The sequence below is a fragment of the Rhododendron vialii genome, chromosome 2a (genome assembly GCF_030253575.1).
Source record: "Rhododendron vialii isolate Sample 1 chromosome 2a, ASM3025357v1".
NCBI classification, from domain to species: Eukaryota; Viridiplantae; Streptophyta; class Magnoliopsida; order Ericales; family Ericaceae; genus Rhododendron; species Rhododendron vialii.
Window position 1 is genome coordinate 41696815 of NC_080558.1, and position 283199 is coordinate 41980013.

Sequence of the window (283199 nt, forward strand, 5' to 3'; positions counted from 1 at the left end):
TTTTTATTTATAAAATGGAAAGTCTGATTCTATCAATAATTTTACAGTTAAACTGTTCACGATTTGTCCATTTTATAAATCATTTTTATTTTTGACATACCTATCAAATCAATGTCTGATCAAAGATAATTTTTTGCATGGGTATATTACCCTACGAGTTTTACAATATAAACGGTTTAGATTACTAAAATAGCTATACGGTGGGCCCACAATGGCGGTGGCAAAAAACCTACAATTTCTACCGCCGGCAAAAAGAATTTGAACCTACCTAGTTCTACGTAACACTTTTCCAAAAATAATAGTCTTTAAAAAAATAAAAAGAAAAACTATCGTTTCCCTTTGTGTTCATTATTGATCAAACAATGTTATCTCATGAAGATAAAATTCTTGTTTTGGTGTACTGTATGAAATATTAATTTTTTCTAAAAACTCCAAAAATAAATTTTGTTTTGGTGTCTGAAAACTTTGTTTTTTCCAACAAAATTTAGAAAACCTTTTTAGGAAGATATCTGGCAAATAGTTTTCAATGTTTTTTCTAGAATGAGAATTGCTATAATACCATTCTTCTCGTAACCTTCAAGCTATGTATCATCACAGGAATTAACTGGAGTCTCTTTGAGGAATTGCATGCTACATTTTGCTCAGTACAAAAATGTGTTCCCCACATGGGCACTGGCAAAATACCGCAAACATGTTTGTTCTTCTATCCCAAAAGCCTAATCATGAACGTGGTATGCGTACAGTCCAACTGTACACAACACATTGTGTATGTATTAATCTAAATAACCAGCATTGAACCTGTACGTCGACTAGCGGTCAAATGCCATGCAAATAATGTGAGTTTGGATGCATTTACAATTTTCGTTGTTGCATTGAAGCATAAACAATGCACGCTTTGTGTATCCGAGTTGTGTGCAAGTTCTATGTAATGTCTGCAATTCGTCTATTTCAATCTAGCTTGAAAACCTTTCAATAGTTTACGTCGCAGCAACTCTTCTCCACTTAAATGAAACTTGCCCGGTATTTACTCTATAGTTTTCTTTGCACTCTTAAAACAAGTTCCTTAAATAGTTATTTATAGCCATATTTGCGACCAAACTAAACTCTCTCCAACATCTTAAACATCATCCGAGCCAAAAATGAGAGACGACTAGAAAACAGGGGAAACGAATGATGAGCTTAATGATTGCTTAACGAGTAGAAAAAAATTAGTTACCAATTGCATAAACAGACCAGACATTAAGAACTTCAGGCATGGTCTGAGAAATAAAACTAACCGAAAAACCCATAAATACCTGAAAAATAGTGCATGGAAGATCGCTCTAGCCCATGATTGCAGACAAAAAGAGCTCACTCAATTGGGCGCCACTTCCGCGCCACTTCAAAAGAAACGGGATCCTTCCCAGCCAAAAAGCTGCTCTGTTTCTTTACATTGCATGCCTCCCACTGTTGCATCCAAAAACCCAAAGAATAACAGTAAATTAGGAATGCCTTCGCCACTGTTGCATCCAAAAACCCAAAAAATCAGTACACTGTTGAGAAAATATCATTTTTCCCCCCTTAATAGAGGGCAGAAGAACTTTGAACCAACCATGACCAAAACAGATCAAGAGTCTACCTGATTGCACTTGTGGGAACTACACTGAAAAATTACCCCATTTCTTTGTTCTTGTAATACAATTCACTGTTCAATCCTTGTTCCTTGAACTGAGTGATAACCTGAAATAACCAGGAATACAATCTTGGTGAGGTCTACAATACATAGAAATCAAACCGAAAGAAAGGGTGAGCTATGTGACCTCAGTTAGCCTCCTTTTAAATTCAAGTTGGACATCCTTGGATTGCTGCTTCATTGTCCTAACAATTGGTGCATTCCAGCAAGCTTTCCACCCATATAGTCAGTCCACCTGCAAGTTGTGGAATCAAAGAAGCAAATAAACATAACGGGTAATAAAGTCCAACCAAGGCATTATGAACGCCAAGGAAACAATGCAGTGTAATCTCAACCTTATTCAATGCGACAATAAATTCTGTATTCCTCATTTTCAGAAGATTGAGTGATCCAATAGTCTATGTTTACAGGCCATGCATTATGTCGATGACCATAATTGCAATGTCACATAAACCTGAACCCCTAGACCTAAATTAGTGAACGCTTTGTGTCCAGGAGTATCAATAACTAAAAGACCTGGGACGTTCAGCTTTGCATCAGCTTTCAGTTCCTTTGTTCTCTCCCGTATGTTCTCAGATGGAAAATATGTGCACCAATTTGTTGAGTAATCCCTCCAGCTTCACCTTCCTGAACATTAGTGCCTCCAATACAATCAAGGAGCTTGGTTTTTCCAGTATCAACATGGCCCATGATGCAGCAAATTGGGGATCGCATGGTAGCTTCACTCTGGTCAGGGTGAGCATCTGAATTTTGTGCTTCTTTCTTGCCTTTCGGTTCTTTCCCCACAAATGTTATTGCTGGTACATTGTCCCCCTCTTCTTTTTCTTCTTCTTCTGCACCCTCATCTTTCTCATGTGAATTCTTAGAAGCTACCTTCTTCCCCTTCTTCTTTGCACTAACTGGCCCCACTTTCTCATCTTGAACCTGCTGTTCCTCTGACAATTCTGTCCCTATCGTGTATTCATCCTCATCAATTACCACCAACCTCTTCCTCAATTTTCCCCCACCACCCTGATTATTGTCTTCACGTGCTATAGGCTTCTTTCGCCCCGTTGAGATTTTGTGATTTCAACAGATAATTACAGTTTGAAGAACACCAGAAAATGAGCTCCAAAACCCTGATATCAGCACCAAATACCAAAATCACTATACAAACAACTAAACCAACACTTTTGAGCGTGGAAATATGTATGAACCTCTACGAACTAACAAATGACAGTAGATTCATCTCTCTAATGTAATAACCCAATCAAATCAAACCACATCAAAGCTTAAATACAAAAAGAGAGAGCTCACACCTGCTGAAACAACACATACATCAAAACAAATACAAAGAAAGAGCTAACCTAGAAGATCAGGAGATGAGGTGATTGGACTTGTGTTGTGGCAAATATGCTGTATGCATGCACACAGACAGCTAGTCATGTATATAGATGTATGTTTAGGCAAGGTCGACCCCTAGATTTAGGGGCCTAAGAAAATTCGCTAATAGGGCCCTTCAATTTTCAAGAACTAAAATTCAAAAAGATACAAACCAAATCAACAAGCACAAGAACTAAAAAATGACCTCTTTTCCCTTGTCAGCTTAACTAAAAGGAAATACTAGAACAATTTCCATCAATGGGACATACAATATCTGGGATTTTTTTTTCTTAAAAATTCTATTAGACATTACAGTTTTGACGTATGGATATGTACTCAGGGGTGGATCCAATGTAGGCACAGGAGGGTCACGTGACCCTGACCCTCCTGAAATTATCGGGATTTTTTTTTTGTGTGAATTGAAACCGGAAGTAATATATATTAAACTACCCAAAAATAGAGAATGATTGACGTCTTGTTCAAGTGGTAAGGTCTTCGGTTTTCTACTGAGTGGTCGCGAGTTCGAAACTTGCGACCACCGGCCTTCAAGTATTTTTTCTAACTGGCTTACGCATTTGGGGAAAAAATTCTTCAAAACTTCCAACTAACAAGAGTTGAACCATGTTCATCCTAGAGTTACATAGTTGTAGTAACACAAAGCCAACCCATACAATTCTACCAATTACACAAACAAAAATGTAATAAATGATCTAGTGAAAATGCAGAGACACTAGTACTGCAGTACATTCATTTTTTACTCTCATTATATTTTCTTGAACGCATGTTCTCTTTATATTGGATTGTGAGTATTTTTATTAAGTTTATGCTCGAAAGGTGACCCCTCTGTCCGAAATTTCTAGATCCGCCACTGTATGTACTAGCTAGCAATGTGCACATCTAAAGGCGCTTCCTAACGTAATTTAGACTAAATGCACGGTCCCAAAGACTTTGGTATTTATTACAACTTCAAGTGCCCTTAGCAAGGTGTTGGAACAAAACAATATGAAAAATAATTGAAGTCATATGACCTGTGACTTCATGTGTTTAACTTGTCTTTTAGATTTCAGCCCTCCACTCCAAATTACTCAACAAGTTATAATTATAACTTCTTAAATATAACTAGAGCAGTAAACAAAAATACAAGCCAGCAGCCAAACGTTCAAACATTACAACCGCAAAACCAAAAAATCTTAGAACCTGAAATGATTTCTCTTCAACTTGCCCTGCTTTTCCTGCCTTTTCATATTCCTATTCTTCTCATACTCAGCAACCATGTCACTGAAGTCTTCTCACTGACTATGCAGCTTCTCCTCCTCCTCCCTCACTTCCTCATACTTTGCGGGCAAAGCGTCATCCATTACTTCCAACTCTTCTGGTTGTAATTTGACATCAACCCCATCTGATTTCCGACACTTCAGCAAATAATCAACCCCTTTGCCAGCAGTCTTGTCTGGAGTGCCAGAGCCGCCAATGACGTATACATGAGGTGTTCCAAGTAAGGTCCCCTGAGCAATCCTTTCTTCCTTTTTCTCAAGTTCTCGATAAAGATACCTATCTGGCTCTGCTCTTGGCCTCTTGCGAAGATCAATAACATCCAGTGTCTCAACGGCAACAGATTGAATGTTGACCTCTGACTCCTCTCCCCCGGTCTGTTCCTCTTCCTCGGTAAGCTCCTCCTCTTCTTTTTCTTCTTCTTCTTCTTCTTCTTCCTCCAAATCACCCCAATGCTTGGTGTTGCCAATTAATTCTTCCTCCTGGTTGTACTGTTGTTGAACCCCAAAGACATCCCCGTATTCACTAACAGGTTTGCCCCAACCTCCGGGATGATAACCATAACTAGCTCCAGGAGGAATAGGAGCATTCGCCCCAGGAATTTTCAAGTTTGGATAAGAAGGTGCTGGACCATGTCTCTGCATACTGATGAGCCACAGGGGAGGAGCACCGCCTCGTGTCATACCAATTGCTTCTTTCAGAAGCTGCGATAGCTGCATCCCAGGCTTCATCTTTCTCGTTAGCTCGACCTCAAACTCTTTTCCTTCGTAATAGATATTGCCGTGTGCTGTCAGATTTGGCTTCGTTTGGTACTTGAAAAATGCATCATGGAGAACCCAAAAATCGATATCAGTTCTCCTCATCATCATCTTCTCACGTTGCTTCTGTTTAAGCTTCTCTTGTTTCTGAATGTAGCCCTCCCTGATTTTGTCAATCTGCGTAGAAGCAATAAAATTACGAAGTTGAAAAGGCTGTTTCTCAATACCACGCTTCCCCTGCAAGTACTTTCTCTTCTGGCTCCAATGTCATGGTGTACTCGTACAGAGTTCCGATACGATTTGAGAAACACCAATAACTTAGGCTCGTCTGAAGTCACATCTCAAACCTCTACCAAATTAGGCCGCGAACAAATTTTCTTCAGATCAGATACTTTCATTCGGCCATCAACCCTTTTCTTCTTATTATATTATCATGTGAGAGGCCGCCGCCTTTTCAAATAGGAGGGCCATGGGCACAAAAGAGGGATTACTCTCCGAAACAGGTAAGAGACTAATATAAGGCAAAAAAAAAATATTGACTTTTGAAAGTTTTGTGTATATTAATCGGTGAAAACGAGAGGTTAACAGAAAAGGGCGCCGCTATTCGCAGCCATTTATTTTCTCCCGTAGCCCATTACATTTTCGGTAAATGGTTGTTGAAAATCATAAATAACATTTCGGTAAATTGCTATTGAAAACAAGATTATATTTTGGTAACTACATGTCGAAAATATGTTCAACTTTCGGTAAACAACTGCCGAACATACATTTTCGGTAAATAGCTGTTGAAAAAAATATTATATTTCGGTAATTGGATGCTGAAAATATATCTCAATTTCGGTAACTAACTGTCGAGTATAATTGAAAATTATAATTGAAAATTTTTAACGGGCTATGGGAGAAAATAGAGGACTGCGAATAGCAGCGCCTACGGGTTGGCAACTGGGAGCAAAAACTATAAATTACTCGTATATCGAGTAGAGTTCCCAAATAAAAAATAATAATAATCGACATTCTCAGGGTAGGGGAGACCCAAAATCCTTGCATGTGAAAGACAATCAACACAAAATTGATCCAAAAGACAAGTTAAACACATGAAACGAGAGTGAGAGTGACATCGTACCAGAGATTTGGATGATAGAGAGAGAGAGAGAGAGAGAGAGAGAGAGAGAGAGAGAGGCGCCCTGGGGTTGTGTGGGAAACGATTGGGAGTAGAGGGGTTTCTAGGGTTTTACTTTAGGAAGAATGCAGTCAGCGAGGATTGAAGAGAGTAGAGAGACGAGGAACCCGATTGAGTTTTGGAAAGAGGTTTCGGTTTCCTTAGGTAGTATTGATGATTACGAATATGAAAGATTACGAATATGAAAACCCCCAACGAGTACTGACTCTCCAAATGGAGATAGGTTGGAGTTTCGAAGAGGTTGATCATGAGAGATTTCAGTTTCCTTAATATTGATGATTATATGGTTGACATTCATTTTATCCGAGTTCCTTTTTTCTAAGAATCATCTTAACTTAATAAAATAAAGATCTTTCTTTCCCGATAGAATTTCGATGATTCAAGCCGCTCAATGTGTTCAGAACGTGATTTTAAGGGTACCCGCGAGAAATCAGCAAAAAAAAATGCCCGGAAAGGCTTCATCCGAGCAGTTTTTGTTTGTTTTTTATTGAACAGTTCAAATAAAAACTGCTCGGATGAAGCCCTTTCCGGTCTTTTTTTTTTTACTGATTCCTCGTTTTTACTCTTAAAATCACGTTTTGAACACATTGAGCGGCTCGGATCATCGAAATTCGAACGAAAAATTAGAGGAATGAAGAGGTAGTTAAAATAAGGATCTCCTTATTTGAAAATGACTATATTTTATCCATTCATAATTGTATCTATGGCTACACTTTTATCACATGAACCCGGCCATTTTCCACCCCGAAGCCCACTATTTTGGCTCGCCAAAACAAGAATTAAGTCTGATCCTAACAAGTCAAAACACAACGGAAAGAAGAAAAAAAAAACTTGCTCCCTCCATTTCAAAATGAGAGTATACTTTTACTTTTTTTTTTGTTATTTTTATCTTGTTTATTATCTTTTAATTTATAATATCTTTTATAATTTTAAAAATTTTATATGATAAAATTAATTGAGATCTATCAAACAAAATTTATATTGGATATTTTTGGTATTATAGATTGAAAGATATAAACAATTTTTTGAAGTGTCTGGTATATTAACATACGGTCCAGCTCCTACACGGACCACCGCAATTTAACATAAAATGCGGACCTCTTTCGTAGCCGTTGGATTAGATCCAACGGCCAAGATCTAAAACGCCAAATTCGCGGGTCAAAGTCACTCAAATAGCTTCGGGTATCTGAAAACGGGTCTTATATGGAAACGGGTCATAACAAAATGGGGGTTTCCGTGGCCTTTCCTTCATTCCACAGTTCACACGTAGAGAGAGAAAGGGAGGCGATTCAGAGAACACGAACGAAGAACGAAGAAGAACAGGAGATCGAAAACAGTTCCTCCCTCCCTCTCTCTCTTCTCGAACTCTCTCTCTTCTCCAACCCTCTCATGAAATCTGTCTTTCTATTCTATTCTATATGCGTTAACGCGTTAGGGTTTTTTTCGCGCAGCTCTTCAGTTCAAAGACGACAAACCAGACTCAACTAGACTCAAATTCACGAAGAAGAACCGAAGATCGAAGGTATCTCTCTCTCTCTCTCTCTCTCTCTCTCTCTCTCTCTCTCTCTCTCGTTCAGATTGAAGTTAGGGGTTTGAACCAGTTAGGGGTTTAGGGTTAGAACCAATCGGCCTTGTCTCTCCATTTTTTTAAATTTCGGTTTCAAAATTTACAACCCACCAACAGTGGATTTACTACTATGTTCTTGAAAAAAAAAATGTTTCAAGAAATTGATGATTTGTTGAAGAAAAAATGTATGGGTTTTTTTTTTTTTGTACGGCATTTTTTTTTTTACGAGGTTTAGGGTTCGAACCAATGAGTTGTTGAAAAAAAAGCAGACTTTTTTTCGTTTACCATTGTTGTTGGATTAGAAATCTTTATTATTCCACTTCTTTTTTTTGCTAAGCAATCTTTATGGGTGTTCTTTTAGTCAGTTCAAATTGAGAGGGTTAGGGAGTCAAACTTTGGCAAAGGCAATGATTGATTGTTTCATCCTCGTTATGGGTGTTCTTTTAGTTAGTTATTCCTCCTTGTTATGGGCTATTTTCACCCCTGTTGTAGATCCTGTTTGATTGATAGTTCAGCTATGCCATCCATTCACCTATTATGTACTTTCTTTCTTGGATAAACTATGCACCAAAGAAAACAGATTTTGGAAGTGGATCAATTTGTGCCTAAGCCTAGTCCATTAACAGTACATAGCAATTGGATGAATATAGGGAAGATTGGCTCTCAATTAATGTTACTCTGCAGCCAAATTTGAAGTCAATAAACCTTGTTGATTCTTTCTCGTACGTGAGTGGAAAGGAACCAGTTCTACGTATAATGTGTGGTTCAGATGAACCACCCCGAATATCCAGTTCTTTTGTGCACCATTCAACATATTGATGAGTGACATTTTGTTGATTATATGTCATTAGTCCTCTTCATTCTGTGTATGATATCTCAACAGGCTGGAAAATGGGGAAATGGTATGTTGTGTTCGTTGGTCGGGTTCCCGGGGTTTATGACTCCTGGGCGGAAGCTCACGGTCAGATTACCGGCTTTAAGCACAATTCCTTTAAAGGTTATGAGACTGAAGCAGAGGCACGAAAAGCTTATTCAACTTATTTGAAGAAGTGTGATGGTTCGTCTAGCAAGGAGTCCGACGGTTCCCATGACCAACAACCACTTGCACATCAATTGAAAATAGCACTTGAGCAGAGAGATAAGCTTCAAAAGGAGCTGGATGATCTCCGAGAAAAACTTGGTTCTTTAGCTTTAGGATGATGGACCTTCTAACCTTATAACATTGACTCTGTTTTTGTTAGTTTGTAACCTTGTTTGGTGGTCTTGTACCACACATTATGCTGTAACTTAGTTTGTTGGTACATGTAACTATGTAAGTTGTAACTGTTCTGGACACCTTCGCACTGGAAGTTACCATTTGGTATGAGAAGTTTGTCACTATGGTTCTATTTAAAATGGTGTATATTGCAGTGGGTGGAACCATAGACAGAAGCCAGGATATTGCAGATTTCTGTTATGTAATTTCTAGATTTTGACTTTTTATTCTAGGATTACTGGCAATAGACTTCCCTTTTTCATTTTTTAGTATTCAACTTCGTTTATTTGATTTTCAAGGCTTTGACTTGTGATTTCTCGATTTTTAGCTTTTTACTTTTTCTGATGCGCTGTGGGAATTAAAGCACTTGTTGGGGATTGGAAGGAACTTACATGTGTTTGGATTAAGAGTGTGTGTGGGTTCTATTGAGTTGTAAAGTTCACTTTTTTGCTGCTGTGTCTATTGATTCACACAGGCTTTTATTCCCTGATTGATTTCTTGTATCTAAAGTTCTTCAAAAATGGCTTTTGGGTATTGGTCTCTCCTATTTTCTTCCGTTTTGTCTCTAATTATCCAAATAGGTGACTTAGTAGCAGATCTTTTGTTTCTTCTCTATGTATTTGCATCCTAGCATAACTGGAAAGTTGGGGACCGAATCAAGCTAGTCATAACCAGCCCTATACAAAGTAACAAGATCCCATATTTCCTTCACAGCTTCAGCAAAGTAATTGACTGTGTTCCCTTGGCATCGAACTAACATTTTAGCATGCAACATACTAATAACTACAGATTGCGGATCCAGTGGACAACCTCTCTCCTCCCCCGTTTCCAGCACCTAATTTTTACATTATGTATGTACCCAAAACTACTACTACTGAAAACTGTAGATTGCCCAGGCAAACACACTTCACTAACTTTGAAGAAACTAAAACCTAACTTACAACAAATTGATTAGACAAACACAAGTCCCACAATTACAAAAAAAAAATACACAAGTCGTTTAACTTAAAAAAAAAAAAAAACAAGTCCCACAATTAAAATTACAATTCGTCGATCTTCCATGTCAGTACAACCTCTAACTAATTTAAGTCTCTCTATTGCCTGGCCATTTTATCCATCTCCATTTCTGCAAGACCTCTTCTTCTCACGAGTCATTTTTCCATCCCTGAAGCACGAATAGATCATAAAATGAATAAAAGAAAGAAAAAATGCAAACACTTGTAACAATTAAAATTTAAACAATTAATAATAACTGCAAACACTTACAATCTTCACTCATTGTCAGTGTCGTCCTCATCGTCGTCCTCATCATTCAACCTAGTATATTGTGAAGACCTAAGAAAAAAAAAACATGAACATACTTACATTCGGTATAGCAATATGATTTAAATTTTACATTAACATACGTAGATGCATACACGTACATGTTCAGAAGTTTTGGACAGTTCCTTTTGTCATGTGATTGCCCTGTTAACCCACAACCATTACATTTCCTTAATGCCTTGACAGCCTTCTCTTTTCCTCCTTTAAGTCGTTTACCACAACCCTTTGCCCTGACTAGAAGTGGTTCTTTATAAGTAAGTTGGCTTCCAAGAGAGACAGGAACACGAATGCCACTCCCTTCGCCATCTTCGCGAGAAATTTTCATGAGTGCAACCTTTTTTGTAACTGATTCCAAAGCTTCTTCCAAAACTTGTGTTCCCTCTTCAGTTAATAGGGCGTCATCAACTACATTTGAAAATAGTTGGAAAACACGTTGTCGCCTCATTAATATTGAATTGCCACATAATTCTTTCCCCCTTTCCCCACCCAAGTCATCCAAAACCCTGCTAGCTTTTGCTGCAACAGTCCACCTTTGCAATATGTACTGATCAGACAGTGCCATAATCTGCATTCTAGCAAAATAGGCTAGCATGTGCCGACATGGAATTCCTTCGAATTCAAACATTTTACAACTACAGCTGACATAATTTGATGACTTATTTACCAAAATCTCACGAAATCTCGAACCTTCTATTTCTGCCCTCTGAACATTCCACAAACAACGATGTTCATCCTCATCCGTCTTCGTAAACACATAAGCATCCTTCTGATGGATTTCCCTTTGAAATTTGTAAAAAATAGTCCTCGTATATAATTCACTCATTCTCTTTTCCAACAACCACGAGGTTTTCAACACAGGCTTCTCATTCACATCTTTATGATCTAAATCCAATTCATTATGCCGTAAATTTGAAAGTGCTCTATCAAACCGTGTCACAAACTCCAACAATGAATTTTTCTTAGACACGTACCTCTTGAAGAATGCATGATCACTTTCACTTCTTTGACTACTTGTCATATGGGCTGAGAAGATGTGTTTCGTATAGGCAGGAATCCATCTCGCACGGATTGTGTACATGTCATTTAACCATTCATTGCTGGACAATTGTGCTTTTTGCACAATCTCTAACCATCTTGCTTCAAACTCATCTGGGTTCTCAGAATTCCATATACATTTTTTAAACTCCTCATAATGTTGTACATATGCAAGTGCACCTAGTTTTTGAGAAAATTTATTCACAATGTGCCAAATGCATAACCTGTGATAGGTATTTGGAAGTGTAGAAGCAATTGCTTTTGCCATTGCCGGATCCTGATCTGTTATGATCATTTGGGGTGGGCCTCCTGGCATTGCTTTCAACCATTCTTTAAAAAACCACTCAAATGACTCACAAGTTTCATCACTTAAAAATGCACACCCAAAAAGCGTTGTCTGCCCATGGTGATTAACCCCTACTATGGGTGCGAAGATCAAAGAATATTTATTTGTGTCGTAGGTACTATCAAACACCACCACGTCTCCAAAATACTTGTATGACTTTCTACAAGTCGTATCGGCCCAAAAACAATGCGTCATCCTCTGCTCATCATCTGTCTCGAATGTAAACGCAAACCCGGAATTCTTTTCTTTTTCACTCTGCAAATACTCATATATCATATTCCCATCATGTCCATCTACTAATTTCTTCTTATCCCTTCTGTCATTGTAAAGATCTTTTTTTGTAAATCCAACATTTTGAAGACCTCCATTTTGCAACTCCAAAATACTCATTTGTTGAAAGGGTGGCACATTGGCGTCTCCAAGTTGTTGCATTAAACACTTTTGGACAGGTGTCACTTTACGATGAGAGTGCAAAAGATGCACCTTCATTGGGGTCGTTAGAGGGTGATTATGACCCTCGACAAATTGGGAGACTTCATATCCTTCACCTCTCCTCACAACGGTCACTTTTGCAGGACAATCCTCTCTAATTATACCCCGTTTGTGTTTTATGGGCCTAGTAGTTGTTGGTTGTTTCTTCCCTTGTTTGAAACAAACAAACTCCTTCCTAGTGGTTTGACCATCCGTATTACTCTTGCTTGAATGGACTCGCACACTAAATCCTCCGTGATATGCATAATTGTTGTAGAATGTATAAACTTCCTCTAAGTTGGCAAACTGTTGTTCAATTTTCGGTATGAATTCGTCTTTAACTTGAGGATTGATAAGTACCTCTGAAGAATTCGCGGAAGATTGAACCGGATTTTCAGATGATTGAGCTGGTAAAGATGGCAACAGTGATGATAGTTGTATATCATCCAACGACTGCATCCTACAAAATGAAAGAGAAAACAATAAACAAAATAGGAATTTGTCCAATAATTATACTAGCAAAGAAAACAAAATTGTGGAGAAATTTATTCTACAAAACTCGCACTGTTGTAACTCTCTTGAAAATCTTGCAGACCTAGATAGGACATATTTTCATTATCTGGCCTCTTATACAACATGTTCACTTAAATGGATAGACAGCTAGATGTCTAATGATTTATGTAGATCTTGTACAGTTGTATGCATGTTCCAAAAGGCCAAATATTTCAGACCACTTCAAGTAATGATTCTCACCCTCCCGGATCATATTTACCCAATCAATATGATAGTATATGCGAGTGAATAACAAAGGCAGTGTCAAGTCTGGTTTTTTTTCAAAAACTCATTGGTTTGAACTCTAAATCCCATACAAAAAAAAATAGCCGTACATTTTTTCTTCAACAAATCATCGATTTCTTAAAAAAAAAATGAACAATTTTTTTTCAAGAACATGGTAGCTAGTAAATCCACTGTTGGTGGGTTGTAAATTTTGAAATAGAAATCTAAAAAAATGGAGAGACAAGGCTGATTGGTTCGAACCCTAAACCCCTAACTGGTTCGAAACCCTAACTTCAATCAGAACGAGAGAGAGAGAGAGAGAGAGAGAGAGAGAGAGAGAGAGAGAGAGAGAGAGAGAGAGACCTTCGATCTTCGGTTCTTCTTCGTGAGAGAGATACCTTCGATCTCCTGTTCTTCTTCGTTCTTGTAGACACCCCATTCTGGACTGTCCAGATAACGTTATTTGTCGATCTTATATTTCCCCAATGATGATTTTAGTCGAAAACAGTTTAAGGACAAAGGTGTGGTCGAGCTTTGAGCGTCCCGAACCTCTCTCAAACACCTTTCAAAACCCTTCAAACCAGAGCCAAACAGCCCCAGCAAAACCCAATTGGCATACGCCAGTGTCCTGGAGGCGTACGCCAGTTATCTGCCACGTGTCAGTCATCGACCAGTGGCTTAGCTTTTACTGGCGCACGCCATTTACAAGTGGCGCACGCCAGTCAAACCCAGTCAAATCAACTTTATTCAGCAACTTGGGCGGGACTTTTGTGCCACCCTGACGTCGGCTACAGTGTCCCTGATGATAGCTTTCGGCAGGGGCGTTCCCTCTCTCTCCTACACCCCCCATCAAGGCAAGTCCCATGCATTTAATGCATGGGAGGCTCCAACCTTGCCTTAGCCAGCCAAACAGGCCTTAGCACCTAACTGATCTCAGTCTTCCCCCCCCTATAAATACCCCCCTTGCATTCATTTGCAAGGGGTTGGCCTCATTAAGAAGTAGAAGCTCTCTCCTTCCTCCTTTCTTGCTCTCTATCCCTTTTTCTTCCATTGAAAGAGAAAAGAAAACAGCCCACTTCCACACACCCTGCTGACATCCAGCCACCATCTAAGCTTCCATCTCCAAGCTTTAAAGTTCAATACCACCTTCAATCCTCAAACAAAAAGGTATACCACCCTTGTGTCCCTTTCTGTTTTTGGCCCCTGAGGGGAACCAGTGAGGCCCAGGCTAGTAAGTAATACTAGTCCTGGCCTCAAACTGGCAAAATACGACAAACGTATGAGGTGATACATGGCGCACGCCAGTAACCATATGCCGTACGCCAGTCATGGTAGAACGAGCACTACTGGCGTGGGGATCATGGATCGTCATTCCTCTTATTTTATCTTTCTGTCAGTCACCCTTGCATGCTAAATAACCAGCTTACCGCTTTCTGTATATTTAGAACTGTTTAGATGTAGTAGTTAATACTCGCTTCTTATCTGCTCAAAAGGCCCCTGGGATCCTTCTGGTCATGCTCCAGAGCCCAGATGATGCAAAAGCCAAGCACTGGATTAGGGTCCAACGTGCGTACGACAGTCCATGACTGGCGTACGGCAGTTAAAGCTAGGATCCAGTGGCTGGCCCTTTGCATCTTAGTTCAATCCTGGCCTCCTTTCTGTCCCCACATTGTTTAGGGGGTTTCCTGTTTATTTTCATGGCTTCAAGCCATCTCATCTGTCTGTAAATGTATATATCCTGCTTATTTAACTGCATGGTTTGTCCTGGGTGTGCGCTGGTCCCTTTCCAGAGCCCAGAGGATTGCAAATAGGGACTGTGAAGCTTAACAAGTGGAGTACGCCAGTTATGAGGTGGCGTGCGCATGTACAATCAGCATGCAGTGGCTCGGCCAGTGCATGCTGACGGAACCTGCTTACGTTCCTTCAGGGCAGCGTACTTCAGTTTATTCAAGCTACTCAGTACTTGTTCTCAATCTATGTTTAGCATTGTAATCAAAATCATCCATAAACATTTTGTCGCCTAATTGCAACTTGTTAAAGTTTTAACTCCCCATTAACTGTTCCCCCGCCCTAACTGGCTAAAAAATGATCAAATGAGAGAAAAATGCAAATGTTTTATAAAACGCCCGAGTAGAGACCGATCTCCGGATTGGGCGAGAGGGGTGCCATAAAACCCTTCCCCTCTCGTAACATGGCTCCCGAACCTCAGATATCGAAGGTGACGACGGACCGGTCTACGCCTTTTCAAAATCAAACAAACGTGGCAAACGTTTTTTTCGAGTTCGGTTCCTTGGGTGCTCCTACCGCTAAAACCCGAGTGGCGACTCCGAATCGAGGCGTTTCGCCGCGCTCTTCCAACAAAAAGGGCCGCGCCCAATTTTACGAATAAAATTTCCGGGGGCGCGTGCCCACAGTTCTTCGTTCGTGTTCTCTGAATCGCCTCCCTTTCTCTCTCTACGTGTGAACTGTGGAATGAAGGAAAGGCCACGGAAACCCCCATTTTGTTATGACTCGTTTCCATATAAGACCCGTTTTCAGATACCTGAAGCTATTTGAGTGACTTTGACCCGCGAATTTGGAGTTTTAGATCTTGGCCGTTGGATCTAATCCAACGGCTACGAAAGAGGTCCGCATTTTATGTTAAATTGCGGTGGTCCGTGTAGGAGCTGGACCGTATTAACATAAACTCTCATTTATAAACGGAGGGAGTAAAATACAAGAACAACAAGTCTAGCAACACAACTTTAAAAAATAACTAAGAACTAGGCCTATCAATTGGTCGGATCTGATTCGGGTCCGACAAATTCGAATCCAATCCGAATCCGATAAGACTCGAATCCAAAAAATCCGGACCCGATCCGAATCCGATCCGAAATTTTTTTACTTCAAAAATTTTTCTAAAAAAAATACAAATACAAATACAAGTTTAAAATAAAAATACAACTTCTTATCCCTTTTTTTTCAAAATAAAAAATTTACAGTTTTCTTTAAAAAATTAAAATAAATAAAGTTCGAATCGAATTGATAACAGATATAATCCAATCCAAATCCGATCCATATTTGGATTACTGGATTTAGATTATCGGATCAACATTATCGGGTTCGGATCGAATTCGGAATGGATTTTTCAAGTAGATCCATGTGCATCCCATGGTTTCAGATACAGTTATGCTTTAAAGTTGTGCATGTAACATTATTCATACAAACAAAATTTCTAGCTTTTTTTTTTTAGCTTAATTTCATTTGGATTATTTTTTTATCCTTATTTAAATTTTTTTTACACTTGCGTTTTAAAGTTGTGTCCGAAGTTGTGTTGCTAAACTTATTGGGCTTGTATTTTAAGTTTTTTTTCTTTTTTCCCTTGTGTTTTGACTTGTTGCTAGACTTGTTGGGCCTATATCCATTCCACTCAACGTTTTCTCTAACTTTTAGTTTTGATCTTATTTGAATTTTCTTCGTGTTTGTTAGTTTTGCATCTCATTTTTTTGATTTTCTGATTCATCTCGTCAAGACGAATCGAAAAAGCAATTTTTTTTTTACTTTTACCCAAATATTTTGAGAAATACTAATTTTTACAAAATAGGAAGACTTTTTTGAATTTTTTTAACTTAAAAGTGGTTATTTTTTAAATTAAATATTTGGGTAAAAGTGAATTTTTTTTTACTTTTTTGATTCGTCTCGTCTCGTCGAGACGAAGCAACAAGTTATAAAAGTTTAGCAAAAAACTAACAAATGCGAAAAAAATCAAATAATAAAATTAAAAGCTACTCCTATTAAAAAAAGTTAAATTGAATGGTAATAAGTTGGCGTCGCCCCCACAAATTCAGAAAAAAATTATTACCGATATTGGATTAAGCTGATTTTTTATAGGGCTCCATAAAAAAACATTTTAAAAATAATAAACGGTTCGAATTATCTTTGTGAGACCCGAGATGGGCCCACAAAACCCATATGTATATGGTTTGTACAAACTCATACTCCCTCCGTCCATTTTTAAGTGTCCAGCTTCGTAATTTCAATTTATTAAAAAAATATGATCATTACACATTTTACATCAACTTTTACCTCCACTTTCCCTACTTACCCTTTATGGAGGTATCATCATTACACTTTTACTCATTAATTTTTCAAAATGAAATATACTTTTAGGAGCAAAATAGAAAATGTATCAACTTTTACCCACTAACTTTACAAAATGAACATTTATTAAGGGACAACCCAAAATAAAATATTGGACTTTAAAAAGGGGATGGAGGGAGTATATACCTTTAGTAATCCTTTTAGTCTTTTTGAGAGTCCGTAACACTTTTTAATAGATTATATCTTGCATGATCAAGAAAAAAAATCCACTTGGATATTCAATTGGTCCCATTCCGTTTAAGATTTCTTACAGTATTTTTTAAAAATACGTATTTTTCAAGTCATTCTCTCACAATACATCATCTTTAATTTAAAAAATAAATACTTATTTGAAAACTAAGTAATTATTTTAACCAGTGAAACAGAAGGAATTGATGAAACTAACTTATTTTAACTAGTAAAACGGAAGGATGTGTTCCACCAAATTAAAATAAATATTTATTTTACACTTTCTTTTTAATTATCCACACTCTTTTTTTTATCCACAAAATACAATATTGTCCTTGAATATGTAAAAAAATGTATTGAATAAAGGACAATATAGTAAATTCAAGTTAATAAAAACAAAAAAAAAAAAGAGTGTGAATTGTAAAGAGGTGAGTGTGAAAATCAATTCCCTATTTTTTAAATTAAATGTGATGTATTGTGAAAAATAATATGTCTCGTAAAACAAGAAATAAATGCTTAAAAAATAAGAATCTTAGTGGAATCAGGCCACGTCTACGGTTGCCCGTTGTTCGCGGTTCGGTTTTGGGCGGATCAGTTTGCTTCTTAGGTAGATTTGCATCCACCAAATTGTTGTTTCTCCATCCGCAATCGTCTATGAGTGTTTCACGGTTCTGTTCGATTTGCAGATTAGGCAGTTCGGCTTGGTTGGTTTGAGCGGATTTAAAAACAGTCTAAGTACCTCAAAAAAATCTAAAAAGTTTCCAAAACTTTGCATATGTAAAAATGTTACATTACTCAAGAAACATTTCTTAAAATAAAACACGTTTATATCTGTTCTAAAATGCTATTTGAAACCCAAAACTCAAAGAGCAAAACACACACATTCAAACTTACCTCATCCACCATCCGTCAGTGAGTGTTGTTCGGTCGGATCGGTTTGGATGCAATTTGGACGGATCTAAGCTTGCAAATTATTTTTTTATAAATACCAAAATTTTAAAAGTTAGTAGTACAATAAAACATCCTACCACTCCCTATTGTCCCAAGACTAGTAAATAATTTTTCGTATTGACATAACATTAAAATTTCTATGTCAATAACAAGCAGCATCGTATGTGGAGTACTGTCGGACTTACCAATACTATTATGATGAGAGACTAAAGGCTAATAGTTTATTGTGAAGGGTTTAACTTTTTGTCACATTTTTTTTAATTTTTACTTTGGGTGGATTGGGCGCATCCGATCCGCTCGCAACGGATTGTTATTTTTTCCATCCACTTCCATCCATCACATACTTCTGTTTGGTTCACGGACGGATCGGTTTGGACAGATTGGTTGGTTTCAGCGATTCGGTTAATCCGTTAAGCAGCCTTCGGGTAAACCCGGATCCATTAACCCATCCTCTAGTTTGACCCGTCTGGACCAAAACCTCTCTCTCTCTAACCCATCCTCCAGTTTGACCCGTGTGGACCAAAACCCCTCTCTCTCTCTCTCTCCTTTTCCCGACGTACTTCATACTCTGCAGTAAACGATTCGCCCGCTCTGGTGTTGGAGTCTTCGTCGTTGCCTTTCAACATGGTAATACACACACACACTCTCTCTCTCTCATGATTCTCAGTTATTCCTTGTAATCGCAAACCGGAAAGTACAAATTTTGCTACCCTATCCATAGCTTTGATAATGTTCTCTTGTTAGGGTTTGATATGTGCATTCACATATAGCTTTACAGCATACGAGGGGTTTTAGCGATTCGAGATGGAATTAGCTTAACGCCTTAGGGGGTTTTAATTTTCGGTGGAGGTGGTTTCTCGGGTAGCTTAACGCCCTTGGATCTGTTTTTTTATACTATGCTTAAGCCGCCTTCTTTTTTTTTTTTTCTTTTCCCCTACAAGCATGTGAACATAAAAGATTGAGAATTTATGAGATGGTGTTTAACTGAGGGTTGAAATGGTAGCTTTTTATGACTTTATTAGTGGATTTATGTTTTTAACAAGAACTTACTTTTTGGAAGTGATGGATTTAGTTTCCGGTTTTTCCTATATATTTTTTTGAATTAATTGGTAGGTTACAGTACAACTATTTGGGAGCCCGGAAACAACTAATCCAACCCAAAAAACTAAACTGGCTTGAGAGATAGCCCGGTAGTGGGAAAGAAATAACCGACAAAGAAAGCTCTTTTATTATAAAAGAAGAGAGATGATCAATCCTTGCCTTGGCAAAGTTTGACTCCCTAGCATCTTACTCAGGAGGGCACAAGGGTGGCCTAATGGGCTAGCCCAGCTGGTTGGGCATTTTGCCAGCTTCTTGTAGTTATTTTATTTTTATTTTTTTGACAAGAGCTTGTTGTACTCAAGTGCACAAGAAACTGCAGTAATATTTCTTTTCCCTTGAAAGGTATAGAATGTGGATGCAAATAGGTGATCATCGATTAAACATCCACTATTTGAAGTAATTACGCAGACATAGGCTCTCAAACAATTACAACGTGGTTGAATGTGTCGGTACCGACTGCCCAATGGAAACGGACAGAGGACAAGATATATTACGTTCACTAGCATTTCAACATGATCTAGTCTGATCATGGTGGACCTGAATGGACATTTGGATCGTATGCACAGAAAAAAGTCATAATGAGGTGATTTAACTTATAGGGAAGAACTTGTTTTTGTTCTTAAAAACTTTCCTAGTCCCTTGCTCTATGCTCATTTTGTTTGAGCTTCTCATGTCTGATGATATGAAAACACGCAATTAATTTTTCTTTTAGTCCTCCCTTCGTGTTGTTGTAGTTACCTAGAACTTAGAATTTGGTCATGTGTAGCTAAAGGTGGGAAGTGGTGGCATCTCAGTTATCATGAATGATGTTGCAAGGTTGCTTTTATTTTCAACGGTATAATGTGTTCATGATTTGAGTTCCTTTTGTCGTGCTAAGTGGTTGCCCTCTTTTGAATCTAGGGCAACCCGTGATCAATCTTGCGAATCTTAATTATTACAACATGTTTTTCAATTGCTCCTTCATCCTTAATTTTATTTTTCCTTTTTCCTTTTCTTATTTGTTGCAGGCTAATAGGCACACCATTATCCTAATGCAGACTTCTCCAAACAGAGCAACCAGAACATTTATGGATTATGATTCAATAAGTCAGGCAATGGACGGTATGTGATACTCACCCTTTTCTATAACCATCATTAGTTTTGATATCATACATACTGATTTTGCCTTCTTCAAGACTTAAATCATTTGCTAATTTGATTAAGGGATCTATTGATATACATAGCTTCAGTGCTGTCATTAAGATTGTCTTGTGATGAATTTTTTAGTCCCTAGTACTCTAGAGTGCATATGTAATTGCTGCATTTGCATTTTACTCATGTGTTGGTGCGTCATTACTTGACAAGGGAACATTCGGTTCTTTTTCTTCTTGGAGTTTGTACTTGTTTTCTAATATCAATACTTTGTTATGGTAGGACTTTGATTTTCAAGGGTTTTAATACGTCGTTTTGCTGAGTCATTAATTGGGTGCTGATGCAAAATTATGTGTTGCTTATGGTGAATGCATGGTTGTTTTTGGAGTTTTGACATGAACAATAAATTGCATTTTAAGAAGATAAGTAGTAGGTTAATGTCATCGTACACTAGATCCATGGGCCTTGGCCATTTTTATCCACTTTAAATCATTCTATCTTGTGCGAACACTTAGAACATAAGTTGCTCCATAGTCCATACTGAGCTCCCTAACGTACTGTCACTGTTAAGAGAAGTTTTGATTTAAAAACAAACCAGTGGCTAGTAAAAAAGAAAAAAGAAACATATAAAGGAAGCTTATTGCAAGCATAACATTCTGCGCATAAGCTTTATGCTATCTATGAAGTGCAATATGAAGATGTCGGTCATATCTCCGCAAAGCATATTCTTTCGATACTTTTAGCGTTCACAAAAACTCAACAATGGTGAGGAAGCTGTGTAATTTAGTTGTACTAAATACTTATGTGTAGGAATTAGCTAGTAGCTAGCTTAGGAGCCTTAATTTTAAATTTTCAATACTTCATGGAAATTTCCCATATTACGTCAAATTCTTTATATCTAGATAATTGGATAGCCCCCAACTTTTTGTGTTCTCTCATTAGCCTTTTTGTACTTCTAATATCCAAAAATGTCATTTGTGCTTGGTTGATTAATTGAGGAAATCAAATTCAAGTATTCTAATATTCTCTCATTAAACTTAATTGTTATGAAGCATGGATGCGGATATTTGTACATGTATGATGCAATGAGGATATCCCAATTCTAAATTTTTTGGAAATGGATGGTCATGGTACTACTTTACCCCAAAGGCCCAACTGTTTTCTTCATCTCTAAGAAGTACAGATAGTACTTAGAAACTACAACAGTACGGTTTGTGTTTTTGCGCATCTCTTAGCTATGTGTTGCTAACATTATCTTCAGGACGTTCAAATGTAAAATTGTACCTCTTGTGCAATGAAATTATGCACAAACTTGATGAGTCATCGTTGTGCTTGTTCAAGCTTAGCTCAATTTCTTAAATGAGCTCGGAGTAAGAGCTCAAGCTGGGCTTAAGTAAACAAGTACGTATACCATTTACAAACAGAGCATCAAGCAGGCCCAGCACTGAGTTTTTTTAGGCCCTAGGCAGTATTTGAAAATGGGGCCTATAATATTTTAGTATATTAAATAGTTGTTCGATAGAAGAAGCAAATTAGCGTTGTGGTTCAGTGGCATAATTGTATATCACCTCTTTGGTACCTTTAGATCCTGAGTTCGAGGTTCTGAACTGTCATTTGAAACAACTTTTTTGTACGCTTACCAGAGCTGCAGGTGTTAAAAAATTGAAGATGTCAAGAATCAAACTCGTGACCTTACACTCATTTAAGGTCGCGCCTAACCACTCTTCCACAATAGCCTACTTCTAAAGTTTTTCACCTACACTCTATTAAATAATTTTTGAGCCCAAAACGGGAGGCCCCAGGCGGACACCTGGTGGGCCTATACCTTGGGCCGGCCCTGGCATCAAGCCATTCATGGACGAATGTTATTTGTTTGCAGCTGTTATATATTCCACTTTCCAATCTATAAGTTGTATTTCCTATAGGTTTTTCAGTATTGCTTAGATGGTCTGTTAATTGCACAAAGCGGGAGCGGGTGTGGGACCGGAAGCGTGGGAGCATGGGAAAATCGAAGCTCCCATGGTTGGGACGTGAAAGGAACGCGTACATACATTACGAAAATTATGTAGCATGGAATATACACTAACATGCTTTTCTTTTCAAGATATCATGACTTGGGCTATACGTACGAGGTAGATCAAAGACCAATTTATGTGATAAATCCCTGTTTTTCTATGTGAAGATCATACAAAAGCTCCCATCTATGTGAGCGTGCTCCCATCTCAATGGGATTGGGCTCCTGTCAAGCTCCTTGGTTGGGAGCGTAGGAGCGCGCTCCTAAGGTGGGAGCGGCACCACTTTAGGAGCTCCCTGCTTCAAAGGATGGTCTTGCTAACCACCGCCGATAAGGTGAGAAAAATGCCAAAAATAACTTTCCACTCAACCCTAAGCACTTTTACAAATAGTTGTAGACTTTTCGTATGTTTCAATGCACTTTTTACCATTTATCAGGGTTATCCACCACCATTGGGCACACTTGTTAGCATTTCTCCCCTCCCAATAAACAAAATCTCTCCTACTGAATTTAGCAGTTTGTATTTGTGCGATTCTAAGGTATGTTGCTCTAGATGGTTTGTCAGGTATCCCCTAAGCATTGTCTTATCTCTTTAATTTGTCAAAACGGAAGAGACTTTGGTCATATAGGTTATACCTTTACTTTTCTTACTGCCTATAAATGTCCATATTTTGATGGATGATTTGAAATTTGATGTATAAGCTAATACACTGCACTCTGTATCCTGAATCCATTCATTGTTTTCTGTATTTTCTGATGCAATATTATGTGCTTCCTGAATCCATTCATTGTTTTCTGTACTTTCTGATGCAATATTATGTGCTTCATGAGAGGTGATTTACTGCTGCGCATCTACAGGTATTTGTGGACTTTATGAAAGGAAACTTAAGGAGCTAAATCCAGCCATTAGAAACATTACTTATGATATTGCAGATCTCTACAATTTCATGGATGGGCTTGCAGACTTGAGTGCACTAGTGTAAATCTCTCTCTCTCTCTCTCTCTCTCTCTCTCTCTCTCTCTCTCTCTCTCACACACACACACACACACACACAGGAGCACGCACATGCAAACTCACATACACACATTTAGAGCAGTCAATGCAATGTGGCATCTCCCAACACAACATTAGCGTATTTGACTTAGATATTGTGATAGAAGTTGCAAATATTGTCCAGTTGCCAATTCATGCATGCAGAGAGATCTTGTGTACCCTTTGTACCTAACTAATGCATAATTTGTGTATATATATATATACACACACAGTCATTTTCAAATAAGGTGGTCCTTATAAGGACCTCTCCATTTTCCATTTGAATTTTGATGATCCAAGCCGCTCAATGTGTTCAGAACGTGATTTTAAGGGTATTCGCGAGGAATTGGCAAAAAAAAAAACCAGGAAGGTCTTCATCCGAGCAGTTTTAATTTGAACCGTTTGATAAAAAATAAACAAAATCTGCTCGGATGAAGCCCTTCCCGATCTTTTTTTTTGCTGATTTCTCATGTGTACCCTTAAAATCACGCTCTGAACACATTGAGCGGCTCGGATCATCGAAATTTGATCGGGAAAAGGAGGTCCTTATTTTATTAAGTTAAGGTGGTCCTTAGGAGAAGGGGACTCTATATATATATATATAGATATAGATATATGTATGTGTATATATTTATTTACGTGCTTGTCATCAGTCTCTTGTTTATGCCTTCATTTCATTCATTCTGGCTTTGTAGTTACGACCACTCGGTTCAGGCTTACCAACCCTACGACCGTAAGTGGATTAAGCAGCGAACATTCCAACACCTTAAGAAATTGGCACATTGATATGCTACAAACCCGGGTATGAAGTGCAATGTTGGCGTCATATATGGCATCCATCTGCTGCTCTGTAGGTTGTCTGTTATAAGTGTGAAATTGTTCCACTCTTATGCATAATAGTGGTATGTTGGTGGAAGAAGTCTAGCCATAGTTGCTAAATCAGTGTATTGTGTAATTTTACACTTGTGGAATCATGGCCTTCTTGTTTAAACTTGGATGATCGTATATAGCTCTTATGAAACCGAGTTTGGATGGTTATTATCTGAAAAAGGCTCTGGCGTCGAATTTGAACCCTTCATGGCTGATTGTCCCTTATGTTAGTTATGTTTTGGCAAATTTTTTCATATCGGGTATAGCGATTATGAAAATAGCCGTCTGCAGCTATATCTTTAGTTTTTCTTTCTTTGTTGTATTCTAAAGTTATATACTCGGAAAATAATTGGAAGTATTTTTTTTTTTCCTTTTCTCGTCATTGTTTAGTTGCTTGTTTTGATATATTCGCTTTGGGAAGATTTGGAGATATTTGAGAATCGTTAAATTTTTTCAACTCCAGCAGAAAATGTTTTGTTTTTCGTCAAAATTGGCAGGTCTATTTGGAAGTGTCTTTGTTACATTTGATAATTGTGGTTTTTTTTCTTCTAAAGTTAAAGAGCATGCCATTTTCATTTAGTTCGAGGTTATTTGGTTACAACATTGGTGTACTAGAAAATGGTTTGTTATTTGGTTATATATTTGGGGTCATTAGAAAAAATATTCAGTTGGATGATTGCATTTGTGGTTATTTGGTTGTCATGTAAACTTGGATAGAATACGATACATTTCGACTTTCGAGGCAATCAAATTGCAATTATTAACAAGCAGACTGTCAACAGCTTCCCCTCCCCCCTTCTTAGGTGGCGGGAGAGGGCTTCCGATCCCTCCCCCTCTGCTCTCTTCTCGCACCGTCGAACCGTCGTCTCTCTCAATCTCGCGACTGAAGTTCGGGCATCTATTGGGAACTTTTCAGCCAAATCGTTTTTCGGCGACGTTCCGGGGCTTCGGTTTCAGTGGTTGCAGGTAAGATGTTGTCCATCACCGTTCTCAGCCCCCATCTTCTCAGATCTGTGACCTGACGCCGTCTACTGCGTTTGGTGGGCGACCACCTCCCAACGATGTGTTCCTATTTTTGGAAGCAGAGGTGGTGGTTACAAGTCTATCAAAATGGTTGCGAAAGAGTGGCGGCGAATGTCTCGGCAATACTTTTATTTTATTATTTGTTTTAATAATGTCCTCTCTTTGGTGAGTTTGTCTTCTTCGGGGGGTTTTGTCCTCCTTTGGAAGGGTTTCTTGCCATTTTGTAGAGCTGCACATCAATGCGCTTATATGCTTTTTCCGTTGGAGTGTCCGATCTATAGATTTCCAACCTGCTCCCATAGGAATCTTTTGATGAATATTACTTCTCAACTTTTGGCAAAAAAAAAAAAAAATACAATTATTAATGTTTGATTGATCTTTCTGGTCGTTTACGATTCTTGAAATTCTTGAATGTGAATGTGATATAAATTTTATAATTAGCCTTTTGTAATAAGGACGTGAAACTTGCAATGTGCTGTTAATTTTCATAAATAAATGCTGTTTGATTTCCATATCAACCTGGCTTTGGACCGGATTCTGGTCCTAATAAACTCGATCTCTTCGGCCCGACAAAAATAATAGAGGAATAAGGCCCTGTTCCGCTAACTACTTATTTATTTTTTGAATTAAATGTAATGTATTATGAGAGAATGATTCGTTTCATATAGCAAAAAATAAGTCATTACAAAATAAAAATCTTAGCGGAACGGGGCCTCAGAGTGTTCACCATCTAGTGTGTTGTTCCTTATTCTCTCTCTTAAGGGAGAGGTTCTAAGTAGGAGTGGAAATTTTCGACACGACATGAGAATACGACACGATGTTAGAGGGTCAGGGTTGGCTATTTCTGACACAGAACATGAATATGACACGACACGATGACGTGAAAAGTTAAACAGGCTGGGTCAGGGTTGAGAGAATTCTGACACGAACACGAAATGACACGACACGAATACGACATGACACGATAATTTATGAAAGGACACAATAACATGACATGAACCTGATATGAAGTTAGCGGGTTAGGGTAAGCTATTTTTGACACGAAACACGAATATGATACTACACGATAACACGAAAATCTAAATAGGTCCGTTAGAGTTGAGAGAATTCTGACACGACACGACACGATACCCACCTCTAGTTCTGAGTTCGAATCCTCATGGAAGAGGTGCTTGACCCCATTGTAACTATTAATAACTAACCCCTAACACCCTATCGATTGGCAGAAAAAACACTCAAAACTGGGCAGCGGATTTGTGGGTTTAATAGGAGAAAGGATGTCGAGCTCCATTATGTAGATTTGTTTCCTCCGAGCAACATCCACGAGCGTATCAGTGGTCTTAACACTGCAACTATTTCTTCCGGCTCTTTCTTCAATTTTGTTTTCTTCTTTTTTTTTTATATATTTTTTTCAGACATTTTTGAATCCTTTGTTGTATCTGTTTAGAACTATGAGCCGTGTAGCTTGTACCTGATTTTTATCAATACAACGTGCATTTGTTCATTCCTTTTTATAAATTAAAAAAAAACAGGGGAATTAGGAATGAGACCCTAAAAACCCTAAAATTTGACCGTTGAAAACCCAAGATCTCCCATTCAATTCGTATCTCAATCAAATCAAAATTGCTCTCATTCTTTATTAAAACTTGAGTTACAATACTTCAATCCCAAGTAATCCATCCCCCTGAATCAAAATCCAAACCCAAATCCCACCCAGTTTAGAATCTATGAGTTCTAACCACTTCCCAATTCCAAAACTTCACCTCCAAGTCATTCTTCCACAAACCCCACTTCCATTCGGCTTTGGTTTTCAGTCCTATATTTACGGGATCCCTCAGAAATCACAGAAACCCAGAAGCAACAAAAAGAGTTCGCATTGCCACGAAACCGAAAAAAAACGAAAGAAGTTCTTCCCTTTGCCATCATCTGTTAGAAATTTGCAGTCTGGTGAAGAAGAATGGAGGAGTGGAGTGTTGACGATTACCGTAAAATCGATAAGCTTTTGAAGGAGACTAAAGAGTGGCTTCACCAACTGGATAGCAGGAAGAGACTGAACGTTGTTCGGGAGATTCTCAAGAACCCTCATTACGATGAGTCTGATGTATACATCCTCTGTCTCAACGAGTATCAAACACCATCTGATCATAAGTTGATTCATAACCCACCTGAGCCTAGAAACCCTTCCAAGATTCGGTTTCGGATGAGAGAACAGAAACCCATCAAACCCATTACGGAGGAAAAGAATATGGTGACGAAACCTGAAAAAAGAATGGGTCGAAAAGGGCCTCGTGATGAGGATTGGAGTGGCGGTGAAGAAGAAACGGGTAGGGAAAAGAAGAAAAGGGTGGACAAGAAGAAGAAGATGGTGAATCCTGTGGTTTTACCAGAAAAACAACGGGATTTGCCGGCAGAACTCAAGGATAGGATCCGAGCTCTAAACGGGTCCGATGTCATTATGGTCATTGAAAAGACACTCTACGAAACGGACGTGAACACTGGCAACGGGCGCCTCTCCCTCCCGGCGAGACAAATCGACATGAGATTCCTAACTGAGGAAGAGAAGGTTTTCCTGGCAACAAAACAAGACGGGAGCAAGGTCACGCGGATAAGATCGAGGATCATCGGAGAGGGAGGAATGGAACAGGGGATATGCCTATGCAAGTGGAACATGCCCAAGAGCTTATCGGAGAATGTGAGTGTAATATACAATCTTCTTTCCGGGTGGAACGATGTTTTGAAGGCTCATGAACTCCGCAACGATAAACTCTGCAGACATACGACAGTGCAGTTGTGGTCATTCAGAGTAGAGGGAAATCTCTGGTTCGCTTTTGTTAAAGTTTCAAAATCTCCAGATTGCAATTGTAAACGATATGCGTAAGGGCTATACACTGATTACAAACATGCTATAGTGGACCTCCCACCAATTTTTTAGACTCTAATATTTCCACTCTGAAATTTTTGATGTCTAATGGTTAGTTGTCAATTGGAAAGGAACAAATTTGATGCGGTACGCTTTGGATTGCAATTAACTTTCTTTACTAGGTTGATGCTACTGCTGCATGCATATCATAGTGAAAAAAAAGGAGGACTGTGTATTTTGTTTCGCAAATGATTGCATCGTATGGTCTAAACGGAAGCGTTTAAAGAAATTTATGATTTGAAGTTTCTAAGGTTAGCAAAATATCAAACTCGGAAGCCTAATCGATGGAGTTTAAGTTAGAAGTTGAAATTTCGCTGGGCAACATTGAGGGGCATTCATGGGAGGTATCACTCAGCCAGCGGTGTTCTTCTGATACGCCCATAGTTGTTAAAAACATACGATACACGATATGTATCTTACGATTTGTATCGTTTTCTTCAGAAAACGAATTCTACGAAACGACCGCTTATCCTACGATTTATACGCGTCCTAATTCTGTACGTATCTTACGATTACTTATTCGAAAAAAGTCGGAACTTATTTCAAGAAGCGGAACCCTGAATGCATTAATCTAAGCCGTTTGATTTAATTATGACATCTTTCAAACTCTTTGATAGAAATTCAACCTCAATGTAGGTCATGTATAAAAGTAAGAACCATATTTCGATTATATTTTGTCTTACTTTACTTTTCCTCACAAAGGGAACATAAATTCTTAATGTAATAGGCCACAGTTGAGAGACTTGAAATTTTACATCTTAATTTTTTTTTAAATGTAAGTATAATTTGTTGGTGTTTTTAGGTATATCTACTTCTTAATTATATTTTAATTATGATTAACGTTGTTGAAACATAAACTAAATTTAGTATTTTGACAAAGTTTCAATTGACAAAATCCAAAAATGATAGATATTATCGAAAAAGACATAAATATCTAATTTTTCGAAGCTCTAAATATCTAGCTCTAGAAGCTCTAGAATATCCTTGTGAAATATCTAGAGTCTTTTTTTGTGAGAATTAGTCTCATGTGTAATTCTAGAATTACCTCCAAGTTTATATTGTATGAAAATATCTTATCTTTGTACTAGAGTTCTCCATGGAGTAGTACAAATAGGAATGAGTTCTAACCATTTTGTACCAAGCTAAAAAAAAGTATAAAACTGGTAGCTCCTTTCTTTGGTTTTCTTTTCTCATATTTCTCAAAATTATGCACATCATGCATAATTATATCATTGCAGAGTTATGGTCTCATTGTCTTAATTTTTGTAATCATGAAAGAGAGATGAGAGCTAATTTGCAAATGGCCACTGTTGTGTTGGAGTACTATTGCTTCTTGTTCTTTTTCTCCCAATTGGCTGGCTAAATGAGACCTAGAATTGTACATATGAACCACTCGAAAAACAACAAATCATATAACCGATTGATTCACTATGCTATGGATACACAACCGAAGTCTTTAAATAAAGAACAGATTATCATACCAAGAAGAGGAATTTGCTGAGGCAAAGTTAGAGAGCTTCAAAAAGCCAATCTTGTATGAACAAGGCAATGATGTATTGATGTCTTTCATAGGAATTAGTATTTCATGCTGATCTCAGTGCCTCTTGAGATTATTTTTGAAGACAATGGTGATGCATCTTGTTAACTCACTATAATCAGATTTTGGTCCTGTGAATGTACCTCAACTTGAGTCTCTTTTGACATCTCTTGATTGACAAACATATTCTCTTTTTTCATTGAGACTTGGTGGGAAATCTCCATATTTTTTCCTACACATAAATCGTCATATACTTCGAAATTGGCAAGGGAAAAAACCATTGGGTATTGACCAAGCCGGGTTCTAATTCAAAGAGGTTGACAGCTTTGGTATAGGCCCTGGGTGGTGGTCTTAGAGATGACTTTGGTCAGTTTATTGGGTTCATGTCGAGAAGAATTGCTTCATAGAGTCATGCTTATGTGGACAAATTAGATAGTCAAAAAGTAAAGAAATTAAGATGCTCTTATCTCTCATGTACGGCAAAATGAGGAACAAAACACTCTTGTGGCTCGCAATGGATCTCTCATGTGGCTCATGTGCACCGTAACGCAGTGCTTCATGGCCTTTTTTCATCACACATTGGTGTGGAAGCCACGTACTTTGCCCCTTACGTTTTCTCCTCATATGGTTGAACAATGTCCTCTAATACTGGTATCTGCCTAGTGTTCAACAATTTTAGTCATGAACCAGCTTTACGCCAATCGCTGTTATCATTCGATCTGCTGAAAGGTTTATTTGTTGTTGGTGTTATGGACAAGCTCAAGTCAATTTTTTTCTGAACTAAGTATATAGAGAGGTCCTTAGAATGCTCATAGTCAAGGTATACAATTAGAACTGAATCAAAGGAGCAGCAAAACTACAACCCCCCTTTTTTTTATCACCAAATAACCTTTTATGCTCAAGTCCAAATGAAAACCTAGCCTTCCAAATGGGAATTAAGAGAAAACAAAATTTGACAGTAAGAGAAGCACAACCAAATTAATTCAAATGAAAAGCTTACACAACACCAATTGCATGCCAGAAAATTGTGACAAGAACTCCGATAAAACGATTTACTATTTTTTAGGTAAGTTAATTCATTTGACCAAAAGAGCTAGAAACAAAAAAGGACCAACAAACCAAGCTACTACCCTACCTACCAGCTGATCAAAAATATGGTTTCAAAAGGGAAGAGAAAATAAATAGAATCGACAGTAAGAGAAAAACACAACCAAGCACATTGAAAGATGAAGGAATAGTTATTTTGCAAGAAAAGTAGAAATTCGAATGAACCAACCACTGCAATTTCCAAAGTGACAAGTTAATGTCTCACAAACGATCATAAGTTCATAAAATGATATGCAGTATTTACCAAAACACTGAAAGGGGACACACCCCCTTGTGCTGCTAAATAAGAACTGGACAAAAATCCAAAGGCCGAAGATTTTCCCTATGATTCTCCCAATACTTACAGCAGGAGAACTCATCAATCTTTTTCCTTTACCTTCCAGAGTTTAACAAGTGCAAACCAGAGGTTTCTCTCCACTCTAAATGACCAAAGTTGCACTACCCATTTCGCACACAGTTTGTGTTCGTCCGCAACTTCATTCCAACCTTTCACCACATTATATATTCCTTGGCTCATGTTCCATTGCCTTATATCTATCTCGTGCTCCTTCCCGTTCTCTGCGATAAGCCGCGCTGCCATCTTGGCAATGCTTTCCCCATCTCGCCTGGCGGCCAAAAAGGCCTTGTCCAGAAACTTCTTGTCTTTGAGTTTACCCTGCGGGAGAGACAGGCGTCTGTGGCCAGGGCTCATGTCCGTGGCGGTGAGTTCCTTTTGAAGTACCAAAGTTGCCTCGGTTCCCCCAAGATTTCGGATTCTTTCCTTGAATTCAGCAGGCAGGTCTGGTACGATTTCCGGTAAAACAACGTTATTCACCTTCTTCTTTTTTTGAACCAAGTTATTCACCTTCTTCTTGTTCGCCCTCTTCTTTTCTTCTTCCTCATCAAATTCCCAATCACTGCTGCCCCGTGGCCTTTTTCGACCTGTTATTTCAGCTTTCTTGCCTGCCGCCTCTTCTTCCTCCCGAACGGGTTTGGTGGGTTGCCTTCCACTCATCACGAATCGAATTCTGCGAGGTGGTTTCTTAGGCACGACAGAAGGCGGCTTGTACGATGGGTCCTGTATCTCAATCATGGTGAGGTAATACACATCCGTGTCATCGAAATTCGGGTTCTTGAGCACTTCTCTGATAATCTCCAATCCTTTTTCGGTATTAAGTTTAACTAGATACTCTTTTGATCGCTTCAATACCTCTTTGAATTTGAAGTAATCATACCCGGACTCCTTAACCTCGGAATCATAAACGCTCCACTCGACGTCCTCCATTTTTTCATCGTCTCCTTCTTTCTTCGACAACAGCAGCACTATGAACTTCAAGAACAGTAGTTCGAGTAACAGAGGATGGTAAAGGGAAGAACCTTTTTTGGTTTTTTTGTTCTGTGACAATGAGAATTCTTGGTATATAATTGGTCAGAGGCTACTTGGGAGTGAACTTTTCCGAAATTAGGAACTACTTGCGGCCCAAGTTTTCTTTAATTAAAGGAATTTGTTTTTTGTTTATTAAGATTATTAAGGGATTCATCTTAAAAACACAAAACAAATACTGGCCGTATGATTTTTCTGATCAAAAGGCAAATCGAGTAAGAATTAGGAAAGAACTCTGATTCTATGATTTCTGAGAAAATCCCGTAAATTTGGGACACTGATGTGTGAATCAAAGTTAGTAATTCCTAAGTTGAATAGAAGTGAGAAGTAGTTAGAACTCAAAGTTTCTAAACCGGGTGGAATTTGGATTTGTTTGGGACACAGAATTGAATGGGAGATCTTGTTTTCCAACGGTCAAATTTAGGGTTATGAGGATCTCATTACTGATCCCTTCTTTTTTGTTAATAAGGAACGAACAAATGCAGATTGAGAAAAACTTTTTAACAGAGCTTTCCGTGAATAGTTGTTTACGGAGTTGAATCGCGCGCGTCCATTTCGGCTTTAGATGGTCCGGATTTAAATCTGAATCGTCCAAAGCCGAAACAGGTAAGGTTTTTGAGGTGTTTTCTGAGGTGTATTCGAGATTTTTGAGGTGTGGCCGTGGCCCCCATAAAGTTTGTCTGAATCGGTCTCGACTTTGTAGGGCTTTTTGTTTATGGTGTTTTATGGAAAGTGCTACAATACACACATCTTATTTGAATGTGTATTGTATGCACCCTCGTTGAAACACACCAAAATGTTTTGAATCTATTGCTAAAAAGTTACAAATCATATTGATGAAAAGTTGTGAATTTTTAGTATAAAAATTACGATACGAAATAAAATGTTATTAATGACCGATCGTACAAGTAATTTTTTATGAGGTGGCACAATATGAACCACACAATAGGGGTATATGGTACACACTTTAATTAAAGTGCTAGTAATTAATTTGTTTCGATAACTAAACCGAACGGTATTTATTCTTCGGTGCGAAGTGCACCATCTGCAAACCCTTGATTAACTAAGGCCCCGTTGCGCTAAAAAAGAAGAAGTAATAAAAGGACTTAAGAAATAAAAATCTTAGCGGAACGGGAGCCTAAATCTTATAATGCTTTGTTAGTGTTATATAAGAAGCCCCTCCCTAATTAAAGAATTACTCCAATTTGGCCGCGTTCAATTTGGCCCCTCCCTCAAGAATTGCTCCAATTTGGCCCCGTTCAATTTCTCCTTTGGCTCCAGCAATTAGCGCAAACAGTGATAGATCGAAAGCAAACACCAAGGGAAGTGTTTTTCCAATACAAACAAGATTGATCGTGACTGCAATTTCGTGGCAAAGAAAAGATTGTCTGGCAGTTGCCTCTCGGAAGTAGAAGAAAAGGTGATAAGAGGTCAGTAAAAGAGAGCACGAAAATCACGTTTAGGCTATTTCTGACTCTAGAGCTTGTCCCTTATAAACTCACACAACCCAGAACTTCCCGACATGAGATATGAGAGCCAGCCCAACACACAATGCCAAGAAACTGAAAGGGATGTTATTAGTTGCGAATTTTTCGAATCAGGAAGGAACCAACTCAACGACTCAGGAAAGTGTGAGCGTTTTGGCTCAGTTCCCTGGTTTTTAGCCTTAATGCAACAGAATAACATAACCCGAGCATTGTCCAACCACAGGTTCAAGCAGTGAAAAAATCATTGGGCATTAACCAAGCCAGGTTCTAATTCAAAGAGGTTGACAGCTTTGGCATAGGCCCTGGGTGGTGGTCTTAGAGATGACTTTGGTCAGTTTATTGGGTTCATATCGAGAAGAATTGCAGCAGTTGGAACTAATTTGGAGGCAAAAAGTATGGTGGCCTTGAGGCCATTCAATTTGCGAAAGGGAAAAATTGTTCTGAGATTGTCCTTGAGGGTGCGTTAGCGGAATTCCAACAAGCTATCAGTAGCATTTTCATTTGTTTCGCTCCGGTACATGGTACATATTTTAATCGAGGATATTGAAATTGAGGCTTTGAAATTTTAGCGAGCTAGAGTATTCAGTTGCACCTCAAATCTAAATTTGGTAGCTCCCCATCTAGTTGCGAATGCTTGTTTGTTTCTAGTTTTCATGTATTGGATGAATTGGCTCCATACTTCATAAATACACCCTTACCTATTTGGCTATTTCCGACGTTCTCACTTATCAAAGTATGATTTGTTTATCAGAAAGAAAATGCATGGATTCTGGTACGCTCCTAATGTTTTCTCCTCATATGGTTAAACAGTGTTCTCTAATACTAGTATCTGCAGAATGTTCAACAGTTTTGGTCATGGACCAGCTTTAGTTTTTCGGAAACATCAATAGTTACTAGCATTTCGATCTGCTGAAAGGTTTATTTGCTGTTGGTGTTATGGACAAGCTCAAGTAACTTTATGAGACAAGGTCTACAATTAGTACTGAATCAAAGGAGGAGGAGAAGCAGCAGCAAACTACAACCCATCAATCGAAAGTAAGAGAAGCCCAGACGAGCACATTGAAGTAAAGGAATGAATACTTATTGCAACAAACTAGCAATTTTTTTTCCTATGATTCTCCCAATAATTACAAGAGAACTCATCAATCTCATTTGTTTACCTTCCAGAGTTTAACAAGTGCAAACCAAATGTTTCCTCTACTCTAAATGACCAAAGTTGCACTAGCAAATCCTCGCTCAGTCCGTGTTCGCTCACTACATTATTCCACCCTTTCACCACATTACATATTCCTTTTCTCATGTTCCACTACCTTCTATCTATTTATCTCGTGTTCCTTTCCTTTTGTCATGTATCACAGATGTATCAAAAAATTTAAAAAAAAAAACACGTTGAACATTTATCACAGATGTAATTTCAGATAGGTATAAGATATAAAATCCTCCAAAGTGTGGTATTATGAATTCATATCTTTACTATTAGCCTCAATATACAAACAGGCCCCAAAATATTTTCATTGGCTTTATTGAAGAACTTCAACTTGACTATGTCACCATTACTTTTTTCCCGCATATGAACTACATGGCGAGCCTTGTTAAAAAATAAATAATGGGTACAATCATGTGGCTCTCGCGATGAATTTCTAGTTTGGAAGAAGTAAGATTTTCTGTCACATGGATAGAAATGGGATCACCACTATTTAACGTAATACTTAGAGTCATTCATTTAAAAAATTCTGAGATACAAATCTACGAAAAAATAACAAGTGTTTCGTAGAATCATGCTTATTTGGACAAAATTAGACAGTCAAAAGGTAAAGAAATTAAAATGCTCTTATCTCTCATGTACGGCAAAATGAGGAACAAAACACTCGTGTGGCTCGCAGTGGATCTCTCATGTCGCTAACACAACAAGATTTGACAGTAAGAGAAGCACAACCAAATTAATTCAAATGAAAGCTAACACAACGCCAATTGCATGCCAGAAAATTGTGACAAGAACTCCTATAAAACGATTTACTATTTTTTAGGTAAGTTGATTCATTTCACCAAAAGTGCTAGAAGCTGCATACACTACCACTGTGCATAACCCTGAAAAAGAAACAAAAAAGGACCAACAAACCAAGCTACTACATACCTACCAGCTGATCAAAAATATGGTTTCAAAAGGGAAGAGAAGATAAATAGAATCGCCAGTAAGAGAAAAACACAACCAAGCACATTGAAAGATGAAGGAATAGTAATTTTGCAAGAAAAGTTGTGATTAATTCGAATGAACCAACCACTGCAATTTCCAAAATGACAAGTTAATGTCTCACAAACGATCATAAGTTCATAAAAGGATATGCAGTATTTACCAAAACACTGAAAGGGGACACACCCCCTTGTGCTGCTAAATAAGAACTGGACAAAAATCCAAAGGCCGAAGATTTTCCCTATGATTCTCCCAATACTTACAGCAGGAGAACTCATCAATCATTTTCCTTTACCTTCCAGAGTTTAACAAGTGCAAACCAGAGGTTTCTCTCCACTCTAAATGACCAAAGTTGCACTACCCATTTCGCACACAGTTTGTGTTCGTCCGCAACTTCATTCCAACCTTTCACCACATTATATATTCCTTGGCTCATGTTCCATTGCCTTATATCTATCTCGTGCTCCTTCCCGTTCTCTGCGATAAGCCGCGCTGCCATCTTGGCAATGCTTTCCCCATCTCGCCTGGCGGCCAAAAAGACCTTGTCCAGAAACTTCTTGTCTTTGAGTTTACCCTGCGGGAGAGACAGGCGTCTGTGGCCAGGGCTCATGTCCGTGGCGGTGAGTTCCTTTTGAAGTACCAAAGTTGCCTCGGTTCCCCCAAGATTTCGGATTCTTTCCTTGAATTCAGCAGGCAGGTCTGGTACGATTTCCGGTAAAACAACGTTATTCACCTTCTTCTTTTCTTGAACCAAGTTATTCAGCTTCTTCTTGTTCGCCCTCTTCTTTTCTTCTTCCTCATCAAATTCCCAATCACTGCTGCCCCGTGGCCTTTTTCGACCTGTTATTTCAGCTTTCTTGCCTGCCACCTCTTCTTCCTCCCGAACGGGTTTGGTGGGTTGCCTTCCACTCATCACGAATCGAATTCTGCGAGGTGGTTTCTTAGGCACAACAGAAGGCGGCTTGTACGATGGGTCCTGTATCTCAATCATGGTGAGGTAATACACATCCGTGTCATCGAAATTCGGGTTCTTGAGCACTTCTCTGATAATCTCCAATCCTTTTTCGGTATTAAGTTTAACTAGATACTCTTTTGATCGCTTCAATACCTCTTTGAATTTGAAGTAATCATACCCGGACTCCTTAACCTCGGAATCATAAACGCTCCACTCGACGTCCTCCATTTTTTCTTCGTCTCCTTCTTTCTTCGACAACAGCAGCACTATGAACTTCAAGAACAGTTCGAGTAACAGAGGATGGTAAAGGGAAGAACCTTTTTTGGTTTTTTTGTTCTGTGACAATGAGAATTCTTGGTATATAATCGGTCAGAGGCTACTTGGGAGTGAACTTTTCCGAAATTAGGAACTACTTGCGGCCCAAGTTTTCTTTAATTAAAGGAACTTGTTTTTTGTTTATTAAGATTAATATGGGATTCATCTTAAAAACACAAAACAAATACTGGCCGTATGATTTTTCTGATCAAAAGGCAAATCAAGTAAGAATTAGGAAAGAACTCTGATTCTGTGATTTCTGAGAAAATTCCGTAAATATAGGACACTGATGTGTGAATCAAAGTTAGTAATTCCTAAGTTGAATAGAAGTGAGAAGTAGTTAGAACTCAAAGATTCTAAACCGGGTGGAATTTGGATTTGTTTGGGATACAGAATTGAATGGGAGATCTTGTTTTCCAACGGTCAAATTTAGGGTTTTGAGTATCTCATTCCTAAATCCCTTCTTTTTTTTGTTAAGGAACAAACAAACGCAGATTGAGGAAAACTTTTTAACAGAGCTTTCCGTGAATAGTTGTTTACGGAGGTATTGTTTATGGAGGTGAATCACGCGCGCCTGTTTCGGCTTTAGATGGTTCAGATTTAAATCTGGATCATCCAAAGCTGAAATAGCCGAGGTTTTTTGAGGTGTTTTCTGAGGTGTCTAAGGTGTGGCTGTGGCCCCCACAAAGTTTGTCTAAATACGTCTCGACTTTGTGGGGCTTTTTGTCAAGGTTTTTGAGGTGTTTTCTTTTTATCTTTACAAGCTTCAGGTCAAATTTTTACACATAGTTTTCGTCTCAACGAGAAAAATTTGAAAAGTATAAAAACATAGACCAAAGTCTCAAAAAAATTCCTACACGACGACAAAATTTTGATATTTTTGACTTTTACCAAAATAATCCACTAGATTTACTGGGGCAATTCAAGGATAGAGAGAATGGACAATCTTTTTTGGTACGGTGAGAACACTTATTGATATGATCACGAAAAGCATTAAATGAGTTTCCATATCTTTCCATTCAAGAAGAGCAATGTGAGAAAACAACGGGGAAAACTGAAAAAGTGCTAATTAATTTGTTTCGATAACTAAACCGAACTGTATTTATTCTTCAGTGCGAAGTGCACCATCTGCAAACCCTTGATTAACTAAGGCTCCGTTGCGCTAAGGAAAAAAAAAAAAAGTAACAACAGGTCTTAAAAAGTAAGAATCTTAGCGGAACAGGACCTAAATTTTATAATAGTTTGTAAGTGTTAAATAAGAGGCCCCTCCCTAATTAAAGAATTACTCCAATTTGGCCCCTCTCTAAAGAATGAAGTACTCCAATTTGGCCCCTCCCTGAAGAATTGCTCCAATTTGGCCCCGTTCAATTTCTGCTTTGGCTCCAGCAATTCGCGCAAACAGTGATAGATCGAAAGCAAGTACCAAGGGAAGTGTTTTTCCACTACAAACAAGATTGATCATGACTGCAATTTCGTGGCAAAGAAAAGATTGTCTGGCAGTTGCCTCTCGGAAGTAGAAGAAAAGGTGATAAGAGGTCAGTAAAAGAGAGCGCGAAAATCATGTTTAGGCTATTTCTGACTCTAGAGGTTGTCCCTTATAAACTCACACAACCCGGAACTTCCCGACATGAGATATGAGAGCCAGCCCAACACGCAATGCCAAGAAACTGAAAGGGATGTTATTAGTTGCGAATTTTTCGAATCAGAAAGGAACCAACTCAACGACTCATGAAAGTCTGAGCGTTTTGGCTCAATTCCCTGGTTTTTTTTCCATTCCCTATTTCAGCCTTAATACAACAGAACAACATAACATGCGCATGATTGCACCGCATCCTGGCAATTCAAGACAGGTTCAAGCTATAGCGGTATAGCCTATGAAGAAAAAGATGAAACAGCACAATATCAGTTGTCAACAGCATGAGACCATCCTACTCTATTTGCCTAGCGAACAGGGAAAGACACAAGATGTTTCTTGAGTCATCCATCAAATGAGACTGTCTAACGCTATTCTGTAGCACATACAGGCATGCACGATGCACGATGCACGCATGTATGTGGAGAGAGAGAGAGAGAGATTATTATTATGCATACTCACATCCTCTGGTGACCAAACTTCATCTGTTACGCAAAAGAAGACAAATTGTTCTACCATGAATGGTAAAGAAAATGAAACAATCACACACGAAAGACAAAATTTATGTAGTTCATCATGTGCCTGCATCCACAGGGAGGCAGGAAGAACAATCCATTGTTGCGCATGAGAATTACAACGCTCCACTCTCGCCCCTTCATTGTACCTGCAAAGTTCTCACACGGAACCCTAACTCGAACTTCATTTATGCCTAAAATCTCAGGACTCAGAGCCCTTTGTCTCCATAAGAAGCCCTCTTCAGTAATTTGAGATTTCCAGTAAATATAACACACATTACAACATCAACTGAATTAACATTGATAACAGAACATGGAGACAAGATGCAGTATGGGAAAAAAGAACAAAAGCAGGCAACTTTAAGCGTCACTGACTTCCAGAAGAACAATTTTTCAACCTAAAATTTAGCTCAAATACATACTTCTTCGAAAGTAGGATGCCAATTCTCTCTCTCCATTGTTTTGTTGCTTTTATCACTTTTTTCCAGTAAACCAAAATGTTGTAACTCAAGAATGAAAATGTAAGATAGTTACAATGTTATCTAATGATCAAGAACAATAGCGCCAAGGTCTGGGTGTTGAACAAACATATTCTGTGCAGTTCAATGCTCACGCTGCCAGAAGTTTCTGGATGTCCTTCTGCAATCAAACGACAATACTAACGGTAAGTTTATATGATTACCATAAAACTGTAAAGGCCATCATTAGAACCAAAGACTCTTTTTAACGACTGGAATGTCCCTGCTTATATTCTGGATAGTAGCAGAGAAAAAAATTATTTCAGATCTTGAATGTGTTACGTGGTTCTTGTTGTTAGTTGTAGCTGCCTTTGCAAACGGCGATTTTTTCTTCCGTGTTTTGCTATGACTAATGGAAGTGAATGCCCCTGCAGTACCCCGTGTATCTATAGTTTTTCCACATAGATTGTTCACTTTCCAAAAAGGAAAGGAAATACGAGTTTTGACTACATTGCGAGGAGCCTTAGAAAAAGGAACCAGTTTTATCGTAAAATCTGATCAATGTGCGAGGAGCCTAAGAAAAAGAAACCAGATTTGTAATCAGGAGAACAAGAAAATTGCATCCAGGATCCCTTGTTAAGTTCTATGCATTTTTAGTTTTCATTTCCAAATAAATAAAGGAAATAACTATCTACAGAGCTTCCAGCCCGTAGCCAGTACCTGAGCAGCACACCAACTACCAACCAGAGATTTACCTAATCTACACAATGATGTGCAAAGACAATTTAACTAAGTTAAAAAGCATCTTTGTTAAGCATGTTGCAATATCTTTGAATGGTGTTTAAACATTTTCGTTGGGTAGCTTGATTAAGACTTAATCTTTAACTTTACCGCTGTTTGATTACCATAAACCACCGAGTATCCAACCGCCTCAAACATTAAGCTCCATTATGACCAACACTTAACAGTTCATGCCAAAAGGGCCATAAACTTAACACTTTATGCCAAACAGGGCCATACACTAAACATTTCATGCCAAACAGGGCCATACTCCAAGCAGTGTCAAACAGAGTCCACATTCTTCACAGTAATAGAGAGAGACGCATACCTCAATTTGGAAAGGTGACGTTGTTGGTGGGTATCGTTCGACAACTTTACCATTTTTGTCCACCAGAAACTTCTCAAAATTCCACTTGATCAGATCACCTAAGAATCCTCCAGCGCTTGATTTCAGAAACTGGTATATTGGAGCTGTACTTGGTCCATTGACATCAACCTGTTCAGCAAAGCATTTTGCTAAGAGCGACCCCTATCTGCAACGCACTGCGCCAAGAGAAAGACAGTCTGACTAACCTTATCAAATATCGGGAATTCTGCTTTAAACCTCGTGCAAGCGAACTGCTTAATCTCTGGATTAGATCCAGGCTCCTGCCCCCCAAACTGATTGCAAGGGAACGCCAGAATTTCAAATCCTGCAACACGATTAGAAAAGGTGGATGGGTTCTGTCCACGTAAAAGTAATTTCAATCACCTCATTTCAGCAATAATTTCGCCACTCAGACAACGAATAAAGTTTCTTGCTCCCAACAACGCCTTTGAATGAAGCACTTGCTTTGCATGAAAATGGTAGTGAACCAAACTATCCCTTAACGTTCTGTGGGCCCATTATCTTTCCTAGTCCCATCATATTTCTGACTAATTATACAAGATATGCTTCCCAATCTCTCACACACGCTTGCGCCCTAGATACAGAGAATAAAGGTAGCCAACGTAGGCCGAATGTAGGCCCTGTCAGCCTACATTATTGGACAAATAGATTTACATGATATTCTTGTCAGCCCAGTATTTTAGGATACTAGAAATGTTCACCACTTCTCCACACACACACACACAGATGTGCGCAAGTTCTTCATTTTCAACTTGGAAAGTTGATGGGATAAGTCCATTTATTTTCAAAATGATTTGTATTATTAACAATGAAAAAGCACTGACAAATTAGTTGGTGACAACCATGACTATGCCAACTCTGCAACATACTAGAAGACATTGTTACCTATCAGTAGAGTCATTAGACTAGTACCTACAACAATAGAAATAAAAAACTGAAAACAGAAACAAAAAGGAAATACCTCTTATTCAAGTATTTTAACAACCTAACCCACAAGGTTATATTTGAGTTCACCTCTCATGATTTGTCTAGTGCATCCAGCTCTTCTTCCCTTTATTTATTGTTGCCAAATAAACAAACAATGTAACTTGCTAACACACCAATTAGTGAAATTCACCAAGAAACTCAGGATAGAGACAAAGACCCAATTCCAACTGAGCAAATATCATTTCTCATCAAGTATGCAAATGACTTTGATGAGTCGTAAGAATTCAATAGGCAGTGAGTATTTTGGCTTTTCCGTACATAAGGAAAATTCACAGTAACAGTTAAGATCAGGTGTGAAGAAAATAGATAAAGCAGGAGGGCTAAAGGCTACCACCAGTAAAATAGGTCCAACCACAGATCATAAGAAGCTGTTTGCATGACTTATTGAAGTTTTGAATACAATAATAATCATCAAGACTGACTTAGTCTAAGCGTGAAACATGGAGGGAATCAGTGAAACATGGAGGGAATCAGGAATTATGTCATTTGTTAGGCTGCAATTGTACATGATTACACATCGATTACCAGGAAGCTATACAATTACTATGCTAGTACTCCCTCCGTCCCATAATATTTGTCCGGTCCGCAAAACGGGGACTCTAAAATAATATATTTCTTTTAAGAAAAAATTCAAATATTTTTCATAAGTTAGAAGAACTCGTCAAAATCTAGTAAATTGTTGAATTTTTTTCCAACTTTTCTTACAAAAATTGTATTATTTTTACGTCTCCGTTTTGCAGACCGGACAAATATTATGGGACGGAGGGAGTAATAATTAAGTATTAAGAAATGCACTTTGGTACCAGCATTTTTAAGAAGTTTAAGCTTGTTTTCCATTACCAAACTTTGTTGAGCATCGCCAAACTGTAAGCTTAGTTTTAGAGGGGAAGGAATTACATCTGCATGTTAGCAAGCGAAGTATAGGATTCTCATAGTAAATTACAAGTACAACAACGTTGCAAAATCTAGAGTATTCAGATATACCAGCATTGCATCTCAATGTATACAAGTGGACGGTTAAGCCTAAGAGCATCCAGATGGAAGCAAAAATATAACAAATTCAAATATTCAATGGATTGTTGGAGTGTGAATGTAAACACATGCTCCGAGAATGCCACAAATACGGTGATTTTAGAGTTTGATTTGAGTTACTTCAAATAGAGTTCCTTTTGGATGTGGATTCAACCTGATTTCTATTTTGGCTTCGAGTCAAATAATACAGGTCTGTTGAAGCAACTACAGTTGTAACTTGTAAATGTAGACGAATAGAAGAGGAAAAAAATTCTTCACACTTTTTAAGTGTTTGCTCATGAAACTGGCTTTAACAAAAATATGATGAGATTAAAATGCTATACAAGTCACAAAATAAAGCTCACCTTGAGTTTTGTACTTCTCATAAATGTGAGAGAGTTCAGAATAATTTGATGATGTCAAACCACTGAATCCATGGCCAAATTCTTCAGTTAGATCGGAGGCATACAAAACTCAAATTCAAGAGTATTAAAAGAACATTAACAGATACAAACTCAATACTAAAAATGAAACAGCAGGGAATAATCTCAGATTAGTTATTTGTAACAAACACAACAGCATAATCATAGAGGAAAGAATACCATTTTGAAGCAACATTGACAATCAACAGAACCTTTCCCTTAAATTTGTCGAGAGAAACATCATTCCGATCAATATCCTGCACCCGAAACCACCACAAGTTTTTTTCATTTTACAATTGGATGCCTAAGATTGATCATCTAAACAACAATCAAAGAGAAGCAAATTCCAAGGCTCGTCAACTATCCAACTTGATATCAAATAATAGTATTCCAAATACAAACGACAAGACTGTCTGAACAATTACAAAATCAGATTAGGCCCCAGATTGAACAAGAACACCTAACAAGAATTGCCTGCCCTCTGTATGTAGCAGTTGATACCCCAATAAGATTTCAGAGACACATCAGCATGGGAATTGGACAAACACGTGTTCTCTCAACGGTCCACAACTTGCTAAGGATATGTTTGATTGGACAGACTAATAGGGGGATACGTAATCCTATTGGAGGATTAAGTCCCACCATACTAGTCGTAAGGCATAACAAACGGTATTGGTTGTACAACGGATGCATAATAAGAATTGCATGCCCTATTTATGTTGCATTCTAATGCCAGAAAAACGATTCCATGGTATTTGGAAGGTTGCCCCAACAAGTTTTCCAAAAAGATTGTTTGAAAACCTTATTTTCCCACAAAATGCCGCATTTAAACAATTTTTTCCCGATAACAGTCTGTCAAAGGAGGGCCAAATGGAAAGAGAATTACATTTTTTATGCAACATATACTCCCTCTTTTTTCTTTTTATCCTTCTTCTATTCCGTCAAACTGGACAATCATCAATTCACACAAGTTTTTAACAACACAAATACACAGCTACATCAAACGAGCCAGCCCCACAAATTGCAATTTATACTCTAAAGAACAAACCATAAAAAGGCATCATATACATCATATCAGTCAAGAATCACAAAGAGACTGGACTTATGAAGCAATAAAGGAAGACATCAATCTCAATTACAAATGTTGATCCAAAAAAAAAAATCTCAATTACAACAAAAAGAAAAACATCAAAATTGGGTATATAACTAAAGTCGTTGGGGTGATAATGAGGAGTGTGGTTGTATTGTTAAAAGGGCGTGGGGCTCTCAAATTCAAGGGTCCAAGTGGTACCAGGTACAAGGGAAAAATAAGGCTTGCCGTGTGGGTCTTTTACAGTGGAGGAGGCACCATAATGGCAATTCCCGACACAACAAGGAGGTGTTAGGAGCCAAGTTACAACACCTCTTTGAATGTTCTGATTTTGACGGCGAGGAGTACAATCATACAGAATCGCTTCTTAAAAAAGCAGTTCAAGAAGAGGAAATTTATTGGAGGGACAAGGCTAGAACGACTTGGTTGAAGGCTGGGGATAAAAACACTGATTTTTTCCATGCCCAAACTGTTCAAAGGCGTAATCAGAATCGGTTGCTTGGTCTTGAGGATGCTTCTGGGGCTTGGAGAGATGGGAGTAATGCAGTAGCTGAGGTTTTGATTGACTATTTTCAGAACATTTTTACTTCGGAAGGGGTGAATAATGTGGAATCAGTTCTGGGGTGTGTGGACCAACAGGTTTCAGCGAGGATGAACAGGTTTCTGGTCCGACCTATTTCTTATAATGAAGTGAAGAGTGCAATGTTTGATATGCCTTCTGGTAAGGCTCCGGGACCGGATGGCGTGGGTGCGGGGTTTTTTCAAAAATATTGGCAAGTTGTTGGACCGACCATTGTGGATGCTGTTCGTAGCTTTTGCCATTCGGGTCATCTTCTTCGTAGTATAAATCATACACACATTGTTATGATCCCCAAAGTTCAGTGTCCTATGAATATGGGGCAATTGCGTCCCATTAGCTTATGTAATTCGGTGTATAAGGTGTTGGCTAAAGTCTTGGTTAATAGGCTTCAGCGTTTCTTGCCGGAGATTATTAGTAACAGTCAGAGTGCTTTTGTAGGTGGGCGGATGATTTCAGATAGCATTATTCTTGTTCAAGAAGCGCCGCACTACATGAAGAACCAAAGATATGGGGGTAACCGATCTATTGCAATGAAATTGGACATGAGCAAGGCTTATGATAGAGTTGAGTGGGGTATTGTGGAAGCCATTATGCATAAGATGGGGTTCTCTAAAGTCTGGATTGGTTGGATTATGGGGTGTATATCGTTAGTGAGCTACTCTCTTTTGCTTAATGGGCAAACTTCCGGTTTTGTACAACCGCAAAAGGGACTTCGTCAAGGGGATCCTTTATCTCCGTATTTGTTCCTGTTATGTGCTGAAGGATTGTCAGAGATGCTTCGGAAGGCGGAACTCAGGAAAATGATTTATGGGATCAGAATTTGTCGTGGGAGTCCTCCGATCAGCCATCTTCTTTTTGCGGATGATACGATTGTGTTTTGTAAAGCAAACCGAAGGGAAGTGCAGACCATTGATTCCATTTTGACAGATTATAAGAAAGCGTCGGGGTAGCTTATTAACTATCAAAAATCCTCGCTCTTTTTTAGCAAGAATACCAGACAAGAGACGAGGGTGGAGCTCAGTAATGTCATATCTATTCCAGTTCGGGCAGACCTTGGCAAGTATTTAGGTCTTCCGGCTGAAATTGGTAAGTCAAAGACTGAGCTTTTCGGCTATATCAAGGATAGAGTATTGCAAAAATTGGCGGGTTGGAAGGAGAGGTTGATTACGCTAGCTAGGAAGGAAGTATTATTGATGTCTGTTGCGCTTGTTCTTCCTACTTATGCTATGTCTTGTTTCAAGTTGCCGGAAGGATTGTGTCATCAGATTGAAGCAGCTATGGCTAGATTTTGGTGGGGTCAGACTGGAAATGAACGAAAAATTCATTGGATGAAGTGGAGTCGATAGTGCAAAGAGAAATTCAAAGGTGGACTTGGGTTTCGAAGTCTTACTGCATACAATTTGGCTCTCCTTGCGAACCAAGGGTGGCGGATCATGAGGGCTCCCCATTGTCTCATGGCTAGGGTACTTAAAAGTAAATATTTTAAGAACTGCAGTTTTTTGGAAGCTGGTTTGGGGTCTAATCCATCATATGTCTGGAGGAGTATTTCGGAAGGGAGGAAAGTTTTAGCAGCGGGGATGCGTTGGGTGATTGGGAATGGTACATCGGTTCAGGTGGATGATGATCCTTGGATTCCTAAAGCAGGAGATTTCATGGCTAGGAGGGTGGTAGTTGATGATAGTATAGAGACAGTGGATCAACTCATTGATCTGGTGTCAAGAACTTGGAAGGTGAGGGAAGTTCAGAGGCTGTTTGATAGTGAGCAGGCGCAATGCATCTTGAGCATTCCAGTATCATGCACAAATGCTCTCGACTCTTTGGTATGGCATTTCTCCTCTTCGGGAACTTATAATGTCCGCTCGGGTTACATGACGGCATTGGAGCTTAGTGACCAAGGCTCGACGGCAAGTGGAGATGGCGAAAATTCTACTTCTGCTGCCCTTTCAGAGAATCGATGGCGACATCTGTGGAAACTCAAAATTCCGAAGAAGATTTTGCACTTTATTTGGAAGTGTAGTGGAAACAATTCTGCACCTTTTCTGCACATGCCCTTTAGCGCAACAGGTCTGGTCTTTGTTCCCTTTTAATATGGGCTTGGTTGGTGCTAGTTATAATTCATTTGTTGATTTGTGGGATGCTTTTGAGGCTCGTTGGCAGAATGTTTCGAATAAGGACTGGCGTTGTTCTCTTATAGCAGTTGGGATGTGGTATATTTGGAAAAATCGGAATGGTGCTGTGTTTGAACAAAAAAATTTGCTGCCTCAAGTTGTTAGTTCTAGGGCAGCAGGTTGCTTGGATGAATACTTAGCAGCAAACCGATCAGTGGGAGAAACTCGGGGTAATAGGGAGGAGGATTCTAGTGTTGCTTGGCATCGGCCGAGTACTGGTTTTGTTAAAATTAATGTGGATGGAAGATGGGCAAAGTTTTCTGGGAAAGGTGCATATGGTGTGGTTATCAGAGATGTGAATGGAATGTTCATTGCTGCTGCATCTGGATGCCTGTCTTGGTGTAGAAGCCCGGAACTCGCAGAGGCCATGGCGGTTCGTCGTGGAGTCCAAGTGGGGCTTCAACTAGGACTAAATGCAGTCATGGTGGAAAGTGATTCTAAGGCAGTCATTGACATGATATATGGGCATACAGTAGTTAGCCAAAGCATGAATTCTATCATCCATGATGTTAAGATTTTGAGCAATGATTTTCAAAGTTGTATGTTTTTGTTTGCTCGCCGATCTTCTAATTCGGTTGCGCATACTTTGGCTAGTAAAGGTTTAGGTGGGTTGGATTGTAGTCTTTAGACTGAATCCCTTCCTGTTTGGCTTCTTGATTCTTTGTCTAGGGATGGAGATTCCTCATGACGTATTTGGTTTGCGGTTTATAATATCATCTGTTATCGTCTTGACCAAAAAAAAAAAACTAAAAGAGTATCCACAGAGAAACTAATTAGATTTCTTTCACTTAGGGTCACAAACATGTACCTTGACTGTGTAATCATAAATTGTCTTCTCCGTGGCCGCTCTAGCATGAACGGTGAAAGATCGTGGTTTCAACATAAACCCAGAAAGATTTGAGGATTTAAGAGACAACCCATGTTGGAAAAACGCTGATTTAGAGGACCCAATTGAGGATTTGGTAAGTGGAGAGAGGGAAGCCACGGGAGAAGAACAAACCCATGAAGGATTTGGGGTAGGTCTTGGTTTGGTTTGGGTGAAACCATATAGAGGTGCAGAGAAAACTGAAGAGGAAGCCATTGAAGCCATGTTGGTCTTGAATTAAGGATTGGATTAGGGCCTCAAACTGGAAAGAGTGAACTGGTAGGCAGTGAAGTCCTTGCAGAATTGTGTGAAATGTGTTGATGGTGCAGAATGGGCTTTGCCTTTCAGGGAGACACCCACGTGGTCCTTTTTCATCAGCTTGCTCTTCCACCCTTTTTTAACGGAAAATAAGCAGCTTATTCGTCGGACATTCTTTGAGTACTTGCAGAAAACCTAGAGGAATTTTTGTTTTTGTTTTCCTCTATATTTTCGCATTGAAGTCATGAGCCCAACCATGAACGCCATGGGTAAGTCAGATTGCGTTAGATCCATTTCCGGGTCTCACACTAACAATCAGAATCGTTTAATTTGTTTAATATATTTCTTTCGTCTTTAAATAACTGTTCAATCTGTAAACTTAGGCATTTAATAAATTGTATTTTTCGTTTAAAATTCTTAAATTTCTTCACAACTTAAAAGACCTTATTGATATCTATTGGAGTAATTTGTTATAAAAAAATAATTATTTTTATGAAAGAAATGCATCTTTTTAAAAGGCTTAGGTTTGCGGGCAGGACAATTATTTAGAGACGGAGGGAGTATTACTTTAAGGGCTTTGTAAAAAAATTAACTAATTAGGATATCAGAAAGGACTTGATCGATTTTCATTTCTAAATTACTTTACGAGAAAATTGAGTAAATTCCAAGAGCCATACATCACTGATGTACAAGACAACAGAAAAAAAAAGTTCACTGATTTTATTTTTTCATCCCTGTGCTTCGAACGGACAAGATTCTATTATATCTTTATTTATTTTGTTTATATATGGAAGACCCTGGCTGAAAACAGCTATAGCCTATAAATAACAAATTAGTTGCATGAAAGAAAGAGGCTCAAAGAGCTTGTACATGTTCAAAAAAAAAGAAGGAAAAATGACAGCTCAAGACGTGTTTTGATAATTAATACCCGTCAATGATATTTTTAGTATTAATAAATGTTCTCAGCGTATCCTTGACGGGTGTTAATTATCAAAACACGTCATTGGCCTTCATTTCCATCCCCCCCCCCCCCCCAAAAAAAAAAAAAAAAAGAGATTGTACAAGTCTTGGGCTGACCCAGAAGGGCCCTTCTTGTTTGATGGGCTTATTTAGGATGGCCGATTTTCAACTTTTGATAAATTTTGGGGGCCTACAGCAGCCCAAATCCCATTAGTTTTGCTCCAGCTTTGTTGCGATTCTTTTCTTCTTTCTTTTTTTTTTTTGTGGCAAAAAACAGTTAAATGATTGTAGAAAATTACACAATTAAAAATATTATTTCGGGCATACAGCATTTTCCCTCTCTTATCTCTCTAGCCTTTCTTTACTTCCCCTCTAACTTTCTTTCGTATGGTTTTTCCAACATGGGGTGGGGGTTGCCGCCTCTACCTCCTTCACCTCCCCCTCGCCGGCCATCCCCACCTTCTATCCACCTGCATCTTCCATTCTCTCCCTCGGCTCCACTCCACATCTCCATTGAGGTTAGATATGATCGATGATGTCGTGCAGTAAGGGTGACTTGGCTTTTGCTCTTCCTAGCTCCAACGAATAACACTAATTTTGGCACAACGCTTCCGGCATCATTGACGATGGCTGGAGTTTTTTATCAACTCTTTTTTTTTTTTTTTAATCTATTTTTTCCCTCCCACGTGGAGGTTTTTTCTTTCCCTTTATGGAACTTTCTCATCCCTTTGTGGGTGGGTTGTTGATTTCATTTGGTTTGCACTGAATTTTCTTTAGGGACCCCTTACTACCATATTTTAGACTGGCCCTATATCTGAACTTATTTTCAGCCATGCTTTGCAATATGTTACAGTTGAGCTTTGCAATGTGTGTATGTGCTCGTATCTAGATGTCCAATAATTTTGGTTCATTTAATTCATGCATTATATAATGAAATCGCTTATACCCTTGTGGCTTCGAAATGAAATTTCTGAAATTTGCCATATTCCAAAAAAAGGGTTAAATTTTCGTTGTTTCAGCGGCTCGAACTCACAACCTCACCCTGGGAACTCTAATCGAAGGTAGACGACTAGACTGAAGCCCAAAGTCATTAAATTCAATGCTTTGCATAAATGAAAATTTGGTGTATGGTGCATTCACTCATAAATGTTGTGGTCCCGTACCAACATTTGCCCGCTATATAATTTGTGTGGCCTATATATCACTTTCCATTTCACCGACCTAACATTCTTTAGGAATGAAAAATTGAAAAATGACAAATTTCTCATTAACCCCAATCATAGTGGTTACATAATATTAGAAGTTTCAATACTATATTTCCTGTTTAGGCTAGGTTGATGTTTGTGTTTTCTTGTTATGCGTACTTCTTTTATTAGAGAAAACTAAGAGAGCCAAAAACAGTCATGAGCGAGAGAAGCTATGACGGTAGAGATTGATTTGGGGTGAAATTCGAGTACTCGACGGACAACAGCGAGCCTTAGGCTACCTGCCGGGAAGCGAGTATCCCATAAGACCTGGACCTTATGGCACTGATACCATGTTAAGAAAAGAGAATTGACGAGAACTTTGTTTTCATTGATGTGTATTATTGTAACCCTAACATGCCTTTATTTAGTCTACACAACTTGGTAACAAGAAACCTAGACCAATAAAGGAAGTACACATAACAAGAAAACAAAATATCAACCTAGCCTAAACAGGAAACACAATATTGAAACCTAGAAAACATGGTAGCATAATATTTTAATTATGTTAACAAATCATATGAGCCATCATAAGAAACCGAAATTCCTTGCTAACCTAGGTTTTGGGTGCATCTTGGGTTGGTTTCTTGCTAACCTAGGTTTTGGGTCTTGGGTGGGCAGATGATAGTTCTTAGCTTTGCTTAGAATTTGATGTCATCATCCCTTGTTCTTTTGATCTTTGTAACAATTTCAAGAATTAATAATAAAAAATCCGTTCCAAAAAAAAAAAAAAAAACCCAAATTCTATAATTGACAAATTTGTCCCTTTTCAAAAAAAAAAATTAACAAATTGGTCTTCCCGCTAACTTTAGGGCCACATGATGTTTGGTTGTCCGACATGAGAAGAAGGAACAATGACAGACTAATCTGGGATAAGAAAGTGACAAACTTGTCCCTTTTCAAAGAAGAAGGGAGTACTATTAAGGAGAATAAGATAGACGTTGGGACAGATGGAACTGGCATCCCTTGTCCTTGTGATCTTGTAACAATTTCAAGAATTAACAAAAAAAATCCGTTAAAAAAAAAAAAACCAAATTCTATAATTGACAAATTTGTCCCTTTTCAAAAAAAAATTAACAAATTGGTCTTTCCGCTAACTTTAGGGCCACATGATGTTTGGTTGTCCAACATGGGAAGAAAGGACAATGATGGACTAATATGGGATAAGAAAGTGAGAAATTTGTCGCTTTTCAAAGAAGAAGGGAGTACTATTAGGGAGAATGAGATAGACATTGGGACAGATGGAACTGGCGTTGTCTGATTGCTGGTATGTTGTCCTTTCGGCTCAGTTTGGGTGGCAAAAATCTCGAGAAAAAATGAGAATGTAACTTCCATGATTCCGACGTTTAGAAGAAACATGAATAGGAATGTGATGCCATACTCTCGGGATTTCCATGTTTGGAAGAGACAGGAATAAGATTGTGATTCTTGACGATACATCCGACCAGAAATCACATTACCATATTGAGAGAGAATCTGATCCCTCCCTTACTCCATGGGAATCTTAGATTCCTTGCTCAATCAATATAAAAAAGAAATATTGATTTTGATAAATTTCCTAAATAATTGATTTCTGCATAAGATTACTGAATTAATCAAAACACTGGAATGAAATTATTTCAAGTATTGCATGTATTCCTAGGAATTTCATTCCTAGTAATCATATTCTTATTCCCGCTCAATAAAATTTCTAGGAATTTGATTCTTAGTAATCATATTCCTATTCCTACTGAAGATTCCGGTCATCCAAATTGAGCCTAATAAGTTTATCCTATCCCATGTCCTCCATAAAACTAGTTAAGTAATCCCATAATCATGAGATATACCTATGGTCAATAGGAAATAAATAGGTCTTGAAAATAGCTAAATATTCTAATACTACCTCTTTCATTAATCCTGTAACAAAAACATGTCTTGCATTGCTTGCAGAGAGTATTTGATGAGTTTGTGTCCCATGCTCAGTTTGTGGTGCTCTATCTTATATGGGTGTTAGAAAAACAAAAAAAAAATCTTATAGGGGTGTCAAAAAAAATCCCAAAAACCGGTAAATCAAACCAATCTGGACCGAACTGAACCGTGTCTGTTGGACTTGTTCTACAGTTTAATGGTTTGGTTCTGGTCCTAAAAAATAAAAACCAGTTACATTTGGTTCGGTTGTTAGTTTTTTTTTTTTTACAAACCGTGGTCGTGGTCCTAAAAAATAAAAACTGTTACATTTGGTTGGGTTATTAGTTTTTTTTTTTTTACAAACCGTGGTTCGAACCAAATCGGAACCGATTTATTAGTAATATATACATATACGGCCCATTTGTCGGACGGATAAGGTTTTGGGTGGATATATATGTTATAAGGGAGCATTATTTAAGGAAGAAGGATTACCTAATACTTGGTTTTGGGTAGTAGGTTGTTTTTTTTTGGTCATACAGTATACATCAGCAAGATTAGGGGAGTTAGTAAGTTAGCAAGTTAGTCTATAGGGGGTCCAGATACTGTCTATAGCCCTAAATCCCAAATGCACCCCCGTGGGGCTCGAATCTATGCCTCCTCTGGGAAAGCAATGCCTCACACCAACTGCACTGCAGTGGGATTGAGTAGTAATTGATATGAGTGGATAATGTAATAAATTACTTAGTTGCCCTCATTTAATCATTTTATCGAGAATACAAAATGTTTGTATTTTCTCTCGTCTTTCTCTTATAAGAGTTGATATACCTACTTAGAAAAGACTTAAATAAAAATTCTATCCCAATCTTCTCCACATCCTAGTAAATTAGTAATAACACTAAGTGGCAGTGACAAAAAATAGAAAATGCTGCTTGAGTGTCATTGTCTGGTTAGTTGGGCATTATACATTCGTATTATGACATCAAATAAAGGGCACCAAACATGGCCCAACCCACCCATCTTCTTTGTCCAATTTGGAGTCCAGCTCTATCAACCGGTTCTGCCATCTTCTGTACGGCACCTTGGGAAAATGGCATGGAGGGTTGCACCAAATATACACCGAATTGTATGGGATTCATCTCGGGATCTCATAAATGATCGAAGACGTTCAATTTATTTAGTCCATGTAAAAAATCAGTTCATGCGGATATCTGTAAGGGTTTCAGCAATTCATTCAATTTTTTCCCGTGCACATTCAGTGACGAAAATCAGTCAAGTCCTTACCCATATTCGAATGAGAATATAATGTTTCAAGCGAATCAAACGGCTTAGATCATTATTAGTATGAAATCCCATAATAATTCCATGCAATCTGGTTTACGTTAAACCTATAGTTGGACTCCTCTACAAATACACCCTGTGTTGAGTTGGGAGTGAGTTGTCAATTCAGTATAATGAGAAATGTTAATAAATGCTACTCCCTCCGTCCCTTTTTTTGTGTCCAGTATTCCATTTTGGGCTGTCCCTTAATAAGTGTCCATTTTGTATGATGAAACAGGGGTAAAAGTTGGTGTATTGTTTATTTTGTCCCTAAAAGTAGATTTTATTTTGAAAAGTTAGTGAGTAAAAGTGTAATGATGATGGGTAAGTAGGGAAAGTGGAGGAAAAAGTTGATGTGAAAGGTGTAATGATGATATCTTTTTAATAAGTTGGAGTTACGAAGCAGGACACTTAAAAAGGGACGAAGGGAGTACAAAGTTTTTGTACTTGTTGCTCGCTTAATAATTGAGTTCAAATATTCACTTTTTGGAGCTAAATACACTTTCTAGTGCCCGTAGCACGCATATGATATGGTGGAATTTATTGCAGATGACTATATATATACTATAAAGAGCAATACTTGGTGACAGATATGCTCAAATACAATGATCTATCTAGTTAGTCATTTTGTGTACCAAACTATAGTAAATTAAGTAATGAAAACTACTTTGATTTATTTCAATTTCATTGTTACAAAGTTTTGGTACATAGCAACCGTTAATTTGTAAAGCAAAACAACATGAATCAGGTCCTATAAAAAAAAATTCAATCATGTCCCATATATTTATTTAATTTTTAAGTTTTCAAGTTTTGGCAGATGGCAACCATTAAGAAAGCAAAACAAAAACTTAATCCAACAAAATTAGTTCAATCTACGATCAAAACCCTTGTTGCTTTTACTCATATTATATATTCAAAGGCTTTTAGTCAATTAAAAACTTACTAAAAAATACTTAAAATTCACAGGGTATGATTAACCCAGTTCGGTTTGGGTTTTGAGGGATGTTTTAAAGTGAAAAGAGTGGAGATAGATAGAGAAAAATTATTGGGGTACGTGCGCAGAGATTTTGAGTACCCTAAACGAACAAGCGAATAGATTTTATCCAATGCTTGCTTTTTACTTTTACCAAACGGCAAAATCAAAGGCAAAAATACAAAAAGAAACGAAAGCTAAACATGGTGCTGCGAGATGCCAAATTCTGCTTTTATCAAGTTAATCCGCAGGCTGCAGCCAACCACTTCATTTAACGCTTGCTGTGTTCATTTGTAGCTAGGCAATGGAATTCTTTCATGGTCTCATTTTGATGTTTATTTATGCCCCAAAAAAATATATATGTATCTTGCCACTTGAAGATCGGGAGATCGAATCATATTTAATTAGTTAAAAGTGGTTGATGGTCAGAATTGCCATGGCAAATTTGATCTCGTCGAGATTGATTACTGACGCGATGCTTGATCAACCTAATTTTTGCGTATATGTCTTATGTGCCGACGTTTACGAAATAGACAATTGGGACCTACAAAATGAAACATGAGGATCTCCGCTGATAAGGAGACATTACACCCGAGAATCTTGATTTGTGATAAAGATCGATGGCAAAATTTCATTCATCGAGGAATTAAACTGATCACTTCCGATACTTGGACCTAATTGAATTACAGTAATTCTCAGCTATCATACATGAATGAAGAGCTAAATATACTCATGTAATTAGTTAGGACAAATTCTTAAATACCATCGTCACAAAAACACGAAATAATTGTTATAATATACTCATGCGATAATTGTTCGCGTCTTATGAGTTTAGTTTCCGTCAGGAAAATGTTAGGATCCATGAAAGTATCTATAAAAAAAAAATTGATCAATGGTCCAGAGTGTTCGTTCCTTTTTCATGGACACTTTAATGAAACTCTTTCATGTACCTTATCAACCATCTTTTCGTCGACTACAAAACAGTAGAAGCAGTGCGAGCCAAGTGTGAGTCTCACGCGCACCTATAGGTGAGTCAATCCTATCTAAATTTCTTTATATCCTTGTTCCGATATATTGTTGGCCATTGGATCAAATAGGAGTTCCTAAGGGCCGCCCAAACCTAGAGGTCCAACCTAGTAAGATTTGTACGAGTAATTATTCATTGGCCTTGGGGCACTCTACGGAGTTCTTCAACATTTTTATTCATCGCACATTTTCGCAGGATCCATATAGTAAATACCAAATAAGTTTTCGACTTATACCGGTTGAAATCAGAGAGGGTGACCTCATTTTCCAACAATAAACACTAATGTCTATTACAGTGCAGTTTAACAATTTAAATTCAAACAGTCATAGTCACGGAATGGAACTGATCTTATTTTTTATATATAAAACATAAATATTTATTCATGTTGCTACTGTCGATCCCTATTATAATTATTTCAAAATATTTGAAAAAGAATGTATATATGTATATGTATATGTATGTATATCGGGGCGGTTCTGGAAACACCTAAAAAAACACTTTATAGTTTCCGATCAAATTTTGATAATCCGAGCCGTTCAATATGTTTAAAATGTGTTTTTATGAGTAATTGCGAGAAAATAGCTCAAAAAATCAAGAAGGGCTTGATCCGTGCAGTTTTTCATAAATAGTTTATTTCAGCATTTGTGAAAAACTGCTCAGATCAAGCCCTTCCCATTCATTTTTTTTTTGCCGATTTCTAGCTTGTACTCTTAAAATCACGTTTTAAACACATTAAACGGTTCGGATCATAAAATTTTGATCGGAAACTATGAGATTTAGGATTTTTTTTAGGTGTCCCCAGAATCGCCCCGTATATATATTGTCACGACACAACACCATAAGTTAAAAACCCATGACCGGCCAGTGATTCAAGGATCACCTCAGGCCTTTACTATGTCCGTAAAATCCTTTTATAAATTATCAGTTTTATATATTGATAAATAGGAGCATAAAAATACTTACAGAGCTGTCTAACATGCAATCAAAATGCATGCTCACCGACCGGCATTAAATTACAATACTGGAGCCCAACTCTACGGCACCACCAAAAAAACAACAATCTTGAATTATTACAATCCCGAATAATATGGTTTATTTCAACAGCAGCACAACAATCACCAAATATTAATCACATGATAACCACATAGCCAGCTTTACCCCTGTATCCTAAAATGGTTTCATAAACACGAAACCATTCCAGTGAGAGTGTCATGATATACCAAGGTTACATAATTTAACTTGGGAAATAATCAAGTAACAATTTGATATTCTCGTAAAAAAATAATAAACAATTATTTAAAAGAGAGAAGTCAGTTATTAGGCTCGAAACTGCTAAACCACATTATCGAAAAAAAAGTCAGTTTTCAAGCTCGAAATTGCTAAATCACATTTGAGAAAATACGCATATCAAACGATGCATCTATCATGAGCGGAATACCGACAATTGATCTAGAGAGATACCCCATAGGCAGGAAATGATATCAGGTCCCTAGGATACCCGCTTATATCCTTTAACACTTTGAGTGCCAAATCTCTAACGCCCAGATTTTCTTTTTTTGATATGCGTAATACGTTCCATTCTTTTTCCTTTAAAATACAACTCCCATATATGCTAATCATTAAAATTTCATCTTTGCAGTTATGCTCATTATGCACTAGACGCTCTCGTACATGTCGTCTATTTTTACAAATTCAACATTTCATAGTCGCAAGACGTTACAAATAAACTAGGTAGCCAAGGTATATTCGCAACTCACCTATGTAGTGTGAACTCAAGCTAGCTAGCACATGTACAAAATTAAATAGCCAACTCCAGAACCAGAGAAAGGGAGAGAGTGATTGTCGGAGCTGGGGTTGCCATGGTGGGTCTCGCTGGAGGAGGAGGAGGACAAGATAGGACTCGGGGGCTCTGCTGCCCAGTTGGGACAGCAGCCCCTACCCACACCCTCAACAGGACGTTGTTTTAAGGGTAAACTCCTGGTCTCTGGTAAGGGCCCCGTTTGGCACACGTTTTTCCCTTCCCTAAAATCGAAACGACGTAGTTTCGAGCGGTAAACCCAACAGCCTTAAAAGGTTCCCCCAAATCTCTCTCTAATCGTCCTGCTTCTCCCGCCAATGGGTTCCCCCTTCTCTCTCACCGACTCCGGTTCCTCCTTCTCCCTCATCAACTGTGGTTGCTTCTCCATCGTCATTTCCCCTACTTCTGATCGATCCACCGACGCCAAACCATCGCAAGCCGCCGAAACAACCACTACGTACTATACGATATGTGTATTGTTCATTCGGTTCTTCGATCAACTAAGCCCAATGCCGCATGTTTGCCCTTATTCTCGTCTCGAGTGTGATTTCCTCTTTTAGCAATGAACTAATAAAATGAGTTGGGGTCCTGGGGTTGCATTTTTAATTATGCACATAAGACATTGGGATTACTATTTCTGCCTCTTTTTTTAAGGAGTTAAGCCATGTTTAAATACATATGATTGCTTTTACGTGTAAGTTGGCATCTAGCAGGCAATATTCTTGGTTTTGATGATCTAAAATATAGTTAATGTTGACCGTATGAATTTTTTATACATTTCAGATTTTCATACTTGTTTGTTGTTCAAATGGAGGAAGATAGAGTTGAGGGGTCTATCGAACATAGTGAAGAGTTCGTAAAGCAATGTACACCATGTATTGGTATGGAGTGTGAGTCGGAAGATGTTGCGTATTGATTCTTTTGCGAATACGGAAGGATTCTAGAGTTTTGCGTTCGAAAAGACTACATATCAAAAAGCAAGACGGACGGTGTGATGATTAATAGAAAGTTTGTTTGTAGTAAGGAGGGAGTAAAAAGAATGAATAAACGAACTCAAACGACATCATTAGGTAGACTAGAGACAAGAACTAATTGCAAAGCGTTTTTGTACATATCACTTGATTGGGCTTCATTGAAATGGACTGTGAAAAGATTTGATGATACTCACTATCACTTGTTATATATTCCTGAAACTATCCATATGATAAGGAATCAAAGAGGATTGACTAAGTCACAAGGTATAACTGTTGAAATTGCCGAGGCTACTGGGTTACCTCTTAAGTTGTCACATGATCTCATTAGTGTCCAATCAGGAGGGAAGGAAAACGTTGGGTTCATGCGAGAGAATATTAAAAGCAACTTGCGTGCGAAAAGAGGAAGGGATTTACAATATGGTGAAGCAGGGGCTTTGTTGAGATATTTTCAAAAATAAACAATTGATAATACTTACTTCTTTCACGGAATGCAATTGGATGTATATGAGATAATAACCAATATCTTTTGGGCGTACCATGAGATGATAAGAGATTATGGGTTCTTTGGGGATACATTGTCTTTTGACATGACTTTTAGAACTAATAAAGAGTTTCGACCGTTGGCTATTTTTACAGGCTTTAACTATTTTCGTATGACGGTGATTTTTGGTGTTGCATTGATGTATGATGAAACAATCCCATCATTTGTGTGGTTATTCAAAAAAAAATAATTGGAAGCAATGTTAGGGAAGAAGCCTTTCACATTTTTTACCTATCAAGATCAAGCAATGGCTAACACGATATCTCAAGTTAAGCCGGATGTAAAACACAGATTGTGTACATTTCACATTAATCAAAAATGCAATGAAGCATTTAGGCTACTTGTATGGGGAAGAATCCACATTTGGTAGTGATTTCAATGCGTGCATGTTTTTCTATGAAGACGAAAAGGAATTAGAGAAGAAGCTTGGGAATCTTTACTTGAAAGTTATAACTTGAAAGGCAATGAGTGGATGAACAAAACTTGGGAACTTAGGCCATCCACAGTGGTATAATTAAAAAAGGATAACTAAAAGTTGACACATCAGCTTTTGATTATTCACTTAAGAAGTTGTTAAGCTTAACAATATTGAGCTTCACAATGATCACCTCTAGTCCATAACTAAAATAAGAGTCCACTACAATTCCACTCTCTCTCCCCCTCTGTTTCCTGTCATTCACTTCCCTCCATTTACATTTTTTTTTTGGCAAAAATATATAGATTGCCTCTCTTAATTTTGGGGAAAAATCGGTGACTTTATTCCCTCCTATTATGATTTTTTTTGAGGGAAAAAATAAAAATGGGAAATAAGAGTGAAATACCTTAATCTGGCGATGATGGGTTGAATTGTGGATGATCGAGAGAAATGAGCTTCACTTTTTGAGGGAAAGAAAGAGAAATAGTTTGTGGGTAAAGTGAAGAAGATATAAAGTAGGCGAAGGAGAGAAGAAAAAAATACCAACTGAAACACGCGTATATACAAATTTTGGAACTAGTTTAACTTATGTGATGTGGAGTCCACATATTTTGATTATTGAAAAAGATTGTTAGTTTTGGTTATCCAAAACCCAAAATTTGATTATTTCTAAGGATGTTGCTAAGTTTGATTATACCATTGTGAGCCATCTTTTGCACAAACATTGTTAACTTTAAAAACAATTGACTTTTGATTATACCACTGTGGATAGCCTTAGAAGGAGGCGGGCACATGTGTACATAAAGTCGTCTTATAATGCAGGGATGAGAAGCACTCAACTTAGTAAGAACTTGAATGCCAAATTGAAGAAACACTTAAAGTCCAACCTCCATCTTGATCAATTCTTAACACAACTTGATAAAGTTGTTTTTGACAAGTGGTACAATGAAAATGAAGCGGCACACGGCTCTAGAAAAATGATGGTTAGATTAAAGTATCCAAGTTGTCCAATGTTACTTCATGTTGCAAAATTGTACACTCTTCTTTTCGACTTGTTCCACAAAGAGTTTGACATCTCCCTTGGTTGTAAAGTGATACAATCGAAGGTGTTGGGAGATGAAATTAGATGTGTGATTCAAAAGCATGGACAAAAAAGAAAGTATGTTGTGTTAGCTAGTGTGGAACTTGATGCGTTAGGAGCTAAAACTTTTGGAGGAGTTCTTTGGACTTTTTGAGCTTTTTCTTGTTTTGTCTGTATTTGAATTTTTTTTCTAAATTTTTTGTTTTGTGTTAATTTTTTCTGACCTTTTGATTCGGAAAAGCAAAAAAAAATTACTTTTACCCAAATATTTTGAATAATGACCACTTTTAAGCTCAAAAAGTCAAAAAAGTCAAAATATTTGGGTAAAAGTAAAAAAAAAATTACTTTACGAGACGAATCGGAAAGTCAAAAAAAATTGGCGCAAAACGAATAAGCGCGAAAAAAATTTAAATAAGAACAAAATGGTAACTTTTAGAAAAAGTTAAGCGGAACGGGAAAGAATACGGAGGATCCCACCCCAGCTCAAAGCCCTAACAATTATCCTATTGTTTTTCTGTCATCTCTATCTAAATGAAATAAGATCCCACCGACGGAATTCCTTCGCTGGGAAAATAATTCTCACCGACACTGTGGAACCGGGTCCCCTCTCCGATCGTGCTGTCCCAAATTCGTGCTCAGAATCCCTCTCCGATCGCGCTGTCCCAAATTCGTTCTCAGAAAACTACCACAAATTTACCGTAGGTTAGGACAATTATTTCAAGATTAACCACGGTGACGGAAATATGAAAGAGGAAATTTGAAACATGGATTCCATATTTTATTATAAAAATCCCGGTTATCACGCAGACATATATAAATTTATTTTATACTATCATTACGGACAATACTGGTTGCCGATAGATACCACTGTTATAGAATTTCGAAGTGTAAGGACCACGGGGGGACACATATAGGACGAGTATATCAAAACTTTAAAGACAACTATGGAGTGACAATATTGAATTTGATAACTTGAAATAATTTATATCCCTCAATCCTTATGTTACTGTGGAGTGACACTTATCAAAATCTTACAACATTTTGACTTTTGTGTGTGCTGACTAGGTGTTTGAAATTAAATTATTAGCGTAGAAAGATTAGAAAAAAATAATTTGAAATTAATTATTTACTCACATCTAACAATTTAAACAGGAGACATCTCTAATAATATGAGTTTCGAATTCTCCGGTTGTTTTCTACTGCTTGACTTGATTTAATAAAGAGCAATGATAAATAACATATTTTAGCACACAATTCTGGTTACAGTTATGTCAAACACGACCCGTCGATAATGCTCGAAAAAAAAACCGAAATACCTCTGAAACAGCATGCTATTTTAGCCGGTTCTCGCAAGGAAAAGTTAAATTCTAAACTTGTATACAGTGCAACTAGGCTTTGAGGTTTTTTTTTTTTTTTTAACCAAACTTTAGACAAATGCAACTAGATCCCGGTTCTTCCAGAAACTTCAATCCTGTGGTTTCAAATTGCATGACATTTTTCACCTTCTGCTGGTCAATTGTAAGGTCAATTAAAGGATTTAAATGATGTCATGAACAATCTAATCTACTGTGATTTTGAAGGAAGTCAAATACCAAATTTTCTAAAATGCCAACTGGTAATTTTCTGAAATGCCAACTTTGCCCCTGAAAAGAGCACCAGACGCACACCAAGAGATTGCCCCAGTGGTAAGGGCGAATGATTGACTTTGGGAGAACTTCCCTTGGTCAGGGATTCGATTCCTCACCGGGTGAGTATTCTAATAGTAAGTGGGAGGCCGTGACTGGTGTGGCCGCACTAGTTCCCCCGAGGTTTGGATTGCGCAATCGGATCCAATTTGTGACTCGGCTGTAAGACTATTCCTTGGTTATAAAAAAAAAAAAAAACACCAGACTCCAATAATTGTTCTCTATTTTCTTCAACCCACATTCTTCATCCCATTTCTCTTTCCTCACTTCACTAGAGATCAATAATTTAAAAAAAAATTGAGTGGGGTTGTGAAAAATCAGCTCAATCCAATATATGTAGGTGCTAGGTGCTCGATCGAATTTTTTATTTTTTCATTCAAATTTCAGGATCCTAAAATCTGAATGAAAAAAATGAAAAATTGGATCGAGTATCTATACATATCGGATTGAAGTGATTCTTTACGAGACCCACTCGGTTGTTTTTTTAAATATTGAACGGCTTAATCATCCACGCGTGACTCAGAATGGACTCCGCGGGCCGGTGGGTATGCATGTCGTAGGTGCGTTTTAGCGTTTTCGTTTCGCAAATTAATTGACAAAAATTCTGCCACATATGGCACTGTTTAGGCACAAAATGTCCATTCAGTGAATGGATCCGGTACGGGTGCGACACATGGCAATGATGATAGCAAGACACGGTGCAACGAGAAAGAAAAATACATTATTTATTTTCGTTAAAAAAATAAAAAAAGAAAAAAAGGAATAGGTGTATTTTAGCTCTATGGGTATGGATGCTACAACGAGAAACTTGGTGGTAGTATTTGTAATTTACACCGACATTTATACATACATCTCTATCGATGTGGGGACAAGTTGTTGAAAAGGCTCAGATTCATTTGATCCAAAGGCTATAGTACATTTATACATACATCTCTATCGATGTGGGGACAAGTTGTTGGAACGGCTCAGATTCATTTGATCCAAAGGCTGTAGTACATCCTCCCACTTCCCGGTTAAGTGTCCATGATTTTCACCTAAATCACACAACTGTCATCTTCTTTCGACCGAAATACGTAGTGCAGTAGGGACGGACTTAACACTGAGCTGTGCTATCCACACAGATTTCTGTGCACAGATTGTGCACAGATTTTATTGTGGGGCCCACCACGGGTCCCACACAAATCATCCAAGCCGTTCATTAAATGTAAAACATTTTTTCAAGGGTCCCCGTAAAAAATAAGCTCAATCCAATACCTATATGTGCTTCATCCAACCATCTAATTTTTCATTCAGATTTTCGGATAATGAAAAGTTATACGATTGGATCGAGTATTTATAAGTATCGGATTGAGATTATTTTTTACGGGAACTCTTGAAAAAATATTTTACATTTAATGAACGGTTCGGATGATTTGTGTGGGACCCGTGATGGGCCCCACAACAAAATCTGTGCACAATCTGTGCACAGATTGTATGTGTGTGTAGACTTTCTGCTTAACACTAGTATATACATACTATAATCTATTGTACAGAGTACAGACAGAGAGAGAGAGACGGACGGACCCATGTGTGGAACAGAAAGTCTACACACACAGCAGATCTGTGCATAGATTGTGCACAGATTTTGTTGTGGGGCCCACCACAGGTCCCATACAAATCATCCGAGCCGTTCATTAAATGTAAAACATTTTTTTCAACGTCCCCGTAAAAAATAAGCTCAATCCAATACCTATAGGTGCTCGATCCAACCATATAACTTTTCATTATCTGAAAATCTGAATGAAAAGTTAAATGGTTGGATGAAGCACCTATTGGTATCGGATTGAACTTATTTTTTACGGAGACTCTTGAAAAAATATTTTACATTTAATGAACGGCTCGGATGATTTGTGTGGGACCCGTGGTGGGCCCCACAATGAAATCTGTGCACAATCTGTACACAGATATGCTGTGTATGTAGCAGGACTCTGGAACAGAAAGTCTACGCAACAGATCTGTGCACAAATTGTGCACAGATTTTGTTGTGTGGAAAATCTGCAAGAGAGAGAGAGAAGGGATTTCACAAAGACCAAATACATTTCAAAATAATCTCCACACGCGGTCCAAAAGATAATTTACCCATTTGCTACACACACCCACACAAAATCCTCCTTACGATACGAGCTGTCTCCCCCCCTCCCCCCTCTCTGTCTAATCGCCTACTCTCCAAACCCACTTCGTATTCTTGTCTCTATCTCCAATTCTGTAATCTTTTTTATTTTTTGGAATTCTTCATCTTCAATTCTGTAATCTGCGTTATCCAATTTCTTGTTATTTTATCATCAAACTGAGACAACTCTCCTTCGATTGCTTTGATTCTGCTAAAGATTGAGTTTTTCTCTTCGTGTTTGTTTTTTCTCTCTCTCATCCAATTGGGCATGTAAGTACCTCTCCTTGCAGTATTTCTTGTGCTCTTTTCTTATTTTTATGTCACTGGATTATTATGCCTTGTTTGATGTGTATGTCTTGATTTCATTTGATCTTCTACTTGGAACATTGAATGTTAGGTTTTTTTTTTACAAGTTTGGGGCTTTTATATTCATCTGGGGAAATTTGCAGTGTAGATCGCTGTTAATTAAGTCTGTTTGTTGATAACTTAGTTGTCCGGGCCAGTGCGCACCTCGACTATCCCTGGGGCCAATCCCACCCCCATTTGCGGGAGTTCCAATTAAAGCCATAGCAAAGCTATGTACGGACTGGCTGCAAAAGAATTGATAGCACCTAAGAGGTTTTGAACTTGATAGCTTAGAAGGGAGCAAACCTCTGAATCCCAGGCCTTTACAAGTAGGCCAATCCCTTGGGTTTGTTAATTAAGTCTGTTGATCTAGGGCTTGATTTTGAAATAGCTAATGATTGGAAAGTGAAGGTTAAGGAAAGAAAAGAAAATATGGAAATGGAAATTGACTTAAACTAAGCTTGATTGAAGTTTATATTTTTATCCTTTCTTGCTTAACTAAGCTTGCACATTTCTCATAGTTGGGAGTTTGTTTCTGTTTTTATTTATTCTTATTGTTTTGGTACCTAACATGAAAGTGGGAACACTTACATTTTCTTGTTACACTGTTGTCATCAGACCATTCATGAAATTGGAGCAAGAAATTATTTTATGGTTTCTGATTGAGAGTGTTTTTTTGGTTCCAGATACAGATGGGTATATATCTCAGTACTCCTAAAACGGAAAAGTTTTCTGAAGATGGTCAGAATGGTTGGGTCAGATATGGTTTGTCATCCATGCAAGGTTGGCGTGCCACCATGGAAGATGCCGTGAGTAGTAAATGACTCCTCGATCTCTTTGAATTGCCTGTGTTACCTTGCCAATCTAGGGCATGTAATATTTCTTTATGGAAGCAACGATTAATTTTGATCCATCTACCTTCTTTAGTTGATCTTATTCTTATTTATAGAGTGGACTCAGGTTAGTTGTAGGACCTCCGATCTTGTTTATAAAGGGGACTTGGGTTTGGTGTAGGATCCTCCAATCTTATTTATAAAGTGGACTCGGGTTAGTTGCAATGTTAGATTTCTATTGACTGATGTTGAATGTCTTAATTTTGGGCTGGTAAGTTCCAAAGAATGGTGCAAAATATCATGTAGGCCTCTTCTATATGCGCGTGTAAGATTAGCGGATAAATATTGGGGTGGATATTATTATCACCGTATCAAGAATGAGAATTGCTTACTTGCGATAGGAAATGGCGCCTTCTTAACCCAGGGAGAAACCCCTTCGAGAATGCATAGGTTTAAAAAGTAGTTTTATCAATGACTGAAAGGTCTTTCATGGTTTAAGTCTGCCTAGCTGTTCAAAATTTGAGGTGTGTTAAGTCAAATCTTTTCTTCCTTGGCATTTTGGAAGAAGGGCTCAAGTCTTTTTAATAAATTTCAGTGAAACTTTCTTTAAACCAACTTATTTATACCCTTATTTCCTCACTCTACCATACTAGGGTGTCCCTTACAAAGGCTCCTTTCCAGATGCCGTGATTGTTGAATTATTTTTGCAAGTTGTTTAATTGTGTTTCCCTAACTGGGGTTTATTTGGTTACTTACCCGTGTTTATTAATTTTGTTAGCATGCTGCATGTACTGATCTGGATGATTCTACGTCATTCTTTGGTGTATATGATGGTCATGGAGGTAAGAATCAGAGTGTTACTTGCGCAGTTGCCATTCTTGTGGTGATTTATATTTACTTTATGTTAAAAGCTTGATTGATTTGATGAGATTGAACTAAGAACAGAACAGTATTTGTTATTGGTGCAACGCTACTAGTTTATGAATATAGTATCAATAGCAATTTGGATTTTCTATTTCTATCACTCTATTCTGGCAGTTACATTCTTTGTTGCACTAAATTTATGCACGTAGATCATAGCTTCGTGGATCCTGCCTCTTTACATTTCGTAAACTGAATACAGAAATGATTACTTTTTGCTCTGATTGAGAGTTCTTTTGTATTCAATTTGTTTGTTTCGCTGCCTTCTTTAACAGAACTCGAGTTCTCTAATACCCCTCCCACCGCACCAACCCCCCCCCCCCCCCCCCACACACACACACACACATACACATTCTCTCTCTCTGTCTCCCTAGCTCGGAAATTTTGGAATTGAGTAGCAATAGTGGCCTTTAATCTAAGGGATCCATCAAGTGATTACAAAGTTGGATTCACATTGGATCTCCTTCGAGTCATCCTGTTTACCCTGCTCAGAAGAATTTTGGTTTCAAACCAACTTTGAACACACTGTACCTTGGATGACCCGATGTCAGGTTCAGGAGATTATGAGTTTCCGGTTGAAAATGTTCCTCGTGCGTCTTGTCCCAGTGGTAGTTCAAGCATGAGGAAATTCAATTTTTTACGCCCTTAAATACGCTATGTTGTTCAGGTGTGACTGAACTTATGTACAAGTGTTCATATATTGTTCCTTTATCACCTACATGCATCTTGTGTTTTTTTTCCTCTGTGGTTGTACTTTTCATTCCTTAATCTCTTTAGCTTATCCATTTACCGTGTATATCAGTTGGAAATCCTTGTTCCATTTGATTTATTAGTTGCTTTACCCTTGCCTGTTTTGTGCATGTGCTATTTTGGGGATAGCTTTGTGTAAGTGTATTTTAGTTCACAGGGTGACAATAGGCCTGTTGAGTGTTCTTTGCTTGATTCAGATGATGCTTGAAAACGTATGATGGCCTTTAAGTTCAGCCCTTACTGGAGAACTATTAGTATGACTGTTTGAGATATGAAAATGTGTTGCATGGGTAACTTTTGTTGCTAACTCTTAACCCTGCATAAATACATGTGAAAAGGATGATAGTAACACTAGCAATTAATTTATTGACACTAATAACTCCTTTGAATTGTAGGTAAGGTTGTTGCTAAGTTTTGTGCCAAGTATCTTCATCAACAAGTGCTCAAGCATGAAACATATTCAGCTGGAGATATAGGAACTTCAGTCCAGAAAGCATTTTTCAGGTTTCACTTGAAGTTTGAGTTCTTTTCCATGTTCCTTGTGTTGGCCTGCTCTTGGGAAATCCTTATGATTGTTCCTTGGATGGCTTCTTATTGTTACCATACATTCGAATTTGGCAATTTCTTCCTTTTGAAATAGTTATATGGAGCGCTACAACATTAATTATCTTGTTTTTTATTATTGAAGTGTACTTCTCATTTCACAATTTGGAAAAAAAGAAGTGTACTCTCAAATCATTATCTTGAGGACAACATGCCTTTCTGTTTTATGGCATTGTGAGCTTATAATAGGTATGACCCCTTATTATATCTAGGCTATAAATCATAATTTGTAAGTTGTAAACATTTAGAGTCACCATTTTAATGTCTCGAATATTTGATATCTGTCCATTCTTATGGTTCAAGCTGATCAAAGAGGCAAGATGACTAGAAACACTCAACGAAAATGGAAATACTCAAGGAAGTATATGAGCCAAGTGAGTGTTTTTAACATAGTCATGCTAGCCTTTCATAAAAATGCCTCAGTGCCGAAATATGAAGTGTGTTTTTATTTACAGCCCCAAATACAGCTCACTTACTTGTAGCACATTTATGTACGTGCACTGTGCACACATACATAATTGCCCTACTTGGGATGCAAACTTTTATGACTCTCAGCTCACCTCCATTTAGCTCTATTCCATAGCTTTCATGTTGAACATAAACCCAAAGTTGCATGAACATTGCATGTGCTACTGCCCAGGAGGGTATTGTGTGCAGCTCCACTATGCGGGTGACTTATCTATCCTAAATAAAGAACAACTGCGTGAAAAACTTAAAATCATAGCTGTCCTTGGTTTTGAACCAGTGACATCCTTAGTTCTAAGCAGTTGACAATGCCATTTTCCAAAGCTAGGACCCTCAGGTTAAGCTCTAGAGAATTATATCTGGTAATGCACTTGCCTTTTGATCTCACTTTATGTGGTTCAGGAAAAAGTTATGGTGTAATTTGCTGTTGCAGAATGGACGAGATGATGCGTGGACAAAGAGGATGGAGGGAGTTAGCTGTTTTGGGAGATAAAATTAACAAGTTTACTGGTATGATCGAGGGTTTGATATGGTCTCCAAGAAGTGGTGATGGAAATGATCAGGTGGACGAATGGGCTTTTGAGGAGGTACTTGCTACAAGCAAATATACCAGAAGTTATTGTTAAATTCAGGATCCATGCTGATCTACTTGACTCTGTTCACTTTTAGCCTTGGGTATGAGAATTTTTGGATCGAAGTCTAAAGCGCCTCAATGAATGAGCTTCAAATGGTTATTGTTCAATGCAAGAATACGTGCCTGTGCAATGCCTTTGATAGTTGTAGTACAACTGTGTCAGGGATTATATTTCTTGCCTTAGATATCTGTTGTACTTTTGTTACGATGGTTCGAACACTTTACCGTATTGCAGTTGAATTTGTTTTGTGAACATGTACTTCTTGTTTTTTCAGTGTACTCTATTATTTCCTATGCTTGGGACTCATTTGTTCTAGACATTGATATCAGGGGCCTCACTCTGACTTCTCTGGACCAACTTCGGGGTGTACAGCCTGTGTTGCGGTCGTCAGAAACAACCAACTTGTTGTTGCTAATGCTGGTGATTCCCGTTGTGTAATATCCAGGAACGGCCAGGTAATGAACAATGGAAGTGGATCATGCCATGTAATTTTTTTCTTCTTGCTGCAGATGGTTTTAAGGGAATCATTTTATGCTTCTAAATGAATGTGGTCCGTTGCTGAACGTTTGAATGCATCTATCATCATAGAAGAATGTCAGCTCAGTTTTGATTGGTAGTGACTTGGAGCGCATGCCTTAAAAGAATTCTAGATACAGAACATGAATCGGTATAATTTAGTTTCATGGTCAAATAGGCATTTTTCTTTCTTAATGTAGCTCCATGTATGCAGGCATACAATCTTTCCAGAGATCACAAACCCGACCTTGAGGCTGAAAGAGAGAGGATCTTGAAAGCTGGTGGTTTTATCCATGCAGGACGCGTCAATGGAAGTTTAAACCTTTCAAGAGCCATAGGTACTACGCTACCTTGCTTCTTGTGGACTTAGTATTTCGTTCTTTTCATACACTAATGACTAAACGTGGTCCATACTACCACCCCTGCTTCATATGGGTAAAGGCAAATTTGGCCAGGTCCACAGCCAGTGGGATTTGGTTCGCCAATTTAGCGGAATGCAATTTTTATGCTGCCTTGTCCTTTCTAGATTTGGTGAGAGGGAGATTCTGTAGTTAGCCAAGTGTGCATTTCTTTTTTATTGCAGGTGACATGGAGTTCAAGCAGAACAAGTTTTTGCCTGCTGAAAAGCAGATTGTGACTGCCAATCCAGACATAAATACTGTACGCCTCGCATTCATTGTGAAATAGTTCTTGATGACATTGATTATGTCCTGGTATCCAAAAGGACAAGAACAGTATTGTTCGAAATGAGTGGCTTGAGAAGACAAATGAAATTCTTAATGCAAAAATACAAGACAACTCCATGAAGAGGCCTTTCTAACTAAAATGCTTGGCTTTATCGCTATGAAACGTGTTTTGGCATTCTACTTTATTCAGGGACGAAAATATATACTACCCATAATTGGATTGTTTGTTGGCCACTAAGCATTACTTGAATAAATTTCTGTAAGAGAAGAAGAGGGAGGTGAATTAAGGATTCTTTAGTTACTCTTAACTTCTTATAGTCGCATGGATTTTTTGCGAAGATTACCGAATTTTATAGTAAATGAGCAAGTTGATTGCTTACTTCAATAAGAAATGGGAGTTGGTTCTGTAAAGAGTGTTGGTTTTGGAACTCATAATTGTTAATTTTATTTTTTGGTTTCTTATTTCTTCCTCTTTCCCCCACCACTCTTAAAAGGAATTAAGCAGATAAATAAGTGGCTTGTGATGTCTCCCAAGAACTTTAATGTTTGGACTGCTTATGTTGTTTTCCTCTGTTCTGATGTGTAAATATTTCTGAAACAGGTTGAGCTTTGTGATGATGATGATTTTATGGTGTTGGCATGCGACGGTATCTGGTAAGTGTCTTGTGCTTCCAAAAATCTGTTTTGAAGTTTAGGTTTGAGATAGATGTAATAAGAGATTAGAACTTTGTAAGAGATACTAATTACGCATGTGAATGTTAGTAAATTTTGGTTAAATTTGGTTCCCTTTTCTGCTTATCATTTTTCACCTTACTCGTTTGGGTTGCAAAGACACGAAGTTCTTTGAAGGAATGTGAAGTACTGAAGTACGTTGCTGATGTTGAATCTATTGCTGATGTACTTAATAGTCCTTTTGTTTTGTTTCCCTTTTGAATTCTTGGGTGTCTTAAAAGTTCGGGAACAGAACAGTTTTGTGCTTCCTGGCCTCCCAACCCAATAGAAAATTATGTGTGCTATAACGCCAGACGCTAGTGGGACTTGTTAGATTTATGCTGCTTGGCTGCTGTGCGGATGTGAATTTCCCGTTAAACTCGCATGTTGTGTTGAATTTTTCCTACAAACCCTGTCAAATACTGCTGTGTTTGGATCCCTTTTTGAAAACAAATTTCCAACTCAAAAAATACTCATTACCCCAACTTCCAATCATTACTCTCCACTCATTACCCCTATCTCCGATCATTATTCTCATTTCTCTCTCTATCTCTCTCCACTCATTACCCCTACTTCCCATCATTACTCTCATAATAAATTTCTCAAAAACTCATCCAAACACAACATCGGTTTCCCTTGTTTATGAGGAACAACTGGAGAAGTCTGAGTTGAGTTTTGTTCACTCTCTTAAGTGGAGGGTGAACATTACCTTCCATCCTATTGGTTGAAATGGTGTGGATCCCACCACAAAGTGTTGTCATGCTTACCAAAAAGTGTATTGTATGGTAAGCATGACATCACTTTGTGGTGAGATCCATACTATTTCAAGACAAAATTGCACTTGAGAAACAATGGAAAGAGTATGATATACTGCTAGACGCCAGGAGGATCTTTTGAGTTCATGCTGGTTGACTTCTGTACTTCAAAGACTTCCCATTATAGTTTGCATGTTTGCTTTCTTCTTAGTAATCTGGAAAGTAGATTGAGCCATCACGATTTTGAACCAGATTTCAGATATCCAATAACTAAAGGAATTTGGCTTCTTGCAGGGATTGCATGTCAAGCCAACAGCTAGTAGATTTTGTACGCGAACAATTGAACGCAGTAAGTTTTAGATCTCTCTGTAGTTTTGCTGTATTGAGTAAGTTAATTTGCAGTTTGGGTAATTCTTGTCAACAGTACTTGAAGAGGCTGCTTAAGCAAGTGAACCCCCTTTGTTCTTCGTCACATGACAAAACTAAAGTTGCATGCTGACTGAATCCATGATGAAATTTGAACCTTATGGTAGTAATATTGAGAAAGCGTGTACCGTGTTAATGTGTTATACTGCTGTCAATTGGTTTGTATCTTATGTAATGTTTGTGGTATTACCCATCATGGGTCTATGCAGAGTTATGCAGCAACAAGGAGTTGTTAAATTCTGTCTTATTAGTTCTTTGTTTTTACCATCGTTGTGGTTTTTCTTCCATTTTCACCTCCAGGATTTAAAATTTTGGTCTGTTTGGAAATTGACTTTTCTCGTCTATAAAGTACGAAACTTCCCACATGTTTCAGATTGAACTTTTGCACCTGCTGGACAAAATTTTTGGCCCCGCAACTGATTTTTTTTCTTTGATATGGGCATCTTTTCATGGATAGCAATGGTGGTGCGTTTATCATACGCTATCATTTCTATCTGTGTGCTTACCCGTTGAAGGAGTTGCTGTACAGTCTTATGTTTTGTGTGCTTTAGTCATTTTTAGAGGCAGAATTCGATAACGGAGGGGTTTTTAGGTGCCATAATCCATGGATATGTCAATTTTTGAAATCCCCCTCCCCGTTCCTTGGTTATGGTCGCTAGCTTGACCATCGGTCATATTATGGCCTTGACCTGTGAGTCACGGAAATGGTTCTTATATTAATCGAGAGGCTTTTTGTATCTTCCTAATTATGCAGGAAAGCAAGCTTTCCGCGGTATGCGAAAGGGTACTAGATAGGTGCTTGGCACCATCTACTGCTGGTGGTGAGGGATGTGATAACATGACCATGATCTTGGTGCAGTTCAAGAAAACCAGTCAGTCTTCTTCTTCGGATGCTGCTGCAGAAGAGAAATCCTCGACTTCTGATCAAACCGAGACAGAATCTAAACCAGCAGATACTGAGTCGAGCTTGGAAGTTTAGTTATATATCAACGACATGTAGTTACAAGAGGATTGAAGATCCCCCAAAATTTTCTTGCTTTGAAGACTGAATCACGGGTTGTTTGTAACTGAAGAGATGGGGGATCGATTACAGTTGATATCCACATTTCCTGCTGCATTTTGTTCCACTTTACTAACAATTGCAGGCAGTTGTACAGAAGCTAATAATATTGTAGCAGATTGTATTGGCTGGTTGATTTTGAATAGTTGATGTTTCTCTGTTCTCATCCTTCTGTTTTAGCTGGATGTGTAATGCTTTGTTATTGCCTCGCATCAGTGTACAAGCAGATGTTTTTCTAACTTCTGAGAATGAACCCACGAAAGCAGTTGTCGTCGTGGCTTGGGATTAGGGTTTCGCTCAGGTTCGAAATCTCTCTAGTGTTATCAACTTCTTTGAGGGCATGTTCAACAGAACTTTGTTGTGGTAAATCTTTGGCTTCAATTGGTATCCCTGCTAACAGAACTTTGCTATGGTAAATCTTTGGCCTCAATTGGTATCCCCGCGAGTGAGCAGTGGGATTGGTCTTTCAGGATTGGTTGAGGTGTGCTTAAGTTGGCCAAAAAGCTTTGTGAGATTCATATGTATTTTGTTGTGTATCGTGTTAAATCTTAATTTTCATGAATAAATATAAAAATTTCTCTTGCTCTAACAGCTAAAAAGAAAAAGGTGAGAAAGTACACGGAGACCTCCTCAACTACCACTTTCTTCCACGGAGACCTCCTAACATTTAAAATTGCCCATATAGACCTTTTCAACCATATGAAATAAAAAATTGGCTAACTCTGTTAACAGAATGAGGAAAAATGACAATTTTACCCTTTAAAAATTTCCCACACTGACCCCCTTATCTAAAAAGTGTTTACTCTGACCTGTCATCTTAATGGTCTTTTTTGACAAAAGGGTGCTGATTGGTCAACAGTTATAGTTGAAAGGGTTTATATGGGCGATTTTAAATATTAAGGGGTCTCCGTATACTCTAACCAAAAAATATATACTCGAAAGCGCTTTTTTTATGATTGTTTAATGAGTCAAAAAAAAAAATCGCCTAGCAAATCGAATTGTAAATAACTCAAAAGAACTACTAATAATTCATAAGTATAAAATTCGTAAGAGCTTCTCTAATCGGTTTGAGCCTTTGCCAAATGGTCCCTATCAAGCATCCTGCCGAGCGGATGCAGGACACATTGGAACCGTCCAAAAGTGTTTTCAGCTGTTTAGATTAAAAAACAAACTCTTTCAGAAAGAGCAGCGTCCCCGAATCCTTTAACTCGCTAAAATAGTATTTTGTTAAAGTTGCTCCATCGAGGCCAAAATTATTTTTTACATTAATCCATCACGACCTTGATCACTTTAAATCATTCTATAGAGATTTGAACCCAAAAAAAAAAAAAAAAAAACCTAACAATACACAAGTGCTGCTGTGGCACAAAAGGCTTCAGCCACTTCCTAATTCACTTTTTTGGCCGAGAAAATAACTGAACATTGGAGGAGATTAATTTAATAGTCAACCCGGAAAAATGGCAATGACTCAAGGTTTGGCCAATCGACTGAGATCGCTCCCGTTCTGTTGAGGTTCTTATTTTTCAAGTATTTATTTCCCGCTTTACGAGACAGGTTATTCTCTCACAATACATCACATTTTCAAAAAAATAAGTACTTATTTTTTTTAGTGGAACAGGAATTATAAGAAAAATGGAGCGCTAACTATCATTAAACCATTTCAACTACTATTAAACCATTTCAATTGTGCGTACAGCTTTCTTTCTCCACGACTCCAGAATTTGCCAATAATCTCTCCAAAGTCCGAATCGTGTCTGAACTGGTTGTAAAAAGGTTTACTTCACTCACAAAAAATGAAAAAAAGGGTTTACTTTTGGTGTAAATTACAAACTGTAAGGATGGAAACATAAGTTGGTGGTAGTTATAGGACCGTGAATTAGTTAATCCATCCATTAACACGAGTCCTTATTCAATGATTTGGTGTCAAAAGGCGCAAACCCCTTTTCACCACACGTTATGGTGTTTGGTGATCAATGGCGGAGCCATTTAAGGGGCTAAGAGGAGCTCTTGCCCCACCCACTTTTTTCCTATTTGTGCTAAATACATACACACATATAAATATTTTAAGGGTGGTATATGCTCCCCGTCCCTTTTAAGAGTCTCACTTCATAAATTCAATTTTTCATGAGGACATCATCGTTATATTTTACTCACTAATTTTTCAAAATAGAATTTACTTTCAGAAGAAAATGAAAAATGTAACAATTTGTGGTTTTTATCTTTGGAGGCTTCCAAGCAACTTAGGATTTCAAATCCACAAAATCCACCATGATTATTTAGACAATAATCAGTGAAGGTTGTGGAATTTTGCAGTTTATTATGAGTTGAAAGTATTTCTTCTACAAGGTTCGGTCCCTCCAAAAAAAAAGGAGAAATTTTTCAGTGCCTGGTGGGTATATCCCACCTAGAATCTGCTCTGCACAATCAGACCGTCCAATACATTTTTGGACAGCTTGGATTGAAACTCTCTCTCCTCTCATCCCAACACTTTCTCTTTTTTCTCTGTCCAAATCCGAGCCGTTCAAAAACACAATGGACGGCTCAGATGCGCCAAGCAGGTACTAAGTGGTACCCACCCGGAGTTGAAAAATTTCCCAAAAAGAAAATCTTTCACTTGAGCGCCAACACACTTTGAGCCTTGAGGTGGAAAAAGAGAGATTATTCAGCACCCTTGAAGCACCGCCACCTAGTGCTCGTGGGATCTCTATCGCCACGCATTCACATGGGGTCCACACACATACTTCCAGGACCCCCACGTGAACGTGCGGAGGTACCATACGTGGCGATGCTCCGAGAGCAAGTACTATTTTCCCGTGAAAAAAAGGCCGGTGATCACATGGCGATGCTCCGGATACACCATATCAGAATTCTTTCCCTTTCCACGCATTCCTGTTCTGATTCGTCTGAAATCAGGGGGAAAGAAAGCAAAATCCTTCAGTACACGCAGCTGCCTCTTTCTCTGTTTCTTGAACAGGCACGCAGGCTACTACCTCCCTCCCTCCCTGCCTTTTCAATGTTTGTTTCCGAAAACAATGTTCAAGTCTCTACTGCTTTCCCCAAACACACTCCCAAATGTCAACCACTAATACTTCTTGCACATTTGTATACATATATATCCACACACAATCACCCCCATCAAAAAGCAGAAAAGAAAAAAAAAAAAGTGATTAGCGCTCCTCGGACTAATTCCTCCGACCCCTCTTATAACCGTTTTACATGCTTATACATAGACACAACACTCCACCGCAACACCAACCACACCCGCCCATGTGGCGCTTGCATGAATGGTAACGGGAGAACAGCCACGGACCCTCCTACAATTGTTTTACGCGCTTATGCATGCAATAATGCTAGACACAATACTCCACCACAACACCCGCTTACGTGGCACTGGGTGACCGGTAACGGGAGAACAACCGCTTCGAAAGTACTTTACAACCACTTTGTTTTATTTTAATAGCTAGTTTGTGCGCACCTTGGACTAATCTCACAACTCCTCACAGAGTGTTTTAGTTTTCAAATTTGTTTCCGAAAGAGTACATGTCTGGAAATCTTATCTATTAGACTCCATTTTAGTGTTTCCTAGAAAACTACTCCAACAACGTTAGTGTTTTCTCAGTTCCAAATCTCAATCCCTCTCTCACTGTGTGAGCCATCGCTCCATAGAGTTTTTTTTTTCCATTTTATCTCAGGCGACAAAATGGAGAACGGAAACACGTTCAGCCATCAAGCATTGCAAGGTTTGCTCCTATAAAACCCATCTCTCTCTCTCTTTCGTGCAATGATCATTTTTTGGATTCAATGGTGGGATTGTTGGTGATAGAATTTTAGTCTGTAATGACGATCTGTAGAAGTGTTTGTTAAGGGTCTTGCTAACCTCCGCCTAGGCGATGAATAATAAGGCAATTAACGACAAACAAGTTCGGATTTCAATACAAATTTCATCGATATTGATACACTTTCACATATATCAATACACTTTTCTCGAAACGCCTTTTACGTACTAACCTCCACCCTTAGGGGTGTGGTTAGCATTTGTAAAAGGGTTTTGCGTGTGGGAGTATAATCAGAATCCAAAAAGCACAGCGAGTTTTAAAATCTGGATTGTCCAGTTCATTTTTGATAATGCGTTTTGATCCAATGAACTATAGAAGCGGCTCCCAAACACTCAAAACTAAGAAATGCATAAGCTACGATCCAGTAATTAAGCTCCCAAAAAGGGCTTGAGTATTTATGGTTGTGGGTTTTTATTTTGTGTCAGGTGACATTTTTGGAAACACGTTAGGAGCGAGGGAGTTGATGCTTTTGAGGGAAATGGAGAAGAAGAGGATCAGAGAAGAGATCATCACATCGGGGTTGTTGCACAGGCGGGAGTTGGAAGCCGAAGTCATTCGGGAGATGATGATGGAGGGGGAGATTGGTGCGGGTAGCATCGACATAGGGTTGTCGTTGAAGGATTCTTCGTTGTACCCAGAGGTGCAGGGATATGGGCTTGGGGAAAGGCAGATTGGGTTGGGCAGGCAACAACAGCAGCAGGGGGAGAATTACAGGAGGACGTCGGTGGTTGACTGGACGGAAGATGGCGGAGTTCTTGGTGCTTGTCCATTTCAACGCGATCCAAAGGCTGTATTGGCGAGTAGGATTGCAACTGAACCAACCAAGGACGTTAGCAAGGAACAAGGGATCCCATCGGTAATGGACTAAACCTTTCCTGTGCTTGTCATGTTCATTTTTTCATGGTTTGTCACAAATTTTTCCTCAAATCATTTGGACCATATTTGTTTTGAGATTTTGGATTTAGGCCTCATTGCCACGTATCGGTAGCTAACCTAAGATAGTATTTTTATTTATTTTTTGATCCAAACCTAAGGTAGTATGAGTAGGTATACATGTGTCCAACTAAACCGTCCAAACAGTTCAAAAAACTAAACCGTCCAAAGGTTTGGTGAAAAGTACCATCCATTGGAATCCGACTGAGAACGAACATCAACCAATCATGGTAATTGTCTGATCAATCACACCGATAGCTTCCCTTGTTGATCTTATTATCTTCAAGTCGGGTTTGCTGTTGATAGCTTCAAAATTTGGGTGAGTTTTGGGCAATGTAGCTCTTTTTTGTTCGACAAGAGCATTTGATTGTATTTCCTAAGTTAAGATGGCTGAAGTTTATGAGGCCTAAGAAGATGATACAGAGTATTCGATTGGCACGGACTATACCCCTTGTAATTTTGCTAACAATTATACTCCAGGATTGAAAATGCAGAATGGTTTATGTCCTATTTAGATATTTCTTTACCCAGTGAAAGAGGGGAATTACCTTAGACTCCTAATTTTTGTCTCATCATCGTTTACATAACCGTTCCAGATTTCTATTTCCCCTCATGTGTATGTATGCTTACTTTGAACAATACGGTTCTGTTTTAACCTACTGTTTTGAGATCGTCTAAAATTCGACCTTCATTATGTAGGAGAATGTTGTGTTTCTCCAGTTTCGGTTTATTAGGAACAGTGCTTAGTAAAGTTAATTCTTAATTCAACCAGGCAAACTTATGCTGCTAAGATCTGGTTAATTTCATTTCTCAGAAATTATATTAGAAGGGACTCATAAATTTCTCCCCTCGTACATAAACCTCCTTTTCATTACAGAATAGGTTGAATAAAATTCGTTTCAACATCATTTTTCATCAAACACTCCTGGGCTCCACAATGTGTTGCATCATGCATATGTTATATATATAGACCTCGTGAATATGGTTGGAGGTAAATGTAGGTTCCCTCATCTACCTTTCAACGAGCGCTTGCATCCAACCATGCTGTGTTTAGTACAAGAAATTATCATTCACTTGCTCTAGGATACAGGCATGGTTTGTGTCTCACACGTTTATCCAACTTTTAAGCAAATTGGACCCTTCCCTCTTACCATTGTGTTGATGTTTTGATAAGAATATAAAGAAGCTTAGAGCTTCTGGCACTGAAAGGGTAAAAAGGATTTTCTCATATGGTTGTCGATTCCTATTTGAGACCATCCGACCCCTTTTCCTCACCACCTCCTTGAGTCTAAATACTACATTTCCAGTTGCTATATAATTTGCTGCGTTCATCTCATAGTATGTTCTTTCACTACGATGCACAAAATATGCTACTGTATTTGATTATGTGGCAGTAGGACATGTCCAAATACACACACCTGGTGTTCGGGTTTGTTGCAAGCCTGATATCCAAAGAGTTGGGATTCAAGGAGGTCCGGTTTGATTGCCATACTTCGTTAGTTTCCTATTCATGCTGCATTGCTTCCAAACTTATGTTGGAAGAGTCACTATATACGTCGAAGTGCATGGATACCTAATATTTTAGCTAGGATCTAAACATACTTAGAACCTAGTATGGGCTTCCGATTTCACAACTTCTACCCTTGCATTTTCCAAATTCCGATCTGATTTGCCATTTCCACACACCACATTAGACTGAGAAGTACATGCAAGATTCTAGTTACTAACACTCCAACTTAGGCCCTTTAATCTGCATGAGACCATACATAGGCAGAGTCGATCTTTATTCTGCTCCTCCTCCCAACATCATGATTATCTTCACTTCTTTATCTATGTTTTTTGTAAGTAACTTTTTTCGTGGGTATTGGCGCATTATTTTGCTGCAGGCTAAGCCTTTGGACTCGGGTGTTTCTGGGATAAAGAGGAAATCTGAAGCAACAATAACTGAATGTATCAAAGATACGCCCTCACTCGTTTTGAGCAAAAAGTTACAGCAAGAGTGGACTTGTTCTCTGTGTCAGGTCCCTGCCACATGCGACCAAGGTCTGAAGGACCACTTTCGAGGAAGGAAGCACAAAGCGAAGGAAAAAATAATAGAAGAAGCCACTAAACTAGTAAACAAAAATGCTGAATATTCTGACGCATTGGTGGAGGAATCTGAATATTCAAATGAACTGGGAATAAACCTAGTACGGGTTTCGGTTTTCATAATTTTCTCCCTTGCATTTTGCAATTTACAATCTGATTTGCCATTTCCACATACCACATCGGACTGAGAAGAATATATGAGATTCTAGCTACTAATAAAACCTAGGTCCTTTAATCGGCATGAGAATAGTGAGATACACATGAAGACTCGATCTGCCTCTGCTGCCCCTTCCCCACATCATTGATTATCTCTGTTTATTAATCTACCTTTTTCTAAGCAACTTGTTTTGTGGTTACTGCATATTATTTTGCTGCAGGCTAAGCCTTTGGACTCTGGCGTTTCTGGGATAAAGAGGAAATCTGAAGCAACAATAACTGAATGTGTCGAAGATGGGCCCTCACGCAGTTTGAGCAAAAAGTTACGGCAAAAGTGGACTTGTTCTCTGTGTCAGGTCCCTGCCACATGCGAGCAAGGTCTGAAGGACCACTTTCGAGGAAGGAAGCACAAAGCGAAGGAAAGGGCAAAAGCAGAAACCACTAAACCAGTGAACAAAAATGCTGACAATTCTGAGGCGTTGGTGGAGGAATCTGAATATTCAAATGAACTGGGCATGAACGATGTCAATGCCGTTGATTCTGGAGTGAAGCTAAAAGTGGAGTTGAAGAATGCAAATGATGGTGCTGAATTGAGTGAAAATGAGATCACCACAGGTTCAAATGTTGGTTGCACATTCTGGTGCAACACATGCAAGTTTGGAACCAACACTGAAGAGGAAATGACCGTCCATCGGGTGGAGAAGCGACACATGACTCTGTGGCAGGAAAGTGGTGGCGGTGTCACAGCTAAGAAAACCATGCCAGATGAAATGAAGTACGTCTGCAAGACTAATGGTGCAGCAGCTGAGGGAAAGGAGGAATCAGACTGAGAGGGGAATGATCAGAATGTAGATGAAGCCGGCGGCCGCTTATAGATCATAGTGGTTTCATAGTGCTCTTATGCCCTTCTTTCTCCTCTCTTTAGTGAAGTATATGTTTGAAAATTTCTGGCTCCGCCGCTGAGTAGACCAGCTCGAATCGTTAGGTCTTCAAGACTGTTTTGTAACTGCTGCATGAATTCCAATTGTTGTTTTGCTTTGCACACAGGTGAGCGAAAACCAACATCGTTTAACAAATCAAGTTACACGAGCTCGATTCTAATTCAGTACGTTAAAGGTTATTTGAAATCGACGCTTTCAATACTAAGGTAGCTGCTTGATCACACGCTTAAAGCTCGTTAAGTTTTCAAATCAAGCTTTAACAATCCATTTATCCTTACCAAGGCAATAAGATTATGCTGTTTTACGAAACTAAATCACTCGATTTAACTTGTATAATCGGATTGATTAATGCTCGTTTGGTACTGCTTAGACTAATAAACAAAGGGCGCCGCTATTCGCAGCCCTTTATTTTCTCCCGTAGCCCACTACATTTCGGTAAATGGTTGTTGAAAATCATAAATAACATTTCGGTAAATTGCTGTTGAAAACAAGATTATATTTCGGTAACTACATGTCGAAAATATGTTCAACTTTCGGTAAATAACTGCCGAACATGCATTTTCGGTAAATATCTGTTGAAAAAAATATTATATTTCGGTAATTGGATGCTGAAAATATATCTCAATTTCGGTAACTAACTGTCGAGGATAATTGGAAATTTTTAACGGGCTATGGGAGTAAATAGAGGGCTGCAAATAGCAGCGCCCTAAACAAACCAACATAAACGCATCTTCTAAAATCATTAATTCTTCAAATCCAAATTAAATAGCACAGGTTCGACTTCACTCTTTTGCCTATTTTTACTTCATCTCCCTAAAGTTTAAAACTCAACATATAATCCCCTTAAACTATACAAATCCAAGATGTCAAATATGACATCAATGGAAAATTACAATTTACTCTCTTGCCCGTCAATCATCAGCCCGCCGTGTTCTTTTCAACTTAACCTTCACCTATAACCTCCCTAAAACCACCACATCAAAAACCAAATTCAGTCACCGCACTCCAAACAAAGCTATTCCAAGTTTTCCAACCCCAACTACCCATGATCGTCCACGATTCCCCCTCAACTGACCCCATCCGTTTGGTTCTATTGTCCCTCCTCAACCTCTCTAATTTTTGGAAAATTGCCCATAGGTAAAGAGAAAACAGTAGTTCTGTCACAAAAACTTATTTCTCCGCTCAGATGGCACATTCGGTCCAAAATCTTAAGGGAGTTTACCGTCACCGGATGAATACTTTTAAGGGAGTTAAGTGTTGAGTTTTAAACACATTAGAGAGGTTAAGTGAAAATCAATCATAATTGTGGCAGGTTTTATGTAATTTAACCACCCTCACAAAACTTAAATTGCCAAGGTGAAATTAACTCACGCCCCCTTAGGCCCCGTTCAATTGCCAAGAAAGGATGAGAAAATCAACTTTCTCATAACTTTTGTAGTGTTCAGTTGGCAGGAAAGTATTGGGAAATATGTTTTTAAGTTTTACTACAAGATTTACTTTCTTGCAAAAATGATCTAGCCAAAAGCATAGGATTTTGCGTCATCAGAAAAGTTTTCTCCATTGTGGGACCAAAATAATTGGCGGATAAGAAAAAAAGTGAATGACGCCAATACCAAAAAAATACGAATTAGGTTCTTAGAAAAATACTTTGAGATTTACGTAAGCAACAACAATTTCGACTACTATGGTGCTTTCTGAGATAAGTGTTCAATTTTGTTTTGTACTAACTAATTATCAATGAGTTTTTGTATCGGCAACTAACCAAGCACGGTTGTTTAACATTTGTTTATTTAGTTATTATCTGCTTATTTTTTAAACTTCATTTGTACGATTGATTATTAGAGGATGTCAATTTAAATGAAGGATTTGCATGACCATTTAGAAAATAGCAAATTGAATAAGAATTGCAAGTCGATTTTTTCATTTCATGCTAAGGCTTTGCATTAGATAAAATACATTTTCTGTATATGTTAATTTTTGAAATATGATAGCATATTATTTAGCTCTCAAAGTTACTTTTATATAAAAATAGCTATGGAAATAAAAATAAAGAAGTTTCTCATAAGTGTCTTTTTTTGGTAAACGAACCACTAAACTTCAGTTTTCCTGCAAAAAGAAATTATCAAATGAACACTCACAAGAAAATAGATTTTTTTTTTCTTTATTTAACTTTTCTTGAAAATAACTTTTCAGTACAACATTCCTGACAATTGAACGAAGCCTTAGTTACTCCATGCTTAGCCCCGGTAATTACCTCGTACACGTGAGACAGAGGAACTGCGTGTACTCGATGGATTAGTCGAGAGAAAAAGTTTCATACACCCTTGATAACCAAAACCTCTTGATTAGAACCAAAATGCCTGGTACAACAGCTTTCTACACAGACAATGCATACAGCGTCCATTTGGGCTCGTCTTGGGTCCAACAAAGATAATCGGAGTCGCTCATTTTGTTCAATATATTTTGCTTAAGGTCTCTGTAAAAAATCAGCTCCATCCGACATCGATAAGAGCGTTTGCGAAGCATTCAAAATTGCTTTAAAAAATTTTCAAAGCAATTTTGGACGCTTCACAAACGCTCTTATCGATATCGGATGGAGCTGATTTTTTGCAGAGACCTTAAGCAAAATATATTGAACAAAATGAGCGGTTCCAATTATCTTTGTTGGATCCGATAAGAGCCCAAACGAAAAATATACTCGCTATCTGTGCAGAAAGCTCTGTACTTGTAGCAGCATTGGGATAATTCATTACCCCGGGCATTCATAACATAATCAAAATGAACACTGCTATTGGTACCGGTACTGATGAGATTGATATTTTAGGGTACCTACGGATATGCGGGCCCATTCCAAAATTCGCATCGGAGCCGTTGAATACATTCATACTCCATACCCACTCCTACTAGGCTACTACGTTACTACCAGTGTTTCTCCATTCCAAAACCCCGACTACCCTTTCGCTGTGTGATCCTCAGCCCCCATAGACGTCTTTCCATATTTTCTCTCAGGCGAAAAAAATGGAAAACGATTACATTTGAGAACCCATCAAGAATTGCAAGCAGGTTCGCGCCAAGAACAAGAATCGCAAGGTTCGTGCCAAGAAAACCCATATCTCTCTTTCGCCTCATCGTGCAAAATGATCATTTTTACTGTGCTTTCCCCTCATGCAGTAGATATACGCGTGTCGGTTTACATGTTTGGAGTATCCAGGGTTGTGGGTTTTGATTTTCTTGGGCTGTCTATGATCAGGTGTTTGCCAAGAAGTTCCAAAGATGAGTGACATTTTGGGGAACACGTTAACCCATCAAGAATTGCAAGGTTCGCACCAAGAAAACCCATATCTCTCTTTCGTCTCATCGTGCAATGATCATCCTTACTGTGTTTTCCTCTCATGCATAATAGATGTACGCGTGTCGGTTTATACAGGGGCAACTCCACGATTTTAATTGAGTGATGACAAAAAAACATAAAGAAAATTTGTGTAGATAAAGCGCAAATTTAAGTGATTTTAGTACTTATTTTGGCTACGTAAGAATAATTCAGTGCCGACAGCCATACAGAAAAATCAAATTGTTGGAAAAAGATATAAAAATTTATTGAATTGTTTGATTGAAACCCCTTGGTATATGGTGGAGCAGCCCATGGGTTTATATGTGTCGAGTATCCATGGTTGTGGGTTTTGATTTTGTGGAATGTCTATCAGGTGCTTGTCAAGAAGTTCCAAAGATGAGTGAAATCTTGGGGAACGCACTTGATGAGAAGGAGTTAATTGTTACCAGAGAAATGGAGAAGAAGAGGATCAGAGAAGAGATCAAAGAGTCAGGGTTGTCGCGCAGGCGGGAGTTAGAAGCCAAGGTCGTTAGGGAAATGATGATGGCGGGGGAGTTAGAAGCCGAAATCGCTTGTGACATCTTGGGGAACGTACTTGATGAGAGGGAGTTGATGAGTGCCAAAGAATTGGAGAAGAAGAGGATCAGAGAAGAGATCAAGACGTCAGGGTTGTCGCGCAGGCAGGAGTTAGAAGCCGAAGTCGCTAGTGACATCTTGGGGAACACACTTGACGAGAGGGAGTTGATGACTGCCAGAGAATTGGAGAAGAGGATCAGAGAAGAGATCAAGATGTCAGGGTTGTCGCGCAGGCGGGAGTTAGAAGCCGAAGTCGCTAGGGAAATGACGATGGAGGGGGTTTTTGATAGTGGTAGCGACATCATAGGGTTTTCATTGAAGGATCATGGGTACCCAAGGGTGCAAGGCTATGGGTTTATGACAAGGAAGCAAATGCAGGGGGAGAATGATGGGAGGATGCCTGTGGTGGAGACGAAAGATGGCATACTTCTTGGTGCTTTTCCATTTCAGCGTGATCTAGAGGCAGTATTGAAGAGTAGGATGCCAATTCCTGAACCGATCAAAAAGGTTAGTAATGGACAAGTGGATCTCGTCGGTAATGGACTAAAGCTTTCTTGTGCTTGTCATGTTTATTCTATTTGTTGTGTGTTATGAATTTTCCTTAAATCATCTGGTATGTGGTAATGAGTCCAGTGGCCTCTCTTTGTATCTACTGCACGGTATCTGTCATTTGCTTGTAAGTTGCAACTATCTCCTAATGTGGGGTTTGTTGTTGATTACTTGAAAAATTAGATGAGTTATTGGGCAATGTAGCCCTTCTTGGGCGATGAGGGCAAACGATTATATATGCCAAGTTAAGATGATTGAAGTTTATGAGGCCTAAGAAGATGATACATAGTATTCAATTGACTCGTACTATACCCTGTGACTTTGGTAACAAATATATTGCAGGATTGGAGATGCCCTATGGTTAACTACTCAGTGTATGTTCTGTTCTGAGATTTCTTTACCCAGTGAAAGAGTGGGGAACTACTTTAGACTCCTAACTTTTATCTTATCGTGGTTTATGTAATCGTGTGTATCTTTCTATCTGCTCATTTTTATGTATGCTTACTTCCATTTCAACCTACTGTTTTTTGAGATCTTCTGTCTAAAATTTTACCTTCATTACGCAGGAGATTTTGGAGTTCTCCGAACCTTCGTTATGCTACTCTTTTATTAGTCATATTAATTCCTAATTCAACCAGGCAAACATGTGCTAAGAACTAATAGATTTACTTTTTAGAAATTATTCGAAAAGGGGCTCCTGATGTTATTCTCTCATACAGAAAGCCTCCTTTTCCTTAGACAGTAGATTAAATATTAAAAAAAAAAATTAAAACAGCATTTTTCATCAAACACCGTTGGATCTACAAGGGGGAAATGGGCTTCCCCAATCTGTTCCATCATGCGCATGTTCTATATACTGCATGAATGCCATTGGATGTCTAATGGAGGTTCCCTTGTCTACCTTTCATCGAGCGGTTGCATCATTCACTTGCTTTAGGATATAGGCATGGTACGGGTCACACACATTTATCCAAGTTTTAAGCAAATTGGACCCTCTTATCCTTTGGTTGATGGTAGAATAAGAACATAAAGAAGCTTCGAATTTTTAGTGATGCCTGGGGTTCCATTTAGATGTGACCTGTGAGTTTTTTTTTTTGTTTCTGGTGTTTTGTTGGACCTTTGATGTACAGCTGTTGAGGACCTAGGCTGTTTGGCAGGCTTGGTTTGTCTATGGGCTATGCCCCTAAGAACTTGTATGTTTGGTCTTTAATGAAATGAGTACTTATCAAGGGAAAAATATATATATAGAAGAAGACGGCGCTTAGAGTTTCTGCCACACACAAAAATACAAAGACAGAAAAAAAAAGAGTTTCTCGTACTGTCGATTCCTATTTTGAGACTATTCTAACACTTCTATTCGCCACCATCTTTAGTTTAAATTCTAGATTTCTTGACAGAATATCATTTGCTCAATTAACCTAATATGTTCTTTCGTTACGATGCACCAAATATGCGAGTACCTTTTTTTTTTTTTGTGGAGTGGGACATGCCCTGCCATACATACCGGGCTTTTGGGTTCGTTGCAAGCCTCGTATCCAAAGAGTTGGGATTCAAGGATATCCGATTTGATAGCCACACTTAAGTAGATTCCTTTTCATGGTGCGTCACTTGCAAACTTATGTTGGAAAAATCATATATGCATCGAAGTGCATGGATTCCTAATATTTAACTCAGTTTTTGTGGTCTAAATATACTTAGAACCTAGTGGGATTTCATAATTTCTACCCTTGCATTGTGCAATGTCCAATCTGATTTGCCATTTCCACATACCACATCGGACTGAGAAGAATATACGAGATTCTAGTTACTAATAAAACCTAGGTCCTTTAATCTGCATGAGACAAAGTGAGATTACATATGAAGACTCGATCTGTATTCTGCTGCCCCTCCCCCACATCATGATTATCTTCGTTTATTTATCTACCTTTTCAAAGCAATTCGTTTCATGGTTACTGCATATTATTTTGCTGCAGGCTAAGCCTTTTCCCTTGGTCAATTTGAGTAAAAACAAGTTACGGAAAGAGTGGAGATGTGCTCTGTGTCAGTTCAATGCCTCATCTGAGCATGAACTGAATGACCACTTACGAGGAAGGAAGCACAAAGCGAAGGAGAAAGCAATAGCAGAAACCACTAAACCAGTGATCGAAAATACTGACAATTCTGAGGCATTGGTGGAGGAAGCCGAATATTCAAGTCAACTGGGAATGAACCTAGTATGAGCTTCGCTTTTCATATTTTTCTCCCTTGCATTTTGCAATTTACAATCTGATTTGCCATTTCCACGTACCACCTCGGACTGAGAAGAATATACAAGATTCTAGTTAGTAGTTACTAATAAAACCTAGGTCTTTTAATCTGCATGAGACTAGTGAGATACATAAGAAGACTCGATCTGTACTCTGCTGCCCCTCCCCCACATCATGATTATCTTCACTTATTTATCTATATCTTTTTAAGTAACTTGTTTCGTGGTTACAGCGTATTATTTTGCTGCAGGCTAAGCCTTTAGACTCAGGCGTTTCTGGGGTAAAGCGAAAATCTGAAGCACCACTATCTGAATTTGTCAACGATACGCCCCCACTCAATTTGAGTAAAAAGTTACAGAAACTGTCGAGTTGTTCTCTGTGTCAGGTCGCTGTCACATCTGAGCTCGAGATGAAGCGCCACTTACAAGGAAGGAAGCACAAAGCGAAGGAAAAGGCAATAGCAGAAGCCACTAAACCACTGACCAAAAATGCTGACAATTCTGAGGCATTGGTGGAGCAAGCTGAATATTCAAATGAACAAGAAATGAATGATGTCAATTCGGTTGCTTGTGGATTGAAGCTGTATGGCGAATTGAAGAACGCGAATGATGGTGCTGAAGTGAGTGAAAATGAGATCACTACAGATCCAAATAATGAATTCGAATTCGGGTGCAACAAAATAATGAATTTGATCTCTATGGTTTGATAGAGATCGGATTTATGGGCTTGGGATTTTCTATTCACCAGTCATTTGGTAGAAATAGATGCTGTGATCCTGTTCCTTTTTTTTCCTTTTCCTGGATTCCCTCTCCTCTTATGGATGGCTTTCCTTAGTTTCCCATCTTATGTCATTCTGTCTCCTTTCTTCAGTGAAGCAATGTAGGTTTGTGTGAAATTCTGGCTACGCCACTAAGTAGACCAAACTCATAGTGACTCGCTAGGTCCTCATCTTCAAGAATGTCAGTAATAATCAGATGAATTCCCATGGGCCTTTTGCTAAGCAAACAGGCAAGCAAAAAATACCAAGCTCGATTCAAGATCAGTTTGTTGAGAGCTTATCAAGGCTTTAGGCCTTTCAAGTGTTTCCTTGATTGGCATCTTGCTAATCAAGGGATTGGGTTTCTGGATTGGATCTGCATAAAGTATCTGCTTGTACAAAGACAGCAACTACTTCTGAAAACAATTTTAAGAATTCTAGAATGCTAATTTCACTAGTAATACTTGTACAGAGGCGACAACTGCTTCAGAAAATTTTTATTTTTTTATTTTTATGGAATTAGCAGAGATGCAAATTAAGCAACCAAGTCTCGCCCACCTGTTGTGATTTGGGTGTTTGACCTCTAGTGCAGGCCTCTTGGGCCCTCTGTTGTGGTGTCACTCTTTAGTGGCGAGACTCTTGGGCTTACATCAACTGGGCTGGCTCCCACATCAGGAGTTTGGGTATTGTGTGTGTGTGTGTGTGTGTTTAAAAGGTCCATTATACCTCTCCCTAGTCAGCAATTGCATAGGTGAGTTAGTATGTAGAATTACCGTCTTGCCCTCCTTCAAAGCAGAGATGCATATTTATTTACCATCGACTATTTGCCCAAAAACTCAACACTATTGGTTTACAAATTCTAGGTTTACGATTTTTTGGCATTACCAGGTGAAACAAGCTCACTGAATTGAAAGCAGAAGTTACGCGAGTTTATTTAGCAGAAAAATCAATCCCCATAACTTTCTAGTTTGGCCAACCTAGATCAGCCTGTGACTTCACAAACTCTGCTAAGACTTTGATTTCATCTTCCTGTAGGCGGGCTCCGAAAGTGCACTGGCCCCTTGGTGTACAGTTCTCTCCAAAACCCTGGGATAACAAAAAAAAATAGAACACATTATCTCCTTTTGCTTATATTATCTACGTAAAAATATGTATATAAAGAGATTTAAGAAACCTTACTGGCATTCTTCCCTTGCCATAATAGGTAACGCGATATATCTCCTCTTCTGTAGCAACTCCATTTCTGCAAAATCAAGAATCATCAGAGTCGCCAAAGCAAGGAGCAGAGTCTCCTTTTGGCCATCAATGGATCTCGATTTGTGGAAGGAAGAGAAGGAGAATGGAAAAAGCAACCTAACAAATCTAAGTCTTTCCCTTTCTTTTTCTTTCCCTTTCACAACTCTAACATCCAAAGGTAGAAATGTTCCAAACTATGTGTAGTTGTGTTCCAAATGCTTTTTCATCGTCAACTTGTGTTTTGAAACCATTGCCAGATCAAAGAGTTGGACTGTGAAGTGTGAACTAATTCTCAAGGTTGGATAGCAATGGTAGATATGTTTGACTTTTATACTTTAAAATGATATGAATTATTGTGCCAGGGAATTGAACTGGGTGAGAATGTCGATATATAAATCTCAAGTACTAAAATTTGAAATTGGATAGATTTACCTCTGTAGATCTTTTGAAAACAATGTTGCACCCTATACAAAGACAAGAAAGCTGTGGATTAGAGAAGGAAGTGATTCGAACGCAAGGAATGGTCATCTGGGATTTTATTGGGTAAAGGACTCTCACCGGTTGTATTATGTTTCCACCTCCATCATGGCATCCAATGCAAGTTCGACGAAACAATGTGGCTCCTCTTTGTACATCTATTTCTTGTCCAAGTGACACTGCAACATTGAGAAAGAGAGAGAGAGAGAGAGAGAGAGAGAGAGGACAAACATGGTTTTCAAGTTATACAAGCAGCATCTATATATGAGTTTCTAACAATCTATAGTGAAGAAGGGAACTGCTTCGTTTTTTCTTACCGATGAAATAACTATCCATATTAATGATGGCACTCCGTAATTCCTATGGAAAACTGGAAGTTAGAACCATGTTATAACGACCAAGGATATTGCCATATTAGTCTCCTACTGTGCTCTGAAGTCATGGAGACAAACTATGCAAGTGCCAACATATGTTTTCTTTTCTTTTCTTTTCTTTTTTTCGGGATAAGTGCTTCATTTTAAGCTAACAACGAAACTGCAGAAAACAAAAGACAAACCATCTGCTAATTAGAAGCATCAAAACAGACAAAAGAAGCAAACAACTAGGCAAACTCTTAGCTAAGACAGCACCCTCTAAGATAAGCCCCATTTGACCCATAGATGTTTTAAGGCCAATACTTCTCAAGAGTGATTGGAGCATGCCGCCTTCATCTTGGACATGAAGAACAATCACTGGTATTTTCAATAAAGTGCCAGCAAATTATTAACCAATTTGACCTTTGAAAGAAACTATACCATGCAAGGATAAGCCATACACTCCCAATCTAAGCCTCGATAATCATTTGTACATCTAGCAAAAAATTCATCTTCATTTACTGCTCATTTATCATCACTAGATTAGCATATGTAACCAGAGGTACATAAACTTTTCTTTTTTCATGATAAGGAATAAACTAATTTATTGGAAAAAGGCATCAAGGAGATGCCACCCATGTAAAATTGGAAGCTAAGAACAAAAGGCCAAAAAGCCAACAATACCAAAAGAGGCCGAACAATCAATAGAGCCTGTACACCTCTCTAAGTCTAAACTCCAAAGGTATCTAACATGCCAAGGAATTAATCGATGGTTGGTTTATGCTCCCTCGGCTCCCAACTCAATAAACTAGAAAGGAAAAAGACTCTTAAATTTAAGCAACGACATATTGTCCCCGTCAAAATATATACGATGCCATATCAAGCACAGCGCAATCAACTTCCAAAGCTTTGCTCTTCTTCTATCCACTGTAGCCTCATACCATGCTTGAATAAGCTCCACTACCGTCGCGGGGAAAACCCACGACAGTGAAAATAGGTACATAAACTCTTGAACATAGTATCTACACTACCTACATTGTTTTACAACCAGTTCATCCAATTCTAACTCCAATTATGGTGCTTAGTTCTTATCCATTGTACCAATCCTACACTATTTGCACATACATAACATAGCTCTCTTCGTAAACCAAATGCCAGTGAAAACATAAACGTTCTAGGCATTTCCATGCAAATAAGTGTTGCTATTGGCAGTGTAGTATTTTGATGAAAAAGCAACGGCAGATTTATTAGTAAGTAAATCAAACTGCAGATATTAATCCGTGAATAAGTTTAAGTGTTTCAGTTTGTTATTACCTGGGGAAATGAAGAATGGGGATAAGGCTAAGAATGCAGCCATGAGAGGTGGAGCCAAGCTCTTCATCAACTTCACTCCTTGCTTTTGCTTTTGATCAACTGGATTCTGTACATTTCCCTTGTGCGAATCGAACCCATTAAGGTTTAGTTCGCCCATTTGCAAATTACTTTATTCGAAATCAATGCAAATACAAAAGATATACATATAAACACACACACACACACACAAAATATGTATACTAGACGCGCAGCCACAAGCCATGGATGTACAAATGGTGTTATGCAAAAGATGGAAGGAGAAAATCTTGAGATTAATCCGTAATGGAATTTGGATTGTGAAAGTAGGAAACAGTCCAAGAGGGGAGCAAAAAAAATTCTTTTCCTGTAGACAGTTAGTTAAAGGGGTAATTTTAAAAAACTGAAAGTGTCTGTAGTAACCGCAAGAGAGAGAGAGAGAGAGAGAGAGAGAGAGAGAGAGAGAGAGAGAGAGAGAGAGGTACCTTTGTTGGGATGGAAAATACCCTGATTTTGCAACTAGGCAACAGAGATGCAAGCTCCATATCTCTAGACTCTAGGTCTAGGTAGACTAGTACTGAATTGAATAGAACTGATAATGGAGGCAGGCAAGCAAGCAAGTAAGGTGGGGGCGTCGTCTGCTTTCCAAAGGTTTTGCTTCAGCCTTGCGTCCTCTGTGTTCTTGTGTCCGGTTTTGCTACCCCTTCGTTTATTGTTTTCTTTATCTTCTTTTTTTTTTTCCAAAATTTTCCTTCACAATTGCCACTGAGACGTTATTCAATCGGTGGTGGAGGGAAACAAATTTCAGTGCCGGGCCGAGCAGGTGTTTTATTGCAGCAGTGAAAATTTTATAGATTTTTATTTGTGGTTGAATTGTTACGTGTTTTCGGTAGTGAATAAATTGTTAAGAAATGTCAAGTTGTTTCCGGTAGTGAAAATAAAAGTTGTTATAGGTTTGTAAGTAGAGTTATTATAATAAAAACATATTTTATTGACAACTTTTTTGTTAGTGAAAACAAAATAGTAGAATGCTGAAACTTTTTTATTAGTGAAAATAAGATGGTAGAATACGTTAAGATTTTAGTACTGTATTTTTTATTAGTGAAAACGAGACCTAAATATAGAACTCATAAATTATAATTACATAATATAGTCAAAATGATTTTTGGGGTTTTGAGTGGGGGCACGCGTGGCGAAAATCCGTCTCTGGTTGGAAGTTGGAACACAATCAGTGATCCATGTTGTATGATTAGAATCTTTTATATGCAGAATTAGGAAGTGATAAACAAGTCAAACGAGCCGATCAGGTGGTTGATCAAGCTTAATTTAAAATTTTAACAAGTTTCGAAAATATGTTTGAGCTTGACTTATTTATGATACGAGACAAGCTCAACCAAGCTTTTAATCATGCCAAAGAGAAGTCAATCTCAAACAACTTTTTATACTACGTCACAAGGCAAATGGGCCGAGTAGTAGTTTGTTCAAGTTTGGTTTGAAATTTTAACAAGTTTTAAAAAATGTTCAAGATTTGGCTTGTGTATGAAGCAAACCGATCTTGAACGCTTTAACAAACACGACTTCAAACTGGAGTAGCTTGGTTTTAATTAGCAACCCTGAATCATGTAATACCACATTGCCATAATACTCCGGAACCACCCAATAATTGGCCCTCTATGACCGTTTATCAGGACATTGAATGAAGGCTACTGCGCTCTCTCTCTCTCTCTCGCTCTCTCTCTCTCCTAGACTCCTACGTTACTACTAGTGTTCCTCCATTCCAAAACCCCACCAACCCTTTCCCTGTATGATTCTCTCCGGCGAAAAATGAAAGACGGAGACACGTGAACCCATCAAGAATTGCAATCAGGTTCGGGCCAAGAACAAGAATCGCAAGGTTTGCGCCAAGAAAACCCATCTCTCTCTTTCGTCTCATCGTGCAATTTATCATCTTTACTGTGATTTCCTCTCCTGAATTAGATATAGGCTTGTCCATAGCCGGCCCGTACTTTTCAGGGCCTAAAGCGAAAGTTAAAGATTAGGCCCTTCTAGCTAAACTATTACAAAGGGTACTAAAATTGGAGGGCCCCTAAAATTTGAAAATTTTTAGGGGCCTAAATGCGGCCGCCTCTTGGGTTTAGCTCAGGGCCGACTCTGCGCGTGTCGGTCTATATGCATCGAGTATCCATGGTTGTGGGTTTTGATATTGTGGACTGTCTATCAGGGGTTTGTCAAGAAGTTCCAAAGATGAGTGACATCTTGGGGAACATACTTAATGACACAGTTAATGAGAGCGAGTTGATAACTGCCGGAGAAATGGAGAAGAAGAGGATCAGAGAAGAGATCAGAACGTTGGGGTTGTCGCGCAGGCGGGAGATAGAAGCGGAAGTCGTTAGGGAAATGATTATGGAGGGGGAGTTAGAAGCTGAAGTCGTTAGTGACATCTTGGGGAACGCACTTGATGAGAGGGAGTTGATGGTTGCCGAAGAAATGGAGAAGAAGAGGATCAGAGAAGAGATCAAAGCGTCAGGGTTGTCGCGCAGGCGGGAGTTGGAAACTGAAGTTGCTAGGGAAATGACGATGGAAGGGGTTTTCGATAGGGGTAGCGACTTGGTAGGGCTTTCATTGAAGGATTATGGGCACCTAGGGGTTGGATTTGGGAAAAGGATCCAAAAGCAGGGAGAGAATGATGGGAGGAGTTCTGTGGTGGAGACTAAAGACAGCATACTTCTTGGTGCTTTTCCATTTCAACGTGATCCAGAGGCGGTATTGAAGGGTAGGATGCCAATTCCTGAACCGATCAAAGAGGTTAGTAAGGGACAAGTGATCTCATTGGTAATGGACTAAACCTTTCTTGTGGTTGTCATGTTTATTCTATTTTGTTGCATGTTGCGAATTTCCTTAAATCATTTAGTATTTGGGAACGAGTCTGGCGGCCTCTCTTTGTATCTACTGCGTGGTATCTGCCATTTGCTTGTAAGTTGCAACTATCTCCTAAAGTGGGGTTTGTTGTTGATTACTTGAAAAATTAGGTGAGCTATAGGGCAATGTAGACCTTCTCGGGCAATGAGGGCAAAAGAATATGTATGCCTAGTTAAGATGATTGAAGTTTATGAAGCCTAAGAAGATGATACATATTATTCAATTGACTCATACTATACCGTGTGATTTGGGTAACAAAGTATATTGCAGGATTGGAAATCCCCAATGGTTGACAACTCAGTGAAAGAGTAGGGAATTACTTTAGACTCGTAATTTCTATTTTATCGTGGCTTATGTAACCGTTTGTATTTTTTGTATCTGCTCATGTTCATGTATGCTTACTTCGACCAATTGGTTTCTGTTTCAACCTACTGTTTTCGAGATCTTCTGTATGAAACTTACCTTCATTACGCAGGGGATTTTGGAGTTCTCCGAACTTTCGTTATGCTACTTTTTTGTTAGTCATGTTAATTCCTAATTCAACCAGGCAAACATGTGCTAAGAACTAGTAGATTTCACTTTTCTGAAATTATACGAAAAGGGACTCTTAAATTTATCCTCCCATACAGAAGCCTCCTTTTCCTTATAGAATAAGTTAAAAAAAAAAAAATTTAAACAGAATTTTTCATCAACTACCGCTGGATCTACAAGGGAAAAATGGGCTACTCCAATCTGTTGCATCATGCGCGTGTTCTGTATACCATGTGAATGCCGTTGGATGTCATATGTAGGTTCCCCTGTCTACCTTTCATCGGGCGGTTGCATCATTCACTTGCTTTAGGATATAGTTAGGATACAGGCATGGCATGGGTCTCACATTGTTGATCCAAGTTTTAAGCAAATTGGACCCTCTTATCCTTGGGTTGATGGTGGAATATGAACATAAAGAAGCTTCGAGTTTCTTAGTGATGCCTGGGGTTTATCCAGTGGAATATTGCTGACAGATTGGTAGGGGTTTTTTATTGTCTCTTTCTTATTTCATTATTTCCCTCCTTAGATGTGGGCTGTGAGTTTTGTTTTCTGGTGTTTTGTTGGACCTGTGACGTATAGCTGTTGTCTGTTGAGGGCCAAGGCTGTCCGGCAAGCTTGGTTTGTCTCTAGGGTACACCCCTAAGAACTTGTATGTTTGGTCTTGAATGACATGAGTATTATCAAGAAAAAGAAGAAGACGACGACGCTTAGAGTTTCTGCCATACACAAAAATACAAAAAAAAAAAAAGAAAAAGAAAAAGAGAGTTTCTCTTATTGTCGATTCCTATTGTGAGACCATTCTACCCCTTTTGTTTGCCACCTCCTTTATTCGCCACCAAATACACGACCATATTTTCTTGTGTCGGATTGGGACACGCCCAGATATACATACCCAGCTTTTGGGTTTGTTGCATGCCTCGTATCTAAAGAGTTGGGATTCATGGAGATCCGATATGATAGCAACTCTTCAGTAGTTTCATTTTCATGCTGCCTCACTTGCAAACTTATGTTGGAAGAGTCATAATACACATTGAAGTGCATGGATACCTAATATTTAACTTGTTAGCTGTGATCTAAATTTACTTAGAACCCATATGGGGTTGGGATTTCATATTTCCACCCTTGCATTTTGCAATTTACAATCTGATTTGCCATTTCCACATACAACATCGGACTGAGAAGAATACGATAGCCTAGTTACTAATAAAACCTAGGTCCTTTAATCTGCATGAGACTAGTGAGATTACATATGAAGACTCGATCTGTATTCTGCTGCCCCTCCCGCATATCATGATTATATTCGTTTATTTATCTTCCTTTTCTAAGCAACTTGTTTCGTGGTTACTGCATACTATTTTGCTGCAGGCTAAGCATTTTCCCTCAGTCAATTTGTTTAAGAAGTTACGGAAAGAGTGGAGTTGCTCTCTGTGTCAGTTCAATGCCACATCCGAGCATCGACTGAACGACCATTTACAAGGAAGGAAGCACAAAGCAAAGGAGAAAGCAAAGGCAGAAACCACTAAACCAGTGAACAAAAATGCTGACAATTCTGAGGCATCGGTGGAGGAAGCTGAATATTCAAATGAAGTGGGAATGAACCTAGTATGGGCTTCGGTTTTCATAATTTCCTCCCTTGCATTTTGCAATTTACTATCTGATTGTCCATTTCCACTTTCCACATTGGACTGAGAAGAATATAAGAGATTCTAGTTACTAATAAAACCTTGGTCCTTTAATCGGCATGAGACTAGTGAGATACATAAGAACACTTGATCTGCATTCTGCTGCCCCTCCCCCACATCATGATTATCTTCGTTATTTATCTAAATTTTTTTTATGTAACTTGTTTCAAGGTTACTGCATAGTATTATTTTGCTGCAGGCTAAGCCTTTGGACTCGAGCGTTTCTGGGGTAAAGCGGAAATCTGAAGCACCAATTACTGAATTTGTCAATGATACGCCCTCAGTCAATTTGAGTAAAAAGTTACAGAAACTGTGGAGTTGTTCTCTGTGTAAGGTTGCTGTCACATGTGAGCTTGATCTGAGCTGCCACTTACATGGAAAAATACACAATGCGAAGGAAAAGGCAATAGCAGAAACCACTAAACCACTGAACAAAAATGCTGACAATTCTGAGGCATTGGTGGAGGAAGCTGAAAATTCAGATGAACAAGAAATGAACGATGTCGATTCGGTTGATTGTGAATTGAAGCTAAAAGGGGAATTGAAGAATACAAATGATGGTGCTGAAGTGAGTGAAAATGAGATCGCTACAGATCAAAATAATGATTTCAAATTCCGGTGCAACATATGCAAGTTTGGAACCAATGCCGAAGAGGAGATGACCGATCATCGGAGGGAGTTGTGTTACGTGACTCTGTGGGAGGTAAGCCTGTAAAACGAATGGTGCAGCAGCTGAGGAAAGGAGGAATCAGATGCATGTATAGTAGGATGATCAGAGTGCAGATGACTAATTGTTAGTGTTTTTTTTGTTTTTATCTTTATAGTTCAAAACCTCTAGAGGCAAATGTGAGCTTGATTTGAAGCGCCACTTACAAGGAAGGACGCACAAAGCAAAGGAAAAGGCAATAGCAGAAACCACTGAACAAAAATGTGAGCTTGATTTGAAGCGCCACTTACAATTAAGTCATCTCATTTTCACTCACTTCAGTGGTTTAGTGGTTTCTGCTAATGCCTTTTCCTTCGCTTACAAGGAAAAGGAAGGATGCACAAAGCGAAGGAAAAGGCAATATGAGAAACCACTAAACCCACTGAACAAAAATGCTGACAATTCTGAGGCATTGGTGGAGGAAGCTGAATATTCAGATGAACAAGAAATGAATGATGTTGATTCAGGTGATTGTGGATTGAAGCTAAAAGGGGAATTGAAGAAGGATGCACAAAGCGAAGGTATTGTTACGTGACTGTGTAGGAGGTAAGCCTGTAAAACCACTAAACCACTTACATGAAGGATGCACAAAGCGAAGGAAAGGCATATCAGAAACACTGAACAAAAATGGTGACAATTCTGAGGCATCAGTGGAGGGAGCTGAATATTCAAATGAACAAAAAATGAATGATGTCGATTCGGTTGATTGTGGATTGAAGCTAAAAGGGGAATTGAAGGATACAAATGTTGGTGCTAAAGTGAGTGAAAATGAGATCGCTAGAGATCAACACAATGATTTCAAATTCCGGTGCAACATATGCAAGTTTGGAACCAATGCCGAAGAGGAGATGACCGATCATCGGAGGGAGATGTCAGATGTGTTACGTGACTCTGTGGGAGGTAAGCCTGTAAAACCAATGGTGCAGCAGCTGAGGAAGGAGGAACCAGATGTATAGTAGAATGATCAGAATGCAGATGACTAAATGTATGTTTTTTTTTGGTCTTTATAGTTCAAAACCTCTAGAGGCAAATGGTGTTGCTTACACAAATTTTGTTGATGAAAGAAATAGTTAATTTTTCTTCTATGAATAGGTGATGGATCTTGTTGCTTTTGCATCCTTAGTTTGATGACGATAACACAGTTAGGCCCTGTTCTGCTAGGGAACAAGTACTTGAGGCGATGTATTGTGAGAGAATGACCTGTCTCGTAAAACGGAAAATAAGTACTTAAAAAATAAGAACCTTAGCGGAACGGGGCCTAATAGTTACGTTTAGTGCTTCCCTACACCTGATTTTTTTTGGGTGATGGTTTGATAGAAATCGGATTCATGGGCATGGGATTTTCTAGTCATTTGGTATGAAATAGATGCTGCCTGTGGTCTTGTTCTTTCTTTCTTTTTTCCCCCTGGCCCTGGATTCCCTCTGCTCTCTTATTTAAGGCTTTCCTTGGTATGTGGACCTCATTACAAAGTGATGTCATGCTTACTCAAAAGTGTATTGCATGGTAAGCATGACATCACTTTGTGACGGGGTCCACACCATTTCAACCAATGAAAGAGAGGGTAATGTTCACCCTCTTTTAAGGAAGGTGAACAAAATTGCACTCCATCTTAGGTCATTCTTTCTCCTTTCCTCAGTTAAGTAATGCCGGCGCGCTTGTAAAGATACTGGCTCCGCTGCTGAGTAGACCAAACTCGAAGTGACTCGCTAGGTCCACTTCTTCAAGAATGTTAGTAGTAAATTAAATATCGCATGAATTCCATGGTTCGATCTTTTGCTAGGCAAACAGGTGAGCGAAAAATAATGTTAAGGAATCAAAAACTCCACGAGCTCGATTCAAGATCAGTTTGTTTATTAAGAGCTTGTTTTAGATCAAATCCTTCAAGAATTACGTGAACAAAAGCAATCTCATTTTGTATATCAGTTATATATATATATATATATATATATATATATATATATATATATACGGAACGGTTCAATGGACACCCTAAAAAAACACCCAAAAAAACACCCATAATCTCATTCTCATAGTTCCCGATCAAATTTTTATGATCCGAACCGTTCAATGTGTGCAGAATGTGATTTTAAGGGTGCCCGCGAGAAATTAGCAAAAAAAATGACCGGGAAAGGTTTGATTTAAGCAGTTTTTATTTGAACCGTTCAATAAAAAACCGTTCGAAACTGTTCGGATCAAGCCCTTCCCGGTTATTTTTTTTGCTGATTTCTCGCGGGTACCCTTAAAATCACGTTCTGATCACATTGAGCGGCTCGGATCATCAAAATTTGATCGGGAGCTATGGGGTGTTTTTTTAGGTGTTCCCGGAACCGCCCCGATATATATATATATACACACACACATACTTTTTAAAAGAACACAGTCATATTACCCTTTATTTTCTAAGGAATATTACTCTGGAGGGAAAATTTCAAAATGGGACCTGAACTTTCACTCTAATGTCACAAAAACACTTAAACTTCACTTTATATCAATTAAACACTTAGACTTCCAAAATCTCCAAATTAAGACATCTGTCGTTAGCCTCCATCCATTTCCTTCACAAATCTGCTGATGTGACACATTTCAGGCGTTAAATGGGCCCACTAGACATGTTCATTGCACACAATCCTTCTCTTCTCTCTCTTTTTTTTGGTAAACCCCTACTCACTCACTCACTCTCTCTCTCTCTCTCTCTCTCTCTCACACACACACACACCTCTCTTTGATCCTCCCCTCCACCGCCCAACTCCCCTCCACTCCAACTCTTCCTCCGAGGCTACCGCAGCAGCGGTTAACTCCATTGCCTCTCTCACTCTCTCTCTTTCTCTGTACATTGCCACTAAGTCCCAGTCATTGTACAATAGCTCATCGTGTGCGTCGTGTACCATGAGCCTCCGGCGTACTACCTAATCGGAGGATCCATCGGGAACTTCCCTAATTGCATCGTGTACCCGTTGATTTACGCCGCTGCCTTCACCAACCGGTTTGGCACCGCCAATCACGGTATGGCTCAGTGTTTCTTCAGTTTCAATTTGTCCAGTTCCTCCAGTTCCAGTAATAACCAGAGAAAGATTTTGATTTGAATAGTTGTGATACTTTTTGTGGTTTTTTTGTTCCTTGGTTTTGGTGGGTTTTGTGTTTTGTGGAAAAAATTGAAAAAAAAATAAGAGGAAAATTATTTGTGGAAGATAAACAAGTTTGGCTGTTGAAATGAAATTGATTAACCAGAGTGAGGGAGCCGTGTAGAAAAAACGAGTTCTGGTGAAAAGGGGACGGAGGCATGGAGAGAGAAAAAAAGGGGATTTTGATCGTGTGCTTTGCAATGACTGAGTGTTGTGTGCCAATACGGCAGTTAACGGGAGAAAAATGCCACGGCACCACATTTGTTGACAAATTGGACGGAAAATAAAGGCAGGTGTCTTAATTTAGGAATTTTGGAAGTCTAGGTGTTTAATTGATATAAAGTGAAGTTTAAGTGTTTCTGTGACATTGGAGCAAAAGTTCATGTGTCATTTTAAAATTTTCCCTACTTTAGGACACAATATATAGGAGTTGCATAGAGTTTAGCTCAATGAGTACTTTTTTAAAAATAATGGCAGTACAATATTCTTTCCATTTCTAAGACATGCCATTAGAAAATATTTGACACCTCTAAAGTACTCCCAGCGACTCAAAAATAATGTATTTCTTTCAAAAAAAATTTAATTTTTTTTCATAAATTTAAAGAACTCATTAATATCTAGTGAATTGTTGAAAAAAATTAGAGTTTTTCTTGCAAAAAATTTATTATTTTTACGTTCTCGTTTTGCGGACCAGACAAATATTATAGGACGGAGTATAAAAATCGCGAATTTTCTAGCCGATGAAGACAGGGAAAAAATAATTATCCCAAAGCCAACTCATCACGTGTAGTCGGGTCCCTGACGAACACCTGCAACGTGATTGCATTTTTCATATAAATTTTGTAAATGTAACCAATGAAAGTCAAAAACCACCATTGGGCATTTGTCACGAAGGTCCGATCTTCTCAGTTTCGAAAACTCATGTGTCTCTGTACCGAGAGATTTTTCGACCGCTGAATTGTGTAAATTTTTTTTATGCTTTAAATCCTGCATGTGCCACCCGGCCTTCTGGCTCCAACTGGAGTATGTCAAAATGAATGGGACGTCATTGTCGTACACAAGTTCAGACACGTATCTTGATTTAAGATGCATATATCTCGAAGTGTCTACCTCATGTAGTCATGTGTTCATAGCATTGCTCCCAATCGTAGTATCGAAATCTACCTCATCATATTTGTTGGAAAAACCAACCAATAACACGTTAGTTTTCCGAAATCTCAAGGGATTGGCCCGGTGGTTCTATTAATTACTACCAAACTACAGTTTGCGTTGACAAATAAAAAAAGCTACGTTTTGTTTTCAAAAAGAGCAAAAAAAAACCACTTGTCACCTTAAAAAAAAAAAATTGCCAATCCAAAAAAAATAAAACACTTGCCACCATACAGCACATTCAACAGCCATGTATCAAATATTGCATGCAACCGACGTAATTACGAACCCAGTTTATGTTCCATTCAAAACTCAATTAGCTTTTCCTCAAATTTTTTTTGACAACTAGCTCAGAGAAGGGTGAAATTGCAAGTAATATAAAACAACTACTAGTAATTGCCCGCGCCTAAAGGCACGGCGCAATGCTTTTTAAAAACAGTCTAAATGAAGTATCAAATCCCACTTTTACAAAAAAACAATTGTGTGGATACAACGGTTCTTTTTAATGCAATCTCACATGAGGTGAGTCCCAGATATGCGTAGGGTCCCACCTCATGCGAAAGGAGCATTACAAGTTACTCTTGGCCGCATCGAAATGCACTTGGCCTCTACGAATTACTCTTGACCGCATCGAATTGCACTTGGCCGTATCGAATTACTCTTGGTTGCATAGAATTGCTCTTGGCCGCGAGGAATTGCACTTGGCTGCTTGTAATTGCACATGGCCGCGAAGAATTGTGAGACCATGAAGTAATTAGTGGCGGCCAAGTGCAATTTCATACGGCAAGTGCAATTTAATGCGGCCAAGTGCAATTTGATGCGGCCAAGTGCAATTCGATGCGGCCAAAAGCCAATCGATTCGTCCTAGAGTAATTCAAACCAGCCAAGCACAATTTGAAGCGGCAAAAATTATGAAACATTAATTTTAGTTTATCATTCATCCTTCTTCCAAATATTCATTATATCCTAGTATATTTCTAGTCTTATACCCATCTCAAGTATAGAATAAACATGTACAAATTCAATGGTCCAAAATATAGAAAATTCAAAAAACGCTGCTCCATATTATATAGATTGCACTTTGGAATTAAGGAGAAAGACCACATTGTCTGCCCAGACTTCATCGGAGAAAGATTCTCAGTTGATGCCATCTATCAATTGTGTCCGTTCCAATCCGCGATCGATAAATTCTGTTACTTAATGAATTAGGTGGATTGAGATTTGCAGACGGACCACCGAAATGAATCCAAGAACCCTGTATTCCAGAGACCTTTGCCATGAAAGAATCAATGGCACATAAGGTTGAACATCTTCTTCTTTTTTCTTTGAAGAAAAGATGTTTTCTGATTATGAAACTATCAATATCCGAGTAATCTAATATTTTGCATGAATGATTTGCTCAACTAGTAGAAAAATAGAGGTTGTTCGACGCTACCACCAAATGCACGACGCAATTGAAAAAACTGAATGCAGAGAAGAAGCTCAATCCATATACCTAACCCTATAATTAGATTTCACTAACTTTTGGTACTTTGAAAATCTTCTTTATCGATATATAATAGGTTTTTATCCGATTTAAAATGAAGGAGATGCGAATTTTTTACTGAAATATTTTCTTTTCAACTCTCTGAGTGTAAATTGATCATATCTTTCAATGTACAAAAAATTTTAGATTTAAACTACATGGGTTAGAAATAAGACTCAACAAGCTTTTTAACAGTTTCAACTTGCGAAAATTGGAGTTCGAAAATGTCCGGGATAAACCCGCAAAGTTTGTACAATTTTTGAGTTTCAATGCGCCTCAGGCGCAAATCCATGCGCCCCAGGCGCATTCTATTGCGCCCAAGCGCAACCTTGAAATATCAAAACTAATCAAATTTGCGGCTTTGTCACAGGCTCTTCCGAACTCCGATTTGTACATGATTTGAACCATTGGAAAGCTTGTTAGTCTACTTTCTAACCAAATTAGTTTAACTCCCAAATTGCTTATACATCAGAAGATATGATAATGTTACACTCAAACAAGTCAAAAAATAACTTATATTTGGAAAATCATTGAATCACACCAACATTAAACTGGAGCGAAACCTAATTTATATTGATAAACAGGGTATTCAAAGTACTAAAATATTGTGTGATCGAATCATAAAAATATTTTTTTTTTGGTTTATGAAAAAATTGTCTAGATTAGACCAATTCAAAAATCGTCGGAGCCACTAAATGTACAGAAGTAGTCCGATGCTCCCACCAAATGCACAACACAATTGGAAAAACTTAATGCGTCCCTCTAAGATATCCCTCAACAGATGTTTATATTTCAATTTTTTGTTTGCTGTAACAATCAAAGAACTAATTACAGGGGGATTGTGGGGAAGGTCACCGACGTAATTACGAATCCAATTTATGTTCCATTCAAAACTCAATTAGCTTTTCCTCAAAAATTTGTTGGCAACTAGCTCAGCGAAGGGTGAAGCTGCAAGTAATATAAAAATACTACTAGTAATTTCCCGCGCGCGCCTAAAAGCACGGCTCAATGCTTTCTAAAATAGTCTAAATAAAGTATCAAATTCCACTTTTCCAAAATTTTGTGTGTAGATACAACAGTTCTTTTTAATCCCATCTCACATGAGGTGAGTCCCAAATATGCGTATGGTCCCACCCCATGCGAGAGAGGCATTACAAATTACTCTTGGTAGCATCAAATTGCACTTGATCGCATGGAATTGCACTTGGCCGCATCGAATTGCACTTGGCCGCTATTAATTACTCTTGGTCACATCACTTAGCCGCATCGAATTATTCTTGGCCTCGTAGAATTGCTCTTGGACGCAAGGAATTGCACTTGGCCGCGAAAAATTGTCAGACCATAAAGTAATTAGTGGCGGCCAAGTGCAATTTCATGCATGATAGAGTAATTAGATGCGGCCAAATGCAATTTGATGCGGTCAAGAGGAATTCGATGCGGCCAAGTGCAATTCGATGCGGCCAAGTGTAATTCAAAGCGGCTAAGTGCAATTCGAAGCGGCCAAAATTATGAAACATTAATTTTAGTTTTTCATTCATCCTTCTTTCTAATATTCATTATTTCCAAGTATATTTCTAGTCTTATACCCGTAAATCTCAGCTATAGATAAATATGTACAATTTCAATGGTCGAAAAAATAGAGAATTCAAAAAACATTGCTCCATCTTATATTGATTGCACTTTGGAATTCAGAAGAAAGACCACATTGTGCGCCCAGACTTCATCGAAGAAATATTCTCAGTTGACGCCCTCTCTCAATTGTGTTTGTTCCAATCCGCAATTTATAAATTCTACTGCTTAACGAATTAGGTGGATTGAGATTTGCAGTCGGACCATCGAAAGGAATCCAGGAACCCTGTACTGCAGAGACCTTTACCATTAATTAAAGAATCAATGGCACATAAGGTTGAACATCTATTTTTTTTCTTTCTTTGAAGAAAGAAGTTTTCTGATTATGAATACTTTCAATAGCCAAACAATCTAATATGTTACACGGATGATTTGCTCAGCTAGTAAAAAAATAGAGGTGGTCCAACGCTACCACCAAATGCACGACGCAACTGAAAAAACTGAATGCAGAGAAGAAGCTCTATCCATATACCTATCCCTTTGATTGGATTTCAGTAACTTTTGGTACGTTGAAAATCTTCTTTATCGATATATAATAAGTTTTTATCCGATTTAAAATGAAGGAGATGCTGAGTTTTTTACTGAAATATTTTCTTTTCAACTCTCTGAGTGTAAATTGATCATATCTTTCAATGTACAAATAATTTTAGATTTAAACTACATGGGTTAGAAATTAGACTCAACAAACTTTTTAACGGTTCAAACCTTGGGAAAATCGGAGTTCGAGAATGTCCGGGATAAACCCACAAAGTTTGTACAATTTTTGAGTTTCAATGCGCCTCAGGCACAACCTTGAAATATCAAAACTAATCAAATTTGCGGCCTTGTCACAGGCTCTCCTAAACTCCGATTTGCACGTGGTTTGAACCGTTAGAAAACTTGTCTAGTCTACTTTCTAATCAAATTAGTTTGACTCTCAAGTTGCTTATACATCAGAAGATATTATAATTTTACATTCATACAAGTCAAAAAATAACTTATATTTGAAAAATTATTGAATCACACCAACATTAACCGGAGCGAAACCTAATTTATATTGATAAACAAGGTATTCAAAGAACTAAAACATTGTGTGATCGAATCTAAAAAAAAAATATTTCATTATGAAAAAATTGTCTAGATTTTACCAACTCAAAAATTGTCGACGCCACTAAATATATAGAAGTAGTCCGATGCTCCCACCAAATGCACGACACAATTGGAAAAACTGAATGCGTCCCTGTAAGATATCCCCCAACTGATGTTTATATTTCAATTTTTTTGTTTACTGTAACAATCAAAGAACTAATTGCGGGGGATTGTGGGGAAGGTCACTGACGTAATTACAAAGGGTGTCAAATGGGCGGGTTTGAGCCAAAACGGGCAAATTGTAAGTGGGTTGGGTCTTTAATGGGTCATTGACCCATTTAAACCCATTAATTAGGAGTCCAATTACCCATACACAACCCAACCCATTTATTTAAAATCAAACCCAACCCGCCCATTAACCCAATTAAATTTAAAAAGGACTAAAATACTTATATATACTGAAATGACCATATCACCCTTGTACATTTAAATGACCAAATTACCCTTGCATACTAAAATTACCATAATACCCCTACATACTAAAATGACCAAATTACCCCTACATACTAAAAGTAAAAAAATTGATTAGCTTACAAAATTGATTTCAAGGAAAGAATATAGGAGCAGTACTAACCTGATCTAACAATCTGTTAAAAAAAACCTGATCTAACAAAAAGTAAAAAAACAATAAAAGAGAGAAAAAAGTACCCCAAAAAAAAAAAAAATAGTGTGAAAGCATGGCGATGAAATTACGGTAGTTTGATTAATGGAGTATAATCTTACCCAGTCTTGGAGATAGAAAGCTTATATATACTCGAGGAGATAAAGATCCTCTTTCAACTTTCGTCTCTGATCTTCTTCGATTTCAATCTCTTCCTCTCAAATTCCTAACACAGTTCAAAATCTCTCTCTCTCTCTACAATTCTGCTAAATTGTCCGGACAGACACCGATATCGGCAGAATCAGGCATCATTTCCGGCGACACGATTCCGGCAACTGTGAGCGCGTCACCCGGGTGGAGGTCGCCGTCGTAACATGTTTACTTTTGTGGTAGTTCTATTTTTTAGTTGGGTAATGTTCATGACCCATTGGGCATTTAAGTTGACCCAATTGAAACCCAATTAAGACCCAATAATAAATGGGTTAGATGGGTTTAGACCCATTCTAACCCAACTAATAAATGGATTGGGTTGGATCTATTTTTTAACAGATGGATTTGGATTTCTTAATAGGTCTGGGTTTAATTTGACACCCTGATAATTACGAACCCAGTTTATGTTCCATTCAAAACTCGATTAGCTTTTCCTCAAAAAATTTTGACAACTAGCTCAACGAAGGGTGAAACTGCAAGTAATATAAAAATACTACTCATAATTGCCCGCACCTAAAGGCATGGCGCAATGCTTTCTAAAAATAGTCTAAATGAAGTATCAAATTTCACTTTTTCAAAATTTTGCGTGTGGATACAACGGTTTTTTTTAACCCCATCTCACATGAGGTTAGTCGCAGATATGCGTATGGTCCCACCTCATGCGAGAGGAGCATTACAAATTACTCTTGGCTGCACCAAATTGCACTTGACCGCATTGAATTACACTTAACCGTATCGAATTGCACTTGGCTGCTACGAATTACTCTTAGCCTCGTCAAATTGCACTTGGCCGCGTCGAATTATTCTTGGCCGCATAGAATTGATCTTGGTTACGAGGAATTGAACTTGGCCGCGAAGAATTGTGAGACCATAAAGTAATTAGTGGCGGCCAAGTGCAATTCGATGTGGCCAAGAGCCATTCGATTCGTCCAAGTAATTCAAAGCGGCTAAGTGCAATTTGTAACGACCAAAATTATGAGACATTAATTTTAGTTGTTCATTCATCCTTCTTTCAAATATTCATTATTTTCAAGTATATTTCTAGTCTTATACCCGTAAATTTCAGCTATAGAATAAATATGTACAAATCCGATGGTCCAAAGTATAGAGAATTCAAAAAACGCTGCTCCATGTTATATAGATTTCACGTTGGAATTCAAGAGAAAGACCACATTGTCCGCCCATACTTCTTCGGAGAAATATTCTCAGTTGACGCCCTCTGTCAAATGTGTTCATTCCAATCTGCGATCGATAAATTCCGTTGCTTAATGAATTAAGTGGATTGAGATTTGCAGACGGACCACCGAAAGGAATCCAAGAACCCTATCTCCTCGATCCCGAAAACCCATGTGTCTGTACCAAAAGATTTTTCGACTGTTAAATTGTGTAAATTTTTTTTATGCTTTCAATCCTGCATTTGCCACCCGTTCTCTTGGCTCCAATTGGAGTATGTCAAAATGAATGGGACGTCGTTGTCGTACACAAGTTCAGACATGTATCTTAAGATGCGTATATCTCGAAGTGTCTACCTCATGTGTTCACAGCATTGCTCCCAATCGTAGTATCGAAATCTACCTCATCATAATTGTTGGAGAAACCAACCGATAACACGTGAGTTTTCCGAAATCTCGAAGGGATTGGCATGGTGGTTCTACTACTTACTACCAAACTACAGTTTGTGTTGACAAACAAAAAAAAGCTACGTTTTGTTTTCAAAAAGAGCAAAAAAAAAACCACTTGTCACCTTAAAAATAATTTGCCAATCCAAAACAAACAAAAAAAAAAAAACACTTGTCACCATACAACACATTCAACAGCCACGTATCAAATATTGCATGCAACCTACACGTGTATCATTATTCATTACCCAAACGTGGCAAAACCCATCCTCGCTCTTTGCCCACCAAACAGCAACTTCCATTTCTCCTATTCTAGAGAGAGAGAGAGAGAGGGGAAATGGCCGGAGAGGAAGAGTGGAGGAAGAATGCAGACACACACAAGATGAGTCCAGAGGAAGTGAAGAAAGCAGGAGTGGAGGACTCGAGGCGGCCACCGGGCCACAACGCAGGAGGGGTGCTGCACCAGCGGCGCAGGTTACCCTTCAGCAACGCCGCCATGGCTGTCGGCGGCTTCGTCGTCGTCGTCGCCATCGGTTACGCGGTCTTGTACGCGCATAAGAAGCCCGAGGCCAGCGCACGCGATGTCGCGAAAGTCGCCACGAATACGGCCAGGCCGGAGGATACTCACCCCCGAGGGTAGGGTGCATGTGTTTTGGTTTCCATCTGTATTTTTCCAATAATTGACGCTTTTGAGTTGGGGGTTTTGGTCAGTGTAATTTGTTTCGGTTTTTTCGTTTAGAAATGAATAAGTTAGAGAAATCATTGATGGTTTTAGTAGAAAAAATTAGTAACGTTCCATTCTTGTAAACGTATTCCGTTTTGTGTGTTTTGTTCAATTTTTTTCTGAATTTTTGTTAGATTGGAGTGATATTTTTTGAACTAATCTTCAGTATCGATGAGACGAATTGGAAAAGTATAAAAACGTGAACTGAAAACATTCAAATAAGGCACATTAGGCAAATAAGATGGTTGTTTTATACTTTTTTGTCTTTGGTGATTTTTGTATTTTTTAGACCCAATCTCGTCGAAACAAACGATTAACTCAAACAATTACGACAAAAAAGCTAAATAAAAAGTTACGAAATAAAAAATACCGAAATAAGTTTTAGACTTATACGTTTTACAAGAGCGCAGCAAGAGCGTAGCGGTGTAGGAGTAGTGCGATATGGTGCTCCATGATCCTTTCTCACGGCATGTATTTGTGCTCATTAATTTGCTTCTCCACAACGGTTGGACAGGGCCACATTTGAGAGAGTGCGACATGGTGCTCCATGACCCTTTTCCATGGACAGGGCCACATTTGAGTGAGTGCGACATGGTGCTCCATGACCCTTTCTCACAGCATGTATTTGTGCTCATTAATTTGCTTCTCCTCAACCGTTGTGGGATGGACGACAGGGCCACATTTGAGTGCGGGTCTGATGGATGAAACAGTGGACTGGCAAGCACACAATGACAAAGCTATCGATTTTTATAGGGACCGGGGGAGCGTCCTAGGTCCATCTTAGTTTATGCATTTTGGGGTTGTTCTCGTACTTATTGCAATATATTCGTCCTTGTAGCTGTTTGGAATAGTTTGGCATGAAGGACGTAAACATAGTAGTGGCAAACGATGAAAGGTTTCACTTTCGATTTTCTGGTTATCCGTCTATCTATTTTAGAAATGGGATTAGAACGGAGTGTCAGTATGCTTTGGATGGGCTTTATTTTTGTGAAAATCGGTTAATTATCAAGTAGTTTTTGAAGGCTTTATGACCACACGATGGCCTCCTCGCATTGGAGTAATTACTCGGTGTTCTCGAAGTATCATCATGTGGCATTGTCTGCGTGGTACTCTCAACAATTTACGTAGCGACAAATTATGCGGCAGAGACATTATAATTCACTTTTTGTTGGATGGATTGGGAGATAAGGAGCCACATTGTACCGTGGCGATCTTTTATTTGCACTCAGTTACCACGTGGCAACGTCACATGGTACTCCGAGAGGACCCAATAATTGGCCAACGCGTTGATTCTATTATATTTATTTTTTGGGTAAATGCGTTGATCCTATTACAATCCGCAGATATGCAAACCATTACCAGTCATGGGCTACTCTTATTTTTGGAATTCAGGCCCAAAATCCAAATTCATTCGGCTTTGGGTTTCCGTCAAGGTGGGCTGAGGCCCATAATCTTGCTTAACTCGATGCCCAAATAGGCCTAAGTCGGTCCAGTATTCTTTTTATGCTTTAAATCCTAACGGCCAATGACGTGTTTTGATAATTAATACCCGCCAAGAACATGCTGAGAACATTTGTTAATGCTAAAAATGTCATTGGTAGATATTAATTATCAAAACAAGTCATTGGCCGTCATTGTCCCTTTAATTAATGAACGCCAAACTGGGTTGCTCAAAATAACCTAGTTACTCTTTTAGGTGTCGCGGAGCTATCAACTTTTATAGGGTCAATTAATTATACAGATCATCTTTTCAATGGGCTCTCTCGTTTATTAGTAGTGATGCGCGCGAGCCCTGTCTGTAGCGGCTAATTGGTTGATTTTGGTCTGGTTAATTGTAAGCAAGTGTTCTATTATTTATGCAACCATAGGTACCAATTTATTTTTTTCAATTCACAACATAATAAATGTCCTGTCTATAGCGGCTACGTGGTTGATTTCCGGTCACAGGGCTTGCGGCTCTGCTATGCCCAGAATAAATGTCCCATCCCAAGCCCTAAAAAATTAATCTGAATAATTTGTTTTTGTTTTCGGTTCATGGAACTTGTCACGTGCGTATACTCCTACTATTTTTTTAAAAAAAATTCAAATTCCAATCCAAACAAAGCATTAATTTGAATATTTTGTTTTTGTTTTCGATTCATGGAACTTGTCACGTGCGTAGAAATCATCCTTCGGACATCAAATTGATGTGAACTACACGCATTTTGCTTTGGGAGCAAATTTCAAAATGAACCGTACGTATTTTATTTTCATCACACTGATGTCCAATTAGTGTTTTATTTTTTTGTCTCAGAAAAAATTTAGCGCGCTGAACAAAATGAATGTTTTGGATCATATTTTTATTTCGGAATAAGATCAATATTAAGTGCAAATAAAATCTTGGTGTCTCAATCACAACAGAATATTCAGTTTGAGTTGATACCATATACTAGTTGTTACACTCATAAGACAATTCTTACATCCACTCCTTTGCATCCCCTCTACAGTTGAAAGGGAGAGAAGATGTGACTTGAGAAAGAAAGGGAAAATTTTTCAGTGCCGGATGGATACCACGTGGTGTTCGCTCGGCACATCCGAGAAAGAAAGTGTTGGGGTGAGAGAAGAGAGAGAATTTTAATTCGTACCGTCAAAAAACGTATTGAACGATCCGAATATGCTAAGCAGGTATCACGTGTGACATACCCACCGACACGGGAAAATTTCTCCGAGCTGGGGGATAGGACTTCAGCGGAAAACGTTTGATGAAAAACAAAGGGGGACAAGTTGTAGTTGCAAAATACAATCATGAATCATGTCAGCAAGTTTTTTTCTAAGAACGTAAAACCTGGAGAGAATCTATGGTGTTTTTATATTTGACCCACTGAGCACCCACCCGTTACCCCAACCACTAAAATGTCAAACTTTCTACTCCTGAGTGAAATTGACGGTCCAGGATACGTTTTGACAATTAATACACATCGAGAACATGTCGAGAATATTTATTAATGCTGAAAATGTTTTGAGCGGATATTATTTATCAAAACACGTCGTTGGCCATCATTTTCCCTTATAATAAATTGTGAAACTTTTTCTTTTTAAGAGCCCAACTAGGGATACTCCGTTTTGGTGCAACCTGAATGTACACCGTATTTTACTGGATTCATTTCAAGATTCCACACGAATTATCAAATCCATTCGATTTGTTTAAAACATTCCTTTTAAGGTTTCCTGCAACAAGAATCAAGTCATTCGGATACAAGTAAGAGGTTGATGAATCAATCCAATTTTGTTCAAGTGAATTCAGGGACGGAAATCGATTAAACTGTCACCGATATCCGAATGAGCTGATTTCTTGTGAGGTTTGTCAAAAACATATTTTAAACAAACTAAATGACTCTGATCATTTATGCGAAATCCCGAGATGGATCTCACACAATCCGGCGTACATTCGGTGCACACCAAAAGGTGTACCCATAGTTTCTTTTCTTCTTTTTTTAAATATAAATAATACTAGTATGCTAATAAGAAGGCTTTTGAGAAAAGGGCGCTAGGTCTATAATGTTATGGTCCCCTACTTACCAAAAAGGATACCCTCCAAACCATCATTACATTGAGGACCACAAGGTCCTTCTCCATCATTTTTTTATGATATTACACCCGCACGCCTAATCCCAATAGAAGATGGATTCTGATCAGCTTACAAAGAAATCCACACTCTGCGGTTGGGCATTTTTTTGGGTCGGCGACGGATCAAATTTAGTGATCGAAATCGTTCACCTTGTGGAGCCCGCCGAGGACGTCAACCATACCGAAATTCTTGTCTACTGAATTCCAAAGAGTTGGAAGTTATTTGTTCTGGAAGAAATGGACTGAGAACACTGGATGAAACCCACTTTTATAAGGTAAGTTGAGATGAATTTATTCAGACCGGTAACTGATACGAGTTTGATCAATATCATATTTGGTTCGATTTGTATTCTTGACTCGCTCTATAAGATGAATGGTTTCGATAATTGAACTCGATCCGTCGTCGGCCAAAAAAAGCCCAACTGCAGAGTGTGCATTTTCCCCTTAAGCTGCTGGGAATCCATATCCATCCCAGTAATAGTAATGATTGGTTCCCTAGACTCTCACATTACCAGCATTTTTTCATCCTCCCATCCAATCTCATGGATTGGAGACTTATGCGGTTTGATTGGGTTGATTTTTAAGTCAATTTGCTTCTCATGGAGTACGTTGGTTTGTAGTTTTGTAAGTTTTGCAGGCTTGTTCGTTTTGGTGTCTCAAAATTTTTACTGCACACGGTTTTCAATAAATCTTCTCTATCTCTCTCCCTCCACGCATTACTTTTAAAAATCTCCCTCAAAATTCAAAACCAAACAGAATTTCAATTAAGCCAAACGGTCGATCAAGTGGTTAAGGCTTGAAACTTAGGGGTTCAATTATCTAATCAAGGTTTTGCATTGAAAATGTATATAAGCATTTTTTGAAAAATATATATATATATATATTTGCACTCCACTCTCTCACTCCTATGTGTTTTAAAAAATGTGTTGTTTGTATTTTGAAATAATAAAAGACGAATTTCGGAATGCATTCATAATGGTAAAAATCATCTAAAACTAGTCCCATGAGCCGATATTTCCCCCCAATAATTAACACCGATCTAATGGTACGAGGACAGTGATACTAGATCGGAAGTGTAGGGGCTTGAATTGTAAAATTGAAAGCGTAAAGGCAAATGATAGAACTCCAATTTTTTATGATGGCATTTCCAAATTTATCTTTTAGTGTAAAAATAATACCTTAACAAGCACATTAAAAGACAAATTTTGGAGTGCTATCATCGAATTTTGGAGTGTTAAAATCATTTTCCTAGCGCAATTGGCTTTGTTCGGACTCCAACTTAGTTTTAATTTTAATTTTGTTTCTAATCATTACTATATTTCTTTCTCCAATCATTATCCTATTTTTTCAATTATTACTTTCTCATCTCTCTATCTCTCTCCAATCATTATTTTATTTCTCTCTTCACCCATTACCAAAACTAAACTAAACTAAACTCACAACCAAACACTACCGGTGGCTTTGTTCGGTTCTTAGTTTAGTTTTGTTTTGTTTTAATTTTGTTCTTCAATTATTACCCTATTTTTCTCTCCACCTATTACCAAAACTGAATTAAACTAAATTTTCAACCAAATAAAGAGAGCTGCTATTCCCCCCTCCCCTGACACACACCCCCCCTGCCCCCACCTCCCCTTTTCCGGAATTACCCCCGTCTCTCTCTCTCTCTCTCTCTCTCTCTCTCTCTTTTCTTTCTTTACAGTTTCTTTCTTTCTTTCTTTTTTTTCCTTTTCCAGTTTGATTTTTTTTTTCATTTTATTTCTTTTTCTTTCTTTCTAGTTTGAATTTTTTTTTCTCTTTAATAATAGGTTCAAGTCTAACTCTAGGCTTTATAAAGTAATTATGAAAAAAAAAAGTGTTTCAATTGATCATGTTTATACGACTGTTTTATTTTTCTTTTTTTGTCCTTTATAGATTAAAAAATATAGTTACGAAAATAAGTGTTTCAATTTCCAAATATTTCATCCTAAATGGTCGTAGTAAATTTTTTAATACACTTATTTTTTTAACTATTTTTTAATATATAAACGGTGTAAAAAATAAATGTTTCAATTTTCAATCCATGTTACTAATCAAACTATTATTTCATACATTTAAAAAATTTGTTCTTTCTTTCTTACACAATAGGTTCAAGTCTAATTCTAGATTTTTTAAAGTAATTGAGAGAGAAAAAAAAAGTGTTTCAATTGATCATGTTTATTCGACTATTTTTTTTCTCCTTTATAGATTAAAAAATATAGTTACAAAAATAAGTGTTCCAATTTTCAATCCGTTTGAACCGGTGCAAAGTTGTTATTTTTCTGATCATTTCATCTTAAATGGTCGTAATAAATTTTTGATTCTAAAGCCTTTCAATGGACATCCTAAGAGAGTCTTAGAACTAAAAAATAAGTCTTAGGATGTTTTGTTGAAAGACCTTGAAAAGATATGAGTAATTAAATAAAGAAATAAATTAAAATAATATGATTAGAATAAAAAAATCTTCACACCCGTTCAAACGCATTAAAAATTGAAGCATTTAATTTTTTAACCATATTTTTTAATATATATAAACGGTCTAAAAAATTAAGTGCTTAAATTTTCACTCTGTTTGAATCGGTGCAAAAATCTTGTCAATATAATCAGAATAACAAAATCTTTGCACCGATTCAAACGGAGTGAAAATTTGAGCACTTAATTTTTTTTACCCTTTATATATTAAAAAATATGGTTAAAAAATTAAATACTTCAATTTTTAATGCGTTTGAATGGGTGTGAAGATCTTTTTATTTTGATCATATTATTCTAAAGAGACATAATCAAATTTTGTCTCTAAGGCTCTCATAATTACGTTTCTGCTCCATAGGATTGCAAATTGATGGTGAGAATTTTTTTTAACCCAAACGTTGCCGTTTAGGGACTATCAGAGCCCAGGCCAATTAAAATGGCGGAGAGAGGTAATTAAAATGGCGGAGAGAGGTAATTAAAAGGGCTGAGGGAGGGTAAAAGCGGAAAAAGGGCGTGGGACCGGGAGGGGTGTGGTGTCAGGGGGGGTGGGAAAAGCAATTTACCAAATAAAACCTAAAGTGCCCAATATGTCAAAAGTGCCTGGGTAAAAAGTGTACTTTGCCTTTGAAAATTGGCACTACTACTGTACTAGCACAGCAGTAGGCGTGAGAGTGTTGGGAACACGGGAGGAAAGTTGGATTAATGAGGAAAACAAAAAGAGAAAGTCTATAATAAATGTCCCTTAAAAAGGTATATTATATGTACATATTTTATGATTCATTCATAATATTTTAATGTGTTTTATAATTTTTATTTTAGAATTTATAATCTTTTAGCAATACGATTCATAACATTTTCATTATAATTTATAACATTTTGATGTATCTCGTAACCTTTATACGATTTGTAACTTTTTAGCAGTATGGTTCGTAACAATTTTTCTACAATTCATTCATACGGAGTAACATTTTAGAGGTGCATATGATTACACACCCAAATAGAGCCCACATGCATTGTGAGTATTTGTGTATTTATGCATTGTGAGTATTTGTGTATTTATTTGTGGTTTAGGATAAATTTTCGGGTGCAAATTGCATACAGTACACGCGGTACATGAGCATGCATCCAAGCTGTCGAAACGTGTTTTAGATGTTCAGAATTTTAGAGAGAGAAAAAGAAGAAAGAGAGTGATCGAACCTGGGTTTGTTTTGGACGTCTGGCTCTGATACTTGCTGGATACCGACGCGTGGTACCCGATTTGTACCCAAAAATTTCTCGTGGAGTAGACTTTTTGATAGTAGCCAGATCGTCTTTTGACTTTTGTTACTTGAACTGCTTCTTAAATACCTAACTTTATAAAAAGTACCCATACAGCATTGGCATAAGAATCTACGGATTCTTTAAGTTCTTAAGAGGACATAACAATAGTAATATAGTAATCCGATTTGGCCAAGTGAGCGTAAGAAAATAACTAAGTGTTTGTTCTTTATGAAATCGCATGTACGAATTTAACGGAAGCCAAATATTTTTAACTTTGGGGTCACTCGAAGATTTGTTTGTCGTTAACTGTCTTTATGGCTTCATAGTTAGTCGAGGTGCGTACGCTGTTCAGAACATGCTGTTACTAAAAAAAAACCAATAATATAGCAATAAATTGTGTTGAAATTAAATGAATAACAAAACATATACACTTGAAGCTTAGCAAAAAGTGATAATATGTACATCATGAATCTCAGTGTCAATGTAGCCATAGATCATTATACCAACAAAATGCATTATAACTTTAAATTGCATTACATTGTAAACCTCTAATTAATATAGCTAGATCAAAAAGATTTTGATACGTCAAAGTCAATGTATTTTTATAAAGAGTTATATCTAACAAAAGGAGTTTGAGGTGTGACACGTTTTTAAAAACCTCAAACTCGTTAGTTGATCGATATGTATATGGTGAACCTAAGTAATATTTGGTTAATGTAACTTCTAATTAATGCCCGGATCAAAAACATCTTAATACTTCTAAGTTAATCTGGTGCAAATACGTTACATCTAGAAAAAGTGTTCGAGGTTTTTTAATCGATTTAAATGACAAGCTAATTAGTTGATTTTAGAAATTTTGATTATATTTTAGATATATAGTAGGTTGCATTGGTATCGATGTATCTCTATATCACCATTCCACATAAGTTCTAGCTAGTAAAGATATATCACAAAAATTTCATTTTGTAAAAGATGAAAATACCGTTGAGGAGCAAGGTATTGGTCATCAAATCCCAAAAGGAGTAATGGAACGTCTTCGATCGATTCAATATGATTATGTTACCTGTTTTACTTAAAAATCTAATAGCAATTCAATCAATTCATATCGCATGATTGTTGCTTTCAGAACTCTCTCATTACGAAAAGTCAATCTGCAATAATATATAACCGTCGATACGCTTTTCCAAATTATAATTGAATCTTTTGTTTTAATGTTAAACAAGATATTGGGCACTAGTCCCCTTATTCCACGGTTATTTGGCCAACTTATTTCTTTCATTATAATGATATTAATCATATTATTGTAGTACTAATGAAATTACCAAATGGGAGTAGTAAGTAAGAAGAATTGATACAGATATATATCTGTATGATTGTGTGGCCTATATGCGATTTAATGGGGTCTCTGGAGATGATTGTTTAGCATTAATTAGCACTGCGCACTCACTGATTGAATACTTGAAATAAAAAATAATAATTGCACATCCATATGTACGAAACAGTAACGGCCTGGGAGGGGCTGTAGTACATCCGCCACACTATACCGTGTAGTACGGTCGATCCGATCGTTCATCTCGGCACGGATGATTTGAATTTAATCGAGTTCCTCCGAATCCTAGCCGTCCATTGTTCGGATGAAAATCTGAGCCGTCCATTGCTGATATGGACGGCCGGATTGCCCGCACTACACATGTAGTGCAGGGGGTGCACTACAACACCCCCGGTTCCCTCCAATTTTACTTTTTTGAGACTTTTTTCGTGTTTTTTTTTTTTGTATTTTGTATTTTCTGTTAATTCTTGTTAGATTTGGAAAATTTTAACATCACATCGTTTGTTTTGGTAAGAGTAATAGAATAAAATATAAAATATAAACAAAAACAAGTTCATATACAAAAGAAAAAAGAGATTTGGTAGGGTACACAAAACCTATCCATATGAAAGGGGAATGGAAATTACAACATATTAAAAGAATTTTCCAAGGGTCTTAATATTGCCAACCAAATCATAACATGATTTTAACACATTTAAGTTAACAAATGGAGTAGTGTCATTTGGCAAAATAAGTCAAATGACTTATTTTTTGTCTTTATTCAAAAAAAAATCACATTTGTTAGTTTTTTTTAGATTTGTTGAGAATTATTGCTTCTTCATGACGAGACAAATCTAAAAAGTAAAAAATTACAATTAAAATATATATATTTTTTGAATAAAGAAAAAAATAAGCCAATTTTTTGTCTCCATTCAGAAAATTTGAATTTTGATCATAATTTTTTACTTTTTATATTCCTCTCGGCATGAAAAGCAATAATTCTAAAAAATTAACAAAAAACTAACAAATGCAATTTTTTTGAATAAGAATAAAAAATAAACCATTTGCCAAAACACCCCTTAGCACGAACTCAAGACACGACACGATGTTCATCCTTAACAACGCCTACGTAGTGCTTGTTTGGCAACCTCCTTTTTGCATTTTCATTATTGCATTTTTAAGTTTTGGGTGTTTGGCAAGGGCCAGAGCCGGCTTATAGCCAAGGCGAGGGAAGCGAGCGCTTCGGGCCTCCGAAAAAAATTAAAAACGAGGGCCCCCAAATTTTTAGGATTCCTATATATATATATGTATGTATATATAGCCAACAAAAAATTGCACTAGACTTCTTTACACAAAATAGGCCCAATTGAAATTTAGGAGCCACAAAATAGGCTCAATTGAAATTTAAGAGCCACAAAATAAGCCCAAATTGTAGAATTATTCATTAGAAACACTAATGCATTAAAAAAAATTAAAGAAAATAACTTAAGGGTCTGCAGAAACTAGCAAGGAAGATATAGCCAATCAAAAAAGATCAAAAAAGAAAAAGAAGATATAGCCGATCATAAGGAGTAAGTACGGCAAGAACTAGAAACGCTTCATGCTTGAGGAGTCGAAGGGGAGGGAAGACAACAACCAACGACTATGGACGGAAAATACTTGCACACGGAATTTCTTGAGGCCTCTCTTTTACTATCTCCAACTCTCCACCTCTACCAAGTAAGTTTAAATGGATTGGCTATGTTGTCTATCGAGAAGAAGTTGGTGAAGCAGCTTGACTATGGAGACTTAATCAGTGCGTTTGCAGCAAAAAGTGCGAGAAGAATAATTTTCAAATGATGGATTTTGAAGTATTGTAATAGTTGCATTTTTTTTTGGGATAATTATATGCTTTTATTTTGTAATGGTAAATCTTTTGTATTGGTTTTTTTTTATGACTCTTTGTAGATCACTTTTGTATGAAAAATATAGGGTGGCCTCATTCAAGAGGTTCGCTTCCGATCCCCAATACTTATGAGCAGGGCCCTGGCAAGGGCCATCCAAAACTCATTTTTCAGAATGATTTCTTCAAATTGTTATTTAGAGAAGAGAAGTAAAAAAATGGGTAGGAGGAGTTTTTTGACTCTTTTTTTTTTTTTTGGTTAACAATAAGATTTACAGTTTACAGAATACATTCTACACATATCTCCAAACATTAAAGGGGTGTGTGGATGGTTACTTATCTCATTTTCCTTTTCACATTTTACACATTTTCGGTGTTTGGATGTCCATCGGCAAAATGCATTCCACCATAATTCATTTTGGTTAACAAGGGATCTGGATCCTGTACAAGGATTCTTCTTTGTGAGGATCCTCTAAGAGACTTACAGAATGTATTCTGCATTTATCTCCCGAACACTAATCATATTGCAAAATACATTCCGCACTATTTTCCAAATAATCTACCACATTCAAAACACTTTCTGACCAAAATTCAAAAAGTCAAAAAACCAATAATCAAAATGCAAAAAGCCATAAGGTAGGGTAACCAAACAAACCCTGTCATGTTGCAAAATACATTCTGCACATATCATCCAAACACTCTACCAAATTCAAAATATATTCTGACTATAATAATTGAAAAAGCCAAATTAAAAATGAAAAGACAAAAAGTAAGCTCTCAAACATCTGTACATACTTAGGGGCCGTTCGGCTAAATAAGCCACTAGGCTTATTTTTTTTGTCCTTATTCAAATTTTTTCGCATTTGTTAGTTTTTTGTCAATTTTTGGGAGATTATTATTTCTTCATGACAAGAGGAATTTAAAAAGTAAAAAATTACGATCGAAATCCAATTTTTTTGAATAAAGACCAAAAAATTGGCTTATTTTTGTCTTTATACAAAAAAATTGGATTTCGATCGTAATTTTTACTTTTTAGATTATTTGTTCTTATTCAATTTTTTTCGCATTTGTTAATTTTTTGGGGATTACTGCTTCGTCGTGACTATTCAACTTTTTTCGCATTTGTTAGTTTTTTGGGGATTACTGCTTCGTCGTGACAAAAAGAATCTAAAACGTAAAAAATTACGAAGGAAATTCAATTTTTTTTAACAAAGACGAAAAAATTGGCATATTGACTTATTTTTGTTTATATTCAAAAAAATTAGGTTTCGATCGTAATTTTTGAATTTTTAAATTCTTTTCATCATGACAAAATAATAATTTCCAAAAATTAACAAAAAATTAAGAAATGCAAAAAAAATTTAAATAAAAACAAAAAAATAAATCACTTGACTTATTTAATCCAACGGGGACTGCTAGACCGTCCTAAAAAAAGCAAATGAGGGTCACTTCAGCAAATACAGAGTATAACAAGGGTCAAAATGGTCTTCGCAAGGTTGGCGTGCTTTAACGGCATAGAAAAGTCTCTGAGGCCACTCTGCACTAAACAGTATCCTACACACACTCTCTCTCTGCCTCTCTCTCCTCTTTTGCTGCAATTCAGGGATAGGGAGACAACTCCAGCAGGAGCAGAGGAAAGGCATTCATCACCCATGCAAAAACATATACCCCTAGACAGAGAGAGAGAGACACATCACATACATACACGTACGCAGAGAGAGAAAGGGTGGAAAAAGAGAGATATATCGAGATTTGGGCCTCTTTAGGAAATCTTCGCGAATCAGGGCGATTTGAAAGCAAAGGCGGCGAGAAATTAAGATGGGTTTTGTGTGTACTCCACGGTGGAGTAATTTTTTGGTCCAGTTGGTTGGTTGTTGCGCAATTGTTTATGGGCGTTTAATGCCATCATCGATGTCATCATAAAAAGAAAGGAAAAAAGAAACCCGAAAACCCTTTCTTCCGAAAAAACCAAAGGTGAGTTTAAAACGGTATTCTTGATATGTTTTTCCAAAACATCCCATTTTAACTCTTGGTATTTTAAATGGAAATATGTGGTATTTTTACATTTATCCGAAAAAATGCTATTATCTGGATAGTATTTTTGATATTTTCGGTATTTTTATTTCAAACTTCTAATTTTTCAAGACGACTCGTTTTACTTGACATTGAAGTCTAAATGGTATTTTTGATATTTGAAGCGAAAACAAATTAATATTTTTAATTTATTTGAAAAGAAATATAGCGTCAACCCACCTCATTACTTCAGTGTTGAATTGGGCTCCAGAACCGAGACTGTAGTACTGTGTTGGGTTCCTGTGGTTGTTTCCTCCTGGTTGTATTCGAAAACTGGTCCACCACCGTTAAAAACATGTCGTGGGTTTTAGAGAGAGATGTGATGGTTTAGTTGCGTAATTTTGTCTCTATTCTGCAACAATTCTTGTCTCTGTCGAGGGAATCTTTGGCAAGAACAGAAATTGTGGGTGTTGTTTGCATTTGGAGGGTTCTTTTGTCACAGGAGGAAATGTGAGTTTGGTTTCTCTGGGTGGGTGTTTTTGGTGGGTTTTGCTTCCTTTGTGGTGGAGAAGAATGAAGTTTATGAAGTTGGGTTCGAAGCCTGATGCGTTTCATGCTGAAGGCAACACAGTCAGGTACTAATTGGGTTTACATTTTGTACATTGGTTTGCTCTCTTTGATGTATGTGCTGCTTTTTGTGCTTCTGTTCACTGTTCACTGTTTTCTTGCATTGTTCCGTTTTTACTCCAAAATGATCACAAGCACTTGAATCCCTGCTTTCACTATCTTCTATTCTGTTTCTGTGCTTCTTTTTGTTTAGCAACGGTGTGTCTGAGGCAGCCTGCGCGCAACTCAGACTAATTTCGGATTCCTGAAGTTAAGGACGAGCAAAACTCTGATGGCCCCAAATGATCACATCACTTAAAACCCTGCTCTACTATCCTCCATTCTGTTTTTGTGCTTCCTCTCTCGCTCTCTCGCTCTCTCTCTCTCTCTCTCTCTCTCTCTCAATGTGTTCTGTTTCTGTGCTGCTTTTTATTAGCTACGGTATGTCGGAGGCAGCCTGCGCGCACCTCGACTAATTTCGGGTCCCTGAAGTGAAGTTAACGACGAGTAAAACTCTGATGGCCCCCAAATGATCACTACACTTAAAACCCTGCTCTCACTATCCTCTATTCTGTTTTTGTGCTTCCTCTCTTATGCTCTCTCTCATGTGTTCTGGGGGCATGTATGTGATTTACTGTCATGGGCATATGTTTTCCTATTTGGTATAAAAAATGCAGCCATCTCTGAGACATTTTACCTACGTGTTGTTTGGAAGAGTTATACAGTACAATCCATGTTTTTAACCCTTTTAATGCAATTTATTTCTATGATTTCTATTTAATGGTACTATGAGTGAGTTTCCCCTAATAAGTTGGACTTTAGAAAAGTTGTTTTCGCCAATTAGAATTTTAATCGATGCATGTGAGAAAAGTAAGCTGTCTCAAAATTCGTGTTTTTGTGGGTTTAGACAGTTGAGTTTGTTTAGACAACCGGAAAAACTCAATGTTATACTGTAGGAGTATATTTTGAGTTGAATTTACAGAGAGAGGTGATTAGATGTTGTTTACAAGTGAAAAAACATTGTGAACGGGTGAAAATAAAAGTCTAATCATTCGGGGTATTTTTTAAATGGTTATAAAATTTATATTTCACCTTTTATACTTTTATTTATATCTTTCTTTTGGGTTGCTTTCGGGGTGGTTGTATAAAGCACTCCTATGGTGGTCCTGATGTTGAACTGTACTGAATATTGATTCTGATGAGTTGGGAGAGATTATTCAGTGGTCCTGAGTGTAGTTAAAGAACTTAAAGTTATAGAAGATGGGCTAAAGACCCTTTAATCATTAGGGCAGATAATTTACCAGCGACTAGATACTTTCATTCTGGATTATACTCTGCCATAGCCGGCCAAGGGTTGATTTGATTATTGTAAGGACAAATTTGAGTATGTGACATAATAACATCAAAAATACGGCAAGAAAGAAACTTGGCAACCTCTTGGGGCTAGGTCGCAAGAGAGAAAACTCTTGTAAATCCCCTAGAGCCGGTGTGGATGGCTTGCCTTTGACCGGACAAGGGAGAGTAATAGTCGAGGTGCGCATAAGCTGGGCCGGACACCCTTGACTGGCGGAAAAAAAGAAAAATTAAATTCTGCTGTAAAAATTTTTTTTGGGCAGATGGTTTTGACTATGAATTGCTTGGTTCCACTATGCATGAAGTAATTTACTTCGACGTTAATTGGTTTCTGCCTTCTAACTCCCACACATTGTCATTCTTGGGTGTGTGTGTGTGTGTTTTTTGGTCGGGGTGGGGGTGGCAGATGAGAGCTTCAGTAAAACTATCCAAGGTAGGAAGGTAGAATCTTAGTTAGTTGATGTTAGGAAGCTGAATTAGGCATTATTTTCAACAACTCGACGATGGCGTAGTGGTTGATATTATGACTGTTAAGTTCTCAATTCCTGCTGTGAACTTGTGGTATTGTTCTCAATGTTGTGCACCCAAGTTTATCAGAGTAACATGTCTATGACTAAGTTACATGGCGATATGCATTTAATATAAGAATTAATTACAGTTTGTGATTTTAACCATTTCTTAAGCAATTTCTTTTTGTTAATCAGAGTAATCCATATGACAACCAGTGCATTTTAGCAAGTCAATACTCTACGAGGACTGTGTGTCTGTAGTTGGGATAAGTTACGCCATTTGCCAGTGCTCATATGGTTAGGTCCATATTGTGTTATGTAGATGATGCAAGTTCTGTGTTCGTCAAAGACACCAATTTGCTCTTGGATAAGACATAACCCCCTCCACTTACTCCTATCATAGATGATAGAACAAATCAATCAGTTCGAAATTTAAGCAAAGTTGTTGGATGGTAGGTATGGATGCACTTGGCTTGCTTTAGCTACGTTGGAAATTGAAGAAATACAGACACATTGGCAATCGATACTTGTCTGATACGGGTCACTACAAGTACATCTTTGGACACGTGTTTGATAAGGACAGCACGTGGAGACATGTCCGATACAAGTATGATAAGACATGCAACAGACACGCAACGGACGCGGCTAAACATGAATCTGATTTTTCATTATATTTGTTGCTATTCAGACATGTTGGGAATGCACAATACATGTGAGGGATGCGATAGGGACAAATTAGGAGATCATAATGTAATTTTTAAAAAGTTGGGTAAAGGGGCAAAATTATCATGAATGCTTGGTTCATAGGTGCTTAATGATATGCATTGTTTATTTAAGAATGCAATGTGTAATTTGTATTGTTAGATGGTTTGTGTTTTTATGAGGCCATAGTGTAATTTGTGTTGTTAGATTGTTTGTGTTTTTACCCAAATTTCTCAGAATTAATTTTTTACTTGACAGTCAATGTGACCCCTTTGTGTTTGCGTCCTAACTTTCGAATGCGATGTCCATTCCGTCTATGTTCCGTATCTGTACTTGTATCAGTGCTTATTCGTTGGCAATCATTGGTTTGAAATAGCATCTTGTCATTCAGTATTTTTTTGGGCAAGTCTTGTCATTCAGTATTGCATTAGTGAAAAAGAACAAAGATTACATTGACTTTTCTGCAATTATCAACTGCTCATACTTCAAAATGGGACCCTTTAAGCCAATCATTCTCTTGAGTTGCCCAGTGTGTCCTCTTTCATTGGTTTACAGCTATTTGTTGCAACAAAGGTTAGAACTATTGGTAAACAATCTGTGTTGGAAGAAAAAATGAGAACAAATTTGTCTCTTCTTCTACCAAATATTTCCCTCAGCTACGATTTCAATAGCATTTGTGTGGCACTATATTTGACTTCAGCGGCTCCACTGGCGGAAGACTATTTTGATTTCCTCGCACAGCTGGAATGCAACGTAGGTTTTCAGCTGAACAAACTTGAATTGTAAAGCATTTGGATAACCTAGTGTTGTCATCGATTTTGTTCCAGCAGATGTTGGTTCTATATGACAACCTCAAAATCCACTTTTGTGCAGTCAAACTGAATATGTTTGTAGGTGACTTTATAATGGTTTTACTGGGTTCCATCCCATTTCTTATAACTTTGAACATATACATAGCAATGGTCAATTAATATGTGAACTTTGGGGAATAATTTCTTATTAAGAGTTACAAAATTGACTAGCTGATTCAGGGGATTTGGCAGATTCCTGAGTGAATTGGTAACCTTGCCACATTTTATCTCTTCAGGGGATGAAATTTGGCTAAGTTGATGACTTGTGTTTTGTTTTTGCTAAAGAATCCAACTCAAAACCAATTGCTGCCCATATTTATATAGTAGTTTGGAGATGATAATTTATCAATGTTGGACAAGCTCTAACAATTTAATTTAGTTCTGTACACAATGCGATATTGGCATCTTAGCAATTTGCATTTGTTTCCCTTCTCTTGCAGTCTTGCCAATCGAGCATGCATAACTCTCCTCAGTATATTATTAGTCTTATCACAAGTTGAATTTTGTACGTTCATTTTCTTGCCGATGTCTTCACGCAGGTATGTGTCATCTGAGTTGGCGACAGATGTGATCGTAAACGTTGGGGAAGTGAAGTTCTACCTTCACAAGGTATGACCTATCACTAGATTTCCTGAGTTGAATTAAGAATTTTTGTTTGGATTTTTTTTATCATGAATTAATCATTAGCTAATTCGAACCCTAGGGTATTTCCCTGGTAATGATTTGTTCATTTGTCATTTGACATCCACCAAGAATACATAACACAAGGTTTTCTAAATTTGCTAATGTTTGGATGCAGACTGCAGTATATGGATTGCCTAATTTTTCCAAAAAAAATAAACAATCATATTTTGTACCGGAGTTCTCATTGCGTTTGTTTAGTTTTAGGGTAATCGTAATAGGGAGAAAACCCATTAGAGTTAATTTCATTCAACGTAAAATATATATATACAAGCTGTAAAATAATTGCACTACTGTCCTAGATACTTAAACTAATTACATGATAAGACACATAATTACACTAGATACAAATAGATCCATCATCTAACACTCCCCCTTAAGTTGGTGCGAAAATATCAATCAAGCTCAACTTGAACACAATAGGATGAAAACTATTGCTGCCCAACCCTTTTGTGAATATATCAGCTAACTGATCTCCAGATCTCACAAACGGCATACATATCAAACCCTCATTCAACTTTTCCTTGATGAAGTGTCGATCAATCTCTATGTGCTTCGTTCTGTCATGTTGAACGGGATTATGAGCAATGTTAATGGCAGCTTTATTATCGCAGTAGAGTTTCATCGGAACACTGTCAGCAAACCCCAAATCAAGTAACAAAGTTTGGAGCCACAAGAGCTCACAAACACCATTAGCCATAGCTCTATATTCAGCTTCTGCGCTAGACCTGGCGACTACCAATCGCTTCTTACTTCGCCAGATAATCAGATTACCCCCAAGGAAAGTGCAATAGCCAGAAGTAGAGCACCTATCATCCATAGAACTAGCCCAGTCAGCATCACTGAATGTCTTTAATCGCAAATGACCATGATTAGAGAATAAAATTCCTTTTCTTGGAGCTAATTTCAGATATCTCAGAATACGATAAACTGCATCTAGATGTGAAGTACGAGGATCATGCATAAACTGACTAAAAACACCTACTGCATAAGTAATATCTGGTCGAGTGTGGGCCAAGTATATTAGTCGACCCACAAGTCACTGATATCTCTCCTTATCAGTACGCTCCCCCACATCTCCCACTAAGATGATTCGCCTCAATAGGAGAATCTGCAGGTCTATAGCCCAACATACTTGTTTCTTCCAAAAAATCAAGTATATACTTGCGTTGGGAAATAAAGATACCTCTATTAGACCTCGCTACTTCCATTCCAAGGAAGTATCTCAATGATCCCAAGTCCTTAATCTCGAACTCTTGAGCACGAGACTTAAGGTTATGAATCTTACTCACATCATTGCCTGTCATTGTTATGTCATCAACATAAACAATAAGAACAACAATCTTACCATTACTTCGCCGGATAAACATCGTATGATCTGCATGACTCTGCTTGTAACCAAAACTCAATATAGCATTAGAAAACCTGCCAAACCAGGCTCTAGGTGACTGCTTCAGCCCATAAAGTGCCTTCTTCAATCTACACACCTTTTCTTCACTTGCAGGAGAAGAGAAACCTGGTGGAATATCCATATAAACTTCCTCCTCTAAATCACCATGGAGGAATACATTTTTCACATCAAACTGTTGAAGAAGCCAATTCAAATGGCAACATACGAGAGGAGAGCTCACACAGAATTCATCTTCGATACCGGAGCAAACATCTCCTCATAGTCAATACCATAAGTTTGAGTAAAACCTCTGGCAACAAGCCTTGCCTTGTATCTATCAACTGTACCATCAGCCTTTTGCTTAATAGTGAACACCCACTTGCAGCCCATTGGTTTCTTCCCTCCTGGAAGTGACACTAGATCCCAGGTGCTAGTCTTTTTCAAAGCTGTCATCTCTTCTACCATAGCTCATTTCCACTTAGGTATCTTGAATGCATTCTGCCAATTATGTGGAATAGATATAAAGAAAAGAGGAGATAGATGCATGGTACGAAGGAGACAAACGGTCATAAGATACAAACTGTGAGATAGGATGTTGAGTACAAGATCTAACACCTTTTCGAATAGCAATAGGAAGATTGTTAGGATCCATAGGAGGAGGTTTAATAAAAGAAGAATCATTACCAGAAGAGTCAGCTGAGGAATCTGGAACTGGAGTGGGTGATTGTGATTGACAAGGTGGTAACGTACATGAAGACTTTCCATTTTTCCGTCTAGCATACCTCTGTAAGTCAGCTCCCTGCAGTCCTCGTCATGCAGGTAGTTGTTCCTCAATGTTACCACTAATATCATGTGTTTCCCTATCAACAGATATTGGTTCCTCTCCGGTGTTTTCCTCCTCCCCTTCACTATGATCATAGAAAAATTTCTCCTCCCCACTATGATTATAAAAGGTAAACATCTCTTCCTCCTGCTGATGCTCCCCCTGAAGAGATGGTTTGGAGGGAGAATAAAAAACTTCTATTTCCCAAAAGGTAACATCCATAGAGACAAACATCTTCCTCGAATAAGGATCGTGACACTTCTAGCCTTTCTGGGTAGGAGAGTACCCAACAAAAATATACTTATGGGCTTTATGTCCTAGTTTGCCCCCAGAAGGTTTTGGGGCATGAACAAAACACACACAACCAAACACCCTAGGTGGAAGAGTCATAACTCGACAATTACTTGACAGGCACTCAATGGGTGTTTTAAAATTAAGGACACTGGATGACATACGGTTGATAAGATATGTAGCAATTAAAATAGCTTCTCCCCAATAGTATTTGGGAACATTCATAGTGAACAAAAGAGATTGAGCGACCTCAGCAAGATGACGATTTTTACGCTCAGCGACTCCATTTTGTTTTGGAGTGTCAACGCAAGTTGTCCGAAAAATAATACCATTATCATCTAGATAGGTCCGAAAAATCTTATCAATATACTCGGTCCAATTATCACTCCGAAGAATTTTAATGTGTGTATCAAATTGAGTGCACACCATCTTATGAAAAGATTTGAAATAGCAAAAGACTTCATTTTTTGACTGGAATGAGTACACCCATGTGGCACGAGAATAACAATCAATAAAAATAATAAACCATCGATAGCCCTTTAAAGAAGTAACAGGAGAAGGACCCCAAACATCAAAATGGATAACCATAAATGGAGAATCACTTCGTTTATTAATAGGTGCATAAAAAGAGCGTTTATGTTTTCCAAACTCACAGGCTTCACAAAAAAACTAATCCCTAGGACAATGTTTAATTAAAGTAGGAAAGAGTTTCTCTAATATCCCAAAAGAGGGATGACCCAATCTACGGTGCCACCGATGTAACAAAGAAAGAGTGGAACTCATATCTGCCAATAGAACTTGTCCACATGATAAAGATGGCTGAGATGGATGAGGTACATGCTCCAGATAATAGATACCACCATGTGCTTTACCACTGCCAATCACCTTCTCCGTTTTCAGTTCCTAAAAGATACAGTGAGTAGGAAAAAATGTCACAAAACAGTTTGCAGAATGGGCAAAACTAGAAACTGAAAGAAGGTTAGTGGCAAAATTTGGAATATGGAGGACTGAAGAGAGAGATAGAGGGAGAATAGCGAACGGAATCTTTCTTTGAAATAGCAGAGAACAATCCATCGGCAATTCGAACCTTATCCTTACCAGAACAAGTGGAATAGGAATAAAAAACAGAGGAACAACTTGTCATATGATCTGAAGCACTAGAATCGATAATCCAAGGAATACCTGAGGAGGCAATAAATGCACTAACTGGAATACCCGAATGAGCAAAATATGATGCAGTAGGAGCTGCTATGGAAATAGGAGCTATAGTAGAGGAAGAATCAGCCTGAGAGCTTGCATCTCCCCCTAAGAGAAACCGCCAACAGAATCAGAAGGGGTGACTGAACTCTTGTACTGAACCCAGAATTAGACAAGGTAGCAAATTTTGAAACATGTGCCTGAGCCTGAGAATGCCCGGGACCACGACCTCGACCTTCACGTCCACTGCCTCGCCCACGAGAAGGACGACCATGTAACTTCCAATAGAAATCCTTGGTATGTCCAGTGTTGTAGCAATAATCACACTGGAGTGACATACGGTCTATGGTCCCACTGGTAGTACCAGACTGAGACTTTCCACTACCAGACCCAAACTGTCCCAGCAGAATAGCAACCAATGCAGAATGATCAGAAGTAGGAGCTTGTAACATAGCACCCCTTCTGCTCTCCTCCTGTTGAACAATGGCATAAGCCTCTCCCAAAGATGGAAACAGAACACGACCCAACACCTGCACTCTAATTGGATCATACTCCACGTCAAGATCAGCAAGAAAGTCATACACGCGCTCTTTCTCTATTCTTTTTAACCAAGCACCAGCATCAACGGAACAGACTGCTTGAAACTCCTGATAATAATCTAATTCTTGCCAGGCCCCGCTGAGATCAGCAAAGTAAACAACAGATCGATTGTGTTGATCCATAGTACGAAGTCGCTTTCGCAACTCAAAACACTGAGTATCATTGCCCTGCTGAGAATAAGTCTGCTTGGCAATAGTCCAAATCTGATATGGAGTGTTAAGAAGCAAGAAAGGACTACGAAAAGCAGCCTTCATAGAATTAAACAACCAGGTCATGGCTAAAGATCAACGAGACTTAAACGTCTTGAGTTCAACATCAGTAGTAGGCTCAGTAACAGGGCCTTCAATAAATTCAGACATCCCTTTAGCTTCAATAGCTAATGTAAAAGTACAAGACCAAAGTAAATAATTTGTGTCATCCAGTTTGATGGGACAAATATCCAATGGAGAGTTATCCAGAGTCCCAACACGACTCAACTCATCCTTGCCACTAGCGGAAGCCTGTTTTTTCTTTTCTGACATCTTGAAGCAGAACAATAATGCCAAATAAATAATAAACAATGTTCCCAGCAACTTTAGAACTCCAAAAACAATAAATAAAGGTTCCAAAAGCCCTAAAACCTGAAAAAAATTAACTGAATACCTTCGGATCTGACTGAAACAGTGTTGAAACTTCGTGAGAGAAGAAAAAAATAGATTTGATCGGCGAGAACAGATTTAATCGACGGCAATGGCAAGCCCCGACTGATCGAAGCACTGTTCACGCGAGTACTGTTCACGCAGCAACGAGAAAAACGTCGTAGGTCGCTAGGTTCTATCGCTTTGATACCATGTTCAGTTTTAGGGTAATTGTAATAGGGAGGAAACCTATTAGAGTTCATTTCATTTAACGTAAAATATATATATACAAGCTGTATAATAATTGCAATACGGTCCTAGATACTTAAACTAATTACATGATAAGACACATAATTACACTAGATACAAATTGATACATCATCTAACAGTGACTGAAGTAAAGGGCAACCATTGAAACCAGTCGTGTGAAGTGAAACGGAATATTTGAGCTTGGCTCAACTGGGTCCTGTTCAAGACTTTACTGATATTAGCTTCCTCCAATAAATAAAAGCATGGTTCTTCTTCTTCTTACTATGGAAAAGGTGCAGGAAAAAATATTAAGATTAAGATGAAGTGCTAAACCAATGGGAATTTTTGTTATTATTTCACGTAAACACAGAAAGACTACTGTATAGTGTGTATTTATTGCTAGATCCGGAAATTAATTTCTTGGTCAGCAAAAGAAACAATTAGTTAGTATTGCATAGCCTTCAGTTTGTTTATCTTGCTTGTTCTTTCTCTTTGGTTGACAATGTGGTGTTCTAATCCATGTTTGCAGTTCCCTCTCTTGTCCAAGAGCAATCGCCTGCATAAACTTGTACTGAAAGCCCATGAGGAAGATTCCGAAGAAATTCATGTTGCCGACTTTCCTGGTGGGCCAAAAGCCTTCGAAATTTGTGCGAAATTCTGCTATGGAATGACCGTCACTCTCAATGCGTACAACGTTGTGGCTGCCCGTTGTGGGGCAGAGTACCTTGAGATGTCTGAGGATGTTGATCGAGGAAACCTAATTTTCAAAATTGAGGTATTTTTAAATTCCAGTATCTTCCGCAGTTGGAAAGATACCATTATTGTTCTGCAAACTACCAAATCTCTACTTCCATGGTCTGAAGATCTGAAAGTAATTGGGAGATGTGTCGATTCTATTGCGTCTAAAACTTCTGTGGACCCATCAAGTATCACCTGGTCTTACACTTATAACCGGAAGTTATCGGCGCCTGATAGAATAGTCGAACATGGGATGAAAATCCCAGAAAGAGTTGATTATGTTCCCAAGGATTGGTGGGTTGAAGATATATGTGAACTGGATATTGACCAATACAAGCGCGTAATGATTGCCGTGAGATCAAAAGGAAGAATGGATGGGAATGTGATTGGGGAGGCGCTTAAGACTTATGTTATGAGATGGTTACCGGACACCATTGATTCGTTTGCTTCTGAAGTTCATCTCATGAGGAACAAATCTCTGGTCGAAACAATAATTTGCTTATTGCCTTCTGACAGAGGCTTGGGATGTTCTTGTAGTTTCTTGCTCAAGTTATTGAAATTTGCTGTTTTGGTTGGAGTGGATGAGACCCCAAGGGAAGACTTGATAAAGAGGATCAGTTTGAAGTTGGATGAGGCTTCTATTAATGATCTATTGATTCTGGCTCGGTCTTCCCAAGCTACAATATATGACGTGGAACTTGTGCAGGCCCTTGTAGATGGATTTATGTTACATGAGAAATGTTGCTGGGAAGCAAAAATCACTGGCGATTTTGTGTTAGGGCATGGGTCATGGTTGAATGTTGGTAAACTGATTGATGGGTATCTGGGAGAAATTGCTCGTGATCCGAATCTTTCTCTCTCCAGTTTCATTCTCTTGTCACAGTCAATTCCTGAGTCGGCCAGACCAATTCATGATGGATTGTACAAAGCAATAGACATCTATTTGAAGGTAAGCCTTTTTATTTGTGCTTTAATAAAGATGGTTGAATCTAGTTTTATGTGGTACATGTCAAACATATGGTAGGTGAGCATTAATAGTACTATGGTTAAACTGGACTTGATTGTCCACTTTTTTTTGAACAGCAAAAAAATTTCATCAATTTTGAAATTGTTACAAGACTAATAGGAGCAAGGAAATAGCATCATGCTCAAAGAACAATCATTAGCCCAATCCGAGACCTAAAACCTACGATTGGCTAGAAGCCAAATCAAGGACTTGATTGTCCACTTACCACCTTGTGATGTGAAGTCTCGCAAAAAAATGTGCTAACTCTTCTTTGCCTTCCAGCTCATATTTTTGTCAAATGCGCGAAAATGATTTATGCTACTAGTTTTTATATGCATTCTTTCAACTAAATGAACTAAATGGAGTCATTGGACATGTGAATTTTAAGATATATGTGTCATATATGTGACTTCAAAAGGTGAAAAAGAATGAAGAATCTTTTGATCGTGCCAAAGATGCGTGGTGTCAGCAATCTAAATTTTTGGGTTCAGTATCTGGGGCCGTTTAGCCCTATACTCTTCATTTTTAAGCCTCGAGATATCCAAATTTCTGAACCTCATTGAGTTTCTTTTCCTACCTCTATGAGACTACTCATCTACGGACTTTATCATATGGATACAATATTAATGCACATGCCAGATAGGACAATGAGGATGCTTGGAAACAAACCCCAATTCATTGTACATGATTTGTTTGATTTGGTTAGCAGTAAAATTGTAAAACTTTTAGTTAGTTAAATAGCCTTGAAAAATCCACAGGTGTAATTCCTTTGATGTTGGTGTAAAATGGATGCATGAATGCGGCCAGTTTGATTAATTTGGCGACAGAAGAGTTATTTTCATGTTTGTGGTCTTCGATGATTATGTAATTGAGGGTTTTTTTGTAGTCTTTGGTAATTGGTATTATGCCTTCTAGTACACACAAAAGATATATGGCGATGGAAAACAGCTTTATTCGTAAATTGAAGTAACTGACCAATATGGAACCCAAACTGGTAAATTGTGTTCATTATTATGTGTTCAGGAGCACCCAAACTTGACAAAAGCTGAAAGGAAAAAGATTTGTGGGCTTATGGATGCCAAGAAACTGACAATGGACGCATCAATGCACGCAGCACAAAATGAGCTTCTACCTCTTCGAGTCGTGGTACAAGTTCTCTATTTTGAGCAAGTTAGAGCAGCATCCGTGGTTCAAAGACGGGAAGATTCAAACTCCATAACTAACGCCGAAGAAGAGTGGGATAAAACTCTTCCAAACGAGTGCAGTGATTCCCTTGGGAAACAGATGAGTCGGTTAAAGATAACAAGAGATGGGAATGTACGAAAGAATGGGAAGTTAAGTAAGAAGGGTAGCAAAAACAGTCTAAGTGGCGTGCAGTTGTTGCGATCTAGGTCGAGGAGAATCTTTGATAAGCTGTTTGTTGGTGGAAAAGGGAATGGATATGGGGAGAACAGGAGCTCGGAAACGTCTGGTAGTTCTCCTAGCCCTACTTCAATGATTCAGGGGGAGACGAAGTCCTCCGGTTCTTCATCCAGACACCGGAGGAACTCCGTATCGTAGGGCGGCAATTTCAGGTACATTTGAAAAAACTGAGCAAGAAGTATTGGGGGATTTGTGTGGTGAGAGGTAGATTCACCTGTTGCAAGTGTAAAAAGCTGTAGGGGGGGATTTGTGTGGGGGTTTTTTTTTTCTTACTGTGTTAGTGGGTTTTGCAGCCAAAAAAAAAAATTGTAATTTGTTTCTGGAGTGTGTACGTTCCTCATTTCTAGTGTCAATTGTACCACTGTGTCTTTATCCGTTTTATGTATGTCAGCCTTAGTTTATCGGATCCCTATACTGGTTCTCTCCTGGATGTGGTCCTGCCTTTGATCCACTTCAATGGTTGGTAGGGGTGGTTAATTTCAAGAATTTTAAGGCACATGCAGTGAACTTATTCTTATTGCTCTAGGCTAATGCTACATCGTGAGCCAGTGAGTCTATAAGTTTGATCCGCGTCGTTCACTTTTAGAGCTCGACGATTAGATAGATTACTGTGCTCAAATCAAGTTTATGGGACTTCAATAACCTGGTGATGACTGTCATGCCCATCAGAGTGAGCATCTCCTTTTCAACCATCAGAGTGAGCATCTCCGAAAAGGAGAGTTCTAGAGAGAGAACGTGAGACCTTAGGGTTTTCACTTTTCCCCTTTTCTTCTTCCCCGGCCGCCGCCACCCCGTGTCCCTTCCTTTCAGTCCTCCCTAGTGCTCTAGATGTTCTCTCTCCTCATCTCTCCTCTCCTACTTTCATGGTTATGAGAAGGTCAAGCCTCTATCCTTAGGAAGGGAAGTTCTCTCTCCATTATTTTTGAACTTGTGGGCGTCTGGGAACTTACTCTGGGTTTTTGGCTCTCGGGTCTAATTAGTCTTGGCGACAAATCTAGGGGTTCTCCAGCAGCAATAGCAATGGGGTCACAAGCGGCATCTTATCCCTTTACTGCGGTGGGACGAAGGGACTTTAACCTCCAACTTGAAGATCCATAGACCCTCCATCTTTCTCCAAGCCACATCCATGAGCGTGGACCAGTGGTTCCAACATTGTAGCTATTTCTACTGGGTTTCTTTTTCTTCGTTCAATTTTGTTTTCTAGTTTTTTTTGTTTTTTCCGTTTCTTGTTTTAACTTTCTTTTGTTTTCAGACATTTTTTGGGTTCTTTGTTGTATCTGTTGCGGCCTTTGGGCCATGTAACTTGTATATGATTTTTTATCAATATAAGTTGCATATTTGTTGCTTCTCAAAAAAAAAAAAAAAAAAATTTTGTGATAGTACTATTCTGTTCTCGAAAAATGAATGACAAGAATGATTTTGAGAATGCACTTCAAAACATACTAGACTCGCTCATGCTATTACCGACGTCTAATCGGCTTGAAATTTTTTTTTTTTTTTTGGGGGGGGGGGGGGGGTGCGGGGCTGGCTGGCTATGGTAGTAGTACAACTCTAGAAAGCGAGCAGTTCATGTCAAAGACTCCGGGGGGGGGGGGGGGGGGGGGGGGGGGGGGGGGCTATGGTAGTAGTACAACTCTAGAAAGTGAGCAGTTCATGTCAAAGACTCAGGGCCACAGCAAGCCACCCAATTCACTTTCGCAGCCAATGTAGTGTTCTTTTTGTTTTCATTTTTTTCTCATCAATGTATCGTTCATTTGGTTTATGAAAAACGGATCTAGTATATATTCATAATAACTTCGTCGATTAATTTTTTCGAAATAAATGTGATTGCCACACTCAGAGGGAGTAGTACACATTTAACGATACTTAAAAGAATGTAATTCAAATAAGCTTCTGCACATAAAATGTCATGCGGTGACCGGAGTGCTTCCAGATGACCCAATATGAATTAGTCTTTCTTTTGCTATATTGGAGGCTAAAGTCATAATTTGACAGATTTTCTTTAATCTGCAAGTCAAAATTGTTACGTTCTTTTACAAGTTTTTATATTGTATATATAAAATATAACAACTTAAAAAAATGATTGTGACTCGCATCAACTTACTCTATTTGTTAGGGGCTAAATATTAGATACAGCATATATGGTAATCCGTTAGACCCGTTTCGAGATTTGCTTATCTACGAAAACATTAATATCTATTATAATCTCTTCTTCAATCATCTCCTCGTATTATACTAACAAGCGTCTTGACTCTTGTTCATTCGATGCACGGGAACAAAAAAAAAAAATCAGTGAGAACCTTTCTTTTCCTTCGTCCTGTACATCGGTAGATCGGCGCAAATGGATCTTGGAATTTACTCCATTTTCTGGCAAGATAATTAAGAAAGTTTTACAACAATACAAAAACAAAGAAATTACGAAAAGAGATAGGTTTGAAAGAGTTTTGGACTATTTGTGGGTCCGGGATGATCACGACCGTTTACTTTTAGGGCTCGTTAAGAACTTTGACCACGCCAAAATCACGTTGATCGGATATTGTATGTTGTGATATCAAAATGTATTGATCTTCAAATAATTGTGTCAAAGAGTGGCAATACAGTATTCCATATTTTTTCTTATAAACTAATTCATTTCGAAGTCATATCAAACGATATGAATCTAGCGTAAAGACTCACAAATGGTCCAAACTGAACTGTGCTGATTGGAAAAAACTGAACAGGATGCGACCCCTACACTTCCTTTACTCCCATGCCGAAAATCCACAATCAGCCAACGGAATCTGAATTGGAAACATCCAACGAATCAATTAACGATCACACCACCGAGGTGGTAGCTTAGTTGGTGAGGAGTGAGGACCACTACTCCCCTTTACGCATATGGCGGTTCGAGTTTTGACTGGTGCTCTAAATTCGTCAGCGGATTAAAGGGAGACTTTTTACCAGTTGAGCACTAAAGTGGTGCCATAGTGACGGTTTGTTTTTCCTAGCTATGGCTCGAATCGGACATTTTATTAGCGGATAGGGAGCCTTTATAGTCACGCCTAAAAGAGTCGTTGCCCTGGTTGCTCCGTCTCACTCTTCTTGATTATCCAAAAAAAAAGAAAAAATTAACAATCACAAAAAATAACAAATCAATTGCCGTGTTTATACAGGAACGATGGGATGAGTGAAGTGAGAGAGAGAGAGAGAGAGAGAGAGCGGAATATTCAAAAAAAAGATGAAACAAACTACAGTGGCTCTCTCTCTCGTCCTCATCCTCCTCATAACCAATACTCTCTCTCTAACAGAATCGAAGTCGGAGTGCAAGGCATGGCTCGTCCAATCAATCCCCACCGACATGCCCCACCTCTCCCGAGTCCCCGGCGTTCTTTCTACTGGTATTCATTTCTTTCTTTCTTCGTTTTGATTCTATCTGCAAAACTCCTTGCTGTTTGTTTTCTTCAAAATTGGAAACAGAGCAAAATAAAGAGATTGGAAGAGGAAAATAAAATAGAAGTACCATTAGCATTTGTAGTTTGCAAAGCATGCCCCTTTTTTTTTGCCTCAAAGAGAGGAGGAGGAAGGGCATACGGACTGACCCGCGGCGAGGCCCATGAGAGTTGAGACCAATCACCTATAGGGCTTGTTTGTTTGCTCGGAGACGAAATATGTGATATAGAACCCCTTAGGATATAAAGTCCCTTGGATAGAAGTGGTGGAGGGAAAACAAATCCGGTGTTTGTTTTGGTTGGAATTGGAAATGCCCTTTTTCTTTTTTCCTTTTCCCGCTTCTATTTTGTCCTTACCTAAACCACATGAAAACAATGCAGAAAGGGAAAAACAGTCACATTAATAAGCTCTTGATGGAGGGGATTTTGAATTCCATGGGATTTCATTTCGGTTGGAGGTGTAACAAACTCACTGTAAATGATATGGCAGAAAGAAACAATAGAAAAGGGCGGGTGCATCCGTGCATGTACCCTTTTGTGGAAGGTCATGCAAGCTTATATCCCGGGATGTAGGCTGTATTGGGATATGTAATGCTCCCAATAATCCAGTAGTAAATGCCAGGCTTGTGAGGCCCATGACATTTTATCGCCAATCCCAGCTTCAAATCACCCCAAACAAACAAGCCCATAAATTTCCACCTCCCAACCAAGGGTTAGTGGGTCACAGCCCCACCTATTTCCTTTATTCCTAACTCATTTACAGCCCTTGAGAGTAGTTGTAGGGATCTGTTTGGTTCAATCTCTTATATTGTGAAATAAGCAAATAAAGACAAACGCAAAATAAGCGAACTTGGTTCTCAATTGTTTATTCGCTTATTGTGTTTCTTATTGCTTTTTAAACAGTAAGCCCTCACCTACCAAATGGGTCCTAAAAGATTTATTTGAATCGTCATTTCAATGGCAAACTCAAATCTGAAACTAAACTTATTCTTCATTGATGTCATTCCTTTTCCTTACGTGTTATGTTGTTAGCGGATGTATTTCGTTGGTTGGCTGGAAACTCTTCCCAGAGGCTGGACATGTTGGTGCAGTATTGGCAATTAGTAGCTCAGCCGGATGATCCTCGTTCTGGGGATTATGGATACTCAAAAGATGATATGAAAAGGTTTGGTGCTAATGAAGGTTTTGGAGTCTATAAAGCATTAGAGAATGCTGCTGACCGCAATGTTAGTATCAGGTACAGATATAGTATCTTGAATGGCACTTTACGTTTGTGATATTCCTATGGATATGAGCAGTATACAATTGGTAGCCGCTGTTGATAAAATTTACTGGTGTGATTTGATGTTAATATGCTTGGAAACTAAACATTGAAAGTTCCCACTAGCTTACAAATTTTTTTTGGGTGGCATGAAATTTTAAGCTCCAAGGTTGTACAAGTTACGGTGTGCAAATACCTTTCAAAACTAGGAGAAGTTGTGGTGCCTTGTTTGTGAAGGTTTCTTGCAGATTTATAAGTTATCTTCGTGTGTTCAAATGTGTCTCTGAGAATTGTAAGGGTTACTCTTGTTCTCGTGGCACACTTCTAAGTATGCCCCTGTAAGCTTGATTTGGCTGGCATTATATTTTGGTGGGTGGAAAGGAAAAAAGAATCTGGTTGACTGGATTCTCCAGATCACATTGCTAGAAGTATAGTATGCCGTGCAATTTTGCTTACAACCACTTTCACGTACCCACAAACATGCACAAACGCTCTCACATGCGATGTGCGGATTTCTCACATGGGTGGTTCACACAGGTGCATGTGTGGTTGTAGAGTTTTCGGCATGGATGTTTTTCAATGTGAATGCTCAATGCAATACATTTTCTGCCTTAAGAGGTCAGGCATAATCATTTAAAATTTCAAAATAATAAACAAGATAAAACAATAACAATAAGAAAGACTAAAATACCTACACACCATATGTCCATTCCAGATGTCCATGCGTTAAGATTCTTAAGAAGTTATAGATGTCCATAAGATATGAGTCACCTCTCTTTAGTACTCCAATTGCTATAAGAAGAAACTATACATGCTATATGCCACGACTCACGGTTCACCTCTAATGAATACTCCATCCATTTAGATCATATTTGATGGTTTTATTCATAACAAAACCAATAAGGAACCGAAATTTAAAATGTTTGGATCATTTCAGATCTCTTTATTTTGTGTTTTATAAGGAAAGTGTAAATGTTGCTGTGGTAGTTAGATGCAGTAGTTAGGAAGAGTGATAGGGTTATGGTAGATGGTAGGACTAAGGGTAGCAACAAAAAATCGATTTTGTTGGCGGTAGCACTTTGACTTAAACTAAGTTTGTTAGAGATCACCGAATACGGTGCCCTCAACCGAGCTCAATGGAGAAAACTGGTTCATGTAGCATACCCCAATTGATTAGGACTTACTGACTTAAGGCTCGGTTTGAATATTTTCGTTTTAGGGTATTTTTGTTTTCTTGTTTTAAGGTTTCCATGTTTAAATTGCTGCATACTGTTGAAGAATTTATCGTAATGCTGACAAAGCTATCCAAGTATTCCTAACAACAAACAGTTGATGATTTCTATTCGAAGAGAAACAATAATTTTCTGCTTCACCAAATCACTCCCTCTTTTTCCTTATTCATCTTTACTGGGTTATTGTGTGCGGATATTTAAGGACCAGTAAACTTCAGGTGGAGCAGGACTTACTATGAGTTGGCAGAGTAGATTTTTTTTGAGTGAATATTCGTCTTTGTCATTTGACTTTGAAGAAGTGGCATGGGGCTTTTCTGGAAATATTTACTAACAATTTTGTTTGCATGTTCTCCTCTTTTATAAAAATCAGTTAAAATGGAGTCTGTCCCTTGCTTCTGAATTTCCTATATGGATATTAATATGGCAAATAAAAGAACACTAAAATTCTACCTTACAAGTTTTGAATGCAAGCTCTATTTCTTGAAAAATTCTACTTTTTTCAGGTTCTTACAGCACTCTGGAGTATATCCTGATTATACTGAAGAACCATCAAAACTTGCTTCGGGGAGGTCAAATGTGAAGAATGTCACATTGCTGCTTGGTGAATGGTGGGGATCAGGCATAGTCCACGCAAAAGTTTGGATATCTGATCGTCGAGATATTTATATCGGGTCTGCTAACAATGACTGGAAATCTCTTACTCAGGTACCATTACACAGACAGTTCAAGCCTACAGAATGCCTAATAAAGATCTTCTTCTGAAACTGAACTTGTTCAGCAAAGCAATTTACCTTGTCTTTGACTTTAAGTGTCGGCATAGAATAATATTCTATCCTGGATTTTTTACTGCTTCTGTTGTCATATTGTCCACAGAAAGAGGATCATTTTGAAACAGGGCATATCATAGGTAGGGATACTAGTTAGAGCAGACTTCTCAAGAGTATGCGTTCGGCAAGATCCAATAGGTCGAATTTCCTTCTCACCCTATTTACTGGAGGCCAAAATATCTCCTCTACCCCCTAGAAGTTAGATGGTTGCGCCAAATATTAAGGGTAACTGTCCTTTCTCTGACTTCCCATAATGTCTTTGAGACGGCAAGACTGAAATGAATGTCATCTATTCTGGAGCTCCAACTTGCTCCAGATGTGCATCAATTTTGTTCAGGTTCATGATGAAACAAACCAATGATAGACAAACAATGTATTAGCATTGCATCCAGGTAACATTGATTAGGAGCTGCGCAAGATTGTCCATATATTAATAAAAAACAGGCACGGATTTATAATTAAACACAAGCAGTGTAGACCTACAGAAAGAAGGCATGTGATCGATCATGTTTCCGAGGATACTTCAGAACTCATTATGAACTAATATGGGGACAAGGAATATCCTTTGTCTACATTTCTGAGATAGTTTGATGGTAATTGCTCAGCTATTTAGGAATGAGGCAAACAATGAATTGTTTTTATAATGGACCACAATAAAGCAATTCATGACTTAGGTGTTAGCAAACAAAACATAAGCAGATGGACACATAACTCCTGCTAGCTATTCATTCTTCCTGTCTCAGGAGACTTCAGTGTTGCAAATGTATATGTAGATCCGCTCAATTCGTAGTTGACACAATGGCTTAAGCATTCCCGATTGATTTATGCATTATTTTGTAGGTAAAGGAAGTCGGAATATATCTTGCTGGTTGTCCAGGAATAGCTAAAAAGGTTGAGGTCTACTTTGACAACTTGTGGAAGCTTGCATTTCTTAATGTTTCAGCTTTTACAGAAACAGTTTGGGATCCCCAGTGGCAGATCACCAGAAAGGTTCCTTGTTGGTCTCATTTTGTCCATCAAAAAGAAAGGTGCAGGTAGGACACATGGATATTTCATTGCTGAAAAAGTTTGAACTACAATGTAAATAGTGCTTGTGCTGATTAATTTGTTAATCAAGTTTTGATAAACTAGTTGAGTTGCCGATTGGATTGGTGAGTTGTATGGGTGGAGATGTTATAGTATAGTAAGACTTGCCACCATTAAATTACAGAAATCCTCAATTTAACAGTTTAAGTACCTGAGTAGCAGCATTTGCATAAATTCAGAGAACGAGAATATACTTAGCATAACTTAATGTATCAAGAAATTTAAGATAATGGTGGCTGAAGGAGATCAAGTGGCATTTATGCGTAGTAGATGGCATCATCATCAAGTTCAATATGTTATTTTGTATTAGTGGAGTATACATGATGGTATATCAAAGCCAATTTTTTGGGAATCAAGTTAATGGTGACTGATGGAATTAAACTTTTAAGGATTATGTTTCAGTGATCTTGTATGCCATTTAGCATATCTTACAACATAAAGCCTTTTATATACTGCAACATTAATGTTCCTATGGTATTTGTTATGCGGTAAGAAACTTTTCTGTTCATATTCTCTTCTCGGGAGCAATTAAAGCAATAAGGGACAACTCGCAGCTTTTACAACATTGTTGACAGTATGCAGTTGTGCCATGACAGATCACCTCTCCATTCTTATGTGGAGGTTCCCCATGTAGCAGGCTACCCAGAACTTTCAGACCCTTATATGTTTGAAATGCCAATCCGAACTCCAGGACACAACTATTCGACTTTGCAGTCTCATTACAACTATCTCTCATTTGCACCACCAGAGGTCAGTTGTGAATGCCATATATTTTGTCAGATTTGTGTATTTTTCATAACACCATTGTGTCATCCTTCAAGTCCTCTCAACCAAACAACTGATCCCAAGCCCAGCCAAAGGAGGGTTGTCCGTTAGGTAGCTAATAGCCAACACTTAAAAGAATCCCGTTAGATCCTTATTGCATGAATTCGGTCCTCAAATAAGAATGTTGAGTTTGATATTTTGGTAAGAAGAGGAAGCGGGTTTGGAATTTGGTTCCTCTTTGTTTGATGTGGATCATACGGCGGGAAAGAAATTCTAGATGCTTCAAAGGGGTCGAAAAACCGTTGCATAGTATCAAAAGTTTTGTGTTGAATAGCTTGTATAGTTGGGACAAGAGAGATTGTTATCCGTCTCTTGACCAATTCTTAGATTGGTTTGAACTTTTCCTTTCGCATGGAAGCGTATAGGGCTTTTTTGTTCGTATGGCCTCTTTTTGTATATGGGTGGCATTCCCTTAATGCCTTCTTTCTAATATATTTATTTACTTATCAAAAAAAATAAAATATTTTGGTAAGAGTTTCTGAGATATTGTTAGAAACGGAAATCTTTCTGGGATGATATGGGTAGCAATGATAGATGATAAGATATGAGAGAAGAGTTTAAGGTGGTTTGGACATGTCAATCGTAGATAAGTAGATGCGATAGTTTTAAGGAGTCATATGGTTACAGTAGAGGGAGCATTAAGAGGAGAGTTAGACCAAATTTGAATTTGAGGCGGTAGTTCGAAAGGATCTAGGTTTGTTAGATATCACGTAACACGATGCCCTAGACAAAGCTCAATGGAAAGATTCCAAGTGATTGGAACTTAAGGCTTGGTTTTGGTTGGTTATTTTTCTATTTTTTTTTATTGATTGGAAGGTTTGAGCATAGTGATCAAACCAAGAACCAAATCATGAATGAAACTGCAAATTTGAAAAGCGTGAATGGATTCATATACATGAAAGAAAAGGAAATAAATTGGATTGGACACATGTTACACAATTATTTTTACGTGAGAACGTGATTGTTTCCTCTAAGTAAGATGTTTCAACACAAGAGACATGGGGGAAAATCCTAGCAAACCATAAGACTCTCTAACAGTCAGACTTTATCCTCTTTTGACATTCAAAAATGAACATAGAAACCAGAAAGAGAGTAGGATAAGAAGAGAGATTGGGAGGGAACCCTTTGGTTTAGTCATAAAGCACTTATGAAGGTGTCTTGTGTACTTGTTCAGAAAAGTGAAAAACCATGGGAAAACTTACTTAAAAGGACTAGTCAGGGTATCGCTGTTGGGTTCATATCTACTACTTCTATACCCAATATGACATAAGGTTCATTAGAAAAATAGCAATAGCTGATTCATGGGTACTCATTATAGTCCTTAAAATTTGTAAAAATATGTATTTTTTTGACATTTTTTTTCTGAAAAGAATACTGGAAAAGAGTTAAGAACTAGTGGCTTCTGATCACCATATAAACTGTAAACTATGCATTGGTTAGGTTATCCCTAAACCCCCTAAGAAATTGTAATGTGGCATTTGCCACCAAAAAAAGGAGGGAAAAGAATTTGGAATCTGTTAAGACTCAGACTTTAAAAAATTGCAGCAATGAGTAATTGTGATGAATCATGAAGTGTAAGATTCATACCTGGTTATGTACAAATTTAATAATAACAGCTCTAAGTCTTCTAGGATCATGCATAAAGTCTCTTTTTTGGAAGATTGCTTTACAATTCAAATTTCTGTGTGTGTTTCATGCTGTTGCTTCCTATGCATAGTTTCTTTATGGAAGCAGTTAGTGATTATCTTGTATCCTAAGCCTTTTCTGAATAATAGTATTGATATTTTGACAAATGATGCCTTGTATGATCAGCTTTTATACTTTGTTGCCATTTGCCCATAATGTAATTCCTCGACTGCAGCTGTTATTTGGCAAGTACCAGGCAGATGAACAGGCATGGGTTGACACAATTAAATCTGTAGGAGTTGGAGCAACTGTAAGGATTAATACTATGGATTGGCTTGGTCAATCTCAATACACGACACAAACAGTTTATTGGTCATCCCTTTCCTCTGCAATATCGGAGGTCAGTTGGTAACTTTTGATTTCTTCAAATTACTTATTTTGTCTCTCATTGAAGTTTTGCCACTTGCGACCTTCTATGACCATTATGTCTGTTTCAAGTTGGATTTATTATTCTTTCTATTCCACACGAGCTCATGGTTTTAAGTTCTTTAAATTTTGCGAGGGGTTTTATTTACCTGATGGTAGTATATGGATTTTGGTGCAACTAAGTGTAAACATTAGAACTCTGATTTCTTTTGCAATGTGTCGTAATATTCTGAATAATCACTTGCAGGATTCTTTCACAACTCCCTTGTGCTACTCTCATTTTCATACATTGCACTAAATGCGTTTGTACTTGAAACTAAACCTTTTTGGAAATTTTCTGTTACACGGTAGTGGATAGAGCTCAACCACAAGAGATAGCTATTGAAGTTAGGCTGCCCTCACGCTTATATACTTCATATTAGTTTGGTACGTAGGCGATGTGGGACTTCAGTTCAAATATCTCATTTTCAGTTGATGATATCTATAATTAAACTAGGATCCTTGATGCAACTAATCTCTTGCAAAGAGGTGGTTGCTCATCATTTGATAGCATGGGTATTGTCATTATTTCAGATAGTAAGTTCTTTTTGTATTGGAAACATACTTCCCTCGCATCAGTCCACGTCAATATAGTGTCATTGCCTTTACTTTGTTAGCATTTTTGTCTATGTTGTAATGTCGATTGCTCATCAATGAAATACTTTCCTTTTGGGCTATTTTGCCCTTGCTCTTGTTGCTAGCTATATATCTTGCTTGGTTCTTGTTGTGTTGAGATACAGTGTTTGGCTAGTTGCTTGGAAGGTGTTTTGTGTCTTGGTAGGAAGCCACACGTAGTGTCTCTTGGGAATATATTTTGTCCCAAGTGCCGCCACGTGTCGATCAATCTCTTGAAGTTTATGATGCCGTGGCACAATCTATAAAGAAAATAACGAAGTATGTGCCAATTGAGTTCTGTGATAGAGTGAAATGGCATGTTGATTCCCTATGTTCCTGTATCTTCTCTTTTTATGCATCCGTTTGGAACTCTTCAGTTTCGTTTTCTAATCAAGTTTGTTGAATACTAGGTTCTTTTTTCCAAGCACGCAAAGGTCAAGATACTAGTAGCACATTGGGGACACTTTATCAACGGCACAGATCAGTACCTCAAGTCTCTTCTCTACTCCAATAATCTATGCTCTTCTTCAAAGTACAATAAGTGTTCCGGCTTAATCGAAATCAGGTACTATGTAGTTCCTGGATTCAACTCGACCGGACCTGCTATTCTAAACGGGGCCCAAACAGGAAATATGTACCCAGGTTATACCAGGGTCAATCATGGAAAATATGCGGTAAGTGATGTGCGGGCTCACATTGGGACTAGCAATCTTATATGGGACTACTTCTATACTACAGCTGGTGTTAGCTTTGGGACGTACCACCCTGCCATTGTTTCACAACTTCAAGAAATTTTTGATGCTGATTGGAATTCTCCTTACACTGTACCGGTTGAGCAGTTGGAGGAAGTTCATGTCTTTTCAAGCTGATCACAAATCGAACTGCTTGGACTGTGCTGATTTCACAAAGATAGCTTCTAGCCTTCCAGGAAGGACTTCAGCTTCTGCTTTTAGGTGTTCTGTTCTTTAGCCTGGAAATCAGGCTCATCTGGGCTCCAGTTGGAAAAATAAGTTTTACTTTGTAATTTATGAATAATGAGGAAAAATAAATTCAACTGTAAATGTTCTTTTGCAAATTCTCTCTCTCTCTCTCTCTCTCTCTCTCTCTCTCTCTCTCTCTCTCTCTCTCTCTCTCTCTCTCCATGTATATTTACGCGCAAACTCACACCAAATTGTATGATTTGTATCCTCGTACCAGATGCAACCTCAAGATAATCATTAGTCTACCACAATTTGCTTGCTCCCGTGGTTGTGTCATGTGTGTGGATCATGAAGAAGGATTTATGGAGAGAGAAATGTACAAGGAGAAAGAAAAACAAGACAATGAAGGGAATTTTCTTTTGGTTTTGCATATTATTTTACTCTCTCTTGGTAAATTCTTTCTCAAATTCATCCTGGAAACTCGTATAAACAAAAGCTTACCATTTTGTTTCAAGACTTCTCTCCTTTTGAGTTTTCCATTTTCAACCTAGCTACATTTCTTTTTAGAAGACGGTTGAGTCTGCCCTTTGTTTTGTTCCATTCTCAATTTTCCGAACTTGCGAAGTCTCCTTTCGGTAGTGGACCAATTTGCTAACATATCACCGAGCCATTTTTTTTGTTAGTGTAATGACACCGAGTCTCCCAATTATAATTACTCTATACAATTGGGAGGCTCTCGTGTCGAACATTTGACACTTGTGAACAAACAAATGGATTACATTCAAAGCAATGGATCTCCAACTATTGGGTGCAAAGAGATGCGGTTGGATGTAATAGTTTACCATTTTTTTATCAACTGGATGTAATATTACGTTGATGACCATATTTGATGTTTATGTTTTGCATATGATATGAGTTTGTCTTTAATGCAATGGGGGAATATACCCCACACGGAAGGTGTTTTACCAATAATGGAATGATAACTCACGCAACATTGCATATGTGGTTGCCAAATACGATCACAATAGCATTGCTCCTTAAAACAAATTACCTATCAATGCTTAATAAAGTTTATTCTAGCACATTCAGAGTTCCCCCAATTGACCACCGTCACTAACAGTCGCGGCTCCTTCCACCTAGCCAACGCCACTACCTCCGGTTGCCTTTGGGCTCACCCGCCTTCACCACCACCCCGCCGCACCCGTCGTTGATGGCCATGAAATGCCGCCATCAAATGCCCTTTATTAAAAGAATTTGACAATTTTCAACATTCAATACACTATAGGTAGTTGTTTAAAAAAAAACATGCTACCTCCGTCCCAAAATGTTTGTCTTGTCCGTGAAACGAGGACTAAAAAATATTACATATTTTTTTAAGGACAAATAAAAACTTTTTTGCATAAATTAAAAGAACTCAATATCTTGTAAATTGCTGAAAAAAAATATAAACTTTTCTTGCAAAAATTGTACAATTCTTAGGTTCTTATTTTGCGGACGGAACATGTATTTTGAGACGGAGGAAGACTATAGTCATGCATAGTTGCATAGGGCCAAATATATATTAGTAATGCGAATAGGATCCAATTTTCCCTATAAATTGCACCAGCAGTAATATTTCAAGGAAATCAGGGGTGCATCTGCAAATTACTCAAAAATTCGTTCTACAACTGCACCGTTCGACGACAGAGGGAAGAGAACATCTGTGAAAGAGCCGCGAGAGAGAGAGAGAGAGAGAGAGAGAGAGAGAGAGAGAGAATGCAGAGGTTTAAGGCCCTCTTACCATTGAGACGTTCGTTGCAGAGATATAGCTTTCTCTCTCTTCACCGACACGGATTTTCTGCTCAACCAAACTATGCCTACTACAATGATGTTCAAGAGCAGGCCAGTTTCACTCAAATCTCTCTCTCTCTCTCTCTCTCTCTCTCTCTCTCTCATTTTGTAAGTTGAGCTTTGATGAAACCCTTATTGTATTTTGTCTGAAAGTTAATTTCTTTGGCTGTAATATCAGGTTTTGGTGGAGGGAAGAGCTAATTCAAGAGCTGCCGTACTCAATAGACCATCTTCACTCAATTCACTTACTACTTCTATGGTTTGTTTTATTTCATCTTTATTCGGAACATGTGGAAAAGAAAGGAAAATTGAAAAAAAGATTCCCTCCTATTAGTATTTGGTTTGGAGAGGAAGATGGGAGAAAATAACAAATTGAAGTTTTGTGAACTTTCCTTTCTTTGACGCCCTGTTTGGTACCTATGGAAAAGGAAGGAAAGGAAAAGAAAAGAGAGAGAAAGTTTGGAGGAAAATTTACTGTTCATAAGCCTTTGTTTGATTATTTTCTTCTCTTTTTCCTCTCAAACCAAACAAAGGAAGAGGAATTTTTTTTTTATTTTCCTTTCCTTTCTTTTCCATATGTTATTTCCTTCCACTTTCCTCAGTTTCCAAACAGAAGGTCTCAATTAGGTAGTGTTTGGTTCATTGGAATGATTCTGAGAAGGAATGGAATGATCATGGGCTCCCAATTGTTGTTGATAACTTAGGGTGTCCGAATCAGCTTGATCTATCCCACCGAGGCAAAACCCTGTATAGATGGGCCTCAAAAGATTTGATAGCATGGGGTTTTGAATCAGAAACAAAACAGAGAGAGCACAAATTCTTAAGTTAGAGACCTTAACCACCAGGCCAACTCCTTGGGTTAATAGGCTCCAATTGAGGTACAATTTGGTAGTGCTTGGTTCGTTGGTTGGAATGATTCTGGGAAGGACTGGAATGGTCATTGGCTCCCAATTGTTTTTGGTAACTTAGGGTATCCGAACCAGCTTGATCAATCCCACCGAGGCAATAAGAGTTGATAGCACAGGGTTTTACCTAAGATCGAAGAAAGCACAAATTCTTATGTTAGAGACCTTAACCACCCAGGCCAACCCCTTGGGGTGATAGGCTCCAATTGATGTACATTTAGGTAGTATTTGGTTCGTTGGAATGATTTTGGGAAGGAATGGAATGGTCATGCACTCCCAATTGTTTTTTATTACTCAGGGTGTCCGAACCAGCTTGATAATCCCACCGAGGCAAAGCCCGTATAGACGGGCCTCATAAGAGTTATATCATGGGGTTTTGAACCTAAGATTGGAGAGAGCACAAATTCTTAAGTTAGAGACCTCAACCACCAGGCCAACCCCTTGGGATTATGGGATCCAAATGATGTACATTCTGTCCTTTGTAACTGAACCAAATGTCTTGAACATTACAAGTGCATAACCACTGCATTCCAGCTTCACTTAAATGAACCAAACACTGCCTTAGGTTTTGTACTGGTAATTGTAACGAGTTCATGCATGATACCCTCGTTAGAAGTTTACCTTTTTGACATTAATTTTTTCTTTTATAACTTTAGGCAGCTCGGTTAAAAAGACTTTATGAATCATGGGAAGAAAACCCAGATATTGGGTTTGTGATGATGAAGGTAACACCTTGTTTTCAAAGTCTTTTTTTTCTCATTGGATCGTTGTTTTGTTCGAAGTGTAAGCTACAATCTTTACTATTTGAAGGGTAAAGGCAGGGCTTTCTGTTCCGGTGCAGATGTTGTTACACTTTACAATTTGCTCAATGAAGGTGGGTCTCTTTTTCATCCTTTCGTTGTTTCAGAGGTCTATACTTTTGGTTAAAGCTATCTAAAACTTGGAAATGACTAATTTAGGTGCTCAAATATAGATTAGAGTTTGGTTAGTAATACTAAATAAAGGAGATATCTAAAGCGAAGACAACTTTTGGTGTATTATGTATTTAAGTTGATGAGTCCCACAGGGGAGTTGTGGGGGAGGTTATTCCTTAGCGTCGAATGGTGAAATTTTTGTCAGAGAATCGTGACTGATAGAATGCCAGACTTAATTTATGTACTATGGTGAATAACCGATAATTGCAGAGACAAGAAGGAAGTCTCTACCCTGGTTTTATAGACTTGGAAAAAAGAGGGCTTCTGATACGGTGCTTAGGGATGAAATATAGTGGGTTTGGAAGAGAGAGAGTGATGGAGGGGTATAATTGATGTGACAAGGACATGGATAATTAGGACTGTCGCAGAGTGGGGCTACGATTTGACTACCTGCAGGACGCACAAGTGAATGTCCATCACTGTAGGATTAGGCCAAGGATTAGCATTGAATCCTTGACATTGTTGCAGTTGTTATGGATGAGTTGACTAAGCATATTTAAGATGGTGTTCCATGATCTATGTTATTTGCAAATGATAATCTTTGTGGATAAACTAGAAGAGTGGCTAGGTCGCTAGAGTAGAAACCTGGATATAGGAATCAAACAAACTGGATATATGGAATGAAATCATCAACAATTGAAGATGAAATAGCAAAGAATTAAGGATTGAAAACTATGGGATTCCAACAAGTAAAAATTGATGTAACCTACAGAATCAAAGTAGGTTGGCTCAGGTGAAGGGGTACTTTTGGCATATCATGCGACCTGTACATACTTAGAAATGGGACGTAAAGATAATGCAGTTGAGATGAAAATGTTATGACAACTGTGTTAAGTTGAAGAGAGAGAGAGAGAGAGAGAGAGAGAGAGAGAGAGAGAGAGAGAGAGAGAGAGAGAGAGAATAAGAAGTAAAACATTCCTAACTAGTATGACTATGAGTAGCACCAATCGAAATTAGTTGGAAAAAATAGATGAAATGGTTTGGTAACATAAAATGAAGGTCAGTTGAGGCAGCAACAATGAAGTATGATAGAAATGCTTGGGGTGGTGAAGACCTAAATTGACAGGGATGGTGGGGATTTTTGTCAATTTCGAGTAAACATGTATAGTATATATACATTTAAAAGGCAAAATGACCAAAAATAATTCATCTGGCCGATCAAAATTGATGGGAGGATTGTTTTAACTTGGTTTGGTTTTGGTGGCAAGTGGCTTTTTATTTTTAATCCCAGGACCTAGAGCTGGTTTTTTTGTGAACCTGGTAGCATTAAAGGTGAACTGAGTGGTAGAATATCATCTTAAGATCCTGTTTGATTGCTGGATATGCTTTTGTGCTATTTGGAGCATAAGTAATAGCTAGGGACTACAAATGGGCTTTCTGATACATATGACGGTGGTTGAGGTTAATTTAGCCATTGGAGTACTTGTTTGATGATCTGCCAAAATCTTGTTTGAGGCAGCCACATTTTTTTTTGTACAATTACGTCGTTGAAGCAGGGTTGCGGAATGGCTTAGGGTTGACACTAGTATTTTTCAAGCTTACTATGATATGCCCCTGTTTGAGAATCAGTCTTTCTTTTGAGATTTATAGATATACAAGTTAATATGATCAATCGTTATTATTGTTACCTTTATTTGTATAATCAAAGACTCAGTTGTGTGGCTCTGATGGGTTTTGATAGTGTTTCCAATTATCTTGATTATGTGCAGGGAAGGTTGAAGAATGCAAAACTCTTTTCCGGACATTGTACAATTTTGTGTACCTTTTAGGAACATATCTGAAGCCACATGTAAGTAAACTATATCAACTTTTCTATGATATCATATGGGACAGTATTTAGACCTTGAACGTTTATTTTATCTCTGTCTTTATATTGCAAAGGCAGATTCATTTCTTTTTCCACATTACATTAACTAGTGGCCTGGACACCCCATGAACCAGGCAATGTTCATTATATGCGACAAGTTTGGAAACTAACACAAACCTAGCAGGTGGAAATCGTGAAATCAAACACAATTACTTTGTTGAACATTTGAACCACTTGTCTCCCATTTTGATTGCCGGATTTTCAAGTCCTGCATTTTGCTTTCTTGTTACAGCCTCCTTATCCTCAAAAGAACGATTAAAATATTGATGGTGGCAAATTAATTTACATTAGGTCATTTAAACGTTTGTTGGTGAAAATCATCTAAAAGCTGCAAAGTACACTGAGCCATGACTATTGAATCTGGTCATGAGAAGCTCATAGACTATTCTAGTTAACGCTGTGAAGTACTGACATCACAATAGTACCTTGGAGCTCCACTAAAAACAAACCAATTGTATGATTTTGTTAAGGGCTACTATTTTAACTTAGTTTGTGGGATCAGCTGATTTATTTAGGTGTTATCAAATTTGAGTAGGAATGTACAGCAAATATTTTTCCCTAGGTTCATGGAAAGAAGATATGTCCAAAGATGCCAACGTAGCTTGGCCATTCTAGGTGATTGCTTTTATTGGCTTGGTAATCATCAGCCACAGTCAGGTTTCTTGAATTTCTTGTTGCAGGAGCTACGCTGAGGGGAAAACAAGCCCATCAGAGTTACATGCTTTAGGAGTTAATAGTGTGTAGTTTAATTTGTTGAATAGCTTGATATACATTGTTGGGCTCATTTTCCAAGCGCTTAAGCTTTTGGGATAATTGGTAACTTAGCATGGTATCGGAGCTTAGGTTGGGAGAGGTCTTGGGTTCAAGTCTCTCTGTTTGCATTTGTTTCCCGTTTGCATTATGTTTCTCTCCTTCGTATTATGTTTCCCTCCGACTATGAAAATTTGCATCTCCACCGGAACAGGTTGCACGTGAGGGAGGATATTGAATAGCTTGATATACATTGTTGGACCCATTTCCCAACAGCTTAAGCTTTTGGGATAATTGGTAACTCAACATTAACGTTTGCAGGTTAGGACAGCTTATTCTGTCGTAATCGGGCCCTGCATGCTTCGTATTGTCCGCTTTGGCCTACCACTGCTCTCACCGATTGATCTTTGATTGCGCTCACACGCCAAAGGAGCGCCACACAGGAATACACATATAGTAACCCGGTTTAGATGCTGGACAACTCTTACTCATCTTTCAACTGCTCAGAAGCAAACACGCTTAGCTTTCTTGGTTAAAGAGCGTAAACTCTTTCACTGATATGGGTGTGGATTTTATCCATCCGCTTGCATTACCACGTTTTTCTTTTTTTACTTCAGCAAATAAGGCTTGTTTAGTAGTCACTGGGAATTGGTTTCTTAATCAACAAAATATGAAAACAAGGCTTGTCATTCTTTATTCATATTCCTTTTGTCGTTCTTTCCTAGTATTTGATAGAATGGGCTCCGCACTCTTAAACGAGAAAAGGTTTGTGTGCTAGTAATATGTTCTCCAATGCACGACCAAAGTTAAGCTCTTAGTTATCAATAGTTCAGGATGTTGAGCTATTGTCTGCAAAAGCATGTGAAAGTATGTTGAATGCTGGTTACTGCACTGATTGAATTATAGCATAACAACAGAGATTCCGGGTGGACTGCAATGGTAACTCTTGTGGCACCTTTATGTGGTATTGGAATATAAGAAGTTAACGGATTTGGGAATATGTGAAATAAGCCAAAGCATCGATGGCTGATGGTGCTTTGAGATGACATTTGTCTCTTGTGTGAAGTGGATCTCCAAGGTTCCTATGAACGTACCTGCTCCATAACATTGGGAGTGGCCAAGGGAAAGGCAACTGGGATTGGTTCCCACTAATTGGCGGTTTGTGTCCTATGATTTCACCTGCACAGATGGTGTTCCCATCTCCTCTGTTTCTTGATGAATTGGTGCTTTAGGCACGCATTCAGTTTTGGGCAACTTCCACTTTCAAACTGGTCTGGTTCAACTCCCAGTGGTAGTTGCTTCCTCATACGACAGGTGTTCCAATGTGCTTAAAGACTTGCACTGTTATAGCCATATGGACTGTAAACTGGAAGTAAAAGAAATGGAATGGTGGCAAGCTATCATTATCGTCGATGTTGGTGTCTATCTTTTACTAAACCTTAGATGAAATCCAATCCGTCAAGTGTTCCTTGTGAAATTTAGCCATCAACCTGTAACGTCCAATTGGAAATCTTTTTGGTATTTGTATCCCCAAAATTTGTATCTGTTCAGGTCTTTTACCACTTGCAGGTTTTATTTTTTTCAAATGCTTAATAGAATAAAACTGTTTATCTCATATGTATTTGTTTGTTTATATTTTCTTTTCGTCCTTTCTACAGGTGGCTATCTTGGATGGTATCACAATGGGAGGTGGGGCAGGAATTTCGCTTCCTGGAATGTTCCGTTTCGTGACTGATAAAACCGTATGTGATTGTAACACAAACTACCAGATTCTATTGGTTGCGAAGTATTGTTGATTTAATTTTAGGTTGAACAAAATTTGATGACACAAGCATTAAGCATGTAAAAATTAAATTTCCTCAAATTGCATTCTTGCCATGTACTCATCATGTATAACAGATTGTTAGTTCACTTGACATAACTTGTCAATCATTTATTGTGTATCAAAATTTCGCCGAGGTTTTAGTTGTAAAAATAAACTCAACTCAACATCTTAAGCTAATAGTTTGGAATTTTGGATGGTTCAAATGAGTTCTGTTCCTGATTTTGTTTTCTCCGTGGCCATGATTCCAGCTAAACAGCATAATTTCTGTTGTTTCCGAACTGTTTTAACTCTTCCTTTAAAGTAAAGTTCTTTGCTTTTGTGATTGCTCTCTTTTTTCCTTCATAATTTTTTGCCACTTCCATTGCCTGATGTTTATGTTTGATGTTTATTGCTTATCTCACATGCACGTCAACATCCATATTTTGGCCACATTCATTTACCAGCATGTTGCTCTTAGTTTCTTAACCCTGCCTCACGAGTCAAAAATAGGAAAAAAATGTCCACTTATTCATTTCAAGTTCAACGGATATAACTACGAGATGTGCTCTCGCACTTATAACACAGTACTTCAACTCTATGAACGACATCATCTCCAACCTCTTCCACTCTAAGAATAAACGAATCTAGGTCCTAAATGGTTCTTTCCTTGGTATCTGTTGCTGAGTTATGTGAAGCCCTCTTCTTCATTATAGACCTTCTCTACAAACTTCTTATAAAACATGAACACATAAAGTGGAGGTGTAATCTCTCTCGTGGTCCCGTGGAGTTTTACTAGATTATATAGCCAGGATAATAATTTAGAAACTAGTTTTGGAGGTTATAATAAAACCATTGTGGGACAAGTTCTAACACTCCTCTCACGTGATGAGGTAAACAAGGGATCCATAACATGGGGGTCATAACAAAATAATGTGCACTAAAGGTACAGACAACTGGACAATCAACCAAGAGGGTCTTGTCCAAAAACCTTTGAAAGTCTAGCTCCGATACCATGTTAAAGTATCCAATTCAAACTTAATTGGCAATGAGTGCCGCCTAGGCTTATATTCTAGTTTTTGAGTTTATAATTAACCAATGTGAGACAAGCTCTAACACTTCTAAAAACATTGCCTCATCAATAAGATAAGCATATGAGATTCAAAGTTATAGGAAAATGAAAAAAGGTGGAGCAATTTATAGGTGGTGTTCTAACTTAACAAAGGAGTCCGTACCCAACTTAAATTGTTAGCATAGACCTGATTCTATGTGAAATTTGAAGTCTGGCTTACTAGACTGCCCATCGTATAAAAGAAATAAAGTTTTGCAATTGAATTGCAGGTCTTTGCTGCTCCAGAGGCCCAAATGGGTTTCCATCCTGATGCAGGGGCTTCCTACTATCTTTCTCGCCTACCTGGTTATTTAGGTAACGTCTAGTTTAAACAGGTTGCCATTTGTACTATTTTCCTAGCATAGTGAAGTTTTTTGGGACATTGCGCCTGGAGACTTTCGATAGAGCTCTCCATTTATTACTTAATATCTCCCAGCTCTAAGCTTCAGTCTTCTTGCTTCTTTCCTACATGCTTATAGAACAGAAAGAATGCTTCTGTGCCACTTTTCCGGTAAATTAAAATGATAATACCAAGGGAAAAAACCAACAGCAAAACAAAGGCACAAGGGCATACCACCGGCTAAACTACCAGACAGCAATAAACAATAGCCTACCAGAGTATTCCATGGGAGGGATACAAGCCACAGCAGGTAAAACACACGGAACAAACTCTGAAAACACAACCGGAACACAAGGAGAATTCGAGGCATCCAACAACATACCTACCTACCAGATCTAGCACACTTAAGGATGTAGAGATATTCCAAGCATTACACAGATTCAGATTACCTACACTAGAATCCACTTATCCCAAGTAACACAATCTGTCTCTCGCGTCCTTCCCAGTGACGAGGGACAACTTTGAGAGATTTGATAGACAGACCTGCAATAAGCAGTTTATACGTTTGCAAGAGGCAGATCCTTCCTTCTTCAGGTTTTGAATAGCCACCAGTCCAAGAACTGGTGGGTTTGTTAATACTTAATACCAAATCCCTCCAAAACCTGTCCCATACTTACCTAGAATAAGCACTCGCAAAAGATAAATGATCCTGAGATTCAGCCACATTCTTGCACAAACCACCTTCAGGTTCAACTTCCAGTCTCCATTCCCCCAGTCTATCCTTTGTAGCAAGTCTTCTCCAGCAAACCAACCAAGTCAGAAATGCCCGATAAGGAATGTGATTCTTAAACCATACGATAGAGTACTAAAGAAGCCATTGCATAGAGCACCAAAGAAGTTTATCTCTAGGAGTTGTAATAGCTTGCTTCCGTGCCCCACTTGTATGCTAGCTTTCAATTTTTCAGAATTTAAACGGAGGTTTATAGGAGTTGTACTTGTACCCAATATTGAGCTGTGTCTTGTGAAAGTATCTTGCGTTGGAAAGAAAAGCTCTCTTGTTTCTAGCTTTACCAACTTTCTTGCCTTGTCTTGTGAAACTAAGCATCTTGCGCAGGAAATATACTTTTTTTTTCTGTAGCTTTACCAAATTTCTTACCTATTGCTATAATGATGCACTGATACCCTTTAGTATTTTTGTCAACACTGATATAACTTTGTAAGGATCAGGCTTGGAAACTGTCACTTATTCTTTTTATAAATGCACTCCTGAAGCTATGATACTTATTTCCGTTATTACTTTGAGGACTCTTTTTCCTGAATATAACGAGTATGTACATCTAAGTATTTTTTCTAGATAAACAAGTATCTTTTCTTTATGTTCCATGTCCACTATTGGCATGTCCGTGTCCCTTGTTCTTGTTAGTTACTATAATATTACCACTATCATGTTGGTCAACCAGGTTCCTGTACTGTCATAATAAAGATAAAGGAAAGACGATGTTTTGAAAAGTAGGGTAGAAGAGTTGTATTTTAGTAATTAGTAAGTAAAGCCAACCAGCCTAGAAATCCTAGCAGAGATCTTAATTGCATTTGAACTGTCTTAATGAGGCTGCTGGAATTCCACTTTTATGTTAGACATATCAAAGATGAAGGTTTCTTAGCACTTTGGTGACTTTATAGGCAAATTGGGATGTATTTCCCATGATGCATGGTTTTTCTTTTCCTTTTTAGGGCCTGCAGGTCTGAAGGTAAGGCTTCCAGTAGTGTCCCTGGTGGTGTTTGTTTGAGTCATGGAAACAGCCTCTCCAAAAGGAGCGGGGGGGGGGGGGGGGGCTTGTGTTATGGGTGGATGCATCTTTCCCCTAGCCCCATTTTACAGGAGCCTCCAGGTTACCCTTTTCGGAGCTATGAAAATGGTGATGCAGACTTTTTTGCTAGGAGGGTGATTAGAACCCTTGATTGTCATTGTGTTATGCTTATCACTACCCCTTGGTTATGGATCCTTGGGTTGTTAAGCATGTTGGGAAAGTTGGTTCACTTGTTTGTCTTTCGGGGTCGTTTGCCTTGTTTCCCTCATATTTTATTTTGCTTTATTATGGATAACCTTCTACTTTGAATAGAAGCAGCAGCTGAAAGAGTAATTATGTCCCCCTTAAATCTTTTTGGGTTCCTAAAGATATACTTGAGAGAAAATTCTTTCTTTACAAATGTAGGAACTTGTTCACAAAGTGTAATTCCCTGCTCATTTCTTTTGTGTCCCTTTACAGGTGAATACTTGGCTTTAACAGGAGAAAAGCTTAACGGAGTGGAAATGATTGCTTGTGGCCTTGCTACACATTATTCACTGAATGCAGTTTGTGCTCGATTCCTTTCTCTCTAGAAAGTATAGGTCTCATTGTTAGTAGCCTTAATAATTCATTATTCCTAACAGAAAGTTGCTTGGGTTGAAGAACGCCTCGGTAAATTGATCACAGATGACCCTTCTGTCATAGAGGATTCTCTTGCACAATATGGTGACCTTGTCTACCCAGAGAAGAGGAGCACTCTACACAAGTAATGTTCCATCTTATTTTTTTATTTCTTCTTTCATCTGTTGCTGAGTATCTTCTATTGACCCTAACACGAAACATGTAAAGACATAGTTGTGACAGATAGCATTTTAATCAATAGCTGAAATGTACTTGCTATGTCCACAAATGGATTTTTCTTTTTGATTGTAATACATGAAGCATACACTTCCTGATACGTTTCTATTAAAGTGGGAACCCTTTTGTGCATGGAATTATCAAGTCAAAGAACGTAAATATTTGGTTATGAGAATTTTCTCCCATAGAACGACGACATCTAGCATTTTAATGAATATTCAGTTTTAAAGCCATGCTCATATGGTTTGTGGTGGAAACGAGTGGCCTGTTTGTCTCCCGGTGGTAATAGAGTTATGTATGTCATCTGGTCGTAACTTAGTAAATAACCATCTGCTACACTGGTATAATTAACCTTGTAGTGACATAGTAATGTATGATAGTTGTGTTACATGCCCTCCTACCGTGTGCTACATTGATTATAATTAACCTTGTAGTTATTATGATATGCTAGTAGTGCAGACAAGTTTTACATGGACTCTTCTACTTTCTTCATGGTACCCTTGTTTGATAGGTGTAATATTAAGGGTGTATATGCGTACAGCACCCGTACCCAATGTACTCTTGGATCCCCTAATTTTTGTGATATTTTTGAAGAAAAAGAAGCTCAAATTAGATAGAAAAGAAACATTAATAGCCTTGCACGTAGATGGAGATAGACATTTCAGATTTTCCCTTAATCTCATTTGATTGCAAGAACATTAATAAAAAAATTATGACATTGTCTTAGCCTATGAACAATTCAAATAAGTGTTTAGAATGTGTTCCCGTACCCATATCCAACTTTTGGAGACATCCCGATAGCCTAAGATTTATGATCAGGAAAGTCTGATGCTTGGACACGCAGTCACACCTATTATCCATAACCGAGTGCATGCGACATACTAGCAGACAAACAATTTTTAGTTATTTGTTCATAACGCTGCCATATCATGGAGGAACAGCCAGAACCTGTGTGGTATCGGCTTAATGTTAAAAGCAAGATTCACCAATTTAAGCTTTAGATAAGCATTGAACCTGATATGATTAATAAGCCGTGTCGCCTTTGTGAGGCTTGGTGAATGAAGATAAATCCATTCCACAACCAAATAAGCTTCCATTTGCTTGTGCAATTGTTTCCTGCTGCTCGTGTCAGCATTCAATATTTGAGTAAGATTACTGGGTTACTACTTTCAGGCATATAGTTTTGCGTGATATTCATGTTTTTGGTACTGATTCGGTCGGTTATTATATCTCTGAACTCCTCATTAAACCTTCACATATGGGGACGACCCACTTTCTCATTCTTCAAAAAATGTTTCATTGGTATCTATCCTCCAGGCTTAATTTGTTTATCTTTTCCTCCCGTTTTTATGTGGCTCAGGATTGAAACAATTGATAGGTGTTTCAGCAAAGATACTGTTGAAGAAATTATTACTGCTTTGGTAAGTTTGACTTTATTTTTCATTCCTTTTCGTCTTGCCTTGATTGGGAAACATAGGACTTGTAATCTACACCTGTTGGAAATTCCCTGATCTTGCGAGATAAACCTAAACATGAAGCTTCTTAACTCGTTATGATTATATGTGCGTGCCAACAAACTATAGTTGCACAAAGCGGGAGTGGGAGAGCGAGGGAATATAGAAGAGTTTACTAAGATTAAAAGCGGATCGCCTACTGGAGCTTTCATATAATTCTATTGAAGGACGACATATTCCAACTTCAGGAAGTATTTGTTCTGTTATGCTCTGCTGTAACATAAGCTACTTGTTAGTGTAATTTTTAGACAGTGAGTCTCTTGCTTGGTAGCTTTTCTTTTGTTCCTTTCAGATCCATCCTCATTGGGAGCAATATTATGTCTAGATAGGAGCGGAAGAGAGGTTCGGGAGTTGGGAGCGAGTCCCTGACTCCCTGGTAGAAGAATCCTGCAACTAAGATACATTGCTTAACAAATCTAAGCAGTGAATGTGACATCCTAGGATACCTTAGCTGTGTTTGCATAGCTATATTAGGTGACTTTTTCACTATATTAGCAAAACAAAGTCCACCTGTTTGCCCTAGTTATTTTTAGCAAAAAAAAAAAACTTAACTTTTTAGCCCAAACAACTTGGTATTCTCACACTCCACTGTTTCTCTGAAAAGCAAAAAAAAACTAGACTTTTTAATCAAACAACTTTGCTTTTTTAGCGTTGCATCTTTATAAAAAGGTTGTAAAAAAAAAAAACCTTGACATACGTAACACAAAAGTCAATCTTATTTGTTTTTTGACTTTTTGGGTAATAAAATGTAGGCGTAAGAAAAATTGTAGTTTTGGGCTGAACTCAAACTTTGTAGCTTTTTGACTTTTTTGAGAAAGAAGCAGGCTAAAACTAAGTTAAGTTGTTTGGGCTAAAAGGTCGAGATTTTTGGCTAAATTAGCGATGGCAAACAAGTGAATTGTTTTGTGATATGTTAGCAAAAAGTCGGTTAATTTAGATCTCCCAAACACAAAACTATTAGCGTGTGTGGATAACCCCATGGTGGGCTAGGGCTGCTGCACTACTACGTGAGAGGATTCAAGCGAACCCCCAGGTTTCCAAATTACAGTAATTTTTTTGCATATGTAAATGCTTTAGTGCATTTGGTGCCTTAACAGAAATCGGGTTGAAATTCCTAATAGATTTGTCTTTGACAGGGAATATATCCCTTCCGGTAAAAAAAGTCATTTACATGGACGCACACATAGGCCGTGTAATGGTAGTTATGGACATGGAAATTTCTCACTCTGTTTTTGTCCGGCATTAACTGCAGAAAAATAACAGTAATTTGTTGTTCATGTATAATGTTGGTTCTCACGAAAACCTACGCATATAAAATTGACTTTCCTGATTGAGATGGATTATACTGCCTGTTCATTCTCTTAGGAAACTGAGGCAGCAGAGACTTATGATGAATGGTGTACGACAGCCATCAAGAAACTAAAAGAGGCCTCCCCATTGAGCTTGAAAGTCACTTTACAATCTGTAGGTTACTTCCAATTTTTGCATTTGCATAGAATCCTCCTCAATTGCTTCTAGACCTGATAATTGACTTGCATTTTCTATTTTGCTTTTAGATAAGAGAAGGTAGGTTTCAATCCCTTGACCAATGTCTGGTTCGTGAGTATCGTGTATCCCTGAAGTGGATCACCAAACAGGTCTCTAATGATTTTAGTGAGGTATGGGCTTTTCTGATATCTGATTCAGGCAATCTTGTTTGGCATTTCCTTCTTGGATTCATGCCCTTTTCCATTAACTTGTACAGGGAGTTCGGGCACGACTAGTTGACAAGGACTTTGCTCCTAAGGTACCCTTACAATTTCGTTTTCAATGCATGAATGTCATATTTAATCGACATTTTCTCAAAATTGTTGTTAATTGGTCTATAATCTTAAATTTGCAGTGGGAGCCTTCAAGTTTAGGAGAAGTGACCAAGGACATGGTTGACTACTATTTTGCTCCCCTCGGTGACTCTGAGCCTGAATTAGACTTGCCCACAGCACTGCGAGAACCTTCTGTTTGATGGAGTTCCCTCCGTGTTTTCAAAATGGGAACTTCTAGTTTTCAGAAATCGTCGTAATGTTCATTCTACATGGCCGTTTTGATTAAGGCTTTTTATGCTTTCCAGTATTATTTGAAAGTTTTGATTGTTGTAGTTTTCAGCTTCATAATGAGGAACGCTTTAGTGCAATCTGAAGAAACGAGATTTTCTGTCTTGTTTTGATAGAGGCCAATGTATTTTTTGGGTAAGTTCAATTTTATTGCACCAAAACACTCTCAACACTTACATCAAGTCCCCTAAGGAATGATCAAACAACAAGACACAAAAACAAGCTAGCAAACACCTCCACCAGTGAGGAGACCAAAACTACTACTGCCAAAAGAAATGAGAAAAGAAAGCCTTTGCCTAAAGAGGGAGAAAAAATGGCAGGGGCCAAATTCCAAAGGGCACACAAATATTTGATCTTGGCATTGGGCTTGACCCTTCTCTACAAGCTCAGATAGCTCAAATCAGAACACGCAACAGAAAAAGCACAGAGAACATCCCTCGGAATGTTCTTGAACGACATAGAATTCCTTTCAAGCCAAACATGATACAGAGTGTAGCTCCAACAACCAATTTATATAGAGAATGTTGAAGCCTATGCCCATTAACATGTTGGCTTGCCCACATGATTTCCTGGTCCAGATTCACAATCCCTCTCGAAAAGCAACAAATCTTTAACAGATCCCCCCAAAATGAAAGAAGAGAAGGGGCATAAGAAGAGGGGAGAATCATTCTCAGAAGCAATACCTCAAAACACACATCTGACACCAGTTATCTATCCGAATTGTGCAGTCTATCTTTGGTCGAAAGCCTGCCTCTTATAGCAAGCCATTGAATAATGGCCCATCTGGGGACATGAAATTTGAACCAAACAACCTTCCACCAAGCAACAGCAGGTCTAACACTCCTTATAGCCTCCCAAGCAGACCTGACAGAGAAACCTTGTGGACTCAAGGCCCAAACTACGGAGTCCTCATGAGCAGAATTTGGAATGAAGGAACTGGGAGTGTTTGCCATTATCTATCTAGTCACAGGATTCCACAACCTTGGCCAGCACCACAAATTATCCCTTATCACAGACTCCACCTTAGCCTCAAGGGACCTTCCCAAGTTGAAAACAACCCTGTCACAAAACCTAGAAAATAGAAGCCCTAAGGAGTGCCAATTATCAAGCCAAATTAGTGTCATCTCATTCTACATATCATTTTCATACACAAACACATGACTATTGACAAAAACAACATAAACATGCTTTTTATCTACATTTTCCGGTATTCCCAAAACAGATCCAAGAATTTCACCTCTAACCCATTTGATCTGATTGGCCCATACAATTGTCCAGGTCCACAAACAGAGTCCCAACGATTCAATCACGTCCAAGTAGAAAGCAAAAGGGGACACCAATAGAGCTGGCTCACAAATCATCAGAGCCAATTTCGAGCCTCTCTGAGATGATATATTTGTCATCCATGCACTTTGTACCACAACTACCCTTCTAAATACTCGGACTGAAATAAAAGAATTTTAAGTAAGAAAGCGCGCGCACGGTTTTTTGGTAGAAAGAATAATGAAACTCAGGAAGGAATGAGCCCATAATCCGTTGAGTTGGACTTTTAGAAATATTGATAACAAGCAGGTCATACCCCTAGTTTTGGCTCCAATCACTTTCCATTTGCCTTTTGCCACAATTTTAAAGACTCGTTCAACCTTCCGTTAGGTTCGATAACAAGTACTACAAAAGCCAACAGTGCAAATTCTTTACAACAAGAGAGCTGAGCACATACGTCTTTACTCCAACATTACTGCAGATAAACATAATCTCACCACAGGTCAGATAAACAAGGGATTGGTGATCAGAAAAACCAAAAGATAGACAAGGGAATTAGTTTGTTTCAGCCAAGCTCGGTCTCAAACTTCATCGTGATGCCCATGCTGAAAAGTTCTTGGGCCAGTAGCTTTGCACCATACGGAACATTGACCCTAACAATCTCTTCAACAGATTCACAAAACCGGCAGTAGGGACCCCTAATCTTCCGACCACCTGGCACAGCGCGTTGGATAACATTTGCAATGTTGTTGCACTTTCGGCATATGTGCATTTGGGAGGAGTCACTGAGAGTGAAGAGTCGTTCGTGCAGATTTGCTGCTGCACCATGGGCTATAAGGCAGTCACGTTCCATCTCACCAAATTTGATACCTCCAAAACGCTTCCTATCTGCCACTGGCTGCCTCGTGAGGGGATGCACTGGGCCCGTGTTGCGGAACTTGACCTTGTCTTCCGACATATGGGTCAGACGCTGGTAGAAGGTGGGGCCCATAAACACAAGAGAGTGAATCATCTCACCAGTTCGGCCATTGTATACCCTCTCACTTCCCCATCTTGAAAATCCAGCCCTGCCATGCATATGGATTAAGTACGCCAACGAGTATGATCAAGAATCCTAACATAAAAAGGCCCCCTTTGTTACGATTTAATATATGATTTTCGCTCTTAAGAAACTAGTATCATCTAAAGTTCAGCTTTGAAAAAGTTAGCTTCTTGGGTTTTTTGAAACATGGAAAGCACCCTCTCCACATACAACTGCTTGAAGCATGTGAACTCGAATTTCAATCTTATAGAATATAGGCTACAAATAAGTGTGAACAAGCAGGGCTATTTCATCAACATGATATGAAATTGCAAGTAAACATGCATTTCATTAAGGCCTTGTCATTGTTACCTATGAAGCTGATCTGTTACGGCATCAACAGAAAGAGTGGAAAAGGGGGTGGCGTATTTTTGCAACCCACCACAGGCAATCCCCTTCCCCAAGGCAGCCTCAAGCAATTGACCAGGAGTCTGCCTTGAAGGAAAAGCATGGGGGTTTACCACAATATCTGGAACAATCCCTTGTATGGTGAAGGGAAAATTCTCTTGGGACTCCAAAAAACCCAGAACACCCTTCTGCCCATGCATGCTGGAGAACTTGTCCCCAAGGCATGGCGTTCGAACCTGCAATAAAAAGTCAAGAATTTAGATGAAATAGAAATAGACCAACAGTAAAAGGATATCATAGAAAGAACAGGCAAGACCTAACTCCGCCCAAATCTTAAATCTGACGGGAACATGTAATATTTACTTGCTCTAACTTTGTCCAAATCCTAAACTAGAATGTTCGATGTCATTTCTCAATTCATTAACGCCATTATAGCCAGAACAGCAATGAGTTAAGGTCTCTAGTACATATTACATCACTTTCGTGAACATGTGATGTCCAATTTCTTATAAAGGTGAAATTACCTGTCTCAAAGATACGACAGCGAAATTCTTTCCCTCGTCATTGGCAGATAAGACTACTTTCTGAACCATACCCCTTTCCGTGTGCTTCAGTTTTATACTGTGATCAGCCCCAGATTCCGCACACCTCCCAACGACGATATCTCCATTTTGCAGGTTAGCACCAATGAAAGGAAAACCATCGTCATCAAGGCTGTCAACACGTCCAATTTTGCTCTGCACCTTCCCAAAATTCACCGAATCCTCAAACTTGGGCTTCTTCCCAACTGCTTCCTTATTATCAACGTCAGCTTTGTAACTTCTGATGTGCTCTGAACGAAACATCCCACGCTCCAATGAAGCCCGATTCATTACCAAGGAATCCTCTTGGTTGTACCCCAAGTGTACATTTACTGCCACAATGGCACATTGGCCATTGAAGTATTCAGCCCTTGGCACTATTCCATTGTGCCCTAGGGGATATCCCGGCTTTCCAAGACAATCAGAAACCATGGTACGGAAAAGAGGCCTTTGTGGGTAGTACAACTGATGGGTATTGGTGTCCACTCTGATATTTGGATTTGTTGTGTTAAAGCCCATAGCCTGTTGGGAATGCTTCTCTGATTGGTAAAGGACCCTCCTTGCATGGTCATGATTTGCAAAGGGAATAATGGCAGCGCTTAACCCTAATAGAAACGACATGTCAAGTTCGCAATGTGTGTACTTGACAGGTGCCTTGGCTTCATTTTCCATAAAGAGGTAATTGATACCCCAAGCAGTTCTGCAGTCTTCTTCTTCTTCAGTACCAATAAATTCAATTACTCCCTTATCCAGAAGAGATTGAAAGCTGTAATCTCCCCCCTTCGAAGCTTTAATCTTCCCTAAGTTCTCAACAACTAAAAGAGGACGCAAAATCCTTCCCGCATCAGAAAAAACGCGTACTTCTCTGTGCTGCTCATCTCTTTTGATCTCAACCTACAAGAGAAACGGTTAGGGTAGAGAGCAATGAACACAAACATCAATCAGCCTACTCCTGAACCCAATAAACAGACTTGTGCAAACATCTCACTTTTGAATTAATTCAAACATGTTTCCTCGATCGCTACAAAAGACAACTTTGTGAACATGGAAACTTCACTAATGAGCATAGAGAAAAACCTACATTTCTCCAAGAGCTGTATTTAGTCAATGACCAAAAAAAACGAGTATGACAAGATCAAGTCAAATGTGACTACAGGGCTCGCAATCTTCAGGTTTCCCAAAATGCCCTAAGAGTTAGAGAATGTTGCCCAAAGCAGCAGCAAGAGCGCAAGACAAAGGTAGAAAATAAACAAGCCACAAATTTCAACTTTCTAAAGTTACTACTACCTAATTTATGAAGATCAACATGAGCATAGACCTAACGCATACAATTCATCCAAAACGCCAATTTTATGACATAAACTAACTCATCCAAAATGAAATCATTAAACATTCATCCATCCATCCATCCATCCAAATTGAACTTTCAAATATCTAGTTCATACAACATAAGATGTATAAATCACACAAAACACACACACAGAGGGAGAGAGAGAGAGAGAGAGAGAGAGAGAGAGAGAGAGAGAGAGAGAGAGAGAGGAACAATACCTTTGATCGATTAGCAAATAAGACGGAGAGGAGAGAAACGAGCAGCAGAGTACGCGAGAGAGAGAGAGAGAGAGAGAGAGAGAGAGAGAGAAGACAACAGGTTGTGATCGATTAGGTTTTCACCCATCTTTTTTTTTTTGAACCGATTCGATCAACGATGAGTTCTGTATATGTATTTATTATATAAACTACACTATATCCTTAACACAACAGTTAACCCCCTCAAATTAGAAAACCTTTGTATTGACCTCCGATTAATGCCAATTAATCCCAGTTAATTCCGCCTAGCCGATTAATCGGCCCAGCGCCTAGATCAACCCCTAGGCCCCTAGGTGAGGTGGCAGGGCACCGCCTAGGCCAATTTTTAGAACACTAGTAAACACTAAACTAAAGAAATCTAAAGATGGATTGATGTCGTATAACAAAGATTCGGAGATATTTCAGGCGAAGAACATATAAAGAATAAGACTCCTGGTTGTAGTGCCATTGACAGAATAATTGACCAATCAGTCATATCATTGTCACCCAACAAGATAAATATTCGCCAGAGGATGAAGGTCCTTGCTCAAGCATGAATCCTAGCCCTTTATACCAGGTTGTTTCGAGGCAAAGCAACATATCCCCATACAAGATAAAGCAAACACACAAGGCAAGGCATGCACCATTAGTATAGTCCACAAATGGACTTCCAGATAAGCAAGTAGTCTATGCAAAATGGTCAAAGTGACAAGTGTAGGCAGCATAAGCACATTTTCTGACAGTAATCTATCACCTAAAGGTACCAACGTGTGGGGATGTTAATAAATAAGACCCAAATCATTTTCCAGACAAGCAAATCCAATCTGTATGCCACGAAATGGCAACCAAACCAAATTCAAAAGCAGACCTGGTGTGGTACTTCCTTCCGTCGTCGCTTGCGTCTTAGAGCGGCAACAAATGAAACAGAATCTTCACATACTCCAACCCAGTTCCCATCCAGAAAAACTTTGACTTTACCAGAAAGCAAAGTTGAAGTGTCATCCACCAGTTTCTCCATACCAGAATCCAGCAATTTGTCAAGAAAATGTTCCTCATTATTGGTACTGACAAGGCCAGTGATGGCCAAATTCTTTACAAGCCCACAATTTTCACCATCCGGGGTAGACAGAAAGCAAATCTTTCCCCAGTGGGAGGGGTGTCTGCATCCAGCACATTCCATACGAATAAAATTAATATGGTTTTCCAGAAATCTCAAACCCCTAATACCCTCCACAATAAGATATGGTAGAAGGAAAAATTGGTATAATCATGACAGCTTTTCTAGAGAAGCTCTGGAAAAATGCTACAAGAAAAATTAATGTCATCCGCGCACTATATCGGAATTAACAATTCATCAAGTTTCAATTAACAAATTAATCTTATAGCGAAGAAAGGGATAAAATTCCTTGCATCTGTTTTGCTTTTTCGTATATCTACCAGCAAAACTTCATTAGTTCACTAGTGTTATTTGTGTTCTTCTCAGTGAAATTTTCTTTTTTCCTTTATTACACATTTTTTCCTATTGTTCATCCTACAAATCTTAAATCTTAAATCGAAAACATGACAACGGGGTGAGTCACATACTCATTGCACAAAGTTGTTTACTTTCCAAATTGCCCTAAGATTTGTGATCTCATCGGTGAAACTAACGTGCTCTCAACAATGCCTTGTTTGACTTTTGAAATGACAATTAAATCCAATAATACTGAAATATAGTACCCTAAAAGTGGGTAGGGTATCCTGTGGGGCACCTTCTCCACCACACATTGTGGTGGGACCAAGGCAAAGTGTGTGGATCCCACCATAATGTGTGGTGGAGAAGGGACCTGAGGCACCACGCGGCGGTGCCCCATGGGCACTGAATAATTGCTCAGAATTTACAGCCTTTAAGGAGGTTAAAATAGGAGATTAACCTAATCAAGAAGAGCTAAGATAAGTTCAAAATACTTACGGGTATCGGGCATCTCCAACCTTCCCGGTGTATGAAACCTGTTGCCGTGTTTTCCTCATATCAGCAATAGTCTGCAACGGATTTGTTCTCCTAAGTGTTGCCACGACCCCAGATATCCTTTCCATCTTTTTGTAAGGATGTGACCACGCTCCAGTTGAGAATGCCCGAGAAAGACCGTTAGTGATAATAGATGCATCCAGGTAGTGTTCAATAGCATGGATGACACGCTCCCCATAAAGATCTCTTTGCATAGCTTTCACCATACGCCTCTCAGCATGCTTCACGTGTACTCTCAGCTCTCTTTCAAGCAGCTCACCTGCCAGTTCCAACCTCTTGTTTCTAAAATCATCTCTATTATCAATTTTTCTGCGCCCAGTGTAGGCCTGCAAGAGACATTTCACCATATAGCCTAGAAAACGGGCCTTTTGCCGGAAACCACTAAGATTAGGGAACAAGTAATTGCTCAAGAACGCTTCAATAGATTCTTGAGGTGGAAATTTGCAGTTTTCTATCTTCTTCATAATGTCATTAATAGCATTTCTCCCCCTTCGGAAGCCCTTGCAAATCTCGTCAGCATCATAAATCGATGCGATGAGTACATTGACAATTCTGGAATCTTCACCATCGCAATCAATCAAATTAACCACTTCCTTATCAGATGATGCACCAAGAGCAAAAAACAAAATCCAGATTGGAAACTCTACTGCAGAGAAGTATACTGAGAGGACTTTCTCTCCTCCTCTAATATGTTCACGTTTAGGAGGTTCCAGTTTTATATATACTCTTTTCCTCTTTGAAACATCGCGGTATGCTACTGTCCAAGATGGACTATTAGAAACCCAAAGTCTTTTGAGGCAGATTTGCTCCTGTGCAATGAATGTCTGCAATAAACATTGCAAACAAATTATTTCCAAAGCATATCGAGAATAACAGAATACAACGTATATCTAAAACACGACATGTAAGGTTCAGTCTCTTCTTTTTTCCTTTTTCTGCATGTTCGGGGGGAGGGGATTATAACAGGAATAATCCATCAGTTCACTGGAGAAAGGATTGGGACAAGTGACTTCAATGGACTGCTAAGATACCATAAAAATGCTTGAGTAAATCAATTAGACCAATAAGCTGCCTAGTCAGTGAAGTATATTAGCATGTTCAAGCCTGTCAATGGACCGGATTGGATCCGAATCCGGCAGGATCCGAATCCGATCCAGATCCGAATACAAAAGACGAAAAGAGATTTGGTAGGGTACACGAAACCTATCCATATGAAAGGGGAATGGTATTTACAACATGTTTTTTTACATATTAAAAGAATTTTCCAAGGGTCTGAACGTTGTCAACCAAATCATAACATGATTTTAACACATTTAAGTTAACAAATGGAGTAGTATCATTTGGCAAAATAAGTCAAATGGTTTTTTTTGTCTTTATTCAAAAAAAATCGCATTTGTTAGTTTTTTGTCAATTTTTTTAGAATTATTGTTTCTTCATGACGAGACAAATCTAAAAAGTAAAAACTTACGATTAAAATATAATTTTTTTTGAATAAATACAAAAATAAGCCAATTTTTGTCTTCTGAAGCAACAATAACTGAATGTGTCAAAGATACACCCTCACTCGGTTTGACACAAAGAACAAGTCCACTCTTGCCGTAACTTTTTGCTCAAACCGAGTGAGGGCTTATCTTTGACACATTCAGTTATTGTTGCATCAGAAGACAAAAATAGTCTTTATTCAAAAAATCTATATTTTAATCGTAATTTTTTACTTTTTAGATTTGTCTCGTCATGAAGAAACAATAATTCTAAAAAAATTGACAAAAAACTAGCAAATGCGATTTTTTTTGAATAAAGAAAAAAAAAAAAAAAACCATTACTATGCTATTTGTTAACTTAAATGTGTTAAAATCATGTTATGATTTGGTTAACAATGTTAAGACCCTTGGAAAATTCTTTTAATATGTAAAAAACATGTTGTAAATTCCATTCCCCTTTCATATGGATAGGTTTCGTGTACTCGAATCCGATCCGAACTTCATGAATCCGGTAGTATTAATCCAAATCCATGAAACAAAATGCATACCAAAACCCTTCATGAATCCGGTAGTATTAATCCAAATCCATGAAACAAAATGCATACCAAAACCCCTCAAACATTTTAACTGTTAGGTTCTATGGCATTCTAAGAGACTTGCCCACCTAATTCATCTCTAAATTCTATCCTGTAACAAAATCCGCAGAGCTTTAAGAACAGTGTCCCCTAGCAACTCTTCAAGAGAAATAGGATAAAAGAGGGGCCATGCTACCATTAGTTCTGTGCTATGGGAGTGCATATGGAAAGGGAAACAACACTAGAGAAATGGTGTAACGATGAAGAGATGATACACAGCTTCCAGGTGGAATGTAACCAACCACCACTACCGTCTCACCAACCCAGTCTCAACAAATTGGAACCAGACTCTCTAAACTCTTCAGCTCTATGGCATTCTAAGACTCTTGCCCACCTAATGGTTCACAAAAATTCTACCTTATAACCGCTTTAGCAAAGCTTTCAGATGAGTGTCCCTTAGCACCTCTTCAATTAAGAATGGAATAGGAGAAAAGCGGGGAGACGCTTCCAATATTCCTGTTTTGATAATTAGAAGTTACATCATCTAAAGTGGAAGTGTGCAGTTTGAAGTTATCACAGTGTTAAACGTTTCAGGCTTCCAGCATACCTGATTTCCAAGCAACCAAGAACGAGATTAAAAAGTTGAAATAAATATCTCAAAAGCAACAGATTAACAAGAGAAAATAGAATAGTGAATGCACATTGATGCATTGATCGTCTCAATTTGACAAATATTTGAATCCTGACCATGTAACAACAAAATTAATCTAAAACAATGTAGCCAATAACTGTAGTGGTTACAGGCTACATCAGTATCCAGAAGCATACTATTTACTCACCTTCTCGGCACCCTTGATCAAGAAATAGCCTCCATGATCAAAGTCACAATCACTTTTCTCAACCCCCTTCATCCAGCACAAATCAGATTTGAGCATTACAGGAATCCGACCAATAATGACATCCCGGTTATCATCACTTATAGGGTCCTTATCAACATACTGTTCTTTTCCAGTTTTAAACTTGTCACTTCTAACAAGACTCTGTGTATATACCTGAAACATGACACAAGCATGACATTTCAGAGTTCAGACAACAAACGAACAAGACAAAGAAAACAAAAGTTACAAATTTCTAGTTTCCGCACATGTGTGGTCATAACATGATGTAACGCATACATGAAATGAGAGGGCATGGGGTTGAATTCTTACTGTGGAACAACTAAAAGACATACTGGTTATCTGTTCAGCAGTTTGGTATGCATGAGGAACCATATGCGTAAAAGATTGAAAGATATACAGGTGTTCATCAATTTGTTTCAATGGCTAATAGGTTTCATAGGTGACAACTTTTTTTAGAAGAACAGAAATTGACACTCAGCATCCCGGAAAAAATACGAACATCAAAATGAGTCCAAATAAGTGCCCTCACAAAAAATCACCAGTACACTGAGTGAATTTTTAAGGGAAGTCAATTGGCCACAAAAGCCGTTACTAACAATGGCAGAGCAACTGCATGTATATATATATATATATATATATATATATATATATATATAAAATATATATAGTCCGTCTCCCGTAAGGACCACCTCATTTTAATAAAATGCGGACCTCCCTTTTCCGATTGAATTTCGATGATCCGAGCCGCTCGATGTGTTCAGAACGTGATTTTAAGGGTACCCGCAAGAAATCAGCAAAAAAAATGATCGGGAAGGGCTTCATCCGAGCAGTTTTTGTTTGTTTTTTATCGAATGGTTCAAACAAAAACTGCTCGGATGAAGCCCTTCCAGGTCATTTTTTTTGCCAATTTCTTGCGGGTACCCTTAAAATCATGTTCTGAACATATTGAGCGGCTCAGATCATTGAAATTTGATCGGAAAATGTGAGAAATGAGGAGGTCCGCATTTTAACTAAAATAAGGACTCCCTCATTTGAGACTGACTCTGTGTGTGTGTGTGTGTGTGTGTGTGTGTGTGTATATATATATATATATATATTTTCTGGTCAATCGGAAATGCTACTGCATGTATTATTGATTACATCGAAATCAAATGCAAATATAACAGAAGCTATACCTATACCATTTATGTAACCAACAGTAGAAACCCCAAGACAGAATAATGGCAATTTAGGGGGGAATGCCATCGACAGCTGGCACAAACCTTAATTACCAGTCACAAACCTTCCAAAGAAAACGAGTGCAAGTAGAATAAAATCTAGCAGAGAAAACCAGCTGCAACATTTACCTGGACATGAATTTGAACTTTCACTCGGGATGAGTATGTCATATTCTGAAGGCGAGCATGTCTGGGCAGCAAATCAAGGAACTCTTTACCGCTGTCAGCCGAAAACTTATCACCTGTCCAAAACCGCGGCCGCTCAAGAGTTACCTTCCCAAACTTCACTGAAGCAAACCGCCATTCATTGTCCCCCTTCTTCGATGGATCATAACCGGGCTCCACTGTGACCTCACCAATGGAGTCAAATACATTCTGGACTCCAGTTTTTATGAACTCATTGTACGAATTGATTTGGTGACTGATCAACCCATGTTGATCGAAAAAAGACATTGAAACCTTCCTACACACATTCTTCAGGAATTCTGCTCCCAAATCGTGTATTGATGTCGGGTCCATCAGTTCATCGTCATCAGTATCTATCAGCATATCTCCATTTGACTTCTCGGCCTTACTGCTAGTTCCTGGCTCTTCAAATAGCTCATCCAGATCCATGAAATCCATTCCTCCATTCCACTTCTTCCCATCCTTGCCAGTTACTTCAGGGTTTTCATTGGCATCTGAGGACCCCATTTAGACCGAAGATCTGTACATAAACAAAACTACATTATGAACCATAGGAAGGATCCCAAATAAAGCCCAAGACCAAAAAAAGGAGACCCCAGATGCAAGGGTGCATCTCAGTTGCAATTATACAAATAATTGTCTAGCTTCCTCAAGAAATCACAAATTCTGCATTAACGTTAGTTCTACCAAAAAGACAGAAAAGAGAGAGCCTCTAAAATGCTAACACAGCAAAGGTTATCAAAATATGTGGGAGCAAGGGAGCAACATAGATGTATCGATCTCTAACCTCAGCCAAGTTAAGTGAGTGCTTGCAACACTCAACAACCCCAAAAAAAACAGAGTGAATCGCTTCAGAAATTCAACAAAAGATGCCACAAAATTCTAAAAGGTCAGAGACCCCAAGACTGAGAGGATTACACTTAGTTGCAATAATAAAAGTACTCGTCTACCTTTTCCGCAAATATAAAAGATCTCCCAAATTTCGGGTTGAAGGCTACTCTTAAATACAAAAAGAGTCACTAACCTTAAATCATAGACCAATTAATGAGGCATTTGGAAGCCAGAGAGCAATCTAGATCTATCAATCTGTAACTTCAACATCGAATTTCACTTTCCAGAAAAAAATCCCAAATTCCCAATCCTTAGCCATCTAAGCCAAACAATTAGCATGCAAAAAATGTAGCAGTCAAACTCCCAGAAAACTGTTTATTATCCACAGCCTGAGAAAATTGCTTAAAAACGTAAGGATTTCGGTTTCCACAAGCATTTCTCTCTGCAGCCGCAAACCCTAAACCCCAAACTTCTTCCAGCATTATATTTGTGTAATAAACTTGGTGTTTCCCTGTATCTAACAAAATGGACATACTTATATTTAAGTTTAAGATGTTCTAGTAAAACTAAAGCCCAAGTTGCTAATAAAATAGGGAATTAGGTTTCCACCGGCATTTCTCATTCCAGCTGCAAAACCCTAAACCCTAAACTTCTTCCAGCATTATTTTCATGTAATAATCTTTGTAACTCCCCCTATCTGACAAAATCGACGTTCTTATCTTTAAGTTAAAATGGTCAAGTAAAACTAAAGCCCAAGTTGCTTTAAAAAATGGGGATTTAGGTTTCCACAGGCATTTCTCACTCCAGCCACAAAACCCTAAACCGTGAACTTCTTCCAGCATTATTTTCCCCTATCCGACACAATCGACATATTTATCTTTAAGTTAAAATGTTATAGTAATACTAAAGCCCAAGTTGTTTAACAAAAATGAGGGATTTAGGTTTCCACCAGCATTTCTCACTCCGGCCGCAAAACCCTAAACCGTGAACTTCTTTCAGCACTATTTTCATGTGGTAAAAAAGTAATCCCCCCTATCTAACATGGACATATTTATTTTTAAGTTAAAATTTTCTAGTAAAACTAAATCCCGAGTTGCTTTAAAAAATAAAAAATAAAAATAGAGATTTAGGTTTCTACTGGCATTTCTCACTCTTGCCGCAAAACCCTAAACCCTGAACTTCTTCCAGCACTATTTTCATGTGATAAACTTAGTAAGCCCCCCTATCGAACAACATGGACATATTTATTTTGAAGTTAACATGATCTAGTTAAACTAAAGCCCAAGTTAAGTGCATGCATGAAACACTCAGCAACCATGGCCGAAAAACAAATCATTCTCTTCAGAAAAGCCAACAAGAAAATCATATCCACGAACGCAGCCAGAGAGGGGGGAGAAAAAAAAGTAGCAGAAAGCTTTTCACACACAGAAATCTCTAACGGAAATTACAGATAGGGCTACATCGGTAAATGTGTACAGGTGTGGAGAGAAACTTACGTCGAGTTACAGGTGTTGATTGCAGAGACACAATGCGAGTGATTTTAGGGTTTTTTGCTCGAAGTTTTTGGGGATGATCTGATGATCTCTCTCTCTCTCTCTCTCTCTCTCTCGAATACACACGCGGAGTGACTGATGAGTGGGAGGGAGTCTACGAAAACGACGACAGAACCGATACCCAAGGAGAAGCAGAGTGTTTGCGAAAAAGACGGAAAAGGCCCTTGACCTTTTTCTCGAGGTTCACAAGGATGACTGATGAGGAGTGAAATTCATTGGGTAGAATTGGAAGAGAAAGAAACTACTGAAATTATCAATGAAAGAGAGAAATGATTTTGGCTCTGCCACTCATATTTATCTTTTAGTGTTCATGTTATGCGCATTTTAATATTATTTTGAACATTAAAAGACAAATATTAGAATGTAATTATAAAAAAAAAAACTCAATCTCAAATAAAAAAAGTCGATTACAAATATTCTAAAATACATATGATGTCAAAGAAGTTTTATTGTTATAAAAAATATTTTGCAAACAAGTGTTGTGACCAGTAAATTAGTAAATCCAAACAACGAATGATTTGCAAATTGAGGGAATACATGTTACAAATTCTAAATTGGGAAAATGACAGCGCATGACACATTTTGATAATTAATACCCGTCAAAGATATTTTCAGCATTAATAAATATTTTCACCATATCCTTGGCGTGTATTAATTATCAAAATACGTAATTAGTAGTCATTTTCCCTTCTAAATTTGTACAGAAACAATCTCAGGAGCACAAGTAAATGTGCCAAATGGATCGTACCGTGCTAACCTAATTCGATTTGTAATTAATCAGTATCGTGTCATGTTTGTGTCCAATCAGCTTAAAATTTTTACAAACTCCCTAAAGAAAAATTAGCAACATTTTTTAGAGCTATGTAACAACTAAAATAGCAAAATAAAGTTCAAAGCCACCAATGATTGTATCAATATTCCTATACATCATGTCAAACAACGGATGTCAATGGTCTGATATATTTGAAACAAACACTTGTTTATATATTTACGAAGAACAACATTCCAACTGTACAAAAAATAAAATAGCTATCCATAATCAATATCGTAATGAGACCATCTTTTTAAAATCAAAAAATACCAAAAAGGCACGTTTGCACCACACTCGTTTTCTGTTCACGCCATGCTTGTGTGGTGCTCGTGTTTTTGTCTTCCCCTTGTTGTGGCTGCATCGTTTGTAACCAAAACAACAATCTAACTCATGCCATGTCTCGTTGTGCCCGCTTTTAAATGTGTTGTGTTCGAGTTGTACCCTTGTCCAGCCTAATTTACACCTCTAAGCACTAGACATCGTGCTATGCACGTGCCACCAACACCAGTTCTTTCAATTTTTTTTTTTATTTTTTCCATACAGCAACACTAGTTCTTCCACATATGCGTTCTGTTTTTAAAACCTGACTTCATTTATATTCACATACGATCACACATGTTTATTATTGCTTTGCATTCGAAAGCAAAATAGGGTTGGGAAATTCGCTTTGTAGAATTGCAAAAATATACTACATGTTCCTTTGAAAGAAATTGAAAACTGTTCATAAACCAATAACGGGGTGAAATTTGCCGCTTCCAAGCACGCATCTGTTTGTGGCATGCTTGAAGCTAGCAGCGCTTAGACACGGCTGTGGTTTACTTTTTAGATGCACGTAGCTTTAGTTTTAGTTTTTACTGTTTCTGTTGTACAGTATTTTTTTGGTTTTTGCCGCATACACATGCTCACATTGTGCTCTATTCCATAGGTCTTTTGTTGGCCTTCGCTTATCATTGATATTTGCTGGCGATGGCATTAATTTGTGTTTTGTGTTAAGCAAATTAGTGTTCTGTGCTCTGTTCCTTGGGCTTTTGTATTTTGATCTTCGCCAGTCGTCGGCGCCCTTTATCTTACAGTGATAGCACAGTTGTACTTTTCTCTATTAATGGAATTTCTTACGCTTCCTCCAAAAATAAAAAGAAAAGGAAAGGAAAGGAAGAAACAAGATTAACACTATTGCTTTTACTTGTGCCAGATATTTGATGTCAAAAGTTCACAGAATTGATTCCAGTTTTGTGCTTTGTTTGATCCTTTTTCTTGTCCAAAAATGGCTGAAAAGGTGCCCACTATGGCGGTCCACACTTTAATCAATTAACACCAACTTACCTCCCACTCTTGATAAGGGTTCTATTCAATCCCAAAAAGTTTTCCTCTAGCCCCATTTGAAGTTGAATATATTGCGCAATTATCCCCCACAACGTTCGGATCATATATATAAGAATCTCTTATGGTCGATAATGTTCGTCGAACCACTGGCGATTGCATTCGGCAATGGCTATGATGCGTAATTTTTCCCTATAGGCACTCGAACATAACTGAAGATGAAATAATTCCATTTCACAAGAGATGCGTTTGCCAAGTAAATGAGCAAGTTTAAATAGAAGGTGACGAGTCTGACGACTAAGGCAACCCCCAGCTTCAACAACAGTATAGCCTATAGACAAGTTCGCATTGACATGTTTGCAGGTCTCTAAGCTTGGAAGGATCGACAATAATTATTGCGATCACATGAGATATGAGTGAGGCTCCCACATCGGGAGTTTGGGTTTGGGTGTGTGTGTTTAAAGGGTTCACTGAGCCTCTCCCTAGTCAGCAATTGCCTAGGTGAGTTGGTAAGTGAAATTACCCTATTGACCTTCATCAAAAAAAAAGAAAAAGAAAAAAATAGATATGAGTGACTTTTTAATGACATGGACTACCAACTCTTGGCAAATGCGAGGCAGCAGTTCCTTCCTGCTGCTTCCGATGCAGAAAACTTTGGTCCAAAATGGGACACAGGCTTAAACTTGAAAATAGTCAAGAACTCAAACAACACGAATCATAGAAGCTTAGAGCTTAAGATCTTATCTAAATTGACTTCAGGTGCACAGAAAAGGTGATGAGTAAAGCTACCCTTGGCTTGAGAAAACACAGAAAGCCAAAATGAAACCAGTCTCAGTAACATCCCACATCGAAATAGAAACAGAAAAAACTCAGGACACAATATAATACTACATATTGTCCAAATCCATCGAACCATAATGGAGATCATGGAGGTCATACCCATGTAGTAACTTTCAACTATGCAAATTCTGGTACCATTCCAACACAATTGAGTATCCCGTGCATGCCATGAGCAGACGTCACACAAAGAGAACCCAATAATTTTACTACTTGGGGCCAATGTCCTTGAGGGCACAGATCTGTTCTTCCCCCATAGCCGACATAACAGACACAACGAGGTCTTTCCCTTCTCCAAACCCATCCTTAATCTGCACAGGAAAAAAAAAGAAACCAAACAGGCTCAGGATATAGAACGACAGGTTAATAAGATGTCCATTGAACTGTATAGAAGCATTAAATTTCACACAAATGAATTTCACTGCATGTAATGCATCATATCATACGCGACACATACTCCTTTCTACCCGCCTTACAACAAATTAGAATACAACGGCTAATATCTTTTGACACATAATCTCAAAAAAAGTCATTGTACTACCTTTCAACATGTCCATCACCTAAAAACCGAAGTCCATTTTTGTAACTTCTGTCCAACTTGCTTGGTATCAAGTTTTTAAGATTTTTTTTTTTTTTTTAACCCATTTATGAGAAGCACTAAAAAGAATTTCAAATTCAAAAAAACTATTTCTACTAAATAACGGATGCAATACAAGAATGGTGAGTATGGAAAGTATTCTGCCACTTTGGTCCTGGAAAACAGAAAATAAACGTTGTTCACTTTCTACAAGGTATGGCGCACCGAAGGGAGAGGGGGGGCAGGGGGGGGGGGGGGGGGGGGGGGGGCGGGGGGGGAGGATTTGAAACTCCAGAGATAATTAGATTTCAGAACAAATGCAATACTGTTATGGATTGTACCTGGCTGAGCAGACTATCATCAGTGGGAAGCCTCAAGTCATCCTTGGTGTTGCCATTCTCAGTCAAAAGACTCACCTGCAAATCAAAGATCAGTTGGATATAACATATGTCAAACCCTAACAGGCAAGACTAAAAACCACCCTCGAAAGTGGAAATAGTATATACATCTGAATTTGTGAGTAATAACAATGAATCTTGCCCACTTCAAACACAGACACAACTAGTTTCCGCATGAAAGCACTAGTTAAATGTGTGGAATCTCTCGTGTCCAGAATTATCTACAGCAAGCCAGCTACACAATTTAATAAAGTCATACTTTTATTTTATTTATTCAAACCGTCGTGGTCATGAATTGTGAAGCATATTCCAGTGTACAGGAACTCTAAACATTCGAATGAAACTACTTACGAAACCATCTTCAGATATATCAATCAGCTGATAATCAGTACGGTTAACATGAGGAACCTGCAAAAGAAGAGGAGAGTCACGATCTCTGAGTATAAAAGGTACATTGTTTCCAAGCATTACCAGAAATCCATAATGAATATTGGGGGCTCACATCACAGTTATGGGATGATGGGACGATATCTTCGAGCTTCTTGCCATTGAATATGTCAATAGCCACAAAGTGACACTTCGCATGCCCATGCTTGCCAGTCTTTGAGGTCGAAACCTCAACAACCTGTTCAACAACCCACCCAAAGAGTGCAGTTATGATCATATTTTATTCTCAACAGTACCCAAAGAGAGCAATAATCTACGATACCAATTTCAGCATATGCAAGTAAATTGATAGAATGCAGAATAAATAATGAAGCAATCTGTCAGGAGCAGCTTTAAGCTGCTTATCACAGGCTTGTCTACTTGAAAGCCTAAATCACAAAAGAGGAACAAATTTCCAATAGTTGCAAGTAGATCGTGATTTGAGAGAAACAAGTAATTTTAAGGATAGTGATTTTGCCACACCCTTTTTTAATAATGCCATACCCTACAAGTGTATTTTTTGGTGCAAAAATACACTTGCAAGGTGTGGCATTATCAAAAAAAGGTGTGGCAAAATCATTTCCCAATTTTAAACTTATAGTTCCATAATTTACTATATCATCTTCAATTTGAAAAAACACCTACTTCTCATGATTTAAAAGAAAGCACAAAGCTGACTGAGATAAAGAAGATGCGAATAACAGATGGGCAACTACATTTTAAATGATGGTTTGGACTAGTGGCGGACGTAAGATTCTTAATGCGGGGACCAAATCACATGTATTCATAAATTAACAACAAAATATGATCCTTATACACTAATAAACAATTTTGAGTAGACCTTTCTTCATAATTTTTACAAACAAAAACTAAAATATAGCAGAAATAACAGGATAATTGGGAGATGTGCAGGGGCCTGGGCCCCCGGTTGCACCCCCTTGGTCCGCCCCTAGTTTGGACAATCCAAAGTCTTCAACCATAACATAAGCAAGATGGACAAATACCTTACTACGAGGCACATATAAAGTAGATCCAATTGTTTGGTCATTAACGAGCACAAAAACATAACCATAGCACAAACCAAGGTTCCAAATCCCTTGGTATGCGAAACATATATAATCCACAACGAATTTACTGCAAAAATTTCACACTTGGATCTACAACCAAATTCACAACAAACAACTCACTGATATAATCCAAGAAAAAAGTCCTAAACAAGAGTCAAGAATTGCAATTGAGACTAGGAACACAAGATCGATAAGAGAGATCCATTCTTCTTTCGGTCACAAAGGAGCAAAAAAATTACATAGCACGATTAAAAATTCCCCTTCTCTAGTGACATATATACTCCAACCCCAATCCACTGCAGAAATTTCATCTTGCATCTACAACCAAATTCCAATGTTCTAAAAGTAGCTAGGCACAAATTGGGCGGTCAGCCACCTTCAAACGATTAATTGGATGATTAATTGGATTAATCGGGTATTAATCAGGGCATATTAATTAGTAATCGGCAATTAATCGTCAGTTAGACCTAATCGGATTGGCCCCGCCAGCAAATAATTCCTTGTTTTAGAACCCTGCCAAATTCACAACCAACTTACTTCTCAGTCTAATAACAAATACCGTTTTTTAGTGACATATACAATCCAACCCCAATCTACTGCAGAAATTTCATCTTGCAACCAAATTCAAAACAAACAACTTATACTCTCACTGTCCCCATCTGTTGGTCCTTTGGTCTATTACCGGATCATTAATTGGTTATATTTTTCAAATAGCAATATATTTTATTCAATATGAATCTTGTTTGATACTAGATCTCAATTAATTCTATCAAACAACATTATCAATTACCAGATATACTCAATTGAAAAGTGGCACAAACTACCATAAAACGGACTAGCAAATCCAACCCCAATCTATTGCAGAAATTCCAGCTTACACCGACAACCAAATTCACAACAAACAACTTCTCGATCTAATAGAACATCTACAGAAAGCGAAGAGTATATAAAGCGATAAGTACACACGCACACCTGTATCTAGATGTATACATATGTTACATATATATACCTTGCAGGGGCGGCCTTTGATGACAATGTAACCGTTCTTACGGATGGTACCGGCTTGCTGGGGGAAGGTCTTGGAGGCACCGGCGTCGGCCTTGGACTCGAAGTGATGCTCTTCGTCCGACATGGCTTTCGGTTTCTCTTTCTCTAGGGTTTCTCAACACTTTTTTTTCCCTTGGAATCTACAGGGCGAGGAGAGAGAGAAGAAGACGAAGACGACGACGACGGTTTTTATACGTGTGAGCAGGACCTCCGCTCGCCACTAGGGTTTTCCGAGTGTGAATTGACTATTGCTGTGAATGAGCTGATCTCAGCCGTTGGATCCTGATTGGTCTTTTTGGACGGTTGGGATTCAGGAGTTTCTTTTCTAAATACGCACGGCACAAATGGGGATAAAGAATCTCCTTCTGCCGGATAAAAAAAAAACCCTCCTTATGCGATAATGCTTCGCACGTGAGCTTTCTTCTCGTTGCATGATGCCTGGCACAGGAGCAGAAAACGCTGCAAATGAACAGCGCTGTTCGCGACTCGGTTCGTTAAAACTCGGTTTGACTTGGCTTGTTTAGTAATTGAGTTGAGCTCGAGCTCGAGTTTTAGGTTTGTTTACTAAACGAGCTGAGCTCGACACTCAAAAACTTGGCTCGGCTTGTCTGTACTAGCTCAAATCATTTAAAAAGGCTTCTTAAATAAATTAATCAGGCTCAGCTCGTTTAGGCTTGAGCTGAGCTCAAACCTTACAAAGCTCTGGTTGGCTGGTTTATACCCTGCATAAGTAATTCCTATTCCAAAATACTTTTTTTAAAATCTTTTTACAAATAATTTTTCAATAAATATACGTTTCATTTTAAAAATGACAAAAAATCTCACGAGGGAGAAAAATTGTAAGACGGAGAAAATGAGAAGAAAAAAAAGGGCCGGACTATTTGCAACCACAAATTTCCTAAATGTAGCCTGTTTTCATATGCAAGTGAAATGTGTACCATAATATAAACAGACTACGTTCAAGAAATTTGTGGTTGCAAATAGTCGGCTCCAAAAAAAAATTAGAAGAATGCGTTCACAAAAAAATGCCCGTACTATATTAACCTAACCTAAAATCAACTTCATTAAATTTTGCTTTGATAATTTGCTTAATTATTACTACAATACTGTTAAAAATATGAATTGTCCACAGAGTGTGATTTGTGTTTTCTTAATGGTGGATATGATTTAAATTATGTAGGGTTAAAACTTTTTTTTCCAAAAATACAAGTTACCCTATCTTTGCTTCATATTGTTTGCAATTTTTGACGAATATACATTTAAATGGATAAACGATTACTACGTTATCGCGAATAATTTTCAAAACTTTTCCAATTCTGCCACTCCAAAAAAACTAGTTGGTCAAAAAATATTATAAATTAGTTGAAAAAAATGTTGTCCAACTTGAAATTCGGTACAATTCCACAGCAATTTTATGGCATTCAACAGCAGTACCTGTTTTTTTTTTTTTCTTCCAAAGGAAAAATTGCAAAAAAAGTACCCACACCATAAAGAGTACACACACGGAAATAGAACGAGACCGACCAACAAAAATCAGTATGATAAAATAGAAAGAGAATTTCTATCTTTGAATGCCATTATAATCTCACTGATCTAATTCTGAAGCAAAAGTTCGACTACAAAATATCCGACCACGCCTATGCCGTTATTCAGCCGCCTGCCTTGATTTATGACCAAGAGTGATACTAAAATGTAGCTCGACACTAGAATAAACGAAGCTCAAGAATTTGCAAAAAGAAAGACTAAATGAAGCTAATGAACGGAACTTCGGTCGAATCTGATCAAAAGAACTGCACTATTTACATAAATGTTTGTCACATAGTGCTCCAAAATACAAATAACTGATAGCTTACCAAAACAGATAATTACATAGTCAATTTCTTTTCCAGTTTTTGCCCCTGAGACCCTTAAAAAAGTTACCACTATCACCCTTCTTATTATCTGCTGTGTTACATCAGGTTTCCCAAATCTATCCCACACTGTGTGAATCAACAAGCAAAAATATAAAAAAACAAACAGTAAGTCCTCTTTTGAAGTGACCTTCAGTTGCTCAAAATATAGGGAACCTTGATCAACATCTCATTTTCAAAGACTTGGGTATGTTCTGATCTCACCGAGACCGAGAGGTGCTTGGAACATGCTCAGAAATGAGTTTTGCAGTGTCCTTCCACCAACAAAGCTCTCTTTCTTTCTCAAGAAGCTTTCGATTGGCGAATTCTAAAGCAGCTTCCAGCTCTTTTATCCTTTCTTCTTGCCTCAATGCGAGAACTTCATGCAATCTCCTTTCAAGCTCTTCAGGGGGAACTCCAAAGTGTTCTATGGTACCCTCTGGATATTGGAATTCTTCTCCAAGGTTTGTGTCCAGGCATTGTCCAGGAGTAGTATCCTCAACAGTAACCTGCCAATTTTCAGCTTGGGGAATTCAGAAGTTGCAGAAAAGAAAGACGTAAGACAAGATAAACTCAAAGCGCTACTCCGATAAAATGGCACCATTTATGGTGATAAGCGAATGCAGTCAATTCTAGCTATGTTTAAAAGTGTCCTTAATTGCCTGTGCCACTGCCAGCAAAAGAAAAGTTGGTGCTTGATTGCAGGCTAAGTTTCATTGGCCAAAAGTTGAAGGAGATATACCAATTTCTCCAGAGAAGTTGCTTTCCAGGACATCGGCTGCCTATACTGTCCTAGTCAGTCATGGTAAGATATACATTGAGTTTGGATAGAACTACAGAGTTTTGTCTCGCATAAAAAAGCTGCCATGCTATTCATTAAACAGAATTGATTATGAGAACAGTGGAAAAGAACAATCAAAAGAAACTAAATAGCAGGTCATGTGTTTTGGCTCCAATACTCAACTCGGTCCAGTCACTTGAATTCGCAAATACATTTAGACGCAATAGCAACATGAACATTCTGAAATGGAGACCAAAAGTGCATATCAGAAAAAGGAGGTGGCAAACGGAGGCTGGTTCTGGGTAGACTGAGCAGGAAACTTTTAAGAACATCCAGCATTATATGTAGTATACCAGTTAAGACCCAAAAATGACTCAAAATGCACAATCGGAACAGCAAAATTAGCAATTGTACACGTCAAAAGTAGGATCATTCCACTTACACTTGCTTATCAATTCTTGTATTATAGAGGACAAGTGCTGGGAAACACTCACACAAACCGTATTACCAAAAGGATTCATAACAGCAGGGTTAAACTCAGAATACTGCAGCATACAACTGGTTTTGAGACAATTATGGTACAATTACTGTCAGTACTTAATGTTGATAAGCTATTGACCAGTGTCTGCACACGTAGCCATGAAACAGTTATGGTACATTTCTCTATAGAGAAAAACTGTTTCAATGCAGCACTCAGTAGTGTAAATCCTTCGTTAAGAAAAGAAGCATTTTCACAGTGATAAAAAATGAAAACAGAAAACCCCCCCAAAACAGTGACAACACTACCAATTCGAAGAAGAAAGGCGCACATGATGCCATATACCTCAACTTTATGCTGCTTTGTGTATTCTAGATTATCTCCTGTATCCATGTGGATTTGCATCCGTTCCAATTCAGCTTCAAGTTCGGCCTCCAGCTGATCTATCCCTTCTATGCAATTTTCTTGTCTACTTGTTTTGCAAGTAAGAGAGTGATTACATGGCTCAGGAGTTTCTGAATCTACTTGGTTTTTGAAGAAGAATTGACTTTGTGAAACACTCCCATTGGAGATTAGACTTTCTTGGACGTCAAAAGTTGAGCAAGTCGAAATCACATTTGACTCAGATGGCTTCGAGAATATTGCCCTGTTTTGGCTCTGGAGCTTCTCTTTGGCATTTTGAAGAAGCATTTCCAGTTCTTTCCGTAACTCTATCATCTTAGTGACCTCATTTTTACTTGCAGCAAGAAGATAAAATAGACCAAATCCAAGTGCCATGTTGAAACAATCATCCTTCCTGTGTTGTCCTGTATAAAGAGATCAATCAATACACTGAAAAAAAGCAACAGAACTTTTTAAAATTGGATTAAAAAGACAAAATCACAAAGGCTTAAGACATTAAACGATTGAAACTGTAAAATAAAGAAAATCTGTGAATACTTAAGCTGCTTCGTCAAGTACCCTGTCAGGACACAGAACTCCAACAAGAGAGGATTTAAGTAATTACCAGTAGAAGATGATAGCTACTTTAGATGTATCACAAGTTGAGGTTGCAGTCATAAGTATCCCATTTAAGTCACTAAAGGTTCACAAATAAAAAGAGAGAGAGCCATATACAGTCAAACATACACTAAGCACTCTTGCTTAATCAGAAACGAAGTCATATGCACTAAGGCTGCATTTACCAGATAACTTACTTGTCATTCGCTTAGCAGTGACACTTGTATATGAAATATGGGAAATGCACACAAAAGCACATAAACAATGTGTAGAATATATCAGCTACGCAATAGAAGTGTGTGCCAAAATCTGATACATCATACATCCACAACTAAATGCCCCTAATCCACAATTCAAGGAGACTAGTCTGCGTATCAATGTTTTGAGAAGGAATCAACACATGATTGACGGATCTGTGAATCCGTTGTTAGGGTGTGAAACACTTGTGTATCAAAACATGGTGAGTTCTGTTAGTTATGATTGAATTCATGCTGTAGTGGCTAGGCGCATAACCTTTTATAAAAGGATACAAACCATTGTTCTGCTCATCTATCTAGTAACTGCTTATCTATGATAGGATGCATAATATGTAAAACTTCGTCACAATAATTTAGCTCTAAATTGGAAAAAAGGTGCTTATACAGCACAAAAACAGATTTCCACACGTACAAGAGAAGAGCCAGCAATACACACATAATGAGTTAAATTCAAAATGATAATGCAATATACGAAGATAAACCGACAATATGGCCATGTACATGTGTAGATGAATAAAAGCCCCTTAACTAGTAGCAGAAGCCCATTGAGCACAAGAAAATTCAATTCCTCGTCTCGTGAAACCTTTGTTCTTTCCCAACTGTTCAATAAAATGAAGCAAACATTGTTGGATAACAACTTATCAGTTGAACTTCTTGGTTTTACAAATTTCAAATTAGGTATCTTATCTCCATCGAAATTTCACAATTTGCAAAGTAAATATATCATCACTAAAGCAAACTCACAGGACTAGTCTACATTACATCTTCAAACAGACAGGACAGTACCATCTTGTTTTCTTAACCATTCATACAACTTAAACATTGGCAGAACCAGCTAGATACACATTATACATTTTAAAAAGCCCACAAATATTGCCAAAAGAAACCCAAAATGGAGGGATGAGCTCCCCTCCATATCACTCCTAAACCACCATCAGTGGGCTCTATTGTAACCTAAGATGATCCAGACTATTCATCTTGTATGTCTTCCAGAGAAGAAAATCTTTGTAACAAATAGCTTAATCGAAATACTGATAGGCATGTGAACAAATCACATCAGTTTATTGCCCTATATACTTGACGGCAAATCTTAATTTAAACTCTTAATCGAAATACTGATAGGCATGTGAACAAATCACATATCAGTTTATTGCCCTATATACTTGACAGAAAATCTTAATTTAAACTTAAAAACGAAACTTCTATCAAACAAAATCTAAATTGTCTAGTGTATCGATGTTCAATCAACTATATTCTTTGTTATCAATGTTCTTCTTTGAAACAACATTCCGAACAAGTTTGTAAATAATGGTATTGAGACACTTAGACAAGTAGCAGCAACGGTGGCGGCGTAACAGTTTGGAAGCATCGAAGAATCGGTAGTAGCGGTTGTGAATTTTTAAAATCATTTTAGACCCAAAAAATTTGAAGTGACTAAATCACCCGTAACGGCCATAAACCTGTTTATTAATGAAAACGGTAACGGTAAGTGACGGAAACTAGTCGATACGCATGCGATTATTTTCTATATCACCAGTAGATCGAGGTGTTACACCATCAGGAGGTTGACAACAGTAACATATCGGCCATACGATAAGTAATGACCACGACCCATTCTAAAATCTTGATTCTGGACCACCATCGTTGTGGGTCCGGAATCAAGATTGTTACCACCTACACAAATGGTGGTTTTACGGAGGGGGTGATGATCCTCAAAACCGTTACCTGATGCCTCCTGACTATGACTCTCTCTTCTCAACCCCAAAACGCATGACGATGATTCCCCATTCAGACCTTCCATCGAACACCCCACCTGGGCCACCTCCCTGCCCACCCCCTCCCTCCTCGACTCTCTCCTCACCTTCACCTCCTTCTCCTCCGACGAAGAAAACCACCACGACAGCAGCGACCGCGGCGACAAGCACTCGAACCTCCTCAACTCCTCCCTCCTCTTCCCCCGCCGCCTTCTTCCGCCGCCGGAGGTTTCACTTCCGCCGTCCATCTGAGGCCCACGCGGCGGCAGCGAGAGGTTTTTGGTTTGCCGAATTTGAATGGGGACAATGGAAAGCGATGTACCGCGTGGGTTTGTGTGTATATACACCACTAGGGGGGTAATTAAGAGGAGAGAGAAGCGATTAGGCGGCGGTGGCAGGGAGGAGTAAAAGAGAATTAAAGAAGCGGAAAATATGGTGGGAAAGGTTTTGAATGAGAAAAGGGTCAAGTCCCGTGACCGGAGTAAATTGTCGTACAGGCTTCTCGTTTTGTCCTTTTCCATATTTTTTTTTATTTATTGATTTTGTCGCTCTTCATTTTGGTAATGGCACTCCCCGTTGTGTTAGATGATTAATTATTTTGTGAGAGAAGAGGAGTGATATTAACAAAAATGAGAGTGGCAAAATCAATTCCCCCTTATTCTTTCTTTTTCCTGCTGTCACATTTCCGCAAGGGTGAATATTATGTTCGTATCGTGTCGTGTTTGTGTGTCGTAGTATCTTTTTGTATTTGTGTCGGAACTCTCTTAATCATAATCCGACTTGTTTAGCTTTCTGTGTGTATCGTGTCGTGTCGTATTCGTATACTGTGTCAGAAATAGCTGACCATAACCCGCTAACTTTGTGTCCGGTTTGTGTCGTGTTATTGTGTCCTTTCATAAATTTCCACACTGAAGTTTGTCATCTCATGTTTGTGTCAATTATCTCAACCCTAACTCGATTTGTTTAGCTTTTCGTGTTATCGTGTCGTGTCATATTCATATTCCGTGTTAAAATCCGCTAACTTTGTGTTGTGTTCTCGCGCAGTGTCGAAAATTATCACCCTAGATTTTCAAGTTAACTTACGCACACCTCAATTAATTCTCTTCCTCATTCAGTGAAGGGCATGCCATCTATGCCGAAAATATGGAATTCACAAAAAAAAAAAAATTTTGCAGTCTAATCCAAATAATCGAATACGGTTAATTGCGTAGAAACCAAACCCACCAACAAACCGTATTAACTATTGGGGCTCCAAGTTTTCACTTAAGGATGTTCAAATCAATTTATCTAGTCTTTACTTTATTTTTAAAAATTAATTTCACCGTCCACTGAAATAATTAGATTCAATTCGGAAGCGAAATTCTATAAAAATTGAACCTACAAAAAAATTGGCAACTTGGCTTCAAATTTAAGTGCCAAATCGAGTGGCACTTTGACATGTCACATTCAACATTTTTAAATGTCTACTCTAATCAATATGCCAAATTTGTTGTTTTAGTAATATGTTTTCACTTTAATTCTATTTTTATGTTTTATTTTATTAAGTTTTTGTAAGTAGAGTAAACACAAGGAAAGATTTGACATTACATAGCAAATTTGACATGGGAGGAGAAATGAATCTACGTAATTAATCTTGGTTGAAGTTTATTTATATTTCTTGCGTCCCAAATTGCTTGTTTCGTTTGGGGAAGATAAATATTAAGGCCGCAAGCAATGATTGGATCAAATTCGAATTGTGAGGCATAATTTTTCTACATGCACTTGTATTCTATGTTTTTAACACAATTATAACCATTTTTTAGGGACAATTTTGAAAAACTAAAAGCTTTCATAGTTTGATTTTTTTTTTTTTAAGAGACTAACATTTTGGGACATCCAAAAAAGAAAAGAAATACCAGCAATTTGGGATCGAGGGAGTTTTTTCAGATTCCTCGTCGAGATGAACTATTAATTCATAAAATATAAATACTCCATCTATTTCAAAATAAGTGACCTTTTTGGGAAAGTGTGTCATTTTCAATTGTTTATATCTTTCAATATATATAAATGTTAAAAATATATAATATAGATCTTGTTTGATAGATTTTAATTAGTTCTATTAAACGAAGTTTTCAAAATCACATAAAACTTTATAAATCAAAAGGTATAAGCATTTTCAAATGACATAGAGTTCCAAAAAGTTACTCATTTTGAAACGGAGGGAGTATGAATTAACAAAGGCAAAAAAAAATTGAATGAAGACAACAACAAAAAAAAAACTTAGTTCCTTCATTTGATATGGTTGCGGAACACATATGGAGTAGTAAAAAATGGATGAAATGGGTTTTGCTACACTATTGCAATATTATTGTTTGCGAGATAAATGTGTTCAAAATTTTATCAAAAGGATAACCAATCAACTTGATTTTTTACATGATTAATGTTTTCAATGAGCAAAACAAAATGATCAGTCCATTTCAAGGATTGGAGGGAAGCTGGGATTAAAGTATGCACAATCGACTAAATGGAAAAAAATTAAGGCTGTTGATGTACCAAAAATACACTTGCAAGGGAGTGACGTTAACAAAAAAGGAAGTGGCAAAATCATTTCCTAAAATTAACTACAGTCAATCTTTAAAAAATACACTTGCAGGAGAGTTACGTTAATAAAGAGGTGGCAAAATCATTTTCCAAAATTAACTACAGTCAATATATCTTCAATATTCAAACATAGATTCTCTGAATTACCTCTTCTTTTTTTTCAAACAATTTTAATGCAATTGATTAGCCATGGTTCGATAGTCATTAAATGCATTTGAGTGATACCTTTTCGGAAATTACCTAAATTTATCTCGGTTTTGGTGATTTAAATTCTCTTTGAAGCAGAGTTCTCGAACTTGAAGGAAGTGTGTGCGACAGAATTACTGTCAAAATTAGTGAAGATTTCAGCCAACTTAACCGGAATGGGAGATGCTGCTAAGTGGGGGTGTTTGTTAACTGTTCATTACTCGCATTAACATTCGAGCGGTCAATTGCCCAGTTGAATAGCTGGATCGACCGCTCAGTACCACTGCCAAGGACTCCCGCTTGGCAGCATCCCCGTGTAACCTTGCTGGTCGGTCATGAATGTTGAATTGACACGGTTACTTCGTATATGCATTACATTAGCAGCCAATTGCTTCCAATGTAGGTGTAGTGAAAAACATACAATGAGACCCACGTGCCACCCTCGGGGGTTAGTAAACAACAAGAGGGTCGTTGTGTGTGATGTCGATTGTACTGTGTGAGAGACTATGGGCCGCCCCCGCCCCCGATCCAATTCAAAACCACCGCCTTAACACCAACGACTTACAAAATTAATGTTACTATATAACATTTTTTACTCTCCCTTCTTTTCTCCTCCCCCAACCACCAAATTTACCCTCTGTTGATCCTTCCCCGTTTTCTCCCCCCGTCCATTTCTTGCTTCTGTTTTATGGATTCGGTGGCCTGGCCTCTGTGATGGTTCTCTATCCTTCGTGCTCGGCTTTTTGGTTCAGATCGGTGCGTGGTGGTCCGGCGAGCGGTGGTCGACGGTGTGGCTGAGTTAGGTTTTTCTTTTGTTTTTTTCTTCTTTAACCAGCTGTCTATGGCTCGATTTCTCCCTGTCTGGTGACTGCATTGATCTGGTTTCCCCAGATTCGGTGGGTAAAAGTGGTGGGTTAGTAATTTTTGTAGTTATGTTAGTAGTTTTTCAGCTGCTTCGTGTTGTTTCTCGCGATTGTAGTTGTGTTTCTGATTTCTCAGAGGTGATATCCAGTACCTCGCTGTGGTTGCGTCGGCCCATCGGCTTGCCGACGGTTGTCCATTTGCGCGCCTGAGCTCGAAGTGACAGTTGGGCTCACACAAGTTTGATCTAGCGCCCGTGTTAGTGGATTTGGGTGTCATTTTGCCTATCTGCGTCTTTACTCAATAACAAGGGCCCAATTTTCTTATGTGCACTCCTAAGGTTTGAATTGAAGGCCCTTGTTGGTTTACCTCTTCTGCGATTGATTCTTATGTATCGACATTTTGCTAACCTGCATTTGCAATAGTTAGGTATATGTATCTACAACTAGATAGTTTTGGTTCTCTCCTAATCTTTTGAAGATTTCTATAATGCCTTTAGACTTTGAATGATATATGACATTGACCATTTCAAAAAAGAAGAAGTGACTTTTGATTAAAATATTTATTTTATTGCTTCAAGATTCTCGACTCGAGAATTAAGGAATTAAAGAACTTACTGATATGCGATCAAGAGCACAATATTTGCTTGGTCTCCAACAATAAAGCTGGACAAAATGAACAATTTTGCTCATCGAAGTGTGACTCAAAAATGGGCACATCCTCACCAGGGTGAACAAACAAATTGCTCAACCTTAACCTTGCAATTTCACTTCCCATTTCCTTTAAAAACTAAGGTTTTGCTTTGATTAAAAGCTTTGTACAGGAACTAGCAAAGGGAAAGGAAACGCCTAAAAAATGGTTATTATGCCAAAATGACATTGCATTGGTGGCTCCCCAAGATTCTTTGACAAAAAGGGTGCGCACTATAACAAACCAAAAAATGACTTTGCAAATCATTTTGGCCGCAACGGATGGACTTGTTATCGAAAAGGGGAAAAAAGTGCTTTCCAAAATACTGGGCACATGAGAAACGTATCATATACTAGATAAAGACTACATAAATAGAAACTGGACTTCTACTTTTTTAGGAATAGAAACTGGAGAAGTATGCTACTATTCAACTGGATAAGTACGCTACTATTCAACTGGGGCAATACTGCAAAATCATATGCCCATTAGCCATACTATTAAAATCCATACCATTAAAATCCAAACAGACTTGGGGCACTCTACCACTTGGTGCCACCCCAGCCAGAATTTCCACCACCAGCATCCGCATCACCGGAACCACCACCACTGCTTCCCCAACCACCACCACCACCACCACCACTGCTCCCCCAACCACCACTTACACCACCACCACTTACACCATCACCACTTCCACCACCACCCCAACCACCAGGAAAAGCCTCCCTGCCTGGAGAATTTTGAACTTTGGCACCTGGAAAGCTGCCCCACCCATCCCGCCCATCATTACCGTCATTATCACCACTGCTGTTATGAGAGCCTCGGCCACGGCCTCGGCCACCATAGGGCCTGGGAAGCCCACTTGGGTGCCCATCCTGATTGCTGCCCCTGTAATCACCATTGCCTCTCCCTGTAAAGGCAAAACATATCCTCTGTATCAGTAAACCATATCAAGATTGACAAGATAGCTAAATCATTACAAGTATATTTGGCAAAAGAAATGCAAGACAAAAAACCTCCCTTACATTATTACTCTACAAATTATTGTTTCACAGTTAGGAGATAAGTCATCTTCACTGTAGGTACTTTTTCAAAATGATCCAAGTATGAAGAGAAATAAGAATGGAACAACTGCAGGTAGCTCAAGCAATCATCCTTACCCCCTAAAACAAGTTTGTTACCAGTAGGAGAGGTAGCAGCTAGGCTACCAATAAACAGACTACGGGTGCATTTACAATTACCATGCTACACTTAATCACATCAAATGCAATGCCTCAAAACTCTATTTCGAGGTCAAAATGCATCATGCCTCTAGCAACTCTCAGGCTGAATGTGGCATAAAAAAACCAGATTGAAATGAGCTGTAATTCCCAAGAGCCAAGACAAGCTGAACAGACCGCAGAATTGATACAGCTACAGCAAAAATGCAGTACATTCATACAGTTCTACTCCCAGAAAGTACTTATCATCCAGTATGGATGCTTTTGTGATCATGTCCTACATTTTCCAAGTTTTTAGCAAGTGGAAACAAGAAACCAACCTAATAAAGGGGCTTGTTGAGAAAGGCCACACACACGAAGCAAAACAGACAAACAAAAAACTATACGCAAGTATACCAAAGCACGACATCAACAATTTACCAACATACCTGATCGTGAACCTGGATTTCTTTCCCGATCTCCTCTCCAGCCACCGTCATTACTAGAGGAATCACCCCACCCACCTGAGGACCCCCCAGTTGCAGGGCTTCGCATTGGCACCATTGCAGCAACTGATCGAATTGATTGCGCAGAGTCATGTTGTGGATCATCAATATGCCTCTGGAAATATGCTACGAGCCGATCAATGTCCTCAAACATCTTCTTCCGAAACTTGAATCCCTTTGGATACAAGCCGATATACTCATGATGTGGGTTTGTGCTCCGTATGTATGTAAGAATAAATGTGCCAGGATGTTCATGTGATATGCCAAAACAATAAACAATCCTCATCGGATACTCGGATTTCTCAATTCTCAACACCTCATCAACTTCTGCTTTAGTGCCCTTCCTGAACTTGCGGTAGCTCAACATTACCTTCAAATGAGTCACTAATGGATCAACATAACGGTCCATTACCTGCATTAAATGGCAAAAAAAAAAAAACAGGCTTAGTAGATCCCCACATGTATATCAAATATATTAAATCATCACTCCACATGTTGAGTCAACATTCATGCAACGAATCTAAGTGGCCAAGCGCTATCCAGAATATCAGACGAAACATAATATATTTTCCTAATGAGCACTTCTACGCAGTTGATCTAAATCGCCAAAGCTTAGCAGTTGCGAGTTGATGGGATTATCACAACAATTTCAGCAAAGATTCCTTCCCAGGAAGTTCAAGAAGCAAATGAATTTGGTCAAGTATATAGTAACTAATGATACATTAAGATGTAACATGGTTTAACATAGCTTTAGTGGCCCGCAATACGGTTGTGGTCCCAGCTTAATGGTATCTCAAGTATCGAAAAATGTGGAAGTGGAACAGAAATCGGAAAACCTGATGATTCTTTTCAAGCACCAGCCAACACTTGAAAGCTCATTAATAAACATGCTTGGATCCAACTTATCAAAATATGCTTGCAACAATTTCTAGTTAGCATTTTTCCACCTGAAAAATGTTTTCTTATATCATCTGTTTCAAGGCAAAAAAGGTAGAGTTCCAGCAAGAGAGGGAATGCCACTTTAAAAATCATGAGAAAAGCTACTACAAGCACAGTAATAATGAAATTATAAATAGAAACAAAAATTGTGGATGGTAAAGAAAGTAACAACTAAAGACGGCATTTAACCAAAATTATAAAAGGCACCAAAAATTGTTCAAACCTGTAAGCAGGATGAAGATCTTACGTTAACCACCATTTATTTAAATTGGGAAGTAATGTAACTACTTTCCACCAAATTGTTGACATGTAATTTGTAATCAGGACAACCAAAAGAAATCCCCTGAAAATCATGATGGAAGATATGCAATTGCACTGACCTCATCCAAGTCCTCAAATGCGTCCTCACCGATTTTCAACGTTTTCCCAATGCGAAGCAAGCTTGTGATGTCCTTGTGTTCCTTTCCACCTTCAACTATGTCTTTGTGAGCAAATACCCCATCATAAACTTTGAGAGTTAACGTCAAAAATGAGGGCCCCCGAGAACTAGGACGGAAAATACTTTCACCTGGTTCCTTGTCAGACAGGAACTACGCAAAGAAAGATGAACAGAGAATGTACATGAATAAGCAAGAAGTACCCCACAGAAGAGAATAGAGCATATAGGAAATACAAATGAGAAATGCAGAAGACAGAACATTTTAAATCCTACAAGCTCCTTCCCAGGATTATCTCAATGTCTTTCCAAGGAAAATTCAAGGACTCAAAATTTAAGTCTGAATCATATCCGAACTTCATTAATACTCCCTCCATCCCATTTTCATTGTCCATTATTCTATTCGTCTCTTTTATGTCTTTTGCCTATATCTTTTAGCGTGAATCTTGAAAAATATGCAATATGGATCTTGTTTGATAGATCTCGATTAATTCTATAATACAAAGTTTTCAAAATTATGAAAAACATTATAGATTGAAAGATATAAGCAATTCAAAAATGGCATGCAATTCAAAAATGGACAATGAAAATGGGACGGAGGGAGTAATGTGTTTAAAATATTCTCTTGCAAGTCCTCAATCCCTCGTGATTCCTAACTGCTAAAAACAAGCATCACTATTATGCATGAAAACAGCATTCATCAAAACCTATTTCTGATGGTCTGCCCTTCACAATTCGAACTATGAAATTGTGATTTCATGCAAAAAATGGTTGGTTTGGAGGCTATTTTACACGGACTTGGATATGGCGTCGGACACCGGTAAGAAATTCATGTTCAATTCACCTAATACCATAGTTCAAGGACACAGAAAAAATTCTTGATTTGATATGTTATTAAATGTTTCTTTTACTTTCAAGGGTAAACTAACATATATTCAACATAAGGTATAAGCTAAAAAGAGTACTTGCACATACCATGACTCAAGTATCTCGGTGTTGGTCACATTCCCTCCACATATTTAAGTGTCCATATCATAGGTTGAAAGCATATAAAATACAAACATAATTAAGAAGAGAGAGAGCTGCAAGAATAAATCACCCCTATATGTATTCTTAACTAGCAGGGAAATAACAGTAATAACTTATTAGAAACTTACCTCCATTGCTTCATCTGCTGTAATATTTTGGAACCGAGGATGAACGATCATCCTTGGTTTGAAATGCTTCTTAGCAATCTCCCTTTCTTTGCGAGCTTTCTCTTTGTCACTCTGTGAGCTGCTCTGGTCTTCATGGTAGAACGCGTCCACGGTTCGATGATTCTGGTAGCGGTTACTCCTCATGTCATTTTCTCTACAAGTTAGGAAGACCTGGTACCTGTTGATTTGAATCGACTTGATCCTGCACGTAAGAATATCACCTTCATGCAATTTCTCTGACAGATCACCTTCTTCCTTCCAATCATCTGTATAGTCTTCTCTAGTAAGCACACCAGTCAGTCCAGATTCAAGCGCACAAATTGCTCTTTGAGCTTGCACCCTGCGTACTGTTGCCTGCACAATTCTTCCTTCAGCGACGGTATGCTCTGTCTCCCCAGAAATCATATAAAATTCTTCCTCCTGACTTCGCTCAACATACAGTCTACGCCAGTCCTGAAAGCCTTGTATCAACTCCAATCTTATCTTATCAAGAGTTTCTCTCTTATTCTCCCATCCCTTGTCCTTGGAATATTCAACAACATTAAATCTTTTTAATAGATCAGATTTTTCTCTAACATGCTCTATTGCAATCTCCAGCACATCCTCATCCTCATGCATATCATGATTATCGTCTCCCACATCTGCAAGAAAAATATCTTTGGCCAATTCCTGAGCAAGACCATAAGATTCCGGATGTATTCTTGTATCATCTAACAAATCAATGTACTGACTGCTGCTGGCAGCCAAACCAGTCCGCCGGACACGCAGAAACCCAACAGAATTAACAAAAACCTTTTTACCAAGACCATGAGCTGTCAACAGATCTTTACGAGTGTAGATTGATCCAGATCTTACCAGGGACCTCTGTAGAGATGCTGCCTTTCTAGGACCAAGCCCAGAAATAAATTGTAAAGGAGAAAATAACCACTCATGAGCTATAGCCAAATTAACATCCAGACCAACTTGATTAGTGACATCTACCATAACCTGTTCAACCATCGCATATTTCTCATCAGCAGTAAGAAAGCTATCTAAAGGACTGAGTTTCCAAGATAGTATCTCTCTGCCAGGACCACAAAGTGTCGCAACCATTGCAAGTGAATTTTGCAGATAACGGCCGAGAGAAACCGCCCTCCTAACAATACCTGAAATAAAGGTGGAGATAAAAACACAGCAAACTTATAAAGAGAGTGAGGTAGCTCGACTTCATCAAGCATTCAAAAAATAGATTCAACCAACTAATAGATTACTGGACAAGGTACCTGAGTGCCCAGGCAGCTGGTCCGAGGAAATGCGAGAATTCTCATATAGGTGAGGGAGAGATTCATCACCATATATAATGCTTAAACCATCCATCTCATGACCAACATCTCTAGGATTATCTTCAACTATTTTAAAGATGATCTGATGTCAAAGGAAGAAGGAAAACAACCAAAAGATATCAGAGGCATCAGTAAGAAGAAAAATCAATTGGCAGGCACATGGCTACAGATAACACTCATACAATGCTTCATAGTATGTGGCCATTATCACCCGATGTATGATATATGCAAGGCATCAGGCATAGCCACAACACTGGATGCCCAAGGTTCTGCCAATTAGGACAGGTAGAACACAAACTGTATCCACATCTTATCTGTTTGAGAAAAGAGGTAATGAACAGAGAATGACAAAAAAAATTAGTTTAAACCTTGATACGGCCAAAGCATATCTTCCATGAATCTTGCATTAAACATGTCCAACATCAAAATATTATCATTGAAAGATTCCCTTCCTAATAGAGAATATGGCACACTGCTATCACAGATAGCTGCAATTGAGTTTCTTCAGAGCAAAAAATTGTCAAATCCACCCAAACTCCAAAGGTACCAGATTCACAGCAATGACAACTGCTCTGTCAAAACTACAGGAAAACTGGAAAAGTCTAACACATATAGAGTCTGAGGTCGAACCAACAGACTGTATAGAATGAGTGTCCATTAACAAGGCAATATAGAGAATATATACCAGGAAGAGGCAAACAAAGAACTAAACTTGTGTAAGAGGTGACAGCAACGAAACATGACTCAGAATGGCATACCTCATAAATATCGTCCTTCAACCGAGTACAAGACAGATTGACACCACCTAGAACTACGACATGCGGTTGGTGGTCTGTCATGAACTTCACAATGCGTTGCTGATCATTCTTCTTACGCTGCTGGTCATTAATATTTTGAGACCGGACACTAAGGTACCCTGCATCCAGAGTATCGACCACTTCTCCAGATGAATCCAACATCACAAAAGTGGTTGCAGGCTTTCCAGGGCCCCAACAGCATGCCATAACCCTGGGTGCAGCATCTTCATCTGATGTAACATCATTATTCTCCTTTCGCTTATATGGAGCCACAGAGACTTTGTCCCACAAGAGCTTCCCATATTCCATAAGCAACCAATTTTTTGCTCTGCTGGTCAACAAGGACCTTGCTTCCTTCTCCATTGAAGGTAGTAGAAAACTAAAAAAGGCATCCTGCAGTATCATCTTCCTCTGCTCATTCCACAATTGAGCAGATTTACTCACACCATCGCTGAGATAGTAATTATTAGAGTCAGCAATTAACTTGTCTAATACACTATCTGGCAACTTAACGGTCACTTGAAGAAGTTTCTCTTCTTCAGCCTTTTGAATAAGAAGCCATTGTGCATCTTCAAATCTTGCCAATGGCTTATCCCGTAACCACTTCACACCTGCAAACTGGTGGAACGTATCTATGGCCACCTGACCTTCAGGTGTAGGACTTGTTGATACAACAGCGTTGTCCATGAAGATACTACGGACATGCTTCCGAACACATGGTTCGCAACTTATCTCTACAGCTGCCTGGAACAGATCACAAAATTACAAAGATTTATGTGCGAGTAAGCAAGTATATTATAGCAAACATCATAGCTCACATGTCTATGCACAACAAAAACATATTAGCATACCATGTGCCTGGCACCTTTCAGCACTGCTTGAGGTGTTTCAAACATTGCACATGTAAAATTAAAAGCCATCTCTTCTGGGGCTTCCTTGGCATCCTCCAATTCATCCATTCTCTGCCAGAAAACCAAGAACAAAAACACAAACACGACAATGAAGCACCAGTTCCACTCAAAGCATGAAAGAATTAAAATGACAAGCCAAAACAAGCATACATACCATCTTTTCCAAAGATATCTGCAACCCAAATTGCTCCGAACTATAGCCAAACTTGTTTGCGACCTCCCACAGACCAGCCTTACTGCAAACACTATATTGTGATTTTCTCTTGGGCCTCTTATATTTTCCTTCATCTACACCAACCTCGCCTGCGGGGAAATGCAAGTTAAACTTCAAGTCAACATCATCGACCTCTCTTTCTGATTCAGCAGCCTTGAGGGACTTGGTAATCGACTCAAAAAGCTGCTCATTCAAAGTGAGGCGCGTCTCATCATATATTCTGCGAGACTCTTCTTCAAACCGCTTGCTGTAGTATGACTGGAGAGCACTCTTTCGCTTCTGGAGAAGCAACCACTTTCTGTCCAAGTCCTGAACGGCCCAAAGTACCTGCAAAGAAGTAGATCATGCTTGAATCCCCATGCACCTCAATCTAAACATTTTGTACAACAATTGACATCAAGTTCATTTCACCTTATGCCACCTTATTGTACATTTTTTGTCAGCTTTGTCATTATTATCAATCTCAGCTTCATGCTGATCCAGGTCCTTGAATAGGCTAAGGCACTCTTCCTTCCGGTACATGGCGATAAACGGAACCTAAGAAAAGAGCAAAAGATAGGCACACTAATAAGGAGACCTACTAAAAAAAAGAGCCTTCAGTCTTAAAGATCTATGGTACTTACATCCAACTTCTGAACATGCATAAGCTCCATAAAACGCATAATGTCATCCTTATTTATCAACAGTTCACGCTCCCCTGGAACTGCTCCTGTACCACTCATGCTAAAAAGAGGAACCGCGCCAGTCATGAGCTGATTATAAATCCAATTACTCTCCTCATCTATACTCATTTCATCTGTTGGTGGTGCACCAGTGGCTTCCTCGGATATCTACAAGAAAGACAAAATTCAACCACTGGCATAAAGGCTTTGTGCTGGACAAAACGCAGAGTCTTAAAAATGCACTACACAACCTGCATTCGTTCTGGTATATCTATCCCCCTAATCAGGTCATCCTTCTGTGTCATATACTTCTCAGAAAGGACAATTGGTTCAAATTCATCTTCAAGCCTCTTTTCCCTCCAATCACCAGAATCATCATGCTTGCCCATCTTAGCTAAACCTAGTTTGCGGAGCCTCAGAAGTTCATCAACATCACCGAATATGTCATGAGCTTCCTGTAGTGCAGACGACGAAACACCTGGTGCCTGCCTAGACTTCTTCTTGTTAACCTTCTTCCGCCTGCATGAGGAACTAAATCATTAGTAACAAAAAAGATTAGCACAAGTTCATATTCACAACACGAAAGATAATTCATGCAAGTTATACCTCATAGGAAACCCATCAACATCAACGATGTCGTCTTCATCCACGATGAAATCAGCCATTTCATCATCCTCTTCACCAATGTCGCCATCCTCTTCTTCTTCGGGTTGTTCTTCCTCAGCAATATCCTCGAGCGAGGGTCCTAAAATATTGCAGGACAAGGGTAAGTTATCAACGACCTAATGAACCATGAAGACAAAGACTAAGATCATCAATTATACCGTCCCCGCCAAATAAGCTCCGTTCAAGCTTCTCCTCAGCCGTTCGACCACTCTTCCAACTACCATCAAGCTCCTCCTCCTCGGAAAACCCAAAGTGCTCACCTTCAGTATCCCTTTGAGCTTTCTTCAACCGCTTGAACTTTTTGCTCTCCTTCTGCAAGCAACATCAACAACAAATACCCATTGAAATTAGTATATAATCCTTATTTAGTTCAACAAAATACAGATAGAAGGGAAGGAGGCTCACAAGTTTTGGGCGATGGAAGCCGGTGATATTATTATCCTGGAGAAGCTCGTAATCATCCTCATCAAGTTCGTAATGCTTCTCTGAATCTCTAAAAAAAGGTGGAAATACAAGAATAAGAGCAGGAAGCCAGGAATTGATAAGAACCAATGGCAGCAAAAGTAAAGAATGGATGATACCTTTTCTTCCTTTTCTTCTTCTTTTGCCTCTCCTCATCGCTGTCTGCCATCTCTTCTCCATCATCATGTTCTTCTCCATCAACATCATCAACAATGAACCCATCATTTTCGTATTCATCTTGCCCTTCTTCTGCTCAAAAAGATAACCAAACCGCATCTCAGACTACGAAAACGGGTTCCTTTCTTACTCAACATGAACGCAAATTCCCATTAGATTCACTCCAACAGGTCAAAAACCCATAAAATGCAGCACATTAAAATCACTCAAAAGTTTGAAAAAATAAACATGAACCACCCCATTGCATGCATAAAGGTAAAATGCACATAATCAACAATGAACCCATCATTTTCATATTCATCTTACCCTTCTTCTGGCCAAAAGTTAACCAAACCGCACCTCAGACTACAAAAACGGGCTCCTATCTTAATCAACATGAATGTGAATTCCCATTAAATTAAACTCCAGCAGGTCAAAACCCCATAAAAGGCAACACATTAAAATCACTCAAAATTTTAAAAATAATAAATACGAACCACCACATTGCATTCATAAAGATAAAAAGCACATAATCAACATTTCGCCAATAAGTTTTCCACCACAAGTCATTGTCACAGCTAATTCAAGAAAGAAGGGGAAAAAAACTACTAAAACAAGTCCCTTCTTCAGGGAGCAAAAAAGGTGAAACCAAATAAACCCTAATGAACTGTCACAAACCCTAGTAACCAATCATTTTCATATTCATCATGCCCTACTGCTAAAAAGATAACCAAAACACATCTCAGACTACGAAAATGGGTTCCTATCTTAATTGACATCAATGTGAATTCGAATTAATTAACTCCAACGGGTTAAAAACCCAATTACTTTGACTATATTCCTACAAAAGGAGCCAATAAAGAGTGGGGGAAGGGACGGATTTGAGACTACCGACGCGCTGATACATAGAGCAGCCGGTTAGTGGATTTTTTAGAAAGACTGTTTCCTCCTTTTATTATACTATAGGTTTTTTCCTCTTCTCTTCTCCGTGTGTATTGAATGATGGAATGAATAGAGCTACGTAGCGCGTAGCATAGTGAATGTTGAAAGCTCCGCGTAGCGTTCTTATTCTTAATGAACAGGAGTAGTCAATTGCAGAAGTAGAATAAGCAGCTCCTCTCTCTTTCGGTGGTGTAGAGCGGGGGCTTGTGTAGCGATCTAGCAGAAGCTCGTTCAATACGCTGCCTCAGCTTGATTTTTCAATGAATGAATGCAATGAATGCGTTGTTGATAAAGAGCGCCCTTCGCACTTTAGCAACTATCAACTCAGAGCTCTAAGCTACAAACTCGTACTGGATCGAGCTCCTCGCTTCAGCAGCTACCGAAACGGATTGATCGGATTTCGCTCATAAAATGATGCACATTAAAGTCACTCAAAAATTTTAAACTAAGACTATGAAAATGGATTCCTATCTTCTCTTTTTTTGGTAACTAAATGGGTTCCTATCTTAGTCAACATGAACGTGAATTACCATTAAATTAACTCCAACAAGTCAAAAACCCATAAAAAGCGACACACATCAAAATCACTCAAAAAAATTTTAAAAAGAAATACATACGAAGCACCACATTACGTGCATAAACATAAAATGCACAAAATCAACATTTCACCCAATAAGTTTTCCACCACAAGTCACAAAACCTAGTAACCTACTAAAATAAGCCCCATCTTCCCGGCACCAAAAAGGTGAAACTAAATACACCCTAATGAGCTGTCAGAAACCCTAGTAACCAACTAGAATGAAGAGACGGCCCAAACAATAGTATACAGTGGGAAAAACAAAACAAAAAAGCAGAAGAGAAGGCCATAATACCGTCTTCCTCATCTTCTTCATCGTTGACTCCATCACCGTCAACGGGTTCTCTCTCGTCCTCCTCAACATCGAGTTCATCTGCACGAAACGCGCGAAGAGGAAAAAAAAAAGAAAGTGAGCTCCACAAATTTCGTAGCAAATATGCTTCAGAAATACACATCTTCATGGAGTTAGATTAGGGTTTTTACCTTCGTCGTCTGAGATTCGGTTGTTTCCGGCCATTTTCTGGAGAGAAAATTAGAGCACGAAAAACCCAAAGATTTGTGAGCAGGTGCGATTCGAGTGAAAACCCTAAAAGAGCACACATATGCTTCTGAAGTACAAAAATCTGCAATGTCGTGATTTACAGAGCGGGGGGGGGGTTTGTGAAAGGGATCGGGAATTGCTTTTGGGGCGGTGGAGAACATGTACAGTGAAAGATTTTTCCCTGCTACAAAGACTGATATATATAGGAAAGTTTCACGAGGCCATATCGGTCTTCTATATATATATACTAGGTGCATGCCGGCGTGCTCACACGAGGATTTTGTGCCCGTGAGCTTCTTTGTTGGTGAATAAATTGGCATGATATGAAATAACTAAACTGGAATAATTGGAGGGAGAACTGTGGGCAAAAATTATTTACATAAATTTACAAGTGCTTACTAATTCCAAAGTCAAAGTTTCTGCCATCCATTGAACTGCTGCGTTGTCAAGGCATCCAACCGAACATATGGAAAAAGTTCCGAAAAAACATAGTTGTGCAATGTAAAGAAAATGCCAGCATGACTATAGTATTAAGACGGGTTAGGTGATTGGGAAATCAAGAGTCAAACTGTCCAAAATGAGTTGTCTCCATTGTCAAATTCCCAGGGCATTTGAAAACTGCGAGGAGAATTGCCGGCGCAATTTTCTCAGTTTGATAACAGAAAGTATGAATTTTTTTTTAGGACGATTTTGGAAAGTGGTAAATCTTCAAAGCTTCATTTTGAAGCAAACTCCAAATGGGTATTCCCTTAACCTAGTAGTTCGATGTATGTCGCCGAGTCAGAGAGTCCCACTGGAAAGCATCCATGGGACAATAGCCGAATCTTTTATTAGTATTGTCAATTGGACTTTCTACCGGGAAATTTGACATCTCAACAAATCGATTCAAATGTGTAACTGAAATTCATACGATGATACTTGACGCCAAGTTAAACACAAAAGAGTAGCTCTCTCATGTAAAAACAACCACAACCACCCAAAAAATTAAATTCAGAATTCACAAATTCAAATGCATACGCAACCAAATCAAAAATAAGAGAATGGCAAATACTCAATATAACCGAAAACGTAAGCAGTTGAAATAGCTACTTTGATTATTGTGCTTTCAAATGAATCTTTATCATCAATTTTTCGTATTGTATGCACGACCTTCTTGTTGGAAGAATCTTGTATTTTTCTAACCATGCAAAGAAAACCATTCAAACATTTCAACAAACATGCAAAGTGCTAATGCTACATAACTACATTCACTTTGTAGAAAGGAGATAGCAAAAGTTTCTTGTGGGAAGAATCTTGTATTTTTCTGACCATGCAAAGAAAACCATTCAAACATGTAAAGTGCTACTGCTACATAACTACATTCACTTTGTGGAAAAGAGATAGCTAAAGTGGGATAGTGCCGGTCTAATATTATTTTGCATTCTCATTCACCTCTTTCCTTTTCTTTTCTTTTTTAATCTTTATCGGCCAAATCGCCCACCAGTGGACTCAAACCAGCCTTCTAAAACACCAGCATGGTGCACTACACTTGATGTCGTTCCAGAAAGCACATCACCATCGAAAACATGATTAGGGGGAAACATTCGCTGAACTACGTAGAACCGTTCAATCAACTGAGTACCAGAAATCACATATAATAGAATATCTATACCCTTCACCGTAGCTACCAAATTGGCTCAAAAAAACAATTCCAGTTAACCCTAACCCTAATTCGAATTCCAAACAATCAAACGAACAAGTTATAAACAATCGATTTGAGTTTAGCCACAACCCTAATCTGACAAAAATCGGAACAATGGAGAGAGAGAGAGAGAGAGAGAGAGACCTTGTCGGCGGATGGAAGGCGCTAACGGAGGTGGCGGTTGCCGGCGGTAGCGGTTGTGGTTGTGGTGGTCTGGTCGGCGGTGGCGGACGCAATGGTGGTGTTCGTTGGTGGGGTCGTCCTCCTCTCTCTCTTTCTTCGTTTAGAACCAGAGACCAAGGCTTTTGATTTTAGGTCTCTCTCTCTCTCTCTCTCTCTCTCTCTCTCTCTCTCTGTGTGTGAAGTAAGGAAGCAGTGGAGTGGGAGACGTGGCTTGACATCGTGGCTTGAGAGCTGGAGGGCAATAGGCCAAAATCAAGGGGCAAATTGGTCCCCATATATATATATATGGGGCCGGTTCTAGAGACAATACATTTGACAATACATTTTTCGGAGCCCCACACAAATAATCGGAGCGGTTCAAATTTTTTAAAACATGTTTTTAAGAGTTCCTGTAAAAAATTAACTCATTTGGATATCGGCAAGGACTTGATCAGCTCATTCAATTTTATCCTGTTAAGTTTGACAAGAATCAACTAAATGAGCCGATCAAGCCCTTACCGATATCCAAATGCGTTAATTTTTTACAGGACCCCTTAAAAACATGTTTTAAATACATTGAGCGGCTCCGATCATTTGTTTGAAGGTCCCATGCACGGTTTCAAAAAATGTATTGTCAAAAGTATTGTCTCTAGAACCGGGCCATATATATATATATATATATATATATATATATATATATATATATATAAGTTTCCTATTTTTCAATGGAATAATGTTTGTGTTTCTTGGTTGAATATCAAGAAAAAGGGAAAACTAGTATTTTGCTGAATAACAATACAGTAGTGATTCTTTTATACACTCCACTTTTTATTGACCACGTTCAACTATCAAAATGTTCTTAAATTTTGTACAAAAATTATTTCATTTCCATAAAACAGAAGTAAGAAACCGGCGGGGGGGGGGGGGGGGGGGGGGGGGGGGGGATCAAGCGAGGGTAGATTTGGTGGGTGGGGGAGGAGAACAGAAGGGAGAGTAAAAAACGTTATACAGTAGCATTAATTTTGTAAGTCGTTGGTGTTAGACTGTGTTCCAGAAACACAATAAGAACTTATTTTTTGTGTAATAAGAAGGCTTTTTCCGAAAAATAAGAAGGCCGGTACTTGTTTTGGAAGAATTTATATAGGTACTGACCCGCCGGGGAGGGAAATCGTACCGGCGGCCGCGCCGGACTGTCTCCGGCCACTGGACGGCCGATCCAAGCCGTCCAAAAATTCTATAAAAAAAAATGAGGGGGCTTATGCGGGAATCAACGGCATCCATGGTGTGTAGGGTGCTTGATCCAAGCACCCCTTTTCCGTGTAGGGTGCTTAATCATATATACACGGAAAAGGGGTGCTCGGATTAAGCACTCTACATACCTCGGATGCCGTTGATTCCTGCGATTGGCCCTCTCGGTTTTTTTTTAGAATTTTTGGATGGCTTGGATCGGGCATCCGGTGGTCGGAGACGGCCCGGCGCAGCTGCCGGTACGATTTCCCTCCGCCGGTGCCCATTATCATAGCAACAGTCTTATTTTTTGTACAAGGCAACTTCAAGCTCAAAAATCATGTGTTTACGCAAATAATTTTCCTACCACTACGAATCTTGTTTGATAGATCTCATTGAGATCTTTAATATGGTGCAAAAAAATTGAATTTCTTTTTCATTTATATTATTTTTGAGTTTGAAAATGTGAAAGGAACTTTTTATTTGAATTTTGTAGAATGACCCTTCTTATTTTTGAACGAGAAGTGGCAAAATAAGTATTTATTTTTTAAGAATGTTTCCGGAACGGAGCCTTAAGGCGGTGGTTTTGAATTGGATCACGGGCGGGGGCGGCCCACAACCTCTCACACAGTACGATCGACGCCACATACAGCGACCCTCTTGTTGTTTCCTAACCCCTGTGGGTGGCACGTGGGTCTCACTGTATGTTTTTTACTCCTCCTACATTGGAAGCAATTGGCTGCTAAATTTGTCGAGATAGCAGTACGTGGTCATACATTTTTTATTGCGATTTATGAACGATTCGATTATTGTTATTTCATTTTATTGCCATTTATTTGTCCAAAAAGGGTGATCCATATTACGAAAGAACTAATTAATAGCAAATCATAAGCGAACACAAGTCGGCTTCTCTAGTGGAGATTAGGGCCGTAAAGTGTAAATGAATCGAGTAGCTTGCGAGTTCGGCTCGGCTTGTATAGTAAACAAGCCGAGCTTGAGTTTTTGGCTCCTTCACTGAACGAGCTGAAGGGAGTTTAGCTCGTTCAACAAAAGCTCGGCTCGTTAAGAGAGGTTCAGCTCGATTAAAGAAACTTATTTAGTAAATGACTAAGCTCGGCTTGTTAAGGCTCGAACTCAAGTTTCTGGCTCGTTTAGTAAATGAGCCGAGCTCGCCAAAGCTTGGCTCGGCTTGTCTCGTTTACCGCCCTAGTGGAGATGAATGCGGAATCAGGGTCTCACAGCAGGAGGTGCTATGACACCATGCGCCACCGTTTTCTCCTCCAACCGAATTCCCAGGCCTCCAAATCTTCTACCTCGTTTGGATACCAAATGCATCAGGCAATTTATTCAAAACCTAATGATGGTTTATTCGACAAAACACTTACAGATATCGGATTGAGTTGTTGTTTTTTTTTTTTTTTTTCATGAATTGTTCATAAGATAATCTTGCAGAATGAGCAGTTGTGGAACATGGGTTCGATAGACGCCATATACAGAGGCAGGTAGCGTTTGCCAAAGCATAACACTCATGACGGTGTGACTTGCCAAGAATAACAAAATTAGATGAAAAAAATTGAGAATTTGAAGCACACTTAAACTGTCATTATTAAGTATTTTTGTGTGCAAAAACAACGTTTTTTTATTTTTCTTTACTAAGTTTTTTGTGTGTGCAAATAACGTCTTTATTTTTCCTTACTTGCTTTGATACATATTGTTCTTAGATCCCCTGTCCAACCCCCTTCGGGACACGGGCCTGTCCGACCCCCTCTCGGCTGTTGTCGAACAGGGAATCTGGACTCTTTTTTTAGTACTACTTTCAAAAGTTGTTTTTCTTTTCCCGACCAGGGCTTATACGCTTTCGGATAGCATTCTTGTAAAATACCCGACTTCAAAGCATCTCCAATTCATCTCCATTTTGGCTCAAAAACTCCATTTTGAAGAATTCATGCCCTCAAATCCATCTCTATTTGGAGTCTCCATTTTGGAGACTCAATTCTCATTCTCCATATTTGGAGAATCATCTTCCAAATGGAGACCTATCTCCATTTCTTTCCTTCACTAATATTCGATTTACTTTTTTGCTAGAATTTTGTCAATTACATATAACTTTTACATTACGCATCATTTTTTATTTTTTTTACAAAATTGGTATTATTAGAAAGACAATAATAATACCTTCAAAATGAGTCTAATATTAAGTATATGTAAATGCATTTTGAAATAACATCAAATGTAAATTCAAAACATTTGAACTCATAATATTATTTTTTCTCATTTACACTATCCTATCATTGTATTGGTTTGAATAATGAGTTGAAATGAGAAAAAAACATGCATCTAATGAAAGGAGGAAAAAAAAAATATATCGAACAATAAATGGAGGAAGTTTTGGAGGTGAAAAATGGAGAATTGGATTAGAGTTGTTGATTCTCCAAAATTACTTTTTGAATAGAATATATTTTTTTGAATCTCCAAAATGGAGAAAGAGTGAGAGATGGGTTGGAGATGCTCTCACAACATCTCCATTTGTATGAAAAGATCCATTTCCCCCCGGAAAAATATCCGAGTCCTGACCCGAACCCGAACCCATTTGTATGAAACTTCAATTTATTTTTTCGACATCTCATTTTCCTTGTAGTTGTTTGTATACGTATTAATGTTTGATCAAACTAATTTATTACATGGATTATGTTTATTATGAACTCTGCAAAATGAACGATTCTAATTATTATTATGGGTTCAAGAGATGCCCACACATGAACAAACTGAATACTCAAAAATTGAACAGGCTCCCTGTCCCTGAGTGTGTAATCTCTCTATTGGGAGACGTATTTGGTGTGTATTTTGAAGCTTCCATTACACTAATAACCTGTCCATTAGCCTTTTATATTTGACCTAACCACCCTGATTAAGAACCTTGCTACAACCACGATCATGGGTGGCCCGATTTTGCACCGACCGCTATGCGGGCCCACTCTGGATCCCGCACGGATGATCCGATCCATTCAATATTTAAAAAAAAAAACCAAGTGGGCCATTGAAAAAATTAGCTCAATCCAATATATGCAGGTGCTCGATCCAATCTTCTCATTTTGAAAAAATAAAAAAAATAGGAAGATTGGAAGAAAAATGAGAAGCTTGGATCGAACATTTACATATATTGGATTGGGCTGATTATACACAAGCCCACTCGTTTTTATTTTCTAAAGTTATTAAAGGGATCAGATCATCCGTGCGGGACCCAAAAATGGGCCCCACACGACGGTTGGTGCAAAATCGGGCCCCTCTTGGTCGGTTTCCGTAGAATTTCCACCCTGATTAATTGCTTAAAGACTTTTTACAAACCACACGTAAGAAATAGCATCCGTTGGAGAGAAACTTTCAAAAGACTAGAAAAAGATGGGAGAAGGTTTTATTAGTGAGAGTGAATAAAAAAGGAGGATTTTACTAGTGAAAGCAACAACCAAACATCATTGTCATTAATTTTTCGGTATTATCCAGATCCTCACCAAAATAGACAGAAAACAAAAAAAATATTTGCCAGTTTTGGGATACCGTCACGTGAACCTTTTTTGGTTAAGGATTTTGGATTTTAGATTTTAATCATTATCTTATTTATCTTCAATCATTACTCTTATTTTGCTTTTTAATTATTACCATTATTTTCAATCATTATTCTACTTATCTCTACGCTCATTACCTAAAAATTTAAATTCAAAATCCCAAAACGAACGGCTCCGTTCCAATACTCTTATCTACCAATCATATCAGTGAGACTCAGTAACAATTGTATGAACCCAAAAAATGTGTGATGAATAGAGATGTTGGGCACCTGTAGCGAGAATCTGAAAATCTTATAGTTTATGGGTGCACTATAGAATTATAGTGTACGATCCGAGCCGTTCATCTCGAAAACTAATAGTAATTTCATATCTATGTGGACGACTCAGATTTACATGAGCCGAGATAAAATCTACCATGAATTGCTACGCAAATGACTTGAATCGTGTATTACACTCCCACAGTGCACCCCTCCACTATAGACATGTACAGTACTACATGGTTCCTTGCAGCAGCGGTGGCCCAAGACCACTTTATATAATTACTCAAAGGAAAAACATCCGATTCGGGCACAGAGAGAGGGAGGGAGAGAGAGAGAGAGAGACAAACCTGAGATCCTTGTTTCCCATCCCAACTGCCACATCAACAACAAATAATTACAAAATCCATCTCTTCCACTTTCTCTCTCCTCTAACAGAAAAACATATCTCTCTCTCTCTCTCTCTCTCTCTCTCTCTCTCTCTCTCTGTGGTTTCTCCCATTGAAAGCCAAGTCTCTGAGCCAAGTGTGAAAATCAAGACACATTCGAGTTCCTTGTACCCCCAGCAAAATCCCACATTCTCTTCCCTGATTCAATAATGACACCTTATATGCCTACATGTGCGTGTATGCACTTATGTATTGTGTTTTACATTTGAGCTGAAAACGGAAGCAATGTGGATCGAATGGGTAGTATTGGAGAGTTTCTAGGGTTTGTTTTGCTGGTGACTTGGTCTTGATCTCTGCAACAATGGCCTTGTTTAGGAAGTTTTTCTATAGGAAGCCGCCTGAAGGGCTTCTGGAGATCTCTGAAAGGGTTTTCGGTAAGTATTGGTTCCACAATTTGTGTTATTATATGAATTTGGATTCTTTGTACTTTGAAGATCAATGGGTTTCCTTTGTATTCTTGTTTCTGGGCTTTCTTTTCTAGTTTAAATTCCAATTAAGGATTTATGGGATGGCTGGAAATTAGTTTTATGAATTTAAAGTTGTTGTAGTGAAGGGAAGTATAGACTCAGTGAGGTGGAGTTTTTGATAAGTCAGGTTTCTGGGTCACCTTACGCGCATCTCGACTAATCCTGGGGCTCAATCCCACAGCTCGCTTGTGGGAAGCCCAATTAAAGCCGCAGCCGCAGCAAAGTTATCTATGGACCGGCTCCAAAGGAGTTGATAGCACCTGAGAGCTTTTGAACCTGAGACCATAGGAGGGAGCAAGTCCCTCAGTGAAGTGGAGTTTGGTTCAGTAAATTACCAAATAAATTACCGTACATGATATTGTTTTCGGGAAAAAGCTAGGTGCACCATAGAAATGTTGCGCATTTTTGTTGTTGGACATTACGCCTATTTTTGGTGCAACTATATGGTACTCAGTTTTCGGATTGTGGTACGCATATTTTGGTGCATGGTACGCATAATTTTGGTTTATGTTATGCATAGTTTTTTGGCTCATTAGGTACGTATTTTTATGGTGTTCGTTACCTATTTTTGGTGAAGATACAGACAGGGGTTACGGTAAACCCAATATAGTTACGTATTTTTTTGGTAATCAAAATTTTGTGACCAATTTTTTTGACTCTGAGTTTTCATCATTAATTAATATTTGATGTTTTACGAGATAACATTAATGTTTCTTGTCAAAACTCAGCCTATCAATAGAAAAAAACTACACCAAGTTTAGCCCCCACTATTGGGATTCGAGAGTGGTAGATTGGCTACATTTCACATGCACAAAATGGCTGCCCTCAGGTTTGAACACCTTAACTTAAGGTTAAAAGGTCAAGTCTTAATCATTGCTCCAGTGGTGCTTGTCGAAACTCAACCATTTGAAAAAAGGGGAAAAGCTCAACTTAATGTGATTTTCAAAACGGCAATAAATTAAATCTCAATCTTAAAAATCAGCTCCACATACAAGTGCTCCTCTGTCACAAAACCTTTATTGGGTGCTCTGCCTGTGATGGATCCAAGAATGGAATGCTTTTGCTGAACTATGGAGGCATAGGTAAATTAACCAAGCAAAGTAGATAAATTCCGACATCTGTTTATGTATAAAAATGTGATGCCAAGATTAGTTTTGTTCAGTTTGTGATAAGGTTGAATCTTGAATAATAATCAAATATGCCTTATACTGTCCTAACAACGGTAAGCATGAACCTTGACTTTGCCGATTTGTAGTTAACAATCAATACCGAAAATAGGTAGTTCTACTCCACCAAATTTTTACTTTTTTGATTCTATTGAACTGTTATCTTTTATACTAAGTGAAGTTTAGCCTGTTGATCAAAGTTAGGGTTTGCCTAATATAATTAGGGTTAGCCTGTATAACCCTGTAATTAACCTCTTAACATACACCTTTTTGAATACAACTGCACTTTGCTTCTCTCTCTGTGTTGTACCATGGTATTAGAGCTTTTAGTTTTAGGACGGTCTTGGAGTCAAGGCTCTCAGTTTGCATCTAATCCTTGTTTGCTTCTGTTTGTCCCCATTGCATTCTGTTTCACTTGAAGTATGGATGTTTGCATCTCCAAGTGCAAGATGGGGTTGCGCGTGAGGGACAATGTTGCATAGCCTCATTTACATTGTTAGGCCAATTTGATAGCAATTTGAGCTTTTGGGACAATTGGGTGACCAAACACATGGAAAACAAGCAATTGCATAGACCATTAGTATATATTGCAAGCAGTAATCACAACCAGAATAGATTTACAAAGTCAGCACAAGACTAATAAAAGTCAATCCAGAAAATCTTCTGGTAGCTTTTTGGTCGCAGCATTTAAACCTTTGCATCCTTATTTTTCTGTAACTGGTGTTTGTCTAGTAAAGGAGTAGACACTAGTCCAAAGAGTCAAGTTTTGGTTGGAAACTGTCCAAAACAGACCAAATGATTGGGATATTGAAATCTTCCAACGTGATCCTAATTGTCTCATCACTCATGTTCTTTTCTTTTTGTTGAAAGCTGAACGCATGATGGTTTCTTCAGAATACTTTGTGCACATGGCCCGGGTTGAGGGAACTGCCCCCTGTTGACTCTGTGCATGCCTTATGTGTTTGGTATGGTCGTTTTTGTATATGAACTTATCTGCATGAAGAAAGGAATGATGCTATGCATTGTATGGAAATTTTTGCATCTTGATGCTGCAGAAAGACTGCAGAAGGACCTTGGCCTATTCTAACTTATACGTTTGTCATTTCACCTTTTTTGTAAATGCATAGTCTTCGATTGCTGCTTTACCACCGATGTTTTGGAAGATGATGATTACAAAGCCTACATGGGAAGGATAGTGAATAACCTTCGTGAATACTCCCCTGACGCATCATTCATGGTATTTAACTTCCGAGAGGGAGAGCATCAAAGCCAGATTGATAACATATTGTCTGGGTATGATATGACTGTGATGGACTATCCTTGTCAATATGAAAGTTGCCCATTACTCACCATGGAGATGATCCACCACTTCCTAAGATCAAGTGAGAGTTGGCTTTCACTTGGGCAGCGGAATATACTCTTAATGCATTGTGAGAGTGGTGGGTGGCCAGTTTTGGCTTTCATGCTCGCCGCTCTCTTCATTTATAGGAAGCAATACATTGGGGAACAGAAAACTCTGGACATGGTATATAAGCAAGCACCTCGTGAGCTTTTGCAGCTAATGTCGCCACTGAATCCATTACCTTCACAACTGAGGTACCTACAGTATGTCTCAAGAAGGAATGTGGGCTCAGTGTGGCCCCCACTTGATCGGGCGGTTACATTGGACTGCATCATTCTCAGATTCATTCCCAACATGGATGGAGAGGGAGGTTGCCGTCCGATATTTAGGATATATGGACAAGATCCTTTCATGGCTGCAGATCGGACTCCCAAAGTGCTGTTCTCAACACCAAAGAGGGGCAAAACTGTTCGTCATTACAAGCAGGTGATTTCAATATCTTTTGCTATTCCTAGTGTGATTTCCTTATGTTTTCTTTTCTTTTTTTCAAAGGTAGTTTTCACTTCATGCCAGATCATAAGGAAACATAATTTCTGGATATTGTTTATATTACTATCATTCGGCTAATTAGATGTTATTGCGTTATTCTGTAATATGCTTGAAGCAATCATACCATCGAAGGATAGTTTTTGAGAGTTAGTGTAGCAAATCTTCCATTTTTACTTGTTATTTTTGTTTTAACTCTGCTGCTAACCAGTAGAATTGCTTTGGTGTAGACCCGGGTCAGCAGGATCAAAAAGATCTACTGAATTCACAGCTTCACAAAGTGTGAATCCAGGGGCTGCTACCTCAACTTCTACCCATGCGTCCACTGACTATCCTTTCTTTGGTCTGGTTCCCAAGCCGTACACCTGTTCTCGCCCAACCCGGCAAAGACAATGGCTTTGTTCATTTTCCATTTTAACTTTGTTTTGTTTTTGTTTTCTAATCATTACCCTATTTTTCTCTTCAATCATTACCCTATTTCGCCAATTATTACTTTCATTCCTCTCTCTATCTCTCTCTACTCATTACCTCTCTCTAGAATCATTACCCTATTTCTCTCTCCACCCACTACCAAAATTAAAATACCCAAAAATGGAAACCAAACAAAGTGAAACTACATTCTATTTTCCGGGTTGGGAATGACAGCTGTTGTTCTCTGCCAACCTGGGAAAAAATGCTGTTATGTCGCCTTAAAGCCAATTGAATCTTTGATCTGGCCAGCGTACAACATTCATATTAACTGCCTTCAATATAAGTGATATTTCTATGCTTTGTGTTCTTATGAAGAAACTTTTGGAGATTTTGGTACTTTAAATTTTAATTATCAAGTTCACTGCATAGCTTATATCATATTGTTTTCTTACTTTATTGCAGACAGATTGTGAACTAGTTAAAATTGACATCCATTGCCATATTCAAGGCGATGTTGTGCTCGAGTGCATTAGCTTGGATAATGATTTGGAAAATGACGCAATGGTTTTTCGCGTCATGTTCAACACTGCCTTCATTAGATCAAACATTTTGATGCTTAACCGTGATGAAATCGATATTTTATGGAATGCCAAGGATCAGTTTATGAAGGATTTCAGAATAGAGGTAAATATGATTTTATAATTTTTTTAATAATGTTTAGCGATACAACATTTTTTTTTTTTCCTTCAGAAGCAAATTTCTGTTTTCTTTTGTGGGCTGGATGAAGGTACTCTTTTCAGAAATGGATGCTGCACCTTCATGTACTACGATTGACTTGCCTGGTACTGAAGAGAAAGGTCTTCCGATTGAAGCATTTGCTAAAGTTCAAGAGATGTTCAGTAATGTGGATTGGCTAGATCCAAAATTAAGTATGCTTGAGCAAATCAATATCATCCAAGAGAAATTGGAGTCTGGTTCTCCCCAGATTGCTAAAAAGATCAGTTTGTTGCAAGAATCAAGTCCTGAAGAAGTAACAGAGAGACAAAAATCTAATGGGCTCCAGAAAATTAATGTTCTTCTAGAAATATTGGAGTCTAGCCCTGCCGCTAGCGCCAAAAAAGATCAAGTATGGAATTCTATTTTACTCACTTAAATTGGGAAAGAAGTGTTTCCAGTTTACCCAGTCAATTCTAATCCAACTAAGGCTACAGATCTTTCCGGCTAAGGAGTGGGAAGTTGTTAAGAATCTTGAGTATTACTAGTACTATGTTTTTAGGTTCCAACTTTTTTGTTTTTACAGAACCATGAAATACAGAGCCAAAAATGGAGGGAAAAAAATACCGAGAATAGGAATAGGAAAAAATTATAAGCTTGCTTTTAAAATATATCTACCATATCTAACAGGAATCTGTTGCAGGAACTGGATCCTGAAAGAGTTTTAATGGAACCAAAATGGGAGGAATTAGAAAACAACTTCAAATGTTCACCATCAATGGATATGGGTAAGAACCTTATGCCCTCTTTGGAGGCATCTGAGATGATGAGCTCAGTGGTGAATAAGATTGAGTCCCAAGAACTGAAGATTGCTCTTAAGCTCCCCACTCACTCTAAGAAGATTGAGCCTCAAGAGCTGAAGATTACTCTTCAGCGCCCCACTCACTCTAAGATCATATCCCAGAGAGTACCTCAAACTTCTCTATCAGCTCCAGCTTCATATTGCAATTCCTTGCAAGGTTCACCTGTGTTGAATTCCAGATACCATAGTGCACCCTCAGCTCTAGGCATTACAGCTCTGTTGCAAGATCACACAGAGTCTGAAAATAACCAATTTACTCACCCATTGTCTATATCACCGCCTCCTGCCACTTCAGATTCTTTTCCACTTCCGTCAAAACATTTGCAGCCGGGTATCATCTCAATATTGCCTCCACCCCTGACGTCTCCCTCATTCCAACCATCCATGGAGGTTCCCGTAACTTTGAGTAGAACTTCTTTAACATCTTGTCCTTCTCCTCCTCCTCCTCCACCTCCCATAGTGTCCCAGCTCGCTTTAACATCAGTACAGGGTAAAGGGCAACAACCATCACCCTCCATTGATAAATCATTCACAGCTTTGCCTATGCCGCCTCCACCTCCTCCTTTCTCAGGGGTAGCTCCATTGACCACTATCAACAAGTCATTGCCTCCTCCGCCTCCTCCTTTCGTGGGGGTAGCTCCATTGCCCATTATCAACAAGTCTTCTCCTCCTCCACCACCTCCACCTCCAACTTTCTCAGGGGTAGCTCCATTGCCCAACATCAACAAGACATTTCCCACTCACCCACCCCCTCCTCCCCCTCTACCACCCACTTCTTCCTCTTCGCCGGTTCAGTCTCCCTCCATTAAGAACTCATTTTCAACTCCTCCGCCTCCTCCTCCTCCTTTATGTCCTGGGCCAGTCTCAAGCCCTAGTACTATATCCTCAGCACCGCCGCCACCCCCCCGTCCTCCCAGTCTTGCTCCGAAGGATCCATTGTCTAGGAATTCATCCCATGGTCCACCTTTACCTCCTCCTCCTGCTCCGTTTACCAATGGGCTGTCAAAAACTGGTGGCGCCTCTCGACAATCTCATGCAGCGGGCAGTAATGGAAATATACCTCCGATTCCAGGACCACCTTTGAGCACAAAGGGAAGGCTGCCATTGCGGGCTAATTCCAGGAATCAGGATCAGTCAAAAAAGGCATCCCTGAAGCCATATCATTGGTTGAAGTTGACAAGGGCCATGCAAGGAAGCTTATGGGCTGAGACGCAAAAATCTGATGAAGCTTCCAAGTATTTGTGATTTTTCTCATCTTCTTTTCTTTCTTTTAGTTCTTGTTGCTGTTTTTCCCCCAAATTCTTTTATGTTTATTCTCCTTCCGTGTTGCATCTGCCCCAGGGCTCCTGAGTTTGACATGACGGAACTTGAGAGTCTTTTTGCGGCAACAATTCCAACTAATGGAAGCCCTGGTGGGAAATCAAATCGTCGTGGGTCGGGACCTAAATCTGACAAAGTCAATCTGGTAATTTAGTGCTAAATCATTAAAATGGAGCATACAGTTAGTTCTCTTTTTTGCTCTTGAACACAGTGATCTATATCTCTAGTGCACTAGTTTATGTTAGTAGTCTTGCATTGGGCTGCATATTCATCAAATAACAGAAATGGGTTTTCCAGGTTGTAATTCTCGAGCTTAGCTGTCATGGGATTGGGTTTAGGTTGGCCTTCTAGTCTCTAATTGGTTACACGTTTTTTGGGCTAACCATGTAATTTCATTTGAAATGGAACTTATAGAAGGATAGCATGCGTATGCATCGACCAATCACTGTGTATTCATACCATGAAGTCAAATCTTGTACGTATAGGTTAAGATGAGCTGTTGATGCTGTTTTTTGTTGAATAACATGAATTTTTCGGATTAGCTTCTTCCAATAACTTGAATTTTGAGCTGACCACTTTTCTTGCATTCTACAATTCAATATTTGTTGAACTATTTTTGCTCCTCTTACTTTTTTTTTTTGACAAGTCAATCAGTTTCATTTCAATAAAAGTGCCCATTGGGCAAATACAGGAATCCACTGAAAATATAGAGATACAAGCTAAACAAGCACAACAGGCAGGAACCTAAGGTCCTAAACTCTACCACCGAGAAATAAGCACATACTGCAAAGCAGAGTCGACGCACGAAGTTCGACCAATAGAGCCGTTCACCGTAATAGAGAATAAGCACCTACGGGAACGGAGCCTGATCACTGAATAAGCAAGAAAATAGAGGATCCCTTTTCATCAAATCAATCTTAACCCCGAAAAACAGCCAACGGAGCAAGACCAAAAAAACCATCATCGTCGGATGATCCTCAAAAGGCGCCGGATTATTCGCCCACCAACCCTTCCACACCGGATCTGAAAATCAGACAGGTACCTACTCCGGACTGGGGAGACCAGCCGGAAACCGTAAAAAAACAGAAAAAAAAACAGGAAAAAAACCCTAACTCCATCACACCTTTATTACCTCGCCGCCAGCCACCAACCACCGGATCAGAGAAGACAAGGTAGAGAAGACAAGGTAGGGCCCGGACGAGTCAAGCCCACGGAACACCGGCCGGAGGTCCGATCATCCGAAGCTTTGACGCCTTAAACACACCAACTCTCGCCATACTAGACTGGAGAGAGAGATACACCGGAGGGACGAGGGAGAGAGGGGGGGGGGGGCGCCCAGATCTGGAACCAGAGGGTGTGGTTTTTAGAGAGAGAAAGTAGAGAGAAGGAGGTTGCTCCTCTTACTTGATTTTCATCATTTGTATAGTTTTTTTTGGCTGTTACCATTTGTATAGTTGTCTACCTACGTTGTGTTTCTCATCATGGAAAGATGGTGGTTTTGAAATTCATGCTGAAATTCATGCTTTCATCGGAGGTAGTATACTTCCACTCTTGCAGTATGCTCCCGAGAGAACCGTTTTGCTATATATTACTTGGTACTATCTCTGGCATGTGAAGTGCATCGTTCCATTACATATAGAAGAGTCCAACTAGAAAAGTGCTTGCTGAGTGGATGTCCAACTAGATATTTCGAACACAATTCCCTTACCCTTATCTGAATGTCCTATGCACTACAAGAGTACTTTTATACATTTAGAAGAGTCCATGTAACATAGCTCAAGATAATCGTGCTTACAAAGAATGCCGTCAAAATTTCATAACTATTGGTTAGATTCTAGAGGCGTAATAGGTGAAAGTTCCTTATTGCATTTTTTGTAATGTTCACAGCATGCCATGTCTAATTCCATTTGACAGTTCTTTTGAATCTGAAGCATGTAGTGGAACCATTTTGCCTTGGTGCTATGAAAAGTTTTTCACCATATACTACATCTTTTAGTGGACATCTCTAGGATTAATCACTTGAAATAGATGTTATGTGCGGGTGTGGATGGCACTTAGACTGATTATGATACATTGCCACTGAAAATTCATCTGTACATTCTCTCATTTCCAAGTTGGAGTATATAATTTGTTTTTTTGTTATACAAACCAGAAGAAATATAAATTGTATTGGTGGTTGTTTTTGTTTTTATTTTTGTTGTTCCTGTTTTGGTGGTGGAAGTGGAGGGGGAGAGGGATTCTTTCATTTAAAGAAACTCCCCCATCAGTTTTTGCCACTTGCCTCATTCAATAGGAGGCCTGCTATGGCTTGGTCTCTCCCAAGTCTAGTTTTGTAGGTTCTGTTACCACTGTCTGTCGGAATACACTAGAGAAGAAATGAAGAAACACAAAACAAGCTTGTTCACCAATCTGACAGTTTCGAGTGTGACTATGCAGGTTGCAAGAACAAATTTAGGTATCCTGCTAACGGAGAGGCTCATCGTGAGGAGTTGGACATTGGATAGGCTTTTGAGACTACTAGGGCTGTGGAGTACGTTTAGAATAAAAGCTCTTGTGATAGAGATTTGCTGTGCAAATTAACATGCGATACTTCTTATAGGTTTTTGCCGTTTTGCGATTTACATGGAATTTTGGATTTCTGCTGTGGAATTGCTACCATTTACATCTATTGTCCTGCGATTTACATTGAATTTTTGATATAAGTTGTGGAGTTGTTGCTATATGATATAAATCCAAAAACACACTCCCAAACTTGGATTATATTGCAACCGGTAGTAAGCCACCAAATAGATTACTGTACTGGGTTCCATTGTTTGGCTTGTGAGAGAGCCGTGCCATGATCTATTTGGTGGCCTCCTACCGATTGCAATATAATCCAAGTTTGGGAGTGTGTTTTTGGACTTATATCACATAGCAACAATTCCACAACATATATCTAAAATTCACTGTAAATCGCAGGATAGTAGATGTAAATGGTAGCAATTCCACAACAGAAATCCAAAATTCTAAGTAAATCGCTGTACATCGAAAACTTAAAAGAATTAAGTCTTGCATGTTAACTCTATAACAAGAACTTTTAGTCTAAACACACTCCACAACCCTAATAGTCTCAAAAGCCTGTCCACTGTTCATACCTAGCTCGTATCAAATCCATCATCAATGGTCCAACTCCTCACGGTTAGCCGTCCTCATACCTGAATTTGTTCTCGCAACCTGCATAGTCACTTGAAACTGTCGGAGTGGTGAACATGCTTGTTGTGTTTCTTCATTCCTTCTCTTGTGTACTCCTTCCTGGTGAACACGCTGCTTGTGGCATTGTGTATTGCATGAGTATTCATGATTAATTAGTTATCACTTGAGCATCAACTCTGATCTGTCATCATCAATGTATGTTTGTTTCTTGCAGATTGACCTCAGACGGGCATATAATTGTGAAATCATGCTTACAAAAGTTAAGGTTCCTTTGCCTGATTTGATGGTGAGCCAAACTTCATGGCTTCAATATTGTTATTTTCCTTTTGTTGTAGTTTTTAAGCTCTTGAAACTGGAATTGTGGTGCAGGGATCTTGGACAGAGACAAGTGATTTTAGGGGAGTGGTGGATCTTGTTCCACATCGGTTAATTATCACCTAAAAACTAGTTTATGAACCTCGCAGCCTCTCCACTCATAGCCAATGGTTTTGAGTTTATAAGAGTGACATTAATTTGTCCGGAATAACAAGCTTGGCTATAATTAGGGCAGTGTTCTGAAGTAGGATCAATGTAAACACATTAGCAATGCATTTGCGGCATTATAGTTTTATCTGAAAATAAAATTAGGAAAAGTTATTTGAAGGTTGTTTATAACAGAGAGACAGAGACCACAAATGCACTAGGAAAATAGAGTTAGTCAGCATAAGAAGTTATTGAAAGTGAAGATCGAGTGTTGTTTGAAATGTCATTGTGGTTAACTTTGGAAAAGAACATTCAGAACATAAGGGGCCGGAAGTAATTTTGCAAGCCCCCGGAACATTTATGGTCCTTGGCTCCTAAATAGCTCAATACTAATGCTATGATAAAAGAAATGGGACATAATTTTTTTCTTTTGCTTCTGCGATGGTGCACTTGTGCAGGAGGGATGAAGAGAAACGGACTATCTTTTTCTTCTGTTTTTTGGCATTGTCCCATGGCTTTAGTGCTATGGCACAATTGTTTTCGTTTGGTGAAATAGATTTGGTGGCTACATCATTTGGGTAGGGATATCTCAAATTAACTTTGGGGGCTTCATTTGCTTCTATTACCTGTATTCCCATTAATTGTTGCTTGGTACTCCATTAATTGTTACTTGGTACCATCACAGGGTTCAGTCCTTGCTTTGGATGATTCAGCATTGGATGTTGATCAGGTTGATAATCTTATAAAATTCTGTCCGACAAAAGAAGAAATGGAACTTCTCAAGGTAAATGAACTTTGTTTTCTGAGTACTTATCATAACATGAAAATATGTATTTAGCATCTGCCATTTTTTAATATTCCCCTGCATGCTGGGCTTTTAATATTATCCCACCATTGATTATATCGATTCCGAGTAGAATTAGATCATCAACTGTACTATACAGGTGCTTTTCATTCTAATGGATTCTAACACTAGTTCTATGATCAGAACTACAACGGCGAGAAGGAGATCTTAGGAAAATGTGAACAGGTTAGTCGGATTGTACATCTTCATCCTTTAATTATTAACTCTTTTCACTGTTTTGTTATCTTTTGGGTAGAAAAGCAGCATTACTGAGTGGTTAAAGCTTGCAAACTTTTGACCTTGACTTGCCGTCCATATATCTTCTGGCCATGCAATTGGAAGGAAATTGGGTATTTGCGGCCCAGAACTGTAACTATTGGTCGTAATAAACAGATATAAGTACTAATCGTCTCTTCAACTCTGACCTTTTTTGTTAAAGTACTTTATAGGTTTGGGAGGAATACTTAACGTGTCCAAAGTGATTTATTATCATTTTGTTCTGATGCACGTGCTTTGAACGTTTCTATGACAGTTCTTCCTAGAGTTGATGAAAGTGCCACGAGTAGAGTCAAAGCTAAGAGTATTCTCATTTAAAATACAGTTCCGCAGCCAGGTTAGAGCAATGTTTCTTATTGTCTTCTTTTACTTTTCTTTGTGATACCAATCCCCAATGATTGGGGACTACATGGGTTCTGTTGTTGTTGTGTGTTACCAATCCGGTTTTCTTCTTGCACCTTTTTTCAGGTTTCTGAACTTAGAAATAATTTGAATATTGTAAATTCTGTAGCTGATGAGGTAAGATAGACGGCCTTTTTCAGTTTACTTTCTCTTGTGATGGAAAAGATGTATCTTTGAAGGTACTGTTTGCTTAATCACTTTGAATAATTTTTCTACCAGATCAGGAATTCAGCCAAATTGAAAAGAATTATGCAAACTATTCTTTCACTGGGGAATGCCTTGAACCATGGGACTGCAAGAGGTGAGTGAAAAAGTTCGTTCCCCTCTTTTACTCTCCAGCTTCAATAGTTTTATTTTGTGGTTTGGGGTTTTCTATAGTTACAGTTTATTGGAGGCGGTAGTTCTACATGGTAGGTCCTGGGACACGGTTAGGAGAAATATGGTAGGTCCTGGGACATGGTTAGGAGAAATATGAATCAGCATGCCTATCGTAATTGAGTTTAGGGTTACTTCAATCTGAAATTTTCGTGCATTCAGCATGCCTTTTTCTAAACTTATGTTTTCAGGTGGTTATATTGTCACTGTTTCAAATGTACTTTGCTTTGTTTTTAGCATGATGTCAAGTTCCATTCTGCATAGGTTCTGCTGTTGGATTTCGATTGGATAGTCTACTCAAACTTACAGATACCCGAGCCAAAAACAACAAAATGACTCTCATGCACTATCTGTGCAAGGTATGTCATATGTGCGTTCTAAATTCTGATTGTTTATTTCCCTTGTCAAGTCCGCTCGACTGATGTGGTTCATTGTTTACCTAATTTCGTCTCATGTTAAGATCTTTGATAAGCCAATTTCTATTTTGCTCTTTTTTATTTCCTTTCTCAAAATCCAGGCATATTAGGCTACGAATTTGTGTGTCCTTTCATGCATTATTGTTTTAATGAATCTGGAATCTATAGTTGAATATGCGTTGGAGCTCGTATCTTAGCTTGATTGCGATACTTTATAACTACGCATTGCCATCCCATGACATGACTGTTGAGGTCTAACTCCTGGGATGGAAGACATACCTCGGGACAAGCTACACATCAGGTGTAGAGGTCCTCATCCTATGTTCAACCACGTAAGTGAGGCCACCAACCTACAACCCAGCTTTTTTCCTCTGGTCTTCTCCCTCTTTCTCTGATAATTGCCAGCCTTTCTCCCCTTGGGGTGCTCAGCTCTCGCCGCATCCATATCTTAATGTCATAATAGTTTGGATGCGTGTGTTAAAGTATCCAAAAGTATCCGATATTTCAAAAATTAAAAATTAATAGTTTATATTGTGGATACTTCTGGGATATGTTTGCGCAAGTATCGAAGGAATGTCAGTATCTGATAAGGATACGACTCCCATCTAGAAGTATCTGTGCTTCATAGTTATTGATGAACTGCTTACTTTCCTTTTTCTTTTCAATCTGCAGGTGCTCGCTGAGAAACTACCAGAACTACTAGATTTTGTGACAGATCTCAAAAGTTTGGAGGCTTCAACAAAGGTACACCTTTTCTATGTGAACACGCAATTTTCTTTCATAACATTGGCATCTTAGGGGTTAAATGGTTGATTATCGTGCAGATCCAATTGAAATATTTGGCAGAGGAAATGCAAGCGGTTAGCAAAGGGATAGAAAAAGTTCTTCAGGAGCTAACTGCATCAGAAAATGATGGTCCTGTGTCTGAAAACTTTTGCAAGGTAACCATGTGCATAAACTACTCTTATCAAATTTATGATGGGAGTTTTATCTGCCTTTGTATCTTTCTTAATATTCCACATGCTTTGCATGCAATGATGTTTAAGATTTCCTAGATGAACCATCTCAACCTGAACTTATTTATACTGGACTAGGGGCCTTTTGTCTGTTGAATGCAATGACGTGAAATTCGACGTGATAATAAAATGAGACTGGCATGTGGAGTCCACTATCTTTCCTTGTAGCATGGCTCATCAATCTCATCCTCATTGTGACTTCACTGACGTGTCTAAGTTATCAATTTCATCATCCTCATGGTCTTCACCTATCTTGTACAACTTGGACTTGACCTATCAAACAACCACTAAAAATCTCTTACTCCTAAAACCTTTGACTTTGTGGGACACATTTTTTTCCATCTTTGGGTATACGTCATCAGAGCCCATGAAGCAAGGACACTTAGCTTTGTTTGACATGTATCAGACACGCCACGTGGAGTATTTGTCTTCTAGCTCGTGTCCCGATACATCTCAAGATATTTTAGGGAAAATGCTCATTTTAATGTGCATGTTTTTTTGTTGTTGTGTTGTGTGAATTGCCCTTTTTCGTTCTTATTTTGTTACTGAGTTGCTCTAGTATGTGTCGATGATTTTAAATTTCCAGCAGGCCTTTTGTGTTTTCTTATGCTTAATTATTTCTGCGAGGTTTTATTATTTTTAGTGTTTTTTTTCAAGACCCACATGTCTGTCTGTCCATCTGTATTGTGTCATGTCCGCGTCTTGTATCCTTGTCTGTGCTTCTGAGATTGAAATCGAGTATCAGAAATTGCTACTCTAAGGTGTCTCTTTCTATCAACCTCCTTTCGTTCTACCTTCATTCCTCTTTTTAGTTTATTACTGTAACTTCTAGTTTCTCTCCTGTCTATCAACTAAATCCGACTATTATTGCTCTTGGATCATCTGAATTCAGAGGTTTGAGGTCTTGCTTAGAGTTCAAAGGGAAAAGTATTAAATCGAATACTTTCATCAATAGCAAATGCAAAAGGAAATGGATTCTTGATGATCCTTGATTTAATTCTATTATATTGAAGTACGCCTGTCTCAAGTCTCAGTGCTCCTCTCTGTTCTGACACCACTCACGCCTCAATTTTTTCCTTGTATGTTTTCTAATTTACAGCGTGAGTGGAGACACCTTTGTATTCTAGAACTCATGGTTTTCTCTCTTTTGGTACTTCAGTGATTGGAGCTACTTAGTTTTGGTAAAGTGCATTATCTGAGCTCTGATTATATGTACAAACTGATTCGGGACGATCGAAGAAGAAGAATGGCATAGCAGATAAACTTTGGAAATGGGTACCTAAGGAACCCTAGAATCCACATCTAGGGAGGAGCAAAGGCATTTGCACCAGTACTGCAGAGAAATAAATGTCGTTTCATAAATTATCCTAAACAATATTCGTAAAGTCCCTTGAATAGCGTCTTCAAATCGATAATGTCAAGATAAAGACAAGACTAACTGACCAATATTTCTAATACATAAAATCCTAAAGTACCAACTTAATTTACTAAATACTATCTTTCTAAAATTTCCTCCAGGATCAAATATGAATAACCCACAGTGTGATCCTGCCCTATGTTACATGGACTCGGGTGTCAGTATCAGGTGCAGGTGCAAGTCCAAGCGTCGGACCTTCCTAACCTTAAATCTTAGGATACGTGGATGTGTCCCCAACTTGGGTACAGGCACGGGGACACGTCCTAAACTCTTATTTGCATTATATATTGGATAATTTTGTCAGATTATGTACCGTAAACTATGTTTACAAATTTATTTAAACAAGAATGGGTTACGAAAATTATGTTTTTGCTATTTTTCTATTTCCTGTCTATTTGAAATACTCGAAATATCGCTTTTCTAGCTAATTTGATATTCCTGTTCTGTAAGTATCTTAACAATTAGAGGATCCGAGTGTCCAAAAGGATACGGGTGTCGGACACATCGACACGGATACTTGAGCCAAAATGAAGGATCCATGTAACATAGAATTCCTCCCCATTGCCTTTCATAGACAGTTGGATTTACGATGTCAAACTTTACTGAAGGCATTAAGACATGAACGTTAATTATGTTTCTTTGTCGGCACTTGGCAAAGGGGCTTCGCTTTCAAATTGAACTTAGATCACTTACAACATTCATAGTTATTTGAGCAAGGTTTAATTGTTTCCCTCATGCTTTATTATCATTGCATCACTTGATGTGCTGGTGCTATGGTTAGTCATATTCTCTGATGGACTTAAAAGCAAAAATGTCATTTTGGTATTTTCTGATATACACTCACTTACCAAATGCTATTGTCTTTAAGCCCAGTGCAATCTAGATTATTTACCAGGACTACTAGTCGTTCTCAAATATGCACTTCCGTGTAGTTCTCCTTTCTGATCTGTTATTTTATTTGCAAATATTCAGATTTTGAAGGAGTTTCTTGGTTTTGCTGAAGCTGAAGTGAGATCTTTGGCTTCACTTTATTCTGGAGTGGTATGTCTCGATTTTTCCATTGTAAGCTCAGAAGATATAAAACACCTTCCTTAACTTGGATGATTCCAGGGAAGAAATGCAGACGCGTTGGCTCTTTACTTCGGAGAAGATCCAGCCCGTACTCCGTTTGAGCAAGGTAGTCTGGTAGTTTAATTTCCTCTAACATGATGTAGTAATAAGTAGCATGATAAATGCAGTAAATCATTGCTTGTTGAAAATGAAAAGAAAATAAATTAGTTTAATAAAAGGCAACATTTACTTCATCACTTTTGCTTACTAAGCTCAGTTCATACATGATGTGCATTTTAATCTCACTAGGAGTCACCAGAAGTTAGTTCTGAAGCTCAGCATGTGTGGTAGTGACAATAAGATATGAAGACTTTCCTTACATCTAGAATTGCACAAAAAGGTTAAATGGGTTGACATTTCTAGTGTTCAAGTCTCTGTTCACGAATGTCCTTTCATAAAATAGAAGTTGATCCATGTCTGAGAAGAATACTCTCATTGACTACCCGAGGTTATTTAATACCGGAAATGATAGAATTAGCGTAGCAATCAAATACTTCAATTTTCGGTGGAAATTAATAGAAAAAGGGAATACTCACTTAAACAATTTTTTCCAGCGGCTATGGCAAAAAATAGCAATCATAATGCTTTACTGAAGATGCAATAAGATCAAGTGCACATCGTTTATGATGGGGAGGAGATGTGCATCTTGTGCTCTAGATTTATTTTGTTTAGATATTAGCTCTATTTTGTTGCAGAAGCAGTTGCATGTTCATGCTCTTTTCCCTTGGGTTTGTGAGTAACTTTGAATATTGACTCCCTTTAGAATATGTACTGCAGTTGTTTCTACTCTACTTAATTTTGTGAGAACATTTGTCCGAGCCCATGATGAAAATCTCAAGCAAATTGAGCTGGAAAAGAAGAAGGCTCAGAAGGAAGCAGAAAATGAGAACATGAAAGCAAGTACCCCGAAAAAGGGTGCAGAAACTGAGAAGATGAAGACAAGTGGCTCCCAAAAGGGAATCTTTAAATGAGAAAATGGAAACAATTTCTCCTGAAAGGCCTGACTGCCATCAAGAATAGTAACATCAATTAATCAAGCCCCTTTTACGATTTATTTAATTGATCAACAGATACATGTGAGCTGGAATGCAAGTTTGATGTATATTTACAATTAAATGGGGACGATTATAAATTTGATGGCAGAATAAGCCAGCAGTTGAAGTCTTACAATTCCCCGAGGATTTAACGCAACTACTTGTACTCATCACAAGTGGTAAGCCTTTATGTCCCATTATTTTGAAATTCGGTTCTTCCACCATTGTTTCAACTTTCCATAGCAATTCTAATGTGGTTTAATGTTCTGCAACACAGAGGGAGTGGAAATTCGTGGTTGCTGCATCAGCTGTAAGATAGTTTTCGACAGTTTGTTTTTTACGGTATCTATTGTAGTTTAGTCATTTAAATTCCTCTATAGTGAGTTTATAAGGTATCTTTCATAGTTTAGTCGTTTATTCTTTTCTTGTATTAGTCAATCTGTAAATTTTGCCTCATGTATGCTGTGTTATAGATTCACGTATACATACATTGAGTAGTAAAACTTTCAAAGGAAATCTTCCAACTTTTGGATTTGCAATATGTTTGTCTAGATTTGAGGTGATTAGCGACGGAAAACCTCGTTCTTCAAAGTCTGTCTGGACCTGATATTCAAATCCCACTTTTAACTTCAGGTCTCGTCGGACATTGGCTGAAAATCCTCTTATTTGTGGTGTAATATTGCCGTCTTTTGAGGTTATATTCACAAAAAGAGTTTCAGATTCATCGCTGGAGTTTATGTTGTTTGGGTTTGTCATTGTTCTTCTATGATGCTTATGCTTGCCAGCATCTCTTATTTGCCAAGTCTGGGAATCATGAGGTCTGGAGTGAGAATTTATGTTGCTTTCAAGATGTCGGTCAAAGTCCAAGAAGTCATTGCGTCGATAGAAGAGTGTGTTTTGAATTAAAATAGCCTTTGGCTTGTGAGAAGATAATTCTTCTTGCAACTCTTATCCTTCGGTGGATTTTGATAGGTGGCGAGTTCTCCATTTCTGTATCTCTTAGGTGGATTCCTTCGAGTGGTGAGCGGTTCCCTAGCCCTGTATCCCTAGTTAATCCTCGGGTTGTGATATCTTATCCCGTTGGTTCCTAACTTGGGTGGTGAGCGTTACCCCTTCATCCCTTTTTTACCTTACTTCCGTCCCGTCTGAAAAATCCGCCGTCAGTTTTGGTATCAGAGCTTTGGGTTCAATGGCAAGTTATTGTTGCTTGCAATTTCAAACAATGCCAGATGAAATCTTTTCAGACAAGGATTCTTCTTCACTACCAATAGTGAATTGGAATTTGCCTCCAATCTATGATGAATACACTGAAGATGGGTTCTTGATTTTGCATGATGTGCACGCCAAGAATATTGTTTATGTGGCTAATGAAGTTGTTGGTCCCGTTGATGGCGAAATTGATAATTTATGTTTTCCAGGTGACATATGTGTTCAGGATTGTTAACTAATTACGCGCTCTCGCTATATCAAAATCTATGTACTTTATCTAATGTTTTTTCACCAGTAAATATGATTTGTATGCTTACATGTTCTATGATTGCACATTCTATGGAGGAGTGAGGAGGAAAGTGATTAATCTGTCTAGTTTGGTACTGTACTAAAACAATAGAAAGAAAAGCTGATAAACAAACTAAGCTAACTCGAATTCGAGTTCATATTCGGGTCGTTAAAAACTTGTTTCGTGCGGTTTGTTATATAAAAATAAATAAACTAACCTTGAATATTTTGAAGCTCGTTAACCCGGCTAGCAAACCAAGTTACTATTCGGCTCGATAAGATCATGTTTAAAAAATTTAAGCTTCTTTGAAATTTAGTTTCAAACAGCTTGATTAAAACCAGTTGGAAATCAGGTCGCCTGATAAACAAAGCAAGTTTGAACAACCCATTGCTCGGCTCGTTTATCGGCCCTAATTAAGGTACTTAAATTAATTAGTCAAAGAATATCATTCACTTGCCTCATTCTTCATTGGTATTCTGCTTTCTGAACCAACCACATCACCTTGGAACTCCCTCTCCTGATTGCAACAAAAGAGTAAGGAAAAGTAAGTATTACAAAAAGAAAAACTAATCCTTAATTAACTGCTAAAGTCGTTGAATTAGCAATTAATTAAAGCAAGCAAACAAAAAATAACTTGAGGAAATACTATTATATACCTTATTAAATTCGTGCTCATCAATAATGTCGTCCTCTTGAGGGTTAATGTTGAGGTTAAGGCTGAGAATTGTATCTCCCATTTGAAAATCCAATCGTTCACCAAAAAATACAGAGCCAGTCGGCCCGATTTTCTGGGGGCCTAAATCGAAGATGAACGATGAAATTCTGTTTTGTTGGACTATTATAAGGGATGTTAAAGTATGAAGGGCTCCTAAAATTTGTATTTTTCGGGAGTCTAAAGGGGGCGACACCCCAAGCTCTAGCTAAGGACCGGCTCTACCAAAAAAATTTAAAAAAAAATAACACCACCAGATACTCTATGCAATTGAATAGTACGTTGCACCACTTGGTATGTTTTTCTATTCAATGAAGAAGGAAAGCCAAGAATGGTCAGATACTTATAGAGAGAGCTAGAGAGAGAGAGAGAGAGAGAGAGAGAGAGAGAGAGATATGGTTCAGGAAAGTGCCAAGAAATTGAGGTTCCGTAAATCACCAACTACTAGTATATCCTAATACGTTACACGTGAATCGGTCAGTTGACTTTAATTGTTTTGGTTTACCTTAAAGTTTTGGCTTTTATAAATGTTTTGTTTCATTTTGGGTTAGTTTTTTGGTGTTGGGCATCGGCTTCGGTTATTGGGTTTTAGGGTATTTGTTGGCTCCTTACCGACACGTTTCGGGTGTTTTTTCTTTTTTTTTTTTATTTTTTATAAAAACAATGAGGTGATCAGTAGTGATAGGTTGAACTTATTTTCTTTGTATTACGCTCCCTGCTACGGGCTTCTTTTTGTATCATTATTATTAATGATAGGAGAACCTTTTTTGCTGATTAAAAAACAATCCTAAAAAAAGTTAATCAAAAGTTTAAAAAAAGGATGACCACATAAAATATGTCGAGCGTGGAACTGTATCCGTTTTGGGTCTCGAGAGCCAACCCTTTAAAAGAGAAAGTTTGAAGGTGAGGAGGACCGTGCGGGGAAGTTTAAAGTTTTTTTTGTTTGTTAAGTTTGAAAACCAATATTTGAGAGGGTGGATAAAAATTGGGTATGGTAAATTTTTATAGAAGAAAAAAACAATATGGCACGGGCTAACTGCACGAGAGAGAGGGGAGGCGGGGGGCTGCTGTCCCCTTGGGGCAGCAGCGCACTGCTGTGCCCGAATTCTGAGTCCACTTCGGTCTCGCTCCGATGATCGGAAGCGTTCACTTCGTAGAGCTTGTCGAGTAGAACAACTATGCAGAAAATCAGTTTAATTGGATATCATTAAGTTCCTGATTGGAACCTTTTTATCTTGAAAAGAATGGATCCAAAACACTGGATCAAATCCGCTGTAACCCATGGACCGAGAGTTATATGGGTTCCGATCAGGTACTTAATGATATCAATTAAGCTGATTTTTTCACATAGTTGTTCTACCCGACGAGCTCTACGAAGTGAACGCTTCAGATCATTGGAGCGAGAGCAAAGTGGATCCAGAATTCGGGCACAGTAGCGCGCTGCTCTCCCCCAGAGAGAGAGAGCGAGAGATTTTGATATTTTCCAACTTTCAGTAGAGAGAGAGAGTCAGAGAGAGCAGGATATTTTGATATTTTCCAACTCTGAGTATTGAGTCATTGATCATGACGACTCCAACATTACGTGGATGCGGTGAACTTAGAGGAGCAGTGGGCAAGTGGTCCTGTGACGTAGCCTGAAATTAACGATAGTGAGAACATTTTTAAATACGCTTGAACGAGAAATAAATTGTGATAAGCAATACCAAAATAACAAAAGAATGCTTGTGCTAAAAGTAATAACAAAGCTTACATATTTACTAAGAAAGATAGTAATTTCATAAATTATCAAACAAATTAAAGTTGTTTGAATTATTTCAAAGATCTAATCTAAGAGTTGTTAGATACACACTAACTAAAATGTCAATATTAAACAATTTTGATCTAGTTGGAAACAATATACTACTATATTTTTTTCCAATTTTTATCTCTAAACCTCCAAATCTATCTTGCGTTGTCGGTTCTGTTAAGGAAATAGAATCCTACATTGCTTAGAAGTGGAATGAGTGATCACTTAATAACATCTGGGACCTCTCTACTCATTGTCAATTAGCTTTGAGATTGATATAAAGTTTCTTCAAAACTAATTGGCAATGAGTGGAGAGGTCCCAAATGTTATTAAGTGATCACCCATTCCACTCCCAAGCAATGTGGGACTTTATTACCTTAACATCCCCCCTCACGTGTAGCCGCGTTTGAAGTCTGTCACGTGTGGTTACTTTTGGGTCTTATTATCGTGTAGCCTTTTTGCTAGTCTGTCATCGTGGAGTGTGGATTGTAAATTTTCAAAATGTGAGGTGGAACGAGCCCTGCTCTAATATCATGTAGAAACTTTATATCCATTTCAAATCCAATCGACAATGAGTGGAGAGATTCTAAATGTTATTAAGTAACTCCATTCATTGCCAATTGACTTTGAGATGGATATAAAGTTTCTTCATAGTATCAAAGCAAAGCTCATTCCACCCCACATTTTAAAATTTTTTTACAATTCATGCCCCATGATGACAGACCAGCAAAAAAAGACTGCACGATGATAGGACCCAAAAGTGGCCACACGTGTCAGACCTCAAATGCGGTTGCACGTGAGGGGGGTGTTAAAGAAATAGAATCCCATATTGCTTAGAAGTGAAATGGGTGATCATTTAATAATATCTGGGATCTCTCCACTCATTACCAATTGACTTTAAGATGGATATAAAGTTTTTTCATGTTCTATTAACAAAGACAAGAAAACAAGACTACTTTCAAAATTGTAAATAACTAATAAAATTGTCCGGAGTAGTATAATGCATATAACCCATGATCTCTCTTCCGTTGTCGGTTCTGTTAAGGAAATAGATAAAAATGTTCATAATAACAATGTGAATTTTTATTTGAAAAAGTTAGGATAAAAAATTAGAATCGTTACCCAAAAATAGAGGGAGAAGGGAGATCTAACTCTGAACTTTCACACGAAAGAGAGATAATCTCAATCCAAATCCACAAGACGAAAGAAAGAGGAGAGATCAAGTCCAAAAATAGTAGGGTGGACTGAAAGGAGAGGGGAAGGAATGAAGAGAAAAGAGGGTGGACCCAACTTTTCAGACCCTCACTTAGAACTCTCTCAACTCTCATGCATCACAGTGTTTATTACTCCACTAATTGCAGGTGAGAGACGGATTCACAAATTCATCCTACTCAAGGCAAAAATTTACTCCTTTGTTTACCGCCCCTTTGGATGAAGTAATTTTATAAGAAAAGAAAGAGTTGGTTGTAGTTTCTAGCCAAATCACTCATTTGAATTGAGTGTTTTGGTGAAAAATAGAAATAAAAGTAAAAAAAGTAAAAGAGTAAAAAAATTTGATTGGCTTCTCCTCTTTCTTATCCAATGTAACTTTGTGAGAAAATACTCCTCTTTCATATCGCACATTTTCTCACAGTCCAAAGAGATAGTTATCGTTGAAGTTGTATCAAGCGTTTCAAGGCAAACATTTCAATTAATAGGGGCAAGTACTAACAAATGCAAGCCTATTTAATTTTTTTTAATCAGCCACCCCTATTTAATTAGCAATGCTGCATTCGCACCTCTAAAACGAAACTCCGACACAACCACATCCAAAACATTTAGATGCACATAGATTTACATACATGTAACGGTTCCGAACACAGTGCTATTCGGAGTTGTGTTTTAAATGTATATTCCTCTACTTTTTGCTATTTGATTAGCCGCATATGTTGTTTAATATCTAGGATATCATCCTCTAGCTTTTCTTGAATCTCAATTCCATCCCCTCTAATTCTCATCTGACCGGTTTGAACCTTGAACTTTGTTTTTCTTTTCTAATTAGTCCAATCCCTATCAATGGTTAAAAATTGAACAGTTCATACTGTGTGCGAGTCACATCACACGTAACCTTTTTGTATGGGCAAAATGGTAGGTTAAAGTTCTCCAACCACCACCATCATCTCCTTCGTCCCTGGCCACCACTACCACTACAATCACTCACTACCCCCTCCACTGCCTCTGAGACACCTCCACTTCGCTAGTTCTCTACCTAGCCGCCTCAACCAAAACACCCACCACCTCTAATGCAGCACCACCAACTAACAATCCACTTCCAACCAATACAGTAGCTACCCAAACCTTATTATTAGTAGCATACTAACATCTATTGCAAACCAAACTAACAACTGAAAGTCCCACCTAGTAGGTAATGACTACCTTTTCATCTGTATCAATGCAGACCAAATACAAACATGATAAATATGAGTGAGTTGATTTCCAATCTAGTCTCTGTAATGAAGAGACAATAGGTGAAGTCTACCCCCTTACATTATAGCACAGAGACACATTGTGTAGCACATATACCCCACAGAGTACTCCCTTGAGTTTACAACACCATCCGATGGCATACTAGGTGCAAAAACCATCTATGTAGACGAATAGGGGAGTTAATAAATTCTCCAAGCAACCATAGCCAATTGCTTTTCAAAGTTGACATTTTGAATTATTTTATCTCCAGTGCTTCCGAAGGAGCTAGGTACAACAGCCGAAGAACTTTTAACCAACACAAATCTGCCATGGCAAAGCAGAACAACAATGTGGACAGCAACCCTAAAAAAGGAACATCGTGTGAACGCAGACACACACACACAGGGAATTTCCATTTTACATTAAAAAATAGTTGCTAAGGAAGCTGACATGCTACTCCTCTAGGAAATACAAAAGGAAAAGGGGCTACAACAGTGACAGAAGGATGATGTTCACCTACGGAGGGTGCCGATAAAGCTAAAATAAAATAAAGGCAAAATAAGAAAGAAAGAACCGGTTCAATCAAGATAGACTTTGACATCAATACCATTGTCAATGAGAGACTGGACAACCGCTCTAATCTTTCCTTCAAACTTGTCCCTCTCCCTCGGAGTATAAGAAGCAGTGTACACATCAGCTTCTCTTGCTCTCTCTGATAAAATTCGCCCAACTGCCAAACAAGCGGGTATATCCGACCGGGACTTGAGCATTGCCTTGATGTCGTTAGAGTTGGTACCAGCAACTGCAACCTGCTTGCTTGTTACCCTGTGTGTGAGTGAGGCTGAGACAAAGCGCTTAGAAATGAAGACATCAAGTGTGAATGGTTCCATGTAAGCTATTGTACGCTGTTTGAATGAGACATGCTTGTCTGGATTCTTTGACTTCTTCCCCTTCTGGTAAGTGTATGGCCGGCTGTTGTCACCATCCAGATAATCCTCCACGCCAAAAAAGCTTCTTGGCACAAAAAGGGGCTGTTGACATGATGATTGTAGAATTCAAAATTAGACATTAATCACTTCTACCTGTGAATGGTAAAAAAGACTAAGCAATATAGTATATCTAAATTTTAAAATGAAAACCTCAAATTCTTTTATAATAGATTCTAGGAGTTTTTAACTCTGCAAGAGTTCCGATGTTTTTACAATATCATTTTGGCTTCGGCGATAAACGAACCCGAAATCACTGCTTATAGTTGTACCACCAAGTTTGTTGTAAAGCTATCAAAACAGGTCAAAACAATGAACAGCTCTTCCCAGGGAAATCGATGCCAACATAAAGAGCAATGGACCTATTTATTTTTCCAAAGACAAATCTACCAATGAGGTATGCTACAATACACCACATGTAACCCAAACAAGTCTTGGATGCCAATGTGGACAGCTTCTGTTTCTGAGTTATGGCCAATGAGCCAAACTGTATCATAAGCTTGATAATACAAACCATATCCAGCGAAGTATGCTCATATTTTTTAATCAGTGTTCGGGAAAAAAATTTACTGCTAACACTAGATTAAGCATATGATTATACAAACCACAATTAATACATTGTACGGAATACTGGGACACTTTGCCCGCCTTATCCCAAGGCAGGTAAGTCAGTTAATGGTTTTCAAGATAATGGAGACGTTGAACCAAACAAAACTGATCCAAATCACTCTCAAGCAATAAAAAGTGCAGAGCAAAGAAACTTAGGCTGTGTTCGTTTTGCATTTTTGGGTATTTTAGTTTTGGTAGTGGGTGGAAAGAGAAATAGAGTAATGATTGGAGAGATGAGTAATGAGTAGAGAGATAGTGAAAGATGACAAAGTAATAATTGAAAAAATAGGGTAATGATTGAAAAGAGAGAGTAACAATTAGAAAACAAAACAAAATTGAGTATTTTAGTTTTGATAGTGAGTGAAGAGAGAAATAGGGTAATGATTGGAGAGAGGAGTAATGAGTAGAGAGAGATGACAGAGTAATAATTGGAGAAATGAGTAGAGAGAGATGACAAAGTAATAATTGGAAAAATAGAGTAATGATTGGAAAGAGAGTAATGATTAGAAAACAAAACAAAAACAAAAACAAAATGTGAAACGAACAAGGCCGTAATCACTGCTTTTGCCTTGATATGTAGCAGAAGCAAGGGAGTTTCTACGAGGCTGAAAAAGTGAAAATTACATACATGTTTGGAATCCAAGCAGAAACTACCACTTCCTCATGAAGAAGATTTTGCTTAAGCTTAACAATCTGATATTACTTCAACCCTTTCCCCTCAACTCATGCGGGTCATCAGAAAAATCTGACCACTCAGTGAAATAGTTGATAGTGCCCAGGACATCCTATTCACAAACGGTCAAGACATTTTCCTAATCAGGTCGTTGCATTACCTACCCCGTCCAGGAAAAGTGAACCTTCATTTAACCTAAGCAAATGAGAATCCCACAACTTCTCATTGAGTCTCCGTCTAATGCATAAGGCAACAATAGCCCCAAAATCTGAACCAGATGTAACTATGTAAGCGACAATACGAGAATCTCTAAGCCTCCTAAGGCGTCAAAGCAAATCTATATCCCTTTCCCCATTGAAAACCAAAATAGATGCCTTCACCGCTTTCTTCCCACACCCTTAAACCCTAATGCAAAATACCCTCAAACATCAACTTATTTACTATCGACAAGAAAATATCCAAAGTGCACAAACGTCATCGAAACCAAACCTACTTTCTTCTTGCCCATATATTGTCCAAACAATTCCCGAGCAAACCTAAACTTGTCCGACAGGACCCTTATCTGACTTAGCCCACTTTGCTTGCGCTAACCGCTCGGTTTGCATACCAAAACCAAATTACAAAGTTCATGGAACTTTCAAGCTCACAATGATTTAGCTGTTGAATGCCCTTGCAACCCACCCTCCCATATCTATTTTTCCTCCACTAATCCTCATGACTTTCATAACCTATACAGGGTGGTTAATATGATTCCCATTTTCCCTCCAATGCGAAGAGCATCAATTTCGTCCTTGTGTCCATGTTAGTCCATCATAGTTCCCAGCAAAATCTCCATTGCACCAACCTCATCTCCTCACCAAAAAATTTGCTGGTCTTGAGGTTGTCGAGCACAATACAATAAGAAAGAAATGCTACGAAATTGCAATTTTAGTACGTCTCAAATAAACTGGACAGAAGTCACAGAACCAACAGTCCAAGACCGAAAAGGACTTGATATAGTTTAGGAATGGAAAAAGCTCATTAGAGAATGTTCACTGCCAGTTACCTGCCGGGGAAAAGAAGCAGCTAACACACAATTCAAAGTAAAATGACAAACTTTTTCCCCAAGACATAATGGAAGTAAATTAGTAATTGAAAGATTGCTACCGTAGTGTTAATGATCATCTTCTAGGAGTCAAAAAGTACAACATTATCCTCATACCGCAAACAATACTAGCATGGAAAGAAAAATTGTAAACCTAGTGCAGTACCCAAAAACCAAATTTAAGACTGTACCTGTCCACTGTGAAAACGACTGGTTTGTTCATAAAGGCAACGGCTAATTTTATCACCTCCAAGTGCACACAATCTGGGGTATAAAAGTTTTAACATTGTCCCACAAAGTAAACTCCTTCAAGAAACCAAACAACCCATCAGTTAGTGGCACAAAAATTAACCTCAAACTAGAAACTGTCTTCTACAATGTACCTCATGTATTCATGTCAACAGATGATTGAAAATTGGAGACTGCGTACTGCAATAAAAAAGATGTTCATATTATTTGGCAATCCAATAAAATAATAACAATTTACTGTAGCCAAATCTAAAACAAGATGAAGAAGGAAAGAGGGGGGAAACTGCAAGTGTTTTACAGTCCAAGGTCACAAATGAACGAATAAAGTCCTGCAAAGCCCCTCGGTTAGCATATGAAAGGCCTTCAGACGCAGGGAAAAAAATAGAAAAATTATAGGCAGGTCCTAATAAGCACCAAGATCAAGAACAAGTTCTTAGCAATTAAAGTGCATCTTTTACTTCATATAATCATATCTACCTTTTTATTTTCAATGGCGATTGTTAGACATGTCTAATGTCATACAATGGCATCAAATAGTCTATTGTGCCACATAATGTGGACTTATGGGGCTTCTAGTGAGGCGCAGAGCTAGGTTCCATCATTGTTGTGGTTGGGGGAGAAATGGCAAAAGGGTGAGACTCAAATAGCACTGGGGCTAATTGATAGGAGGTGATCCCATTTTTCTCATCTACGCTCAGGTAACCCGAGCCTTAGTAATAGGGAGCTTCTAACGTGGAGCCGCTTTCACCTTAGGAGCACACTCTTGAGCTCCCAACCGAGGAGCTTGCCAGGAGGCCACTCCTTACGAAGATAGGAGCTTTTGTACAATCCTTGTAAAATGCAAATAAAAACAGCAATTAATTAGTTTCATTGGTCTTTGATGAACTCAAATATCTAGCCCAAGTCCTGATATCATGAAGAAAAGAAAAAAAAAGTACATTGTAACATTAGCCCATTTATTACACTTATGCTAAACTAGGTACATATTTTTACTCCCTAAAAAGATTGTACTTTTAAAGTGTATTCTACGCTACATAATTTTCGTCATATATGAACACATTACTTTCACCCTCCCAAAGTTGGGAGCTTCTATATTCCCCCCCTCATGCCCCCACTTTGGATCCCACTCCCACTTCGTGCACCTAAGACCCGAGCTGACCCCTTTGATGCTAAATCAATCCAATGGACAATCAGGTTTTATTCCAATACAAAAGAGTAGTGCTTAAAACTGTATGCATTTAGTCTTTAAGAACTGCTCATTAGAAAAGGTTTGATTTGTTATCCACACCTCAATTGATGAAAAAGAAAATATGTACATTGACTTGATTAAATCTGCTATTGTGAAAGGAAAACCCCCGACAGTTTTGACCAAGTAAAACTCAACATCGACTGCTCTTTACTGGTAACTTCATGAACCATACCCAATTAAAAGAAATTTTTATGCTAATATGCAAATTAAACCTTCTTAGTCAATTTGCCGACGATTCAATCTTTCATCCTCTACTTCTAACTAAATGTCCGAAAATGTTTTCACATGCCCTCCCCATCGGTCAAAGCTTGCATGCTATGCCTAGTGCTTCGGCAATGGAGATGACTATGGGTTAGGAATAGTGTCACTCAAGCACTTATGGCTGCTACCCCCCCTAATTTATTTCCTGAGCCGTGCAATCAAAAAATAAATGGTCATGGGACTCTAACTGAAGTCGGCACAAACTGCATGCATCATCCACCCTCACACCCCAGATTTTAAGTCTATATGTAATACTTAATCAATATTGGACAGCAAGCCAAAAGATGAAGGACCATTTGGGGACATGAGAGCCATCCAAATAACCTTGTGCCACTTCTGGATTGGAGCCTTGTTCCCGAGAGCATTCCTTGCAGAATTTGCAGTATAAGAGCCACTAGAGTGGGGGAGCCACCTAACAGAGTCCTCCATGCTAGGCTCAGGAAATAAATTAGGGGGGTAGCAGCCATAATTGCTTGAGTGACACTATTCCTAACCCATAGTCATCTCCATTGCCGAAGCACTAGGCATAGCATGCAAGCTTTGACCGATGGGGAGGGCATGTGAAAACATTTTCGGACATTTAGTTAGAAGTAGAGGATGAAACTGTCTAGTACTGTTATATGTCATCTTTTGTCTATGTTATTTGGATAGATAATAAGAAAAAGAGATTTATTATGAGAGTGAATCGAAAATGAGGAAGATAAATGGAATATAACAACCCTATAGACCTTCTAAGAGTTTGTTTTGTACTTATAACTCTTTCGTACAAAAAGAACCATAAGTAGGCTTTACGAATCATCATCTCTTTGTAGTTGCAATAGAAGCAACTTACCTAATATTCCACGTTATTATCAAATCATCATTTAGAAGAAAATATTTATTGATTTAGGCCTAAATCTTTCATTTGTAGTATATATTGTTGTTACCCTAATCAATAAGCATAGGTTTCTATGCATTATAGAAATCATGACTGAAGCAGAGCGATTCACGATTCGATTCGATTCACGATTCGAAAAATGACCATTTCGATTCTCGATTCGATTCACGATTTGACAACTATGCCTACGCCAAGCACTCCTTGCTATTGCCTCTCATCCATACCTGAAAATGAAGGGTTGAGCTACACAAGCCCAGTAGGAAAATCCCTAACTAAACTTTATGTGCTTATAGGAGAAAGAGTGCCACGAAAATATTTTTAGTAAGGGCAAAATAAAATGCTTTAACTGAAAGTAGAACTTCCAATGCAATCCTTTAGAAATAAATAAATAAATAAACCTGGAATTCTTCTTCGCTCACACCAACACTCTCACCTACACGCGCGCACGCACCCACTTCTTTCTTGAGTAAACTTAGATTGTTATTACCGAAGTCAACATATTATCGCATTTTCATTTTGGTGACATAAAGACACTCCCGAATACTCTAGTCTACCTGTTCCCTTTCGTACCCCACTTTGTTGGCCACACTCGCATCTAAGTCAACACACTACACATAAGGAGGTGAAACATAATGTGCCCAAGAACATTTCAGACAAAACCTCGTTGTGTCCTCAAAGAACTCACACATTCATATAATTTAATCCTTTCAAACTTACGTTAAGTTTTACCGTGTCCTCCCTCGTACCCCCTTTAATTCTTTGTGCTTTTTTTTTTTTTGCTTCATCTCATCGTCAACACGTATGAGTTATCCATCTACACGCACATGCATACCGTTCAATCAAATCTCCAATTTATCATTATAAGTTTAAACTGTAATTCCAATGTAATTCTTCCACAATAGCTATTATCACATCTATGGCATCAAACATGTCTCCATACCAACAAATTTCTACACCAATCTCAATACATCAAGCCACTATAATTTAGGAAGTCTATAAGAAAAGAAGAAAGCAAGCATCGACACCTCAAACTATCCAAGACATCAACTCAAGTTAAATGTTCATAGTTTCTCACATGAATGCTTCATTCTTTCTAAATTCCACATTTTAAAGCAAAGTATCAATACTCACATTCCCATTTTAATATGATACTAAACAATAACAAGATTCTTCGTTTCCGCTTTGTTACGTGCTTTGATTTCATTTCCGGGCATTGGGGACCCTGTGCGTCCCACATTCATTCTGGCATCACACCTTACGGTGATCCGTAGCTTTCCTGTGCACTTCCGGGCATTAGGGACCCTGTGCAACCCATTTTCATTCTGGCATCACACCTTACGGTGTATCCGTGGCTTTCTTGTGCACTTCCGGGTATTAGGGACCCCGTGCGTTCCTTCCGGCATCACACCTTACGGCGGATCCGTGGCTTTCTTATTACCATCCAATTATCCGCCATGTCACTCATGTAGTGTCACATATTCTCATTAAATAAACAATTCCATTATCCAACATTTCTCTAATTCTCACACCAAGAAAAAACACGCTTACCAAACCCACCTATGGATACAACACATTACGAGGAAAAACTATTTATTTTTCTCCATGTATCAAATAGCATCAACGTCAAGTCATTTTCTCTCATATCAATGCACCAGCAGTACCTGTCCCTTGTATTTCACAAGTTCTCACGTATCCTTGTTTCAATATACATATATACATAGCAACCGTTACACTTCTCACTTTCTATTTCATCAACAAACTAATCGTTAGTCAAATAAAGTAACCCGATGTGTCAATCAATCCCATGAGAACTCAATCCCATAAAAGTAAGTCTATTCAATCAAAGTCTAAGCAGGCCATTCGTTTCACTACGCATAGTTTCATTTCACTCCTAAACTCTTCTCACTTACCTACAAGTTTTACCAAGCTTTCTGCCTTGTTCTCTTCTCTTCTCAAAAAGAATTTTTCAAAAAATTCCCTCTAGATTCCCCCTACTTCCACTATTTTTCTCTCTATCTCTCTTCACTTATTACCCCTACTATTTTTCAAAACACTTTTCAAAACACAATCCAAACACAGCATCATTTCTCAATAAGTTTTCCATCCGATTAGATCATTACATCACCATGCATCAAGTAAGCACTTTATAGTTCATTCTCATTTAACTAAGTCAAACTATAGAAAAGAAACATTTTAAACATACTCAATGTTACCCGTAACATCTAATTCCTTTCCTTTTTCTTTTTCTTTTTCAGAAAATTTCCAGCAAGGGTATCGATACCAGAGCAGTTTCAGTCCAGAAGAAAAAAAAAAGTATTGATACCATCTCCATAGGTATGGATGCCCACATGATTTTTCAGCACACAAATCCCAGGTTTCGACGACGGAAGATTAAACACAATAAACTATACCCAATCGACACATAGACATATAAAGAGAGAAGAGAAATCCCTACCTCAAGAGTTTTGAACAAAACCCTAAGATTCAAGCCAAGCCCTAAGTTGTTTTGGTTGAAACCCACCGAGAATGATCTCCTCCAAGCTTGAGCATATGACCTCTGACCTTAAATCGTTAAAACACCGTAGTTTAGGTCTGGCTTTACAAGGATTTTGAGTGGAGTGGAGGTTTCATGGGTGAGAGAGAGAACGGGAGAGAGAGAGGGAGTATACGGTGGTGAATCAACTTTAAAGGTTTATCATCTCCTCAACTCCTCAATTCCCACATGTTACAAGTTTATGCGCTAAGGCCCAAAACGGCACCAATTTATGACAGAATCAACTTTAAAGGTTCATCATCAGCAACAAACAAGTGGATCCCACAATATTTTGCACATTAATATTGATGTCGTAGTAAAATTTTAACACCACATCCACTTACACACCCATTCACACACCCACACTCACAATAAGTGTGGGGCCCACACACACTGAGTGTGTAGTGTGTGCGGGCTCCACCCTTATTGTGAATGTGGGTGTGTGAATGAATGTGTAAACGGGTGCAGTGGTAGAATGATTGAATATCATACACACACTTCAAGATTTATAAAGTGAAAGAAATATATTCCGGATCTCTACATAAGCCCTTTCTAGTTTCTAACTTGTGAAAAGACATGGTAAAGAAGGCAATTTTTTTAAAACCTTATTTCCATTGTTTGGTTTACATAGAGAAAGAGAAAGAGAAAGTTTCGAAAACTAGTTCAATTTTCTCTTAATTTTTCCTCAAATTTTTTTATTATTATTTTATTTCCTTTCCTTCCCCATTTCCATCCTCAAGTTCCAAAAAGAGCCTAGTAACCGGTATAGGAAACCTTCAAATTGTACAGAGAATAGTTACGATATGCTGATAAAAAAAAAATTACGATATAAATTACATCCAGCCTCAAGTTTCAAAAAATTTCTTCCCGTTGTTTGGTTTATAAATTATAGGAAATTGATATTCGCGCTCCACTTTTTATTGATGGCGCTCTACTTTGTTCATGAAGTTACTAGTAACTTCATTTTAAAATTGGAGCGTCATCAGTAAAAAGTGGAGCGCGAAAATCAATTTCCTAAATTATATATCCAAATATATACGAAGAGTAGTTACATATAAGACCTTCAAATTGTATTTGTTTGACAAATTAATCCCATATATTTGTACATTTTTCATTTTAAACCCTCACCTTTAAAATATAGGGTAACAATCGCAGATATCCCCTCAGTTAGTCAATATCACTTAACTACCCCATCTACCTGGTCTACCTTCAATTTTTCTCCAATTTTCTCTTAAATTTCCCTTCAATTTTTCTCGTTTATTATTTTATCTTCTTTTCCCTTTCCATCCTCAAGTTCCAAACAAAACCTAGTGATCAGTGCAGGAAGACATGTTTTCCCGCTCAAGTAGCCTTAATTTTGCATCGTCCCAATTTATACTTTTTTGCTCTGCATTACAACCCCATAACATATATTTTTTATTTTTCAGAGTCACTCATTTTAATGATAATTCAGATAGCATATTACACTATGATAAGTGCCAATCAGGGCTGGTTCTGAAAGTGAAGTCGGAGGTACGGTCACTTTAGGCCTCGAAAGTTAAGAAGAAAACAAGGCCCTCTTTCCATAACAGTCTTACTGATAATAAATATTAATAACGGCAAAGTTGAACGTATGAAATGCTATGGCTTAGTGGTTCGTGAGTGTTTCTTCTTCCTTCGGTGTCCAAGATTGATTCCACCGGTACTCATTTTGGGTAAAAGCTAATTTTTCATTTCTTTGGTTTTTTTTTTAACGGCATTTCTTTGTAGAAACTTGAAAATAATGCATGTAGAACACAATTCTTGTAACAAATGTAGTGTGTAGATGTGCTCGAAGTCTTAGAATTCAATTTTTTGGAACACCATGATCATATACCATTATTATTTTTTCACTAATATCATGAATAATTTTTTTTGGTCAAAGTTTTTTTTATGTTTCATGTACCTTTATTTTCCTTTTAACTTTTCATGTTAAATAAAAACAAAACACTTTTGATTATGAAGAACCACATTAATTAATTTGTACTTCAACAAACTTCGATCAACAATGTTTAGACTAGGATAATAATTTCATTGTTAATGATAGTATTCTTATAATTAAATTAAATAAACATGATTGGTTAGAGACAACATAGGGTATGAGTGATACTTCGTTGTATTTGATTTATTTTTTTAATAGTATTATATTATTAAAGCTTAGGTTCGTTTTTAATTTTATTATGAATCTTAAATATCATGTTTCATCTATTTATAATTTTCTAACAACTCTTTTTTCAAGAAATGTTAGGGCCCACTTCAAAATTTTGCTTTAAGCCCCGAAATTGTCAGTGCCGGCCCTAGGGCCAGTCTCTATTGTATCAAAATTTGTAGTAGACAAACAAATTTGAAGAGAAGTCCAAACTAGTCTATAAACTATGAGACAAGTAATTCTGTTTTTAGGTTCTGACATTCCAATCCCCTAAATTTTACTTTATTCTATCTTAAGCCAAAACTATTTTTCTCCATGCGCACCCACTCAATTCCCTTATTTAAAAACCAAAAAACTGGTTATAAACAAAAGAGGATTACTTGGCTTTAAAAAAAACCCACATATATTGTAGAGACTTGTAATTTCAGAAAAATATTTAAAGGTTTAATAGATATTGAAAATTGAGGAAAATGTGATTTTCGTTAAGCTTATATGAAATTGGGGTTAATGAGAGATTTGTTGAATTTATTTGATTTGGGGCCAATGTGTTAGAATTGTAATGTTGAGTGAGTGTGAGTGTAATTTTGATTGGGTGCTAGTATATATAGGTGGGTGGGTGTGTATAAGATCAAAAATCCCCCATCTCACTCTCTCTCATCTCTCTCTCTCTCTCTCTTCGGCTCTCACTCTCTCCCTTGCTCTCCCACCGAAAAACACCACCAAAGCTCGAAACCGAAAGAACTCAACCCTCTCTCCACCTTCCTCACGTGCCATTGAGTTCATAGCTTGTCCGGTTTGGTTCCGAGAGAAGTATCTTGAATCTTGATAATGATTCTTCTTTTAGAATATTGAAGGAAGCTGGCACATGGAATTTTGGTGGTGGATCCATGATTCTTAAACATTGGCAAGCTTGTATGAATTTCGAAAGGAACAGTTAACTATGATTCCTATTTCGGGTCAATTCTATATCACTCATTGCAGCTGTGGAATGTACAGGGGTTGGGTTACACAGCAAGTGTTGTGGGTAAACCTCTCCATGCAGATGATATGACTGAATCTTGGAAAAGACTCAGCTATCTAGGATTTGTATTGAAGTTGGGGTCGAAGATTTCTTACCTCAATCTGTTGATGTTCACTTTGCTAATGGGACTAGTATGCTGATCCCTGTCAAGTATCAATGCAAGCCACTGTCTTGTCTTGCAAGGTTTTTGGTCATGGTTGTATTCAAGATGCTGAGAATGAGAGGGTCCCAACCCAAGGATTGGCGATAAGGTTTGGGTGTCACAAAGTGTAGATGTTTTACCTCAGAATTCTGGAAATGCTGCAGAGTTTGAGATGGTCCAATGTACTAACACGGGTTTTGAGATTGATCGGCCCTCTGCTGATGGCCAGAAAGTTTTTCAATCCTTGACTCAAAACCCAATGCTGAATCCTACTTAGCACAATATGGAGGTACTTATGGCAAAAGACTACTGCTGATACAGTGAGTGCTCAGGTTGTGCCTCAACCACTGGATGAAGCTGGGGGGTTACTTAGGTGATCTATAACAGTACAAGCATGGGTTCTAGGCCTGTTGCTAGGATGAATGAATGGTATTCCTCAGAAGGCAAACAGTCAGAAAGTAGGTTCAAAGCCTTGAGGAATGGATGATAAAAAAAAAAAAAAAAAAGGCCGTAAGGAATGCAGATTTTATGCAGTTTGATCTTGTTGCTACCTTGGGATTGGATGAAATGCGGGATATTGAGGATGACGTTAATTTCCATTTCGGTGATAGGGGCCAGCTTAAGAATGCTGGGATTCCCTCTCTAGCTAAAGTTTCAGTTCCTACCACTGGTGGAGCTGAGAATAAAAGTGCCAAAGTTCCTTCAAAATAAGGGGGGAGGGGGGGAAGTCTAAGAAAAGATTGGAATTACACTGCAGGACTGGTGCGGGCCTTAATGACCCCAATTAACAGCTCAAGGTGAGGAAACTCATCACGGGTAATAAGTCGACCATTATGGGTTTTGTTGGAAAAAAATAGATTGGATAATCTGATGTCAATAGCTATTAACTATCTCCCTTAGTATTGGTCTTATATGCATAGCATTGGCTCTGGGGTGGTCGCTAGGGCTCTTTTCCTGAGGAGTTTTCAGTTAATTTGATTGGTTCTGACCTGCAACACATTTGGGGTAGAACACCTGCAATCAGAAAGGAAATTGTGTTTCTATGGTCTATGGTATGAAATAAACACATTGATAAGAGGATCTTCATGGAGGCAGTTCTTTGGATTTTCCAGTGCATTAAGGGATGAACCTTGAATACTTCAGGGATTTTAACTCAGTAAGGAGAGTTAATGAATAGCTGGATGGTTGTGCTTTTGACCTCCAAGCTGCGGCTAGTTTAACTCCATCATAGATATTCGGCTTGATGTCATGAATGCCAAAGGCTTTTGGTTTACTTGGTCATGTAAGAATGGCGGAATGGGTGACAAGAAGAGAGAATTGATACAGCCGTGGTGAACGATAAATGCGGCAAGAGGAATTCACTGGATTTGAGGCTTAGTTTGCTGCTCCAGTTGTTTCAGATCACTGCCCCCTAATGGTTGCTGTCGCTAAGGGGGTTAAAAGGAGATTGCCTTAATTTTCAATTTGTGGATGTTCCGTAACAGATTACAGATATTCTAGACTAATCGGGGATGAAGCCAGGATTTTAACTTAGTAGCGGCGAATATGGAAACATAAAAGAAAAATAGGAAGAACTACAAATGAAAATTTATTGACTTAAAAATTAAAATAAAATCTATGCAATAATGTAATTTCTGATATGCACGCAAAGTACCAACAAAAGGGTAAATTTTTACCCAATCTCTCTTTTAAAGTGAGGCATCTTAAATTGCATTCGACGCTCTTTCATGTCGTTAAAAGCATCAATGATAGCATTAACATCAACACCTCCAGCAATATCTTTCTCAATGTACTGGATCAAGAAACTATAAAAAATTCATCTTGTGCAATTAAAATGATAAATTGTGGACTTTCTTATTTTGTTCAAAACTTGACACAAATCTGAAATGGTAACCAGATTTTCAAACTCAATATACTTAGAAACATAGAACTTATAATTTATAATTGAGATTTCAAATGCAATTTTCTTGCTATGTTACTTCAAATGGAAGGAGAGAAATCAGAAAATTTTCTATCATGCGATTAAAGACTCCAAGACTCTAAACAGCAATATTGACGTTGCCATTTGAGATAGGATGAGTTCTTGGAGAATTGAAAGGGTGCCACCAGAGAATTAGGAGGCATGCAGCGAACGGTGATTGTGTAATGTGTACAAACATTTTGCAGAAGGCTAAGCGCTTAGGCAGGAGTTGAGTTCGTTTTCGGTTTGTTTTTAGTTTCTTTGCTGTAGGTGAAGGGGTATGCCCCTTGTGTTCTCTTGGAGCCTTGTGATTTTGTAAGTTAAATTACTTTAAAAAAAGTAAAGTGCCCTTATGGCACAAACTAAAAAAAATAGATTTTCCTCCAAATAGCCTCAAAAGCCTAGCCCTCTCAAAACCTAATCCTAATAGCATGTTAAAGCATACTCAAAAGAATTGACTATAAGTGGAGAGGCCACTTAGAATCATTTACCACTTCTATTTTCATTTGGCAGGTGATAATTCACTAGTGTAAAATGAGTTGTTAACGTGGAGTTGATACATCCCTATAAAATACAGAGCATCATAAGCAAATTAGGACTCATTGGTGACCCCTAACACCCTATATAGCCAATGTTCTAAAAGTCACTAGTCGGGCGGTCGGCCACCTTCGAGCGATTAATTGGTGCATATTAATTAGTAATCGGCAATTAAGTGTTAATCAGACCTAATCGGATAGGCCCCGTCGGTGATCACCGATTAATTCCTTGTTTTAGAACACTATATATAGCACAAACACGAATACATGTGCTGTTATATCCTCCACCGTCCATGTGGGTATGTCGGACTTATAGAAGAATCCATCTAACATTGCTCATAATGAAAATTTTAAACCTAAACCCACATGGGCCAAGTGAATGCATCGAATGAAAGTCACGCGAGTCGTTTCTTCTATTGCTCATAATGAAAATCTTAAACCTAGGGAAGCCCACATGGGTCTTGTCTTCTTTTCTTCTATTGCTACCTGATTAAAAAAAAAATCCTTCCGTACATCGGAATTTCAGAGTTCCAGAGTTCAAACTAGAAACATAGAACAACAGATACATAAGAACAAAATTACACCCTTAGATGGCCAAAATACAGCATATCTTCAAGCACAAAGTGTCTCATCCTATGTAGCACGGACATGGAAAATTCTATGAAAATCGGGACATGCACACGGCAGGGGATACAGCAACAAATACATGTATACATCATTTTACTGAGCACTACCAAACTTTAAGAAAATGTGGACATGCTACCTGATACATCCACTCTCACACTATGTTAGCACCGCCACGGATACGAACACGGAAATTCTAAAAAAAATTGGGACATGGAGACCGGAGAAACAGCAAAAACTGTATGTTTATATCAATGTGCCGAGCCGTATATATACGTGTCCTACGTATATGCTCGTAGATATTAAGAGAGAGGTATACCTATGTCTCTAAAGTCGAACAGATACATATATATACAAGAGAGAGAGAGAGAGAGATACCTCGATGAAAAAGGCAGAGGTCGATTGGAAGGGAGAGAAGGCGGCGGAGGTAGATCGATCGAGAGAGAGACGAAAGCAAAGATAGGTCGGTGAAACTGAGCGACCGATTAGATACTAGGCTTTCGGATATCGTATTTAACGTTGGGCAGTGAAACTCCCTTTCTCGTCGTTATTAATGTGAATTTACTATTTTAGCTTTCATTTTTTTCCACACTGGGGGGGGGTGTAATAATAGCAAGTTCACGTGAATAAAGCAAAAAAAAAAAAAGGGTTACAAATGGTAAAAGAAGGAATGCTAACTAGCCTTTACTTATCTTCTCCTCTTGGATCTCATCTTGAGAAACATGCTCCCATTTTAACCGTAAGGACTATGGTTATGCGTCATACTGCTCCCCTTGTCCTAACCGGGAGCCCAGATGAAACTGTCTAAATTATTTACTTAGTCGGAGTCATCAACTGCCTCACAAGGATGAATTTTTCAGGAAATTAACTGTAACCACTAGCCCACAAAGAACTAATCGTAACCTCGGGAGTACATACTATAATATAACACCACATTTTATCTCTTATTCATAAAGAACAATCACGCAATGTCATACCCTAAGGTTTTCAACCAACAATCAACTCTTATACCCTGGCTTTATTTCTCCAAATTGGACTTTGTGGATAACCTCCAACAGGTTTGGATTCCACTGGATAACCCCTAAGAATCCCATTAAAACATCATTCATTTGGCTAACCACTCTTCACATCAATAAAACTCTGTAGAATAACCTCCTCAGATCCCATCACATCATCTCTCATTTTTTTTTATTTCCTTCAACTTAATAATCGTCTATGTGTGATCTCTACTCCAAACTAACTCATGAACTTAAAGTCCGATCTAGCACATACAACATGATTCATCAATAACAACATAACTAATAAAAATGATACATTTCAATGAGTATCAAGTATAACAATTAATAATTTAGCAAGCAAGTAAACACACATAATGTTTTATGATTTTGGCTGAGGACTCTTTAGGTTGTTAAGTTCTGTTGACCAAGTAAATATGTTCTTTCTATAAATTTCTAAAGCTTCATTTGCTTTATTTCACTAAGTAAACTAGTAATTAAGATAATTAAGTTTCATTACATTTTTAACGTACTATGTGCTTTAAAATATCGTTTGTATAAAAAGGTGTTGTAATGACCCGGATTTTTGACCCAATTTTTTTTAATACAAATTTATATTGTTAAATTCTTAATTCAATAATTAATTAGATTGAATAATTAAAATATATTATTATGTGTACAATTGATATTATTTGCACTATTGTATAAGATATGTATTTAAATTTTAGATATACAGGAAATCAGGGATTTATATTCATCTCTTATCTTTCCTATCTAAACCCTAGGTAGAACTTTAATCAAACTAACTCTCTACTTCTCTCTCTCTCATCCTATACATACACGCGTCCAGATACATTCTCACCATGTACATACATGCGTCCACATATATTTGAATTGAAAACCCCCCCAAATGTGGCACTTGTCCCCTATCCTTTTATCATTATCAGTATCCATCTCCTTCACTCTCCCTCCCCATTCCACCACTTCTACACTTATCCTCTCACATTCTTACTACCTTATTCTCTCTCATTATACATACCCACATAAATCCGAAAATTGAACACCAGCATATTATTTCACTCCCAATTCTATTGTTGAGTCTAGAATAGAGAGAGAGAGAGAGGGGGAGAGAGAGAGTTGTGGCCGTAGGTGTGTGCACACCGTGAGTTTCATGGGCACACCGCCGCTGCAGGTCCTGTCGAAGTGCCACAGGATGCTGCCTCGAGATTTCAAAACCACCACGGCAATCTACAGACACCGTACAACACTTATTCGGACTTAGAATCGCGTTTGAGGTAGTTTTCCGGAAATCCAAAACTTTAATTTGCATTTTAATGGAGTTAAGACTTAGATTTAAAATTTATTAAAGATGATGACCTGCTGTTAAATTGTTAATTTATTTTTAGTCCTATTTATATTTATATTAAAATTCAGTCCGATTGTGCTGGAATGATTAGTGTTATACCCTGTGAAAATTTATGATCGTTTAACAAGTGTTGGTGGTGAAATTATTATTGATGATGCATTGCTGATTTGTATTTGAGTGGACGTTTACGTGTTTAATAAATTATTGGGGTAGATAAATATTTATGAAATATTAACAAGAATATTTTATTAGTAAAAATTTATTTAGATTGTAAACAAAAAATATTTTAGATTATATATTAGCTAATCTTTAACTCTAATAAATATTGACTAGAATAGCCTCTCATAATTTTGTTGTTATAAAAATCTCATATTAATATTTAATATAGTTAGTAAATACTAAATTTAGCAATAACTATTTTTCAATAAAAAATTAGTTTGTAAAATTTATGAATAATATGAGAGTTAAAGATAATGTTTAAATAGTAGAAATATTTTATAAAATTTCTAGACGAGAGAAATAGACTTAATTTTAAGTGTAATAATTAATTGCTTGACTGAATATTATTTTGTTACTCGCATGATTAATTCTATGGCAGAATAAATTTTATCGCATGGTTATGTGTTGTTAGCATGTTAATACTTTTAGTTGAAATGTTGAACCGTGTGGTATTTTGTTGTGGCTGTAGATTGGACAAATAGGTTCCCGGGGTGGTTACGAGTAGTAAATCATATAGACGATGATAAGTAAATGGAAAATGGTAAAGTGTTGAAAGTGTGAGTATTGTGAATTGAGCCATGGCGATGGCAAAGGTAACTTATGGGGCCCTGTGTTGAAATAGGTTACCTGTGGGGCCCAGTGTTGTGACACTAACGTATGATACGTCATGGGAAGTTTCTTTTCGAGGAAGAGAATGGCACAACAAGAAAATTCACCATTCCCGACTAACCATTTAGTCGGCAAATGTGAGATTTTTAGTCAGCGAAAGGATTTCCCGACTAAATAATTTAGTTGGCAGTTTGGTCGACGGAAGAGAGTCGGCAAATAATATTTAGTCGGCTAAAGTTTGCTTTTTTATCGACCATCGTGTTTAGTCGGAAATTAAAATTTAGTCGGTAAATGTTCAGACTATCACCAACTAAACTTTAGTCGGGGTTACATTTGCCGACTAAAAAATATTTAGTCGGCTAAAGTTTTGCTTTTTTATCGACCATCGTGTTTAGTCGGAAATTAAAATTTAGTCGGTAAATGTTCATACTATCACCAACTAAACTTCAGTCGGGGAGTGTTAACACTCATCAGCGACTAATTGTTTAGTCGGCAATAACAGATTTTTTTTTTTTTAAAAAATGGGAAATAACATTCAGCGACTAATTTTTTTAGTCGGCAATAATAGATTTTTTTTAAAAAAAAATTGGAAAATAACAATCAGAGACTAATTTTTTAGTCGGCAATAAAAGCTATTTATTTTTTAAAAAAAAAACTGGGAAATAATACACCTTGGTAACCAATTCTAAAAGCTGAAATCCCAAAAACTGCTACAATCCTTTTCCCATTTTCATTCCTTGTAAATTGAAGCCAACGATCATTACATCCACATTTGCCAACGTGCTGTAATTAATAGGAAACTAAAAATTCCAATAAATAGAATTGTCCACCAATTATTTAGTAAACAAATTATATCCAAATCCCTAGAGCGCAAAATAATGACACGTCGAACGACAACAAGGGAAAAAACCAAAAATCGAAGCAACAGTATACTAACCATGTAATATTAAACAAAATGTATCCAAACAAAAAGTTCAACTCGCTGCACGTAGAATCCACAACCAAAATCTAATATTGATCTTCATAGTCCGTAACCCAAAGCAGAACCGTGGGATACTCCACTAAAATGACAATTTGTGAAAAAAACAAACAAACCACCATCTATTATGCAATATGATCTTGTGCACTACCAAAATCAAATGCAGTCGGTCTTCTACTATATTACAATATAGGATGTAGCAGGAATAGATGTAGCAAGAATATTGATTGAGATACTAACCTGATCAAAACTTGAAGATGGAGCAGTCTTAATTGCTGTATCCAGGGCAGGGAGGGGTACTTTGCTGAAAAGTGCTTAAGTTGTATAGTTTTGAGCTATTGCAGGTAGAAGCTGCACTGTAACGAGGTGGGGGGAGAGGGACCCTTATTGAAGCATTCCCCATCCCTCAACTGTTAAAGAAACAAAAAAAAAAAAACATATTTGTTTTAGTAACTGGAGGTTAAAGTCTTGGTCCAAAATACTTGTGGTATAAGAGTTAATTTTTTACCTAAACTACTGAATTTCAGCAAAATGCAGACATGGACACTTGCTGTATTGTCAATATTCAAATGGACAAACTAGTGGGAACCTTAAAATTGACAAAGGCTGGATCGGGGATGTTATCATCAAACTCCCTCATCGTGTCCCAAGGGCCACCTCCTACGCCTACTAAGAAAACAACAAGGGGTACTACGATGAAGCAGCATAAAAGTACGTGTTCCAAAACAAAAAAGATAGAAAGAGAAAGGTCAACCTAAGTCTCGAGTTATGAAAAGGTTGACCTTGCTTTTATCAAAGCATCGATAGTCTTCTCTTCCTGCGGACTGACTTGACCATGCGCATTATCAACACTTCTTGTCACCTAATAGCAATGGAAAATCAATGAAGTACTTGACAATGGGCTCCCAATCCTTTATGCTAAATACTAAGTCGCTTCTCAAGTAGTCCTAGGAATTTTCATGTAGTTTCAAATGAGTTTATTTTGCCCTCTATTCTTTAAGCAAATACAGAGCTCATTGACTGCTCCTACCCCCATCATAGCCTCTTAAAACTAAATGACTGTTCCTACCTCCATTCTTCGAAAAATCAGGATATAGCAGGTTGAATCATACCATTTTTTAACTAAATGGCTGTTCCTACCTCCATCCTAACCTCTAAGCAATGGAGCTATGTAATTAAAATACAACTACCAATAGTCTATCAGTAGTTAACCAACCTATTTCTGAAGAAATGTTAATTCCACTTTGTAGTGCGTTACTGTAGCTTGGGCCCTTGACTACATCTGATAAATATTGAGCCGAACAACTTTACGAGTGACAATATCTTATCTCAAAATTCACGAGTAAATAGCCAAATGAATAAGAAAGGCCGTATGGCAAAACCGCATAATATTCAACCAAATGACAGTATGACTCAAGATCCCTCGACAAACATAGCTAGTTCAATCCACAAAAGATGAAGGGGATGAAACAAACACATGATGAGGTGAAAGAACCTAATAGCTTTATTTATTGATCCTATGTGATTTACTGTATAACATGCACTTTTTTTTTTATTAATTTGCTATGAAATTCCAAAGCTTGTGTCTAGTCATATCATAACAGAAGACAGAACAGGACAAGTACATTGCAATGATGAACCAATTACAGAACAAGTGAACAACCAGAATTCAGATCAAATAGGAGTTTCCTACCGGAAGGACTGGAGGAAAAAGCATTTAACCATTGCATTTCAAAAGTGAAAACAAACTAAACAAATTGCAATTGCAAACATTATAATTCAACTTCAGTACTTCACCAATTTAAAGCAGTATAATTTCAACTACAACAAGGTCTAGCTACAAAACCCATATCAATTTCCATCAGTTGAGAGAAGTAACAAATCCATTTTCTGTTAACGAGGTGCCTTCTTTCCATCCAATGCGCTATGCATTCCCTTTCGGCAGATCCGAGCATCAATCAATATAGTAAGGAAATGTAGTGAGCCTTGAAAAGGCTCCAAACTCCTAATCCTGAATTTCTAGAATTTTTACTTTTTTAATTGGTCAAAAGGAGAAGATTTCTGGTGGGAGGGGAACGTGGGGGTTGAGAGAGAGACAGAGAGAGAGAGAGAGAGATTTTCTGGTGGGAGGGGATCGTGGGGGGTTTTGAGTATGTGTGAGGGAGAGAGAGCGTGCGTGTGGCAACGTGGGAGTTGGCTGCCTCGGTGGGGAGTTGGCTAAGAGTGGGGAAACGAGTGCAATTCTCTCTCTCTCCCCAATTCGATTAATGGGTTTTCCCAATCTTTCTCTGATACTCTTCTCTTTCTCTCAATGGCCATTGGCCAAAATAATGGCTAAGCTAAAAGTAACTACTCCAATTTGAAGCCCTTTTTCGATGCTTAAAGTGTTGTTCTAAAAAAAATTTGCCTCAACCCAAAAAATAAAAGAGGTATGCTTCTTAGTTCTTACCTAATTTTTTAATTTTCCTGTCTATTTAGTATAGTAATCTGTTTCAACTCCAACCTAAAAAACAGTGTGTAACTCTGGCTGTTGGTTTTTAAGTCCCAAATAGTTGAATGTTCAAAATTAGTACCCATTTCTAGAAAAACCATTTCGTAACCCTAACACACATAAACAGAGTGTAACCTCGTACTACAATTTTTCGATTTCTCCTGTATGATTAGTCTTAGAAAAAGAAAAAAAAGACCAAAACCTAACACAGACATTACTAAACATACAAAATACAAATTGTACTTAAAAATTATTACCCACCTCTAAAACAGTTTACTGTCAACAAGCAATAGCCTCGGTTGCAATTGGCAGTAGCAAGAAGGAATTAACATGTGGTCAACAAACAGGAAAACGAAAATAGTAGCATGAATTAACATGTTTTCACATCAAAACCACAAGTACTTGCAGTAAAACGGGACAAAGCCGACGATCGTGAATGAAAACGAGCCAAGGTTGTAAATACTCACCGTTTGAGAGTTGTGTGTCACCGGAAACGAAGAGAGACAGTTGTAGATCTAGGGTTTGAGTCGTTTGAGTTGCTGAACGGCAGCAGCAACGGAACGGAAATAGCAGTCGTTGAACGATCACCGACTCACCGCCGGAAATGGAAACGGAAACGGCAACGGCAAAGGCAGTCACCACCGGTCAGTGGTCACCGACTACGGCTTCACTGTTTGAGAGTTAAGAGGGAGAGAGAAAGACGTTGAGAGAGAGAGAGAGAGAGAGAGAGAGAGAGAGAGCCGCAAGAGAGAGAGAGCCGAGAGTGAGAAGAATTGTGTGGGGACACTATCCCATGTCAGGGTAGAAATAGATTTTTTTCACACACGTGTGCATGTATGGAATTTAAACTAATAATTAAATCTAACACATAATCGATCTACTAATAAATTCATAATAACAATGTGAATTTTTATTTGAAAAAGTTAGTATAAAAATTAGAATCGTTACCCAAAAATAGAGGGAGAAGGGAGATCTAACTCTGAACTTTCACACGAAAGAGAGATAATCTCAATCCAAATCCACAAGACGAAAGAAAGAGAAGAGAGATCAAGTCCAAAAATAGTAGGGCGGACTGAAAGGAGAGGGGAAGGAATGAAGAGAAAAGAGGGTGGACCCAACTTCTCAGACCCTCTCACTTAGAACTCTCTCAACTCTCATGCATCACAGTGTTTATTACTCTACTAATTGCAGGTGAGAGACGGATTCACGAATTCATCCTACTCAAGGCAAAAATTTACTCCTTTGTTTACCGCCCCTTTGGATGAAGTAATTTTATTATATAAGAAAAGAAAGAGTTGGTTGTAGTTTCTAGCCAAATCACTCATTTGGATTGAGTGTTTTGGTGAAAAATAGAAATAAAAGTAAAAAAAGTAAAAGAGTAAAAAAATTTGATTGGCTTCTCCTCTTTCTCATCCAATGTAACTTTGTGAGAAAAGACTCCTCTTTCATATCGCACATTTTCTCACAGTCCAAAGAGATAGTTATCGTTGAAGTTGTATCAAGCGTTTCAAGGCAAACATTTCAATTAATAGGGGCAAGTACTAACAAATGCAAGCCTATTTAATTTTTTTTAATCGGCCACCCCTATTTAATTAGCAATGCTGCATTCGCACCTCTAAAACGAAACTCCGACACAACCACATCTGAAACATTTAGATGCACATAGATTTACATACATGTAACGGTTCCGAACACAGTGCTATTCGGAGTTGTGTTTTAAATGTATATTCCTCTACTTTTTGCTATTTGATTAGCCGCATATGTTGTTTAATATCTAGTATATCATCCTCTAGCTTTTCCTGAATCTCAATTCCATCCCCTCTAATTCTCATCTGACCGGTTTGAACCTTGAACTTTGTTTTTCTTCTCTAATTAGTCCAATCCCTATCAATGGTTAAAAATTGAACAGTTCAAGACCGAAAAGGACTTGATATAGTTTAGGAATGGAAAAAGCTCATTAGAGAATGTTCACTGCCAGTTACCTGCCGGGGAAAAGAAGCAGCTAACACACAATTCAAAGTAAAATGACAAACTTTTTCCCCAAGACATAATGGAAGTAAATTAGTAATTGAAAGATTGCTACCGTAGTGTTATTGATCATCTTCCAGGAGTCAAAAAGTACAACATTATCCTCATATCGCAAACAATACTAGCATGGAAAGAAAAATTGTAAACCTAGTGCAGTACCCAAAAACCAAATTTAAGACTGTACCTGTCCACTGTGAAAACGACTGGTTTGTTCATAAAGGCAACGGCTAATTTTATCACCTCCAAGTGCACACAATCTGGGGTATAAAAGTTTTAACATTGTCCCACAAAGCAAACTCCTTCAAGAAACCAAACAACCCATCAGTTAGTGGTACAAAAATTAACCTCAAACTAGAAACTGTCTTCTACAATGTACCTCATGTATTCATGTCAACAGATGATTGAAAATTGGAGATTGCGTACTGCAATAAAAAAGATGTTCATATTATTTGGCAATCCAATAAAATAATAACAATTTACTGTAGCCAAATCTAAAACAAGATGAAGAAGGAAAGAGGGGGGAAACTGCAAGTGTTTTACAGTCCAAGGTCACAAATGAACGAATAAAGTCCTACAAAGCCCCTCGGTTAGCATATGAAAGGCCTTCAGACGCAGGGAAAAAAATAGAAAAATTATAGGCAGGTCTTAATAAGCACCAAGATCAAGAACAAGTTCTTAGCAATTAAAGTGCATCTTTTACTTCATATAATCATATCTACCTTTTTATTTTCAATGGCGATTGTTAGACATGTCTAATGTCATACAATGGCATCAAATAGTCTATTGTGCCACATAATGTGGACTTATGGGGCTTCTAGTGAGGCGCAGAGCTAGGTTCCATCATTGTTGTGGTTGGGGGAGAAATGGGAAAAGGGTGAGACTCAAATAGCACTGGGGCTAATTGATAGGAGGTGATCCCATTTTTCTCATCTACGCTCAGGTAACCCGAGCCTTAGTAATAGGGAGCTTCTAAAGTGGAGCCGCTTTCACCTTAAGAGCACACTCCTGAGCTCCCAACCAAGGAGCTTGACGGGAGGCCACTCCTTACGAAGATAGGAGCTTTTGTACAATCCTTGTAAAATGCAAATAAAAACAGCAATTAATTAGTTTCATTGGTCTTTGATGAACTCAAATATCTAGCCCAAGTCCTGATATCATGAAGAAAAGAAAAAAAAATTACATTGCAACACTAGCCCATTTATTACACTTATGCTACACTAGGTACATATTTTTACTCCCTAAAAAGATTGTACTTTTAAAGTGTATTCTACGCTACATAATTTTCGTCATATATGAACACGTTACTTTCACCCTCCCAAAGTTGGGAGCTTCTATATTCCCCCCCTCATGCCCCGACTTTGGATCCCACTCCCACTTCGTGCAACTAAGACCCGAGCTGACCCCTTTGATGCTAAATCAATCCAATGGACAATCAGGTTTTATTCCAATACAAAAGAGTAGTGCTTAAAACTGTATGCATTTAGTCTTTAAGAACTGCTCATTAGAAAAGGTTTGATTTGTTATCCACACCTCAATTGATGAAAAAGAAAATATGTACATTGACTTGATTAAATCTGCTATTGTGAAAGGAAAACCCCCGACAGTTTTGACCAAGTAAACTCAACATCGACTGCTCTTTACTGGTAACTTCATGAACCATACCCAATTAAAAGAAATTTTTATGCTAATATGCAAATTAAACCTTCTTAGTCAATTTGCCGATGATTCAATCTTTCATCCTCTACTTCTAACTAAATGTCCGAAAATGTTTTCACATGCCCTCCCCATCGGTCAAAGCTTGCATGCTATGCCTAGTGCTTCGGCAATGGAGATGACTATGGGTTAGGAATAGTGTCACTCAAGCACTTATGGCTGCTACCCCCCCCCCTACCCTAATTTATTTCCTGAGCCTAGCATGGAGGACTCTGTTAGGTGGCTCCCCCACTCTAGTGGCTCTTATACTGCAAATTCTGCAAGGAATGCTCTCGAGAACAAGGCTCCAATCTAGAAGTGGCACAAGGTTATTTGGATGGCTCTCATGTCCCCAAATGGTCCTTCATCTTTTGGCTTGCTGTCCAATATTGATTAAGTATTACATATAGACTTAAAATCTGGGGTGTGAGGGTGGATGATGCATGCAATTTGTGCCGACTTCAGTTAGAGTCCCATGACCATTTATTTTTTGATTGCACCTTTTACTCCTCAGTTTCGAGAAGAATTTGATGAATGGCGTGCCTTGTACCATGGATCTAGCTATTGATTAGTTTATACTGAACGCCAAGAGCATCTCCAGAATTTGCTTCAAATTTGAAGATGTCAAAAACTTTTGAAGGCTGATGTAGCAATATGACACCTTCAAGTTTGACACCCAACATTCCTCCTCTCCAATAATGATGTGAAGTCACTTTTGCATTTGGTACCTCGTGTCAATTTTAAAGCAAATGGGTTGATGCCAAATCCATGTAAGATTTGACTATGCATTTGAAGGTAAAGATTGGAGAGACTTGCAATGCCAATGTTGACAGGCGCTCCACGTGGGATTTGACTCCTCCTATTGGAGATGCTCTAAAGAGAAGTTTCTCAGGAATACTAGTTTGAAATGCTCCCTTGCAGCTGCTGTATGCCTGTTTATGCTATATGGAGTGAGATGAATACAAGGATCTTCCAAGGGCATGACACATTGACGCAGATTTCGAACAGGTTACCCTTGAGTCCTTGACATTGTGAATTCTGTTAGACTTTTTGACTTCTCTAAGGATGTTAATAACATGTTATTTCTAAATTACAATGAGCACCTCTGGATTCAATAAGTTTACGATTTAGCCCTAATAATATGTTTGTCCTCAAGATTGATACACTTTACGTATTATATTGATATCCAGAAATGATGAAAATATTTTATGAACCATTACCGTTGTCTAGTATATATATTAGATAATATTAGTCCTAATTTTTTATGAATGAAACAATGTATATAAGTACTTTGAATAGTTAATTAATAGTTATTAGAATATTTTGAAGAAGCTGATATATGTACTGAAATGAAACAATACAGAGGATCGGAAAAGAACTAACCTTTTTATTAAGGGGAAAGAGACTGCAAATATTACAGAGAGAGAAAGAGAGAGTGCTTGGTTTTTACAGGAAGAGAGAAGGGCAAACCAAAACCTGCCTAAACAAAAGCAGACGCGTCCTTTATATAGAGGACTCTACAGGAAAAGAAATTATTACAATACAACTGTACAACTGTGGAAATAATTGACGCACAACCTTTCCACCTAAAACTTACCCCATTATTGAGTAACTTTGAAAACACTCCATTATTGAGCCTTTCACCGAAAAATAAAATGCACTCTATTATTGAGTACCATCAATAATTGAGTTTCTTTTGATTTGAAGCTAAAGCATCCATTATTGTTGCTTATTGATCCCGCTTTTCTTTTCCTTTACGGGTTTGAGTGGTCACAATTTCAACCATGCTGTCCCAAAAGTCACCCAATGTGGGCTCATGCTGATCTTCTTCATAGGGGTCTTGGGATTCCCCAGCAAGACAAGCAAAAGGATTATTATCACCCTCATTACTGGTGGCTGATGTCATGGATGTATCATCGGAAGCTTGATTTACCGATTGCAAAAATTGATCTTTCATATAATCCATTGTTTTAATAACAATTTCTTCATCTGTCAGGGATGGATTTTTGGCCCTAATTTGAGCCGAGATTTCCAAAAACGGATTCTTGATTGAGGGTTTTTCCCTCTGCTGAACCTGCTTGGCTAGCTCTTGATTCTTCAATTTTATTATTGACAGCTGCTCCTCAATTTGGAGCCCTTTCCACCATTTGTGCTGGTAGAATCGTTCTAGAATTGGAAAACCAAAATTGTCTTTGGCAACTTGAATATCCCATCTCCAGATCCATGGGATTCCGCAACATGCCATAGCTTGAAGGAATAATTTTCCTTTTAGGATATTGGGTCCCCATAATTGAGACTGAAGTTTCATGAAGGACTCTATTTCCTCCTGTAAATCTTGTGGAAGATAATCCGGTTGTGGCCCAAATTTGTTCCACCAAGATATAAACCAATTTGGAAATTCATTTTGTCCAACAGATTTTGGACATATTTTAAAAAACCAAGAATGCTTTTTCTTGGGATTTTGATAATAAAAAGCTTTGGTCCAAGCCTCAATATAATCCCAATAATTATATTGGACTGTGGATGTTCCATGCTCATTTTTCATAGTCAAAATTCTTGACTTTTGTGGGTGAATTCCCCATCTGTGAACTGGAATAACCATCTTTATTATGGCTTTGCTATAACTGATAGGACCATTCTTTTGATCCACTTTTTCGAAGGTGTGGCTAAATTCCACTGATCCTGTCTGAATTAGCATTTGCTCATAGCAAAAACGATATTTTCCTTCAGGAACTGGATATCCCATTATATCCATATATCGGGACCTAATTTCCCAAGGATCATCTTTGAATTGTTCACCCTGAGATTCCAGGATCATAATTGTCTCAGTTAATTCTGAGGTTCTGAAGATTTCTTCAGTTTGAACGACCTCCGCCATTGAAGGTGATGATGGTGAGGCGAAATTAGCCTCTTGCAGAGATGGATATTGCAATCTCTGAGCCTTCAAGTAGGCTTCTACTTCTGCTTGGGTCACCCTTGGACGACCCCTGCCACGAGGAGAATTTCCTCGACCACGCCCTCTATCTGGTGGTCTGTTCATTCTGCAAAATTAAGCAGTAGATAATAAAGTTAGCTCCGATTGAAGCCTGTCAATTGTCAACTGGAGAAATTCCATATCCCAGTCTTCATCATCATCAGTTCCATATTTTTGATAATGCCTCATTAAAGCTTCTCTGGTATGAACCCATCGTAGAACATTACTACGATTATGAGGCCATTTTAAAATTGTCATTTCAACATGGGAGTTGAAAACAGCCCTTTGTAATTTCAGATATTGCAAAAATATTGTTCTTTGCAAAACAAAATTATTGTGATTCATCCCTGCAAAAATTCACGGGTAAGGAAATCAGGTAGAGAATTATTTTCTCCCTTAATGTGTTCAATTTCAAAATCAAAGGCAGATAATTTGGACTGCCAACGAGCAAAAATTTGTTTTGAAGCAAGGTTTTTTATATCTTGTTTCAATACTTGTTTAGCTGCACTACAATCAACTCTAATTAAAAATTGTTGATTGAGAAGATCATCTTGAAATTTATTTATGCATTTAACAATAGAAAGAATTTCTTTCTTTATTGTACTATAATTGGTTTGAGCATTTTTAAACAAACCAGAAGTAAATCTTACCAATTCTTCTTTATTAGAATTAATATTGTATTGTTTCAAAATACCTCCATATCCTATATTTGAGGCATCTGTCTCTACAATTTTCTTCCAATCAGGATTAGCTATTGCTAGACAAGGCAATTGCTTAGCTTTTAGTTTAATTTTTCGAACAGCCCTAGTATGCTGTTCAGACCAATGAGGAGGATTCTTCTTAAGTCTGTCATATAAAGGTGCAGAATCCTGAGCCAAATCTTTATAATAGTCTCCTATATAATTGAGACTACCTAAAAACCTTTGCAATTGGGTTTTATCTCTAATTTCGTCTGGAAATTTAGAAGCAAATTCTATACTTCTATCAATAGGGATAATTTTCCCTTGGTGAATGTTGTGTCCTAAGAACCTGACCTTAGTCTGGAATAATTTCATCTTAGGCGCAGAAACAACCAAACCATTTCTTTTTATCACATCTTTAAAAATTCGAAGATGTTTAACATGTTGATCTATGTTCTCAGAAAATATTAGAACATCATCAATGTAACAGATTGCAAAATCAGAATGGGGATAAAAAATGTCATTCATAATATTTTGAAATTCTGAAGGTGCATTCTTCAGACCGAAAGGCATAACATTCCATTCGAAATGACCAAATGGAACAGCAAATGCAGTCTTATACCGATCAGATTCCTGTATTTGAATCTGCCAATATCCTGATTTTAAATCAAATTTAGAAAAAATGACTGCCTTATTCAGTCGATCTAACAAGTCTTTTTTATTAGGAATGAGATATCTAATCCACATTAAAACTTCATTTAATGGTTTATAATTAATAACCAATCTAGGAACACCTCGTTCCTTTTCAGCGTTTTTATTAACGTAGAAAGCTGTGCAACTCCAAGGATAATAGCTTTTTCTAATTAATTGCTTTCGAAATAAATTGTCAATCTCATTTTGACATAATTTCAAATATTCTTGTTTCATTTGAGAAGGTCTAGCTTTTGTAGGAATTCTTTTTTCATTAAAATCCTTCTCATATGGTAATGAAACAACATGCTGTTTTCTATCCCAAAAAGCATTCGGGATATCACTACAAATTTCTTTTTTAAAACTCTCTTCTATTTGAGAGATTTTTTCTTTAAAAAAGGGTTTTTGTAAAACCTCTTCAATATTCATTATTTGAATCTCCTTTTTGAGAAAATTTATTTGTTTATCTTTATGAGAAATTTTTCTCATTATATCATTGATTTCTTTGTAAACAGGCGGGGAGACAAATTCGAAGAATATCTCATGATCACCTATTTGCGCAGTTATTCCAGCCGTGCTGGTCTTCATGGGAAGCAACATAGATAAAAAAGGAGTTCCAAGGATTAACTCCTATTGAAGATTTCTAATACATAGAAAAGTTGTTTCCAAACAAACTCCCTTATTACAAATGTAAACATTATTGAGTTTGTATTTAATTATCATTTTTTCTCCACAGGCATTAGTGAGACTTTGAGAAGTTTTCTCAAAATACTGGGTTGGAATAATCCCTTCTTGGATACAATTCATATCCGCACTACTATCAACCAAAGCAGTAGTATTGTTGATAGTATATTCCTTATGAATTACCAAATTAACCTTAATGTGCCATTTTTGGTACACCACATTGTTTACAGAATTTAAATAGGCCAAATCATCTACCTTGCTTGATTCGCCTTTATTTTCCAAGACAACCAATCTTGTCTTGATATCATAAAATTCTTGAGCAGCTTTGCTCTGAAAAGTCTTCAAAGATCGAATCTCGGCCTTCAGAGTATTAATTTCACTCTTTAGATCAGGAATTGTAACAAGTTTAAAATTATCTACCTGTTCTAAACGATCAAGAATAATTTTCAAACTATAATTTTCATTAGGAAGCTGGGGTTTTTCTTCCTCTTCTTTCATTGAAGATATACAAGTTTCTATTACCTTCATTTTAAGTTGAGGATCATTAATTTGATCAATAACTTCTAAAAGACCCTGCTGTTTCTCAGTTAGAACATTCACACTGAGACCATTCATTTCTACTATTGCCTTCCAATAATCATCAGAAGTTGAACATTCAATACCATTACAATTACAATCATTAGTGATTTCCTCCTCTTCTGAAGGTGAAGAGGTATCTTCATTTTCAGAGAGATCATTAATTTGATCTTCTGAATCAGAATCACTAGAATCAATTAAAAGTTTGTAAAGGGTCTGCTTTAACCCTTCATCCAATTGAAGTTCTTCTAATTTCTTTTTGGTCTTGCATTTATTTGCGTAATGACCTATTCTGCCACATTTATAACATTTGGCAGAGACCTTCTTTTTTCCCTGCTTTCTAGCAGTATTCTTAGGATTTTTTGAACTTGATGGCTCATCCTTATCCTTATGCTTCTTTTTCCCATATTTCTTTTTGGAATATTTTCGAGTAGTTTTATTACTACTCTTATTCTTATGAGGTTTCGAATATTGGGGAAGATCGTAACCAAATTGGTCACAAAATTGTCCTAACTCCTGTTTACCGGTTAGGTTCTGCTTTTTCAATTGATTATGCAATTTTATGTCATTACACAAAGTCAATCCTTCCTGGATAATTATGGCTATAAGCTGGCCATAAGTGTACCTATTATAATCAATAGATAGACCATTATTTTGGTCACGCAATTTCTTTCTAATTTTCTCAGCAAAGAAATAAGGTAAACCATCAACAAATTTTGACTTCCAATGCTCACTATTAGCATCAATTCTCTGCATAACTTTTGCAAGAAATACATCTTTATACCAACGAAAATGAGTTAACGTTGGACATTTTAAATTTTGAAGTAGCTCTCTACTTCTTTCTCGTTGGTTATCCCAATGACCAACAAAATGTAAAATTATTGACTGGACAAGAGTGTAAACAGCATCTTATTTTATTGTGCCAGTCTCGCTTGTTTTAACTGCATTCAAAATTTCTTGTCTTTGGTATGTGGTTAAAATATTATCCCACCAACCTTTAAGCATACCAGTGAACCCAACTGTGATCCAACCGGCGACTTCTTTATCCTCATTTTTATTATTAGTACAAATTGTGCTATACATCATCATTTGATGTGCAACACCAAAAATTTGATATTCAGTCATACCATCTATGTTCCATTCATAGATAGTCCTGCCACTATAAGACATCTGTTTTTGAAAGCCAGATTCTTCATAAAGCATATCTTGTGGAGTAGGTCTAGGATAATAATACCTATCAGCTCCACCATAAAAATAATTTTTGGGATATTGAATTTTATTAATAGTCTCATGTTGAGACTGGAGAAAAGAATTTTCTAATTCTACCACATCCTGAGAAGACATCTCCTGGTCGTGGTCATCAGAGATAGCATTAAGGGTTAATCCCTTAAATCTCATTTGTAATTCTTTAAGTAAATCAGAATTTTTATTAGGGTTTGTGAGATTAAACCCGGTTATCGGTAAAGGTGGCCGGATATTAGATGGTGAAATTTCATCCTCTTTATTTCCGGTCTTAGGACTTATTAGTCTAATATCTTCTCTGGTTTGAGCTATTTGCTCTTCCATTCTGACCAATTGGTCTCCAATGGTATTAAGACAAGCATTAGTATGATTATTTTGCTTATAAATTTTCCCATTTGGATCTGTGTTAGTAGGTCTAACAAAAGCAGCAGTTTCCAAAGGTGGATCAGACTCAGAATTGCCCTCAATAGACAAAGGTATAGTTGGAGGATGGACTGCGCGAATCACATTTCCCGACATAGACCTCCAATTCCTATGATAATCCTGAATAACATTTATGGATTTATCACATTCAAGCCAATACCTTCCATAAAACCATTGAGTGAAAGGTATAATTTTTTGTTGGCTTTCAAGGCAATCATAAAATTCATTCTTGAATTTTTGTAATTGACCAGAATTATATTTATTGAAATACCAACTCCTAAACTCTTGATATTTTGGGAGTTGAAATTCTGCATTAATTTCTTTTCTAAGTTCAGCCCCTATTATCATTATTAAGACTAAACGCCATTTCACTAGCAGTAGGTGATTCTACTGTGTTATTCTGGTGAGTATAAACTCCATGAGGTATTTGGTTTTGGGACAATCTTATCCCAATTAAATTTTCATCCTCTACCGGATGATGTGATTCTGGAATTTCTGATGTCGAATGTCGACTAGTAGCTGGTATACTAACTCTATAGGGAGTTTGATTATTACGAGAACTCAAACTTCTCGTATAGCTACTGGCCTGAGAATTTCTAAAATTTAAGAAAACCGTGCCATCATTATCTTGAACTATTTGTTCAATTGTATTACTAATGGGTCTAGGAGGAACCGCATTAGGCATAGTCCAACTATCAGGGAAGGTAATTTCTTCCCAATTAATCAACCTATTTGTTGCAACATTTGATGTCAACATATTAGATTCTATTAAAACAGTTCTATCTGTAGGGCGCATCATTCGTACCCTGGGATTCATAGTATTCATAACTTTGTAATAAATTCTATAAATTACAGCAATAACTTCAGATCCAGGCAAGAAATCATAACCTCTAGTCTGGATTCTACAATTCAAAGCTTCTCCTATATTCCTATCCGTAAGAGATAGAGATAAATCAGGGAAAGCATTAAAATAAACAGGACCATGACTTAAGCTGATCTCAATAGCCCCAATAATTGAGGATCTCCAATTATTACACCTTCCATCACGCAAAGTGACTTGTAAGCAGGTGTCCATTCCTAGTAATGTTAAAGGTTTAAGGGCGATTTGCACTAAACCTATATGAACATACCTATAATTTTGCATGTGTGCAAGTAGATCAGTGCGATCCATAAGATTAATTATCTTATCATTCAATTCCAGGCTTTCTGTTCTTTCAACAGTTTTAATTGCCATGCTACTTTTCAATTCAAACATTCCATGTCTATATATAATAGAATGACGAACTGGAGGAATTGTCCAGTGATTTAACTGTTCTTGCACATTAGCATATTCTATTAATTCAGAATTTTTAATTCTGTCATTATCAGAACGAAATAGCCTTCTCATATTGAGATGGATGTGTTAGTGCTTACATACTCCATTATAACATAATTCAGCCTTTTTTTTTTTTTTAAATGAAAGGGAACATTCCTGATAGCACGTCTGTCAACGATTTACCGGAGCAATAGGCCAAATCACCCTTCCCGGGTCCTCATGGCCGGACAAATCCGAACGCGACTTGGGTGACGTCCCACTACCTTGAATGTTATCTTACATTTAAGTTTTCACAAAATGATTACAAAACATTTTATTTGAATATTATTATTTTATAACACCGTGTTAGTCAAACCATATAAACATTTATGGACTATGTTAACTTTTATAAAATGACCATGACACCTGTGACGCCCCGATTATCCAAGGAATTTCGGAAACATTAACCCTAAAATACACTGAATTTTACAAACTATTAGGCCCATATTTATCCTTATACAAAAATTACAATTTCAAAATAATACCAAAATCTATGTACATTTATTTAACAAAAGCAACTCCGGAGCAACTCTAGTTTTGACACGAATTTCAAGCAACGTTGGCCCAGACTCCGTTTCAGGGGTCCCACCTGTATCAACTGCTCCACTGTAGAATCCTGCACACTCTGGCAAATTGAACGCCGAAACAAATGATTTGCCAAGATACAAACGTATATTGAGTGATAATTCACCAAGTAGAAATCCTAAAACCCAATACCACAATATGCGGATCAACGATATAATAATTCATGATACACAGAAGGTACAAAAATAATAACACGTCGTCTTTTTCTATACTATCCATCATCTTACATGACATCTAAGGATCATCTCTACGAGATCCTTTCCTCCCACATCCACTAACTACAACCATCTCATGGGTCCACCCTTCCTCTTGCTTATCCTGCACCAGGGTCCTAGGTAAGCGCACCTAAGTTATGTACCGAGCATGTTCTCACTTAAGACCATAACAGGAGGATCGAATCATCCCATGACGTATCGTACATTAGGGTCGGACATCTACTACCCCACGCTAATTATAACCGTCTCATGGGACTCATTCTCTTCCTTAAAGAGAAACTTCCCATGACGTATCGTACATTAACGTTTCACTAACTATAATCGTCTCATGGGACCCATTCTTTTCCTCAAAGAGAAACTTCCCATGACGTATCATACGTTAGCGTCTCACTAATTATAATCGTCTCATGGGACCCACACTACAACAAAATACACAATTCCCGACTAAACTTTCCCGACTAAAAAATGTTTAGTCGGAAAATATAAGCCATTCACCGACCAAAGAATTTTTAGTCGATAAAATAGAAAATCAATTCCGACTAAACTAAATTTAGTAGGTAATTTTCATTTTTGCCGACTAAATTTCAATTTAGTAGTCAAATATCATTTTTTTGAATTTAATAAAATAGAAAATCAATTCCGACTAAACTAAATTTAGTCGCTAATTTTCATTTTTGCCGATTAAATTTCAATTTAGTCTTCAAATATCATTTTTTCGAATTTAATAAAATAAAAAATTAATTCCGACTAAAATAAATTTAGTCGGTAATTGGCTTGTTTGCCGACTAAACTTAAATTTAGTCGTGAAATATCATTTTTTGAATTTAACAAAATAGAAAAATAATTCCGACTAAAATAAATTTAGTAGGTAATTTTCTTATTTGCCGAAAAAATTTAAATTTAGTAGTGAAATATGATTTTTTTGAATTTAAAAAAATAGAAAAACAATTCCAACTAAACTAATTTGGTCGGGATTTATACATATTTGCCGACTAATAATGGTTTTAGTCGGGAATATATGCATTTTTCACCATTTTAAAAAGTAAATAAATGAAATAAATTTTCCGACTAATTAATTTGGTCGGTATTAATATATTTTTGCCGACTAATAATAGGTTTAGTCGGGGAAAATAAAATTTTTACGGATTTTAAAAATCAATAAACAAAATATATTTCCAGACTACTTAGTTTGGTCGGCATTTATATATTTTTGCCGACGAAAAACAATTTTAGTTTTGGAATGTCAATTTTTTCCCCCCTTTTTAAAACTTTCAAGAATGGAAATATTTGTTTGAACTACATTGATCACGATGCAACTTTCCCGATCAAAACCATTCTTTTTTTTTGTCCTTCTTAATCATAAGTTTTTTGTAAAATTTTGTCTTGATCAAGTTAAAGTAGCCCCTTTATCGGCACACAAATTCTTAAATTAAAAAAAAATTCTTATCCGATCAAGTGTCTACCCATATGGGATTAACTTCATATTTGGTACAAATGATCTTATTCGTATTACGTCAAAGATAGATGATTTCAACTGCCAAGAAAGATCTCAAGCGGGACTCATTTAGTGCATTATAACACTTAAACGTCTCCGAACGCACTAAATAGCTTTTAATCATGTGGTCGCTAATATCGAATGATCCTCGATTTTGGTGACAATACTACAATCGGTAAGATGTAAAATCCTAACGATTCAGATCAAGCATTATAAAAAATAACCCGACAGTTACCTTTGCTATCTATACTTTTGATTTACTTGATAATCAACTAAACCTTATGTTGTATTTATTGTTATAGTAGCCACACGAGTGCATGGCAATCAAGACCGTTGATTTTTTTGCACTTCTTGAATTATTTATTCTAAAAAATTTGCAACTTGGTCAGATTTAGAAAACCCTTAATCGAGACATGAACTCATTAGAAAAATAGGATTTTCCTTTCGATCAATTGTCCAACGGAAAGTTATCAACTATAATCTCAGTAAGAAAGATACAACCCGTAAAAAATTAAAGATATATTGTTTTGATCGCGCAAAAAGACCCCAAGCGGGGCTCGGGTGGTGTGCTATAAGACTTTAGTGTTAGATAACATAATAATAACATAATGAAAACAAAAGCAACATAACAGAAAGGGAAAAAAAAAACAAAAAAAATTGCCATTGCTTATGGTCAGGGTGAGTCCGGTGACTCGAACCCATGTGGTTTGCATTGGGGCCTCAAACAACGTACAATAGCTTACATGGAACCATTCACACTTGATGTCTTTATTTCTAAGCGCTTTGTCTCAGCCTCACTCACACACAGGGTAACAAGCAAGCCGGTTGCAGTTGCTAGTACCAAGTTTAACGACATCAAGGCAATGCTCAAGTCCCGGTCGGATATACCCGCTTGTTTGGCAGTTGGGCGAATTTTATCAGAGAGAGCAAGAGAAGCTGATGTGTACACTGCTTCTTATACTCCGAGGGAGAGGGACAAGTTTGAAGGAAAGATTAGAGCGGTTGTCCAGTCTCTCATTGACAATGGTATTGATGTCAAAGTCTATCTTGATTGAACCGGTTCTTTCTTTCTTATTTTGCCTTTATTTTATTTTAGCTTTATCGGCACCCTCCGTAGGTGAACATCATCCTTCTGTCACTGTTGTAGCCCCTTTTCCTTTTGTATTTCCTAGAAGAGTAGCATGTCAGCTTCCTTAGCAACTATTTTTTAATGTAAAATGGAAATTCCCTGTGTGTGTGTCTGCGTTCGCACGCTGTTCCTTTTTTAGGGTTGCTGTCCACATTGTTGTTCTGCTTTGCCATGGCAGATTTGTGTTGGTTAAAAGTTCTTCGGCTGTTGTACCTAGCTCCTTCGGAAGCACTGGAGATAAAATAATTCAAAATGTCAACTTTGAAAAGCAATTGGCTATGGTTGCTTGGAGAATTTATTAACTCCCCTATTCGTCTACATAGATGGTTTTTGCACCTAGTATGCCATTGGATGGTGTTGTAAACTCAAGGGAGTACTCTGTGGGGTATATGTGCTACACAATGTGTCTCTGTGCTATAATGTAAGGGGGTAGACTTCACCTATTGCCTCTTCATTACAGAGACTAGATTGGAAATCAACTCACTCATATTTATCATGTTTGCATTTGGTCTGCATTGATACAGATGAAAAGGTAGTCATTACCTACTAGGTGGGACTTTCAGTTGTTAGTTTGGTTTGCAATAGATGTTAGTATGCTACTAATAATAAGGTTTGGGTAGCTACTGTATTGGTTGGAAGTGGATTGTTAGCTGGTGGTGCTGCATTAGAGGTGGTGGGAGCTTTGGTTGAGGCGGCTAGGTAGAGAACTAGCGAAGTGGAGGTGTCTCAGAGGCAGTGGAGGGGGTAGTGAGTGATTGTAGTGGTAGTGGTGGCCAGGGACGAGGGAGATGATGGTGGTAGTTGGAGAACTTTAACCTACCATTTTGCCCATACAAAAAGGTTACGTGTGATGTGACTCGCACACAGTATGAACTGTTCAATTTTTAACCATTGATAGGGATTGCACTAATTAGAGAAGAAAAACAAAGTTCAAGGTTCAAACCGGTTAGATGAGAATTAGAGGGGATGGAATTGAGATTCAGGAAAAGCTAGAGGATGACATCCTAGATATTAAACAACATATGCGGCTAATCGAATAGCAAAAAGTAGAGGAATATACATTTAAAACACAACTCCGAATAGCACTGTGTTCGGAACCGTTACATGTATGTAAATCTATGTGCATCTAAATGTTTCGGATGTGGTTGTGTCGGAGTTTCGTTTTAGAGGTGCGAATGCAGCATTGCTAATTAAATAGGGGTGGCCGATTAAAAAAAATTAAATAGGCTTGCATTTGTTAGTACTTGCCCCTATTAATTGAAATGTTTGCCTTGAAACGCTTGATACAACTTCAACGATAACTATCTCTTTGGACTGTGAGAAAATGTGCGATATGAAAGAGGAGTCTTTTCTCACAAAGTTACATTGGATGAGAAAGAGGAGAAGCCAATCAAATTTTTTTACTCTTTTACTTTTTTTACTTTTATTTCTATTTTTCACCAAAACACTCAATCCAAATGAGTGATTTGGCTAGAAACTACAACCAACTCTTTCTTTTCTTATATAATAAAATTACTTCATCCAAAGGGGCGGTAAACAAAGGAGTAAATTTTTGCCTTGAGTAGGATGAATTCGTGAATCCGTCTCTCACCTGCAATTAGTAGAGTAATAAACACTGTGATGCATGAGAGTTGAGAGAGTTCTAAGTGAGAGGGTCTGAGAAGTTGGGTCCACCCTCTTTTCTCTTCATTCCTTCCCCTCTCCTTTCAGTCCGCCCTACTATTTTTGGACTTGATCTCTCTTCTCTTTCTTTCGTCTTGTGGATTTGGATTGAGATTATCTCTCTTTCGTGTGAAAGTTCAGAGTTAGATCTCCCTTCTCCCTCTATTTTTGGGTAACGATTCTAATTTTTATACTAACTTTTTCAAATAAAAATTCACATTGTTATTATGAATTTATTAGTAGATCGATTATGTGTTAGATTTAATTATTAGTTTAAATTCCATACATGCACACGTGTGTGAAAAAAATCTATTTCTACCCTGACATGGGATAGTGTCCCCACACAATTCTTCTCACTCTCGGCTCTCTCTCTCTTGCGGCTCTCTCTCTCTCTCTCTCTCTCTCTCAACGTCTTTCTCTCTCCCTCTTAACTCTCAAACAGTGAAGCCGTAGTCGGTGACCACTGACCGGTGGTGACTGCCTTTGCCGTTTCCGTTTCCATTTCCGGCGGTGAGTCGGTGATCGTTCAACGACTGCTATTTCCGTTCCGTTGCTGCTGCCGTTCAGCAACTCAAACGACTCAAACCCTAGATCTACAACTGTCTCTCTTCGTTTCCAGTGACACACAACTCTCAAACGGTGAGTATTTACAACCTTGGCTCGTTTTCATTCACGATCGTCGGCTTTGTCCCGTTTTACTGCAAGTACTTGTGGTTTTGATGTGAAAACATGTTAATTCATGCTACTATTTTCGTTTTCCTGTTTGTTGACCACATGTTAATTCCTTCTTGCTACTGCCAATTGCAACTGAGGCTATTGCTTGTTGACAGTAAACTGTTTTAGAGGTGGGTAATAATTTTTAAGTACAATTTGTATTTTGTATGTTTAGTAATGTCTGTGTTAGGTTTTGGTCTTTTTTTTCTTTTTCTAAGACTAATCATACAGGAGAAATCGAAAAATTGTAGTACGAGGTTACACTCTGTTTATGTGTGTTAGGGTTACGAAATGGTTTTTCTAGAAATGGGTACTAATTTTGAACATTCAACTATTTGGGACTTAAAAACCAACAGCCAGAGTTACACACTGCTTTTTAGGTTGGAGTTGAAACAGATTACTATACTAAATAGACAGGAAAATTAAAAAATTAGGTAAGAACTAAGAAGCATACCTCTTTTATTTTTTGGGTTGAAGCAAATTTTTTTTAGAACAACACTTTAAGCATCGAAAAAGGGCTTCAAATTGGAGTAGTTACTTTTAGCTTAGCCATTATTTTGGCCAATGGCCATTGAGAGAAAGAGAAGAGTATCAGAGAAAGATTGGGAAAACCCATTAATCGAATTGGGGAGAGAGAGAGAATTGCACTCGTTTCCCCACTCTTAGCCAACTCCCCACCGAGGCAGCCAACTCCCACGTTGCCACACGCACGCTCTCTCTCCCTCACACATACTCAAAACCCCCCACGATCCCCTCCCACCAGAAAATCTCTCTCTCTCTCTCTGTCTCTCTCTCAACCCCCACGTTCCCCTCCCACCAGAAATCTTCTCCTTTTGACCAATTAAAAAAGTAAAAATTCTAGAAATTCAGGATTAGGAGTTTGGAGCCTTTTCAAGGCTCACTACATTTCCTTACTATATTGATTGATGCTCGGATCTGCCGAAAGGGAATGCATAGCGCATTGGATGGAAAGAAGGCACCTCGTTAACAGAAAATGGATTTGTTACTTCTCTCAACTGATGGAAATTGATATGGGTTTTGTAGCTAGACCTTGTTGTAGTTGAAATTATACTGCTTTAAATTGGTGAAGTACTGAAGTTGAATTATAATGTTTGCAATTGCAATTTGTTTAGTTTGTTTTCACTTTTGAAATGCAATGGTTAAATGCTTTTTCCTCCAGTCCTTCCGGTAGGAAACTCCTATTTGATCTGAATTCTGGTTGTTCACTTGTTCTGTAATTGGTTCATCATTGCAATGTACTTGTCCTGTTCTGTCTTCTGTTATGATATGACTAGACACAAGCTTTGGAATTTCATAGCAAATTAATAAAAAAAAAAGTGCATGTTATACAGTAAATCACATAGGATCAATAAATAAAGCTATTAGGTTCTTTCACCTCATCATGTGTTTGTTTCATCCCCTTCATCTTTTGTGGATTGAACTAGCTATGTTTGTCGAGGGATCTTGAGTCATACCGTCATTTGGTTGAATATTATGCGGTTTTGCCATACGGCCTTTCTTATTCATTTGGCTATTTACTCGTGAATTTTGAGATAAGATATTGTCACTCGTAAAGTTGTTCGGCTCAATATTTAGCAGATGTAGTCAAGGGCCCAAGCTACAGTAACGCACTACAAAGTGGAATTAACATTTCTTCAGAAATAGGTTGGTTAACTACTGATAGACTATTGGTAGTTGTATTTTAATTACATAGCTCCATTGCTTAGAGGTTAGGATGGAGGTAGGAACAGCCATTTAGTTAAAAAATGGTATGATTCAACCTGCTATATCCTGATTTTTCGAAGAATGGAGGTAGGAACAGTCATTTAGTTTTAAGAGGCTATGATGGGGGTAGGAGCAGTCAATGAGCTCTGTATTTGCTTAAAGAATAGAGGGCAAAATAAACTCATTTGAAACTACATGAAAATTCCTAGGACTACTTGAGAAGCGACTTAGTATTTAGCATAAAGGATTGGGAGCCCATTGTCAAGTACTTCATTGATTTTCCATTGCTATTAGGTGACAAGAAGTGTTGATAATGCGCATGGTCAAGTCAGTCCGCAGGAAGAGAAGACTATCGATGCTTTGATAAAAGCAAGGTCAACCTTTTCATAACTCGAGACTTAGGTTGACCTTTCTCTTTCTATCTTTTTTGTTTTGGAACACGTACTTTTATGCTGCTTCATCGTAGTACCCCTTGTTGTTTTCTTAGTAGGCGTAGGAGGTGGCCCTTGGGACACGATGAGGGAGTTTGATGATAACATCCCCGATCAAGCCTTTGTCAATTTTAAGGTTCCCACTAGTTTGTCCGTTTGAATATTGACAATACAGCAAGTGTCCATGTCTGCATTTTGCTGAAATTCAGTAGTTTAGGTAAAAAATTAACTCTTATACCACAAGTATTTTGGACCAAGACTTTAACCTCCAGTTACTAAAACAAATATGTTTTTTTTTTTTTGTTTCTTTAACAGTTGAGGGATGGGGAATGCTTCAATAAGGGTCCCTCTCCCCCCACCTCGTTACAGTGCAGCTTCTACCTGCAATAGCTCAAAACTATACAACTTAAGCACTTTTCAGCAAAGTACCCCTCCCTGCCCTGGATACAGCAATTAAGACTGCTCCATCTTCAAGTTTTGATCAGGTTAGTATCTCAATCAATATTCTTGCTACATCTATTCCTGCTACATCCTATATTGTAATATAGTAGAAGACCGACTGCATTTGATTTTGGTAGTGCACAAGATCATATTGCATAATAGATGGTGGTTTGTTTGTTTTTTTTACAAATTGTCATTTTAGTGGAGTATCCCACGGTTCTGCTTTGGGTTACGGACTATGAAGATCAATATTAGATTTTGGTTGTGGATTCTACGTGCAGCGAGTTGAACTTTTTGTTTGGATACATTTTGTTTAATATTACATGGTTAGTATACTGTTGCTTCGATTTTTGGTTCTACGTGCAGCGAGTTGAACTTTTTGTTTGGATACATTTTGTTTAATATTACATGGTTAGTATACTGTTGCTTCAATTTTTGGTTTTTTCCCTTGTTGTCGTTCGACGTGTCATTATTTTGCACTCTAGGGATTTGGATATAATTTGTTTACTAAATAATTGGTGGACAATTCTAATTATTGGAATTTTTAGTTTCCTATTAATTACAGCACGTTGGCAAATGTGGATGTAATGATCGTTGGCTTCAATTTACAAGGAATGAAAATGGGAAAAGGATTGTAGCAGTTTTTGGGATTTCAGCTTTTAGAATTGGTTACCAAGGTGTATTATTTCCTAGTTTTTTTTTTATAAAAAAAACAACTTTTATTGCCGACTAAAAAATTAGTCGCTGATTGTTATTTTCCAATTTTTTTTTTAAAAAAATCTATTATTGCCGACTAAAAAAATTAGTCGCTGAATGTTATTTCCCAGTTTTTTTTTTAAAAAAAAAATCTGTTATTGCCGACTAAACAATTAGTCGCCGATGAGTGTTAACATTCCCCGACTAAAGTTTAGTTGGTGATAGCCTGAACATTTACCGACTAAATTTTAATTTCCGACTAAACACGATGGTCGATAAAAAAGCAAACTTTAGCCGACTAAATATTTTATAGTCGGCAAATACATTTGCCAACTCTCTTCCGTCAACCAAACTGCCGACTAAATTATTTAGTCGGGAAATCCTTTCGCCGACTAAAAATCTCACATTTGCCGACTAAATGGTTAGTCGGGAATGGTGAATTTTCTTGTTGTGCCATTCTCTTCCTCGAAAAGAAACTTCCCATGACGTATCATACGTTAGTGTCACAACACTGGGCCCCACAGGTAACCTATTTCAACACAGGGCCCCATAAGTTACCTTTGCCATCACCATGGCTCAATTCACAATACTCACACTTTCAACACTTTACCATTTTCCATTTACTTATCATCGTCTATATGATTTACTACTCGTAATCACCCCGGGAACCTATTTGTCCAATCTACTGCCACAACAAAATACCACACGGTTCAACATTTCAACTAAAAGTATTAACATGCTAACAACACATAACCATGCGATAAAATTTATTCTGCCATAGAATTAATCATGCGAGTAACAAAATAATATTCAGTCAAGCAATTAATTACTACACTTAAAATTAAGTCTACATCTCTCGTCTAGAAATTTTATAAAATATTTCTACTATTTAAACATTATCTTTAACTCTCATATTATTCATAAATTTTACAAACTAATTTTTTATTGAAAAATACTTATTACTAAATTTAGTATTTACTAACTATATTAAATATTAATATGAGATTTTTATAACAATACAATTATGAGAGGCTATTCTATTTATTAGAGTTAAAGATTAACTAATATATAATCTAAAATATTTTTTGTTTACAATCTAAATAAATTTTTACTAATAAAATATTCTTGTTAATATTTCATAAATATTTATCTACCCCAATAATTTATTAAACACGTAAACGTCCACTCAAATACAAATTAGCAATGCATCATCAATAATAATTTCACCACCAAACACTTGTTAAACGATCATAAATTTTCACAGGGTATAACACTAATCATTCCAGCACAATCGGACTGAATTTTAATATAAATAGGACTAAAAATAAATTAACAATTTAACAGCAGGTCATCATCTTTAATAAACTTTAAATCTAAGTCTTAACTCCATTAAAATGCAGATTAAAGTTTTGGATTTCCGGAAAACTACCTCAAACGCGATTCTAAGTCCGAATAAGTGTTGTACGGTGTCTGTAGATCGCCGTGGTGGTTTTGAAATCTCGAGGCAGCATCCTGTGGCACTCCGACAGGGCCCGCAGCGGCGGTGTGCCCATGAAACTCACAGTGTGCACACACCTACGGCCACAACTCTCTCTCTCCCCCCCTCTCTCTCTCTCTCTATTCTAGACTCAACAATAGAATTGGAAGTGAAATAATATGCTGGTGTTCAATTTTCGGATTTATGTGGGTATGTATAATGAGAGAGAATAAGGTAGTAAGAATGTGAGAGGATAAGTGTAGAAGTGGTGGAATGGGGAAGGAGAGTGAAGGAGATGGATACTGATAATGATAAAAAGGATAGGGGACAAGTGCCACGTTTGGGGGGGTTTTCAATTCAAATGTATGTGGACGCATGTATGTACATGGTGAGAATGTATCTGGACGCGTGTATGTATAAGATGAGAGAGAGAGAGAAGTAGAGAGTTAGTTTGATTAAAGTTCTACCTAGGGTTTAGATAGGAAAGATAAGAGATGAATATAAATCCCTGATTCCCTGTATATCTAAAATTTAAATACATATCTTATACAATAGTGCAAATAATATTAATTGTACACATAATAATATATTTTAATTATTCAATCTAATTAATTATTGAATTAAGAATTTAACAATATAAATTTGTATTAAAAAAAATTGGGTCAAAAATCCGGGTCATTCCAACACCTTTTTATACAAACGATATTTTAAAGCATAGTACGTTAAAAATGTAATGAAACTTAATTATCTTAATTACTAGTTTACTTAGTGAAATAAAGCAAATGAAGCTTTAGAAATTTATAGAAAGAACATATTTACTTGGTCAACAGAACTTAACAACCTAAAGAGTCCTCAGCCAAAATCATAAAACATTACGTGTGTTTACTTACTTGCTAAATTATTATTTGTTATACTTGATACCCATTGAAATGTATCATTTTTATTAGTTATGTTGTTATTGATGAATCATGTTGTACGTGCTAGATCGGACTTTAAGTTCATGAGTTAGTTTGGAGTAGAGATCACACATAGACGATTATTAAGTTGAAGGAAATAAAAAAAAATGAGAGATGATGTGATGGGATCTGAGGAGGTTATTCTACAGAGTTTTATTGATGTGAAGAGTGGTTAGCCAAATGAATGATGTTTTAATGGGATTCTTAGGGGTTATCCAGTGGAATCCAAACCTGTTGGAGGTTATCCACAAAGTCCAATTTGGAGAAATAAAGCCAGGGTATAACAGTTGATTGTTGGTTTAAAACCTTAGGGTATGACATTGCGTGATTGTTCTTTATGAATAAGAGATAAAATGTGGTGTTATATTATAGTATGTACTCCCGAGGTTACGGTTAGTTCTTTGTGGGCTAGTGGTTACAGTTAATTTCCTGAAAAATTCATCCTTGTGAGGCAGTTGATGACTCCGACTAAGTAAATAATTTAGACAGTTTCATCTGGGTTCCCGGTTAGGACAAGGGGAGCAGTATGACGCATAACCATAGTCCTAACGGTTAAAATGGGAGCATGTTTCTCAAGATGAGATCCAAGAGAAGAAGATAAGTAAAGGCTAGTTAGCATTCCTTTTTTTACCATTTGTAACCCTTTTTTTTTTTTTTGGCTTTATTCATGTGAACTTGCTATTATTACCCCCCCCCCCCCCCCCCCCCCCCCCCCCCCCCACCCCCAGTGTGGAAAAAAATGAAAGCTAAAATAGTAAATTCACATTAATAACGACGAGAAAGGGAGTTTCACTGCCCAACGTTAAATACGATATCCGAAAGCCTAGTATCTAATCGGTCGCTCAGTTTCACCGACCTATCTTTGCTTTCGTCTCTCTCTCGATCGATCTACCTCCGCCGCCTTCTCTCGCTTCCAATCGACCTCTGCCTTTTTCATCGAGGTATCTCTCTCTCTCTCTCTCTCTCTTGTATATATATGTATCTGTTCGACTTTAGAGACATAGGTATACCTCTCTCTAAATATCTACGAGCATATGCGTAGGACACGTATATATACGGCTCGGCACATTGATATAAACATACAGTTTTTGCTGTTTCTCCGGTCTCCATGTCCCAATTTTTTTTAGAATTTCCGTGTTCGTATCCGTGGCGGTGCTAACATAGTGTGAGAGTGGATGTATCAGGTA

General features: G+C 38.0%; 24 protein-coding genes and 5 long non-coding RNA genes across 54 annotated transcripts in view; 17 read left to right on the forward strand and 12 right to left on the reverse strand.

Annotated features, from left to right (window-relative positions):
• The window catches only part of LOC131317797 (dammarenediol II synthase-like), a 14275-nt gene extending 13243 nt beyond the window's left edge, over positions 1–1032 (forward strand). For both annotated transcript variants that reach the window (XM_058347442.1, XM_058347441.1), the window contains one exon: positions 598–1032. In XM_058347442.1, the coding sequence (XP_058203425.1) occupies positions 598–720 (123 nt within the window). In that variant the 3' untranslated portion in view covers positions 721–1032. The remainder of the gene's footprint in view (positions 1–597) is intronic.
• LOC131317809 (uncharacterized) overlaps positions 1–1357 on the reverse strand; it is a 3339-nt gene extending 1982 nt beyond the window's left edge. The window contains exon 1 of the long non-coding RNA XR_009197412.1: positions 1296–1357. This is a non-coding gene — a long non-coding RNA (uncharacterized LOC131317809). The remainder of the gene's footprint in view (positions 1–1295) is intronic.
• A 31-nt stretch (positions 1358–1388) lies between these two features.
• On the reverse strand, positions 1389–6425 carry LOC131317804 (uncharacterized). 4 transcript variants are annotated; one of them, XR_009197409.1, is made up of 5 exons: positions 6188–6370; positions 2008–2790; positions 1800–1907; positions 1619–1719; positions 1389–1446 (listed from the first exon to the last, which is right to left on the reverse strand). XR_009197409.1 is itself a non-coding variant. In XM_058347454.1 (3 exons), the coding sequence occupies exon 2, from the start codon at positions 5173–5175 to the stop codon at positions 4324–4326; it is 852 nt and encodes a 283-aa protein (XP_058203437.1). In that variant the 5' UTR covers positions 5176–5514; positions 6188–6425; the 3' UTR covers positions 2510–2790; positions 4232–4323. The 4 variants fall into 4 exon arrangements, 2 of the variants coding, with proteins under 2 accessions (XP_058203437.1, XP_058203436.1); XR_009197410.1 differs by lacking the exon at positions 6188–6370 and adding an exon at positions 2918–4005; XM_058347454.1 differs by lacking the exons at positions 1389–1446; positions 1619–1719; positions 1800–1907 and adding an exon at positions 4232–5514 and having other exon boundaries at positions 2510–2790; positions 6188–6425.
• A 1266-nt stretch (positions 6426–7691) lies between these two features.
• Positions 7692–9151, forward strand: LOC131317806 (uncharacterized). The gene is made up of 2 exons (XM_058347456.1): positions 7692–7766; positions 8695–9151. Exon 2 carries the CDS (start codon positions 8703–8705, stop codon positions 9009–9011), a length of 309 nt encoding a protein of 102 aa, XP_058203439.1. The 5' UTR covers positions 7692–7766; positions 8695–8702; the 3' UTR covers positions 9012–9151.
• An 890-nt stretch (positions 9152–10041) lies between these two features.
• LOC131317801 (protein FAR1-RELATED SEQUENCE 5-like) lies at positions 10042–13401 on the reverse strand. The gene is made up of 4 exons (XM_058347448.1): positions 13382–13401; positions 10491–12701; positions 10333–10401; positions 10042–10231 (listed from the first exon to the last, which is right to left on the reverse strand). The coding sequence occupies exons 2-3, from the start codon at positions 12698–12700 to the stop codon at positions 10338–10340; spliced, it is 2274 nt and encodes a 757-aa protein (XP_058203431.1). The 5' UTR covers position 12701; positions 13382–13401; the 3' UTR covers positions 10042–10231; positions 10333–10337.
• A 5300-nt stretch (positions 13402–18701) lies between these two features.
• LOC131317807 (enhancer of rudimentary homolog) lies at positions 18702–24606 on the forward strand. The gene is made up of 5 exons (XM_058347457.1): positions 18702–18765; positions 18804–18904; positions 20386–20479; positions 23382–23502; positions 24252–24606. The coding sequence occupies exons 2-5, from the start codon at positions 18902–18904 to the stop codon at positions 24340–24342; spliced, it is 309 nt and encodes a 102-aa protein (XP_058203440.1). The 5' UTR covers positions 18702–18765; positions 18804–18901; the 3' UTR covers positions 24343–24606.
• Positions 24607–27057: 2451 nt separating this feature from the next.
• Positions 27058–28327, forward strand: LOC131317547 (putative B3 domain-containing protein At3g24850). Its single transcript, XM_058347087.1, has one exon. The coding sequence runs from the start codon at positions 27407–27409 to the stop codon at positions 28325–28327; it is 921 nt and encodes a 306-aa protein (XP_058203070.1). The 5' UTR covers positions 27058–27406.
• An 11182-nt stretch (positions 28328–39509) lies between these two features.
• LOC131317808 (uncharacterized) lies at positions 39510–40034 on the forward strand. Its single transcript, XR_009197411.1, has 2 exons — positions 39510–39617; positions 39679–40034. It is a non-coding gene; the product is annotated as an uncharacterized LOC131317808 (long non-coding RNA).
• LOC131317805 (putative glutathione peroxidase 7, chloroplastic) lies at positions 39805–48777 on the reverse strand. The gene is made up of 6 exons (XM_058347455.1): positions 48165–48777; positions 43699–43775; positions 43462–43523; positions 41284–41402; positions 41039–41206; positions 39805–40111 (listed from the first exon to the last, which is right to left on the reverse strand). Exons 1-6 carry the CDS (start codon positions 48444–48446, stop codon positions 40082–40084), a joined length of 738 nt encoding a protein of 245 aa, XP_058203438.1. The 5' UTR covers positions 48447–48777; the 3' UTR covers positions 39805–40081.
• Positions 48778–64424: 15647 nt separating this feature from the next.
• Positions 64425–73402, forward strand: LOC131317803 (probable protein phosphatase 2C 60). Of its 3 annotated transcripts, XM_058347452.1 has the most exons (12): positions 64522–64683; positions 64726–64800; positions 65562–65684; positions 66487–66550; positions 67775–67883; positions 68881–69034; positions 69412–69537; positions 69813–69936; positions 70182–70258; positions 70886–70938; positions 72045–72099; positions 72931–73402. In XM_058347452.1, the coding sequence occupies exons 3-12, from the start codon at positions 65568–65570 to the stop codon at positions 73153–73155; spliced, it is 1104 nt and encodes a 367-aa protein (XP_058203435.1). In that variant the 5' UTR covers positions 64522–64683; positions 64726–64800; positions 65562–65567; the 3' UTR covers positions 73156–73402. The 3 variants fall into 3 exon arrangements, with proteins under 3 accessions (XP_058203432.1, XP_058203435.1, XP_058203434.1); XM_058347449.1 differs by having other exon boundaries at positions 64425–64800; XM_058347451.1 differs by lacking the exons at positions 64522–64683; positions 64726–64800 and adding an exon at positions 65049–65204.
• Positions 73403–76732: 3330 nt separating this feature from the next.
• On the forward strand, positions 76733–81291 carry LOC131317816 (uncharacterized). 2 transcript variants are annotated; one of them, XM_058347472.1, is made up of 4 exons: positions 76733–76976; positions 77498–77928; positions 79892–80194; positions 80471–81291. In XM_058347472.1, exons 1-4 carry the CDS (start codon positions 76937–76939, stop codon positions 81077–81079), a joined length of 1383 nt encoding a protein of 460 aa, XP_058203455.1. In that variant the 5' UTR covers positions 76733–76936; the 3' UTR covers positions 81080–81291. The 2 variants fall into 2 exon arrangements, with proteins under 2 accessions (XP_058203455.1, XP_058203456.1); XM_058347473.1 differs by lacking the exon at positions 79892–80194.
• Positions 81292–84059: 2768 nt separating this feature from the next.
• Positions 84060–88787, forward strand: LOC131317815 (uncharacterized). Of its 2 annotated transcripts, none has more exons than XM_058347469.1 (5): positions 84060–84280; positions 84441–84509; positions 84895–85604; positions 87620–87859; positions 88125–88787. In XM_058347469.1, exons 2-5 carry the CDS (start codon positions 84464–84466, stop codon positions 88596–88598), a joined length of 1470 nt encoding a protein of 489 aa, XP_058203452.1. In that variant the 5' UTR covers positions 84060–84280; positions 84441–84463; the 3' UTR covers positions 88599–88787. The 2 variants fall into 2 exon arrangements, with proteins under 2 accessions (XP_058203452.1, XP_058203454.1); XM_058347471.1 differs by having other exon boundaries at positions 84062–84280; positions 88143–88787.
• Positions 88788–89435: 648 nt separating this feature from the next.
• LOC131317818 (cytochrome c6, chloroplastic) lies at positions 89436–92755 on the reverse strand. Its single transcript, XM_058347475.1, is given in 7 exon segments — positions 89436–89618; positions 89621–89735; positions 89829–89892; positions 90318–90349; positions 90444–90541; positions 92030–92147; positions 92530–92755. Coding segments are annotated over 7 exon segments (510 nt in total). The 5' UTR covers positions 92590–92755; the 3' UTR covers positions 89436–89595.
• Positions 92756–93680: 925 nt separating this feature from the next.
• Positions 93681–98998, forward strand: LOC131317811 (uncharacterized). Of its 7 annotated transcripts, none has more exons than XM_058347465.1 (5): positions 93724–94849; positions 96860–97096; positions 97376–97879; positions 98001–98106; positions 98350–98998. In XM_058347465.1, the coding sequence occupies exons 1-5, from the start codon at positions 94160–94162 to the stop codon at positions 98415–98417; spliced, it is 1605 nt and encodes a 534-aa protein (XP_058203448.1). In that variant the 5' UTR covers positions 93724–94159; the 3' UTR covers positions 98418–98998. The 7 variants fall into 7 exon arrangements, with proteins under 7 accessions (XP_058203444.1, XP_058203448.1, XP_058203443.1 ...); XM_058347462.1 differs by having other exon boundaries at positions 93750–93938; positions 94266–94876; positions 98001–98968; XM_058347463.1 differs by having other exon boundaries at positions 93750–93938; positions 94266–94849; positions 98001–98968.
• A 10174-nt stretch (positions 98999–109172) lies between these two features.
• On the forward strand, positions 109173–109674 carry LOC131317819 (uncharacterized). Its single transcript, XM_058347476.1, has one exon. The coding sequence runs from the start codon at positions 109204–109206 to the stop codon at positions 109504–109506; it is 303 nt and encodes a 100-aa protein (XP_058203459.1). The 5' UTR covers positions 109173–109203; the 3' UTR covers positions 109507–109674.
• An 11960-nt stretch (positions 109675–121634) lies between these two features.
• On the forward strand, positions 121635–135590 carry LOC131317813 (BTB/POZ domain-containing protein NPY1). Its single transcript, XM_058347467.1, has 4 exons — positions 121635–122779; positions 126705–126774; positions 132543–133700; positions 134781–135590. Exons 1-4 carry the CDS (start codon positions 122718–122720, stop codon positions 135315–135317), a joined length of 1827 nt encoding a protein of 608 aa, XP_058203450.1. The 5' UTR covers positions 121635–122717; the 3' UTR covers positions 135318–135590.
• Positions 124496–125062, reverse strand: LOC131317820 (uncharacterized). The gene is made up of 2 exons (XR_009197413.1): positions 124760–125062; positions 124496–124710 (listed from the first exon to the last, which is right to left on the reverse strand). It is a non-coding gene; the product is annotated as an uncharacterized LOC131317820 (long non-coding RNA).
• Positions 135591–138355: 2765 nt separating the features above from the next.
• Positions 138356–147619, forward strand: LOC131317814 (uncharacterized). The gene is made up of 7 exons (XM_058347468.1): positions 138356–138556; positions 139640–139844; positions 141604–141805; positions 142768–142961; positions 143610–143763; positions 145700–145864; positions 146955–147619. Exons 1-7 carry the CDS (start codon positions 138397–138399, stop codon positions 147411–147413), a joined length of 1539 nt encoding a protein of 512 aa, XP_058203451.1. The 5' UTR covers positions 138356–138396; the 3' UTR covers positions 147414–147619.
• Positions 147620–149157: 1538 nt separating this feature from the next.
• On the forward strand, positions 149158–163406 carry LOC131317817 (small ribosomal subunit protein mS47). Its single transcript, XM_058347474.1, has 14 exons — positions 149158–149345; positions 149473–149553; positions 150856–150924; positions 151010–151073; positions 152883–152962; positions 155449–155532; positions 156933–157017; positions 159310–159395; positions 159474–159595; positions 161048–161108; positions 162567–162665; positions 162758–162859; positions 162946–162987; positions 163084–163406. Exons 1-14 carry the CDS (start codon positions 149220–149222, stop codon positions 163201–163203), a joined length of 1221 nt encoding a protein of 406 aa, XP_058203457.1. The 5' UTR covers positions 149158–149219; the 3' UTR covers positions 163204–163406.
• Positions 163407–164876: 1470 nt separating this feature from the next.
• On the reverse strand, positions 164877–176994 carry LOC131317810 (DNA-directed RNA polymerases IV and V subunit 2). Its single transcript, XM_058347459.1, has 8 exons — positions 176824–176994; positions 174440–175016; positions 173034–173246; positions 170082–170962; positions 168999–169290; positions 166508–167458; positions 165948–166219; positions 164877–165621 (listed from the first exon to the last, which is right to left on the reverse strand). The coding sequence occupies exons 2-8, from the start codon at positions 175001–175003 to the stop codon at positions 165120–165122; spliced, it is 3675 nt and encodes a 1224-aa protein (XP_058203442.1). The 5' UTR covers positions 175004–175016; positions 176824–176994; the 3' UTR covers positions 164877–165119.
• Positions 176995–178945: 1951 nt separating this feature from the next.
• On the forward strand, positions 178946–180154 carry LOC131317822 (uncharacterized). The gene is made up of 2 exons (XR_009197414.1): positions 178946–179427; positions 179584–180154. It is a non-coding gene; the product is annotated as an uncharacterized LOC131317822 (long non-coding RNA).
• On the reverse strand, positions 179727–183762 carry LOC131317821 (eukaryotic translation initiation factor 5A-2). The gene is made up of 5 exons (XM_058347478.1): positions 183326–183762; positions 181326–181448; positions 181175–181231; positions 180767–180841; positions 179727–180159 (listed from the first exon to the last, which is right to left on the reverse strand). The coding sequence occupies exons 1-5, from the start codon at positions 183446–183448 to the stop codon at positions 180058–180060; spliced, it is 480 nt and encodes a 159-aa protein (XP_058203461.1). The 5' UTR covers positions 183449–183762; the 3' UTR covers positions 179727–180057.
• Positions 183763–185139: 1377 nt separating this feature from the next.
• Positions 185140–189956, reverse strand: LOC131317823 (protein POLAR LOCALIZATION DURING ASYMMETRIC DIVISION AND REDISTRIBUTION). Its single transcript, XM_058347479.1, has 3 exons — positions 189493–189956; positions 186857–187317; positions 185140–185761 (listed from the first exon to the last, which is right to left on the reverse strand). Exons 1-3 carry the CDS (start codon positions 189767–189769, stop codon positions 185474–185476), a joined length of 1026 nt encoding a protein of 341 aa, XP_058203462.1. The 5' UTR covers positions 189770–189956; the 3' UTR covers positions 185140–185473.
• Positions 189957–194131: 4175 nt separating this feature from the next.
• On the reverse strand, positions 194132–207354 carry LOC131317824 (transcription elongation factor SPT6 homolog). Of its 2 annotated transcripts, none has more exons than XM_058347481.1 (18): positions 207187–207354; positions 205304–205339; positions 205116–205193; positions 203265–203394; positions 203089–203176; positions 202842–202995; positions 202624–202762; positions 202269–202536; positions 201979–202185; positions 201767–201892; positions 201296–201682; positions 201082–201192; positions 200192–200974; positions 199374–199515; positions 198073–199256; positions 196860–197069; positions 195484–195952; positions 194132–194745 (listed from the first exon to the last, which is right to left on the reverse strand). In XM_058347481.1, exons 2-18 carry the CDS (start codon positions 205335–205337, stop codon positions 194378–194380), a joined length of 4878 nt encoding a protein of 1625 aa, XP_058203464.1. In that variant the 5' UTR covers positions 205338–205339; positions 207187–207354; the 3' UTR covers positions 194132–194377. The 2 variants fall into 2 exon arrangements, with proteins under 2 accessions (XP_058203464.1, XP_058203463.1); XM_058347480.1 differs by having other exon boundaries at positions 205304–205406; positions 207187–207286.
• A 5219-nt stretch (positions 207355–212573) lies between these two features.
• Positions 212574–230613, forward strand: LOC131317826 (formin-like protein 18). Its single transcript, XM_058347482.1, has 19 exons — positions 212574–213074; positions 215461–216161; positions 217095–217316; positions 217420–217758; positions 218050–219443; positions 219550–219673; positions 222935–223006; positions 223868–223966; positions 224171–224212; positions 224559–224639; positions 224771–224821; positions 224924–225005; positions 225344–225438; positions 226168–226239; positions 226320–226436; positions 228901–228969; positions 229039–229105; positions 229816–230251; positions 230350–230613. Exons 1-18 carry the CDS (start codon positions 213002–213004, stop codon positions 230007–230009), a joined length of 3894 nt encoding a protein of 1297 aa, XP_058203465.1. The 5' UTR covers positions 212574–213001; the 3' UTR covers positions 230010–230251; positions 230350–230613.
• Positions 230614–236913: 6300 nt separating this feature from the next.
• On the reverse strand, positions 236914–258922 carry LOC131317828 (uncharacterized). 7 transcript variants are annotated; one of them, XM_058347496.1, is made up of 7 exons: positions 258611–258922; positions 256435–256514; positions 256161–256318; positions 255893–256062; positions 240249–240294; positions 240057–240171; positions 236914–237544 (listed from the first exon to the last, which is right to left on the reverse strand). In XM_058347496.1, the coding sequence occupies exons 5-7, from the start codon at positions 240251–240253 to the stop codon at positions 237092–237094; spliced, it is 573 nt and encodes a 190-aa protein (XP_058203479.1). In that variant the 5' UTR covers positions 240254–240294; positions 255893–256062; positions 256161–256318; positions 256435–256514; positions 258611–258922; the 3' UTR covers positions 236914–237091. The 7 variants fall into 7 exon arrangements, with proteins under 7 accessions (XP_058203479.1, XP_058203476.1, XP_058203480.1 ...); XM_058347493.1 differs by having other exon boundaries at positions 255893–256318; positions 258611–258920; XM_058347497.1 differs by lacking the exons at positions 256161–256318; positions 256435–256514.
• Positions 258923–260069: 1147 nt separating this feature from the next.
• On the reverse strand, positions 260070–261763 carry LOC131317830 (uncharacterized). The gene is made up of 3 exons (XR_009197415.1): positions 260891–261763; positions 260548–260593; positions 260070–260470 (listed from the first exon to the last, which is right to left on the reverse strand). It is a non-coding gene; the product is annotated as an uncharacterized LOC131317830 (long non-coding RNA).
• Positions 261764–271209: 9446 nt separating this feature from the next.
• On the forward strand, positions 271210–274014 carry LOC131317548 (uncharacterized). Its single transcript, XM_058347088.1, has 2 exons — positions 271210–271248; positions 273459–274014. The coding sequence occupies exons 1-2, from the start codon at positions 271210–271212 to the stop codon at positions 273834–273836; spliced, it is 417 nt and encodes a 138-aa protein (XP_058203071.1). The 3' UTR covers positions 273837–274014.
• Positions 274015–275913: 1899 nt separating this feature from the next.
• LOC131317827 (uncharacterized) overlaps positions 275914–283199 on the forward strand; it is a 14988-nt gene continuing 7702 nt past the window's right edge. The window contains exons 1-3 of one of the 5 annotated variants that reach the window (XM_058347486.1): positions 278178–278413; positions 278499–278578; positions 278758–278927. The gene's annotated coding sequence lies outside the window, so the exon portion shown is untranslated. Of the gene's footprint in view, positions 276212–278177; positions 278414–278498; positions 278928–282823; positions 282954–283173; positions 283197–283199 lie in introns of those variants that run through there. The other 4 variants (XM_058347488.1, XM_058347485.1, XM_058347483.1 and 1 more) reach the window with 4 other exon arrangements.

What these genes read in the sequence shown, in the direction of transcription:
- LOC131317804 (XM_058347454.1), bottom strand. Translation starts at nt 5,175, where the DNA reads ATGATGATGAGGAGAACTGATATCGATTTTTGGGTTCTCCATGATGCA.
- LOC131317806 (XM_058347456.1), top strand. Translation starts at nt 8,703, where the DNA reads ATGGGGAAATGGTATGTTGTGTTCGTTGGTCGGGTTCCCGGGGTTTAT.
- LOC131317801 (XM_058347448.1), bottom strand. Translation starts at nt 12,700, where the DNA reads ATGCAGTCGTTGGATGATATACAACTATCATCACTGTTGCCATCTTTA. An exon ending in TGTCCAAAACTTCTGAACAT is followed by an intron (nt 10,402 to 10,490) that starts GTACGTGTATGC and finishes TTTTTTTCTTAG; the next exon opens with GTCTTCACAATATACTAGGT.
- LOC131317807 (XM_058347457.1), top strand. An exon ending in AATAAGTCAGGCAATGGACG is followed by an intron (nt 20,480 to 23,381) that starts GTATGTGATACT and finishes GCGCATCTACAG; the next exon opens with GTATTTGTGGACTTTATGAA. An exon ending in GCAGACTTGAGTGCACTAGT is followed by an intron (nt 23,503 to 24,251) that starts GTAAATCTCTCT and finishes CTGGCTTTGTAG; the next exon opens with TTACGACCACTCGGTTCAGG.
- LOC131317547 (XM_058347087.1), top strand. Translation starts at nt 27,407, where the DNA reads ATGGAGGAGTGGAGTGTTGACGATTACCGTAAAATCGATAAGCTTTTG.
- LOC131317805 (XM_058347455.1), bottom strand. Translation starts at nt 48,446, where the DNA reads ATGGCTTCAATGGCTTCCTCTTCAGTTTTCTCTGCACCTCTATATGGT. An exon ending in AATTCCCGATATTTGATAAG is followed by an intron (nt 41,207 to 41,283) that starts GTTAGTCAGACT and finishes TTTGCTGAACAG; the next exon opens with GTTGATGTCAATGGACCAAG. An exon ending in CGTCACCTTTCCAAATTGAG is followed by an intron (nt 40,112 to 41,038) that starts GTATGCGTCTCT and finishes GTTTGATTGCAG; the next exon opens with AAGGACATCCAGAAACTTCT.
- LOC131317803 (XM_058347449.1), top strand. Translation starts at nt 65,568, where the DNA reads ATGGGTATATATCTCAGTACTCCTAAAACGGAAAAGTTTTCTGAAGAT. An exon ending in CCAATCCAGACATAAATACT is followed by an intron (nt 70,259 to 70,885) that starts GTACGCCTCGCA and finishes TTTCTGAAACAG; the next exon opens with GTTGAGCTTTGTGATGATGA. An exon ending in TTGGCATGCGACGGTATCTG is followed by an intron (nt 70,939 to 72,044) that starts GTAAGTGTCTTG and finishes GGCTTCTTGCAG; the next exon opens with GGATTGCATGTCAAGCCAAC.
- LOC131317816 (XM_058347472.1), top strand. Translation starts at nt 76,937, where the DNA reads ATGGAGAACGGAAACACGTTCAGCCATCAAGCATTGCAAG. An exon ending in CAGCCATCAAGCATTGCAAG is followed by an intron (nt 76,977 to 77,497) that starts GTTTGCTCCTAT and finishes ATTTTGTGTCAG; the next exon opens with GTGACATTTTTGGAAACACG. An exon ending in AGGAACAAGGGATCCCATCG is followed by an intron (nt 77,929 to 79,891) that starts GTAATGGACTAA and finishes ATTTTGCTGCAG; the next exon opens with GCTAAGCCTTTGGACTCGGG.
- LOC131317815 (XM_058347469.1), top strand. Translation starts at nt 84,464, where the DNA reads ATGAGTGACATTTTGGGGAACACGTTAACCCATCAAGAATTGCAAG. An exon ending in AACCCATCAAGAATTGCAAG is followed by an intron (nt 84,510 to 84,894) that starts GTTCGCACCAAG and finishes AATGTCTATCAG; the next exon opens with GTGCTTGTCAAGAAGTTCCA. An exon ending in TTCCTGAACCGATCAAAAAG is followed by an intron (nt 85,605 to 87,619) that starts GTTAGTAATGGA and finishes ATTTTGCTGCAG; the next exon opens with GCTAAGCCTTTTCCCTTGGT.
- LOC131317811 (XM_058347460.1), top strand. Translation starts at nt 94,160, where the DNA reads ATGCGGCCGCCTCTTGGGTTTAGCTCAGGGCCGACTCTGCGCGTGTCG. An exon ending in AGGGACAAGTGATCTCATTG is followed by an intron (nt 94,877 to 96,859) that starts GTAATGGACTAA and finishes ATTTTGCTGCAG; the next exon opens with GCTAAGCATTTTCCCTCAGT. An exon ending in ATGAAGTGGGAATGAACCTA is followed by an intron (nt 97,097 to 97,375) that starts GTATGGGCTTCG and finishes ATTTTGCTGCAG; the next exon opens with GCTAAGCCTTTGGACTCGAG.
- LOC131317819 (XM_058347476.1), top strand. Translation starts at nt 109,204, where the DNA reads ATGGCCGGAGAGGAAGAGTGGAGGAAGAATGCAGACACACACAAGATG.
- LOC131317813 (XM_058347467.1), top strand. Translation starts at nt 122,718, where the DNA reads ATGAAGTTTATGAAGTTGGGTTCGAAGCCTGATGCGTTTCATGCTGAA. An exon ending in GCTGAAGGCAACACAGTCAG is followed by an intron (nt 122,780 to 126,704) that starts GTACTAATTGGG and finishes GTCTTCACGCAG; the next exon opens with GTATGTGTCATCTGAGTTGG. An exon ending in TGAAGTTCTACCTTCACAAG is followed by an intron (nt 126,775 to 132,542) that starts GTATGACCTATC and finishes CCATGTTTGCAG; the next exon opens with TTCCCTCTCTTGTCCAAGAG.
- LOC131317814 (XM_058347468.1), top strand. Translation starts at nt 138,397, where the DNA reads ATGAAACAAACTACAGTGGCTCTCTCTCTCGTCCTCATCCTCCTCATA. An exon ending in CCCCGGCGTTCTTTCTACTG is followed by an intron (nt 138,557 to 139,639) that starts GTATTCATTTCT and finishes TTATGTTGTTAG; the next exon opens with CGGATGTATTTCGTTGGTTG. An exon ending in CATCAAAAAGAAAGGTGCAG is followed by an intron (nt 142,962 to 143,609) that starts GTAGGACACATG and finishes GTGCCATGACAG; the next exon opens with ATCACCTCTCCATTCTTATG.
- LOC131317817 (XM_058347474.1), top strand. Translation starts at nt 149,220, where the DNA reads ATGCAGAGGTTTAAGGCCCTCTTACCATTGAGACGTTCGTTGCAGAGA. An exon ending in ACAATGATGTTCAAGAGCAG is followed by an intron (nt 149,346 to 149,472) that starts GCCAGTTTCACT and finishes CTGTAATATCAG; the next exon opens with GTTTTGGTGGAGGGAAGAGC. An exon ending in TTACAATTTGCTCAATGAAG is followed by an intron (nt 151,074 to 152,882) that starts GTGGGTCTCTTT and finishes GATTATGTGCAG; the next exon opens with GGAAGGTTGAAGAATGCAAA.
- LOC131317810 (XM_058347459.1), bottom strand. Translation starts at nt 175,003, where the DNA reads ATGGGGTCCTCAGATGCCAATGAAAACCCTGAAGTAACTGGCAAGGAT. An exon ending in TGATCAAGGGTGCCGAGAAG is followed by an intron (nt 170,963 to 173,033) that starts GTGAGTAAATAG and finishes TGTTTATTGCAG; the next exon opens with ACATTCATTGCACAGGAGCA. An exon ending in CTGTCGTATCTTTGAGACAG is followed by an intron (nt 166,220 to 166,507) that starts GTAATTTCACCT and finishes TTTTTATTGCAG; the next exon opens with GTTCGAACGCCATGCCTTGG.
- LOC131317821 (XM_058347478.1), bottom strand. Translation starts at nt 183,448, where the DNA reads ATGTCGGACGAAGAGCATCACTTCGAGTCCAAGGCCGACGCCGGTGCC. An exon ending in ATATATCTGAAGATGGTTTC is followed by an intron (nt 180,842 to 181,174) that starts GTAAGTAGTTTC and finishes TTTGATTTGCAG; the next exon opens with GTGAGTCTTTTGACTGAGAA. An exon ending in ATGATAGTCTGCTCAGCCAG is followed by an intron (nt 180,160 to 180,766) that starts GTACAATCCATA and finishes TTTCCTGTGCAG; the next exon opens with ATTAAGGATGGGTTTGGAGA.
- LOC131317823 (XM_058347479.1), bottom strand. Translation starts at nt 189,769, where the DNA reads ATGGACGGCGGAAGTGAAACCTCCGGCGGCGGAAGAAGGCGGCGGGGG. An exon ending in TCATAGTCAGGAGGCATCAG is followed by an intron (nt 187,318 to 189,492) that starts GTAACGGTTTTG and finishes CTCTTTATACAG; the next exon opens with GACAACACAGGAAGGATGAT. An exon ending in CAAAGCAGCATAAAGTTGAG is followed by an intron (nt 185,762 to 186,856) that starts GTATATGGCATC and finishes GAAAATTGGCAG; the next exon opens with GTTACTGTTGAGGATACTAC.
- LOC131317824 (XM_058347481.1), bottom strand. Translation starts at nt 205,337, where the DNA reads ATGGCCGGAAACAACCGAATCTCAGACGACGAAG. An exon ending in TGAAAGGTGCCAGGCACATG is followed by an intron (nt 200,975 to 201,081) that starts GTATGCTAATAT and finishes GATCTGTTCCAG; the next exon opens with GCAGCTGTAGAGATAAGTTG. An exon ending in AAATCCAGGTTCACGATCAG is followed by an intron (nt 194,746 to 195,483) that starts GTATGTTGGTAA and finishes TTGCCTTTACAG; the next exon opens with GGAGAGGCAATGGTGATTAC.
- LOC131317826 (XM_058347482.1), top strand. Translation starts at nt 213,002, where the DNA reads ATGGCCTTGTTTAGGAAGTTTTTCTATAGGAAGCCGCCTGAAGGGCTT. An exon ending in AAATACAGTTCCGCAGCCAG is followed by an intron (nt 224,640 to 224,770) that starts GTTAGAGCAATG and finishes ACCTTTTTTCAG; the next exon opens with GTTTCTGAACTTAGAAATAA. An exon ending in TCATGCACTATCTGTGCAAG is followed by an intron (nt 225,439 to 226,167) that starts GTATGTCATATG and finishes TTCAATCTGCAG; the next exon opens with GTGCTCGCTGAGAAACTACC.
- LOC131317828 (XM_058347497.1), bottom strand. An exon ending in GTCGTTTTCACAGTGGACAG is followed by an intron (nt 237,545 to 240,056) that starts GTACAGTCTTAA and finishes TCATGTCAACAG; the next exon opens with CCCCTTTTTGTGCCAAGAAG.
- LOC131317548 (XM_058347088.1), top strand. Translation starts at nt 271,210, where the DNA reads ATGCGGATCAACGATATAATAATTCATGATACACAGAAG. An exon ending in TAATTCATGATACACAGAAG is followed by an intron (nt 271,249 to 273,458) that starts GTACAAAAATAA and finishes GCTTATGGTCAG; the next exon opens with GGTGAGTCCGGTGACTCGAA.